Source organism: Adiantum capillus-veneris, chromosome 9 (assembly GCF_014529385.1).
Source record: "Adiantum capillus-veneris isolate H3 chromosome 9, ASM1452938v2, whole genome shotgun sequence".
Lineage (NCBI taxonomy): Eukaryota > Viridiplantae > Streptophyta > Polypodiopsida > Polypodiales > Pteridaceae > Adiantum > Adiantum capillus-veneris.
Genome location: NC_140939.1, coordinates 6,616,589 through 6,904,946, shown reverse-complemented (window position 1 = coordinate 6,904,946; position 288,358 = coordinate 6,616,589). Strand labels below are relative to the sequence as shown.

General features: G+C 43.3%; 3 protein-coding genes, 1 long non-coding RNA gene and 2 pseudogenes across 7 annotated transcripts in view; 2 read left to right on the top strand and 4 right to left on the bottom strand.

Annotated features, from left to right (window-relative positions):
- Positions 1 to 2,306, bottom strand: part of LOC147450086 (serine/threonine-protein kinase STY13-like) — a 2,844-nt gene extending 538 nt beyond the window's left edge. Inside the window, exons 1-2 of the mRNA XM_086519417.1 lie at positions 1,064 to 2,306; positions 1 to 115 (exon numbers count right to left, since the gene is read on the bottom strand). The exon at positions 1 to 115 is cut by the window's left edge and continues 538 nt beyond it. Coding sequence (XP_086375543.1) covers positions 1 to 115; positions 1,064 to 1,893 — 945 coding nt within the window. The 5' untranslated portion in view covers positions 1,894 to 2,306. The remainder of the gene's footprint in view (positions 116 to 1,063) is intronic.
- An 85,497-nt stretch (positions 2,307 to 87,803) lies between these two features.
- On the bottom strand, positions 87,804 to 173,862 carry RAD51B (DNA repair (Rad51) family protein). 4 transcript variants are annotated; one of them, XM_086519414.1, is made up of 12 exons: positions 173,622 to 173,861; positions 173,345 to 173,458; positions 130,945 to 131,094; positions 124,681 to 124,784; positions 124,537 to 124,600; positions 91,363 to 91,418; positions 91,185 to 91,265; positions 91,034 to 91,099; positions 89,989 to 90,065; positions 89,706 to 89,789; positions 88,555 to 88,695; positions 87,804 to 88,410 (listed from the first exon to the last, which is right to left on the bottom strand). In XM_086519414.1, exons 1-12 carry the CDS (start codon positions 173,703 to 173,705, stop codon positions 88,373 to 88,375), a joined length of 1,059 nt encoding a protein of 352 aa, XP_086375540.1. In that variant the 5' UTR covers positions 173,706 to 173,861; the 3' UTR covers positions 87,804 to 88,372. The 4 variants fall into 4 exon arrangements, with proteins under 4 accessions (XP_086375540.1, XP_086375539.1, XP_086375542.1 ...); XM_086519413.1 differs by having other exon boundaries at positions 89,706 to 89,792; positions 173,622 to 173,858; XM_086519416.1 differs by lacking the exon at positions 173,622 to 173,861 and adding an exon at positions 131,751 to 131,816 and having other exon boundaries at positions 89,706 to 89,792; positions 173,345 to 173,425.
- A 2,972-nt stretch (positions 173,863 to 176,834) lies between these two features.
- Positions 176,835 to 182,346, bottom strand: LOC147450084 (uncharacterized; annotated as a pseudogene).
- A 19,294-nt stretch (positions 182,347 to 201,640) lies between these two features.
- On the top strand, positions 201,641 to 255,204 carry LOC147450081 (uncharacterized). Its single transcript, XM_086519412.1, has 10 exons — positions 201,641 to 201,900; positions 201,998 to 202,231; positions 203,761 to 203,926; positions 204,437 to 204,583; positions 226,762 to 226,834; positions 253,948 to 254,033; positions 254,169 to 254,416; positions 254,538 to 254,650; positions 254,735 to 254,862; positions 254,970 to 255,204. Exons 1-10 carry the CDS (start codon positions 201,683 to 201,685, stop codon positions 255,042 to 255,044), a joined length of 1,488 nt encoding a protein of 495 aa, XP_086375538.1. The 5' UTR covers positions 201,641 to 201,682; the 3' UTR covers positions 255,045 to 255,204.
- On the top strand, positions 206,599 to 207,237 carry LOC147450083 (uncharacterized; annotated as a pseudogene).
- LOC147450082 (uncharacterized) lies at positions 238,050 to 254,794 on the bottom strand. The gene is made up of 4 exons (XR_015189093.1): positions 254,713 to 254,794; positions 254,052 to 254,587; positions 253,883 to 253,938; positions 238,050 to 239,579 (listed from the first exon to the last, which is right to left on the bottom strand). It is a non-coding gene; the product is annotated as an uncharacterized LOC147450082 (long non-coding RNA).
- Positions 255,205 to 288,358: the final 33,154 nt, after the last annotated feature.

The window sequence follows — 288,358 nt, the reverse complement described above, 5'->3', positions numbered from 1 at the left end:
TTGGACTGCTGTCATATCTTGAAATGGAAGATTTCCTGTTATCAACTCCCACAGGACAATACCAAAACTGTACACATCCACCTTGTTATTGTAAGAACGGCGTTGTATCATTTCCCTGCACATACCAGACAAGTAAAAGAGATGTTTGAGTTCAATACATACATTAATATATTCAAACTTTCAAATGTATACAAGATAATGTTCAGAAGCGAGAAGGAGAAGAGAGAGGTGTCAAGCCAGTAGCTCAATAACTCCATAGGCAGAATGATACAAGATGACCCAAGTGTGGACAAGGGCTGCACTGATATAGTGAGCCAACTTTGGGTTGGGCAAAACCTCTAAAAATACCCAACACAGAAAATCCACAAAACTGAGGAAAAAATATCAAATGAGCAACATGCCTGCTGCAGCCCCTCGATGTGCCTAGAATCCCTACCTTGAGGGCGAAAGGGTAGCCAACCCACAACCAAGGACATGAGTGCACGTGAGGAAAGCCGTAAGCAGAAGTGAATACATCTAGAAGGTGAATGTAAAGCTCTCTAACAGATGCTAGTTTATAAAAGCTATTACCAAATTTGTTGTGTTCAATTGCTTTGTTTTTAGGCCTTGATAAGACTCTTCATCCAAGTTCCATCAACATTTGAAGAGCACAAACTCTTGGTCGAAAAAACAACATCCCTCTTGAAGTACGCTTGAGAAGTAAATTTTGGGATGATGCATTAGCGAAGATGCCTGGCTTAAGGCTGGCAGCTTGCTGGTATATACATCTCCATTAATGGTGAGTTGCACTAAAATGAAAATACACTGAAAGTTTACTTCATAAGTAATTTCAGTCTCATAATGAGCAAGCACACAACACCACAACAAAATGTAGTAAACGATCCATGTTAGCCAATAGGCAGGCCCTAAATTTAAGGGCAGAGTAACCAATTTTAACATGAAAATCCTAACACCTGCGTTTACCTTCAAATATCTGGTGAAGCAAAAAACCACGCAATCTCTTAAGAATAGCGGCTATGCCATTAAAATGAACACTAGCAAATCAAAGCGAGAAGACTCTTACGGTGCCATCCAGCGGTACGTTCCCGTCTCTGGGGTCATTCCTTCGGTTTGCACCTCAATTCTTGCAACTCCAAAATCTGCTATCTTGATCGACTTGTCAGCAATCAAAAGGTTGTCTGACTTCAAGTCCCTGTGAATAACCCCAAAGCTATGAAGGTACTCCATCCCTCGAGCAACGTCAAGAGCGTATTTAACTGCAAGGCGCAATGGTATGACACGTCTCCGGACAAGAAACATCCTCAAAGAGCCCCCTTTCGCATACTCTGTGGCAATGCACCACACCAGAGGTTTCCAACATGCACCAATGAAGCGCACGACATTCTCATGTCGAAGAGAAGCAAGCATCAAAACTTCCTTAGCAAACTGGTTTTCTAAGAACTGTGCCCGCTCAAGGTTATTCTCTGGCTTATCAAGGAGCTTAATAGCAACTTCCTCACCATTGTAGGTACCTCTGTAGAGGCGGCCAAAAGCACCTTGCGCAAAGGCAGGGCCCATGTGGAGACGACGTAGATCAAGGGTCCATTCCTCGTATCCCTGGAGGCCAGCAGTAGGGTATCTAGCATCCATAAGGGCATTTGAAAGAGCATCGTCACCAGTGGAAATTGAAGGTGAACTGTTTTGAACAACGCTTCTTTCTGCTGTGGTACCTTTAATGTGGTCAGGTATGAGCATGTCAGTTGAGGCCGCCGTAAGATGGTTGGAGCCCTCACTACTATACACAGAGCCACCATAGGCAGAAGGGTCTATGTCCATAGGCGTACTGTGTGAATAGGGCAAGCGGCGATAGTCGCCATCCATGAACATAGGGTAAGAATGCCCATCAAGCTGCATTTCAGCGAGCAGAGGCAAACCCGTAATTACGCGATTCTCAACAGACCCCCCTCTCTTTCGCCGAGCAGACTAGGAATGCTTTGCGCACGGAACCTTCACTACATTTCTGCAGAAAAGGAAACGGCTTACATTCCATGCACTCCTTGAAGGCAGAAAAACGGCGAGGTGATGAGCTCTCGACCCCACGCAAAGATTGATTTGATAGTGGGTTGTCAGAGAAGAAGCATTTACTTCATCAAACTAGCAAAGTCGGAGAAGAGACAGCGTGCCAGGGTCGTAGGTCGCTGAAGATCATGAAGATGCAGTAGATCGTCTCCCACGCGCGAGATGTGTGTGTGTGTGTGTCCGTGAGAGAGAGAGAGAGAGAGAGAGAGAGAGAGATGACTCGGACGACAGCTTTGATAAGCCTGAATAAGCGGAGCGACAACAAGACTGAACGAGTACAAAGCTTTGGTAAAATTGTCGCCAAATGACACGAAATGAAATCAAACTACAACATTGTCATTCAAACATTCAGCAAGACTCTAATATTACAAGAGGAAAGCCTGCACATATATATAGATATATGTGTGTGTGTGTGTGTGTGTGTGTGTGTGTATAGAGAGAAAGAGAGCTCTTGTGCTTTGTTTTCCACAAAGTATGTTACCTTGTTTTGACTTGATACGTTGTTTAAGCACCATTCCTAATTCTTGTGCATTCAATTTTTTGTGCCGCCTCCTACATGCGAGCAATTGTGTAACTAATACTCATCAACACATACCTCATTCTCTTGCATGCTTGAAGGCCATTCTTCCAAGCTCGACATTTTTCTCATTTTTGACAAGCACATAGAAGAACCAATAAAATTGGAGAAAAATGGCATTATCTTGATTACTCTCATAGCATTGTCAAAACGCCTCACCCAATCAAAAAGGTCAACCATGCAAGTGTAGTGCTCTTTGTCTAATTAAAATGCCATATGTTTCTATCATGCTATCAAAATCTGGTCCTCATTGACCTGAGTGATTTATCACACTAAGAAAAGTGATAATAGTTGAAGAGGTGCCCTTGTGTTGCATCCAACCAAAACAGTTCATAGTTTCCTTGTGGGACATAGCCATATTGGGCATATATTGTAGCAAACACTATGCATGAGTAGGGTAAATGGACTAAATATTTGTATTTGGTTGAATTTACGTATAATTCTTCATTCCCACGCTCAATTGGGATGTCTCCTTTTCAAACATTACATGGACAAGAGTGTATTACTCCACTCAAATGGACATACCCTTTCATACAGGTTCAAGAGTCCAAAGAAATGTTAAATGAAATGCAACTACAAACCAATCTTATAGGACAGGATATTAAGACTGCTCAAGATAAACAGAAGAGTTATACTGACCTTAAACGATTTATCAGACTTTTTGAGGAGGGCGATTGGTATTTTTGAAAGTGAAACCCAAACGTAGTTCCTTGTCAATGGGTAAGTGTAAGAAGTTCAGTGCCAGATATTGTGGATCTCTTGTAATAACAGAGAGAATTAATGATCAAGCTTATAGACTCTTGTTACCGCCACACATAAAAGTACATGATGTTTTTCACCTCAACTTACTCAAGAAGTATGTACTTGATCCACAACATATTCTTGATGATTCTCTATGATCTACCTCTATCGATGAAACTTTTGAAGTATATGTGGGCTTCTGTCGCACGTATCGAAGCAACGGACTTGCCTAACATTGTGTGTGAGCCACAAATGGGTCCAAGCACGCAACTAGCCTAAACTAGTAAGCTCAAAGATGACAATGGTGTGTCACTCACCGCTCTACACTTGCTGTCGTGGAGGATTCCTTGCTGTCGTGGAGGATTCCTCGCCGCAAAGAAGAGGGAACCGTTGCTACGCTGCGCTCAACCGCCTCGCCACCGTCGTGCCGCTGCAATGCTCCATCACTCTCTCTCTCTCTCTCTCTCTCTCTCTCTCTCTCTCTCTCAAGCACACACACACACACACACACACACTAGTACACAAAGGAGACAGAGAAGGAGATGGAGCGAGAGCACTAGAATGAGGTATTTTAGGTTTAGATTGACTTTTATATGGGCTTGTCCATTCACATTTGGGTGCCCACACTTAGCCAATCTTACCCAAACATTATAGGTTCCAGTTTTAGAGTGCGCCTCTCATTGGCGATCACTTATAGCCATTCCTACCTGATCGACAAGCCCGGCCAATAACATAATACACTACTAGCGGGTCCAACAAGCCCGGCCCATGGCTACATAAAAGGTGGTCGCTTGGTAGTAACATACTCCCCTTCTTGATGTAGATTCCGCCCTCGAAAGCTGGTGAGAGAAAGCCTGTTTTGTCCATGTTGTAGAGCATCTGGATTTGAATCTGCAATGCAAAGTCACTGTTTTACGCAAGCAGAATTATATGGCAATAAATCATGAGAGGAATGTAAGGTACATGTGAAAATGAGTAAATGCAAGATTTATAAAATGCTAGACTGCCATTGAGGACAAATAAATTGCACTTTGATGAAATTAATTAATCAAGTGTTTTGGACTTATGGGTGAGTTTATCAATTAGTTAGCGATGACTAAGGTTAAAACAACTACTCTAGTACTAGCTAAGCTAAAAAGATTATCTAAATGCAAGATTCCCTATTGTGCTTTTCAGCTTTGATTAGCCAACTAGCTCTCACAACTCCAAACAAAAGCATAAATTTTAACTATAAGCTCGATGGAAGTCTTTCAAATGTCATTTTTTTTCTTTTTTCTTTTACTTTGATTCACAATCATTTGATGTGTGTGTTTATTTTGGATGTCCGGGGCATTTTGCTTCTCAAAGAAAAGCACCCACACTGGGAACCTCTAGGGCTCTAGTACCATAGACAGTACATGTGAGTGAAGTACCAAATCAAGCCAGGATTTCTCTTCCAGCGTAAGATTTTTCATTTGTGGCACTTATGTTTTTTGCTTTCATTTCCTTGGTATTCTCACTAGTGTCTTTTGTTGTTTAAGTGATCAAGCTTCTCTATGCCTAAAACATTCCTAAGGTCTCAAACACTCAGATAATTTTATCAACTAGGACTAGTGGTCAAGTAAATGAGTTAACCTAAAGTCACTGTCTCCTAATCTCAAGGCTCATCTATAAGATTAAACTCTAGTTCAATCAACTTAAGCAAAGGCAAACTGATACATCTATAATGAAAGATAACAAATATAACTATTGCACTCAAACAAACCATGAAAAACCACAATTAGCAATTATACATATCCACCAGCATGAATCATGGAAAGTAGTATACCTGGAGGTATTGAGTTGCTCATTTCGTCGAAGCAGACGTCCTCAGTCATGTGCATGGAAATCCATATAAGTCCTACATAACAATATCAAACAACAAGGCACTATACCTCTAGGAGACATGTCAGTGTGAAAAAATTAAAACTCCTAGAAAACAAACTCAAAACACAATCCAGACCCCTAACCTATCTATCTGTCATCCCTTTTAGAATCAAGGAGAATTTTAGCCATCTCTGAGAATACAGATAGATTTGGTTAGGTCTTTAAAACATAAGAGTTGTTTCGTGTGCTGCTTGATGTGACATGGTGAATTTGAACTTATGTGTAGGATTTGATAGAGTTCTCTCTCGTTGCTAGTCGCTCTTGCTCTTTTACTATTTGTTATTTATATTTTTTGTTTGTTTGCTAGAACTAGTATAAGGCTCTGTATATACAGTCCCTCAATTGCAGAGTTCAAATGTTAGGGAAGAAAATTTAAGAGGATGGGGATCCAAAATATTGACGTGAGTGAGGACTCTCCCCTTCCTTGGGTAGGTCATACTGTTTGAAATGTGCTCGTCACCCTTTGAAACCAATTATTCCAGCTGGTAATAGATGAGGATTTTTGCCAATAGTTTTCTATTACCTTAGGTGCCTCATCGAGTTGCAAGGGTGGTAAGGTACTCTCCCACGATCGAACTTGAATGGTTCATCAGAACACTGGGAGGTGTGGATTCCTTTGTAGCTTCATGGAGGTCCACTATTGTAGGTGGAGGCTGTGGAGAAGCTTTTACCTCTATGGATGCATTACATGAGGAGATAGAAGCTTCATGGGACTCCCCCCTTCCTGAGCTAGGTGGAATAATTTGGTTTTGCCTTGGAACCCAAACTAGCTCTGGAATAGGTGTGTAGCATTCTGTGATCTTTCTCTTTCCACGGTCTGCCATTGGATTTGGAGTTACACTGTTTGACTCACATGGTTTTGTAGTTGATAGGGAAAGACACATTTTACGTTTAAGTACCCAAATTTGATCACTTCCATCATAGTAGCCTTGGGCTTCTAATAGTCATTTTGGAATCCATTGTGATTTGGTCTTGACTCTCCTAGAGTGCGCTCTTGGTTTTCCATGAGAAGTTTTTCTTGAAATGGATGGAAGGGTTGAGGTATCTAGAAGTAAGGCCTTGGGGACCCATTGATATGTACTCTTAGGTCGTGCAGGTTGAGTACTTGCACTATTAATGCTTGCTGCAACTACAGGTGTTGAAGTGCTAGGTTCATGGGCAGCCGACAAGGACGAGTTAACCACTTTGGTTTGTGAATCTTGGCTATCCTGCAACTTTTCTAGAGTCTGCAACGTAGGTGACTTTGCTTCATGGATAGGGGTAAGAGTCGGTGGTCGCGTCGTGACACTACCAGTACCCCAATCAATAGTGCATTTGGTTGCCAACATCCACGTGCGTCCAAGGTTTATGTTGCCCACCATAGTTTCAGCAGGCATGACCAAAAAGTCTGAGCTACAACCCCATTGTCATAACTGACAGAAGTGTGCCAGATACCAAAAATTATGGTTTTTTTCTTGTTGACACCCTTGACTTGGATAATACTCTCAGATAGAGATGGCTTTTCTAACTGACACCACAAAGCTAATGGGGTAGTCCAATTTATGTTCTCCTAGTTGAGCTAGAACACACCCAATAGCAAAGTTTGATGCATCAATATGCACATGGAAAATTATATTCCAATCGGGCACTCATAAAATGGGATCACTTGTCAAGGTCTTTTTCAATGACTCATAAGCATGGTCACACTCTGTGGTCCAGTGGAAGTCAATAAGAAGCTTGTACAAAGGACGAGCTATCTCGGCAAAGTTTAAAATAAACCGTCTATAATAACCAACATGGCCCATGAACCTTTGAACTCCTTTATAGTTTGTATGTGGTGGCAATTCAGCAATGTCTTTAATTTTTCTTTCTTCTGTGGAAATCCCATTTTTGGACACTATATGTCCTAAAATGACTCCATGTTTAACCCAAAATTGGCATTTGAAAGGGTTTAAGGAAATGCGATACAATCTGCACTTCTCAAACACTTTTTGTAAGCATGATAGATGTTCTTCTCAAGAGGAATAAACACAAAGTTCATCTAAGAAAGCTTCACAAAACTCCCTCAAATATTCTCTAAAAGCAGTGTTTATTAATCTTTGAAAGGTAGCAGGGGCATTGGTTAAGCCAAAAGCCATAACATGAAATGCGAACACTCCACATTCGATTATAAAGGATGTTTTAGAGCTTGGTCTTCTAGCACAATTGTGATTTGATTGTATCCAGGGTACCCATCTAAAAAGCTATAAGCTTCCTTTCCTGCAACTCTTTCAAGTACATGTTCTGAATATGGCAAGGGGTAATGGTCCCTCCTAGTGGTGGCATTGACCTTCTTGATATCCACGCACACTTTGAGTTTCCCATTCTTTTTTGGTACAATCACTATTGGAGACACCCACTTTGAGTGCTCAATAGGGTATATGAATCCACATTTCACAAGCTTTTCAATCTCTACTTGAATAATCTTTGCATATTTAGGATTCATTGGGTAGGGTCGTTGCTGAACTGGTTTAGCCATGCTATTCATGGGGATTGTGTGTTGCACCACGGAAGGTGGAACACCTTTCATACCTTGATATGTCCAAGTAAATATATCCCTGAATTCCTTGAGAAGTTCTTTAAGTACACACTCCTCAGTCTCTGTCAGGGCAATGAAGACAAGTTTGGACTCTTCTCCTGGGTCTGCTAACTCTATTTCCTTAATTATCGTCGGACCGTCATAAACTCCATTTCTTCCATCAATAGGTTTTCTTTGAGCCTTTGTATACACAACTTTACTTTCCTCTATGGTGTAGGATTTGAAATGTTCAGGTGCAAGGTGTAATTCTGTGGGGTTCTGTTGTTCTGTGGACTGTGATTTCACTTCCGATTCCTTATGTTGTTGAGCTAACTCTCGATTTTAACGTCTCCTTATAGTACGGCTCAACTTTGGCTTCTTTGTAGCCTCTACTTGTTCGATGTCAATGGGTTGTGGACTACACCACATAATGCTTTGAAGGTATTCACCCCAGTTATCGACCAACTTCCGATGAGCATCACATAACCCTTTATAATTAAGCCATTCTGCGATAGATTTCTTTTCATTTACTCTAGTATGCACATTTGCTCAATATTGTTTATCGCCTCTTATATCTCTTACTCTTCTTGTCTAATTTTCAATTACGGTCGATCTCTAGTGAAGAGTCACTAGATGAATCTCTACTTGTGTCTTCTGCTCCCTTGGATAGATTGTCATCTAGGGTACCACTGGGCCCTGAATGGTTTGTCCCCACATTTGCACAAAGATTTAACTCAGATTCTTCGTCCTCAGAGTCAATTTCAATTGATGATTCTGACCCCAAATCGTGTGGGCTATAGTCTTTTGAGACGCTACTAGTTTCAATGCCAGTCAAACCTTCGTCTTTTAGGTCATCAGAAGCTATATGCATTGCTTCTAGTATATTTAAGAGTACGAGTGGTGGTTAATCCACATTGTCTGACTCAGACACATGTGTAACAATACTGCAACGGGGCCGAGTGAATTGTGGTGTTAGATATATGATCAATTATAAATCTATTTCCTAGAGGATGTGCTCGACCAGTTACAAGATCCACTCGAATGACAGAATCTTAGAACTACAAGTAGACATGGTTTTTAGACCAGTCATGCACCATTTTTGCTTCCCTCATGAAAGGACGTCCTAAGATCATCTCAGATGCCATAGTGTGCTTGGACAAATCCATAACAATGAAGGTAATTATTATTTTATGTCCAAAGACCTTGATCTTGAGATCTTCTAGCATCCCAATAGGTTTAAGAATAGACCCATTGGCCATGTTTACTACTATGGTTGTGGTTCCAAGTATCTTCTCCTTGGATCCTGGCCATTGTGGCTCATGACGATCTTCCTTGTTGGTTTCTATCTTAGTGGTCGTTTTGGTCTCCATGGTTTCACCTGAATCAGAATCCTCTTCAGTGTCGTTCATATATATGTGGTCGTCACTAGTCCCTATGTTGGTCTTTGAACTGGGGTCTGACTTCGCTGTTTTTTGCGATCTCTTCTTTCATGTTTTCTTCTTCTTCTGAGATTGGTCAATTGATGTCGTGTCTCTTTCTTCAAGAATATAATTTCGTTTTTGGAGCATCGATCGTGTGTGCATTTACTTGTACCACATGCGTACTTTGTGATGGCTCCTCGGTAACTTCGATCAAGTTTAATGGCGTGTTCTTTAGTGCATTTGGATTATTGGGACATTGGGCAATCAAATGATCTATGCCACATTGATTACACATGAGTATTGGTATTGTAGACGTGCTCGCTTGATTGATTTGTATTAGTGTAGCATTATTTTGTAGCCTAATAGGACACTCGGCTACACGATGTGGACCTCCACACTCATAGCATTGAAGAGCTGGTGGTCTCTTGGTAGTGTAATTGATATTTTGCCTCTTGCAGCAAGAGCAGCTACTTGATAGACAGGTTTGACTTGTCCCCAATAGTCCTCCATGTAGTATTTGGACTTTCTTTAAGCGCATCCATCCCATAGGCTATATTAGGGTCTATATCTTCCTCACAACCTTCCAAACAAGCAATAGATGACTCACAACCCACTTGATTCATAGAAGTGATTCTCGGATGTGGTGGTTGCGGTCCTAGCATTGGAGGTGGTAAGGGTGTTGTTTGAACAACATTTTGGGCCCTAGGGACCATGTGTTGTGACGTTTGTTCAAGAGGTGGGGCCGATATCAATGCAGGCACTCGAGGTGTGTTTGTCCATGCTAAGGTTGGTCTATTGGCCATTGTGCGCTTAAATACTATGCAATCCTTAGCTTGATGACCATACCTCCCATAGGCATTGCAATTCCCATTGAATTTTTACTCTAAAAGTAAGGCATTCACCGGGACTATCCGGACCATAGCATATTGAGCACCATTGTTGCTCCCTTCTTGGATACATATGATTGTTTTGTGGAGCACGATTGTCTCTAAGACTCTCTTCAATGGCCTTGGTGAGATCTGCTAAATTCATCTTAGATATCTTTGGCTCCTTAGCAATAGGCTTTAGGGTCATTGGCTGACGCCCTGATGCTTGAGAGCTAATAGATTTAGGCCCAACAAACACTCTTTCTCCTTGAATCATTAAATTATCCTGCAATTGGATCGCATTGGTGGTGACTGCTTCCCAAGTGGTGATACCTCTAATGACTAGGCCATTGTAGATATCCTCATTTTGTAATCCCCTAATGAATCTATTAAGAAATTGATTATTATTGAAGTGCTCATTTGGATTACAACAAGAATTCAAATGCTTCAAGTGACTAATAAAGTCTCTCACCGACTCTCCTTCCTCTCGTTGGGCTTTCTGGAGCTGAGAGGCTACACCCCAAAGCACTCCCTCTTGTATGTATTCTTTCAAGAACATTACCTAAGAGTAGGGTAAATCGTATTTTGTTCTGCCCTTAGGGTTCTATACCAATCCCCAACCTTCCCACTTAAGGTTAGGCTTAAACATTACTCTTATGCAGGCCATTGTGTTCTCCTAGAGAATCGCATATTTGTTCAAACACTTCGATATGCTTTCTCCCATCCCCATCCCCACAAAAATTATCCCCATCCCCGCAAAATTTTTGTGTGAGCTTGGCTATTTGTACTACCTTACTTCTAGGTTCTCTATCAGGCGTGTTACGCATATTCTCAGCAATAGGTCGATCGATAGCTTGAGCGAACGTTGCCAAGTCACCTAAGTGAGCAGGCACCGTGGGTGAAGGCGCTCCAGAGACTACATGTGGAGTAGATATTGGCATTGGGCTTGGCGCATAGGAAGGCCTTGGGTTCCAAGTTTGGTACGGTGTTGTGCCATGTGGTGGCCCAAAGTTCATATGTGTGGCCCTAGGCATAGCACACGTTGGATGTGACATGCTAATGCTAGCCGGTATGGTCCCATGGGAATAAGAGCTTGGGTGTTGTGGTTGTGGAGCATAGGTTGTTAAAACAATGGGAGGTATAGGAACTACATGAGTACGAGGACCCATAGGTGTATACAATTGGTACACACTTGTAGGTGCAATTGCAGGCATTGAGCTACCATGCGGCGTTGCTTTACTAACAAATGAGGTCCATGGAGTGTTTTTTGGCATGGCCATCATTGGGGTAGGCATGGTAGCCGTGGTGCCATCAAGGGAAAGATGAGCTAGACTTGAAAAGGTAAAGTTATCACTTGTGGACTCAGATTGCACTGAGACCCCTGGCAAAACAACATATGGAGGATCCATCGGACTTACCGAGGGAGTCTCCATTTGCGATAAAGTCGGTTGTTTAGTCTTCCTTGTATTCAAGAATCTCATGAGACCCATTGAAGGCATGTGGATCCCCTTGTTCTGTCTCTCTAGATCAATAACCCTATGGATAACCTCACAAACTCTTTGTTGCTGATCCTCTACACTAGTAGCACTCATTGTGGATTGTATGACCTCTAACCAACCCACGTGATAGGTGTGACCTGTGTATAGGTCGGTTAGAGTTTCTGTTTGCAGTTCATACTCCCAATTCTCCTTTAGAAATGCTCCATCTAGGATTGAGGTGCTAGGGGTGTCTTTTGAACTAGATGCAATGTGGCTCTCTATGGGTTGACCCTTAGTGGTCACTAATTTTAGGAGCACTCGATTGCTCTCCTAGCAAGGATATTGACATGGGGGATTTCTCTTTTAACTCTCTTTGTTGCTTCGCCTTGCGTAAGCTCTCGATTTCCTTTTCCCTAGCCGCAATGATATATTGCTCAACCTCTTGCACTTCGACAAGGCTTCTATAATCAAGTAATATAACCTCGGAGGGGAATAGCTCTGAAGAGTCAAGGGGTGCAATGAATGGAGTATTCGCGTGCACACTCTCTAGGAGCATGGAGTCTACATTGGTCATGAATGGCGAATTTACTTCCCCAGCCCCCTCATTTATATCGTTAGCTCCATGTTCGGAGCGAGTGGCTCTGCTAAAGGTTTCCTTCAAGCGGCTAAGCACGCTCAGCTCGGACCATGGGCCCATGGCATGCGTGTCTTGGCTTGAGCTATCAGGATTAGGCATTGGGTAACCTTCCATGACATCTTAGTCAGAGGAAGAATCACTAGACGCAATATGTGGGTCCTGAGTGATACTACCTTGGGTTGCTGAGGGCCTAGATCCTAAGGTAGAGGAATACTGAGTGCCCGCGTAAATGGAGACACTCTCAATGTGCTCGTCCTCTAGCACATAACCAGAGTGTAGGTGCATGTGACCTCGACACACTAGAGGTGTTGGTGAGTGCCCGTGAAGGCCGCTCGCCTATTTTTTTATATGTTTACAACCCAATTTTTTGTATATTTGGTCCTTTTTTTTAAACCGAACCACATAATATGGTGTGAGATAGCTCAAATCGAGCGTCTTGGCTAGAAGTACGTGTCATGCTTTACAGCCCCCGATTCAGTTACGTACAGCCCTCGGAATCCTAAAACTAGTCTTTTCCTAGGTGGAGAGAGGACTAAAATTAGTAAGTCCAAAAGGTGAGTGTGAAGGGGATGGTGGAGGACTTGAGGAACTTGTCCCACATGCCCTCTGTTGGACGGATACGCCGCGACGGACGTCAGCACAGCGAGAACTCACCTAACAAGTAATGTCAGCTAAGGACGAAGCTCGACCCGCAGGCGCGTGGAAGCAAGCATAAGGTGTCAACCTACACTCGACCGACTCCTAACTAATTCCTACAGAGGTCCCTACCAATTGTCTAAGTCACAGTCTTCCAGAGAACAAAAGAGGATGCTTCCTACAACGCTTGCTAGAGCCGAATACCTATCAAACACTTCCGAAACACCACAGAACTTGAAGGAGACCCTACTAATACCTATAGGCCACTCTCCCTAAGGTTTGTGAACCAAAATCACGACCCAAAACACACGGTGCAGAAAGACGTAGGATGTCTGGCCGAAATCTGCAGGTCTTCGTTTTCGAAATCTGAAGTGCCTAATGTGTAGTTCTACTCAATGTGAACGTGTGGATATGCTGCAATGCAAAATCAGACAACGTATGCTCACCCAAACTATCGATGAAGCTCGTAGAAGGAGCTCCCAAAGCCGGACCGTACGCGTGCAATGTTGGTATCGGCTTGTAGCTCTAGTCGGGGGCAACACGCTGCACTCCTCCGCACTCGATTCCGACCACCGTAGCACATGTAGCGTCAAGACAAAGCTCACACTCTCTCTCCCGTAAACAGTACGCTCACTCACAAACTTAAACTTGTTTAAAATGACAAAAGGTTTTTCATTAAGGTCAAAAAGTGATATATATACCTTACAACTTCTCAAACCCTAAAGTTTCAAAATCATCCATCTACTCCATCTAACTATCAAAACTGGGATACAATCTGGAAACTTCTGTAAGTCCCACTATTTACAAGGTGAAAAACCGGGTTTTCCTCAATGAATGACTAATTACAAAAAATAATAATCCGCAGAGTAGTTAGATGCCGTGGGGTGTGTCCAGCTTCTAACATCCCCCCCCCTCCTTGTTCATGTCGTCCCCGACATGGCCTTGATCTTTTGCTTCACCTTATGGTCTCCCGCATCTTTAGCAGAGATTCGTACCGTGCATGTAGATTTAGCATTGTTGGTCCAAAGATGTCTGTATGCATGGTAAAGAACCCCGTGTAGAAAGCTTCTTCAAACGCCTGGAGGTGATAGGATAGGAGAAACATGATTCTTTGATATAACGCATGTATCACCTCCTTGGAAGGCTGACCTGACATATCATAAGCACATCTGTATGTGTCCTGGAAGAAAAATATGCTGTCAGTCACCTGTCCTGGCTTGAAGGTTTCAAACACTGCTAGGATGGTTCTGCAGATCTTTCTCATCATGATGCATGTAAGGTCAGGTGAGCCAGTGAACAACTTTATGGCGCCTGTTAGGGTTTTCACCATGTATTGTACACTTATTCTCTCACTTGCCTTCACGCCTGGCAGCTTTGGGTAGTTTAGCCAAGTGGGTTGGCTTCTCTGTAAGATTTTGTGTGCTTTCCACGTCCTAACCCTTGGTAGAGGGCAGAAGCTGAGGTTGTCTCTGATGTGTTTAGGTGCTTCTACCAAGTGTATTAGGTACTGCGGGTACTTCGTAAGCCAAGCCTTCCTCCACTTGGGCTGAGAATCCACTATCAGCCTTACTCCTTCTGGCCTCGAGGTGTCTGCGTTGTAGAGAGGGACCGTTGGCTCTTCTTTGATCCGCTGGTTTATTGTTGCCGCTTCATATTTAAGCAATGGATATGGGAGAGAGGGTTGTAGCCATTCACGCCTGAGATTGCTGGCGTCAATTTTCTGAATTGTCATTGATTTGAAAACCCTCTCTTCCCATTCCAAGGCTTCTTTTGTGCTTTCTCTGAGCTCTGCCTCTAATGCTTTTCACAATTTTTCCTCCTCTTCTTGTGTTAGATCCTGGGGTTCTTGAGAGGAGCCTGCTATGATTTCCTTTGGCATGGGTGTGTCCACAGGATCTGCCACATTGTCGAGGTCGATGCCCTCATTGGCAGCTGGCCCTGAGCTCTCTGCTTCTGCTTGTTGCCAGACTTTCAACTCCTTTATTTGCTTGAGGAGTGTCTGCTTCTCCGCTTCGGCTTCTCCGCCCATAGTCACGAGGAGGTCATTGAGTTCAGCATTTACCTTTTCAGCCTCCTCGAGCTTTATCTTCATGCTCTCCAATTCTTCTTGTAGGGCTTTCTGGCTGTCCTCCAATCTGGTTTGCATTGCGATAGAACCTTCAACCATGATCACCCTCTGCTTCTTCTCAAGAGTCAACTCCCTTTGGAGTTCTTGCATTTTCTCTTCATACATTTGACTCTCCGAAATAACTTGAGTTGAACTTGTAGCTCTAACTCTCGCAGGTGATGCTCTCAGCCTCTGGATGGTTTGATCTTTTACTTTTAATTGGTCCTTGAGCTCAAGGACTTCATCCAGGCTTGCTTCTTGTTCTATTTCCGCCTTTTCCTTAGCATTCCTCAAGGCCTCTACTTCTTTCGTTTCCTCTGCTAGCTGGAGTGTCAGATTATCCCTTTCTTTTTCTGCATCTCGCAATGACTTGCTAAGTTGCAGGCACTCTTCTATAGCTGCTTGCAATCTTTTTGCCGCTGCCTCATTTGCTTCTTCCTTTGCTTGGTAGTTTTGTAGAGCAGTGGCCAGGCTGGCCTGGAGGTCAGCTTCTCTTTCTTTGTGTCCTTGGCTTTTTGCCTGCAGTAGATCTCTTTCCATCTTGGTCTTTACTTCAGTGGCCTTTAGAGTTATCAATTCTTCGTCTGATGCCACAGATTGTGCCCTTATTCCAGCTAGCATTGTCATCACCACATCCCAATCATTCGAGGACGGGTGAAGGTCTATCGTGTCGGTAGCAATTTCCTTAAGTTCAACTAGCCGGATGCCTGGCATCTGTTCTTTACTTCCTGTCCTTGCCAAGTCGAATGCGACTGTGGCGGCTTCTTCTCTTGTATAGCCTGCAGCTAGCAGGTCCAGAAATGCATAATATGCTTCCTCAAGCTCTTTTTGCTCAGATGCAGGCTTGGCCTCTTCTTTGGGCTCAGGCTGTGGCTTTTTCTCTTGCTCTTCATCCTGGTGTTCTTCTTGATTGTCTCCGGCCTCCCTATCTTCTGGTGGCGGGCTATTAGGAGGTGGTGATGGCTGTGGGCTAGGTTTAGGGCTATCTGGTAAAGCTGTAGGTTTGCCCTTAAAATCTCTATCTGCTTTCGTCTTTCTTTCCCTTTCCTGGTTTTCTTGTTCATCTAGCAACGTCTGCCGCATCTGATCCACTTCTTCCTCGGTGAAAGGGATGTGGGGAATGTTTTCCGATGCGGCATCAAGAATCTCGAAATTCTTGATGTAGTCTTCGAAGCGGTCCCTCTGCACTCTTCTTGTGTATCCGGACATAGATTCGAGGGATGGCTTCCATAATTCGTTTAAATCGCCCTTGAGGGCTCTTTTTGCTCGGAAACTCTCCATCAGCCTCTCGAGTCTAGCCGCTTTTTGTGACCGAGTCTCTTTGGCCGGCACTTGAGCAGATTCTTTTTTTCCTTTCTTCTGCTCAGGTTGCTCCTCTTCCACTGGCTCTAGTCGTCTCTTCAATCTTGTAGCCACCCTTGGTGCTCTGTGTGGCTCGTCTTCTTTGTCTTCCTTTACCCTGAGCCAGTCATTCTGAGATGGGGGGTCAGGCCACCTTCCCTTGGCGTGTAGTGCTGCATAAACTACCTTGGTTATCATTTCTCCTAGCACTATGTAGGTTGGCTTTTTGTTTCCCATCTTCACCAGGCTGTCATGTATGTATGCCGCATAATTGATTATCTTTGGGGTGCCTTTCGTCATTGCCCAAGTAAATGTTGTGGCAATTGCTCCTGGCGGCATCCTGTACTTCTGCGGCCTCTTCGTGCACATGTGGAAGTACTGGTTGTACAATTGGCTCATGATCGCCACCTTTGGGTTGGCGATGTCTTCAAAAGTGTAATTAGCCTTTTTCTCTTTGTACACCTTTACTTCATCCCTTCTCTTTGTCACACGGTCTCCCTGATTGGAGAGATCTAGTGCATGGGCTACAACCCTTTCCGTGATAATGATCTCTGTGTTGGGTCTGCCATGCAAATCCGTCACCTTGGCCACTCCATCTTCTTTAATGCTGGTTACAAACTCCCATACTCTTTTGACGTCCATCCCTGCTGGGATTGCTTCGAAATAGTTATGGAGGTCAATTTTCTCCAAGTAGCCGGCCATTTTGCTTCGGACAAATTCATTGAGCTCTCTTGGCAACATTGGCAGCTCTATTACATTGCCGTCATTGTCCTTGAACACACCCTGGTAGATCTTTAGGTCGTTTGACTCTAGTAGATCTTCCTGTATCCAGGTGCTTGTGGGCTTTAATGTTCCCTCTGGAATGACAAATGGTTCCACCTCATCCAGATAGTCTCTGATTGTCATTCTCTTCTTCTTTGCCGGTGACTTCGAGGCTGCCATAGATCCTGTTGCACTCAGCAATCCAAAGTTGGCGTTTTTTTCCATATCAGTTGCTAAACTGAGTTTTACTTATCCAAATGACTTGAAAATTGAAATTTTAGCTTAAAAGGAACTTGTGAAGCTGTGCATGTGCTCACAATGCAAATTTGACAAAAAAAAATCCATCTAGACATCCTACGCGTAGGATGTCTTTTTCTTCAGAATTGGTTCACACTTGTCATGTAGGTAGTGTAAGGCTCATGGAACATGGTTATAAGCTTGGATTTGAATTTGGATGTCAAAAAGTGGATTTTTGGGCTGATTTAGGCTTTTAGGTCACAATTTGGGTAGATTGTCCATCATGGGAAGCAATTGATGTCCAAATGGGTTGAAACTTGGTATATGGCCTCAATGCATCATGGTAATATCTCCTATGATGTCATTTCTTGCACAGAAGGCTAAATCTAAGCTTAAGACATCCTACACGTAGGATGTCTTTTTCATCAGAATTGCATGAAACTTGATCTGTGGGTTGTCCTTGACCTATGGATCATAGCCATGTTCTTGGATTTGCATTTGGATAATATTTGATGCCTGTAGGGCTCTGTGAGGTGTTTTTGGGCTCAAAAAGTGTATCTTGAAGGTGTTGGGGGTCAAAAGTGTTTAGAAGGGCTTCAAGCTTGACATATGGGCTCTTACTGATGAGGTAATTGATTCTGAAATGACAAAACTTCTCCTTCATGCCCAGAAGGTCAATTAGACATCCTACGCGTAGGATGTCTAATTCCTCATTTTAACTCCCAGACCACACAGAAAGTTAGCAGATGTGTATGTGAATGTGTTGTGCAAGTTTCATGAGATTTGGACAAGATTTGGTAGGTCAATGGCCCATTAGTGCCTTTATGCCCTAACTTTGCGTTTTTCCATGCATATGAGGTCCAATCTCATCCAAATGTGATGAAACTTGGTGTAGGGCTTGTAAATGTTATTCAGAACATGTGCATGACAAGAATTGTTGGGTTTTGTGCCAAAAAATGCCCTTGAGACATCCTACGCGTAGGATGTCTCCTGGTGATTTTTCCTTTGTTAGTACTCCCAGTGCTTGCCCTTTGCCCCCCTAAGTCCCTTTTGAGCCTAATTTCAACAAAAAAGTCAAATGGATAGAGTATAACTCCCTGTGTGGACTTCAGAGCCTCCTAGCCGTTTTCTGACTTTTGGAGTGCTTTTTGGCGATGAAATTCCTCGATGTTGGTCTCCATAGCTTCCCAATCCCTTGGGGATCCTTGCCGTATGGTTTTTGTTGACTTCGGCTTCAACGGAGCTTCATTTGGCAATTTGTCGCTCTAGAAGCACCCGTGGCCGCGTTTACATACCTTTGATGATTTGTGGTGGTCCACCACCATAGGACTTGGTTGTTGATGGTCTAGGAAAGCCGCTCGTGAAGTTTGGTGGCAAACGAACTTGCGGTTTGGCCGCAAGTGCATTTTGACGCTTTGTCTGTCTGATGCCGTTTCTGAGGTTTAGTGGCGCTTCGGGTTACTTTTTGGTCATGTGGGTCATATGGACTTGTTGAGCATGTCGATATGCTCCTACCCATAAATTTTGGTAGCATTTGGTCGCCGTTTCGCCGATTTCCCATTTGGTGGCCTCTTGAGGGTTTCTGGGAATTAGGGTTTTTCCCGATGGTTTCCCACTGCCTTTGGCTATCCAGGACTGGTCTTCTAGACTAGGGTAAGCTGTCGATGAAGTCTTGTTGCTTTTGGGTTAGCCGTTAGGCCGCCGTTTCTACTTGCAGGTCTCTACCGCCCGCTTTGTGTGTGACTTCTACGCTAGTTCTCGCGACAGAATGACAAACATGCGCGAAAAGCTCAAGGTGATGAGCTTACCTCTCATGTCTGGAGCTGGTCGGGTAGCCGTGAGCGTCGTAGAAGCTGCTGGAAGATCGATCCGCTCTAGGTGGCAGAAGCTCTCCCCACAAGGTCAATAGTGAGAATGAGCTAAAAATGGGGTGAAAAATTCTTATAATGGAGGTCCCCGAACCATTTTTCGTGAAATTTGACATGTGCTCCTATCTTTCTGCAAGATGCGGTTTAGGCTCAAAAATTTCTTGATTTGGACTCCATTTGCTCTGTTTACCAGAAATTTGTCATTTCGGTCAAAACCTGGCCAAAACACGCTTTTCGCTCTAGTCTCATAATTGCACCCCCACTATACCATAGGTTGACTTTTAGTCACTGGTCATCCCCATATTTTTTGTTTTTCATTACGACTGTTTTTCACCTGCTTTTTGTATTTTTGAAGTTTTTCTGCCGAAAATTAGCAAAATTAAAAGGAAAATAGCAAATCAAACCCAAAAAATCCCCAAAATTCATAATAGATCACAAACATCACCGCAACACATTATATACACTCACATGCAATTTTTATGGCCGGATTTCTCCGTTTTACTAGTATTTTGCCTGAAAAAATGGCTATTTCTACTTATATACACACACCTAGGGGCTTGATTTGGCGTTTGGCCCCATATACCTGTAGCTTCATGCTGTATAAGGGCATATATACTTGGGTTACTCCAGAAAATTTCGCAATCAAACGTCAATCCTTAAAATAGTCGAAAATCATGCCCTTTTTTGCTGTTTCTGTTATTGGTTCCGCATTGAGAATGCCTCCCCCCCTCCTAGTCGGAGTCCTCCCAGACGACAAGGTCTCGCCTCGGAGTATGTGTCGTGCATAGGTTGAAAAAGTCGTGCTAATGCCTGGCCGATTAATGTGGCCCTATTTTATGCATACTCGGCCAATGCATGGAAAAATTAATGTTGTGCAAGAGAAGGGAATAAGCAAGATGCTTATTGGCATTCGCCGTCGAGGTTTCCTGTTTTCTAAACAAGTAGCAGCTGTAACTCTACTGCTCTTTGTTTAATGGTCTTTTTGGCCAGAGGCAACTGCTTTGCCGACACTGTTGATGGAGTTGTAGCTGTTTGTGACGATAGAATCGGTTGGGATGTGATAGTTATGGGCCTTATGGCCTTGGCTTTCCATTGGTAGTTTGGTGCTGCCAACTTTTATAGATGGTTTGGCACTTTCTTGTTTGCCACTGGTTTGTCTGTCATCGGCACCCACTTATATCTATTCTCCCGGTTGATCTGCAGATGTCTGCTTTCCATTGTTGCTTGTACCGTAGGTATTTCCTTTTTCTTTTGCTTTGGTATCCAAATGTGAGTGTCATTTGGGTTTTGGCTAAGCATTTTCTTTGGTATCCATATCTGCTTGGTTACCTTGGTTTTGGGTTGCACCGTCTGCTTTGTTGGAATCCGATTATGACATTGTGTTTTTCCCGCCATGGCCTTTCTATCCTTCCGCATCCATACTTGCTTAGCTTGTTTTGGTAGCCTATATTTTTACAGTGTAGTCGGTGATTTCAACTGTCTGTGATTAGCATGGTTGGCCTTTACCTGGTTGTTGGTTTCAGGTTTCATATTGAGCTTTGAGGGTATTTGTTCTTTTGTATTTGTTTCCAGTGATTGCATGGCTTGCCTTTGATCCTGACGGTCCTGTTGAGCAAAAGCTATCATTTGCTGTTTGTGTTCGTGCTGGATTTTGACCACCTATGCTTTCCAGTCTATTTGGACATTGTATGCTTTTTGCCAAGGTTGCCCTAGCATCATTGGTTGTTGTGTGCTTTCATCTGTCACCACATAGAATTTGTGTGGGTAAATATATTGATGTAATTGTACATGCAATATAATCCACCCTAATGTTTCCAATGGATGTGATGTGCTACTTTCCAGCACTTGAGGAGTAGGATGAAGTTGATCTGTGACTTGGAGCTGTTGGTTTAATCCGTAAGAGATCAAATTTGCTTGAGCACCCGAATCGAGCAAGGCTGTTGATTCAACTTGATTGTTGCCCACCTTGACTGTAATTATTGGCTCTATTGTTTCATCCTCCAAGTTCATCAGTCGAATGGCATTGATTCTCAATGGTGGTTTACTTTGTTGTTGTTGTCGCAGAAGTCATCTTTTTGCAATGCGTTCTTGTGCTTCTGTTTGAGCTTCTTCCTGTACTCTCTCTTTTTCCTTCATTCTTTGCTTTCCTTGATGAATTTGTTGGAGTATCTCCTGTGTGAGTGGTAGGTGATATCTCCTTAGTCGACACCCACTAATCCAATTTGGCATTTCTTCACCTGCTAATGTAGCAAGCTTGACAGCCCCACTTTGTGATAGATCATGAATCACAAATGGTCCCATCCCTCGCTTTTTAAGTTTCTTGGCATGTTGCTTCAAGGTATAAACAAGTACGTAATCACCTGTTTTAAACTCTTTAGTACGCACATGTTTGTCAAAAAATTCCTTTTGTCTTCTCTTTTTAGCATCGATCGAAGCGACAGCTCGTAAGCGGAGTTCATCTAGCTTTTCAAGATCATTAATTTGTGAAGAGAGTTCATGCCCTGTCCATTCCAAGCTTGTTGCTACTCGTAGAGTTGGGATTAAAAACTCTATGGGTAGTATAGCATTTAGCCCAAACACCATGTTGTATGGTGTTGTTCCTATTGAGGTTTTGTAAGCTACCCTGTATGCCCATAGTGTTGAGTGTAGCTGTTGATCCCAATCGGTCCTTGAATGTGACACTATTTTAGTGAGAACCGTGCATAGTGTTTTATTTATGGCCTCCGCTTGCCCATTGGCCTGTGGATGGTATGGTGCTGATTTTCTATGTATGACCATGAAATCCTCTAGTAGATATTCAATGACTTCATTGAGGAAGTGTGTTCCACGATCACTGACAATTTCTATTGGTACAAAAATATGCTCATACAAAAATTGAGCCGTGGTGTGTGCATCAGCTTTTTGTGTGGCTTTGGCTTCGACCCACTTTGTGAGATAGTCCGTAGCCACAATGATATATTGGGTATGGGTGCGATATGTAGGGGGTGATATAGGTCCTACAAAATCAATGTCCCACTTTGCAAATGCCCTTGTCCCCATCATTGGCCTTAACGGCATCTCATCTCTTTTGATTGGTACCTTGGTGCGTTGACATGCATCACAACGTTTGACAAACTCCTCGACATCCATGTGCAATGTAGGCCACCAAATTCCTGCGGTTAAGACAATTTTTGCCGTCTTATCGCCCGAAAAATGGCCTCCACTTACTCTGCTATGTGCATGTTCTAGAATCAGCAGGTATTCGCTTTCACTTGCACAGATTCTAAGTTGGTTGTCCTTTCCCCGTTTATAGAGTTGATTTCCAATTATCTGAAAGTCACGAGCTTCCAGCTCTATAGCTTTCTCCCGTGCTCTTGTAGTGTTCTCAGGGAACGTTCTGGAGGTTAGGAAGTCAATGATATATTGACTCCATGCAGGTGCTATGTTCACCCGAAACAAAGTTGCGTGATCCACTGGTCGTTTGGCACTACATATTGTACAATTGGTAACATAAGAATGTGTATCCGCATACATAGTTGGCCAATAAACCCCTAATTGTTTCAGTCTCTGGTGTGTTTTCACTGTCGAACAATGAAATGCACAACCCTGGGCATGAGCCTCTTCCAAGTAGCACTCGAATTCTTCCGGATTTATACATAATCGTAGGATTAGGTCAGATTCAAGATGATACAGCCGTCCTGCTAACAACTGAAAGTTTTTTGTCTGTCGAATTGTTAGCTGTTTGGATCTCCATCATGTATTATCAAACTCACTTCCAAAGGAGAGAATGCTAACTATTTCCTAAGACCATTTGGGTACCATTTCAATGTTGAAAAGATAAGCATCTGGTATGTCATCATCTACCCCTTGAGGAGCTTCCCCGTTGTGTATTCTTGAAAGATGATCAGCTCGCAGATGAGTTTTCCCCTTTTTGACCACCACTGTGAAGTCAAATTCTAGCAATATAATAAACCAGCGTACGATTCTCCCTGTATTGCAAGGTTTATTTACTAGGTATAAAAGAGCTTGATGATCCGTGAAGAACACAAATTTGTTTGCAAGCAAATAATGCCGAAATTTCTTTATAGCATATATCATTCCTAACCCTTCCCTTTCGGTGGTTGTGTAGTTCTTTTCTGCACTGTTTAACTGTCGGTTGGCATAGCAAACTGGAAAATCCATTGTTTCGTCTCCAGGTTGAGCTAGAATGCTTCCAATGGCATATGCTGAAGCATCAATGTGCACATAAAATATCTTGTCCCAATCTGGTGCCTTTAGCACAGGTGCGGATATAAGGTTTTCTTTCAGCCTTTGGAATGAAGTCTCACACTCATTGGTCCATTAGAAATTGACTAGCAAACGATACAGAGGTTGTGCGATGACTGCATACATGTAGATGAATTTTTGATAATATCCACAGTGCCCCATAAAGTATTGCACTTGTTTTGCATTAGTAGGCCTGGGCAGGTCTACAATGACTTTGACTTTGTCCAGGTCTGTGGTTATGCCGTTTCTTGAGACAATGTGTCCTAAGATTCGTCCTTGCTTAACCATAAATACACACTTTTCCGGGTTTAGGCAGATTCGATATGTTCTGCACTTTTCAAAGACTTTTTGCAAATGGTCAATATGTTGCTCTCTCAGAAGAGAGTGCACACACAGGTCATCCATGTAAATTTCTAAGAATATTCTTAGGTATTCCTTGAAAGCGTGAGTCATTAACCTCTGGAAAGTGGTTGTTGCATTTGTTAAGCCAAATGGCATAACTCGATATGCATAAATCCCCCATTCTGTGGCAAAAGCTGTTTTGTGTTGATCCTCCCTTGCTATTGCCAATTGGTTGTACCCTGAAAACCCATCCAGAAAGGAATAAGCCCGTTTCCCGGCCATTCGCTCAAGGACATGTTCCGTAATTGGCAAGGGATAATTATCCCGTATGGTTGCCGCATTCACCTTTTTGAGGTTTACACACACTCGCAGTTTTCCATTCTTCTTGGGAACTACCACAATGGGTGAAACCCAATCTGTATGTTCAATTTCATAGATGAACTCTGCGTCCATCAGCTTATCAATCACTTCTTTGATTCGTTTGGCAAATGTGTCATTATATGTATAAGGACGTTGTTTGCTAGGTTTTGCATCCGATTTTAAAGGAATTGTATGTTGGCATATCAATGGATCAACTCCTTTGAGGTCTTTATACGACCAAGCGAACACATCTTTATACTTCGTGAGAAGTTGTGTTAGCTGTGCTTCCTCCCCAGGCTCTAAATCATTAGCTATATAGACAGGCTGAGGCTTTTCACCTGGTTCTGCGAGGTCTATTCTTTTTGCATTTTCAGGCCCATCGTAAGATTCTTGGCTGGTTCTCTCCCGGATTGGTGGTGTCATGATGATCTTTCTATCTTGGATAGTAAATTTCCTATAGTGAGGTGGTACGTTCATGTTGCCCTTTTCTGACTCCCCTTTACCATCACTATCCTCTTCAGTAGTCTATATCTCCCTCAAAGACCGTTTCAGTTCTTGGTATTTCTGTTTACGTTCCAATTTGGTCCACTTTTGGTCTTTTGTTGGTTCTTTTTTTGTTTTTTCAGATTTTTGTGATTTTGTTTCAACCCTAGCTTTTCTTTCCTGTTTTATTTCTTCTCGCGTTCGTTCTTTTCAATTTTCTGAGAATTTCCCTGATATTTGATCTTTCACACAATCCTCTGCTTTTACAAGCATCAAATAGTGAGTTTTATCTTTTATCCTGGGCATCAGGTTCTCTCTCGCTTTATTTCCGGCTCTTTTCCTCCTATAGCGTTCTTGGCGTCTAGGGTGTTGATTAGCAAAATCATAAAACTTGATATTCTCGGCTTCATTCCCATGCTCACTGGAGGTGTCCGAACACTCATTATCTGCCTCATCATTTACTTCCAGTTGTTCAAAAGAGTTGTAAAACTCTTCTTGTTCTGGAGGTACTACCGTCTCTTTTTCTGGCATTATGCTTACCATGTAATAGGGTAGCACATCGTAACCATCCTTATCGCAAAATTTTGTTGTTGGACTGTCGGTAATGGTACATACATCTAATGTTGCCAGTATGTGTTCCCATTCTAGAGGCTCCAAGGCATCTTCCGGGAAAGGTTCTGGAATATACTCCTTGTCCTCAATTGCTCTTTCTAAGACACATTCTTCTTTCCTTAAGCTTCCACAATGTGAAGCTCCGCACATCCATAGCTCTTTTGGTTGCCCCAACCATGCTGGTAGCTCTGATCCTGCTATTGTAGCCGAATCAAACTCTTCCACCGGTGTTTGGTTTACATCTTTGTAACTATGGTCTTTCAGTTGTATTTTAGTTGTCGTCTCACCATGTCTGAGGTATATGTGGTCATAACCCCAATCTTGGACCATCTTCAGTTGTCGCATGAATGGTCGTCCCAAGATTATCTCATAATTGTTCTTTTTGTCGAAATCGACTATTGCAAATGTATGCTCATACTCGATTCCGCACGAAGTGACAATTACTTTTTCCAAGAGTCCGAGAGGCTTCTCCATGAAACCATCTGCCAACTGCAGCTTCATTCTGGTAGCCCTCAGAGCTGGTTTTCCCATTTTTTCCAGATTTCCTTGGTGGCGATAGCAACTCCTGCTCCACTGTCAAGAATGGCTTTGGAAACTACTCCTTGGAATTCTACAGGTAGCGTCGTGTTTTCGTCTTCTCCCTCACAATATTCTCCAACCTTATTCAATGGTACCGGCCTAGTGTTTAGGTTAGGCCTGTCCAATTCCCTAATTCCTTCTTGTAGTTTCAAGGTGGGGTCTTTCACTCCAAATTTTTCTAGGCATTTTCCTACTGTGGTCCACATGTTTGGCCTTAGCCTTAGGAGTTCTGCTAACGTGATTGTGCATGCCACCGGGGTGGATAACAGCTCAATCAATCCTTGTGAATCCATCACCTTGCTAGAAGAAAGTCTTTGAGATGGGATTGCTCTCACTTCTGACTTAGCTTCATATTCTCCTAGGTAAGAGGGTAAAGTTCTCAAAGAGTCTGGTTGGCTGTGCCCCGAACTAATAGATCCTTGGTCTCCCCCTTGTGAATGTATCTCAAAGTTTATTTGTGATCTTGCCTCAAATTCTTCAATAGGAGGTAGGATCACATTCTTTTCTTTTCTCGTGCTATTCATGTGGTCATTCATCCTATTAACCTCGTTGGCCTCTCTGATTTGCTTCCACAGATCATCTAGACCGTTATCGTCCTTTCCCATCTCTGCCAATAATCTAGGACGGACCCCATCACTTGCCTTATCGGTGGTATTTGGCACTATGATAGGCTCTCCCCTGGATTCATATTCATTAGTGAGTCTTTCCTTTGTTTCCTCATGTTTCTCTAATGTTGGTTGAATAGGGGTTGGAGCTGGTGCGTCATGGAAATTTGCCGGTTTTCCCAACTGGTCTTCCATCAATGATTGAGCCGTCTCGATCATCTTTTTACACATATCCAACCTTTGTTTTTCTATTTCCACATATGGATATGTCATCCACCTTTGCTCCTGGGTCTGGGTTTTTTTAAGTCGAGCTTCATAAGCTTTTAGAAGCGCATCCAGCTGCTCGTTTACCTTGTCTGCCAGCACAGATCCTCCTGATCCTGCACTTTTGGGCTCAGCTATTTTCTTTGGTGCTATGGCTGCTGTGGTTTGTGAGCTTAGGCTAGCTAGATCTTCTAACCGCTCCAATCTGTTCTTTGTATGTTTCAACTCATCGGATAGGGCTGTTTGCTCTCGTTCTTTCCTGGCTTTCCTACGCGCCTTTCTTGCCTTCCAAGTGCTTCTCTGATTTTTCGTTTCTGAACTTTGTGCATTCGTTTTTGGTTCTTCTATTATGGGTTCGTTCGTCCTTCTTTGGGCTTGGGCCCGGGTTACCGCCTGACTATTTCATTTTCTGATACTCCATTGGAAGGTACTGTTTCCAACAGGTTCAAGGTGGCTTTTGCTCCTTTACTCGGGTTTTTAGGGCAATCGGGAATCAAATGAGTAATTCCACATTCTGGGCAATACGCATTGACTCTAATGATTTCATCATGAGGACAGTCTCTCAGCCAATGGTCTCCGCCACACTTGTAACAAGGGCCCTTGGGTTGTTGAGGTGCTCCTTGAGCTCCTCGTTGCTGGTAAGCCTGTCTCTGTTCGCCCATGCCTCCATTGGCTATGAACAACAATGTTCGTTCATCTAAGCTATATCTTCCTTCTCCTGTGGCCTGTGCAGCAGTTGGAGGTCCTTGATTTCCTATCATGCTCCATGGTTCTGGTGTCGAGGGTTCTTCCGGTGGATAATAGACAGGGTTCGCCGCATATCCGTTGGAATCCTCATAATATGCATGCATAGGCACCAAAGCCTTTTCTTCGGTAACTCCCATTGGGGTGTATCTTACACCAACTGGTCGTAATCCTGGTAGGGGTGGTTGTTGCCCCAACACCGGTTGTGGTCTCTCTACACCCACATGTCCTGGTAAGTTGCCTGCTTGATATCTAGGCATAGGTGGAACATGAGGGGAAGCTACAAGAGCTTGGGGAGCATAAGGTCTCTCCCTCACATATCCCTTGTTATAGTAACATTCCTCGGTCCCATGGTTTGTCCACTTTTGTTCGATAGCACACCACTTGGGCTGTTTAGACTGGGGTTTGGCGTACAAGTTTATCTTTTTTAGCACTTCATCTACGAGCTGCTCCTGGTTTACCGCTATTTCTCCTTTCAGTGTTGTCTTAGAGGACTTGCTCCCACTTTGTTGTGAAGATGAATCGTCATCAAGGTCCTTGAACTCCCCTTCTTTGTAGACCGCACAATTTTCCACAAGGTACAAAGCTTCCTTGGTCAACTCATTCAACGTAGTGCTCCTCTTCATATGTAAGTCTTTCTGGAGATCTGCATTCCTTAGCCCTTGGATGAATATCAGCATAAGTCTGGACTGAGTTGGCAGTTCTTCAACATGACAAAACTTAACATATCTCTTTAGTCTTAGGGCTGACTTCCGTACAGATTCTCCATCTTTTTGTTTGAATTTATGGATTTGTGAGACGGTATTATGAGCTATTCCCCTTTGAGAGAATTCCTCAATAAACTCGTCAAACAATTCCTCCATCGACTCAAAGTCTCTACGCTCCACAGAGTCAAACCAAGTTGCAGCATCATCCTCTAGGGTTAGTCCAAACCCTGCGAATTGGGTAGGAAAGTCTAACACCTCTTCGGCTCTAATCACACGCACAAAGGTTGCTACATGATCTCTTGGGTCTCTGTTTCCTGTGTATTTCCTGTTTACCCATTTTTGCACTTGAGAAGGTCTAATTCTGCGATGGTCTACAAACCTCATCATTGGATCACCCCTTCCAAGTCTATACCCCTCCTCAGGCCTTCTGTAATAGGCTGGTTCCTCGCCCAACGGTGCTCCTAAGCCATAATTTCTAACGGTTCTCGCTAGAGGTGGTCCTTCTCTTCGAACTCTTTCCATGGGTGGTCCTCCAAGCTCGGTCGACTCTTGTGTCTTTGGCTTACTCTCTGCTTGATACCTTGAATAGTGTGGGGGTTCTTGCAAATCCCTGAGCCCTCGTGCGGCTGGATAACCGTCTTGGTTTCGGTCTGGTTCTATTGTTGCACTTTGTCGAAGCCATGCCTGCAATGATGACTGGTTTGCTGGTTGGTCTTGGTTGTTGAATGCTTGTGGTCTGGTGGAATGTGATGTCGCGTCATACTCATCTAAAAATGGATTCGTTGACTTGCTTGGGGTGTGGGCGGCTCTTGGCATTTCCTCAGGGGCGTATGCTAATGCTCCTGGACCTGTTGCTCTTTCTACTTCCTCTGGAAGAATACGTTGGTATTCTCGCCCATATCTATCAACAAAAACTATGCCCTTCCCTGTAGCAGTTTCATAAGAGAATAAGTAAAGAACCTTGTCTTTGCTTAGTTCGTCTACGTATGGTTCTTTACTGCGAAAGTAAGAGACAATACCCTCGCTCTCATGTTTGTAGATTCCCACATTCTCGTTATAAGTTGGAACCCTGATTGTTTTCTTATCGTACATAAAAATAGCTCCGTGCCGATCAATGTTTGGTGGCGGCTCTTGAGTTTCTGAAACCATTTTCCCTTTAGCCACGTTGTCTCCATATCTGTTGTAATCTTCAGGGTTGCTAACTATTAAATAGTGATTCCCCTTTTCGTCTCGGAATCTATCTCCATCATCATACACGTGGATTATCTCTAATCTTTGTGCTGGCCTCTCTTCAATACAAATGCACTTGCGGCCTCGATAGTCAGAATAGACTAGGGCTCCTCTTGAGTTTGTTCCCTCTAAGAAGATCACCGTAAGCCTGGAATCATTCAAAGGATTTTGGGAGGTACTTCCTCCTCGCATAGGTCCATCATAGGTGAAACCTCCTGGCTGTTTGCTACCCATCATGAAGAAAGATTTGTCTGACGAAGTGTCAGTATCACTACCTTCCTCAATAATCGGTGCTAGCGGATCTAACCTTGCCTGAGTTACACTCTCTTCGGTGGACACTACGCTACCTTGGTCACCTGCCACCTTCTGGTCTCTAACAATGTATCTTCCTGATCTCAAATTCATCAAACTTATCAATGCAACTTATCACAAGTTCAACCACTAACCTGGCAACGGATTAGTTTCTGCGCAACTTCTTGCTTTGTTGCCGAATATACCTGTACACAAGAGTTTTAATTTCGGCAATTTGAATCAAAGCATTTATCTGCTAGAGGTTATCTTAGTAATGATTGGTATAACTGGAGAGTTAATCTCAACCACTATTGTATTCTATACACTGTTGTTGTTCCGGATTAGGTTGCTAATCTGAAACAGTACTTTTCTCTGATGTTGGCCAATTTATGCGAAAAAGCTTGAATTCAGTCTTTGCTTTGTCAAATGGGCAACCAAGGTCCAAATTTACTTCTGAAGAAGTTCTGGAACCCGTAAGCCAAATAGAACCTCACTGTCTAGGCCAGGTCAAATTTTCCCTGCAGAATGCCGTAATAGACATACTACGCGTAGGATGTCTCCTGCTGCATTTTGCCTGGATTTTTGCACTGTTGGTTCCCCTTGTTGTGCTGAGCTTACAACTGTTTTTACTTTTTTGATTTGGACTTCTACAAGCTGGTCAATGAGTCAGAAATCTGTTCCGACTGCCTGGTGATGGTGTTGATCAGTCTAAGCAACTCCAAATTGGACCAAAATTGACTAGCAGGCTTGCCTTAGGCTATATAACACCTTACAATGCTCAAAGTCCAATTATGGCTTCACTTTCTTGCTTTAGACATCCTACGCGTAGGATGTCTTTTTCATCAGAATGGCTTTAAACTCAAGACTTAAGCTCTCCTTGAGATCATGATCACCTTGGTATACTCAGATTTCAGTTTGGAGTCCCAAATCACTCAGAAGACATCGTACGCGTAGTATGTCTTTTTGGCCTGTTTGACCCCAGATTTGTTCCACAGCTTCCCCTTGATGTCAGTATCCCAGTGGTATGGTTAGATCTTGATTTAGATGTCAAAAGTCCCAAACTTCAGCTGTTTTTGCTTTTTTCAATCAAAAGTGCTAAAGTCCACTTTGAACCCAATTTTCTTACCCGACTGAGGTGAAACCCCTTTCAGTCACTCAATATATCATGCAAGACACACTCATGCCGCCATATTATAGTTTTGGTTTCAAGTTGATGTTTTGGCACTAATTGGGTAGGATGTCTAGCAATCTCAGTTTATCTGGCCTTATCTTGTCAAGAGATGGACAAATTTTCCCTTTCCAGTTGAAATTAGGGTAAACCCTACCTTCAGAACACACTAGTCAACTCACAATCCCAAAATTCCTCCCAGATTGGCCTGTAGACATCCTACGCGTAGGATGTCTCCTGGCTTAAAATTAAATTTTTTTCTGACAGAAATGCTCCTGATGCTCTGTAGGCCTATCAGAAACACTCACAGTATCTTTTGGACTTCAATTAGGCTTTCAACCACACTTTTGCGTCTTTTACAAAGTTGTAATGATTCTACCAAGCAAGTATACATGCATGAAATACTCTAGATCTGAATCATGATGTTCTACTTACTCTACTCCTACCTACCATGAGGAAATGGTGACAATGGTGTTTTTGGTTACTTTTTTGGCCTCTCTCGACTCTCAAGCTCTCCTCTCACCGCTTCTACCACTCCCACTTCTACTATAGACTCGACTACTACCTAAAACTACCTAAGTCTACCTCCTCTACCTAAGTCGAAGGATCTAGGCCAGACACACGCTTCCTAGACTCCCTCTAAGACCTAGAGAGTCCTCCACCCTCTGATCCTATCTAAATGTAAAGCGAGACTCTTGGCAAGCCAAAAATCCCAATCCTCAAGGATTAGTCTCGGTCACCTACCTAAGGTTTTCGTCCCCGGCAGCGGCGCCAATGTTGGACGGATACGCCGCGACGGACGTCAGCACAGCGAGAACTCACCTAACAAATAATGTCATCTAAGGATGAAGCTCGACCCGCAGGCACGTGGAAGCAAGCAAAAGGTGTCAACCTACACTCGACCGACTCCTAACTAATTCCTACAAAGGTCCCTACCAATTGTCTAAGTCACAGTCTTCCAGAGAACAAAAGAGGATGCTTCCTACAACACTTGATAGAGCCGAATACCTATCAAACACTTCCGAAACACCACAGAACTTGAAGGAGACCCTACTAATACCTATAGGCCACTCTCCCTAAGGTCTGTGAACCAAAATCACGACCCAAAATACCCGGTGCAGAAACACGTAGGATGTTTTGGCCAAAATCTGCAGGTCTTCGTTTCCGAAATCTGAAGTGCCTAATGTGTAGTTCTACTCAATGTGAACGCGTGGATATGCTGCAATGCAAAATCGGACAACGTATGCTCACCCAAACTACCGATGAAGCTCGTAGAAGGAGCTCCCAAAGCCGGACCGTACGCGTGCAATGTTGGTATCGGCTTGTAGCTCTAGTCGGGGGCAACACACTGCACTCCTCCGCACTCGATTCCGACCACCGTAGCACATGTAGCGTCAAAACAAAGCTCACACTCTCTCTCCCGTAAACAGTACGCTCACTCACAAACTTAAACTTGTTTAAAATGACAAAAGGTTTTTCATTAAGGTCAAAAAGTGATATATATACCTTACAACTTCTCAAACCCTAAAGTTTCAAAATCATCCATCTACTCCATCTAACTATCAAAACTGGGATACAATCTGGAAACTTCTGTAAGTCCCACTATTTACAAGGTGAAAAACCGGGTTTTCCTCAATGAATGACTAATTACAAAAAAAATAATCCGCAGAGTAGTTAGATGCCGTGGGGTGTGTCCAGCTTCTAACACCTTGCCTTCACTTGAGATCATAGTCTTTATATATCATAGGACTGAGGCCTGGGCTTGGGCTTGGGCTTGGGGAATGATCCTGATCCTGGTCCCTTCCTTTTAGGATATATATTTTTTAAAATTCCCGAATTTCTTTTTGTCCCAAATATCTCGAGCGTTTTTTTATAAAAAAATTTACTTTTAAAAAAAACAATACTGCGGATGGTCTCACGCAATTTGAGTGGCCTTTTTGGGCCACACACACTAAACCTTTACCTACTCTCCTAACTAACCTAACCTTATCTCCTCTACAGCTAACTACTCTGCTAACTAAGCTTAACTATTGTGCTAACTACTCTGCTCTCTACTCTGCTAACTGCTTGGTCATTCACTAGCTAACACACTAACTACTAACTGTGCAAATAATTTTTTTTTGTGTAAAAGCAGACATTGGCAGAAAACAAGCTGATTGTTTTATCTACTTACTCATTCACTACTAACACACTAACTACTAACTGTACAAAAAATTATGTGCAAGCAAACATTGGCAAAAAACAGAGATTATGCAGAAAATAAAAACTTGCAGAAAATAGCTTCTTCTTCTTCTTCTTCTTCCTCTTCCTTCCTAACACAAAGAGTTTAGGGTGACTCTTGAGCTTAGTACAGCTAACTACTCTGCCAAAAATGTGGGCTTCTGCTGCACGTATCGAAGTAAGAGACTTGCCTAACACTGTGTGCGAGCCACAAATGGCTCCAAGTACGCAACTAGCCTAAACTAGTAAGCTCAAAGATGAAAATGGTGTGTCACTCACTGCTCTACGCTTGTTGTCGTGGAGGATTCCTCGCCGCGAAGAAGAGGGAGCCGCTGTTGTGTCACGCTGAACCGCCTCACCGCCGTCGTGCCGCCGCAATGCTCGATCTCTCTCTCTCTCTCTCTCTCTCTCTCTCTCTCTCTCTCTCTCTCTCTCTCTCGCACACACACACACACACGCACACACACTAGTACACAAAGGACTCGGAGAAGGAGATGGAGCAAGAGCACTCTTCTTGCATTGCACAAGTGAGAGAATGAGGTATTTTAGGTTTAGATTGACTTTTATATGGGCTCGCTCGTTCACATTTGGGCGCCCACACTTAGCCAATCTTACCCAAACATTATAGGTTCCAGTTTTAGAGTGCGCCTCTCATTGGCGATCACTCTTAACCATTCCTACCTGACCGACAAGACCGGCCAATAGCATAATCCACTACTAGTGGGTCCAACAAGCCCGGCCCGTGGCTACATAAAAGGTGGTCACTTGGTGGTAACAATATATCCCGAAATGATACTTCAAAGTAGAACTAAGCCTCTACGTAATCGGACCATTATTGAACACCTTGTTAAATGGCCAACAAATCTTGAGGAAGATGCCACTTGAGAACGTGATGATGTAATGAGACTAAATTATCCAGATTTCATGTCAAGGTGAGGACACCTCAAATTTTTCAAGTGTGGGGGGATGTAAGATCCCCAAAATATGGGTCTCTTTTGAAAATAAGAAAAACAAATTCTAATGTCCGTTTTGTCAAATTTGATTTACGATGCTTGATTGACAATATTGTAAGGTTCTAAAGTAAAAAGCAAGGTTGTTTCCATGTTCCAGTAGGTCAGACATACAATTGGTTCAGTTTTGAGAAAATCCGCTATTTTTAGATTTTTCATGTTTTTTGTGCTTTTATGTGTTTTTTGCAAAAAGCAAAGTCGGATCTTTAACCTGCGTGTTCCGGGAAACCTATGATTCAATTTTGTAAAAATCTGCTTTTCGAGTGCTTTTCATGCTATTTTTAGCTTTTCATGATTTTTAGTGCTTTTTAGTGAAAAGCGGGTCCGCTTTCTTGTTCCAGTGGACAAAGTGAATCTGTGGTTCAATTTTTTAAAATTTCATTTTTTTCTTTTTACGCTATTAGCTTTTTGTGCTTTTCGGCGTCTTTGAAAAGCAATGTGCTTTTTAGGATGAGCTAAGCATAGAAATATTAATTTAGTCTCCATCGGATTTAAAATTGACAACCCGGAGGAAAAATGGGACTAAATGAGAGGAGAATTATTTTTATAAAAAGTAGTACCGTAAATATGCCAGGGCAGTACAGGACAATCATAATTACGTAGGGACATCATGTTGCGACATAGTCTAGTCAAGGTTTCATTAGTTGGCCGGATACGGTTCAATTGGTCAATTTTACTATAAAAATTGAATGGTAATTGGGAGAGTTGACCACCAAAAGCCAAGCCATGTGTTTAGCAAAATGCCTAAAAGCTTGCAGCTATTTCTGGCTCAAAAACTAGCGCTAGTTTTTGAGCTTGGGACTCACTCCAGCTTTGTCCAGTGCCTATAAATTCACCTGCAGTGCTCAGTTTTCAGTGTCGTTTGTTGTGTCTACTACTAGAAGGCAATACTTACCTATTATACGGAGTGGTGCAAGCTCTTCACACCATCTCCATAAGCTCTTCTCTCGGGAAGAAGAAGAAGAAGAAGAAGAAGAAGAAGAAGAAGAAGAAGAAGAAAGATACTCTCTCTCTACTTGATTACTATCTCCTCTCTCGTTTCACGGTGTACGCGCTCTGCGAAAGCTCTCGTGGTGAAAACCTCTACGTAGCTCTAATCACCGATCTCTTGCGGAAAATCAAGAAGCATTTTAGACAGCCAGTAATCAATTCTAAAGCATGGCAAGAAGCTCTAAACTCCATAGCCATCATCATCTCTCTATGTCGGTTTTTCATAGTAAACACCCTCTCGGTGATTGTTTTTCCATATACGAGTGCATGTATGGATTTTCCAAGTATGTATGAAGTTGTCCCATGATTATTTCATCATGTTTAACATGATGATTTATGCACATGACGTGTTTATGATCACGTGCGTGCATAAAAAGCGCTTTTCGTTTCACGTCATATAAGCGGTAGGAACACTATTTTGGTCATAACTCACAAACCATTATGAATCAACCCGAACCCTTTAAACCACAGATAAAACAAATCATTTAAAACATTTTCTCTCTTTGGTGTCATGTGAAAATCATGCACGAGCTAAGAGGTATGGTCAAAAAACAGTTTACTGTCCATTACACTCGTTCAAAATTTTGGACCCTAGGCTCCTTGGAGAACCACTATATAGATTCACCGGATGGGCAAACCCACTTAGCCAATTGAAAATATTGAATAAACTTGAAGATAAACGTATTGAGGTCTCCGTTATCACCTTGGGTATGCGAATTATTAAACCTTCCATAATCGGATTCACCTACGTGTGTAGGGGTGCTACCAAGGGGAGTACCATACGACGTCATGGATTAACCGAGCCATTTATGTATGATTTATGGTTTATTTTTGTGAGTTGATTTCAAGTATTAGATGTCCATAAACTCATGTGAGGGTGCATGGTTAGTCAATCCGAACCGCATAGGCAGATATGGATAAAATGGCTTTCTTTTTGGGTTACCGTTTGTTGTGTGAGTATCATATGGGTAAAGTGATGTGATAGATTGTTAGTCTATATTATGGAGCTGAGCTTGATGCATTGGCCAAAAATCTTCATTTGCATCTTATGTATGTCCCCAAAAATGACAAAAAGTTGTTTTTCGTATATGTGTGGTGAAGTTATGGTTTATGGTTGACCTAAGGGTCGGAGCTGTTTTGCATCATGTTTATGTTGATGGAATGATATCATATAATTTATGGAACCTTACGGATGGATGTGTATGCCTCGTGTGCATCGTTATGATTTCTTTCCACCTTTCTAGGTCAAAACTAGCTCTATGTGCTAGAGAGCTGAAGTGTAGATATGATGCATCAACTTTGCATGATTAGATGTTATCAAAATTAGATTTTTATAGCATGTTTGTTTTTTGTCGGACTTATTTTATGCATAAAAAGCTCATGTCTCAAGAGCTATGTGTGTGGACTTTTTGACTGTAGTGTATATGTCAAACTCCAAGTGTGGGAGTTGGTTCAGTGAGAATATGATTTGTGGTTAAGGGCTGAGATCCCTCATGGATTATGGTTGTGATTTTTATGGTGAAAGCCGGTGTGGCTCTTGGTTTCTTTTTTCTGAATATGGTTATACTGCCAAAATTTTTGCAGCCATGTTATGTTCTAAAGTGGTTATGTAGGACTGGTTGTGCCTCACCTGAGTTGGGTGGAGTGCTCACCCGTGATGTGATTGGATTATGATATGTGGTTTTGGTATTAGATCATGAAGAGATTTGGATGGTTTATGTTAGACGTGTAAGGTTAGAGGCCATGTACAGTCTAACTTCTTGGAAAAGATTGTTTGTGCATATGGAAGGTGCTATTGTGATGGACTCGCGTGTTATGTTTCTCATGGCAGTGTCGCTACAAGACTAGGATCACCTACATCGCTTAGCCTTAGATAAAAGGGTCGTTGAGCTGGGGCTTTGCTAGATTGGGGGTGGTCCCTAGATCTTCTTCTTTTTTTTAGGTTCATCTACACGATTAGTGCATTGGGGGTTGAACGATGTACACGACTAGCACGTCGGGGATTTTGTCTTAGCTTTGCCTAAACACCCGATGCTGGGAATCGAAGAGGCATGGTGTCTAAATTGGTATGGTTGTTGCTGATACCCTACCACCTACTGGTACTTGGGATCCTTTCAAAGCTCTGGTTCATGGAGGGAGACAAAGCGGCCTCCGCTTATGTCTGGCTCAGGTAAGTTGGAGGTGTTTTGGCTTGCTCCGACAAAGTGAAATTCTCTCTATCCATAGTAGAGCGGAAGTGAATGGGTGGACTGGTTGCCCTACACAAGGTCCGGTGCTCTGCTAGTTATTTTGTCATATTCTTTTTTATATTATGAGATACCCAGGTTTTGTCATTGATTTAAAATATGATTGCCTATTTTACTTAGATGGGACATTTAAAGATTCTCTGTTGTCATTCTCTCATGTCTCTATGCACTCTATTTCACCCTCTACTATATTTTTTTTTCTCTCTCTCTTCTTGCAATGTGGTGTACATATATATTCACCCTCCACAATGTTATATTTTCCTTGAGTACGCTTTCATTCATAACACCCATTCAGGGGTAGCACTAGTCGTTAGGTGCCTCTAGATACAGTTCGGCTCATGGCCTAAACCCCATGCTTGGTCGGGCGTTGAGAACTCCTTCTTTATGCAAACGCTTCTAAAACTCTGATGTATATTGAAAATTGTGCATAGACCCCTGGGGAGGGGTATCTCTCACATGGTATCAAAGCGTATGCTTAAGGTTATGGGGATAGCCTAAAGCCTGATACTAGTCGGGTAGTTATGCATCGTGCACGCATTCATGCATGCTGTTCGAAAAATGATATTGTATTTATGATGCATATATAATTGACATTGGTTGGTGGTACTTTCTTGACTTGCCTTCTTGAATGGAAGTATTTGGTTTCAATTACGGTGAAGTGGTTGAAGTGTTCGACAACAGTGTTGTAATTTCTTTGAACGTTTGTTTTGTAGTAACAAATGGCTCCCAGAGTGATATCTGAATGCTTTAGCTAGGGGAATGAGGTTTTGGTCATAGTGTTCAACAATATGGCAACTCAATTATCAAGGGATGCATTGGGAACTCTTTTACTTAGAATCGGGACTAAAGCTTTTGGCATGCTAGGAAGCACAACTTGTTGGAAGAGTGTTGATTGTAGTTACCTTACCTGTCACCAAGAACCCTTCCGTCAATTCTTTATCCGATAGTCCAAGAGACTGGTTTTCCAACCTCAAGCTACTTCAACTCAGAATGTGGTTCGGCCTAGAAGACATGTTTTACTACTTGGCAATGCCCTCCCAAATGTTAAGGATTGTTGAAGTTGCTAAGAAATTTGAAGCTCTTGCAACTGTCATAGGGAAAGAAGAACTAGAAGATAATGATAGACCACATTGTCGTGTGGGAGGTCTAAGAGAATACCCTGTTATGAGAGTTAAAAGAATATTTAGAGAGTTGGCTTTGACATCCTTAATATTGTAATAGAATCTTAAAATTCAAATTTTGATGAATAAAAGAGACACATACTCAGTTTTGTTCGCATGTGTACTAAGTTTTCTCTCTCCTTTTCTTGTTTTTAGATGGAGCTTCTTAATTGTCTAGATGAAATCCCCAAGTGATTTTGCACAAAGGGTCTTTTTCAATTACGCGTTTGGATTCAATATCCATTGGGGAGTTGGAAGTGGTTCGAGCTTCAAAGGGAACTAGAAACTATCTTATTCTCAACACTTACGTAGCATGGGAATTGTATGTTGAAGCCCAGCCTGAACATCGGACACAAGTGCCTGATAGGTTAATGACCGATCCACAGCTTTGGGTCAAGGAAAATATCCAAGAAGGCGACGTCAAAGTACAGGGATATGCTCTTTACCTTAACCTGTGTTCGTTTTTGGACATACCAAGTCGAGAGCTCATTCTTAGTAAGAAGGCCCTCATGCTAAACCAAAGATATGGATTTCTTGAAAAGGTCATAACAAGAGTTTGGAAGAAGTCAAATGGCAGCAACCGATTCTATTATGTACCCTTGGACTGGTTCAATAGAGTCTATGGACCCATTCTCAAATACAATCCTCAGAATGTCACTATTACATTTGATGACTACAAGAACCCCAACCCAGATGCATTAGTAACTTTGCTCAAGCGCATCCAATGGCAGTGAACTCGAGTAGGTATTTCTACAAAGATGATGTAAATGAAAGTCATGCTCATATAAACTTCTTTAATGCAATACCGCCTACAGATGTATCACGAGGAGAAGAATGGTATGAAAAGGAAGACGTGAATTTTAGTGCACAAGTTGAAGTTCTAAATTTTGAAACTCGAAATGTAAACAAATATAAGCGTAGAACCTCAGTTGTAGGGATCAAGAATTGATTCATAGGACCCTTTCATATTCATGTATCACCCTAAAGACACTATGTATCTTTTTGGTTTTCTACGGTTATAAAAAATTGATTTCGATATGATTCATATTGTTTTGAGGACATAATAATTGAGTTTGGATCTTGGTTTTTCATCATTCTAACTAACTTGAGTGATGGGGTGTGTGTGTAGATGGCTGACATCTTACCTCGAGGGATATGGGAAGATATACTCTTCCGCCTTATGGTGGAGGAGCACCTTCAAACATGAGTGGAAGTGCAACGGCTTGTCACTACCACGCAAAGAGAAGAAAAGTTTATTGTCCATGGATTGTATCGTGACTAATACATTTTGAGCTTGGTACCATTATGCTGCAAGAAACCCCAAGTTTAGACCACCTGGAGATAAATCCTCGCCCATTGGAAGTATCAAATGGATTCAATCCAAGTTAGGAAAGGAGATCATTGTCACTAACCAAGTGTCGTACATATAAACTTACCTTAAGGAAACATGGATAGCTAGGAACATACTTCCCTTAGTGATGGCTACAGGATGTTTCAACATTGTCATGTTCAATGTATGGGGCCGTCAATGCCAAACCAATGAACAACATTCCTTTAGCCCGGTACCTTGGGATTTGTTCTTTGATGTGTTTGGAAAGTCCATAATCCACAATCCTCACTATGTAAATTTTTTATATATTGCCTATAACAGACCCCAGTGCCTTGCAGATTGTGAGAATATACACAGCTCTAATGGGTGGGACACACCGAATGTGTTTCCAAAAGAATCTGCTTACTTTAATGAAAACTTCAATTACAAGAAGGCGATAGTCCACAACAAAATGGGAGTACGTGTAACTATCGATCTCTTACCCAACAATGGTATGATTCACATGCTAATAATGAAATGTTTCAATCAAGATCAAAAAGGATTATTAGGATCACCCGTCCGATGTACTCAAAGAATGGGATAACTATGCTCCATTGGTGTAAGGATGTCACAATGGCTACTACCAGGTGCATTATGTCAGAGCTATTAAGATTTATTAGAAACTTTCGAGACACTTTGCAGACTTTTTGGAACCCCAAAGTTTTGTAACATAGAAATTGGTTTAATTTATTTATTATTCTTTCTCTTATTCTCTCTCTCTTATTTTATTCTCAATTGTCTATTTTATTTGGTTTAAAGGACTTCCAGCGGATTAGGATATTGTACTAAGAGTGACCTTGGTTGCTATGGTGCAGTGCGTTACCATGCCTCCTAGAGGAAATGCGGATGCTACTAATCCAAATGCACCTATTGTTCCTCAACATACCATCATTGATAGAGACATTGATGCTATGCTTTGCAAGTCTCAACCTGGAAACTTTAGCGGGGAAGGCAAAGATATAGGCAAACTTCTTGAAGATTGGATTGAGCGTATGGACAATTACTTTGATCTGGCTCATTCATCTGCATAAAACAAAGCTATTATCACCAAGTTCAAACTAGAGAGAACAGCCAAGTGTTGGTGTAGAGACCATTGCACGAAAATCAATGTTGATCCTAATGTGTGTGCGCGTATGTCGCACGTGTCAATGCAAGGAACTTGCCGATACACTGTGTGCAAGCCACAAATGGCTCCAAGCACACAACAAGCCTAAACTAGTAAGCTCAAAGATGGCATTGGTGTGTCACTCACCGCTCTATGCTTCCTGTCGTGGAGGATTCCTCGCCGTGAAGAAGAGGGAGACGCTGCTACGCCGCGCTCAACCGCCTCGCCACCGTCGTACTTCCGCAATGCTCGATCACACACTCTCTCTCTCTCTCTCACGCATATACACACACACAAGGAGATGAAGAAGAAGAAGAAGAAGATGGAGATGGAGCAAGAGCACTCTTCAATTGCACAAGTGAGAGAATGAGTGAATTTTAGGTTTAGTTGACTTTTATATGAGCTCGCCCCATTCACACTTGGGCGCCCATGCTTAGCCAACTAATCCCTTGAATGTTCCAATTAGAGTGCACCTCTCATCGGCGATCACTCTTACCCTTTTCCTATTGGACCGACAAGCCCGGTACCTGACTCTACCAAATAAATAATACAATGTCCGTCATAGGTGATAGGAATGTCTGTGAGGGTTAACATGCCCCCCTTCCTGATGTAGATTCCGTCCTCGGAAGCTATTGAGTTGAAGCTCGTTTGTCGAGGTGGAAGAGCTTTTGAGATGAATGTCCTTAGCCTCCTTCAGTCACTGCAAAAGCAAACAACATTGGCACAGTAATTGCATTCTCATAAGCAATTAAAAAGCATATGCAATTGTAGGCAAACAATTTGATTGGTAATAGAATTTTAAACCATTTGTTAGCAATAAACATTAAATTGCAATATAATCAAACGCATAAACAACTGTAAAGGTAAAAAATTAAACAAGTATGGGGTCACTAATTTAACGATCGAAAGGCACTAAAGATCGACTATTAATACCATGGACAAGCTTCTCAATTTTCTGTAGTCAATTAAGTTGTTTAATCATGAGAGCCAAGTATTTCATGTCCGAGGGCTGACTAGAGGCTATACCTAGAAGACCTTGTAGTTAAGCTACGATAAAAGGAATTTCTCATGAAATCATTGCCTGACTGATTACCTTTTCTTTGACTCCCCAAAGTCTTTTCACAGTGATTCAATTTTGATGTGTGTGCTTATTTTGTATGCCTTGGGTTTTTTGCTTTTCAAGAAAAAGCGCCCACATTGGGAACCTCTAGGGCTCTAGTACCATAGGCGATACATGTGAGTGAAGTACCAAATCAAGCTGAGATTTCTCTTCCAGCTTAAAATTTTACATTGTGGCACTTTGATTTTTTTGTTTGTTCCTTTTCAGGATTTTAATTTTGTAACTTTGGGGGGTCATATAACACTGTTACCCTCCCTAGGCTCACCACACTAGTAAACTCCCTTTATAATACTTAAGCTAAAGGTCAATAGGGACTAAGCCCACTGGAAAGCGCTAGTATATTTCACACAATGCTGCCTAAATCGAATTAAGAACCTAAGTAACCATTGATTATTAGGAAGGCATTCCCCATGGTATTAAGAGAAGATCTCTAACGCCTAGCTTGGTCAAACTAGCTTAGTCGGACTGCTTGATTTTTAAACCTAGACAAGTGCTTATGACAAAAAATTACATTGAATTTAATGTTTGATACTAAGCAAATGTGTTGAATATTATGCTACCAATCACAATTTAAGCAGACAAACATGGATGCAAAAAAGATAAGGGGCAATGCTAATGGACAAGAAACACCTGTTTGTGTTGATAATTGAGCTTGATTTGAAGAGTAAACAACAAAACGATCCCATGAAGGTCCAAATCCTAACAACAGCAACATGTCCTGTACACACTATGAAACACAAAGAATACCTCTAGGAGGCACATCAGCGGGAAAAAAGAACTTTGCTAATCACTCAACTCTAAAACAGAAACACTCCTATTGTAATAATCCTACCTACCCACCATCACTCGAGTGATGAGGATCAAAGGTGTTTAATGTCATAGGTTTCTGTTTCAGTGTACCGGATGTGAATGTGTAGGTCTGGGCCAATGTTTTGACTTTTATTGTGCGTACTAATTTGCTAATTGCTCTTGCTCTTTATTATTTTTGTTTTTTTGTGAGTATAAGGCTTTATATATACATTCCCTAAGATTGGGAGATTGAGAGGTCAGGGAGGAAGGTTGAGAGGGGAGTGAGTGAATGATGACTGTCAGCAAACACTCCCCCCTTCCTTGGGTAGATCATACCATTTGAAATGTGCTCGTCACCCTTTGAAACCAATTGTTCCAGTTGGTAATAGGTGAGGATTTTTTCCAGTAGTTTTCTATTACCTTGGGTGCGTCGTCGAGTTGCAAGGGCAGTAAGGTACTCTTTCAAGATCGAACTTGAAGTGGTTCATCGGGTGATTCTTGAACACTGGGAGGTGTGGATTCCTTTGTAGCTTCATGGAGGTCCACTATTGTAGGTGGAGGCTGTGGAGAAGCTTTTACCTCTAAGGATGCATTACATGAGGAGCTAGAAGCTTCATGGGACTCCCCTCTTCCTGAGCTAGGTGGAACAAATCGTTCTTTCTTCGGTACCCAAACTAGCTCTGGAGCGGGTATGTAGCGTTCTGTGATTTTTTTCTTTCCACGATCGTTAATTTGTTTGGAGCTACAGGATTGAGCTCACATGGGTAGGTGACAGCTAAGAACACAATCTACGTTTTGGCACCCAGATTTGATCATTTCCTTGATAGTAGCCTTGGGCTTCCAATAGCCATTTAGGAATCTATCGCAACATTTTCTTACTTTTCTTGGAGCGAGTGGGACGTTTTTTACAAGGCTTCTATTTTTTAGCACTAGCTATGGTCCCTAAAGAAGCTACTATGGTTGTGGTCACAAGGTGAGATCTTTCCATAGTTTCCCAGCAATTTTTAGTGACAATGCTAACCCCAGCGCCACCATCAAGGATTCCCTTCACAGTTAATCCCTTAGTAGTGATTGGTATGGTCGCATTGGATTCATCACCCTCAAAGTGTTGTCCCAACTTATTAACATGTATTTCTATAACAAGGTTCTCATCTAGGTTGGGTTGTGGATCTAAGTTTTCCTCCTCTATTGGCATCTCCCCAGCTCCATTCATCTGTGCAAATTGTGGTAGCCCAAACTTCAGTTCTCCATTGAGGAAGGCTCGAAGAGCTGAGACTAGCTCAGGGTCTTTATATAGTTTGGACATGATGGTGGTTCTAACTTCTGAAGACATGAAATCCATCAATTTGACAATGTTTAACGGTAGCTTTTGGACCTCAGTCCCTTGACGTGGGGAAGATGGGATCTCCACTTCTTCGATAGGATTAGGTAGTCCCTCTGTAAACATTCTTTCCGTCAAGAAGTGAGTATGCCCACTTTTCCATGACTTTAAGTCACTTTCTTTTTGGATGACACTTGGTATGGCTAAGGGTCTATGGACTTGGTGAGGTTGTTGTTGCATAGGGAACACTGTGTCTGTAATCTGGATCTGCCTAGGTACTGGTTCTAGATCCCTTTGGGTATCTTCTACCAAACTCCTTAATTGCTTGATTCACTCGATCTCCTCTGTAGGGTTTGGATAAGTTCCTATCTTCTTCTTGGATCCTGGCCATTGTGGCTCATAAAGATCTTCCTTGTTGGTTTCTATCTTCGTGGTTGTTTTGGTCTCCATGGTTTCGCCTGAATCAGAATCCTCTTCAGCGTCGTTCATATATACGGAGTCGTTACCAGTCCCTATGTTGGTCTTTGAACTGGGGTCTAACTTCGCTGCTTTTTGCGATCTCTTCCTTCATGTTTTCTTCTTTTTCTGAGATAGGGAAATTGATGCCATGTCTCTTTCCTCAAGAATATAATTTTGTTTTTGGAGCATCGATCGTGTGAGTACGTTTACTGGTACCACAGGTGTACTTTGTGATGGCTCCTCGGTAACTTCAATCAAGTTTAATGGCGTGATCTTCGGTGCATTTGGATTATATGGACATTGGGCAATCTAATGATCTATGCCACATTGATTACACATGAGTATCAGCATTGTAGACGTGCTCACTTGATTGGTTGCATTAGTGTGGCGTTCTTTCGTAGCCTAATAGGACACTCTGCTACTACAGGATGTGGACCTCCATACTCATAGCATTGAAGAGGTGGTCTCTTAGTAGTGTAATTGATATTTTGGCCTCTTGCCGCAAGAGCAGCTACTTGATAGACAAGTTTGAATTGTCTCCAATAGTCCTCCATGTAGTATTGTGGACTTTCTTCAAGCACATCCATCCCATAGGCAATATTAGGATCTATATCTTCCTGACTTCCTTCCAAACAAGCAATAGATGACTCACAACCCACTTGATTCACATAAGTGATTCTCGGACGTTGTGGTTGCGATCCTAGCATTGGAGGTGGTAAGGGTGTTGTTTGAACAACATTTTGGGCCCTAGGGACCATGTGTTGTGCTGTTTGTTCAAGAGGTGGGGCCGGCATCAATGCAGGCACTCGAGGTGTGTCTGTCCATGCTAAGGTTGGTCTATTGGCCATCGCGCGCTTAAATACTATGCAATCCTTAGCTTGATGACCATACCTTCCACACGCATTGCAGTTCCCATTGAATTTTACTCTAAAAGTAGGGCATTCACTGGTACTATGCGGTCCATAGCATACTGAGCACCATTGTTGCTCCCCTCTTGGATACATACGATTTTTTTGTGGAGCACGATTGTCTCTAAGACTCTCTTGAATAGCCTTGGTGAGATCTGCTAAAGTCATCTCAGATATCTTTGGCTCCTTATCAATAGGTTTTAGGGTCATTCGCTGATGCTCCGATGCTTGCGAGCTAATAGATTTAGGCTCAACAGACACTCTTTCTCCTTGAATCATCAAATTATCCTCCAATTGGATCGCATTGGTGGTGACCGCTTCCCAAGTGGTGATACCTCTAATGACTAGGCCATTGTAGATATCCTCTTGTCGTAATCCACTAATGAATCTATCAAGAAATTGATTATTATTGAAACGCTCATTTGGATTACAACGAGAATTCAAATGCTTCAAGCGATTAATAAAGTCTCTCACCGACTCTCCTTCCTCTCGTTGGGCTTTCTGGAGCTGAGAGACTACACCCCAAAGCACTCCCTCTCGTATGTATTCTTTCAAGAATAGTCTCCTAAGAGTAGGGTAAATCATTTTTTCTTCCACCCTTAGGGTTCTATACCAATCCCCTGCCTTTCCTCCTAAGAGTAGGGTAAATCGTTTTTTCTTCCACCCTTAGGGTTCTATACCAATCCCCTGCCTTTCCACTTAAGGTTAGGCTTAAAGCATTACTCTTATGCAGGTCATTGTGTTCTCCTAGAGAACCGCATATTTGTTCACACACTTCGATATGCTTTCTCACATCCCTGTCTCCACTAAATTTTTGTGTGAGCTTGGCTATTTGTACTGCCTTACTTCTAGGCTCTCTATCAGGCGTGTTACGCATATTCTCAGCAATAGATAGACCAATAGCTTGAGCAAATGTTGCCAAGTCACCTAAGTGAGTAGGAACCGTGGGTGGAGGTGCTCGAGAGGCTACATGTGGAGTAGGTATTGGCATTGGTATTGGCATATAAGAAGCCCTTCGGTTCCATGTTTGGTACGGTGTTGTGCCATGTGGTGGCCCAAAGTTCATATGTGTGGCCCTAGGCATAGCAGACGTCGGATCTGACATGCTAATGCTAGCCGGTATAGTCCCATGGAAATAAGAACTTGGGTATTGTGGTTGTGCAGCATAGGTTGTTGAAACAATGGGAGGAGTAGGGACTACATGAGTACGAGGACCATGGGTGTATACGATTGGTACACACTTGTAGGTACTATTGCAGGCATTGAGCTACCATGTAGTGGTGCTTTACTAACAAATGAGGTCCATGGTGTGTTTCTTGGCATGCCCATCATTGGGGTAGGCATGGTAGCCATGGTGTCATCAAGGGAAAGATGAGCTAGACTTGGAAAGGTAAAGCTATCACTTGTGGGCTCAGATTGCACTGAGACCCCTAGAGAAACAACATATGGAGGATCCATCTGACTTACCAAGGGAGTCTCCATTTGCGATAAGGTCGGTTGTTTAGCCTTTCCTGTATCCAAGAATCTCATGAGACCTGTTGAAGGCATGTTGATCCCCTCACAAACTCTTTGTTGTTGATCCTCCACACTAGTAGCACCCATTGTGGATTGTAGGACATCTAACCAACCCACGTGATAGGTGTGACCTGCTGTGTATAGGTTGATCAGAGTTTCTGTTTGTAGTTTGTACTCCCAGTTCTCATTTAAGAACGCTCCATCTAGGATTGAGGTGCTAGGGGTGTCCTTTGAACCAGATGCAATGTGGCTTTCTAGGGGTTGGCCCTTAGCGGTTGCTAAGTCAGGAGCACTTGATTGCTCTCTTAGCAAGGGTATTGACATAGGGGCTTTAGCTTTTAAATCTCTTCATTGCTTCGCCTTGCGTAAGCTCTTGATTTCCTTTTCCCTCGCTACAAGGATATACCGCTCAACCTCTTGCACTTCGGCAAGGCTTCTACTATCGGGTAATATGACCTCGGAGGGAAATAACTCTGAAGAGTTAGGAGGTGCAGTGAATGAAGTATTCACGTGCACATTCTCTAAGGGCATAGGCTCTACGTTGGTCATGAATGGAGAATTTACTTCCCCACCCGCCTCATTTACATCATTAGCTCCATGTTCAAAGCGAGTGGCTCTACTAAAGGTTTCCTTCAAGCGGCTAAGCACGCTCGGCCCGGACCGTGGGCCCATGGCATGCATGTCTTGGCTTGAGCTATCGGGATTAGGCATTGGGAAACCCTCCATGACGTCGTAGTCAGAGGAAGAGTCACTAGCCGCTATGTTCGGGTCTTGGTTTGTACTACCTTGGGTCCCCGTCGAGGGCCCGGAACCTAAGGTAGGTGGATATTGAGAACTCGCATAAGTCAAAATTCTCTCTAGTTGCTCCGTCTCTAGCATACGACCAGAGCACAGATGCATGTGCCTTTGACAACCTACAAGCGTCGGCGAATAACCTCGAAGGTTGACCGCTTACTTTTTTAGGCGTCCCTTTTCACTCTTTTTTTATGTTTTTTAATATTTTTGAATGATCGATTTTTTGATTAAAGTGTGTGATAGCTCAAAACAAGCGTATCACTCAGAGGGTCGTGGTGTGCTTTAGAGCACAACGTTCGGTCACCTGAAGCTCCGTTGGTCCTCAAAAAAGCCGATTTTTAGCTACGTGTGAAGCTAAAATTCGTAATTTTAAAGGGCGATAGATGCCTAAGCTTGAGCGTGAGCTTGGGCTTGGGTCTGGACTCCGGTCTGGGAGATATTCTTGATCCCGATCCTACCTTTAAATATTTTTTTTAATTTTTTTAAAAAAAAAATAAAAGAAAAAAAGAAAAAAGGATAAGGTCGCCGCGGCCTGCGCGAGAGCACACACACACTCTACCTACCTACTTCCAACTAATACACCTACTGTTACACACTAACACACTCTATTAGCTCTCATAGATCTACTTCCTACTTACCGTACATTACATTACACAGAACTAACAACCTTAATACTAACACCTTACACAAAGAAAAAACACAGTACCTTTGAAAACTTCATTAACAAAAAAAATACCAACGGCACCAAAAATGTGCGCGTATGTTGCACATGTCAATGCAAGGAACTTGCCGATACACTGTGTGCGAGCCACAAATGGCTCCAAGCACACAACAAGCCTAAACTAGTAAGCTCAAAGATGGCATTGGTGTGTCACTCACCGCTCTACGCTTCCTGTCGTGGAGGATTCCTTGCCGCGAAGAAGAGGGAGATGCCGCTACGCCGTGCTCAACCGCCTCGCCGCCATCGTGCTGCCGCAATGCTCGATCGCACTCTCTCTCTCTCTCTCTCTCTCTCTCTCACCCATACACACACACACACACACACACACACACACACACACACACACACAAGGAGATGAAGAAGAAGAAGATGGAGATGGAGCAAGAGCACTCTTCAATTGCACAAATGAGGGAATGAGTGAATTTTAGGTTTAGTTGACTTTTATATGAGCTCGCCCCATTCACACTTGGGCGCCCATGCTTACCCAACTAATCCCTTGAATGTTCCAGTTAGAGTGTGCCTCTCATCGGCGATCACTCTTACCCTTTTCCTATTGGACTGACAAGACCGGTACCTGACTCTACCAAATAAATAATACAATGTCCGTCGTAGGTGATAGGAATGTGCGTGAGGATTAACAATGTGGCAACTTGGGATTATCTTAAAACCCAGTTCAAAAGAACTATCAGAAAAAATTTTATCATTCAAACCGTATGAATGAGTTTCTTGATTGTACTCAAGGAACCAGAGATCTGGAGTCATACTATCAACATTTCTTGACTCAAGAGGTCAAGGTAGCTCAATTTGTGTCAGGGTTACATAATCCTATGAAGACTAGACTCCAGAGTGTTCATCATACCAACTTTGCATATGTCCTTGATGCAAGAAAACCCATTGAACTAGAGTTATCTAATACCAGAAAGAGGAAACCAGAACCTGCTCTTGTTGATGAAATCAAACGGCCTCTTCCCGAGGAAGAACAAAGGTTTGGAAGTCCATAGCAACAAAGAGAGATCTTATTACGTATGAAGGCCATACGAGATCATTTGTGTTACACTTGTCTTGATCCTAACCATCAGTCCAGAGATTGTCCATTTAACAACACAAGCTTCACAAGATTAGTGGACAATTATGAACCTAGGAACTTCAACCCAAATCAAAATTTTGGAAATTTTAGACCTAGACCGTCTACAATTCAAAGGAGCTTCAATCAACAGAATTTTAACCAAAATCAGAGAACCTCAAAACCAAGGGAACTTTAGACTAGGCAATCCACCTTTTGTCAAGAATGGACCGCCTACCAACAATAACAACAATGGAAATGTCAATCGACAACCTCATCCAGGAGGAGGAGAAAATCACATACCTCAAGGAAGACCTCAAGTTAACAGAGCTCAAGGGGCTAGAGACGAAGGAAATCAGGCAAATGCGTATGTTCATGTTGAGTAAATAAACAATTTTGAGTAATTTAAACCCCAACAGAGTATCAAGGTAACTATTTTACCTTATTGATTGATTCTGGAGTACACATTCTTTCATATCTCCTAGGTGCACCAGAAATCTCATTTTGCATGAACACCCTGATACAGACCTTACAGTGGAAATAGCTATGGGTAGGAAGGTTAAATCTTCTACCTCAGTGGGTAGCTTGAATTTTGTTTTGGATGGTCACAATAATTTTGCAAGCTTTAGAGTCTTACCCATAAGAATCTATGATGGAATCCTAGGAATGGATTGGCTTAAGACCAATGATGCTCACATACATTCTAAAGACGCCTCATTGACTTTCAAAAATGACCAAAACTCCACGGGGAAAGCCTAAACTCAGACTAGTGCACTTTAACAAACTTATGAAGAGTCATAGAAAGAATGAAAGAATTTACGCAGTAAAATTTAACCCTATGTACGCTTTGTCATACGTGCCTATGCACTGTGTGCGAGCCTCAAAAGGCTGCAAAAACATGACTAGAAGAGCCTAACAAGCTCAAAGGGGTAGGGGTGTGTCATTCACTGCTCAATGCTTCCATCGTGAAGGATCCCATGCTGTGAAGAAGAAGGAGTCACCGTTGATGCCGTGCTCAACCGTCGATGCCTCCTCAATGCTCGATCACACTCTCTCTCTCTCTCTCTCTCTAGCATACACACACACACACACACACACACACACACACACACACACACACACACACACACACACACACACACACACACACACTTATCTAGTTGCATTTTCCTTGAATAACCCTAAGCTGACGTATGCCCCCTTCGTAAACCCGTTCTCTCTATTTGGACAACAATGTCTTGGTTAAACCTTGGCCGGCTATAGCTAAAGCTTGAATGCATTGGTATACTTTATCCATAACCTTCAATTTGGAAAGTAATGACCCATGTTGTTTGAAAAAAGTTATTTTGCTTGTAGCAATAGTATTCTCCATGAGTATGTCACACACTAGCTCAGTTATGAGCAGAACTGGCTTTATAAGGTGTTATTCCAGAACCTATATGGAATCTCTACAAAATTGGCAAGAACCAATCCTCCTTTGATGACGAGATAACGCCATGATCTTCGGACAATTTACTTCACATTTTGGGCCTAGATAGCATCCCGACTCCCTATAAAAACTTGGCATGATCTGATCCTTCTTTGATGAATGGATAACACTATGATCCTAGATAGCGTTCCGACTCCTCCACAACCTTGGCATGATCCGATCCTTCTTTGATGAATGGATAACACAATATCCAAGGAAGAATGGTGCCACATTTTGGGCCTTGTATTTTTTGGGTACTTAACTCAGTAAAAACAAAAGCGTTATTAAAACATGCGTATGGTTCTCTGCATAGCTTGGCAGTGCTCTACTTGCCTCGAGTTGCAAACTCATCTCTCTCTCTCTCTCTCTCCTTCCCCCCCCCCCCCCCCCCCCCCCCCCCCACACACACACACAAATGCACTCGTGATGTATTGATGCGACCATAGAACCATAACACCATACAACACCAAGACTGGTTGGCTCTCAACTGCCGAATACGTCATGGATTCTTACAACTAGGTAGGCGACTCTGCCTACTGAGATATATGGTGGTTGGATGAATGACCATATTAAGCAAGTTTTTGGTTTGAGTTATGTCATTTCTCCATTTTGTTAGCATAGTATAAATTTGTTTGGGGATTTTGGTGTAACTCAAAAACGTGCAGGTCTGCTAACTTTTTTTCATAAGTAATTAATCACGAACATAAACTTGCAGCTCGATTGAGCATCACACATGCACTATCAATAATATGTCATTGAAAAGGTTTGAATAACTCTCAACCACCTAGTTGGAGTGTATGTCTAGGAAACACAGGAAATGGTTTTATATTGTGGAGTTCTTTGCCCTTACATTAGCATAATACAAATCTGTTGGAGGATGTTGGTTGTATTAGTGTTACAATTTCTATGACATGAAGGTTTAATCCAAAAACTGAGAGGTATCTCTACTGGCTTTTCTATGTAAGTAAGCATCTCATGAACATAAGCTTGCTGGTTGACTGAGCATCATGCGTTTATTATCAGTAATATCTCATTGGAAATCACACGTATATTATCAGTAATATCTCATTGGAAATCTTTGTATAACTCTCAGCTACCTAGTTGTAGTCTAGGAAACATAGAAAATGGTTTTTTATTGTGGAGTTTTTGGCTCTTACATTAGCTGGAATACATCTTTAAGAGTTATGCTTGGTGTTGACATAATAAAACTATGCGTACTGGTCCTTGCAGTAACTCAAATATGGCGTTATGTATTCTGTTCTCGCTGACATAGTAAAGATATGCATATTGGTTCCTTTTTGAGGATTTTTTGCTATTACAAACAAGGTGTTGCCATATTTCTGGAATTCCTATCAGAGTCTGGGTTTGAAAACTAGTTTTTTGGCTTCGTTTTGACACCTGGATATGTATATGAATGCATGTTTTGTAGGTGGTGACCTACTAGCTGGATTGTAGGTTTAAGCAGGTGATTGACCATATGATGGGATCCTCATAAAAATAGTGGTATTGGATTTTTTTGTGACAAACAAGACATCTTTTTCTTATAATGGGTTGTTTATAGCTTGTAAGCTAGTTCAAAAAATTGGATTTACAATCCGCTTAGATACGACGACATAAAGATATACCTATTGAAACCATTTTTTGTGACAGTTTGTCACTAGAACCAACAAGATGCTAGCAAAATTTTGTTAGAAAATTGATCAGTAGAGTTGATGTGGGTTAAATTTTTATATTTTTATATTTTGGGGTAATGGATGATAATGGTCTCTCTATTCGGAGATTGATGCAATTAAAGCTTCTACCTTTTTGTCATAACATGTATGCTAAACTAAATTCAGTTATGGTAAGAAAGAATCCTCACTAATAGAACCGTTGGTAGGAAAAAAACCTATTTTTGGATCATGAATATACCAATTCACTGATTGGGGACTCTTGCATGATTATTGATTTAGATTTTGACATTGGGCTCAATTTCCTAGCGTGGGAAAGGGCAGTGATTTAACCTTAAGTTCTATGATATACATGTTTAGTTTAAAGGTTTTTATCTAATTTAAAAGCCTTAATCCTCCTGTGAGGGTCTCCAAAGAGATGGTAAATATTGTGGCTTTTTGACAAATTCTTCGAAAACAAACAAGATCCTATCCATTTTTTCACGTAGAAGGTTTTTTGGATTCTATTGATACATTCGACATACAGTAGTCCGTAGTTCGGGCTGTAAGCTAATCTTGCAAGTGTGACATGGATAACAATTGGACCAGTTTTGACACTTGTAAAATGCACAAGCATAGCCAGTTCTCACTGAATGCTTTTGTATGGATGCAGGTAACAGCTGGATCCTTCTCCTTGTAGGATTAGTGGAGGTTTGTTTCTAAGGACTGGATATCTTCAAAGTGGATCAAATCAATAACAATACCTGGAGAAAGGAAAATCTACATTTCTTCATGCAGTAGAGATTTTGGCTAATGTAAACTATGGACAGGGTGTTATTTACATGTAACTTATTTCTTGAGTATATTGTCAATATCCTTGTACCCTTGTCCGTATGTATAATCCGATCTACTCCATTGTATGGTTCAATAGTTTGTATAATCAAACTATTGTTAGGCTTTTCATTTCAAAACACACACACTTCTTCCTAGCTAGCCTTTGGTCGGGCTAGCACCATACAATGGTCGTAGATCTGTTACATTAATACTAGCTTGACCTACCCAATCCAACCGAATGGATTGGGGTTTTGTAGCTCCTAAATTGGTCAAGTTCATACAAGTTACATTTATTTTACTAGCTTGACCCACCTAATCCAAAGGGATGGGACGTGTCTCTTTAGCTCCTAAATTTCTGGAGTTAATACAAGTTACATTATTATTAGCTTGATCCACCCAATCCAAAGGGATGGGTTGGGGCTCTCAGCTCCTAAATTGGTCAAGCACCTACATGGGTACATATAATCCATATATTATAATCAATGTCCACCCTCGAGCAAGTATGGCATTTCAATTGGTCTTTATCTTGCAGGATTGGAGTATTTTATAATAACCACCATTGGACATAGTTCACACTTTGGGATGACACATCGACCAAAATCATGAGATGTCAGGTATGTAAATTTCATAGTACCATACTCTCCTCCCTAGAGGACCCCTTTACCATACAACAATTGGGTAGTCTCACATTTAAACCCTTTTTCAACACAATACAGATGGTTAATCTTGCATCTAAACCCTTTTTAACACAATACAGATGATTGAGTTATAAACATGGAATCTTGTAGGAAGCATTTACTACAATTGGTGGGGGATTGGTCCACTTGGTGGACCATCCTCCACCAAGTGGATCCCTCCTCTGGGATGGGGAAGGGCCACACACACACACACACACACACACACACACACACACACACACACTTATCTAGTTGACATTTCCTTGAATAACCCTGAGTTGACGTATGCCCCCTTTCTAAACTTGTTCTCTCTATCTAGACAACAATGTCTTGGTTAAACCTTGGCCGGCCATAGCTAAAGCTTAAATGCATCGGTATACTTTATCCATAACCTATTCAATTTGGAAAGTAATGACCCATGTTGTTTGAAAAAAGTTTTTTTGCTTGTAGCATCAGTATTCTCCATGAGTATGCCACACACTAGCTCAGTTATGAGCACAACTAGCTTTATAAGGCTTTATTCCAGAACCTATATGGAATCTCTACAATAAATTGGCAGGAACCAATCCTCCTTTGATGACGGGATAATGCCATGATCTGTGGACAATTTACTTCACATTTTGGGCCTAGACAACGTCCCAACTCCCTACACAAACTTGGCATGATCCGATCCTTCCTTGATGAATGGATAATGCCATGATCCTAGATAGCATCCCGACTCCCTACATAAGCTTGGCATGAGCCAATCCTTCTTTGATGAATGGATAAAACAATATCCAAGGACAAATGGTGCCACATTTTGGGCCTTGAATGCTCCATATTTTTTGGGTACTTTAGTAAAAACAAAAGCGTTATTAAAACCTGCGTATATGGTTATTTGCATAGCTTGGCAATGCACTACTTGCCTCGAGTTGAAAACTCATCGCTCTCTCTCTCTCTCTCTCTCTCTCTCTCTCTCTCTCTCTCTCTCTCTCTCTCTCTCTCTCTCTCTCTCTCTCTCTCTCTCTCTCTCTCTCTCTCTCTCTCTCCCCTTTTCCCCCCCACACACACAAATGCACTCGTGATCTATTGATGCGACTATACGACCTTTACACCATACGACACCAAGACTGGTTGGCTCTCAACTGTCAAATACGACATGGATTCTTACAACCAGGTAGGCAACTCTGCCTACTAAGATATATGGTGGTTGGATGAATGACCATATTAAGCAGGTTTTTTGGTTTGAGTTATGTCATTTCTCCATTTTGTTAACATAATATAGATTTGTTTGGGGATTTTGGTGTAACTAAAAAACGTGCAGGTCTGCTAACTTTTTTTCGTAAGTAAGTAATCACGAACATAAACTTGTAGCTCGATTGAGCATCACATATGCAATATCAGTAGTATCTCATTGAAAAGGTTTGAATAACTCTCAACTACCTGGTTGGAGTGTATGTCTAGGAAACACAAGAAATGGTTTTATATTGTGGAGTTCTCTGCCCTTACATTAGCATAATACAGATCTGTTGGAGGATTTTGGTTGTATCTCTGCTGGCTTTTCTATGTAAGTAAGCATCTCATGAACATAAACTTGCTGGTTGATTGAGCATCATGCGTATATTATCAGTAATATCTCATTGGAAATCACACGTATATTATCAGTAATATCTCATTGGAAATCTTTGTATAACTCTCAGCTACCTGGTTGTAGTCTAGGAAACACAAAAAATGGTTTTTTATTATGGAGTTTTTGGCTAGCTGGAATACATCTTTAAGAGTTATGCTTGGTGCTGACACAATAAAAATATGCGTACTGGTCCTTGCAGTGACTCAAATATGGCATTATGTATTCTGTTCGTCGCTGACATACTAAAGATATGCATATTGGTTCCTTTTTGAGGATTTTTTGCTATTACAAACAAGGTGTTGCCATATTTCTGGAATTCCTATCAGAGGCTGGGTTTGAAAACTGGCTTTCTAGCTTTGTTCTAACACCTGGATATGTATATGAATGCATGTTCTGTAGGTGGTGACCTACCAGCTGGATTGTAGCTTTAAGAAGATGATTGAGTGACCATATGATGGGATCCTCATAAAAATAGTGGTATTGGATTTTTTTGTGACAAACAAAACATCTTTTTCTTATAATGGGTTGGTTATGGATTATAAACTAGTTCAAATAATTGGATATACAATCCGCTTAAATACGATGGCATAAAGATATAGGTACTGAAACCCTTTTTTGTGATAGTTTGTCACTAGAACCAACAAGATGCCATCAAAATTTTGTTAGAAAATTGATCAGCAGAGCTGATGTGGGTTAAAGTTTTAAGTTTTTATATTTTGGGGTAATGGATGATAATGGTCTCTCTATTCGGAGATTGAAGCAATTAAAGCTTCTACCTTTTTGTCATAACATGATATGCTAAACAAAATTCAGTTATGGTAAGAAAGAATCCTCACTAATAGAACCTTCGGTAGGAAAAAACCTATTTTTGGATCATGAATATACTATTTCACTGATTGGGGACTTTTGCATGATTATTGATTTAGATTTTGACATTGGGCTCAATTCCTAGCATGGCGAAGGGCAGTGATTTAACCTTAAGTTCTATGATACACATGTTTAGTTTAAAGGTTTCTATCTAATTTAAAAGCCTTAATCCTCCTATGAGGGTCTCCAAAGAGATGGTAAATATTGTGGCTTTTTGACAATTTCTTCGAAAAACAAACAAGATCCTGTCCATTTTTTCACATAGAAGGTTTTTTGGATTCTCTTGATACATTCGACATAGGTAGTCCGTAGTTCAGGCTGTAAGCTAATCTTGTAGGTGTGACATGGATAATTGGACCAGTTTTGACACCTGTAAAATGCACAAGCATAGCTAGTTCTCACTAAATGCTTTTGTATGGATGCAGGTAACAGCTGAATCCTTCTCCTTGTAGGATTAGTAGAGGTTTGTTTCTAAGGACTAGATATCTTCAAAGTGGATCAAATCAATAACAATACCTGGAGAAAGGAAAATCTACATTTCTTCATGCAGTAGAGATTTTGGCTAATGTAAACCATTGACAGGGTGTTATTTACATGTAACTTATCTCTTGAGTATATTGTCAATATCCTTGTACCCTTGTCCGTATGTATAATCTGTTCTACTCCATTGTATGGTTCAATAGTTTGTATAATCAAACTATTGGTAGGCTTTTCATTTCAAACACACGCACACACACACACCCCTGCGAGAGCACACAAAGGAGAAGGAGACAGAGATGGAGCAAGAGCACTTCTTAGCTTACACATCAAAGAATGAGGATTTTTAGGTCAAATGGACCTTTTATAAGAGTTTAACCCATTCACACATGGGTGCTCACAATGGCCAGTTGTTGCAAAGCTACTCTAAAAATAAGATAAGTGGTGCGCCTCTCATCGGCGATCACCTACACACCTATTGGACCGATAAGCTGGGTCCATAACTCAATTAAATAAATAATATGCGTTCGTCAAAGGTGACAGGGTGTCCGTGAGGGTTAACATGTCCCTCTTCCTGATGTAGATTCCATCCTCGGAAGCTATTGAGATGAAGCCCGTTCATCGAGGTGGAAGAGCATCCGAGATTGAATGTCTTAGCCTTCTTCAATCACTGCACAATCAACCAAAATTGGCACAGTAACTGCATTCTCATATACAATTAAAAAGCATATACAGTTGTAGGCACACAATTGATTGGTTTTAGAATATTAAACAATTGTCAATAGTAAACATTAAACTATAATATAATCAAACGCATAAACAAGTGTAAAGGTAAAAAAAAAACCAAGTATGGGGTCGCTAATTTAACGGTTGAAAGACACTAGAGGTCAACTATTAATACCAATTGCAAGCTTCTCAATTTTCTCTGGTCAATTAAGCTGTTTAATTGTGAAAGCCAAGTATTTCATGTTCGAGGGCTTATACCTAGAAGGCCTTGTAGTGAGGCTACGATAAAAGGAATTGCTCATGTACTATGTTGGATGCATTTAAGAAAAGCTTTGAACAACCCTTAGCACAAGGAATGGGCACAAGGGTCACAGAAATTGGACCCCAACATGAGAAATATTAAAGTATGGTCCTATATGCATATAGTCAAAATGAAGTGTTTTTCAACTTGTGGATTGCATCTTACTTTTTGTATATGCTATGAACTTTGATACAACATGTATCAAGCTTGTCTATGCCTCACCTTCATCTCTCCCTTCACCTCCATATCTCACAACTTCCCTTATGTACATACCCTCTCTCATTTTCTCTCTCTCACACAAATACATGCTTACATATATGTATACATACAATCACAATTACATGGCCAACTAAAAAACTCTCATCCCAAAGCTTAAAGAGAGTTTCTACCTCCCTCAAATATTTCATCACAACGATGCGACATAGAGTCTCTCTTTACAAGTATGGGAAGCGTGACGGTTTCAACATGTGTTAATCACTCTCTCATTTTCCTCTAGTAGTTCCTCTTCTAGGAGAGAGAGAGAGTGAAAGCACACAGTCTCTTGCATTATTTCAAGAAACACAAAGCTCTTCAATGTGGTCTTGGCTACTTTGGAGCATTCTATGGTGGTCTTACCCTCTCCAATGAGTTGCCACCTCCGACAAATCCCTTGTAAATTACCTATTCTCTTTATTTTATTAAGCTAGTGTAGCTGGAAACCATGTAAAATCCCCATCCCTTGACCTTCTCTCCCTCTCCTTCTCGCTCTCCCCCTTATCTCCCATAAGACTACTAATCTGGCACACATACACCTAGCGAGACAAGGGTGACCTATCACATGGCAAGTCCCATCCATCAATGAGGGGGATCCTTCCCTCTACCTTGCACGAAAAGATTCAAGGGTGTTTCAACACCGACAATCACCGCATCTTCAAAACAAAAGGGTAAATCTTCCAAAGTCTTTTTACGCCTCACTCTCATCTCATGAGCCATGAACTAAAGACAGAAACATGGATTCTACGTCGTCTATCGAGTGAAGTGGTAGAGCTTGTAATCAACAAGGTCTTTGAAACAGGGTTTGCTTGGCAGAGAGACAAAACCCTCCACCTTCAAGGAGAGTTACTTCAGTGAAAACTATGTGATAAAGGTGTTGTGCTCATGTGTGAGTGTGTGGGTCACTTCAGAGAGTAGTTTGAGCATGATTTTGTGTGATCATGCTATGTATACATATGCAAATACAACCTGAGCTAGGTACAGCTTGCATGTGGCAAATTTACAAGTTTATAGGGTTTTTGGATAGGTACAATTGTCCATTGAGCCTCTCGTTCGAGAGTGAGTTACTTTGCCATGCTTTTTGGCAGTTTATGTAAACCATATGTGGATTTTTTTACTGAGACACTAAGTGTTTGTTCATGGTTTATGCGGTTTTGGTGAGATTATTTGACATTTTCAAGGAAAACTCTACTAGATTCTTGCCTCTGTGATGCTTTAGTGGTCAAGTGTGACTCCTACTTTGACATTGATTGAGTTTTTGCTCTCACTTTGACAGGTTTTGGCAGTTTTCAACACAAATTAGCATTTTTCATCCACTCTCGTAGGAGTGACATTTGCATATGCTCGTAGTGGCTACATGTTATATGTAGTCATAAGTTTTGTTTCTATAGGTTATGAGTATAGTTTATACGTAGTTTTAAAATCTTGCAGGCAGTTTTCTTGTGGGATGCGTTTGAGGAGTGGGTTTTCTCACTACTTGCGTATATGGTTATGTGAATTACTCTTGACTAAGCTGTTTGTACACTATTTATACCCGAAGATTATGGATTTACATTGTATACTTATTGTATATCCATTTTACGCATATACGATCATTGGTTTGATGTAGTTGATTATGGTTATGATTGATGTAGTGGTTGAGTGGTCTCCCACCATTTTGGCATGGATTATGGTTGAGAGTTTGCTTGAGTTTTTGCTCAGTTTATAGGGGAAACTCTGTCAGATTCTTCCTAGGTTTTCTTGCCTTAACTTTGTTTTCTTGGCACAAACATGTGTGATAGTTTAGAGTCAACAATGATGACTCGTGAGAGACAACAATCTTGTAGTTGATGATATATGCAATGTTGGCATTGTGGTCACACAAGGCACATTAGATGCCACTATTTCAAACATATGAGATAGTAGCAAAGATGTATGAGTGATGCAAATTAGACTTTGGCACATGCTAGAGTGGTGGCTTCACATGCCAGTGATGAGATAGTAGCAAAGATGTATGAGTGATGCAAATTAGACTTTGGCACATGCTAGAGTGGTGGCTTCACATGCCAGTGATGGTGATGTAACATTCACCTTTAGCATTCCTCTTGCTTACAAATCTTTGAGAGGTGGCATTTCTCTCTATTGGTTGCTAGACAAGGATGCAGTTTCCACATCACGCCACATTGTGAGTGGTTTAGCCATTTATTTAGTGGGAGCTTTCGTTGTGTGCACTTGGACAATAGTTTGCATTTGACATTATAGGTGCAAGAGATGTTTGTTTTTCATTTCCTAGTGGTGCATCCTATACGCTATGACATATGCGATATTATGTTCATCCCTGAGACAAAGTTTGATCTCAGTGAGACATTTAACATACTATGGGTTTCACAAAAAGTCTGCTCAAAGAGTAGACTTTTTGCATGCATTGCAGATCGCTATAACTGCCAGGGGAGCCCGGAGTTGCTTGGTATATCCTATGGATGTATCTAAGGTACGAGAAGACACAGTCTTGGTTTTTTTGTTGGCATGTGATGAGTGAGAGACGAGACGTCGCTCACTCACAAGTGAGCTCCAATATGCTCTAAAGACAAATCATGTAGCCATGCAAGACATGTTACTAGAGTCTCTAGAGATAGAGGTAGATACAGTCAGTGCTCTAAAGAGACATAATAGGTATTGTCAAAGTCTGTGCAAATAGAGGTAAAGTGGGCCTACTCTCTAGAGACATAAGCACATATGATAGACATGGAGTTCTTTGATATGCTCATGCTAGAGGCTGATAAATTGATGCCAGGATGCATAGTTTTGCCTATGGATGAGAGGGACGTAGCCATCCAATGCCATCAGTTTTTGTTTCACTAGGAACTTGATGTATGTCGTGTGAGAGTCATTGAGGCTAAAAAAACACAACCTGGATGCAAGTAAACTCAGAGATGCAGTCGGGTGTGTCACTCACCTTTGTGTAGCCGTTGATGAAGGAAACTTGTGCCGCAATGAAGAGGAGCTTGTCATCACTGCTGAACCACCTTGCCATCATTGTATCACCCCTTGCACTTGCTCGCACACACACAATATCTCTAACGCTCACACATAGTCAAGACATAACGTTAGAGAGGAGAAGAGCAAGAGCAATCACCATACATTTGAGAATGACCAAAAACTAGGTTTACAATCCTTATCTATGGGTTCGTCCCTTTCACATATGGACACCCACATTTGGCCAGTCATCACTAAATAAGTATGGTGCACCTAATAATGGAATCATGGGTCAACATGCCCCCCTTTCTGATGTAGATCCTGTCCTCTCAGAAGCTATGAGTTGGTAGCTAGAGTAGGTACCAAAGGACGATAAGCAGTAGTGAACATCTTGATGAGAGTAGTGGCCCATGGACGTGCTCACAATCAAAATGTACATGTTGAAAGACATTGTAGCAGGGCTACAGTGTCACTTCACAGGATAGACAGTTGGACAGTTGGTTATAGCTGGTCTGGTTCACCCTGGACGGACCCTCTGGGCTGGGGAGTGACATGCCAGGGTCCCGACGGTGGTCTAGTGGACATCGTGGCCAGGTCACCACCACCACTCAGTTTGGAGATAGACTTAGCTGATTGGACATTTATGAGCCGTTGGTGGCTCTTTATGATTGTACATATGAGTAGTCGTTTTGGGTCATTAGTATAATTATCTTCATATATGGACGGACGTAGTCGTCTAGAGGGAGTATATACACAGAGCACTTATTTCACCATCCCTGCACATCTGAGCCTCGACACCCCATTGTACCTGAGAGTCTTGGGCTGGAGCTGAGTGTGCTGCCACGCCAGAGTCTGTTTCAATTCTTTGAGATAGTCGAGTCATTTGTTGTGGTCTACTGTTGCTGTTGTGTCTCTGTGAGATTAATTGTTGTCTATTGTTTCTTATTTTCAATCTGCTTTGAGTGAGATTGTCTCGCACATTGCACTGAGGAGCACCCACAAGAGAGAGCACGACACAATATATGCACTACAGGTGCTCTCATTTTGGCGATCACGGTGGGACCTCAACTGAAATCTCACTCTGTGAGGTACAAATCTTGAAGCTAGTTGGTTCTATCTAGCTTCGCCTACCTTGCCTTGCACTGTTCTCCTCTCGCCTGGTCCAATTGGTCTAGTCCTCCCTCGCCCTAGTCGTCTCTCACCCTGGTCCAACCAGTCCTCATCCCTGGTCTAGTTCTCCTCGACCCTGGTCTAGTCCTCCTCGTCCCTGGTCTAGCCTGGTCTAGTCACTGCCTAGTCTAGTAGAGTCTAGACCAGTCTTCAGCCGTTCAAGGTTTTCTTGCCCAAATCTTTGTTGGATTGGTGGTCACTGCATGGCACATACAAGGTGGTCAGACGAGCGTCAAAGCACACTATTGAGCCCTCTGAAGTACTATAACAGAAGACGACCTTTGGTACCCAGTAGAAGTCCATCAACCTCATCACCTATACCTCCACATACATCACCTATTCCTTCATCAGGTTCCACATCTTCCAGATCACCTTCTCCAGTAAAGCTCCCTCCTATTATGCTACAGCAGGCTATTGAGCAACAGGCTCAGCAAGGGGCCATGGAGGCTTTGGCAAGTGTTTTGGCCAAGGTGAACATCAAGTTCCCCACCTTCAAAGGACTCTCTCCAGAAGATGCTGACGACCATGCAAGGATGTTTGTATCTCTCTGTAAGGGTTGTGGTCTTAATAGAGAGGATGCTTATTTGGTACTCTTTCCATCTACCTTGGATGGCTTAGTAGACAAATGGTACATCCAGTTTGCAAAGAACCATTTTTCAACTTGGGTAGCCTTAAGACAACAGTTCTATGCAGCATTCAGGCCAGGTGACTATCGGGAGAAGGTTTTGGATGAGTTGGCCAACATGGTGCTCCAGCCAGAGGAGACGTTTGCAGAACTTATGACGAAAACCAAGTCTCTGGTTGCCAAGCTTCCCCAGTAACCCAGTGAATTTATGGTTAAGAAGTGGGTAGAGAAGGCGCTTCCCAAAACTTCTCAACAAAAACTCCGAGAGAGTCTCCGACCTGACGCCACTCTGGAGGAGTTCATCACAGCTGCTACTAGGATAGAGGGGGCTAGGAAGCTGTTCACCAACCCCCCTCACATAGAGACTCCCTCTGTGTTTTTTGAAAAGTCTTGTTGATCCATTGACTTCTTTGCGTAGAGAACTTGAAGCCCTAAAACTACAACGCGCTCTCCAAGAAGAGAAATCAATCTCTCTTAGACAAGAGAAACCAGCACATCTTGAGGCTTTGGATCAAATCAAGAGGGAGCTAGGAGAGCTTCGGTCTTAGCAGGAGACTAAAGCTATGGTATGGTGCAGCTCTTGTCGCTCTCCCGGGCATCCTCCAGAGGACTATCCCCTTCGTGCTTATTGCCACTTTTGCAAAAAATCTGGGCACGAAGACAAGGATTGCTACTATATCAAGGGATTGTGGCAAATTCAACAAATTCTAGGTCCTTCTCTCCAACAAGGGCTAGCACCTACATCCAACATGGTCTCACTCTATGGCCATCAAAACCCGTTGCCACCTCTGCTGACAACACCTCCTATGTCGCAAGGTATGCACAACAACTTTGCATCTCCCAGCTTTTATCGTGCTAGTACTCCTTCAGTCCCCCAAAGCTTCTACACGTCAACATCCGGTCCCATGCAGCAAGGGTAGAGACCACCTCGCCCCTCCAATAGGCCAATTTGTGCTACATGTGCGGAGAGTATGGACATTATCAGAGCAAATTTCCATTGCCAGAAGAATCCCCTCCTTGCCGACATTGTCCTGAAGCTAAGGATCACTATAGTAAGGACTGCCCAAAACAATGAGCATCCACATCTGCAAGCACAAACCAAAAACAGCAGGAGTTTACATTCCCAAGGCTTAACCTTATCACAGTCAGCACCATTCCTTAGGCCCCACCTTCCACTCTTGTCGTTTCCTCTTGCGATGGGTTGAAGCAAGTGGAAGAGCCGGCTGGTGTGCTCAGGCGGGCACAGAGAGCTGCTCTTGGGCTCAGCCTCCCTGGTCCAATTTTGACATCTCCTGTCACACAAATGAGTGAAACTCCCTTAGTAGATGACAAACTAGCAGGCAATGTCAAGCCAACCTACCTCGCTTCTATCAAATATTGATGGTGCTTTCATGGAAGCAGTAGAGGACTTGCAGAAGCTTAAGATACCAAAGCAAGATCTAATCAAAGGAAACAAGCCCACAGCAGAGTCTATCTTGAAAAACACCTTTCAGCAAGTGTCACTGTACGACATGCTTCGACTTGATGCAAATTTTAAAAGTGACACCCTTTCCATCATCCAGTCTATGTACCCTGGTGCAGGGCCTAGTGGCGGGCACCTATTTGTGCAGCGCTATGAGTCCTACATGATTTCATATCCAGCTGCTCCCCTCACCAACTACAAAAGTTCTCGTCTCACTGTGTCTATTCTTGGGCATCAATTCTCAGGCGTCATAGTGGATGGTGGATCTGGGAGCAATCTGATGCCATAATTTACTATGTTGGCCTTAGGTCTGCAACCTACCCGCCTTGCTCCACTCACTGTTACATTAGCAGACCAGAGGACAGTCTACCCTGTGGGCATAGTAGAGAAGGTGCCTCTGATGGTACAAGACTTCACATTTAGCTTGGATTTTGTGGTGGTCAGTCTTCCTCAGGTGGAAAGAGGATCTCCTTTGCTGATTGGTAGACCATGGTTGCGGCATACTAAGGCACTTCATGATTGGGGAAACGACGCCATGTGGATACATACTCCTGGCTCCCCCATGCAACCAATTCGGCTCGAAGGAGGTATGGATCCAGTGGTTCATCACAACTCATTGTCAGTACAGTCCAGCCCCGACCATGAGCAGCCCATCCCACCTGGCGGGTCTGACAAAGACCTGCTCTGCAGTGGTTGGAAGCTACCGCCTCGATGCCATGCTATGTGGTCTCTATTCAAAACTCACCTATGCCGGTAACACTCTCTCTTCCAGCTCCTCAGGCGGACACCAATGTCCCAAGTTCTACAACAAACGGTGTTCCAGTCAAAGAAGTAAGTGTGTTAGTCCCTGATTCTCATGATTCAAATGTTCCTCTGATAAAAGCCGTCGGTCTTGGGGAACCTATAACACATCACCAAAGGGGGAAAAAAATCTCCTCTGCATGAACTTGCCAATGATTCTCCCCTCCCTCTAACATCTCCCAGGTCGGACGCCCCGCCCCCTCAAAAGCACTCGGTTATGTCTATGTCTGAAGATTTACCCTTCGAGGAGCTTCCACCAGGATGGTTACAAGAAGTATATGTGGAGTTTCCAATCAATCAAACACCGGCACATGAAGTCTCAAAGCTACAAGAGATAGCTCAGTTCTCAACTTTTAAAGTACCCTCCACACTTCCACCTCCTGACCCTGTTAAAAAAGTCAACCTGGGAAACCCTGACAACCCTCAACACGTCCTCTTAGTAACTTGGTTATGGGAGCATCCCGCATTACTTGATCAGGTAGTTTCTTTTATTCACTCTTTTAAGGATGTTTTTGCTTGGTCCTACAAGGATTTGGAAGGGATCCCACCAGAATTGGGTCTCCACACTATCCCTCTGGTTGAAGGGGCTAAGCCTGTCAGAGGCCGAGCTTATAAGCTCAACCCAAAATATGCAGAGGCTGTCAAGTCAGAGATCAAAAAAATGCAAGAGGCAGGGATCATTGTACTTGTGGAGCACTCTGAGTGGTTATCACCCATGGTGATAGCGCCTAAGAAGTAGTCCAATAAAATTTGTGTGTGCGTAGATTACCGCACACTGAATAAGGTAACTATCCCAGATGGTTTCCCCACACCTTTCACTGAGCGTGTGCTCGAAGATGTAGTAAGGCATGTTTTGTACAGTTTCATGGATGGGTGTAGTGGATACAATCAATTGGGCATCTATCCAGGTGATCAGCTGAAAACAGCCTTTGTGACTCACTGGGATATTTTTATCTACACTAGAATGTCTTTTGGGTTGAAAAATGCTCCACCTTTTTTCAACCGGCCCGGTATATCTCATCTTTTGTCCTCTGCTTATGGATCATCTTCGCATCTTCATGGAAGATTTTTCGACCTTCTTAGGTGCTCAATGTTCAACCCCAGTGGAAATCTAGAGGAACACCTCGCTCAGCTCTCTGCTGTCTTCCTCAGATGCAGAGAGGCACGCCTAAAGCTAAATCCTAACAAATGTCATTTTTGGTCATTGAGGGCACACTTCTAGGCCATGTGGTGTCTGCTAAAGGCTTAGCGCTTGACCCCGAGAAAATCGTGGCAATCTTAAAGTTACCACCTCCCATCGGCCCGGTCGAATGCAGAGGCTAATGCTTTTGCATATCTCAAAAAATGCCTCAGTGAAGCACCTATCCTAGTGGCTCCAAATTGGTCTCTCCCTTTTCATGTGCATATTGATGTAAGTCAACTGGCTGTGGGGGCTGTGCTGACTCAGCCTAGTAAGGAGTACAACCTGGATCGCCCTGTTCACTATGCAAGTCGTCTACTCACCAAGGCAGAGCGCAACTATAGCACCACAGAACGGGAAGGTTTGGCTATTGTGTATGCTCTATAAAAATTTCGGCATTATTTATTAGGGGTTCACTTCACAGTTATTACTGATCACCATGCCTGCGCTATCTGCTCAACAAGCCGCAAGTTGCAGGTCAAGTATGGTGATGGCTACTCTTATTTCAAGAATTTGATTTCGAAGTGGTACCCAGGCCCGACAAACATCATGTCCTTGCCGACCACCTCTCTCGCATTCACACGGGTGAAGAAGAAACGGGGGTTGCTAACGACTTCCCAGTTAGCAGTCTCTTTTAGGTGGATACCACTCCGGAATGGTGCGGTGATGTTTTGCATCTGCTTTCTACTGGCGTGTACCCAAAGAAAGCTTCTCCACTACAGAAGAGACAACTGTTGTTGAAGTCTAGGCCATTCACTCTAATTGAGGGCCAGCTATACAAGTTAGGACAGGATGGTGTTCTGAGGCGGTGTGCCTCCCCTCATGAAGTCGAGTATATTTTGGAAGATGCCCACAATGGTCCCACTGGTGTCCATTACCCTGGTCATATTACTGCCCAGAATATTCTCCAGTGTGACTTATGGTGGCCCTATATTTTTTGAGATGCAATTGCCTATGTAAAAGTATGTGATGTGTGTCAGTCTTGTGGCCCTAAACCAAGCAAGCAGTCAAACCGTCGTCTACAGGTTTCTATGGCATGGTAGCCCTTGAGAGATGGGGCATTGATTTTGTGGGTCCAATTACTCCCTCCGCCCAACCAGGCAATCAGAAGTATCTACTAGTGGCTATAGATTATGCAACAAAGTGGGCAGAGGTAGTGGCTACAACGGATTGCACTGGCACTACTATAGCCAAGTTTCTCTACGAAAATATTTTGTGCAGGTTTGGGTGTCCTTTGGAAATCACTAGTGATAGGGGTAGTCACTTTGTGAATGAAACGATTTCAACCTTGCTTGCTAACTACAAGATTTTTCACCGCAAATCTTGTTCATATTACCCTAGAGCAAAGAGGCAGGCTGAGAGCACTAATAAGGTTCTGATAGCACTTCTGCTGAAAGCATGTCATCTCCATCCTACGTCTTGGACTCAAGCTATCCACAGCACCCTTTGGGCATACCGAACTTCTTTCAAAGCCACAACCAATCACACCCCATTTCAATTAGCTATTGGTTTGGAAGCGATAGCACCCTTCAAATTCAACTTAGGATCTCCGTGAGTGGGTAGTCTGCGTGCCAATGGAGATTTGGGATTGGCGTCTATCTCTCGTCTTTACCTTCTGGATGAAAGCCGAAGTTTGGCTTCTCTAGCTCTGGAAGCAGAGCAGCTTCGTCACAAAGCACGGCATGATCGCCATCTCCGAAAGCCGCAAATAACGCAAGGAGCAATGGTGCTACTTTATCAAGCAAAATATCTGAAAAAAGCTAAAAAGCTGGTTCCAGCCTGGCAAGGGCCATTCAGGGTACAGGAAATTTTGCCACAAGGAGCAATCCAGTTAGTAACTGTGGATGGTGTTCCATTGTCTCTAGTAAATGGCTCCAGAATCAAGTGCTATTACGCCTCTGAGTAAACAGTCTGCAACTATTCCGCCATTTGTAGGTTCTATATCCCATCTCTCTCCTCCCCACTATCTTTCCACCAGAACAGGTGTTCTGTTAATGTCTCAGTCTCTAATAGTCTTTGCTATGTCTGTAGAAGTTTTCTCCTTTCCTCCTAAGGTATCCTTTCTCCACTCAGTCTCGGTAACTGGGTATTGTCTTGAACTTCTTACACTCCAAACACTATTTGACGTTAAGTACTAAGGTCTTTCGAGTTAAGCTCCTAGTCTGGAGTCTCCAAGGGTCGTGGTTTTGTTCAGTTTGAACAAGTGGAATCTGCCCGGATAGCGATTGAGAAAGTGAATGAGATGTTAATCAATGACTTGACGAGGCTCAAAATTCAATAATGTCTATGTGTAGAATATTGCAGAGTCTATGTCAGATGAAGAATTTAGGAGCGTCTTTGAAACCTTTGGTTCCATTAGCAGTGCGATTATTATGAGGGATGCCGATGGCAAATCAAAGTGCTTCCGTTTTGTGACTTTGGAGCGTAGATGATGCTGCAAAGGCAATTCAAAGTCAAAGTCCTCCTGTGACTGCAATCCACCTCCCATGTATCATCCTGGAGCTCAGGAATGGGCTAGCAAATTTTTTATGCCAGCAAAGGTTTTATGAAAAGCCCCTGTTCCCAAATCGTCCCATCCTCCCCTCCCCTCCCCTCCCCTTTATCCCAAATCGTCCCATCCTCCCCTCCCCTCCCCTCTCCCCCAAACTCGCCCCCTCCTCTTCCTATTCGGTGCCTCCCAATTAGTACCCCCTCCCCTTTCTCCCAAATTCACCCCCCTCTGCCCTCTCCCAATTCACCCCCTTCCCCTGTCCAATTCGCTCGCCCCTATCCACCCCTCACCTCTCGCCCCTACCCTCTCTTCCTCGCCCCTACCCTCTCTCTCCCTCGCCCCTACCCTATACCCCTCACCCCTACCCTACCCTCTATCCCCCTCGCCCCTACCCTATCTCTCTCTCCCTCGCCCCTACCCTACTCTCTCTCTCCCTCACCCCTACCCTATACCCCTCGCCCCTACCCACCCCCTCGCCTCTACCCTCTCTCTCCCTCGCCCCTACCCTATATCTCTCGCTCCTACCCTCTCTCGCCCTTTTCCCCTACTCAACCTCTCGCACCTACCCACCCCCTCGCCCCTACCCTTACCTCACCCCTCTCCCTGTGTCTCCTTTGGCTTGCCCCTAACTTGCCTCAAACCCTCGCCCTACCCTTTGCTCGTGAGCCTCACTCCTACCACTCTGTGCCTCGCCCCTACTGGGATCGCCCCAAGCTAACACCACTCGACCCTACCCTAAAAATAAAAACCGCCCCTATCGAATCTACTACTCTCTACCTCAACCTTGTATACTAGTCCTGCTAGTGTCGGGTCTCGTGTCTGTTACACTCTTCCAATTGCACTCACTCTACTCACTATGGTAGGAGGTAGCAAGAAACAGACAGAAGGTGGTAGCAAGAGACAAGCAGAAGGTGGTAGCAAGCAAACAAAATTGTTGAGAAAAAATAAAGCTGTGGCTGCAGAATCAGAGAGTGAGGAGATGTCAGCAAGCATTAGCCACGGCTCGGATGACATAACTTCCAGCGACCCCAATGATGAAAGCTACAAAGCAGACTCGCCGTCTGAGTCAGAAGCACACTCCGAGTCAGATGCTGAGTCAAATGCTTCAAGTGATCAAGAGGACCATACAAAATCAGCTCAAAATAAAGGTAAACAGTCAATCATGAGTCATATAATCAAGAGGCCTGCAACATCCAAAAATCGCACCGCATTCTCTTTGGATTTTTATTTACAGTAGCCTCGACCATCTCTGAGCAAGGTCTTTTCCAATGCTCAACTGCAGACTCTGGGTCTCACAGCATTGGCCAATGCCAATTTACCTACCACTGTTCTTGCGGAGATGATACATCAAATGTTAAAAGATTTTCCAAAGGTAAGGGGCCACAAGTTGACAGCTACAAGGCTTGGCCATACCATGGGTATGGCCGGCTTTCCATCTGTGAAGCCGACTACACGCACTTTTTCTAATTTGTCCAAGGATGCAACAATTCAAGCATGTCAAGAACTGCTAAATTCAGATCACCCAAACTATGAAAGGAACAAACAGATTCTGGAAATCTTCAAGTATTACTTTCTAGCTAGAGAAGCCAAAGAAGATAAAGAAAAAGGTGATCTACCCACTATCATCTCCCACTGCGACGGCCTCTACTGTTTGATCCACACCATACCCTGTGGATTCCATCAGATTCTCTTTACCTCTTTACATTCTAGGGCTAAACGATTTCAGGCCCAAGTGAAATCTGTGCAGTTAAGCTTCAAATGTTTTGCAGCACCTCTCTTGGCATGGGTCATAAATATATATGTTAGCTTCAACGAAGTGGATGAGGATCCATAGGGAACCTCGAAAGGGAAAAGAAAATATGTAAGTATTCAGGTTGACCCTACAGTTACCAAGAAAAAGAAGATCAAAGCAAAAGTGGCGAAGGATACAGTGCAGTCTTTACTCTCCTTGCTAGTTTCAGAGAGCCAGCAGACTAGGGTGACACATCTTCCGAGTCACACTCCATCTACTTCTACCCCTCATTCTATTGTGCCACTGCCAGTGTCTACTTCCGCTCCTCACGACAGGATGGCCGCTTCGCCCTTACAGGATCCTCTCCCTTCTTCTCCCATCTTCACTCATACTCCAGTCAACATATCTCACTCTCCATCTACAACAACCATCTCAAAAGTACCTACTACACCCGTTGTACCGACTCCTAGCTCACCAACTGTGCCACTTATGCGTCCTCCAGCATCCCATGCATCTGAGGGATCTTCAGGGATGCCCGACTCTACTTCTCTGTTTCAGATTTCTGAGAAGTTACTTTAGGACTCAAGGGCTGCTATTGCCACCAGAGAACTAGGTACAGAGTAGCTAGCTGCCACGCACCAGCGTCACTCCGCCACATATGCAGCTATGGAGGGATCTCTGAGAGTCGCTGAGATCATTGACGACCTAAGAGCACACCTACAAGGAGTTCAAGAGATGCTTTTGTATGGTAATAGGTCTACACATGTTCCTGTGGGATACGGATGGACTGGGCTAGGGACACAGGTCCAGACTCCTGCAAGGCATGCATGAGCATCAACAGGTCCCTCTCAGCAATTCTTGGGATCGTACACACAGCCCCTATTCCAGGACTATACTTCGCAGGGGCCTCAAGGTCAGGTACCACAGGTGCAGAGCGTTCCTTGCTGTGACGGTGTTGCTAGTGCACACCACCATGGTTGTGTCACTAGGAGTCCTGAGTACACTTCAGGGCAGGTGCTTCCATCCGCTGTGCAGCAGGTGGCTGCTCCAACCACAGGGAGCCGGTTTGTTCAGAACATAGTCCAGCAGAGCCGCAGCGTTACACAATCAATTTGATGGCTCCCCCAGACGTCGAGACTTTTGGTGCAGCAGTGGCGACAACACTTTCTCTTGGGTGACAGGACCGCACTACTTGCTACTCCTTTCATTGTACATATGGTTACAGTTGGTTACAGTTGGACTAATTCACATTGGACGGGCCTTCTGGGCTGGGGAGTGACACGTGGCAGGGTATCGACGGTGGTCTAGTGGACATCGTGGCCAGGTCACCACCACCACTCAGTTTGGAGATAGACTTAGCTGATTGGACATTTATGAGCCGTTGGTGGCTCTTTATGATTGTACATATGAGTAGTCGTTTTGGGTCATTAGTATCATTATCTTCATATATGGACGGACGTAGTCGTCTAGAGGGAGTATATACACAGAGCACTTATTTCACCATCCCTGCACATCTGAGCCTCAACACCCCATTATACCTAAGAGTCCTGGGCTGGAGCTGAGTGTGCTGCCACGCCAGAGTCTGTTTCAGTTCTTTGAGATAGTCGAGTCATTTGTTGTGGTCTATTGTTGCTATTGTGTCTCTGTGAAATCAATTGTTGTCTATTGTTTCCTGTTTTCAGTCTGTTTTGAGTGAGATTGTCTCGCACATTGCATTGAGGAGCACCCACTGTAGAGAGCACGACACAATATCTGCGCTATAGACATGACCATGTTCTCTACAATATGGCAACTCCTCAAGTGCACTCGATCCCTGCAAATCCAAGAGAATGCATTCTTGTAGAAATATGTTAAATTAAAAATTATATGCCGTGAGTAATTATAAAGAGTAATCGATGATAAAATTTCAAACACACATGTTTAAGAATTATACATTAAAACCCATTATAATTAAACTCACTAGCACTTGTAGAGGTCAAGGAATCAAGGACTCTAGCTTAACTAGTTTCACAATCACAGTAAGGCAATAAAGCTCAATTTTTAATCCTATAGTTAATTCTTCTAATTCTCCATAGTCAATTTAACTGTTTAAGTGCAAGAGCAGAGTGTTTCATGTCCCAAGACTAACTAGAGCCTATACCTAGAAGACCCTCAAGTTAAGGTATGATAAAGGAAATCACACATAAAATCATCGCCTAACTTGATTCCCTTTGGTTGACACCGCAAAGTTTTTGTGCCATAGACTTGGTTTCCACATAGAGCCTTAATTGACTTTTTGCGCTCCCCCCCCCCCCCCCCCCCCCCCCCCCCCCCCCCCCTTTTTTTTGAGTGGCTTTGCCTTTTGTTGATTTTCAATTCTGTATCTTTGGGGGGTCATCTTGACACTGTTACCCTCCCCAAGCTAATCACAATAGTCAAACTTTCTTTATAATGCTAAAGGCCAAGAGGGGTTAAGCCCACTAGAAAGCACTAACACATTGCATCAATACTTCATAATATCAGATTAAGAGCCTAAAGTAACCACTAAGAATTAGGAAGGCATCTCCTACAGTATAAAGAGAAAATTTCTAATGATCTACCTTGGTTACACTAGCGCAATTGGAACTCTTGATTAACAAACCTACACAAGGACTGTGAGATAAAATTATATTGAATTTAAGGTAGAATACTTAAACAAGTATGCTAGAGACTTTTTTACCAATTACTCTTGAAACAGACAAGCATGAATGCTTTAAAGTACAGGAAAGTATCAATAATGGATAAGAAACACCTGTCTTTTGTTGGCTGCAATTCTTTGATGTGTTTTGATGTGAACACGCTAAGGATAGTCTGATGCTAAAAAGCTGAGCTACTACAATGTCTTCATGTACACATTATCAAACAATACCACATACCTCCAGGAGGCTCATCAGGGGGAGGAGGCACTAACCATTTATATATTTATTGAATGACATTTAAACAAAATATAGACCTTTAATCTATCTATCTTCACCATAGTACAAGATCAAGGGAAGAGGATATTGTATAGATTGGATGGTAGTCCTAAGGGTAAACCTCTATCTTCATCATCTTCAAGATAAATAAATTCATCCCCAGTGAGACCATGGGTTTCATCTGTGAAATCTGATAAATCTTTCTCATCATCCCATGCACATAAGTTTACTAAGAATTTCACTAGGCGTGGATATTCATCTTGCTCAAAAGGATAAGCTTGTGTAATCAAGGAGACGCTCTCTACTGAGTAGGTATCACCCGTGGTCAATAGACATATTATCCATTCTAATTACTCAAAATTTTCTCACACGCTAGTTTAACTACCAAATCCCATTCAGAAGTAAGCACAGGGTAGATAATGTAAAACACTTCAAAAAAGTAAAGAGGGTACCTCTCATTAAGTGTAGAAGTGGATGACTCTGGTGAACTATCCATATATGTGAACACAGATAGATTCTAATTAGGTTTGAGTAATTCAAGGGCGTTGGTGTGCATAATATGACTTTGTGAGTTTTGTGGATTTTTTATGTCTGATTCTCGTTATAGATGGTTCTTGCTCTTTTCCTTCTTATTTCTTCTTCTTCTTTACTTTTTTGGCTAGCCTAAGTATAAGGATATATATATTCCCTAAGATTTGGAGGTTAAAAGGTTTGGGAAGGAAGGATGAGTGTGAATTCACAAGAAAATACACGGTAAGTTGCATTCCCCCCTTCCTTGGGTAGATTATACCTTCTAAAAACATGTCATCACCCTTTGAAACCGATTATTCCAAATGATAGGTGAGGATTGTAGCAAGTAGTTTTCTATTATTTTAGGTGCCCCATCAAGTTGCAAGGGTGGCAAGGTACTTTCCCAAGAACGAACTTAAGTGGTCCATTATGCGACAAATTAACAATGGGAGGTGTAGATTCTATTGTAGCTTTGTGGGGAATCACAATGGTAAGTGGAGGTTGTGTATAATATTTTACATCTATGGATGCATTACATGAGAAGATAGAAGCTCCATGTAACTACCCCCTTCTTGAGAAAGGCAAAATAGATTGGTCTCGCTTTGGAACCCAAACTAGCTCTGAAACATGTGTGTAGTATTTCATGATCTTTCCCTTCTCACGATTTTCAATCAGCTTTGAAGTTACAAGGTTTGCCTCACATGGATCTATAGGTGACAGGGAAGAACACAATTTACATCTAGGTACCCAACTTTGATCATTTCCATCAAAGTAGCCATGGGCTTCTAATAGTTGTTTAGGAAGACAACGCAACATAGCCTTGCATTTCTTAACCTGAGTGGACGTATTGTTTCAAGGTTTGGTTTGTGAATAAACTTGAAGTGTAGGAGGGTTTGGTAGCGATGCCTTGGGGACCCATTGATATGTATCCTTTGTCCAATGAAGTGGAGTCTTGGGTGTAACACTATCTATCATAGCCATGGAGATTGAAGCTTTAGAGGGTTGTGCTACTGTTGTGAGCTAAACACGGGAAAGCTACACCATTTTTTGTATTATTTAACTTGACAAACTCAATTGTTATTATATTTTGGGACTCAATCGAGTTTTAAGATTGTAAATTATTAAATTTACGGATCAGTTGAACCCATGGTAGAAAGTAGGAGGTAATTTTGATGAGTTAGTACCTCCAAGGCTGAGGTATATAAGCCAATTTTTGTAACCCTAAGAACAACTTTTGAATCAATCATCTTTTTGAGCTAAACTAAGCATACCATATCTGTGTATTTTGTGTGAGAGAGTGATTGAGGTCTTTTTCTACTCTTTACGTGCAATATAGAAGCTACATTGTGAAGACGACTACACCATCACGTTAGCAATGGTGAGAGTTACGTTTCAATGCCAAGCTCGCACAATTTTGGTCTCTTCGAAGAGCTCTCCCACGATCTTCAAAGTGAGTTTTCTCTCTAACTGTGTATCCATTTTGTGATTGCTTACATCATTGTGTTCATGATGAGTTAAACTACACTTTAGGCCTAATTATGTTGAGAATCGGTGACCTTTAATTTTTGGCTTGTCTTCATACGCATTTTTCGTACAAAGTGTTTGCAAGTAATAAATATGGTTAGAGACTTTAGGGTAGTGTCCTCTAGGTGTGTAGAGGTTACTCTTTGAGTTTTGTGACGATTCAATAACGTTAGGTCATGTTTTGGAGAGCATAAACGTTGTAGGTACTGTAGCGGTTGCGTTTATATAGTGTGCTTTGAGATGATTTCCCTTGGTAGTGATTATCTCTAGAAGGTCGAGTAGGTGATTGACACCCATCTATTTGTTTCCATGTGCCTACGGGTCAAGCTCCCTTGGTTGACATCTTGTTTGTTGGCCTAGTTCTCACTTTGCTAGCAACTGTGAGCAGTGTATCTGCCCAACAACATTGGTGCCACTGTCAAGGAATAAGAGCCCTAGTAGGTAGGTGACCTTAGACTAGTCCTACGAGGTGAAAGTTCCTCTCGTTTGCCAGAATCTTGTTATTTTACTTTAGGTAGGATCCGAGAGGTTCTAGGGAGCGTGTGTCTCACATGGGTCTTTTGCGGTAGATACTTTTAGTTAGTTTAGTATAGTTATTGGTGTTTGAGTGGTTGTGGTGTTGCAAAAGTGTTTACTAGTCCGTGTGTGGGAATAAAGTATTTTTCTATCCACAATCACACATGATAAGTAGGAGTAGTTGTAAATAGGACATGTGATTGTGATCTAGAGCTATTCATCATTGAGTTATTTACTTGTATGCTCGTTTGCATTTATGATCTCTGAAAAGTTAATTTTTAGGGATTACATGCAATAAACAAGTTTCAGTAGACAAGTGTGTATGGTTAGATGATGGTGGGCATAAAAGAACACATAGGCAAGAGATCTGGATGAGAAAACTGCAATTTTGCATCAGCAGACATCGTACATGTATGATGTCTTAGGGCCTAGCAGGAGACCAAATTTTCCAAAACAGACTGTACCAGAGTATTCTAAAGGGATGTTTTACCCTAGGTACACCTTGAGACTAAAGTTTTGACCAACATTTGGTCCCCAAAAGATAAAACCGTTGGTGAAAACAGGAAAAAATAGCTTGTGATTCTATGCATATTTTTGCATGAAAATGGGTAAAGTGCTTGAAAAGTAGAGTCGGAGACTTGTGGATGAAATCTGGCCAAAAATTCATCAACAGACATCATACGCATAAGATGTTTGAAGTATGAATCGGGCAGTCAAACTGAAATATTGACTTGATACCCATAGTCTGCATATTGTGTAGAGCACATACACTAAGTTTCATCTCATTTGGGTATATAGATTGAGTATTGAGAGAGTTTTACTCTTTTTGGGAAGTTCCTTGGTAAAAAGTGGTGATAAGGTGCAATTTTTGATATCCAAATTTTGTTGTGAGCACATATGCATGTTGTACACATCAAGGGGTACCTGAAGGAGAAACAGAACTTCATTCTGACCACTTAGCCATCATACGTGTATGATGTCTGAGAGGCTTGATTTTGGGTCAAAAGACACATGTTGGTGAGCCATTGTAATTAAAAATAGTTAAGAAGTAAATAGGCCAAATCACTTTTAATTTTGAAGCAATTTGCGGCTTGTAAGACCAAGAGGCAGATCTGGGCAAAGTGAATGATTGACTTGAACATATCTAGCACAAAAGGTGTTGAAATTTCATTTTGAAGGTTGCAGTGAGTTTCTTGTGTGGTGGAGGACCTCTGGAGTGAATTCCACTTCATTTTGATAAGATAGACATCATATGTGTATGATGTCTCAAGGGCATTTTTAGTGACTAAAGCTGACATCAGAACTTACCAGGGTGTTAAACACCCCAAAGCAAGCTAAAGGACCAAGTTTCACCCAATTTGAATCATTTTTGGCTTAGTTAACCTCTTGGAGAATTTGGCAGTGACCAAGGTCTACATAGGAAAAATTGACCTACCTACAGGGGTTAGAATTTCAAAGTAAGCCTATATTTGAACTAAATACATCAAGGAGAGTACATGATTCAAGTTTGAGTGTCATAAAATCTAATAGTTAACCAACCCAAATGATTTTCTCATATTAAAATAATCACTTAATGTGGGAGAATAAACGAGAACAAGGGTTAAGATATAGACATGTGCTTAAAGATCTATCTCAACACAGGGCCAATGGTAAAGGGGCCCAAATGAGAGATGGTCTATCAAAGAGCAAGGCTAACCAATGGAGAATAAGACCATAGGGTTAGCTTCATTGAAGACCTCCAATAATGTGTGAAAGTCCTTTGACCTTAGGTAAGCTAGGGCTGAGCTTGAGGTGGGAACCCGGCCCAAGGTGCTTGTCGTGCTTGATGACTGAGGTGCTTGAGATGCTTGAGGTGCTTGATGATTGAGATGCTTGAGGTGCTTGTCATGCTTGAGATTCTAGGGTTGTACTTGAGATGAGAACCCAGCTCAAACTTAAAGTGCTTAAGAGCCAAGCTTGTGGTGGGAATTGGGCCTAAGCATGAGGGCCTTGAGGTGTCAAAAAGTCAAATCCAATCCCTACAAGGAGGGGACGAGCCCTACAAGAGGGGGATGAGAGAGAACACCCACACACTCACACAAGGCATGCTTGGTACAAAGAAAGCAAAAGGGACACTTGTCAAGTTCCTCCTCATGTTGCCCTCATGGTGTGCCTGAATCCTATTGGTTGGCCACCCAAGGGGTCCAATGATAATTTGGAGATTTAATTAATTGTCTTTGCATTTATCAAGTCCTCTCTCTCAAAGGAGAAAGGGGGACACTTGTCCCAAGGCTACCCTTGTTGCTTGTAATACCTCATGCTTGTGATTGGCTAGACCTGGAGGGGTCCAATGAGCTTCAAGCATGAGCTACAAGGGGGGATCGACCAAAGAAATCTAGGGGGTTGCTTGAGGGGTATACTCTTCCACACACAGTCACACACTCTCTCATTATGCATTGTGCAAAGTGCAAGAGATCCCTCTCCTTCTCCAAGCAAGTAGAGGCTAAGAGCCTACACCAACACTCTTGGCTATGGAGTGCAAATCCAACCAAGAGCCGTGATTCAATGCTTAAGCTTGCCATCTTCTCCATCTTCATTACTATGCTATTATGTATGCTAGCAAGAAGAGTTATGATAAGTGAGGAACTAATTCTTTCTCCTATGAAACGTTTCTTCTTCATCTTCCCTACCCTCATTCCCTGCTAGCTCTCTCCACCTTCGAGGTGTTTGAGATCTTGGGACAGTTAAAGCTTTCTTCAAATTTTATGTTATGCTTGTGATGCATGAAGCTTTCTATCTTCATTGCATTACCTAGATCACAAGGAACACAAAGATTGTATTGTATCAAGTCTCTCTTAATGGGATAATACAAATGCCTATTGGAGGGGGGACCGTGGAGGGGGGACCGGCTCCACATAAATCCGGTCATCAACTGTTGTCATGTTCTCTAAATTCTCTTTCTTGCGAAAGTATTGTTCATGCCAAGTTAACTAATTGCTATGTTTATGTTGTTATCTTCAACTATGTTCACCCGCTAAGCTCACAAAGTAATTTCTTAAAAGTATTCTCATTAATTTTCGCTACTCTCAAGTTAATAGGCCAATACCATTACATTGGTATCAAAGCATTTGGTTTCTCTTTTCTTGCTTAAGAAGAGAGGTCCTTAAGTAGCCTATAAATGGTTAATGTTGTTAATTATATTAGGGTAAGTGGAATTGAGATCTATTATCGATTTTGTTGAGCCCACTATGTGGGATATGGTGCACACCTCGAGAGCTTTGGACTTAATAATGGAGTCTTTTTAGACTTGCCTACGGCTTTACCATTATTGAGCCATAAGAAGTCCGAAAGGAGCTAGCCCTCGGCAACTTTGCTATGTTAGACTTACTCCACTACTCTCTATAATTAACCACTTCGAGCTGTGGGTGTAGATACTTAAGAGCCAATTTTCAAAGGCTAAGAGGAGTGGCAACTAAGGTTTTGAATTGCCAAAGCATACACTAAGTACCTACATAAAATTTTGTTAACATGGTTGACAATAACCAAGAGAGTAGAATGAAAATTAATAGCTTTGATTTTGCACATGAGGGTGCTAATGATGATGCTCCCATGTTTGTGAATTATCTCGTAACTAGGTTGCAGCAAGCTATGGGCAACCCTAATTTGCAAGCCCAAGTTACTCAACAACTTTGCGCTTATGGGATTCCCTTCCTCTCCAAGAGGAGAGAGAGCTTAGGAAGCCTCTTGAAGAGACCCCCAAAAGAAGACTCTCTCCCATATGAGAGGAGGAATCCAAAGACCAAGAAAGCAATGAAACTATAAGTTCCTCTGGAGATGTGGCTCCACGAAGACGGCGGTCTAGACGATTGCCCACTCCTCCCAAGAGGAAAAGATCAACACACAATCCTTCTCCTCGTCAATCCAAAAAGCTGCAAGACTTCGGCGTTTTACAGATTTTTCCCAAGCGCTCGCATTCTATGCAGATTCAACCCTAGCGTTTTCAGTTTGCAGCCCTTCCCTCACCGGATCGGCCCGCATCTGTGATCGCTAGCTCCACCGCTTGTGTCCTAATACTTCGGTAGCCCATCAAGCCTCCCCTCGGCCATTCCCTTGCTGGCATCGAGTGCTCCACTACTGTCCATCATCGGCATCGTCGAGATTTGCATTTTCAACCCTGCTTTACGCGAGAGATCTGCTGCATTTTTGCAAGCAGCTTTTAACCCTTCATTCCTCTCACATCGAATCAACTCAACCCCAAATCTACCCCTTGTTGGCCATTCGCAATCCCACATCGAGAAGGATACAAAGGTGCATCAAATCAACCCTAGAGGTGCCTTGTCTTGAGGAGTTATTGTGGCAACAATCATCATTCGAATTAGTAGAGTATGCACTTGAGGTATTGCATGTGTGTACATTCCATTTGCGCAATCTAAAGCAAATACCACATTGGCAATGGTGTGGGGGGCCCTTGAGAGGGTTGGCTGGGACCCCATCGGGTGTCATTCTCCCCTTCTCTGTCTTTCTGTCTCCCTCTACACATATTTACCGTACTCTCTCATTTCCCCTCTTCAAGGAAAGTGAAAGGAACCATCAATCAAGCTAAAAGCAATCACTAATGCAAGAAAAAGAAGTAAAGGATTTGTGGAAGTGTAAAACCTAGATCTTCATGTCCCCAAAGAGTTGGTCTAACGGTAAGGCTTTGGCCTTTCAACCTATGGATTGTGGGTGGGGTTCAAATCCACTATTGGGTCACACTCTAGAGGGACACCTTCTGCTCACCTAGTATTCACATTGCTAGAGCTCTTGCCCTTGAACACTTGAGTGCATCCTCCTCCTCAGGTGGGTCACTCAAGGAGGAGGTCATGGGTTGGTTGCTACGAGTTCTCTCCATCGTTCCTAGGCATCAATTAGGTGGCCATGGTGATGCCTATGCATGGCTCTTGCCCAATGGTACGCAGCCCTTGCCCAACCATGTAACATGGCTAATATTTGGAAGGAATGAGCACTTCCCACCGTCGGCCCTCTGGCATGTGTGTGTGTGTGTGTGTGTGTGTGTGTGTGTGAAGAGACCGAGACACAGAGAGAGAGAGAGAGAGAGAGAGAGAGAGAGAGAGAGAGAGAGAGAGAGAGAGAGAGAATAATTTAGTTTTGTTGGTATAAACTATAAACTTTTTAGTTTACATTTTGTCTCTTTCTCTCTATATATAAAAGGAAGACCACTTAAAGTTTTCAAATTTAACTTGTGTCTTTCATAGAGGCCTAGAGTCTCTTTTAGAATTCATAGAAGAGTGAAGGCATGTTCATAAAAAAGATCATTTCAACCTCTCTTAGCTCGGCCAACCTTTGGCTTTGCTTATAAAAACGATTAAGAGAAGAACTTCCACCTTGCATGTTAAGCATATCTTTTGTGCCCAAGCCGTGGATAAAATGCTTGAGACACCCCCCCCCCCCCGCCGCCGCGTCCCTTCTTGCAGCTAACATGCAGTAGGCGTGTCCCATAGCAGTACCATAACCGCTTCTCTACTGTCTCAATCCCCATAGCCTGGCCCGTCTCCCACGATCAGATTGCGTCTTGTTGGATGGCCAGCCTGCCATCCGTGTCCCTAGCCCCATGCAGTTCCAGGCTCCACCGCACGACCCGCATGAGGGTCATAGCGTGCACTGAGAAACCTTACCCTCAAAACCCACGTTGCACGCTGCGTGAAGTGAGACTAGCGTGTCTTGTCGGCCTTTTTTCTACCGTTATATACACCCTGAGTTGATGAAAACTTTGACGGGAGAGGGAATGGTTACGTGCTCGAAAAAAACCTAGGTTTAGTGTAATCCTAACTACAAATTTTTAAATTTACCTCTAAATTTTATATTTGAAGGTGAGAAACCTACAAGATTTTGAAAAAACTAATGTAATTCGGTGTAAAAACCTTCAAATTTTGTCAATTTACCTCTGTTGTTTCACATATGTAGGTATGGCCAAGTTTTTGGAGAAAAGTTTTTTTCGAGCACTGTGAATCAGAATCAGAATCAATCAATGGTATGTCAGTGACCATTCCCAGGAATGTAGGCGACCACATGGCGACTGGCGGGGAGCCGGGAGCCACGGTGAGACATTCCTTGGAAATGGTCACTGACAGACCATTCCCGTCCGTGACAGTCCGGGGGAGGAGGGCCAGCAGTCAACAATGACTTTGAGTGGTTTGATTGCACACTTTCCAATTACGGTTGCTGACATGTCAATTGTAGGATACATTCTAACACATTTGGGAAGCAATGATTGGCTGCAACCTATCAGTGGCCTCTGAATATTTTGAGTGCTCATTTGTATGGCCCTCATTGGTCTGCAGATTGTTCACAAGGCTCTGACATTCAACCAAGAAAGGTTGCAAAATTGACGGCCGCGATCGCCTGCCCTTCAACCCCTGACCCCCCTCAGCACTAAAGGGCACGTGCACTTTAATGAAGCCCAAGCGGTGGGATCCACGGCAGCAAAGTTCGGACACGAAGATCGAGACGCACGCAACCGTAGGATGCCTGGGTAAAGTAGGACACCAAAAGGTAAACTTGGACAAGCAAGGGAGGCTGTCCAAGTTTATTTATCATTTGCCGGTTTGCCCATATGTCAACTTCCCCGTCGCGGGCGTAGCGGTTAGTGCATTGGGCTCGCATGGTGGTGGCGAGGGTTCGAGTCTCCATGCCCGCAATGGGCGCCCATTTTTTTCCACCCTCAATCCCCCTCGAGATTCCCCCTTTCGACCTGCGCCGCCGATCCCATCTCTTTCTACCCGTGCCCTTTAGTGCCGTGGCCTAACCCCCGACTATGACGTCATCATCAAACAAAAGTGGGTCGCATGAGACGAGGTCAAAGCGGTGCATAAAGTGCAAAGTGATGAAGTGAAAATGTACCCACATGCTTTGCGGAATGCTTTATTCTCCTCCCCAACACTCGATTGATTTTATTAAACCATGTAAAATTACCTTCATCCTTCTCTATGCCAAGCCAATCCACGACACTCGCCACCCGGTTTTGAATCCAAAACCTCACAATCCAAGTTTTGTGACACATGGGCTGGCCATCTCACCCGCACACACATGTTGTACCCTTGCCCATTTTTATAGTTCTTTATTGTGGTTTAAGGGGTTTAATTCGTGGTCGGATTTAGTTTTAATGGGATGGCTGCAGCTACGTTTACGTTTTCTCTGGTTTTTGCGATTTCGTTTGCGAGCCATGGATCCCCTCACCACCACTCATTAAATGAGATGTGTCAAAAAAAAATTTCGACACACCATAGGGCCCACAGGGGAGGTGCTTATCCCTTCTAAATATTAGCCATGTTACATGGTCGGGCAAGGGCCGCGTACCATTGGGCAAGAGCCACGCGTAGGCATCACCATGGCCCCCTAATTGATGCACCACATGCTGGGAACGACGGAGAGAACTCATAGCAACCAGCTAGGAACCTCCTCCTCGGGTGACCCACCCCAGGAGGAGGATGCACTCGAGTGTCCAAGGGCAAGAGCCCTAGCAACGTGAACACCAGGTGAGCACAAGGTGTCCCTCTAGAGTGTGACCCAACGGGGGATTTGAACCCACAACCCATAGCTTGAGAGGCCAAAGCCTTACCGTTAGACCAACTCTTTGGGGACAATGAGATGTGTCATTTAGTCCTGAGGCAACCCAATAGTGCATCTCAAGCGCAACTATTTGAGAGTGCATCATGGATTTGCCATCAAGGTAGAAAGTTCTGGAAACTTAAGGGGTCAAATCTTTAGGCTTTGGCTAATTGAGGAATGTCACATGTTAATGGAAGATAATTGAGCTACAAATCCTAGTTAAGGGAGGCTTTTTATTGCTCGTCTGTTACTTAAATTTTAATTGGCATGGTTCTTTACAATATTTTCTTCTCCTTCAAAAGAAGCGTTTGATTATATGCTATCGACATCAAAACACCTTCTCTATCAAAAGAAGTTATAGCCAAAGCAAGATTTTAAGCTTGTCCTCAAGAAAACCAGAAAATTTTATGCACCTTAGGGTAAAAATAAATAATTGCCTAAGAAAATTGAGTGATGTTGTGTGCTCTCCTCACTAGCATTTATTTTGAAAGCTTAGAAAATTTGTGTGAGAAACTTTAAAGGGTAGACTGAACATGATGGCTCTTACACCAAATTCCACCAAGTTTGAAGGCTTTCTGACCTCCTAGCTTGAAATTTAAAGATAAATTTCAACACTTATAGGTGGGATCATTGAACCTAGGTTTACTTCACGCATGATTTCTTTTTTCAAAGAATACTTTGGGCAAGCATCGGCACATACGTTTACAAGAGACTATGCAATGTATCTCATTTGTGAAGGTTTGTTGTATTTTCGTCGTCGTCTATGTGTGTTGCCCTCTCTCAAGACAACCATATTGCACGATGCTCATGACTCTCACGGGTGGGCATAGGGGTATGAACACCACTTTGGAAAAAAATAGAAAGATTCTTTTATTTGCCTAAAATGCGAAAAGATGTGTTATCATTTACTATTTTGAACAGTTAAGTAGAGAATACACATTAAAGCCCATTGATAGTTGTGTTAAAACAAACCAAAATGTTCTGTCAACAAAAAATGGTCTCAGCCTTTAATCCTCTATCATGAAGGATTACTTAACCATTAAACGATCACCTTCTGTTTGAAAAGAAAAACATTTATTTGTGGTGCAATTTAGAAAATAAAGAAACCCCCTAAGCAATCTATTATATCAATGGATTTATGCAACTCTTTGGCACACAAACTTTTGTTTTCTCCAAGCAATGCATTCTCAAAAATATAAAGTACCAAGGAAATCAAGCATGAAGAGCATACCCATGTATTCGTAATACATATATATATTTGCCCCATATTCACAATCTAGCGAGGGTATGGTGAACACAACTTGAGCCTAGCACAAGGTGGAGAAGAAAGCTGAAAGAGTACAAAGAAAGTAGAAAGGTCATGAAATGAGAAGATGGATAACTTGGTATTAGAATTCTTCCGATGCAAAACCATATCTAAGTTGAACAGATTTGGCTAAAATAAAAGGAATAGGTCTTAAATGCTTGGAAGCTCCAATTAGCAAACAATCCAAATGTAGAGAAGGCAAGTACAACATAATGTGAAAGTACACAAGCCCCAATGTGAAGATAGGCAAGCCTTGTTGTCTTTGGAAACAACTTGCAATTGCAATTAAAATGAACATAGTTCAATGTAGATTTGGTTTAGAGCAAAAACAATGATCGCAAAATGGAGGTCTCTAATACCTTCAGGTTCTAGGGTCTAGATGGCTCTGATACCAATGTAAGGTGCAACGGAAGTGAATGTTGAACTTTGCTCAAGATGAGTGGTCCGAAATGTGCTCAAGGTTCCTTTTACTTACGGAAGGGAGAGCCTTCCGTTCCTTTAGTGAGAGAGTGCAATGGACACAAACAAAGTGGTGAACACTGTGAATGAAGGTGCTGAGACTGAGAGATAGAGAGAAGAGAATACGACACCAGAATGTTGTCAAACCCTCCTCCGAAGGCCCCACTCTCTATAGCGAGAGCGGTCTACTATTGATTGCACAAATCTCTACAATGCTTTGGACTTACCGACGATGAGGACGACAACGAGACGGGCTGAAATCTGAAACGCTAAAGGCTGAAATCTACAAATCTTTATCTGCTGAATTCTGACTCTATGTCGGTGACAATGTCGATGACGACGGTACGATGACGACGCGCTGAAAAGGCAGATCCTGAAATCTGTGTTTTCCGGGCTGAAATTGCAAACTTTGCTGGATCTAACCGTGCGACGAGGATCTGCTGCGGGAAGGTGAGATCTGCGAGGTTCGAGGGTCTACTGCAAGATCTGATTGCTAAAAACTGAAAACGTTGGTGCAAGGGATGATCTTGTCGCAATGAATCTGCAAAACGCCAAGGGCTCATCTGCAACCAAAAACGCTAGGACTAAAAATTGTTCTGCTGCGGTGAAAATCTGCTACGTCAAGGGAACTGTTGATCTTGCTGTCACCAGGCTACTGCAATGCAAAGCGCTAGGGCTGATCTGCAATTGAAAAAACATCGGGGACTGAAGTGCATGCAAAAATGCTGGCTGTCTGTAGCAAAAACGCTAGGTCTTTGCTGGGTTTTCTTATAAATATTCTTATGAAATTTGCCCTACCCAGTTCTCAACAAGTCATTCAAAAATAACAAGTGAAAAATGTCAAAAATAGGTCTATGCACTGAAAAAATGCTCCTAATGGGTTCTGATGGAAATCTGATGATCATGCTATGTGCAACCAAAGGATATGCATCTAATCTAAGTGTCTGGACATGCACGGTCTGCGAACAGACTCACAAAAGTGCCAAATCACTTCCTATTCTAGACTAACTGAACTGAACTGAACCGAACCGAACCCTCGTCATGAAGTAGCTTGTCCACGTACACATAGGGTTCGATGTGCACGTGACAATATCTAAGTTGAACAGGTTTTGCTAAAAATAAAAGGAATAGGTCTTAAATGCTTGGAAGCTCCAATTAGCAAACAATCCAAATGTAGAGAAGGCAAGTACAACATAATGTGAAAGTACACAAGCCCCAATGTGAAGATAGGCAAGCCTTGCTGTCTTTGGAGACAACTTGCAACTGAATTAAAATCAATATAGTTCAATGTAGATTTGGTTTAGAGCAGAAACAATGATCGCAGAAAAGAGGTCTCTAATACCTTCAGGTTCTAGGGTCTAGATGGCTAGACCAGTTTTTGGAAACCACACAATTAAGCATGTATATGCAAGAACGGTACTTAAGCATGTATGTGCGAGTATGGTACTGGGATGGGTGACTTCCTGAGCAGTTGTTGCTCCCTTCTTTCCTTCCTAGATACAATTAAAATAGTGATGAGCCATCAGCAAATTGCAATGGCATTTTTATGGACACATTAACATCTATCAAGTCATTAAGAACAAAATTATCAGATTAGTATATTTGCACTTCAGCTTAAGAACCCCGTAACTTGGAGATCCGCAAGTTTATGAGCCAATACATACCTTGCAAGATCTTGTCAATTCAGAAATCAGATGACCCTACTTAGTGCATACTAGAGAATTCTGCACAAAGAATGGCTGAGCAAGAAATAGGAACAAGAATGACAACAAGAGACTTATGTACGGGATTAGAATACTGATAATGATTGACACAACTCCATTTTGGCGAAAATCAACCGATCCATCATGATGGAAGCCTGCTTAAATAGTAGAGAAATCTCTAGGGGAACCTTGTTCTCCACCCAACGAGGAATCACTCCCTACGAGCCCTGGCAGCGTGAAAACGGAAATTGATCATTGGTGTCACTTTCTTCATGAGAGAGTCCATTGGTTCTCAAATACACAACCTTGAAGGTATGGCATGCAATTATTACCAATAGACGTAAGGTTAACTCAACTTTTGATAGGCACTTACATTACACCGATCAACTCGCTATGTATACGTAGATCAAATGAAAAGGAAGTCACATGAGGCCCTTAAATCAAGGGACCCATTCAAAACTAAGAAGCACATAGAAATTGTCCCTTCATCTCTAAGGCATGTTTTAGCATGCCATAAAACCCAGTCATCTCTTCTGTGCCCCAACTGTAGACATCACATTATGGAAACAATGACAGAGAAACAACCACCCCAAACTAGTAACTCATCTATGCTTATTAGGATAGCTGAAAATTCAACTAGTCCTCCAAGCTTCAAAAAAGTCAAATGATGACATGTGGATTTCATTTCCTTCAGTCGAGTAATGAACAGATTAACAAAGTAGAAACATCCACCTTCTCCAATTTCTCCATAACTCGAAAGGGGGTATAAAAGGGCAGAGTTCAAAAGCAACAAAATTATTTCCTTCTGCCTCCAACCCTGATGCCAATGGCTCAATGCCCACCACTCACTTTTCTTGAAAGAGTGCATCACAACCGTGAACGAACAACAAACGAGGCTTCACCTTTTTTCCACATCAAGTGAACAAACTTCCTTCTTGCATTTCTTCAGGTCAACTTCCAGCTTCAGTCACACCTCCATATCTTCATCCTCATTGGCATCAAGATCTACAAGGAGGACAAGTTTCAAGACAACCATAGAGGAGATATAAGCCTTGAGGGATGTATGTAAGCCATACAAGACATGTAAGCCTTGAGTGATGTATGTAAGCCATACAAGACATGGAAGCCTTGAGGGATGCAACAGCTTACCGTCAAAACGAATTCGCATGACATCACCTCCCTGTCCATAATCTTCCCCCCCAATCAGCTCGAGGCCCATGGAGGTCACTTTGTATGGATGCAGTGTAATCGCCGACATTGGAGACTTCGCTACCTTTATGAAGCGTTGCCCTACACGCAGGTAACAATCTGCTTAATAACATACTTATACATGTTCTAGGCCTATGTTCTTAACACCACGCTTTCACGTATACTAACATCTCTGTTCAAGAGAAGACATACTAGAGTAATAGAAATGCTGAAGGTATGTCTATCGTAACATGCAACTTAACAACCAAAATGTGTACTGAAGATGGCTTAAGAAAATGCCAAACTAAGAAGTCATACCACACAAAGACCCAGAGAAGTGAATCAAATCACTACAAAGACAAAGCAAATGAAAATTAGAAAATGGGACGAGCTCACAAATTTTCGAGACCCATATTGTGCTCTCTCTCATTTGCTCTCAGTCCTCAACTCTTAGCTTTTGAGCTTTGCTACAGGGAAAGCTGTTGCCTCTTAACCAATGTGATTTTTTCAGGCCTTGTGATCCCAGCAATACAAAAACTAGAGAATTCTTTCTAGCTGATGCTTCTAGCTGTTAAAAGCATTTCTTTCTCAGTGGAGCATTCAAGGGCAGAAGCCCTAGCAGTGGCAAAACACCTGTGAAAAGGGCTCCCCCTTGCTTTGCAACTCCATAGAGCTTGAACCCACCTCTGCAGAGTCCCTACTCTTTGGGGATGCATCATAGGCCAAAAAGTAGTTTCAGCTACTTTGGATTAGCAGACGGGCACATTTTCTGAAGTTAATCCAAAAGAACTGACACCATGATCACCACAGATGACGATTATGTCTATCAGGATTTCCCTGACTCAGAGGTCATCAATTGGGAATGGATGCACACCTTAGCCACAATAGATACCTAAGCCCTAGAGTCACCTCAATTTTGCAATGAAGATGGCTATGCCATAATCCCAAGAAGGATGGTAGGTGTACAATAACACATTTAAGACCCCTTGAGGTGGTCATGAGGAGCACACCCTACTCATTGGAGAAGTGCTACTTTGAATTTGAAGTCTAGCAGCAATTTCTCTACTGTATCCAAAGTATAGAAATAAGTCAGGTCTACAATATCAATGTACCAGATAGAGACTCCAAAATTAGGCGAATGTTGACAGAGTGAGCCCATGATGTTCCGAGTGCAGCAGTGAGTTGAAGCTCCGGATCTTCTGAAAACATAAAATCTCATAATCTGTGTTTTTAAAGCTTCAGTAATCCCAAATAACATTCGACAAACAGTGCAATGCATTGTCCTGAAAATAATAGAATTTTACGTAACTCTTCACTAGGCAATTTTTTGGCTACCTGAACAGAAAATAGACGAAACTAAGCAGTTTGAGTGACCTTATTAAGAAAGAATGATACCCAAGCTTCTCTGATTTGAGGTCATCCTGACTTGATTCGTAACCACAATAGGAATTCGAAAAGCCTCAGCCAAATACCTGTGAGGATAAAAACATGCTTAATGCTCAGGTACAAACATATGCAAAAGGAATTAAACTTTAAAACGGCAAGCGGGTTATTGTGCAAGAAGGACAGTCTTTGTTTTGAACTGAATCATTTACTTTCTTCCATTATCGCAGAGAATGGCTAGGTCCATACAGAGGAAAAGACTCCTTCCAGCACATCAATCGTCAGTCCTTGACATTTTTTAACCACCTCATGAAGTTGCAAGCAATAATTCTCACAGACGATGGCACTCCCATTTCATATGTAGAAAGTCTATTTGCATATTAAGAGTTTGCATGAATTGTACCACATCAGTGACATTGTTTGTACATTAACTGTGTCCATGAAAGCAACATGTATATGGAAAGAAGTTGCGATAGCTCTGCCTTATCATTAGACACTGACAAATTGTTGAGCCCAAAAAGCAAGCTTTAAGGCTAGTGAACTTGGTGCAACAACCTGTCTCACAACAAATCCCTTGATGTCCAAATTTGCTTCTAGTTTGATAATCTGCAAGAGTCTCATAAAAGCTAAATAAAGGTCCCAAACCCTTCAAGAAAGAAAATGTGAACTGACTTTTCTGTTTATCTTGGCATAAATAATGAATCAATAGACCACCTATACAGAGCATTGAGAAGAGATAATACCTTTAACAGGACTTTGCCAATTAAATGCGTTCTATTACTCTTCATAAACTTCATAATTGAGCAATTCTATTAGTATGGAATGGAAGACCTTGGGCATTCTTGCATGGTTTCATCTTCTAAATGCTCATCAGGATTCAGTGTCATGCTATTAATTACTATTTGTTTCTTCAGCGGCTCAGCCTATGACATGAAATTGCCAAGCTTTTGTGACAACAAAGGTCACTAAACAAAAGACTACCAAAACTTTTGTACTCTCAGAATTTGCATGAAAAGTTAATTGCCGTGAATTTTTATTCCCATGTAGAAGAACTTACTTCAATGTCCCTGCTTGATGTCCTAAAACATTCTGTTTTCGAGACAGATCTTCCTGTGCATTCTCGCTGTGTGATTACATAGAACAATGAAAAATACTGAGCAGCTAGCAGGATATTAATAAAACATTGAGCAAGAATAAACTATGCATGCCTTGGCATCAATGCTGCAATGCTGTCCACTATTAGCATCTTGACCTTGTTCTCAATAATGACCTCCTCAACCCCTTGCAAGCTGAGTTCACATTAAGCTCCGTCAATGTTAAAACCAAACACCAGTTTGGTGCATAGTCTGTGCTGATGCATAATTGTCTGCAAAGTTTGGGATCCACCTATTTACAAATTCATCTAAGGAGTGTGGATGATATACCAAGACACTTGTGGCAAGCTGAGCCAAAAAAAAAAAGAGCACAAACTGTTAATCACCAACGTTTCCGATATTTCTAGCAGACAAAATAAAAGCTGAAGTCAATCTGTGCATTAGGTCAAACTTATAGACATGACTTGAGTACTTGTAGACTCAACCATCCTTTCATAAGGTTTTGGTATGAGATGGTAGTTAGTAGACCCAAGAAGCCTATTATAATGTAGAACTTACTGAGGAGGAACTGATGTAAAATTCATTAAAGGGGAATGCACAAGCATGAAAACTCGTGAAATGGCAATGTAATTGGACAGGTGCAGAAACCCATTTTGTAAAAAATCCAGAAAATAGTCTTCTATCAAGATAACATGTCAATTGGACGTGGGAAAACCCTTTTCTTTTTAAGCAATAAAAAAAAATTCACATCAAAATAAACATCTCAAGAGAACAAATAAAATATACAAATTATGATGCACGACATAGACGTGATCTAAAATCCACAAAATATACAATGATTCTCAACCTCTCAGATCTCCTAACACAAACATTTTTATCAACTCCAAGGCGTGGAAAGTGTTTCACACTGACCCATAATAGCGGCAAGAGGAATCTCATCTCTATCTGAACTACATGAAGGAATCAGGAGAAATGTCAAGCTCTGGAAAAACAAGTGGTACAGCTGTTGAAGAAGAAGAGACATCACAAGGTGGACCCTATACAGTAGGGTCACTGCGCTTTGCAAACATGTATAATCCGAGGAGCCTTAGTCAATTTCTCCTCCTTTTCTTTGCTGGCCTCCTCCTAGCTCTCTCTGCCTCTCATTTCCAAGTACCTGTAGAGTCTCCTATCTCTCGTTGCTTTCTCTGCTCTGGATGTTCCATGGACTGCCATATCCTACTCTACCAAAACCAAGAGCCTGATGAAGAAAACTCTCTAAAGATTGTCCCCACCAGGTATTGTAGGGAGAGACAAACCAAGTTGGATTCTTCGGGGGGGCCAGGGGGAGAAATGAAATGAAATGAAATGTTATATTAAACGTCTTCAAAAGGCCAAAGTGACCTATGAGACCAAACTAATACAATCCTTATGGATCTAATCCAATGTCTGGGTACAAAAATAAAATGAAGTAAAGTGAAAGACTAAACTATAAGACTAAAATCGTCAGACTAAAATCATCATTGTCATCTTCAATGCCCACAAATGTCCGGCATCGAACGTTGTCCGAGAAAGTACTGCATCGGCCGCTGAAGAGCTTCATCACTCACTCTCACCCACATGTACCTAGCATGCTCATCCCTGCGGGCTATATGTATCAATGGCTGCAGCTCCTCCCTAAATAAAACCTCCACTCCTCCTGAGCCTCATCCTCTATGCTCCAACCAAGTCTCATGCCTACAAGTAGTCTCCCATCTGTATCCGCTGACATGTGGCATGGACTGCCCAGGGGCCTGATGTGTCTCACAGTATAAGATCATGTCCCTCCCAGTGAAACTATCCTCAAAGGCACCTGCATCAAGGCGTAGAGAACCATTACAATTCCAGGTGGCAACTTTGAGTGTGGTCCCATAGGTCTCGTGCCGTCATGCAGAGCACCTCTCCATAATAACCACTCGTCCATCTTTGTAGAAGGCCACTTTCCCTTTCTCTTGAGCTATCCTTATTTCAAGCATAACTTCTTTCATATGGGCAAGTCGTGAGAGTGTGAGGTCATCCCCAAGAAATATCCCCATTTTCTTTAGGGTGAAACTATAGCGTAGATAGTGTGTCGTGCTCTCTACAGTGGGTGCTCCTCAGTGCAATGTGCATGACAATCTCACTCAAAACAAACTGAAAACAGGAGACAATAGACAACAACTGAGCTCACAGAGTCACAACAGCAACAGCAGACCACAACAAATGACTCGACTATCTCAAAGAACTGATACAAACTCTGGAGTGGCAGCCCACTCATCTCCAGCCCAAGACTCTCAGGTACAATGGGGTGTCGAGGCTCAGATGTGCAAGGATGGTAAATAAGTGCTCTGTTTATAGACTCACTCTAGACGACGATGCTCAACCAGAGGTGAAGAAGATAATCCCGATGACCAACCGCTACTACTCATATGTACTACCATAAAGAGCCACCAACGGCTCATAAATGTCAGCCATGTGGTGACCTAGCCACGATGTCCACTAGACCAGTCCGTATCTCTGCTGCCACATGTCACTGCCCAACCCAGAGAGTCCGTCCAGTGTGAACTGGCCTAGACCAACTGTACTAACTGTGTGTCCTGTGAAAGTGACACTGTAGCCTGCTACAAGTTGCCCGCCACAAGACCGCTCACCGTCCCGGTGAGAGGAATACTGAAAAAACTATGAAAAAAAAACCACTAGGTACTGCATCCGTATATCTTTCGTGAAGTAGGGTTAGGCCCAACCATGACCTTACATGTCTCAAAAAGTGGAGTTAAAAACACTCCACTGCTTGCAAACGCCTTAAGCCTTTGAATAGGCAAGAACCCAGTATGATTGCATAGTCGAAGAATCCCAATCAGCAAAACAAAATGAGGCTCCACTGCAAAGAGATATGCTCAGTTTGGATCCAGCACATCTTTATCGTCCCTAACCATAGTGAGAGGAAAATGACCTAGTCCATACTTGCAGATAAACCTTGCAACACTTTTTGCACAACACTATTTTCGAAAAGAGGAATGACCATAAGGTGTTACTCGAGGGATGACCATAAGGTGGAGTAACACCGCAAATATGGTTAAGCTCTATCATGATGGTAGAACAAAAAGCTTTCACAGCAACAGGATGGCCACCAGATGAATGCTCGATAGCCACATGCTAGTGGGTTGAAATGTTGGTGGGGGAAAAACTGCTGAGGCTGAGAGGGGAGAGGGGGAGGGGAAACTAGATAGGGGCGAGAGGGGGAAAGGGTAGGGGCGAGGGATAGACTGGGTGGGTAGGGGCGAGAGGGGGTGGGTAGGGGCGAGGGAATGTGAGGGGGTGGGTAGGGGCGAGGAGGGCTGGTTAGGGGCGAGGGGAAGGGAGGGGGTGGGTAGGGGCGAGGAAATGTGAGGGGTACGGTAGGGGCGAGGGGGGCTGGGTAGGGGCGAGGGGAAGGGAGGGGGTGGGTAGGGGCGAGGGAATGTGAGGGGGAGGGTAGGGGTGAGGGGGGCTGGGTAGGGGCGAGGGAATGTGAGGGGGAGGGTAGGGGCGAGGGAATGTGAGGGGGAGGGTAGGGGTGAGGGGGGCTGGGTAGGGGCGAGGGAATGTGAGGGGGAGGGTAGGGGCGAGGGGGGCTGGTTAGGGGCGAGGGGAAGGGAGGGGGAGGGTAGGGGCGAGAGAATGTGAGGGGGTGGGTAGGGGCGAGTGCAAGAGGGGTGGGTAGGGGCAAGGGGAAAAATGGTAGGGGGACGAGGGGGTGTGAGGGGAAGGGTAGGGTGTAGGGGATAGGGGGTAGATGGGGGCGAGAGAGTGCGAGGGGGTGGCCGATATTGTCAATCTCCAATGCAAGATATGACCGGAAAGTTCGTGTTCCATTGCAGACGAATTCATTGGTCCACTGGCTGAAAGTTGAGATGCTACAGAGCGCGGCAGTTGATGGAGAGCATGAGGAGGTACCATGAGCAAGACAACTATCATGAGCAGGGAATTCATCCAGCAGGACGTGCTGTGTGAAGGGAGTTCGCTAGACCCAGAGAAGAGCTTTGTTCTGGTCGAAGAAGCAGACACCACTGAGACTGATGTTTGAAGGGGGGTGAACTCCTGTAGAGGGGATTTCTTTCCGCTTCTATGATTCTTCATAGGCTCACCAAATTCAAAGGCTTCCACCAAGGGCGCATCAGGAGTATTCTCTGTGTCCTGCGACCTTTGAGCTGGCTTAGGTGGCTCATTAGGTTTAGTTACTGTGGAAACATTGGAAGAGGGTGTAACTTCAGGCAAAGAGTGAATAGAGACTCCATAACAAGGCATAGATTTGGTAGTATTCAACCACTCCAACAGATCCTCATCCGACCCGTCACGTGGAGTAGGCTGTTCATGTTCAAGGTTGGTTTCCATTGACAAAGAAACTTGCTGCACCACGGGATCCATACCTCCTTCTAAGAGAATGGATTGCATCGGGGAGCCAGAAGTATGTATCCACATTGCATCGTTTCCCCAATCATGGAGTGCTTTAGTGTGTCGTAGCCATGGTCTTCCAATGAGCAAGGGAAATCCGCCCTCAACCTGGGGAAGACAAACCACAACAAAATCCAAGTTAAAAGTAAAGTCTTGTACTTGAAGAGGCACATTGTCCATGATGCCCACTGGGTATACTGTCCGTTGGTCGGTCAATGTAACTATGAAGGGAGCAGGGCAAGTAGGCTGTAGACCTAGAGCTAACACAGTGAACTCGGGCATCAGGTTGATGCCAAATCCACCATCCACTATCACTCCTGAGAAATGCCGACCCAAAACGGACACTGTCAGGCGAGGGCTTCTATAATCAGTGAGTGGAGCAGCAGGATTGGATATCATATAGGACTCTGACGGTCGCACTCGGAGGTGCCCGCCACTAGGACCTGCTCCAGGGTAAAGTGACTGAATAACTGCAAGGGTGTCACTTCTAAAACTCGCATCTAGCCGCAACATGTCATAGAGGGACACTTGTTGGAAAGTGTTCTTCAAGACTGTCTCTGCTGTAAGCTTCTCTTTTTCTACCTGTTGTTCCTCTGGTACCTTGATCTTCTGTAGATCGGAAACTGCTTCCAAGAAAGCTTCATCAATATCGGAGAGCAAAGATTTGGATTCTTTCATGGCACTGGGGGATGGCTTGTTGACAGCTGCAGGCAGGGTATTTATTGGTGTGAGAATGTGTGGGGGAGTTGAACTTGATGGAATGCTAAGACCGAGAGCGGCTCTCTGAGCCCGGGTGAGGACACCCGATGGCTCCTCTGCCAACTGCGGCGGCTTATTTTGAGGGGTAACCACGTGGGTAGAAGGGGGCAGCTGAGAAACGGTGCTCACTACTATCAAATTGAGCTTGGGAAAGGCAAACTCATTCTGGCTTTGACTTGAGTTCGAAGCCGTGGATGCACGAAGTTTAGGACAATCCTTACTGTAGTGATCCTTCGTTTCAGGGCAATGACGGCAAAGAAGGGACACTTCTGGCAGGGGGCATTTGCTTTGGTAATGCCCATATTCCCTGCATCTGTAGCACAAAATGGGCCGATTCAAAGGGCGAGTCGACGGACGAGGTGGTCCTTGATCCTGGTGCATGGAGTTGGAGGTGGAGGCATAGAAGTTTCGAGGGGATGAGGGAGCATGGGTATGATAAAAGCTCTGAGACGGAAAAGTACTTTGCATACCTTGCATAGGAGGGGTTGTAAGCAAAGGTGGCATATGGTGTGGATGGCCACAGGGAGAAACCATGTTGGATGCAGGCATTGGCCCTTGTTGAAGAGTAGGACCAAGACTTTGCTGTATTTGTCGCAATCCCTTGAGGTAGTAGCAATCCTTGTCCTGATGCCCAGACTTTTCGCAGAAGTGGCAGTAAGCTCAAAGGGGACAGTCCTGTGGAGGATGTCCTGGAGAGCGACACGAGCTGCACCATACCATAGCCTTAGTCTCCCGCTGAGACCGAAGCTCTTCTAACTCCCTCTTGATTTGATCCAAAGCTTCGTAATGTGGGGCCTTCTCCTGTTTGAGAGCGATTGATTTCTCCTCTTGTAGAGCTCGCTGTAGTTTTAGGGCTTCAAGTTCCCGACGTAAGGAAGTCAAAGGGTCAGACGGACTCTCCAAGAGTACCGAGGCAGTCTCTACCTGAGAAGGGTCGGTAAACAGCTTCCTTGCCCCCTCTATCCTAGTAGCAGCAGCAACAAACTCCTCCAAGGTGGCATCAGGTCGGAGATTCTCTCTCAGTTTTTGTTGAGAAGTCTTTGGAAGCGCCTTCTCAACCCATTTCTTGACCATGAACTCCCCTGGTGGTTGAGGAAGCTTGGCGACCAGAGACTTGGTTTTAGTCATGAGTTCTGCAAAAGTCTCCTCTGGTTGGAGCACCATGTTGGCAAACTCATCCAAAACCTTTTCCTGGTAGTCACCTGGACTGAATGCTACACAGAACTGTTGTCTTAAAGCTGTCCAAGTTGCAAAATGATTCTCTGCAAACTAGCTGTACCACTTGTCTACCAAACCAGATGGGAAGAGTACTAAGTAGGCATCTTCTCGGTTGAGGCCACGACCTCTGCAGAGAAACAAACCTCCGGGCATGGTCGTCAGCATCCTCTGAGGAGAGACCCTTGAAAGTCGGAAACTTAATATTCACCTTAGCTAGAACGCTTGTGAGCTCCTCCATAGCTGGATGAGAAGTTTATTGATTGGGGTGACTGGGGAGGTGTAGAACTTGTTGAGGGAATGGAGGTAGCTGTAGGGGATTCACCTTAGCTAGAACGCTTGTGAGCTCCTCCATAGCTGTTACAAGGGATGAGAAGTTTATTGATTGGGGTGACTGGGGAGGTGTAGAACTTGTTGAGGGAATGGAGGTAGCTGTAGGGGAAGGTAGGGGTACTGGAGTTGGTGGACTTCTACTTGGCACGAAGGGTTGACATTTCCTGTGGTAGTACTTCAGAGGACTGAGTAGTGGGCTTTGTCGCTCTTTTGACTGTCTTGTATGTGTCATGCAGTAACCAAAAGCCCGACCAAGCTTTGAGCAACAAAACCTTGAACTGGCTGAAGACTGGTCTAGACTCTACTAGACCAGGCTGGACCAGGGACGAGGAGGACTAGACCAGGGTCGAGGAGGACTAGACCAAGGGACGAGGACTAGTTGGACTAGGACGAGAGGACTAGACCAGTTGGCCCAAGCGAGAGGAGATCTGTGCAAGGCAAGGTAGGCGAAGCTAGATAGACCCAACTAGCTTCAAATCTCAGAGTGAGATTTCAGTTGAGGTCCCACCGTGATCGCCAAAATGAGAGCACCTGTAGCGCAGATAGTGTGTCGTGCTCTCTACAGTGGGTGCTCCTCAGTGCAATGTGCGTGACAATCTCACTCAAAACAGACTGAAAACGGGAGACAATAGACAACAACTGAGCTCACAGAGTCACAACAGCAACAGTAGACCACAACAAATGACTCGACTATCTCAAAGAACTGATACAGACTCTGGCGTGGCAGCACACTCAGCTCCAGCCCAGGACTCTCAGGTACAATGGGGTGTCGAGGCTCAGATGTGTAGGGATGGTGAATAAGTGCTCTGTGTATAGACTCACTCTAGACGATGATGCTGGACCAGAGGTAAAGAAGATAATCCCGATGACCAACCGCTACTACTCATATGTACCACCATAAAGAGCCACCAACGGCTCATAAATGTCAGCCATGTGGTGACCTGGCCACGATGTCCACTAGACCAGTCCGTATCTCTGCTGCCACGTGTCACTCCCCAGCCCAGAGAGTCCGTCCAGTGTGAACTGACCTAGACCAACTGTATTAACTGTGTGTCCTGTGAAAGTGACACTGTAGCCTGCTACAGAAACGTCCCTTCAAGAAATCCTTTTTCGCTCTTATGGAGGGGAAACGCATGATTAATGCTCTTTCCTTTGAAGTCTCCCTCCTTCCTTCTCTCTTCTTCCCCACTCTCCATGCCTTTGTGTGAATAGCCTCTGTCACAAAGGGGAGCGCATAACAATATAAAATACATTCAGATAAATAGGATTTATCACTTATTACTAAAGCCAGAGGATATATAGAGAGAAATAGATAGAGAGAGGGACAGAGAGTGAGAAGATCGACACAGTACTGGGGACCAGAAGATGGGTTGGTCCCTCCCCGTAATAGTATCTTTATTACTGAGGAGAAGTCTATACAAGCACTTGAAACGAATGTATTACCACGTTCGTTATAGAATAAGACTTGATGGTTCCCGGAAGTCTCAGCTTCCGATTCCTAGGGCAAAACCCTATTCCAAGGAACTTCCGTTCCTTATTCCAAATCCTTGAGAACCAAGGTTCTCACCTCTGGATCTCACCTTCCAGACTCAGGGCATGACATCCCTGCAACTCTCTTTTCCAGCTCTGTTTCCAGAGTCCTCTTCTTGCAGAACAATTCTGCTTTCCCGGACATGAAGTCCTTTCCTTGGGAATCCCAACTTCCGGATCACAACTTGAGAGACTACCTCTCTCCGATCCGTGGATCTACTTCCCAAACTCGGGTACGAAACCCGTGGGCTGATCTGGCTCTAGTTTCTGAGAGCACTTTTCTCATGCAGAGGCTCATGCCTTCCTCTGCTCCTACTCCCTCACTAAGAGGAAGTACACCTGCAAACAAATACTTAGAGATCATAACATGAAAATCGTTACCTTCAAAGTCTCGACGCTTGAAATGCAACTCGGTTCTCGAAAAGTAATTCCCCAAAAGAGATCTCTACATAGAAAATCCTCTCTTCTAATCCTACACACAAAAGAGGTGTGTTCTCAGGTTCCTTCTCATAAATCAGCCCCGTCTACGACGTTTATGGGCTGAAAACAGAGAAAAACAGCAGCTTGTCGCGATGGAAACACGCTCCGTAGGCACTTCTTCGTGAGGGAACTCGTGTACTGGGTCTTGGCGACATCGGGTACACTTGGGCAGCCATGGGCATCACCGGCAAACGTCTTCTTTGTGGGTGAACTCTGCAGCAGCATCTCCTTCTTGCAAAAACTGATCCTCCCCTCTGAGTGAGGGCATATGATGCTTTTATAGCTCCTGGCCACGGGCACGAATAGCTACTCGCGTAGAGATCGCGGCCTTTTTTTTTTTTTTTTTTTTTGGTTCTGCCAGAAAAAGAGAGAAATGAAATGAAATGAAATATTATATTAACGTCTTCAAAAAGGCCAGAGTGACCTATGAGACCAAACTGATACAAAAGTGGTGAATCTGTTACAATGTCTGAAAAGTGCGAAAAACTAAATACAAAGTATTAGATAAACTTCTTAGGAGCATTTTGGGTGTCTGGATAGAATGCTTCTAATCCTTTGTTGTAGTCTCCTCCCGTGAAGTGTGCTTCTGCATCTCGGTCGTGGTCGTCTCGATTTCCTAAGCTCAATCGCCCTGTCAATGAGGGTGCCTTTGGTATGAATGTGGGTACTCCTTTGTGCTCGCTGCTGGCCTCTTGCTTCTCCTTCCATTCCTGCTTCTCTCGATCCGAAGAAATCTGTGATCTGCCTCTGAGGCTGTAGTGCTCTTTGTCTTCTCATTAGATTATCCCTGTGCCGATGTAGTTCCAATAGGTACAGGCCTAAGCACCTTTGATCTTGGTATTGCATGACTCTATCTAGAGGTCCAAAGCCTTCTTTAAATAGGCAATGGAAACGCCCACGTATCTCGTAGTATACGGTGCAATGACATATGTAGTGTAATTCTGTCTCCGGCTCCATTCCGCATAACTTGCAAATTCTGCTCTCAGGTGGGATTCCCCTAAATCTGCCAAATTCAATTTCCAGCTGGCGTGAGGATGTACGAATCTGACCAAAAGCACATCTCAAACCATGAGACAAGTGGGTATCCATGTAGCTCGGGCGAATCACAAAACCATCTTCAGATACCTGTAGGAAGTTTTCTTTGTAGTCGGCCATCTTCGTGCCCAATTCTTGTGTAGGGTCTACCCATGTCCTCTTAGTGTCCAACTGTAAAAGATCCTAGCGGATGATTTTATTAATCTCCGTTTGTGTGATTGCCAGTGATGGAGCCTCAAGAGAGTATTGGAAGGGGGGTAATCTTTCCATACTGAACCCGTGTCTCTGAAACCACGAGGACAGTTGCGCGCATACCAGCATGATGTATCTCCTTTCATTGCTAATTGTCGAGAGGATTCGAGGGCCAATCTAGCATATCGGCAATTATTTGTATCCCATAAACCATGTATAAAGGACACTGATCTGGTAAGAGCTTCAATTTCTATCGGAGGGGCAGCTAGTTCCGCTCGGGTAATCGCGTGTGGTACGGAGACCTTGGCTCTAATCATTCGGGAAATCATAGATACCAAAGGTCTCTCCATTGACTTCCAATTATCCTGATCCACAGATGGTCCCCAAATCTGGACCCCATAAAGCATAGCCGAAGCCACCACAGTATCAAAGAGCCAAAGTTTTGTTCGTGGTTCCTGAAACTGCACTTGTGAACACATCCTCTCCAACCCTCGCAAGGCCGCAGAGGCTCTGGACAATCTAGCATCCGCTGCTTTCTTAAGAGTAAACTTCGGTCCTGTAAATACCACACCAAGGTATGTGTATGCATCTGTGTACTCTAGTGTATCCTGGCCATATGCAAATGTAGGTGCCGATCTCCTAACCCACTGCGGTGTGGTGTTAAACACCATAACTTTGGTTTTACCCAAATTTACCGACAATCCGCTGTCCTCCGCGAATTTATGTAATGCATCTAACTGCCTCTGCATTCCATCTGGTGATTCTGCTATCAATACAATATCATCTGCATACAACAACAAAGGGATCCATGACCCTGCAAGTTGAGCACCTCTGTCACCCTCTCTATCAATGTAATCTGATACCTCATCTATATACATACCAAATAAAGTAGGGGACAGTGGGCATCCCTGCTTTACTCCAACGGTGGAATGAACAATGTCGGAATCCCCTTCTGGAGTACGTACATAACCAGTTACTGACCCGTATAAGGCCATGATCCCCCAGATAATCTCTTTGGGGACCCCTAACTCTTGCATTATGCGCATCAATCTGGCCCTTGGTACTGTATCAAAAGCTTTCCGAAAATCCACAAAGCAACAATACATCCTTCTCCCGCTTGCTCTTCCTTCCTCAATAATGGCTCTGAGCGTAAGAATATGATCTAAAGTGGAATAACCCCTCCTGAATCCAGCTTGTCCTGTTGCCCTTATGCCCTCATTCTCTTCCAATCTTCTCAATTTTTGTTCCAGAATGGATACGTACAGTCGGGTCAATGTGTGACCCACCATAATGGTACGGTAGTTCCCGGGTATCATAGGATCCCCTGACTTGAAAATAGATACGATAGTAGATAATTTCCAAGATTCAGGTAATCCTTCACACATGACCCGATTAAACAGACGAGCAAGGACTTCTGAAAGTAGATCCCTTGCATGGATCAGAGAGAGAGAATGTGGGCTGATCTGTTGCCTTATTTATTGGATGGCTGCCCACTTATCAAGTGGGCGGCCGGCGTATTTTCAAAATAGTCTGATCTGCCCAAAAACTCAATAAAACCTTATAAGTTAAAAACAATGCTTTCACGACACTCCCTACGCGTCCTTGGATGCAATCACATGCACAGTTGCAATGCAGACATAGACTTCCTGGACTTCCTCGCGGGAAAGCATCTTTGTGTCTTATCCATGTACTCAAAGGTGAACATAGTTCTTAAGCTGTGTTAGAGTTTCGATGAACCTGGGAATTTTTCTTCCCTTCGTAAGATCATTAGAGCGAAGACGCTCAACTTGACAATTCCTTGGCTTGTTCTTAGAGCAAAGCCCGCTCATCGAATAAGCTAGGATTTCAATCCTTGGATTCCTCAAGCACAAGCCGTAGCAGTCTCTTGCTCCTTTACTCATAAAGAGAGTGTTCATTCACTTGTGCGAAAAGCACTACCATATCTTCCCGGGTAAGGAGTGTTGGTTCATAAGGTACTCAAGCTTAGTGAAAGCTTTTCTTGCTTGAAATCGCGGAATGATTCCTTCCTTTTTGCCGTCCTACCCGCAATAGCAAGTAATTTGTTGGAGAACTACCGGATACCAGATCAATAGTTGACCTTTCGGCTAGTTGAGCGAACCAATTCATCTCAGAAAACAATGTTTCAAATTGATCCTACTCTCATAAATACTCGAGAGTGATTGTCCTCGTTAGACACATGCATATCTCGTGCATAAAAGCAATACGCATTTTATGAGTTCCTCAAAGATTTAACTTTGATCAAAGACTTGCCCTCTCACTTAAAGTTTGAGGGTCAAGAACTCAGGAGTTAGATCTGAATTCCCTTACTCCAAACTTTCTCCGGATAGCAATGTATCCTTCGAGGATAGGTAACAAAAATTCGTTGTTTCTGTGTTCAATGGTTCTCGTTCCACTGCGGGGATTGTATTCTATGTACACTAAGGTGTACACTTTCGGCTTTTATTGTTGGCTCCACCATCTGCTGCAAAGTATCTTGCAGATGGTTTACAAAATTCGGACATAAGTCCTTCGTTAAATTTGTTCATCTTTCCTTCCTCAGAGAGGATCAAGAATGGAGCTACCTTGGCAAGAGTGAACCACTACTTGCTTTGACTCGCTCGTGTTCCTATTGGACAAACCAATCCCGATTTTCTTGAATGCCTTCCTCAAAGCGTAGAGGAAAAAAAAATTGTCGAAAAATTCAGCCGTGAATTGTTGTTGTAAGTTCCTTGCAGAGCTTTGGTATACCACCAAGTACTTGCAATCCCCTTGAGGTATTTGGTCACATGCCTCACCTTCGACACTTCTCAGAAATTGCCGTTTGCAAAGGCAACTTCAAACAGTCGAATGAAAGCAGTAGCTTTCAGGACATCTTTCCTTCCGTCAAAAGTATCAAACTTGACTAGAGTGTTCCTAGGTCTAGAGACCTTCGTATCCTTCCCGAGATGACAGGATTTCTTGGCTACGGTTCTGGATTGATGTTCATGGATATCTTCTGGGTTCTGAACGATCTTGAGAATTCCGCTCCTTGGATTCTCTAGGTTCTTCAGCATCATGCTCTTGTCGCCTTCTCAAAGAATCCCAAGTCTTGTGTCGACTTCTTGCAGAGAGAAAAAAAAAAAAATCAACTCTGCGAGCTTTTCCTGCAAGACTTAGGTTTCCGCCTACTTACTTCTCTCTTGGCTTGTCATGGCTTCTTCCCGTATCTTCCCAGAGTCGTCCTCCTTTACAAAGAAAGAGAGGAGACCATGCTCTGATACCACCCATCCTGAAGAGAAGTTCCTTGACTTCCTCTTCCACATCATCCCAATCTTTTAGACCGGTTACTCATACATGCAAAGCTCTAGTCTTCCTCCTCTGCTCTTCTTCTAATGTCATATTGATGATTGTAGGAGTGGGGATAGATTCTGTTTCTTTCTCTTTCCCTTTCTTAGCGACTTCTATCCATTTCTCAATCTCATCCACCTTCTTCTGTGTCTTTGTGATCACATCCACCCACGAGGATGTCTTCGCCACATTTTGCTTCTCTTCCTCCTGCTTGATCATCCGTATCTGCTACTTGATAACTTTGAGTTCCTCTATCATCGAGGGCTGGATTTCTCCTTCTTCAAGTTATCGCTTGCTCTATCGGCAAGCTCTGGCTTGAGGGCTGAAACCTCCTCTTTAAGTGCTTGAGAGTCCGCCTTGAGTGCTTGGATTTGTGCGTGTAAGTCCTCTTTCTCCTTTTTCAATTGCTTGCCTTCACTGAAAAGCATTTGGAGAAGGCTACCCTTCTCCTTCCACCATCCTTCCGTCTCCGCTTTCCACTCCTTCATGTCCTTTTCCATCTACGTTATCCTGAGCAAAAAGCCAATGGACCAAAGATACCTCTCTTGCATAGAAGCATAGTCGAGGACGACTATGATTTCAAGGGTGGGGTAATGTCACCAAATTTCATTTTTGGTCTACTTAAATGAATTTTCGCTAGAATTGGCCATTCTAGTGAGAGAAAATAAAAATAGTAAAAAGGTCAATCACGTACAAGGGGCAAAGGAATGTGTTTGTGAACTAGAGAGTTCCAAAATTTGAATGCATTCTTCACAAGTGCCAACGGAATTCAATAAGGATTCAATCGGGATCTTATGGGGCGAAGACGGGACATTAACGAGTCCAAAAGAGTCCAAAACGGATCCCGAACGCCTTCAAAAGTGAGATGGGTAACCAAAAGGTGGGAATGGGAGCTAAGGTGTTTTTATCCACACTTGCCAATCTAAAGCTATGTGGAGATAAGAGGTGTGGTCCACAAGCCTCCCATGCAAAAGATAAGGTGAGAGGAGTGGCTCTTAAAAATAGAAAATTTCTTTTTCAGAACTTAGGGTGAGTATTTTTGGAATAACTAGAAAAAGAAAGCGTTTTCGTAAAAAGGGCCCGCAATATTTATCGGAAACGGCGAGATAAACAACTTTGTAGTTCACAGATTTTTCATTTGAGGACCGCAAGAGGGAGTTTTCTGCGTTTTTCTGCAAGGCTACGCTGGAAAGAGCAGGGAAACTTTTGTCTTCTTGTCTCATGAAGCTCCATGCAATCCTCAGCCAAAAGAAGCTCTCCATGCTCTTCTCAAGGCTCATCATCTTCTCTCTCTCTCTCTCTTTCCCACACAGTTTCTACAACTATGGCTGCTCAAATTTATACTATTTAACTATGCAGGTTACTACTTCTTAATGCTTACATATCTTCTTTCCAACCTGATTATTGCTTAATCCCCGCAAATCCTATCACCCGCAAGGTGTTTAGGGCCTTGGGATTGAGTACAACGAGGTGTTTTAGGTGAAAATTGTAATTGCAAACTCTGTCAAATTTTAGAGCTTTCATCTCTTCAATTTGTGCAGCTAAAAGTGCGATTAGTCAATTGTATTGATCAGAAGCTCTTCTAAAGAAGTAGAATTTATTAATACAAAGTCCTTTCGGAGGGGGGGTCGGCTCCAAAAAGTCGGGCCCTCAACTGGTGTCGAATTCTTCTCTCTTTCTTACAGTTTCAGTACATAAGTGTCGTGTGTGATTGAATCTAAGTTAATGCATGCTCTGCAACTGTCATGCTCGAATATGCTCAATGTTACACAATTGATTGATTACTCTAGTTAATCTATAATTTCCATTGCACCTGAAACCCAATTCCCTGACATTAGGCTTCTCGGCCGGGATCTGTAGGTTGGCTCCGTTCTTCAGTGGCTTGACACGTCAGCAATTTGTGACAAAGTCTTGTAAGCACGTGATCTTTGATGCGGTTCACCAACAACTTAGCCAATATCTTGTAAACCACAACGCATCAAAGTAATTGGCCGCCCGTGAGAGAATTGCTCGCAAAGTGCTTGCTTAGGCAACAATCTAAGCAAACCCTCTTTCCAAGATAATGGCAAATCTTGTTTCTCCCATGCCACATTTAACATGAAAAGCAAGGGATGTTTGAGAGCCTCCCAAAAGGAGCGAAAAAATTCCACAATAAGCCCATCCTAGTTAGGAGATCGCCAACGGCCCAATGCAAGCAACGCACAATGTAATTCAAAATCAGTGAATGGATCCTCAACTTGCATCCATTGACACGTTTCACAACATAGACATCCCCCCGAGTGCAATGCATGTAATGCGTACCATAGTCGTGAATAACACATTGTACCCTCATGACAAAGCGATACTAGGCAAGATGCATGTGGGCAAGCAACGGGGAAATAATATCAACAATCATGTCTCGAAAGACCTCACGAGTGAGGTAAGAATTGTTGATATGTAGCAAACGTTTCGGGGTGTAATCCATTCGCCTATCACATACAAAGTTATCATACTGTTGTAAATTGAGCAGATACCAACGATCCAACCTTGCGTGATAAGAAGAGTGAGCAGCATGCTGCAAGGTAAATCCAGAAGCAGTTGGATGCAAATACCGCCATAAATCAATCATCTGTACATACAAAGTTATCATACTGTTGTAAATTGAGCAGATACCAACGATCCAACCTTGCGTGATAAGAAGAGTGAGCAGCATGCTGCAAGGTAAATCCAGAAGCAGTTGGATGCAAATACCGCCATAAATCAATCATCTGTGCAGAAGCAAAGAGAAGATCCCATTCTTGCCTTTCTGCAAGCAACATGTGCAAATTGCTTGTGGTATATCTTCATAAATTTCTGCAAATTTAATTGCTTCTTCCAAAGTTCTACGTGCACTTCTTTTTACCTGTCGCTTGAAATGTCTATCTAACCCCCGTATAAACCCTCTTGTTTTGTGAAAGTCATATATCCCCTGAAGCTTGAGGATTATTTCTCTGTACATTGTAATGTAAGTAAGTAAAGGCCTACCCCGTTGCATAGCCTTGTCCCAGTCCTCCCAATTTCTTTTTGGTTCATTTTCAGGGAGAAATTCTTTCACAAAGATACTCTCGAATTGAGCTCAATCCCCTATAATCTTTCCTGATGCCTTGAGACTCATCCACCATTTGTAGGCTTTTGGCCCCAATGATAGAGTAGCCTCAAGGGGTTGATACTCAAGGGGTTGATACTCGAGGGGGTGTTTTTTAACCTATGTAAGTCTTGCCATTTCCGCATGAAAGTAAAGCATCCTTATTTCTATCCTTTTCTTCACCATTAAATTGAGGAGGTTTCATGTCTTTGAGAACAGGGTTGTCTCTAGGTCTAGATGGGGTTTCAAGAGGAGGGAAAGCAGTCTCTCTGTACATAGCTTCACCATCCCTAGACGTGGAAGGTATATTTGGGTCAAATAGCACAAAAGATTGTGTCATCGGTTGCTTCCCTTTTTGTATACACTCAATCAACTTGGTCATTTGATCTTTCAAACTCTCTAGAGCAGCTAGAAAAGTCTGTAATCGTAATTCTATGTTCTCTACCCTATGCACTATCATCTCATGCTGCTCACGCATGGTACATCCCACTCTTCCCCTATATCCTCAATCCCATAAATAATTTGGTCTTGATTGTGTCGGTCTCAGGTGATTTTTGATTTCAGTCTTTTTCCATTTTGTAAGGTTTTAAAAGCAAAACTCGAAAAAGACTGAAAAAAGTAAGCTAAGAAGGTTATGCACAAATGTATAGAACACTTGCGAGGTGTGCCAAAGATGGCTCTGATGGAGAGTGTCGATAGCGACCACTCCGGACGAATGCCGCAGATGCCCAAGTGTTGTCGAACTGCAACTATATTGCGTCACCTGAAGGTATCGATGTCAATGCTTTAGCTTTGATGCTCTTTATGCTTGTACAAGGAACGGACTGATGGTATTGTATGCAGCGAGAGGTCAAACCACGCTATGATGATAGAGGAGACACAAGCTAGATATGAGAACCTAGCCTAAAGATAGGTCTCAATAGTGGTGTGATTCGACGACCATACAATGGGCCATGGACTTGAGGAGGCACAATAATGCTTGTGAAGACATTTTAAGTGCTTGTAGGATTGTCATGCCTAATATAGCCGTGTTGCACGCAAATCTTAGGAAGCGTAGGCTTTTGTAATATTGAGAGAGTTGATTGGAGCACGGCCGCCTGATGGTTGTCCGTATATGGAGCAATGGAGGCCTTTAAACGGGCTTATGGTTTCATAAATACACTAAGAAGCAGCCAATTACTGCAGAGCGACAACCCACAAGTGAAAGCAGCCTAGGCTTAAGGCATCAACGGCACGTTGAGTTGCAGCATGAGTAAAAGTGGGAGGTAGCAGCCTCAGCACAGCGTAATTCCCAAGGATAGGCGCTCTGATACCAGTATTGCGAGCTCTAGGCCATGGGCTATGGCGAGCTCAGTATTGCGAAGCTGGAGAGTCTTGAAGCAGTGTAGCAGGGGACTCACACACACACACACACACACACACACCGGAGCTGCCACCTCACCCCCACTCACGGCCTTGTGTGTGCCGCCAGCTGCATGGCCCCTTTTTTCTACAGCTCGACACTTGGCACTATAATCTCTTTTTTTAAAACCCAAGCTGTGGTTCTCACTCATGGCAATGACCCCTTATGCTCTAGTGTCGGATGTGCGTGCCCTGGCTATAGGATGCATCACATACTCTCAAAGCTCTCCGACAGATCTGGTTTTCATGCTTACATCATTGGGATATAGATTGGGTACTCTACAAATGGTTTGAAATACTATACATCAATCGGACTTCTGTCAGTAGAGGGATGCAATTTTTACTACAATCTGTAGCATCACTTTATGGACCATGTGGAAACCTCGTTGTGCTCTTTCACAATCTTCTCTGACATTGATCATTGTGACAACTATTTGGATAGGTTGTTGCATACTCTTCGCAGCCAATGGGATACTTCAGCCGGACTCCTCCAAGGAGGTGGAGAGGCGTGCATAATCTTTTATCAAGACTTGGGCAAGATCTTCAATCCTTTTCAATCTGGAGCATGGGCACATCACATGGCACTATGCACTCCTTAGTGGTTTATTTTGCATTCTTCATACATGCGACCTTGATATATACACAACACTCTCATTGAGCTCCCCATCTTGTACATCCTCTAGGTGATAAGCCTTTGAGCATTCCCAAAGGTATGAATTCAGGAGTGAATGCTAAGAAGCCAGCGACAAAAGGACATGGGTAAAGATTGCCTTGCACTTCTCCCATCCAACCCCCTCTCAGTAATAAAATAGGGGCCTCTGCGTCACCATCCGTTTGTAGGACGGTTGTCCTCACATTACCCCACTTGAAGAAAAGTTCTTGTCCTCAGAAACAAAGGTGGAAAGTTTCTTCTTAAGAAGACCAATGTTGTCCCAAGTGGCACCTTCTTCAAGTCTATCTTTTCACTTGACTAGTACTTGACGACGAACGTGATGTGGTGTCCTTTATTCGTGAGAATCCATAATTTGTTTGGGTTCATGCCGTGTGATAGTTATGGGTGATAGCCTCTATTACACCGCATAACACTACCAGAGTGAAAACGCCAAAAAGATGGAGACAATCCGAGACCAAAGCTTGATCCCCTTTTTTTTGCGAGAAAAAGATCCTTCTATTAGTTAATGAAACAACCCATAGGGCTACAACCACCTCTCCTAGAGAGGGCTACAATAATCATAAGGGGAGACTCTCCCAATGAAAAACCATCATATGTACAATGGGGCTAAATCAAGAGATGGGAGGAGGGAAAAGCCACACAGGTGGACAGTAGTGCCATCTGAGCACAGCCCGGACCATGGTGAAGAAAGGCCCAGGGTGCCAGAGTCGAAGGAACGCCTCTCTACGCTCCCGCATGTGGTCAGAGCTGCCCTGAAGTCTCTCGAGCTGTCCCCAGAGAGTATGGATCAGCTCCAGCCAAAAATCTTGAGCAATCTTTGCTGGTGGCACAAGGCGAGCCTCAAAGATGCGGAAGCAATGGGCCCGCCAGATGAACCAAAGTGTCAGGCCGCAGACGAGCTCCCAACACACCTCTCTCACTCTGCACCACTCCTGTGGAGTAAGCTCTGTAGCAGGCTGGAGTGTAGGTCGACCCCCCTGTATCACTATCATCCTGCTGGTGGAGGATAGCTCAAACTATAATGCAGGGCCTGTGAGAGTGGACCAAGCAGCTGCCCCCCAAGTGTACTGTCATGCTGTGGAAAGAGCTAGCATCAACCGAAGGACCCGAAGCCAAACCTATTGTGCCATAGGACAGTCCCACAGACAGTGACGTTGACTCTCCAAAGGATAGTCACAAGTTGCACATGCTGCTGAAAGGCCACTATGTACTAGCCAGCTCCCCAGTGCTGTAGCTCGATGTGCAACCAGCCACTAGAACAACGTGACTCGCCGCGGCTGTCTGGCGTCCCACAACCTCGCCCAAAAGGCTGACAAGAACTCGGTTGTGAGACCCTCAAGGGTCCCTCCAAAACCAGGATCTCACTGCACTCGTGCCAGTGGGCAGCTCTCCCAAGCTCAAAGCCTCCAATGGCCTGTCTCAAGAGCTGTTGGGTCAGGATCGATGACACAAGTCCTCCCGCAGATGCCCACTACTCGGATCCTCTGAAATCAACACTCTGCAACCTGTGGAGCCTCTGCTGAGACTCTGTGTAGTCGACTCTCGCCCTGTATCTCGAAGAACATGGAGGGTACAATCGCTGAGCAAGCTCGAACTGCAATGAGAACCTCCAATCGCGTGAAGGCCTCCATCCATCTGGGAGCTGTTGCCTCTAGAGGTGCGAGCCACTCAGCGGGTATTGCCTCTGTGATGTCTTGACACATGCTCTGCACCCCCCTCATGCCCTGCAGTTGGATGCTCTGTCACTCCTCTGGCAAACCTGAGAATTGAAGCCAGTCACCTAGAGTGCGTGCTGGACCCTGTCATAATAATCAATATCTAATTCTCCTAAATGATTTTCTCATATTAAACTGATCATTTAATGTGGGGAAGGCCAGGGGAGAAAAAGCTAAAATATTGGTTAAGCTAGCAGACCGGCCACAGTAGGGATCCAAAGGAGGGAAAATAGGGATCCAAAGGGGGGGCCATCTGCAAAAGAGCCATGTGCAACAATGGGCTAAAAAGACCCTAAGGTTCAGCCCATTAAGACTTCCAAAATGCTAAGGTTCCAAAATTCAAAGGTTGTGTCCAAAGGTAACCCTAGGGAAAATTGGATGCTTTGTGTGTGCCCTAAAAGTCTTTGCACATCCCTACATGGGAGGGGGCGAGCCCTAAAGGTAGGGGATGAGAGAGAAAGCCACACACAATCACACACAGGCTCCCTTTACACAAAGGGAATGAAGGACACATGTCAGCTCCCTAGGCGAAATGTCCACAAGGTGTGCCCAATTTCTATTGGATGACCCTTGAAGTGGATCAATGAGAATTAAGCTAGAGTAAATCTAGTTTAATTAATTTAAAAACATTTAATAAAAGAAACCAATGAGAATTAAGTCTCCTAGAAGACTATTGGGCAGTCTCCCAAGGGGTCCAATGAGCATTCAGGAGCCCCATGGCTTGCCTGATTCCTATTGGCCAGGAGGCAAAGGGGTCCAATGAGAGGTTAGTTTAATTATTAATTACCTAAAGCTCTCACAAAAGGGGAAAGGGGGACACGTGTCAGAAGGCTATCACTTATGCTGCTTAATTGTAATTGGCTTGACTTGGGGAGGGCCAATGAGGCTTCAGCAAGAGCAATTAGCAAGAGGGCTCGCCCAAGAGAGAGAGGGGGCTGATTTTTGCAAGGCATTATCACACACACACTCACACAAGCTCATGTGTGAAGAAAGAGAAGACTATCTCTTCCCAAGCTTTAATGGAGAACTCATCACCTACTCCAAGCTTGTGAGATAGAAGCCTACATCAACACTCTCTTGGCATGTGGATGCAAATCCAACCAAGAGCCAAGCTTCAATGCATGCTCATCTCCTCTACCAAGCTAATTACTAAGCTAAGCTATGCTACATATGAGTGATTATGTGAGGAGATGTGCATCTTTCTCGTAAGATACTCCTTCTTCCTCTCAATCTACTCTCATACCCTGCTAGCTCTCACCATCTTCGAAGGTGTGTGAGGTCTTGGGTCTGAGAACGGGGATAATTCAAGTTGTGTTTGTTAAGTGTTTTGCTTAGTGCATGAAGTTTCCATCTTCATTGCACTAGCTAGTCTTGAAGGAACACAAAGAATTGTATTGTACAATGTCTCTCTTGATGGGAGAAACCATAATACAAAGCCTTTTGGAGAGGGGACCGGCTCCATGAAAATCCGGTCCTCAACTATTGTCAATAGCTTAATTTCTCTCTCTTTTGAAAGTATTGTCGATGCTATCTAACTAGGTGTTATGCTTTTTGTTGCTCTCTCCACCCAAGCACTCTTGTAATTCTCATTAGGAATCTATTCTAATGAAATGCCCACTATGTTCATGCTAATTTCCGCTACTCATAAGTTATTAGGCCATTAAATGTTACATGGGTATCAGAGCTCAAGGTTTCTCTTTTCTTGCTCAAGAAGGGAGGTCCTCAAGCTAGCTACAAATGGTTGGTATTATTAATTGCCTGTGAGTAAGTAGAATAGGGATTTTTCAGCCTTGCAGTGCGCCTGCCTTCGTGCAGTTAACGGGGCATCACCGTCGAGAGCTATGGTCTTAATAGTGGAGTCCTACGGGGCTTGCCTACGGCTTAACCACTATTGAGCTATTAGAAGCTTGACAGGAGCCGGTGTTGTTTTGGTGTCGAAAGACCCTCTCTTCTATTCCTTGCAATTAATGGTATTCGAGCCGCGGGTACAGTAGCTTGAGTGCTTTTTCTAAAGGGGTAAAGAGGAGTAGCAACTAGGGCTTGAAGTGCCAAAGTACACCTAAAAAGTTTACACCTAAAAGTTGTTAGAATGGCTGACAATAGTAAAGAGAGTGAAATTAATGTTGATAACTTTGATTTTGCTCATGAGCAAGCTACTAATGATGCTTCAATGCTTGTTAACTATCTTGTTTCTAGGCTTCAACAAGCCATGGGCAATCCATCTCTCCAAAGTGAAGTGCAACGGCAGCTCCGTGCTCACGGGATTCTCCAAGCTCATCACCATGACGAGAGAACACCTAGGAAGCCTCCTTGTGAGACTACCAAAAGAGGTCTCTCTCCGATTCGGAAAGAAGAAGAGAATCCATATGAGGGGCTCAAGAATTTACTTCTTGATGATGCATCTCCTTCCCAAAGGAGAACTCAAGAGCCTCCACCGAAGGAACGAGAAAGAAGCGAGTCTCCCGCCACCTCGGCGGAGATGGCTCCACGAAGACGGCGGGCTAAACGCTCTCCATCACCACCAAAGCGGAGAAGACCATCACACTCTTCTCCATGCCATAATTCAAAGAGGGATGATAAAAAACAAGAGAAGAAAAAGGCGAGAAAGCGGACACCCTCTTCTCCATCTTCTTCATCCTCTTCCTCTTATGAAAGCTATGGTGAAGACGACAAAGATCAAGACAAGAAAAAGGCGAGAAAGAGGTCACCCTCTTCTCCACCTTCTTCAAATTCTTCACCTTCTGAAGAAAGTGATGGTGCAACCTTTGAACCATCAAAAAGAAGAGGCCATAGGAAATCCTATGCGGCATGGAAGAGGTCGTCCAAGTTGAAGAAATTCAAAGAGGGAGGGAAGAGCATCTCTTTCCTTACCTATGATGGTACCTTTGGTGCTACGGACAAAGTCTTGGCCTTTATCCAACAATTCGATGCGGCGTTCGGAGATGAGGGCTTCACGGAGTCCTCTAAGCTACGCCATGTAGCTATGCACTTTCAAAAGTCCGCCAGACAATGGTGGTCTAGCCTACGAGCCAACGGTGAAGCTCCACGAACATGGAAAGCTTTAAGAGCTTCCATTATGAAGCAGTTTTTGGCCACCGATGCCAAAGACAAAGTACTCACCGAATGGCGAAGCTTAAAGCTCTCTCCCAATGAATCCATCCACAAATATGTAGACAAGTTTTGGGACCTACAACTCAAAGCCACTGTCTTCAAAAAGTTGGATTTTGGAGAGCAAAAGCAACAATTTTGTGCGGGCTTAACCGAAGAAATGGCGGAGTATGTCAACTCCCAAAGACCACGTACCATATCGGCGGTAATACACCACACTATGGTGGCCTCTCGAATCAATTTCCAAACGGGGGCAAAAAGAAATAATAAGCCCCCGGAAAACAAGGGTTCCAATGAGCCTAAGGGGAAGGACAATGTCCAAAAGTCTCCTAAGGGCAACTCCAACAAAGCTAAAGAGAAGGGAGTTTACAAAGGTAAGAATAAACTCTCTCCTGAAGAGCTTGAGCGTTATCGTAAGGATAACCGGTGTTTCAAGTGCGGCGAACAAGGGCATGCGTACCGCGCTTGTCCCCAAAAGAACAACCGCCAAGATCCTCCTAGAGCTTCCTTGGTTGAAATCCAAGAGGAGGAGACTCACCAAACTCACCACAAAGGATCTCCTCTATGCCATGCTTGGGGAAAGGTAAGAGAACATGATGCTTTTATTCTCTTTGACCCTGGTTCTACTCACAATTTTATATCTATAGAGTTGGCCACCAAGCTAGGAATACAATCCTACGAGATGGGAGATGTCCTACCCGCAGACAGTGCCTTCAAGGGGCAAGAAGCTTCAGTCACTCCCTTAATCGGGAAATTGAGGCTTCATGTCCAAGGCTATGTGGACAAAGAGGACTTCTTTATCTCTCCTCTCAAGCATGAGGATGTAATCCTAGGGGCACCATGGTTTGACCGCCTGGCTGCCGATGTTAAATTTCTTGAAAGGAGAATCTCCTTTAAGTTCAGGGAAAAAGACATGTATATAGATGCTAAGGAAATGGGTAACACCATCCCCATTGTACATACACCAGCTTTCAACAAGTCAATAAAGAGCTCTATTTCCGTGTACATGATTTTTGTTAAAGACTCTCAAAATGAACCTAATGCTTTAGCAAAAGAAAGCAACCAAAAGGAATTAGAGTTATCCAATTTTCTCAAGGGGTTTCAAGATGTTTTTATTGACGACATCCCTTGTGAGCTACCTCCTAAACGAGGTAATGATGACCATGCAATTGAACTTCTTCTAGGAAGTTCACCGTCTAATAAACCTCCTTATAGAGTTTCTCAAGCTCAACAAGAGGAGATTATGCGGCAAGTGCATGAGTTAGTTGAGAAGGGTATGGTTAGGCCAAGCTCATCTCCATTTTGCTCACCTGTGCTATTAGTGCAAAAGAAAGACGGCACATATCGTATGTGTGTCGACTATAGAGCACTAAATAGGATCACTATCAAGAATAGGTTTCCCGTTCCACGGGTAGAAGACCTATTTGATAAGCTACAAGGATCGACCTACTTCAGTAGGGTTGACCTAAAAAGTGGCTATCATCAAATAAGGATAGTTGATCAAGACATTGTAAAGACCGCATTTCGAACTACATTTGGTCTTTACGAATACATTGTCATGCCTTTTGGCTTGACCAATGCACCAGCCACATTCAACCGCTTGATGGAGAAGCTGTTCGGCCTCATCGAACCTTCACTGGAGTGTTCTTTGATGATATTATCATCTACTCTAATTCATTGGAGGAACACAAGCAACACCTCCAGGTAATATTTCAAGTTTTAAGAGAGAATAAACTTTATGTTAATCGAAAGAAAAGTGAATTTTTCTTGCAAGAGATTCAGTATTTAGGTCACATTATCTCTCAAGATGGCATCCAAATGGATCCATCCAAGTTAGAGGTAATAAAAGGATGGCCTAAACCAAGGAATCTTCATGAACTAAGAAGCTTCATAGGTATGTGTGCATACTATAGACGCTTCATAGAAAAGTTCTCACAAATTGCGGGACCATTACATGACCTAACAAAGAAAAGCGTTAGGTATACATGGTCTGCTAAGGAGAACAATGCTTTCGAAAAGCTTAAAGAAAAGCTTATCTCTCAACCTGTGCTTACACTACCGGATCTCTCAAAACCATTTGAGGTCCAATGTGATGCTTGTGGTGATTGCCTTGGAGCTGTTTTGCTCCAAGAAGGGCACGCCATAGGCTATGAGAGTCGAAGGCTCGACCCTGTTGAGCAAGCTCTAGGCATATACGAAAAGGAACTCCTTGCAGTTCTACATGCCTTAGACTCATGGAAGCACTATTTATTGGGGACTCCTTTCATTCTGCGAACGGATCACCAAAGTCTTAAGTACTTCATGACGCAGACCAAGCTCTCCGACAAACAAATGAGGTGGGCAAATTTCCTTTCGCAATTTCATTTTCATATTGCTCACATTGCTGGCAAGCATAATCAAGTAGCTGATGCACTCTCAAGACGGCCGAGAGTGAATGCGGTTTCCATAGCAACTCACAATGATCTATCTTCAATGATAGATGAGTATGCTATTGATCCCGATTTTAGAGATGTGATTTCAGCCCTTGCATTAGGGAAGAAAGAAGAACCATTTACTTTACAAGATGGTTATCTTCTCTATGGCAATAGACTATGCGTTACTAACTCACTACGTGAGAAAGTAATGTATGAATCTCATGCTCCACCTTATGCGGGGCATAGAGGGATTCAGTCTACCTTAAAGGGAATTGAAACATATTTCTATTGGCCTACCATGAAAGTGAACATACAAGAGTATGTTTCCAAATGTGTGGTATGCCAAAAGACAAAATTTGATAGAGGGAAGCAACTTGGATTGCTTCAACCCTTGCCAATCCCTAATTCACCATGGGAGAGCATATCCATGGATTTTATCTTTGGATTGCCTAAGTCTATCCATGGGAATACGGGAATATGGACGATAGTAGACAGGTTTAGTAAACAAGCTCATTTTATACCTGTCAAAAAGACTATCAAAGCCCATCAAATGGCAACCCTCTTTATTTCACAAATTTTCAAGTACCATGGCTTGCCATGTCCATAGTGTCGGATAGAGATCCTAGAATGACCAGTAATTTCTGGAAGGGTCTCTTTGAGAATTTAGGAACAAGGCTAAACTTCTCTTCGGCCTATCATCCACAAACTGATGGCCAAAGTGAAATAGCTAACCTAACCATTCTCGATCTACTAAAAGCCTATGTAACGGAAGTAGATCAAAGATCCCAATGGGAGAAGTACTTACCCTTAGTAGAGTATGCTTACAATAACACTGTACATACTTCCACAGGAAAAGCACCTTTCGAGGTAATTGAGGGAAGATCAAAAAGTCCCTTGCTACTTAAGGTACATGGGAAGATCTTCGCTGCAGATGAGTATAGCCGAGACCTACAAGAATCTTTCCAAAAGATTAAGGATGCTATCTCTATCTCACAGCAAAGGCAAAAGGCTGCTGCTGACAAGCACAGAAGAGCCCAAGCCTTTAAAGAAAACGATTGGGTCTTGTTAAAGTTTCCCAAGGCTCGATTAAGGCACACAACGGGCAAGAATCCTACGGGTCACCAAAAGTACTATGCTAAACTAGCAAAAAGGTACTATGGTCCCTTTCAGATTCTTAGGCCAATCAATGAGATGGCCTATCAACTCAAGTTGCCCAATCATTGGCTCATACACAATGCTTTTCATGTGAGCCTATTAAAGCCTTACAAAGGAGAGCCACCTCAAGAACCAACTATTGAAGACCCACCGGAGATCGAGGACCAAGAAGAGGTGCTGCAGCCCGAGTCCATTCTTCGACATGAAGACAAGGTACTAAGAGGCGGTAAGACTATCCGACGATATCTTATTAAGTTTAAGAATTATCCTTTTGAAGATGCTAGATGGATGCAAGGCATACAATTAAAGGATAACCTAAACCTTGTCAATGCTTACAATGCTTCCCAAGAGTAAGCAAATGTACAAAATGTTAAAAATGAACAAAATTTTTGTCTTATAAGACTCGTTTTCTTTATTTGTGCACAAAAATGAAGTAGTATGCATGCTTAGATCAAGTTTGCAGAGACGACGTCTCCCAAACACCAAGTACAGCTTGTCGCTCTACTATGGAAGACTGATAGGACTAATGTGCAGACATGCTTGCGGCAGCCTCAGGCTCTCAAGCGCCAAATGGACTAGTCATCCATTGTGGAATGATGTCGTAGGGTAACATAGGGATCCTCTACCCGCTAAGAAAAGGACTCATGAACATGCTTTATCTTCTCTACACCATAGTCGAGGACGACTATGATTTCAAGAGAGAGGTAATGTCATAATAATCAATATCTAATTCTCCTAAATGATTTTCTCATATTAAACTGATCATTTAATGTGGGGAAGGCCAGGGGAGAAAAAGCTAGAATATTGGTTAAGCTAGCAGACCGGCCACAGTAGGGATCCAAAGGAGGGAAAATAGGGATCCAAAGGGGGGGCCATCTGCAAAAGAGCCATGTGCAACAATGGGCTAAAAAGACCCTAAGGTTCAGCCCATTAAGACTTCCAAAATGCTAAGGTTCCAAAATTCAAAGGTTGCGTCCAAAGGTCAACCCTAGGGAAAATTGGATGCTTTGTGTGTGCCCTAAAAGTCTTTGCACATCCCTACATGGGAGGGGGCGAGCCCTAAAGGTAGGGGATGAGAGAGAAAGCCACACACAATCACACACAGGCTCCCTTTACACAAAGGGAATGAGGGACACATGTCAGCTCCCTAGGCCAGATGCCCACAAGGTGTGCCCAATTTCTATTGGATGACCCTTGAAGTGGACCAATGAGAATTAAGCTAGAGTAAATCTAGTTTAATTAATTTAAAAACATTTAATAAAAGAAACCAATGAGAATTAAGTCTCCTAGAAGACTATTGGGCAGTCTCCCAAGGGGTCCAATGAGCATTCAGGAGCCCCATGGCTTGCCTGATTCCTATTGGCCAGGAGGCAAAGGGGTCCAATGAGAGGTTAGTTTAATTATTTAATTACCTAAAGCTCTCACAAAAGGGGAAAGGGGGACACGTGTCAGAAGGCTATCACTTATGCTGCTTAATTGTAATTGGCTTGACTTGGGGAGGGCCAATGAGGCTTCAGCAAGAGCAATTAGCAAGAGGGCTCGCCCAAGAGAGAGAGGGGGCTGATTTTTGCAAGGCATTATCACACACACACTCACACAAGCTCATGTGTGAAGAAAGAGAAGACTATCTCTTCCCAAGCTTTAATGGAGAACTCATCACCTACTCCAAGCTTGTGAGATAGAAGCCTACATCAACACTCCTCTCAATCTACTCTCATACCCTGCTAGCTCTCACCATCTTCGAAGGTGTGTGAGGTCTTGGGTCTGAGAACGGGGATAATTCAAGTTGTGTTTGTTAAGTGTTTTGCTTAGTGCATGAAGTTTCCATCTTCATTGCACTAGCTAGTCTTGAAGGAACACAAAGAATTGTATTGTACAATGTCTCTCTTGATGGGAGAAACCATAATACAAAGCCTTTTGGAGGGGGGACCGGCTCCATGAAAATCCGGTCCTCAACTGTTATCAATAGCTTAATTTCTCTCTCTTTTGAAAGTACTGTCGATGCTATCTAACTAGGTGTTATGCTTTTTGTTGCTCTCTCCACCCAAGCACTCTTGTAATTCTCATTAGGAATCTATTCTAATGAAATGCCCACTATGTTCATGCTAATTTCCGCTACTCATAAGTTATTAGGCCATTAAATGTTACAGACCCTCTAGCATGGAACCCCAAGAAACATGAGGCCTACTACCAACCAAGTGGCCTCTCTGAGTGCTGACCATGGGGTTCCAAACAAGGGGTTGTCTCAAGCGCTCCTTCGTGCACGTGGCTGGTGTCGCTCCAGGCCTCTCCGCAACTGCTCCAAAGAGCGAAGTAGGCTCACAGCAAAACAATCCTCAAGTCTCCTGCTCATACCAATTTTGCGCATCTCTGTAAAGATCCATCTGATGGAAGGTCTCCAAGGGCCTCCTTCCTGAGGCACTCAAGTTCGAAGCCACTGAAGCAAAAAATCCTTCCAAGGCTCCTCCCCTAGAAGTAGTCCTCTGACAACAAACTTCCCAAGAAGGGCTCTACTCTGCTGCGCTGGGTCAATGATCCCCAACCCCCCCTGCGAACAAGGTAGAGTGATGACCTGCCATGCTACTTTGGCCCGGGCTATCTGAGTGTCGCACCCTGACCAAAGAAAATTCCTAATCAACCTCTCTACCTGGCTGATGCAAGAACTCAAAAAGATCCAACAAGATGTAATGTACCACATAGTAGCCAACAAAACCTGGTTGGCTACTACAGCTCTGTCTGCCAAAGAGAGTCGTGCCAAACTCCAATGTAGCAACTTCCTCCTGATGGATAGGAGGAGGGGAGCAATCTGTTGCTCAGGGGACAAGTCCAGGCCAACCTGACAGCCCAAGTAGCAAACTGCAGTCCCTAGGGAAATCCATCCAAAACCCTCACCTGGTAGCCAATCAGGCGTAGGAGCACTACCAACCCAAAAAGCCACTGTCTTCCTCCAGTTGATCACTGCGCCTGATGCACAACAAAACGTCTCTGCTCACACCTGTGCAGGTTGGCCTCCTGGCCCTCCAAGTACAAAGATGAGTCATCTGCAAACTCAGCATCCAGTAGCTCATCGTCCCGAGTAGGGAACGCTGAGCCACGCAAACCAACCTGATATGAAACCAAGAATCTGCTCATCGCCTCAGCATAGAACAAAAAGAGGAAGGGGCTAGAGGGGAGCCCTGTCTAACTAAGCGTGTGAGCATGAAACGGTCTCCTCTACCTCCTGCCAAAAGCACCAGACTGTGTGCACGTCTGTAGAGAGCTAACACACCTCTGATCCAAGCATCTGAGAGCCCGTCCTATGTAAAGTACCCTCCAAGAAGTCCCAATCCACTCTGTCGTAGGTCTTCTCAAAATCAAGAAGAAGTATCACCAGATTCTCACCTCGGAGGCGAGCGAGGGCTGACGCCTCCCAAAAAGTGAAGATGTTGTCAAGGATACTACGCTCCTTGACAAAACCTATCTGGCTCCCATGTATAATTCTCTCTAGAAGTGGTTTAATCCTCAAGCTCAGAGCCTTAGCTAGAATTTTGTAGACTGAGTTGAGGATAGTGATGGGTCGCCACTGTCGAATCTCATCCAAGGAGTCTCCCTCCTTGGAAATGAGGTAGATCAAGCCCTCACTCATGCTGTCAGGCATCTCTTCTGTGTGCAAGATGTACTGAAAAGCGCTGCAAAGGTCTGTGCCCAGCAAGTCCCAGTAATCCAAGAAAAAACTGGGAGTCAAACCATCCTCTTGGAGACAGCTACCACGGGGAAGTGCTCTGAGGGCCACATGGAGCTCCTCTAGCTGGAGAGGCAGCTAACGTCTCATCTTCTCAGTCACAAGGCAAGGCATCTGTGCCCAAACCTGCTCCCTGCATGCATCCTGACGCTCTGGCTGAGACTCTGCTGACAGCAAGTCGCGGTAGAAGTCAGTAGCAACAGCACACCTATCCTCTGACTCTGAAGCAACTAACCTGTCAGGTCTCCTCAACTTGCTAACACTGATGTGCGCATGACGGGGTCCCACTACCTCAAAGAACGACCCAGACATTCTATCACCCACCTGGGTCCACTCAGATGCCTGTCGATGAAAAGCAAACTCGTGACGCCTCTCCTCTATGCTGGCAAGCTCTTGACGAGCGTGCTGCAACTACTCCTCCAACCAAGGACTGTCTGGGTGTTGCTCCTGCATCCTCTGCAAGGAAGCAACGCCCTGACGGAGACGTTGCTCCTCCTCCCTTGCTGCAGCTAGGCGGACCGTAGACTCTTGGAGAAAAAAATGACTAAGTTGAGCAAGTCTAGAGGCCACTAAGTCAGCAGGAGAGTCCTGCGTGTCCAAGCCCTCTGTTCAAAGAGCCACCACTCACTCTCTGAGCTCTGAGTCCAACAAGATCCTCTCAAGGATGCGTAGCATCGTGCTCCCCCTCCTCTATCTATCTGTCACCATGAGGATCATTGGTGCATGGTCCAAAAAAGATGTCCCAGCCAAGATGCAAATTGACCCTCCCAAGTCACACATGTGGTCACTAGCGTAGAAGTGATCTATCCGAGATAGATTCACTCCTCCCACTCTGTGGTCCGAGCGAGAGAAGGCCAAGCTGTTTGGAGGCCTCACAAAGCCAGAGTGGCCAAACATCTGAAACTCTCAAAGTCATACATAGCCTTTCATACATAGCCTCTCCCAGGCTGCCAACTCAGCTCCGTGCACAGTAGCATGGCTACCACCAAGCCTATCTGAGGGGTCCTCCAACATGTTGAAGTCACCTCCAATGCACCATTGCTCTGCATGCGGCAGAGACTCTACAATGTGAGACCAAAACTCTGCACACCCACTTGCCACAATGGGCGCATAAATGTTCAGGAAACCCAAGAGGCAACCTTGAACCTGCATAGTAATCCACTGAGCCCTGCCAAGCACAATAATACCTCTGCCCACAATGGCCTGCTGCAAAGAGTCCGCAATAGTCATACATACCCCTTCCTATATACCACCAGGTCCAAATGCAACTGACCAAAATGTCTCAAAACGCCCACACAAAAGCTGGCCACATCGTCTAATGCGGCTCTCACAAAGATGATGCTCCTGCAGCACAAGAATATCAATCTCTCCGCCCACAAGGCATCGCTAAAGCTCCTTACGCAATCGACCCCACGGGCGCCAAAACTAGGGCCCACCTAATCCCTGCACATTCCATGAGACAATCCTCATGGAGAACGAGAGAGAACTGATGTTGCCACAGCAGCTAACCGCGCTATCTTCGAGGCTGGCTTGGATAGGGAGTAATCCGCATCCGAACGTCCCCGAGATAGGCATGACTGCAAAGACCATCTTCAAAGCTTGATTCTTCCTCACCGAACACCTTGCTTTCAATCAAAAAAGACCAGCAATTTAAATGCATAAATACTTCGATTGCAACCCCAAGAAGACATAGCAATCACACCCTTCTATGTGCACACAAATCTCTACTGCAACTTCACAAACATAGAAAACAACACCACAACCAAATCTAATGATCACCAAGGCTTAAAAGAAAAAAACAAAAAATTTGTTGATCGTGTTCCATCAAGAACCATATGTACAAAATCAAAATATCTCTCTGTTTCTTCACAACAGGAAGACTACACAAATATTTAGCACACATTTGTACCTCTACTTTTAGCACGACTATGTCGACTACTAAAACTAATTGCCTACAAAGCTTTGTTTTGCTTGCACAACTTATTTCCTAAAATAGTTTACGATCATGCCTTATTCACTTATTTACATTATCCTTATGCATATATGACTCCATCTACGTCGGAACAAAAAACCGCACACACTTCACCTAAACCTAACAACGAAACACTTTCAAGTCTTTCACAACCTGCTTTAATCTTTACTTGAACACGCGATGATATGACCTCAACCGCAAGCCATTGACTAGACTGAGATACAAGGGAACATTAAGATCTTCAAGTGGTAGCTCCCTTTGAGAAAGCCTCATGTACAAAACATATTATTTCACCTTGAGCTAATCAAGATCTCTTCACCATATCTCCTGGAACGTAAACGATGTGTTAATCTTAACTATAACCTTAAATTGAAGGGTTCAACATTTAAAACCTAAGCGTGTTAGTCAGCCTAAGGTTCTTATCACAGCAGGCAAATTTTCTTGTCGCAAGGCTACGCGCTTCTTACATAGTACATTAGAAAATTGACTTTGCTGACTCCTAGAAGGCACATCCACATGGTAATCTTACACTATCCTACTTAAACTCTGGCAAAGTGGTCAAGGCAATATTACTAAAAAATTGCTTAAGAGGTGCTTCTCAAGCAGGCAACAATACAACACCTGTGAAGGAAAGTGTTGGACAGATTTTGCTTAAAGACCATGTTGGATACAACCTTCTGCCTTTGCCATAGGAGGAGACATTGAGAGGCTCGTAAATCCTTCTTCAATAGTAATGTCAACCAGCAAAAATCTTTTTAAAAGAAAAGTCGACAGAAACTAACTCGAACACCAAGCACGAACCTAGCAGAATCATAATCCTTATAAAACTTTTGATTATTGCAGGAACTTGTTTGAAACAAAGGCAGCACATTATTTTAACCCACATTGATAATCAGTATTACCTTCTTTAAATTGTCACCATCAGTGAAGAAGTGGGGAAACCTTGAAACAGCCATTTCTGCCATCCTAAATTTGGAAAGACATCTCATTGCTACCTTGACAACAACTAACAATTGAACTGACAAAGAAAAGATGAGTGGGTCAACCTTCCAGAATGGAACTTTCGCTCAGTGTCAAAATAAATTACATTGCCATCAAGTCCATCATGCTCTTTCGGTAGGGCTGTAATCACGCACAGCATGAGACATAGCTGCACAAGGCAGCATTTAAGCCTTATCAAAAAACTGACAGCATGAAGGAAATACACTTCAAAGCAAAAACAATGCACTTTCTTTACTTCTAGACTGAATTAGAAAAGTCGTTCACAATGCCTTAAATAACCCCCTTTCCACTAATCACACAGAGCAGGCACACTTACAAAGCTCAGCTTTATGAACATTCCCTTCTCAGGTTGTATGTTGAGTAATCAACCTGTTGGAGTATAAAAGCCCAATGTGGTCGCCCAGGTAAGTGGGCGGGCCGCAAGGTATGTACACATATTCTTTTGTAAAAACCTAATAAGAACTCACTATGCCCTACACATTACAGTAGAGCGAGTTCACCATATCGTCGTGCTCTTCTTCTCGCACTCTCTCTCGCGTCACACTTCCGCTCGTACTCCTTCAACTGGTATCACAGCTCAGATCGAGGCTCGGGGCAGCACTGCAGGAGGCTAGAGTCCCCAGCTCAGATTGGAGAGAAATTCGACAGGCAAAGACACAACCCCAAATCTAGAGGGATAGCTCAAAGGGCTCGGTGTTCTCAGAATTTCATTCTGAGGTCAACTCGGCCACCGTTCGGCTTCAACAAAGTACTGCGCAGGCCATTTTCGTCTACGTGGTCTCGGCGGGTGCAGATCCGACTCTGCAAATTTGGGGTTTCGGCCTACGACTGCAGGTGCTGAGGATATCGGCACTCCCAGAGTGTTGATTTGTGGTTGTCTACACATCGAAGGACGGCTCACAGTTCTTGGAGGCGTGTCACATACGACACGGGCGCATCTACACACAGACTGTAGGCGACATTCACTAGTTCATCAGGTAGCTTGTGTTTGCTGCTTGATATTCCAAATTCCATCCTGCAATGCAAATTCCATCCTGACATTGCAGGTACTTCCACATGGGATGTATTGTCAGAGATGATGTATGTCTGTTGAGGGTTTGCTGGCTGTGAGTCACGCAGCAAACAACCGCCGCAGCAGTTACAGCATATAGTGGGAAATTTGTGGATGTATGATTTTGTGGGAAGTCTATGTAATGTCACATTTACTGCAGCCTTTGTTGAGGGTCGAGTGAGGTTTTATTAAGCTGGGGGATTCTCGAATGTTGAGATCCTTTCGGTGATACAGGTCTTGGAGCGATCCCTCGAGCACCCTTAGATAGGCAGCTAGGATGTATTGACTGTGAGTTAGACAATTGGGATTGCATCTTTGCTTTACTGCCGTTGAGGCATTGTCGCAGTCTATGCTTACAGGACAGTGACAGACAGTACAGGTGCAGGACAGGTTTACCCACAGCTTACAGTGTTAGAGAGACAATGGTTTTTTGAGCTGTTTTTTGGTCTGTTTTTTGAGTACACCAAAGCCATTTTACAAAGGAGACTCTGCCGAAATTTATGCAGAATCTGAAGCTTTCTTGGTTCATTTGACAGGTTGATATTGGTTCAGAGGTCAGTTTACAGGGGAAACTCTGCCGAATTTTTCCCAGGAAAGTAAACTACTCTGAAGCATAGCTATGGCCGGATCACAGGACACTGCTCTTTACAATATCAAGAAGCTGGATGGAACCAATTTCCCATTGTGGAAGAAGCAGATTTGGCACGTGTTGGCACAAAAGAAGCACATAAAACCTATAAAGCTCAAGGGGATAAAACCACAAGATACGGACGAAGATGAATGGAGCGAAATGGATCAATTGGCACTTTCTACCATTATGCTGACTTTGGCAGAAAGCGTTTACTTCAATGTAGCAGACGAGATGTCGGCTTATCAAGCATGGTTAAAGCTGAGTGATCTTTATGAGAAGCAGAGTGCAGGTTCACAGGTATACTGGCTTAAGAAGCTTGTTGACTTGAAGATGAAAGAAGCGACACCTATGTCCAATCATCTGAATGAATTCAACACAATCTATAGTCAGTTGTCAGCTCAAGGTGTCAAGTTTGATGAACCTGTTAGAGCTATGTTCCTGTTGATCACATTGCCGGAAAGTTGGGACACTTTTCGCACAGCTTTGAGTAATTCTGCACCTCCAGATGGTTTGAACATAGCAGGTGTAGAAGGAAGTCTGCTTACTGAAGAAAAACCAATAGAAAGACAATGGACAAAGGCAAAGGAACAGCCTTAGTTGTCAGGGGAAGGACCAAAGAAAAGTACAAAGGTGGAAAGAGGAATCACTCTCGTAGCAAGTCCCGCAGTGCTAAAGGCAAGAGTGACATAGAATGCTACCATTGTGGCAAGAAGGGTCACATGACAAGAGACTGCAGAGAAAGGAAATCAAAAAAAGGCAAAGAGAAAGCTGAAGACCATGGTGAGAAGAACAAGTCCTCAGTGAAGATTCAAGAAATAAATGTGACAAACACTGTTGCAGAGGATGACAGTCTAGTGTCAGGAGACATCTACTTCTTGAAGAATACAATGGACTCAGCTCTTCTTACAGCATCTGATGGAAATGCACTGAGTGACTGGATTATAGACTCAGGGGCATCACTTCATGTGTCTCCAAACAAGGAGTGGTTTACCTCTTATGTGACCACTAAAGATCATGTTCGGCTAGGCAATGGGCAGACATGTGAGATCTTAGGTGTTGGAGATGTTCAATTGAAGTTTCAGAATGGCTGTTCTTTCACGCTGAAGAATGTGAGACATGTTCCCGCAATTACAAAGAGCTTGATCAGCACAGGTTTACTTGATGATGCTGGCTACGTCACCACTTTTGGACAGAACATGTGGAAGATATCCAAGGGTTCTATGACAGTAGCACATGGAGTAAAGTTTGGAGGACTTTACATGATTTATGTATCAAATGTCTCTAAAAATGTAATCAATGTAACCGAGCAGCCGAACGTTTCTTTGTGGCATAGCCGGTTAGGACATATGTCCAAGAAGGGAATGGAAATCTTGTCTCGTTCTGGTTATTTGCCTGGCTTTTCATTTAATGGTTTTGAATTCTGTGAACATTGTCTGTATGGTAAGCAAACAGAGCAGCCACATAAGCATAGAAGCAGTAGAAGAGATACACAGTTGGCACTTATTCATAGTGATTTGTGTGGACCTATGCCTAACCGATCTCTAGGGGGAGCTTCTTACTTTATGACATTCATAGATGATTACTCGAGGAAAGAATGGGTTTACTTTCTCAAGCACAAGGATGAAGCGTTTAGTGTTTTCAAAACGTTTGTGACACTTGTGGAGAATCAGAGTAGCAAGAAGCTTAAATGCTTACGCAATGACAATGGTGGAGAGTATGTTTCAAAGGCCTTTCAGGACTTTTGTGAGTCAAAAGGTATAAAACGTGAACTTACTGCTCCTTACAATCCTCCTCAAAATGGTGTTGCTGAGAGGATGAATAGGACCATACAAGAGAAGGTCAGAAGTATGTTGTCTAATGAACAGCTGCCAAATGGGTTTTGGGCTGAAGCTGTATCAACAGCTGTTCATCTTGTAAATAGATCTCCTAGCAAGGTTTTGCAGAAGGATTCAGTGTTAGAGATGGTATGGTCAGGCAAAATGCCCTCATACAAGCATCTCAGAGTCTTTGGCTGTGAGGCATATACTCACGTTCCAAAGGAATTTAGGAACAAACTTGAGCCAAAGAGTAGAAAGTGCATCTTTCTAGGCTATGGTAATTCTGGTGAGATGGGATACAGACTTTGGGATCCCGAATCCAGAAAGGTTGTCCGCAGCAATGATGTTCACTTTAATGAATCCAAATATCATTCTAAACCAGAGAGGGTTGAGGAGATTAGAAGAGTTGTCTTCCAACAAGATGGACCTGCACGTGCAAGACAAAATGTCAGGGCTCAAGAGGAGCAAGGACAAGATAGATTGGAACCACAGGTTGTGGCTGAGCCTAAGCCACCTATTGTACGTAGATCTGGACGTATCACGCGACCTCCTGATAGGTTTGTTCCATCTATGAACTATGTCATGTTGACTGATTGCAATGAGCCTTCATGTTACAAGGAAGCAGTGCGAATGAAGGACTCCGGGAATTGGCAATTGGCCATGCAGTCAGAGATGAAAGCTCTACATAAAAACCAGACATGGAAGCTAGTTAAATTACCAAAGGGCAAAAAGGGTCTACCTTGTAAATGCGTTTACAGGTATAAGATCACCGCTCATGATAGTCAGCCAAAGTACAAAGCAAGGCTTGTTGCCAAGGGCTTTAAGCAAGAACAAGGCATTGACTTTGATGAAGTCTTCTCTCCGGTGGTCAAGATGACTACATTGAGATGCTTTCTTGCATTGGTTGCCATATTAGATTTGGTGTTGCACCAAATGGATGTCAAGACAGCGTTCTTGCATGGTGATTTAGATGTGGAAATTTACATGTTTGTTGAGAAAGGCAAGGAAGATTTGGTATGCCAGTTGTTAAAGAGTCTTTATGGCTTAAAACAATCACCGAGGGCATGGTACCATAAGTTCCACAAGTTTATGCTTTCTCAAGGCTACAAACGTAGTGAGTTCGATCACTGTCTATATACAAAGAAGGCTAAGGATGGCAGTTGGCTGATCCTTATTTTGTATATGGATGACATGTTGATTGCTTGCAAGCACTTGGAAGAAATTTCAGCTTTGAAGTCAAAGATGGCAAAATCGTTTGACATGAAAGACATGGGTGAGGCAAGTCATATACTTGGTATGCGCATTGAGAGAGACAAATCAAAGAAGTTGATTTGGTTATCTCAAACAGAGTATATTGACAAGGTTTTGCAACGTTTCAATATGGAGAAGGGAAAGGCATTGAGTGTTCCATTGCCACCATATGTGAAACTTAGCAAACAAGATTGTCCTGTGTCTGAGGAAGAACAGGCTGAAATGGATAAGATTCCATATGCGTCTGCAGTGGGTAGTTTAATGTATGCAATGATTGCTACTCGCCCAGACATTGCATTTGCAGTGGGAGTAGTAAGTCGATACATGTCAAACCCAGGCGAGAAACATTGGGAGGCAATGAAAGGAATATTGAGATACCTGAAAGCTACAAAGAGTATGCGTATATGCTATGGGAGTCAGGAGCTAAGTGTAAAGGGTTTTACAGACTCAGATTATGCAGGTGACTTAGACAACCGAAGGTCTACGTCAGGGTATGTCTTTACATTGGCTGGTGGAGCAGTATCATGGCGTTCTAGATTACAAGATTGTGTTACTCAGTCTACTACAGAGGCTGAATATGTTGCAGCATCAGAGGCATGCAAAGAATCAATTTGGCTTAATCGACTAGTAACAGATTTGGGAATCAAAGAAGAGATGCCTGTGTTATATTGTGATAGTCAGAGTGCTATACAATTGGCTCGCAATCCAGTCTATCACTCAAAGACAAAGCATGTGGATGTGAAGTATCACTTCATCAGGGAAATGCTCGAGGATAAGCAAATTCAGCTTGTCAAAGTTCACACCACAGAAAATCCTGCTCATCTACTTACAAAAGGACTTCCCTCACAGAGCTTTGCGCATTTTCGCAAGCAGTTAGGTGTAGGGTAGTACATCACTTCTCTACATCTCTTGTATATTAGCTTGTATAGTAGCTTTTCTCACACTTAAAGTACCACATTGGACTTTAAGTGGGAGGTTGTTGGGGTATAAAGCCCAATGTGGTCGCCCAGGTAAGTGGGCGGGCCGCCAGGTATGTACACATATTCTTTTGTAAAAACCTAATAAGAACTCACTATGCCCTACACATTACAGTAGAGCGAGTTCACCATATCGTCATGCTCTTCTTCTCGCGCACTCTCTCGCGTCACACTTCCGCTCGTACTCCTTCACAACCATTCAGAAAAGGGCACACTTGGGCACCACACAAGGTATGCATTCCATACCTTTAAACGCTCTTACCTCAGGCGATATCCATACTGAGCAGCAGCAAATTGAAGTAATGAAACAATAGCAAACCGTTTCAAAAAGTACATAAGAAACACAAGGGGCTTTTTTGGGCACATCCAACCAGCACTAGTCCTTGAAGCAAAGACTTGGCTCAAGAGCCATGGAAAATGCCTAGCTTGATGTGCATTGACCCATATCTTGGCAATCTAGTATATTGCTCAAGAAATAACTTCTGAGTATTGGAAAATGAGTTCCGCATTGACCCATATCTTGGCAATCTAGTATATTGTTCAAGAAATAACTTATGAGTATTGAAAAACAAGTTCCGCACCTGTGTTTTTCCAAATCCTGCAGGACCCACCACTTCTGTTAGTGCACCAAATGGAATTCCACCAAGAAGAGCAGAATCTATATCCTGTAGATGTGTCCGTAAATGTCCAAAACCTAGTTCGCTTTCCCTCTCTTCCATTACTGTCAGTGCCTGATACAATAACAATTATCATTGGCAGCAACAGTTCCAGTTACCAATTTCAGCACATCACATATCATTCACCACAAGATCTTCTATAATATAAAAAGAATCAGAGAGATTATATCTCCCAGAATAACATTTAGCTTAGCTCATTACCATGTCATTTATACATAATTTGAAGAAAAGTAGACAGGAGGCTTCACCCCATTAGAGATTTTGTAACGCAATCACATTGCTGCCAGGTATGTTTGCATAATAATTCCTTGTACCCTAGATTGAAGGAGGAAAGCAACAGGGCATGTTGGATTCACTGGAACTTGCTGCCTGACAAGGCAAAGTAGACTCCACGCCACCTTTGTCTCAGCATTGCAAGGGTCTTAAGAGACCAGCGAAGTCTATACACATTTGACAATTAAGGTAACAGCATCACAATGTTCTCCCTAGCAAGTGATGCATGTAAACCACAAATAAGCTTGAATGCCTGAGCATTTTAATAGAAATTCAGTGGGCCCCTTAATTCTATCCTTTCGACATTTTGTAATTACTTTGCAATTGACAAGCTAGAGCAGCCATCAATGCCAGTAAAGCCCCATCCTGTGAATGGTTCTATAAGCTGATGCTACATGTCATTAAAAAATTGCCTTTTTCTTCAGCATTATGTATACCATAATGGTGAGCCACCTTTTGTACATCCAAGAGAAACCAGTCTGATGCAATCAAAGGCACTCCCTCTGCAAAAACAACCCTACTCATGTCGTCAGTGCCCAAGAGTAGGTGCAAGTTTGTATATTCATACTTTGAACGTACTCTATAAAACCAACAAGCTTAGTTTCTATCACCTTGCGGAGGTGATGGGCATACTCAGCCCTGATAAAGGCTAGCATTTGTCAAGCAAGAGCAAAAATACTAAAAGCACTAAAGATTTAAACATCAAAATAGTGTGTTCCTAAGTCAAACAATAAATGGGCTTTTAAGCTCCCCACTTTTATTGAATTTACTACTGATTATCTTCAACATTCCAAGGAAGAAACATTGAAAATAAATTTATTGCAATGCAAAAAATAACAAACGGTTTTCATGATTCTTTTGAGTGAATATCCTTTCTCAACGAGTAAAGAAATAAGATGGCACGACTAAACAACAAAAGCAAATTTACCAAAACAAAGACGAGAAAATCATAAGAGTTGAGAGCAAATGACATCGTATTTAGCTAAAAGAGAAATGTTCGAAGAAATGTGAGGCATACACATGATATTTAGATTGGCACATTCCGGTTCAAAGGAAGTTTGAAAAATCTTAAGGTTTAAAAAGGCACAGTAATCACTATTTTTGGTAAGTTACGTTCAGAAAACTCCTTAAGGATAAATTCCTCCATCTATAGAACTTGAATTCAAGTACATAAACCTTGAAAAGAAGAAACGTCAGGAACAAAAAGATCATCTACAAAGCGTCTTACATTGCATAACTTGTGCAAAAATATTGGGCAAGTGGTCGCAAGGACAAAACGCTCCATAACATCAAACTCATAAGTAGAAAGATAGAAATTAGCAAGGAAAACGGCACAATTGGTGCCCATAGGGATACCAATTGTTTGCTTGAAAAGAAAGTCACCAACGGTTATATATAAATTACCCAAAACAAAATCTAGCCAAGATATGATGCAATGTCATCTACAATCATGGTGAATCTCTTTCTTCCTTTGTCTATATCAACATATGCCTTATACCTATGCTCTCAAACTTGTATGCAAAAACTTTTGAAATAAGAGACTTGACTATGAATTTAAGCTCCTCCAAATTCAGTTTTGTATACAGTGTTGTATAGTCAAAACTTTGGAGACATGTCACATAAGGGAGAAAATCTCTCCTTTATACTTCCTGAAGGGTTGAAAATTATAACACGAATTATACCTACTGAATCATTTATAATCCAACTTGAATCGTAGGTACATCTGCTTCCTTTAACAAAAAATTCCAAAGTTCATTTACGCTAGGTAAAATGGCTTTGAAACAATAACTAAGCCATTTGGAAACCTTTGCTAAAGAGGTGTTACAAGAGGCAACTAAAAATTTAGGTTTTACAGGATTTTTGTGGAACTTCCAAACGGTATACAAAAATGGTAATTTAAGTTAGCACATGAAACCAAAAGACTTATTACAAAGTCTTGATGTTTCAAGATAACCTCTTGCATTGAAAGATCACAACCATTGTAAGTTTGAGAGTTTACTTCATCTAACAAGCATTCTAAATAGAACTTTTTGCACGTAACAACAAAGTTATTAGAGCACTTATTTACGTAAGAGATTACAAAATGACGATGAAATTTCCTAAGAGCATAACAATCAGAAGAAGATAAGCTATTCCTTTCTAAAGAAACATTCCTAAAGCAAGATGCTAATTTCAAAGAAGCTTGCTTGAGAACTACAGACTTTTAATGCGTAAAAACACCATGAACTCCTAAAGACTCCTCAAACTTTACTACAAAACTAGAAATTCCTTTCTCTATTGCTTTGAGAAGACAAGAGTCTTTCAAGGAAGGGAGCCTATATTTAGTACCAATAGAGAAAAGTCCTTCCACGAATCAAAAGGAAGAATCGAATAATTGACACTAACTACATGACCCAAAGCTCCATTTTTGTAAAAAGAAATGGTAGCTTACTACAAGGACAATCAATACCTGAGATTGCTAGCCTTTCTTGCTTTTTAAGATTACGTTCAATGTCACTATAGTTGAAAGCTTTTTGTCCTAAAGTTTTCACATATTTGAAAGCTACGATAGGATGGTTCCATACTTTTCTCACGCAAGGAGGGAGAGCATCCAAAGCTTCTTAAGATCTCAAAATATAGCTTAATCCAATCTTGTCTAAGTCAGGGGAGATAAAGATAGTTATCGACAAATCTTTTTTTCCAACCAAGGGATTCTGCAGACTAAGACACTTGGACTTCAAAGTTTACCTAACAGTACTCGAAGCTGAGTACTATGAGACTTTCTTAACTCCAAATCTTCATGAGAGTAGTTCTCAAGGGTATACAAGAGCTTAGACAAGATCCTTATATTAAACCTCTCAAAATACTTATAAGAAAAAGGACACAACTTCATGACTCTAGATAGGTAAATCAATCTCCATTTGTAATCCCTATACGCAAAAATTCTATGGCTAGAAGGGCCATCACTCTCAATTCTAGAGATTAAAGCCTTAAGAAGACCTTGTACTCCATAAGAAATAGCTTTGTGCAAGACAACTGGATTGAGAGGGATAGAAGATGGATCTGAACAAGAACCTTTAGGAATTCAAGCTCTTTTAGACTTACTTGAAGGAAGAACTAACTCGGGTTTGCGATGCCTTTGCCAAAGCATAGGTTTCTTGTGGTAAATTGTTTTATTGTTAAGTAAAGAAGACTTTCCTTCCAAGTTGAAACCTTAAGGGAATAAGGTATACAAAGTTCTCATCCAAAACAACTCTCGAGGCCATGCTGATTTACAAAACTCTTTAGAGTTTCTAAAATTACCCTCTATGTGTTCAATAGGAAAACAACGGAAAGACTCAAAGCCATGTTTTGCTATTTTCGTATACAAGGGTTCACACTTTCACTTAAGGTGCTTTTACTTTGAACTTTTCTCGCTTCTCTTACATGTTCTTGAAAACGGACAAAAGCTACTCAAAAGGTTTGGCCAACATACATCATAGAAATATCATGAATACTATAAATGACGCAAATAACTTGAGAGGTACGAACCGGACTTAAAGGACGATCTACCATAAGGTGTTTTTTCCTTAAATACCTCAACGATTGAGGGCTTTTATGGAAGAACTTGTGTAATGAGTACTAACTAAGATATTCTTGAAAGAAGTCCAACATATAGAACCATCACCACAAACATGGAAATTAGACTTAGCTAAAAACTTATATCTTTCTTGATACAAATTATGACTACTTCTAGCTATTGAAAAGAGAGAAGGGTCGAAAAGACGTACTTGAGAGTCATCAACATTGTTGGTTGAAGCTGAGAAAATAATAAAAGTGTTTTTCATTTTTGTAATAAGGTTAATGTTTCATCATATCAACGCCCACCTCAAGGCTAAAGATCCTAAGGCTAGATTGGTGTTAACCACACCCCTCATTTGTATAGCAGGGTTGCTGCCAAGCAATGAGGTCCTTAAATAAGGTTGCTTGCTACACACAAAAGATCATTGACAATAGCGTCTAATCGAATACCTGCGCTAGAATCACTACTTAATCTCTCCTCTCACGAGAGATATTTCATTAAATCGCAAAAAACACACTTGATTCAATGAACCCAAATTAAGATGTTATTTTTTTTTTTAAAGAAAAAAATTATGAATTAAAAGCATACATTCTACAAAGTTATATTTAATAAATTTATTATAACACAAAAAAAAAACAAAACGAAACAAATGAAATTTGAAAACAAAAACAAGACCAAAACAATACCAACAAAATATATATATATATATATATATATATTGAAAAAACAAAACATTAGAAAAAAAGCAACAAACAAACACAAAATCAAAAACAAAAAACAGTAAATAAATAAATTAAGACAACTTTTAAAAAAATGATAAACATCACTCACATAATTAAAAAAAACCAAAATCAAAACGAAAAGAAACTCTACACAATCAATCATAACAAAACCAATATTACTAAAAGACCCGTTATTTGTATTATTTTATTAAAAAAACTTTATTTAAAACGAGAAGAAAATTATATACACACACATAAAATCACATCAACACATGAATATAAGATCAATAGTTGTTGGGGTATGCACACCCTCCCAATACATCTCCATGAAACTCTGCAGTCGGTCACCACTTGGACGAAAATCAAAAAGATTTACATATCCGCTAGATAACTGAAAAATATACCTTCATAAGTTCAAAATAGTCTAAACTCACGAATTATAAGAGGGGATAAAATATTGGGGTCATACTTGTGATGGCCTTGTACAAGCTTTGTACGGTTTTCTTTCTCGATCACGACCACATTGGCCTTTACGTGAGAGGTTGTTGAGGTAAAGCCCCATGTGGCCAGTTAGGCCAGGCATCCATCCACTATACTTATTCATTATGTACATAATAGAATAAGGGGGCTCACATGTTGATAGTGAGTTTTATCCCCTACAAACACAAGTCTCCTCTTCTCCTCTCTTCTCCATTGCTGCACACACACTCCCGCTCACGTACTTCAAATGTATCAAAGCGCATGGCGATCACGGAGAGGACGGTGACGACGTAGCGGAGATTGCGGTGAAGCTGGGAAATTTTCAGCACTTTTTTGCAGCAGAATTTTGACTGCAAAAAAGATAAATTTTCAGCTTTGCCTCACTACCCTCACTAGAAATTTCATGGTCTACAACTTTCCAGTAGAAAGTTTTTCCAAATTCAGCACCGATTTTGTTGTACAGTTGGCAGACTGCCTACAGATCTAGATACACAACTACAGATTTTTACAGATTGGTTTTGACCTGTAAAAACAACTCATTTCATGTCCATTTCCGCCACTCTCGACTGTTGTTTCAAGATCTACAACTTTGCAGAAGGAAGTTTCTGCAAATTGTCGACGGTTTGAGAGATATGGACTGGCCGGCTGCAGGGTATTCAAAAAGTTGCAAGTTGATGTGCAAATCATGTATCATATTGTGGTGATTTGCTACATTCGGAGAGCTCGGATTGAGCTTCATGGTTCTCTTCTTTTATGGCTATATAGTTTTCTCTCTGTGAAGAGAGTGTCGGCTGAAAATATAAGTAAATTTATGCGCATACGTTGAGAACATATTGTGGATGTATGCACTCTTGTGGACTCTCGAGATTCGAAAGTGGATTCATCATAGGTTATGTGCATTGACTTATACAATTGAGCAGATTTCAAAAAGTGTGGTGCATGGATTTGCAGAGAGTTTTGCAAGAATTTCTAGCATGATTGTGAGCTGAAGTTTCAGCTGATTCGAATCCTTACACATTTGGTGCATGCTTGATGCTCGTTTATATTGCCATGTGGATGCAATGATGTGCGCTTTTTGGTGGATGATATTCTTCGCCTTGCAATGGCATATGTGTGCTAATTTTCAATTGTTTTGAGCATTAATTTGTGCCATGTTTTTATTGGTTTGCATCCAAGTTTATGCTAGTATATGCCTCGCTTGTAGAGTGCAATTGATGCACTTTGTGTTTTGGATCATAGAATTGTTTTCCAAGTTCAAGGAGTTGAGACTTTGGGACAACTCACGCATGCTTAAAATGGATTTTGCACATGATTTGCTCATGGTTTTGGGCATGTTTATGGCATGTATGGATATTATGGTTAGGTAGCCAAATACCCCAGAAACTCTGTCGGATTTTTCTTGTGAGTTTATTTGTTTATGTGCATGGTTTGCAATTGCGTTTGATTGCATTTGGCACTCGGTGGTTGCTTTGCCATAGTGTTTTGGCATCGCATTGTGAGAGTGTTTGCTCACTGGATTATGTCATTTGACATATATGCGGTAATCTCTTCAAGAGGGAGATTATTGATGATAGATTCATCGGTTACCACATAGTTCTCTTAGATTAGAGAGGGTTTTTTCGCATCATTTGAGCAGTTTTGCTCACTTGTCTCGTTACATTGATCGCCATATTTTCTGACAATTCTCTTGGACAACTTATGCTACCTTATGCTGTATTTTGAAAGTACTTGGTGTGTGAGTTAGTCGGGCTTTGGTTATCCAGTTTGATCAATTTGTGCTTGATCTTGTCACAGGTTATTGCCATGGATTTGGCATGTACATCATTGTCGGGATTTATGCTTTTCCGTACGAAATTTGATGGTTCAAACTTTGAGCATTGGAAAGCAGCTTTGCATGATGCATTGACTCACTTGGGCCAAGTGTTTCCACTACAGGGCATAGATGCTAGGCCAGAGTCTATGATTGATGATGAGTGGGAGAACTTAGACGAGCTTGCATGTTCGACGATCATGTTACACCTTGGTGAGTCTGTCTATCACATTGGTTTGGATGCATGTACAGCTAGAGATTTATGGCAAAGTTTGTGCAATGCTTTTGGCACAAATGAGTCTAGAGAGATGCCTACAATCAAAGGACGATCTTGCAGACATAGAGATGTTGTATGTTGGCATTGTGGTCATACAGTGCATGTACGTAGACGTTGTTTTCGACGCATGAGACAACCGAGGAGAGCACAGGAGAGATGCTATCTCTAGGATGATGTGGGAGCAGATGTAGCATATGTGGCTATGCATGACGGAGATGTCGACTTTACTTCCATGTTTACTCCTGACTTTCTTATTTCGATTTTTTACGACACATTACCTTTGCATTGCATACTAGATAGATGTGAGTGCTAAATTTCACGTCACGCCGAGTTGTGAGTGGTTTAGCACATATGTTAGTGGTATGCTTGGACGTGTGTGTCTATGTTAGGTGCAACGGAATGAATGTTTGTGCTTTGCTCAAGATGAGTGCTCCGAACTGTGCTCAAGGTTCCTTTTGTTCTTATGGAAGGGAGAGCCTTCCGTTCTTAATGAGAGAGTGCTATGATCACAAACAAAGTGAATGGACACTGTACGTGCAAGTGTATGAGACTGAGAGATAGAGACAGAAGAGAGATACGACACTAGAGACGTTGTAAAACCCTCCTCCGAAAGGCCCCACTCTCATCGGCGAGAGTGGTCTACTTATAATTGCACAAACTGGTACAAACTGTATGCATGAGACTGATGCAAGTCTAGGCTATGTCGACGATGACGACGGGGATGACGACACCGACCTAAGGGCTGAAATCTGCAATCTTGTATCTGCTGTCCAAAAACGCTATGGGCTGAAATCTGCGACAAGTCCAAAAGGCTGATTTGGGGCGGCTTTCTAATTGATCTTTGTCGCTGAAAATCTGCAGGTTTTAGGGCTGAAAACTGAGGTTCTTTAAAGGCTGAAAACTGAGGTTCCTTGGGGCTGAATCTGCAGGTCTTTCTACTGCTGAAAATCGCCAGGGCTGAAGACTGTAAAGGCTGAAATCTGCAAACGCTGGGATATCCAAAGACGCTAGGGGAAGAGATCTTCAAAAACGCTAGCTGATGGGAAAACGCTAGGGGAAGAGATCTTTTGCTGGCGATGGTTTGCTGATGCAAAACGCTAGGGCAAGGACTCGCTGACGGAGACTACTTGCTGGAGAAAACGCCAATGCGGGATGGTTCTTCTTGCTTGGAGGGGGAACCACCAACGTCTTGCTTGAGAAGTTGCCTGTTGAGCTTGGCTCTTATTGCCTCTTCTTCCATTTAGTGCTAGTCTAGGTTTGCTTATATACAAACTTACTCAATTTGCCCCACCTACTTTCCAACAAAAGTCACTTAAAAATAATAAGTGAAAAATATCAAAAATAGGTCAAATAGGCTAAATGCACTGGAAAATTCACCTGAAGGATTCTGACGGATTTTGATGGGAATGCTTATGATCATGCTGTGTGCAACCAGAGGATATGCATCTACACTAAGTGACTGGGCATGCACGGTCTGCGAACAAACTCACAAAAGTGCCATATCACTTCTAAATCTTGACTGACGAGACTGATTGAACCCTTGTCGTGCAGTAGCTTGTCCACGAACACATAGGGTTGGATGCGTCACATGACAGTCTAGCTGATGGTTCGGTGCATGACATAGTTGGTGCAAGAGGTGTCACACTATTGTTGTCGAGTGGTGCATCATACATGTTGCGAGATGTACGCCATGTGCCGGGCTTGACACAGAGCTTGATCTCTGTGAGTCAGTTACGAGACAGTGGATACGAGGTAGTGCTGGACGAGCATAGTTTCATATTGCATCATGGACAACTAGTCATAGCGAGAGATGCTAGTGTTGACACCATTCATGTGATGCGAGCACGTCACATGCGAAATGGCACAATCTTTGTGAGTACGTAGCCATGCAAAGTACGCATATCTCCTTTGCGGATAGGTTGCATGATACTCTAGTTTGTGAGCATGTTAAGCCAGTTGTGCAGCAGGGCATGTCATTCGTGGATGCGATGACAGATATGGATGGCTTGAGCGTTGAGGATTCAACCGTGATTCAGTCATTCATGGATATGCTTAGGCCAGAGACTGATGCATGTAAGTTGGAGCTAGGCATTGCTCTTCCCACACAGGGTTCAGAACAGACAGATGCTCTTGGTGCGCATGTAACATGCGATGGACACGAGGATGGATTCCAAGGATCGGAGTTCGAGTGTCGGAGTGATTGCCATGAGTAGAGCTCTGAGCCAGATTTGATTGAGATAATCAGATTGGCAGATATTTCCAAGATTGCATCAACATTCGGGAGTCTCATATACGAGATACTGATCTCGAGACACGAGATTGCATTTGCGGTAGGTGCATTTGTAGTGGTTGATATTGGCCTTGAGCATAGGGGCACTTTGCAGCATATGGTGAGATACCTGTGGGATGTGTGCGGCTTTGGTGAGGAGTATGTGGTCGATGGCTCTATACTTCCTCTACAATTAGAGCTGGATGCACATAGATTTAGTGAGCCTGTGGGTGTTGATTGAGGTCATACTTGTGATGGCCTTGTACAGGCTTTATACGGTTTTCTTTTCTCTCTCATGGCCACATTGGCCTTTACATGGAAGGTTATTGAGGTAAATCCCCATGTGGCTGGTTAGGCCAGGCGCCCGCCCACTATACTTATTCATTATGTACATGATAGAATAAGGGGACTCGCATGTTGATAGTGAGTTTTGGCTCCTACAAACACAAGTCTCCTCTCTTCTCCATTGCTACATACACACTCACACACGTGTCCCGCTTGCGTACTTCATAAAACACTCATAAAACTACAAAAGTAAGGGACACAAGAAAACAAGAAAGAAAACTAAATCACTTTATTTGTTACTAAACAAAACTAGATAAACAAACCATTATCCGCTTACATTCCATGTCTCTTCCTTGGCATAACACAGTATCCAAAAAAGCACAAGAAGGATTGAGCATCGAGCATCGGCATTTCCATTGTAATTTGCCGCACTTGATAGATTTAGATCAGAAAGACAAGTTTCAATTCCAATTTTTGCGAGTGTTTGATGAACAGTTTGGCACTCCGTCTCTTTGTTCATCTACATTGCATGCATAGTCTTTAAAGAAGACTAGAATTTTTCCAGTCACTTTACATGGAATAGGTATGTTCATGTTTTTGTGTTGGAAGTGGTTTCAGGAATTTTCCTCCTCGGAGATTCTTGAAGAAGGTAGATCCACGACTATAGCCGAAGTTGGAGCTTTGATGCAGCCACAAATGACTTTGTGTCGCTTTCGGCGCAGGCCAAAGAAGCAAGCGATGCAGACCTTTATGACTGAACCACTTCTCTTGGTCCAACACCATTGGAACAATCACGTCCCAAGAAATAGTATTTAGTCGGTCACTCGTACTGAGCAAAGAATAGAAATTGGAGTACCGAGGAGGTAACTAGGTCAAAAGTTGGATGGCCGTGTCATCAAAACTGATAAGCTTTCCCGTGTGAAGTCTCTCCTGCTGGAGCTTCTACATCTTGTTGATGTAATCCCTCATGGATGAGTGCTTCGCATCCAATGTCCTCAACTGCACCTCCATAGCTATCCGCTTCATAGGAGAGACTTGATCATATAGAGATGAAAGCCAATCTCAACTGCACCTCCTTAGCTATCCACTTCATCGGAGAGACATCGATCATATAAAGATGAAAACCAATCCCAAATCCGCTTATCATTTGGATGTGATTGATGACTAATGTGTATTGTTGAGGATGATGAATGATCGGATTCGAGCATTTAAAACACTTCCATAACTTCGCTTCCGTAGAATCCCTTGGCTTTTGAAAGTTGATTGTAACAAAGTCTCCAAGCTCGTAAGAGTTGAAGACTGCCCTCATGGTCGCTTTCCAAATGGCATAGTTGTCGCTCCGAGGGATGAAGTGTTGCGCGAGCAAAAGCGTGTGCATGTGTGTGCAACAATGTAGAAGAAACAAGAAGAGGAGACACAGCTTGTGGACTCCTATCACAATATTGTGATTAGGATTATGAGTCATTATTCTTTTAAGTAGAATGAATAGCCAGTGTTAGTTCCCGATTAGTGTTCAGCCGCCCAACAGTATGCACGGCACATTGGGCTTTACCACCCCAACAACCTCCCACTTAAAGCACAATGTTCCTTTAAGTTGGAGTGACAATGTATGTATACATACAATACATGTAAACAATGATCATGATCATCTACCCAATGCCCATGAGAGCCCGACATTGTGCAAACTGCTCTAAAGGTAAGCCCTTTGTTAGAAGATCAGCATGACTCTCACTGGTGTGAACCTTGGCAACAAGCTGCAATTGCTTGTCCTCAAGAACCTCGAGAATGAAGTGATATTTATCATCCACATGCTTTGTCTTTGTATGAAACACTCAGTTCTTTGCCAATTGTATGGCACTTTGGCTATTACAATGTAACATAGGCATCTCAACACTGATTTCCAAGTCTCTTACTAGACGACCAATCCATGTAGCTTCTTTGCAAGCTTTCGAAGCTGCAATTCAGCCTTTGTAGTAGACAAGGTAATGCAATCCTGTAAGCGCGAGCGCCATGAAAAAGCACCTCCTGTGAATTCAAAGACATAGCATGAAGTGGACTTCTATTGTCCAAGTCTCTTGCTGTCACATGCGCACGTCACTTGCGCTACGTGGACATGCTTCTGCTACAGTCTAGCATGAGTCTTAGCTTAGGGCTGAGCCTGGCACTTTGTGAGCCTCTAGCAGGACGTGCATGTCCAGGCCGATCATAGTTGCATACCCTCTCTTACACAATACAATTATTTCAGCATACAAGCATTTTGTTGCATGAACCACCTCTTATAGGTCATTTATATATAAGTGATTTTTGCAATTCTTTTAGAAAATCGTGAACTGTTGGAAAACTTGTCCGACCCAGCCTATAATTCTTATAAAAGAAACCATAGTGTTGGTAGAGAAGAGCAGAAGAGCAAAGGAGCAGAGCAGTAGAGCCTCTCAAGCATTGGTTGTCCAGTGTTTTTGCCACCCATTGCATCAGCGTTTTCAGCCTCAGTACCTTGCCGTCATCAGCGTCTTTGGACGATCAGTTTTCAACCAGAAGACCTTGGGGTTGCAATAGCATCAAGCAGTGCCGCAAGACCCGCAGTTCCCCATCGCTTTCTCAACAGGAAGGCCAACGTTTTCAGCTTGGAGCGCCTGCGGATTTCAGCCCTAGCATCGTCATTGGTTGCAGTTCCTAGCCATCGACGTCGCTAGCAGTACCGGCATTCACCATAGCGTCGTTGTCACCATCGTCGACATAGTACCCCAGCACCTAGTACCCCTTGTCCCTTGGCTCGGCATAAGGATCCACCGAACCTATTAGGACCTCGTCGTCGATATCATCGTCGTCGACATAGACCCATCAGTACCTCTTCATCGTCGTCGTCGTCAACAGAAAACCCATTAGTACCTCGTCATCGACATAGACCATCAATACCTCGTCGTCGTTGTCATCATCGTTGACATAGACCCCATCAGTACCCCTCAATACCCAGTACTCAGCATCAATACCCATTAGCATCAGCTTCTCAGCATTTAGCATCATTGTATGAGCATTGTGCAAGAATAAAGAAAGTACTTGCTCTGGCAATAGAGCCAGGGGTCCCTTGAGGGTTTGGAACCATACATTCGGTGTCGTCTCTTTTCTCTCTCTCTCTCTTGTGTCTCTCTTTCATTTAGTTCGTCTCTTTTCTCTCTCTCTCTCTCTTGTGTCTCTCTCTTTCATTTAGTTCAGTTCAGTTCTTTCAAGTGAAGTAAAGTGTCCCTTGTGTTTGTACGGAGTACTAGATCCGAGCTAAATTCTTAAACACTACCACTGCACCTAACACCTGCATAATTTGCATCCATCTAACCCATTACACATGCTTCCTTTCTTCCAAAGCAAATGCTCATATCTTTTGTACCATTTAAATATTGCATAACCCCTTTCACTGCCTCCCAATGTTTCTTGCCTACATTTGACATATACCTGCTAACTACTCCCACTGCAAAAGCAATGTCAGGACCTGTAGCAATCATAGCATACATCAAACTCCCAACTGCAGATAAATAAGGCACTTTGGCCATTTTAGCCTTTTCCTCTTCAAACTGAGAGCAACCCTTGTTAGAAAGTTTCACCATATGTAGGCAATGGAGTACTCAATGCCTTTCCCTTGAAACGTTGAGCACTTTATCAATGTACTCGATTGAGACAAAAAGACAGACTTCTTGTATCTGTCTCGCTTAATGCGCATGCCAAGGATATGGCTTGCTTCACCCATGTCTTTCATTTCAAAGTTCGCATGTAACTCTCACTTCAAGGCTGAAATCTCATCCCTGCTTTTCCTAACAATTAACATATCATCCACATAAAGGACCAAAATAAAAAAACTACCATCTTTAGCTTGCTTAGTGTAGAGGCAGTGGTCCATATCGCTCCATTTGCAGCCTTGAGAGAGCATAAACGAGTAGAATTTATGATATCACTCCCTTGATGACTGTTTTAGACCATAAAGGGCCTTTTCTAATTGACTGACCAGGTTTTCTTTGGTCTTCTCAACAAGACCTTATTGCTGCATTATATAAAGTTCTCTTGAAGTTCTTGCAAGAACGTTGTCTTGACATCCATCTGGTCAAGTTCCATGTCCTCTTTAGCAACCAACGCAAGTACACACCGCAGAGTAGTCATCTTGATAACTAAAGAAAAGATCTCATCAAAGTCAATACCCTGCTGCTACTTAAATCCTTTAGCAACAAGTAGTATCTTGTACTTTGGTTTATTATCATGACGTGTGATCTTCAATTTGTACACCCATTTGCATGGTAATGCCTTTTTACCTTTAGGGAACCGAATCAACCTCCAATTTGATTCTTATGCAACGAGTCCATTTCTAATTGCATAGCTTTCTCATGGCTTTCTTATAGCAAAAGGGCTCTCCGCAATGTGTCAACATAATGTAGTCCAATGAGGGAGTATATCTATCATGTAGAATGAATGGTCACTTGTAAGGTGCAGCGGAAGTGAATGTTGAACTTTACTCAAGATGAGTGCTCCGGACTGTGCTCAAGGGTTCCTTTTACTTACATAAGGGAGAGCCTTCCGTTCCTTTAATGAGATAGTGGCGAATGATCACAAACAAAGTGAATGACACTGTGAATGAAGTTGCTGAGACTGAGAGAGAGAGAGAGAGAAGAATACAACACCAGAATGTTGTCAAACTCTCCTCCAAGGGCCCCACTCTCTATGGCGACAGAGGTCTATGCTATTGATTGCACAAATTTGGTACAATGGTCTAGATGCAATGGACTAGCCGACGATGTCGACGACAATGATGACGACGATGAGACGGGCTGAAATCTAAAATCGCTAGGGGCTGAAATCTGCAAATCTGCTGAATTCTGACTCTGTGTCGGTGAGGATGGCAATGGCGATAACACGACGACAATGCGCTGAAAACGCAGATGCTGAAATCTGCGAATGGGCTGAAACTGAAAACGCTGGTTGATCTGATCGTGCGGCGAGGAACTGCTGCGGGTAGGTGAAATATGTGAGGTTTGGGGCTGATCTTGTGGAGTCTTAAGTGCTGAAAACTGAAAACGCTGATGACTGGGGCTGATCTGACGCCGCGAATCTGCAAAACGCCGAGGCTGATTTGCAACCAAAAACGCCAGGGTATCTGTGTGGCAAAACGCTGATCTTGTTCTACAAACTAGAAAAACGCCAGGCTGATCTTGGGAATCTGCTAACGCCAGGCAATCTGCTGCAGAAACGCCAAGGCTGATCTGCTATAGAAAAACGTTGGCTAGTCTTGATGGCTAAAAGCGCTAAGGAAATCTGCCGGTCTTGCTGAGAAGGTGCACTGCAAGTGTAGGTACTTCTTCTGCCAGAAAGTGCTAGCGCTAGCTTTCTTATATATTAACTTATCAAAAATGCCCTACCCCGTTTCACAACAAAGTCACTAATTAATAATAAGTGAAAAATGGCTAAAATAGGGAAAATGAATTCTATGCATTGTAAAATGCTCATGATGGATATTGACTGTAATGCTGATGATCATGCTGTGTGCAACCAGAGGATATGCAACTACTCTAAGTGCCTAGACATGCACGGCTGCGCACAGGCTCACAAAGGTGCCAGAACACTTCGTAAGCTGACCTGAACCCTGGACCTGAAGTAGCTTGTCCACATGCACATAGGATTAGATGTGCACATAACATCCCCTTCTTTTCAAAGTGAGGTACTGGTACCAAATTGTATGGCGTCGAGGGAGATCGCCAACAACGTCTCGAATCCTGGGAAGGACTCTACGCCGGCCCACTCTGATGCGTAGGTCATGCGATACTTGAACTTCATGAGGGTCTGCAACGCTTGCTTGTTTGGGCCGCGCCGAAAGCGACAAAAGTGATATGTAGTTGCGTCAATACTCCAACTGCGTCTATGGACGTAGGTCCACCTTCTTCAAGAATCTCCGAGAAGGAAAATTCCTGAAACCACTTCCAGCACAAAATCATGAACATACCCATTCCATGTAGAGTGACAAGAAAAATACTATGCTTCCTAAATGACTGTGCATGCAATTGAGATGAACCAAGTGACGGAGTGCCAAACCCCTTCACCAAACACACGCAAAAAGTGAGATCGAATCTTGACTTTTCGGCCTAAACCTATCAACAGTGGCAAATCACAATGAAAATGCCGATGCTTGATGGTCAATCTTTCTTGTGCTCTTCTGAGACTGTGTCATGCCAAGGAAGAGACATGGTGAAGGCAAGGATGAGGCTTCTTGCTGTGAACGAGTGAGCGAGCAAGCGAGAGAGAGGGAGAGAGAGAGATCGACACAGGTCTATGTGTACGGCAAAAACCCAGCCTACACGCTATCTACAATCCTTTGTTATTTATGTTAGGATACATTATAAAGTTGGGCCATTTAAATGGCCCAAGGGGTGGTTCCCACCCCCACTATAAGTGAGTAAAAATAATGTATACAAGGAGGCAAAGGAGGGCCTTTCGACCCAACAACCTCCCACTTAAAGGCCCGATGTGGTACCTTTAAGTAACTCCCACCAAGTGTAAGCAATGTTGATGTTGTGTCTTAGCAAGACACTTAGTGAGAACATCTGCATGGTTATCCTGTGTCTTGACCTTTGTCAGTGTGACAAGGCCATCATCCAAGACCTGTCGTATAAAATGGTACCGCACATCAATGTGTTTGATACGAGCATGAAACATGGCATTTTTAGCCAAGCATAAAGCACTCTGACTATCACAACCAAGTACTAGAACATATGCAGGAAGACCAAAATCTCTGACCAACTTGCCAAGCCAAATAGCTTCTTTAGAAGCCTCTGTGGCTTAAATATATTCAGCCTGTGTAGTGCTCAATGCCACAATCTTTTGTAACCTTGAACACCATGAGATAGCACCTCCAGCAAGTGTGAATACATATCCACTAGTAGACTTTCTAGTGTCAAGATCACCTACCATGTCCGAATCACAGAAACCCCGCAGTGAATCGTGATAGTGTACCCTTTCCATAACATATACATGTGTCGTGTGTACCTTTTAGGTACCTGAAAATGCCTTTCACTGCCTCCCAATGTGGTTTGCCAGAATTAGACATAAACCTACTAACAACTCCCACTGCATAAGCAATGTCTGGTCGTGTAGCAACCATGGCATACATCAATGAACCACAAGCTGAAGCATAAGGAATGCCTTTCATAGCATGGGCAGCTACATCATCTTTTGGGCAATCAAGCTTGCTAAGCTTTGTGTGCGGAGGTAAAGGCACACCAAGAGGCTTAGCATCAGACATATTAAATCTCTCAAGCACTTTCTTCATGTACTTGTCTTGAGAAAGGGATAGAAGACGCTTCTTTCTATCCCTCATAATACGCATACCCAAAATATGTTCAGCTGCACTCAAATCTTTCATTGAGAAAGCTGAATTCAGCTCCCTTTTCAAATCATTCAAAGTCTCCTTATGCTTGCCAGCAATCAACATGTCATCCACATATAGGACTAGCACAATAAGACTACCATCTGGAGCCTTTTTAGTGTAAAGGCAGTGATCTGCATGGCTGCGTTTGAACCCATGGTTGAGCATAAAAGTATCAAACTTCTTGTACCACTGTCTAGGGGATTGTTTTAACCCATACAAGCTACGTTTCAATTTGCATACCAAATGCTCTTTCCCTGGAATGACAAAGCCCTCAGGCTATTGCATATACAGCACCTCAGCCAAGTCACCATGTAAGAAAGCAGTGATCACATCCATTTGATCCAGCTCCAAATCCAAGATAGCACATAAAGCAAACAACACACGGAGAGTAGACATCTTCACCACAGGTGAAAAAATCTCTTGGAAATCAATGCCTTCCTTCTGTGCATAACCCTTAGCAACTAGACGTGCTTTGTACTAGGGTTTATCATCAACACATTTGACTTTATAAACCCACTTGTTAGGAATAGCCTTCCTTCCTTTGGGTAGCTTAGGTTCATTAAATACCACATCCCGGCTGCGAATTACCTTATGTGACCCCGGAATCCAAACTCTATATCCCATTTCACCTTCATCTCCATAACCCAAGAAGATGCCTTTCAAGGATTTCATATCGAGTTTGGTTCTCTCAAGTCAACAGGCACATGTACATAGCATTCACAACCAAAGACTTTCAAGTGGTCATATGAAGCCGGTTTGCCAGACCAAACCTCTTCAGGGATGCCATCATCAAGTGCACGATGTGGAGATCAGTTGCATATATGCACCGCGGTTTTAAGTGCCTCTCCCCAAAACAATTGCGAGAGATTAGCTGTAGACAACATGCACCAAATCTTCTCACATAACGTGCGATTCATACGCTCGGCCACACCATTTGAAGATGGATTATAAGGGGCAGTGAGCTCCCTTTTAATTCCATTCTCACCACAAAAAACATTAAAGTCTTTAGAAACATACTCCCCCCCCCATTATCTGCACGTATGCATTTAAGTTTCAAACCCTTTTGAGTACAAACAAAGGCATAGAACTTTTTAAATGCATTCAAAACCTCACTCTTATCCTTAAGCAAATAAACCCATAGTTTACGTGAACAATCATCAATGAAAGACACAAAGTAACGAGAACCACCATGAGTTTTTATTGGCATTGTGCATACATCAGAATGTACGAGATCCAAAATACTAGCCTTTTTAGAGGCTCCATGAGAGTAAGAAGATTTTACATGCTTCTCAAGTACACAATCATCACAAAAATCAAGTTTAGAAACTTTTACATCAATCCTACCAAAAGAGGAAAGAGTCTGCAATCCCTTATGACTCATATGTCCAAGACGCTTATGCCAAAGCTCCATGTGTGACTGCACTTCTGCAATTGCGACAAAACAGCCAGGTAATGCCTTGCAATGCAGATAGTATAAAGTACCCTTCTTACTGCCTCTAGTAATAAGCATAGATCCCTTTTGGATCTTCCACATGCCACCACCAAATGTAGTGAAGAAGCCTTTACTATCCAACTACCCAACTGAAAGCAAACTCTTCTTGATACCAGGCACATACCTAACATCATGAAGAGTGAATTCCTGGCCATTATCAAGTGCCAGGTGTATGGTGCCAACTCTCTCAATGTCATAAGCATAGTTATTGCCCAAATACACTTTTCCAAGGTTTCCTACAGTGTATGAGGCAAAACACTCCAAAGAGGGGGTTACATGAAAAGAGGCACCACTGTCAACAATCCAGGATTGTGACAGGCCATCATGAGTAGAAAGCAAAGCATCTATCACATCATGCTTAGTGATATGCATATCCTCAACAGTCATGACATGTGGATCTGAAGATGCAACCCAAAAATCACTAGTGTCTTCATTTTCATCAATCTCTTTAATGACAACACTAGAGATCACATTTGCCTTTTCAGGCTCACTTTCTTTAGGGGTAGAGCTGTCCTCTTTATCATTTTTCTTGCCTTTTGCATTCATTTACTTCTTGCGCTCCTGCTCTTTCTTAAAAAACCTGCAATCTGGCTTTTTATGCCCCTTTCTTCCACATTGATAGCAAGTGATGTCTTACTGTTTTTCCTTGCTTTTGCAACGATTTCTTTGCTTATTTGCAACATTTTGCCTTTTATCATTGCGTCCACGGACATTATAGACTGATCCACTGCCACTCCCACTTGGCTTGCGTCTGATCTCCTCATTGAGAATAGAACCACGCACACCATCATAGGTCAAGTTGGAGTTGTTACTCAAAGAAACAACCAATGCTTCCCAAGACTCTGGCAGTGTCATAAGTAGAAAGATAGCCTTGAGCTTATCATCCTCAAAAGCTTGCAAACCTGAGTCACTCAACTGACTCAAAATTCAAGCAAAGGCATTCAAATGATCAGAGACAGATTTGGACTCATCAAGCACTAAGCTTACAAGCTTCCTCATGAGATGAACCTGATTTACAGGCGTCGTATCCTCATAAGTAGCTTTAAGCTTATCCCACACAGCCACAGCTGTGTCAAGCCCCTTGGTATCAACAAGAATATCATCAGTCACAGCCATCTTAATGTAAGTAATGGCTTTCCTGTTAAGCTTAGTCCAATCTGCATCTGACATACCCTCTGGCTTATTTTCAGCCAATGCATCATCGCACTCTTTCAAGAAAAGAATGCCTTGTATGCGATCCTTCCACAATTCAAAACCTGTATCATCAAACCTGCGGATCTCAAAGAGGCTCTTAGAGTCCGAGGATGATGAAGTGTCAGCCATGATGAGACAAAACAAAAACTGATAATTTTCAGCCAAGAAGTAGAAGCACTGTACCGCAAGAGCAAATGCAAGTAAACACTGTAAAAGTGTCTGCGAGAACAACTGTAATGTTGTAATTTAGTTTAAAAGTAAAATTTTCAGCAAGAAGACATATTGAGCATGTCAAACTTAAACGCATAGAGCAACCTCGCATCAAGTATACATCACCAAATGCATTTGCAATGACTCCAATGTTGTACATGCCACAGTTTCACTGCATAAAGTACATTTGACAATACACATAAGAGGTGAAAGTTGCTCAAATGATTGAATAAACACTTGTAGGCTCCACAAGCCTCAATCTCTTTGCTCAAATTGACCACAAATGTAAGTACATAAGTGAAATTTTGCTGAATTTTCAAAAAAACAACAAAAGCCCCAAATTCTCACTGCTCAATTCTCCACTGTAACTTCGTCACCTGCACCTGTAAGGAGTGAACTTGATAGTTTTTGCTGAAATTACCAAAAGCCCCAAGTTTTGTCGCGAAAAATTGCTGAAATTTGACAATTTTCAGCAAAGATGCAAAAAGCCCCAATTCCAAACGTGAAATTGAGTTCCCCAAAGTGCCCGGTGTTAACCTACAAAGCTGTTTTTGCTGTTTATACACCTGAATATGCAGAAAATGACCTGTTTTTAGCCAAAAACGCCTGTTTTGGACTTGTAATTCTCTGTTTTCAGCGTGTGAGCAATGGTAGACACTGTACCGTACTTGGAGAAGAGAGAGAAAGCTCTTGCGCTGCTGTTTCTAGAGAGAGAAAATCTGCACAGGAGAGAGAAAATGCTACCTACGCGAGAGGGAATCGCCCAGGGCACGTAGCCTTGCTCTGATACCAATTTGAAGGCAAGGATGAGGCTTCTTGCTTTGAACGAGTGAGCGAGCAAGAGAGAGAGAGAGAGAGATCGACACAGGTCTATGCGTACGGCAAAACCCCAGCCTGCACGCTATCTACAATCCTTTGTTATTTATGTTAGGGTACATTATAAAGTTGGGCCATTTAAATGGCCCAAGGGGTGTTTCCCACCCCCACTATAAATGAGTAAAAATAATGTATACAAGGAGGCCAAGGAGGGCCTTTAGACCCAACACATGGAATGTGAATTGAAGTTCAAGTATCGCGGGGCCCACGCAGCAGAGTGGGCCAGCGAAGAATACTTCCGAGATCCCAAGAGTTGTTGGCGGATTATACAAACGCCATACAGCTCGGTACCAGTACCTCACCTTGAAAAGGGGGGATGTCGCGTGCACATCTAACCCTATGTGCATGTGGACAAGCTGTACCTACTTCTAGGGTTTAGTGTTATGGCACGTTTGTGCGCCTGTACGCAGGAAGTGCATGTCAAGGCACTTAGAGTAGCTGCATACCCTCTAATTGCACAACCCATTAGCATTAGTATCACTACATAGTACCAAGCATAAGCATTTTCACCGCACAAAACCTCTTTCCCCAATTGCGTGTAAACAACCCTCTTAACAGGCATTTTATTTATTAAAGTGACTTTTCAATTACCAGAATCGTGGGGCATCAAGGAGGCTGCTCGACCCATACAATTGCACCTATATAAGTGACCCATTGGGCATTAGAGTTCAGCAGAGAAGCAAGAAGAAGAGCCTCTCAAAACCCACAGCACCAAGTATCCGATGATCATCACCATCACCAGTGTTTTCTCAAGCACTACCTAGCGTTTTCGCATCACGTTTTCAGCCAACAGCAGCGTTTTGTTTTCCCCGCTTCCTCCCGAAGCACCACAGCAGATCAGTACTCCCTTGTCGCGGTCATCCGTTCTATTGCAGCCAAGACAACAGATCAATTTTCAGCCAGCAGATCACTTAGATTTTTTCCCGTTTTCAGCCATCGTGAGCCCATTAGCTTCGACATCGTCATTGTCGTCGTCGACATCATCGTCATCAAGCATTATAGCATTTAGAACCATTGTACCAGACTTGTGCAATCTAAAGCAAACACCTCTCTAATAGAGAGGGGGGCCCTTGAAGGGGGGTTTGGGACCCCATCTGGTGCCATCTCTTCTCTCTCTCTCTCTCTCTCTCTCTCTCTCTCTCTCTCTCTCTCTCTCTCTCTCTCATGCAGAGCATACACTGAGATCAGAGGCAGGTATGAGGCCTTATTCAGAGGACAGCCCACTCTCCGAGAGATCATGGACTCTCGAGATCAGAGACAGCTCGGACGTTTCTTACTAGAGATACAGAGCCATCGGGATACACTACTACAGCCACACACAGCTACACAGACAGAGGGGAGACAGTCGCAGCTCACAGACTTCTTTCAGAGGATTGCCGCCCCTCCCTCACCAGACACTCAGAGGGGAGTGACACTCCCACAGGCGGAGGTGAGCCGAGCTAGACGACGACCACGAGTCACAGGCTACAGGGGCGCGAGCTCCCACCACCGACAGATCGAGGAGATCCGAGCCCGGGAGCGCCGTGGCACTGAGGAGCGAGTGGCTCAGATGAGGGCCGACCCGACAGCTTTCATCCGGGTAGCCTTGGCACCAGACCCGCCCATGTACCACATCTTACATCCCCCCATTAGTACAGGATGGAGCTAGATAGCTTGATGCATTCTCATGATTGTACTACCTTGAGCATATAGACATGCATATACCCCTAGAGATAGAGCTCCATCCCTCCTCAGATACTCCACTACCTACATTCAGTTCAGTTTTGTATCAGTTTTGTTTCATTTGTCTTTCCGATAGACGGATGACATACACACCATGTACATTTGATTTGTCTCATAGGCCGATTTCGGCCTGACATAGACGTTAAAAATCTTTCTTTCTTTCTTTCTTTCTCTCTCTCTCTCTCTCTCTCTCTCTCTCTCTCTCTCTCTCTCTCTCTCTCTCTACCACTCAGCACTTTCTCTCACAGTTTTCCACTCTTGTTTTGGTCATTGCACATTCTCTCACTAAGTTAAGGAAGGCTCTCCCTAACTCACAACACCAAGTACCCGGTGATCATCACCATCACCAGCGTTTTCTCAAGCAGTACCTAGCGTTTTGGCGTCAGCGTTTTCAGCCAGCAACAGCGTTTTGTTATCCCCGCTTCCCGCCACAAAACCACAGCAAATCAGCACTCCCTTGTCGCGGTCGTCCGTTCCATCACGGCCAAGACAGTGGATCAGTTTTTGGCCAGTAGATCACTTAGCGTTTTTCAGTTTTCAGCCATCGTAGTCGCCGACGACCGCCAATTAGCCCGTAGCCTCACCACATTAGCATATTCCCATCAGCATTCCCACCGATTTCAGATTTCAGCCACAAGCATCAAGAGCATTTTCAGATTTCAGCCCATCACCTTCGACATCGTCGTCGTCATTATCATCGTCGTCGTCGACATCATCGTCGTCAAGCATCATAGCATTTACAACCATTGTACCAGAATTGTGCAATCTAAAGCAAATACCTCTCTATTAGATAGGGGAACCCTTGGAGGGGGTTTTGGGACCCCATCTGGTGTTGTATCTTCTCTCTCACAAAACTTTCTGACACAGTTTTCCACTCTCTTGTTTCGGTCATTGCACATTCTCTCACTAAGTTAAGGAAGGCTCTCCCTTCCTATAGGTAAAAGGAACCCTGAGCACTCACTGATCACTCATCCTGAGCTTGCACCATCATTCACTTCCGCTGCACATTACAACTTTTTATTATTTGGAGTTAAGAATATAACTGTTGAGGGGAGCCACTCGAAAAAATATGAGTGATAATGGCTCTCCCACCAAGGCACATACTTATAGGCCCTGGCACCCTTGATTTTTACAATAAGCTCCCAAAATCATCTAATATCAAAAGCTAACACTCAAAAGCTCAAAAGTCAAAGCTTTCAATAACAGGTCGCCAGAAAGCAACTCACTCAACCCACCTGTACGTTGCCACGTCAATACACCGTATGGCCCATCATTCCCAACCTTGCCATGAATCTAGGGGATACAGACTCAAATACGACTCTTCTCTTCTAGTGCAACTCGCACTTGGATCCTCCTCTACCCATTCAGCCGACCCATGCCACATCAACCATTTGTGACAAAAAATCTCTCGAGGAATTCTAGATGGGCAATTAACCAAAGAGAAACAAGCTTTGTGCACAAAAATACATAGGTGGTGTCCTAGGAAAGAATTGCTTCTGTTTCTCTTAATGTTCTCGACATGGGTTGTAAAACATTGATCTGTTGGATTTTTAATTAGTTTACCCACAATCAAGGGCCTCTAGGGACACATGAACACTCAGCCAAGAGATACACTCAGTTGTCATGATATTCTTGTTGTGATGAAGTGATTTGAGCAGGAAAATGCCCAACTATATTTTCAAGCAAGATATCAACAACATTGTGAAGAGATCGCTGCCGCTGCCGCTGCCGCTGCCTCCATCCCCTCCCTCTGCGCACATTTTCTGCAGCCCATCTCCCTCGCTATCGCTCTCTCCTCCTCCCCCCCCAACCTGCTCTCACGCTGCCTTGCCCTGCACCCAACGTGCAGCCAGCCAGCGTGCAGCCCGCCTCAGCCCTCAACCCCCACCTTCAGCCTCCCGCCTACCCCAGCCTGCATTCAGCCTGCCTCAGCCCTCAGCCTACCCGCCCGTCCTTCGACTCAGCAGCAGACACAGAACGGCGGCTTCTACTCCACCACAGAGGGACTACTCCACTGAAGCCCCCTCGCCCGACACCCTGGAGCCGACCCTTCGACTTGCTCTTTCGCCCGAAGAGCAAGCGAGCTTGATGGCCGAAGAGGAGCGCTTGCAAGCCACTTCGGTTATCTGTAAGATCATTGGCACTCGGCCCAGTGGGGGCGAGGTTCGGGACTTACGATAGGCCCGTCTTCTCTCCGATGTGGGCATTATCACGATGTCCAGATCCTCGGGAGAGGGTACTACTAGGTCGAGTTCGAGTCTGCAGATATGACAACCAAGGTGATTTTGATGAGCCCACTCGGCATCAGAGCGGCTTGAGCTTACTTCCGACGTTGGCATCGCAGTTTTGACCCTACTATAGATGTGCTCGAGAAGGAGACAGACTTACTGATTTCGGTCTATTTCCCAGGCCTGAGGCGAGAGGACCATCCCCTCCTACCAGGATTGGTTCCATGTTCGGGAAAATTCTGGAGTCTCCACGCACGGCAGCTTCAGTTGTGGCCAAGGCCGCAGGTCTACCTACTGTGCGGGTTCTCGTTCGTGACACGCACTCCCTCCCCAAGGTGGTACTGCTGCCTAGGGTAAGTGGGGGATGGATCAGACAGAGTGTGGAGTATTCGGGTCTCCCTAACCAATGTTTCATATGCAAGCAGATGAGCCATATGGCAAAGGCCTGTCCTCGCAGGAGACCTCAACCCACAACGCATGCGCAGCCTCCCAAGGCTGAGCATGCCAAGCAGCCAAATACACAGGATGCACAGGCTGGTACTTCAACAGAGACCAGTGTCCAGCCAACTGATGGTTTGCAACGGGTGCTTGGCCGCCGCCGTCAGGGGAGAGCTCACCCCACTGCTCCTCTTGGTGGTCGACCTTTTGCAGCTCAGCAACACTGGGTTCCGACTGGGAACCGTTTTGACCCCCTTCAGCAGGACCTGCTTGAGGAGGTCCAGTCCACTTATGTTCCTCCACCATTGCCTCCTCCTCCCTCAGCCGCTGCCGCTCCACCTCCCCTGCCTCCTCCCCCAACCTCCACCTTCGCTCCCCGCCCCTCCTCTATCCCTGATGGGGCCCACAACCTCGTCTCCCGACCCTTCCGCCACTCCTCATACGCAAGGTATTGGACACGCTTCTGCCGTGAGGCGTTCTCTTGGTAGTGCTTTTGCTACAAGCCGTGTGGCTCGAGAGGGACAGCCCCACCTGAGGCCGCCTTTTTTGGTGCTCACTTCTCTCTTTGCAGCGGTCCCCAGAGGTCTGACCAACTTCGACATTCGCAGACGTTGGGATTTCTTCGACTACAGCTTCACTCGGTTTCTGGGTGATTCCTCTCCCGACTTGGAGGAGGCCATCTTTCGAGTCCACGTCCTCTTTCTTGCAGCTAGAGGCAGTGAGGCCCTGGACAGCGGTGGGTTTCTCCTTTCCGTTGTGTGGTAGGGATATCACAGAGTGAACCCAACACACAGTCCTTGACTGGCTCCAGACCCAAGCTACTGAGTTCTCACACCACACAGGGGACTTAGCAGTGATAGATCTCGTGCAGACACTTTAGCCTCTTGCCAAGTTCAGCGTGACACCTCCAGATGCAGCGGGTTGCAGGCAATTGTGGTGCATTTGTTTGCTGACACTCAGTGCCCTCCGTGTTATGTTTTTGTGCATGAGGATTCTTGCACAGCGGATATAGCCCTTTGTAGCAGGCTACATTGTCACTTTCACAAAACACACAGTTAGTACAGTTGGTCTGATCTGGTCACACTGGACGGACTCTCTGGGCTGGCAGTGACACGTGGCACGGATACGGACAGTGGTCTAGTGGACATCATGGCCAGGTCACCACCACCACTCAGTTTGGAGATAGACTTAGGTGGCTGACATTTATGAGCCGTTGGTGGATCTTCTTCATATATGGTCCAGCGTCGTCGTCTAGAGTAGGAGTCTATACACACAGCACATCTGCACCATCCCTGCAGATCTGAGCCTCGACATCCCATTGTACCCATGAGTTCTGGGTTGGAGCTAAGTGTGCTGCAACGCCAGAGTCTGTATCGGTTCTTTGAGATAGTCAAGTCATATGTTCTGGTCTACTGTTGTGTCTCTGTGTGATCAGTTGTTATCTATTGTTTCCTTGTTTTCAGTCTGTTTTGAGTGAGATTGTCATGCACATTGCACTGAGGAGCACCCACCGTAGAGAGCACGACACATTATCCGCGCTACAGGTGCTCACATTTTTGGCACGCCCGATGGGACCTCAACTTGAATCTCACTCTCTGTTGAGTTACAAATCGAGAAATCGAGGAGCTAGCTGGGTTTAACTAGCCCCGCCTACTTCACCTTGCCCAGTGCAATCTACTGGTCTGGTCCTCTCTCGCCCTGGTCCAACTAGCTCTCTTCCTAGTCTAGTCCTTCCTCGTCCCTGGTCCAGCCAAGTGGTCTAGTCGCTCGCCCTGGTCTAGTAGAGTCTAGACCTGTGTTCAGCCAGTTAAAGGTCTTCTTGCCTAAAGTTTGGTTGGGTTTGTGGTCACTACATGACACATACAAGGCGGTCATTAGAGCGCCAAAGCGCACTACTGAGTCCTCTGAAGTACTACAACAGAAGACGTCAACCCTTGGTACCTAGTAGAAGTCCACCAACCTCATCACCCATACCTCCTCATCTATTCCTCTATCCGGTTCTACATCTTCCAGGTCACCTTCCCCAGTAAAGCTCTCTCCCATTTTGTTACAGCAAGCTAGTAACGGGCTCCTGAGCAAGCGGCCATGGAGGCATTGACCAGTGTTTTGGCCAAGGTAAACATCAAGTTTCCTACCTTCATGGGACTCTCAAAAGATGCAGACGACCATGCAAGGAGGGTTGTATCTCTCTGTAGAGGTCATGGTCTCAATAAGAAGATGCTTATTTGATCCTCTTTCCATCTACCTTGGATGGCTTAGCAGACAAGTGGTACAATCAGTTTGCAAAGAACTATTTTGCAACTTGAGCAGCTTTAAGACAACAGTTATGTGCAGCATTCAGGCCAGGTGACTACCAGGAAAAGGTTTTGGATGAGTTGGCCAACATGGTGCTCCAGCCATAGGAGACTTTTGCAGAACTCATTACTAAAACCAAGTCTCTGGTTGCCAAGTTTCCTCAGCAACCAAGGAAATTTATGGTTAAGAAGTGGGTGGAGAAGGCTCTTCCCAACACTTCCCAACAAAAACTCCGAGAGAGTCTCCGACCTGACGCCACTCTGGAGGAGTTTGTCGCGGCTGCTACTAGGATAGAGGGGGCTAGGAAGCTGTTCACAAACTCTCCTCGGGTAGAGACCCCCTCAGTGTCTTTGGAAAGTCCTTCTGATCCTTTAACTTCTTTACGCAGGGAACTGGAAGCCCTAAAGTTACAGCGAGCTCTTCAAGAGGTGTAAGGTGCAACAGAAGTGAATGTTGATCTTTGCTCAAGATGAGTGCTCTGAATTGTGCTCAAGGTTCCTTTTACTTACGTAAGGGAGAGCCTTCCGTTCCTTTAGTGAGAGAGTGCAATGGACACAAACAAAGTGGATAAACACTGTGAATGAAGATGCATGAGACTGAGAGATAGAGAGAGAAGAATACGACACCAAAATGTTGTCAAACCCTCCTCCAAAGGCCCCACTCTCTATGGCGAGAGCGGTCTACTATTGATTGCACAAATCTCTACAATGCTTGGACTTGCCGACGATGTCGACGACAATGAGGACGACAGCGAGACGGGATGAAAGCTGAGAATGCTAATGGTTGCAATCTGCAAATCTTTATCTGCTGAATTCTGACTCTATGTCGGTGACGATGTCAATGACGCCGCGCTGAAAACGCAGATGCTGAAATCTGCATTTTCCGGGCTGAATCTGCAAACTGCGCGGGATCTGACCGTGCGGCGAGGATCTGCTGCGGGAAGGTGAGATCTACGAGGTTTGGGACTTCTACCGCGATGTCTGACTGTGTCACAAAACGGGAGCGTACACGAGCACTTGAAAATCTGAAAATTAAAATACTTTGCAAATGTGAGAGAAGGGAGAAGATCGACACAGTATTGGGGACCAGAAGATGGGCTGGTCCCCCCCCCCCCCCCCCCCCCCGTTAAGAGTATTCTTTTATTCAGGGAGAATTCGTATACAAGCACGAGAACCCGAGGAAACCCCTCCGTTCTGTAATCTTAGACCCGAAGGTCGTGCTTTCCCGTAAAGGGCTTGGGCACAAGGCCGTTCCTTCCCGTAAGGGACTTAGGCGAAGCCGTACTTTCCCGTAAGTGACTTAGGCGTGAAGCCGTACTTCCCGCGAAGGGCCTTCCCGTAAGACGAGAGATTCCTGCAAAACAAACCACACAAACACGCGACAACAATTCGTATGGCGAATCCACAATAGATACCTGTCACTCTTGCGCGGGAAAAAGCGACTTCCGTGCTTCGTAGTCTCGCGATCTCTTGCGGCAAAGTCTTCTCTTGCTGACGTTGGTACCCCCTTTGAGTGAGGGCATGTGGTGCTTTTATAGCTCCCTGGCCACGGCACAAATAGCTGCTCGCGTAGAGATCGCTGCCTTTTTTTTTTTTTTTTTTTTTGTGCGCTGTTCTACCCGAAATAGGGAGAGAGAATTCGCTGACTGGTTTTGTTGCTTTATCTTCTAAGTGGCTGCCCACTTATTAAGTGGGCGGTCGGCATATTTTAAAATTGGTCTGAACCTGCCCAAAAACTCAATAAAACCTTATAAGTTAAAACCAATGCATTTCACAACACTTCCCAGGCGTCCCTGGATGCAACCACATGTACGAATGCAATGCAAACATAGATTCCTCGCGGGAAAGCGTCTGCCTTCCCGCGATTGTTCCTGCTTTTCGTAAAAAGCTTCATTGAACCCATCTTTATTCTTGTGCTTGCGTTCTTACGCGTATTTTCTTACTCAGTTCGGATTTCCTCCTTAGCCTACGGGATGCCCCCTTACTGATGCACCCGTCACCCATCATGTGACGCATCAAGGGCACTCGTAACCCGGCCCTTTCCATCGAACTTACGGAAACTCCTTCGCGATGTTTACCGTCACCCATCAAATGACACATCAGAGTTGTCCGTTCCTGATGGCAGTTCCTGTAGCTACAATCTTTTTAACAGTTCTTAGTGCACATAATAAAATATCCTAAAAAAGAGATTTAATCATTAAAAATAAGAAAATAGTCCAATTAGCAACAAACTGCTGAAAACTGAAAACGCTGGTCCTTCTTGATGCCTTGTTGCGAAGAATCTGCAAAACGCTGGTTGGTCTTGCTGATCCAAAAATGCTAGGCTGAAATCTATCTTCTACTACAAAAACGCTAGCCTCCAGTTGTTGCAAACTGCTTACGCTAGGGCTGATCTGCTGTCTCTGCTAACTCCATGCTGTCCTTGATGAAAAACGCTGGGCTGATCTTGGATCTGTGGCTGAAAACGCAAGGTTTACTGCCGGCGAGGGGTCTTGTTGAGAAGGTGCCTATTGAACGCGAAGTTCCTGCTGCCTCTTCTGCCAGAAAGTGCTAGTGCTAGGTTTCTATATATACAAACTTATTAAATTTGCCCTACCTAGTTCCAAACAAAAGTCACTTAAAAATAATAAGTGAAAAATGTCAAAAATAGGAAAAATAGGTCTATGCACTGAAAAAATGCTCCTGATGGATTCTCACTGAAATCTGATGATCATGATGTGTGCAACCAGAGGATATGCATCTACTCTAAGTGTCTGGACATGCACGGTCTGCGAACAGACTCACAAAAGTGCCAGATCACTTCCTATTCTAAACTGACTAAACTGAACTAAACCCTTGTCATGAAGTAGCTTGTCCACGTGCACATAGGGTTAGATGTGTCACGTGACATTCCTTCCTTTTCAAAGTGAGGTACTGGTACCGAACTGTATGGCGTCGAGGGAGATCGCCAATAGTATCCGGAATCCTCGAAAGGACTCTTCGCCCACTCTGATGCGTGGGTCATACGATACTTGAACTTCATAAAGGTCTGCAACGCTTGCTTCTTTGGGCCGCGCCGAAAGCGACACAAAGTCTTTTGTGGCTCCTTCGATGCTTCAACTTCGTCTAGGGTCATGCTTCTTCCTTTTTCAAGAATCTCCATGGCTAAAAAATTCATGAAACCACTTCCAACACAAAAACATGAACATACCTATTCCATGTAAAGTGACTGGAAAAACTCTTGTCTTCCTCAAAGACTGTGCATGCAATGTCGATGAACAAAGAGACGGAGTGCCAAACCGTTCACCACACACACGCAAACAATGAGATCGAATCTTGCGTGCTGATCTAAATCAATCCACTGTGGCAAAACACAATGGAAATGACCATGCTTGGTGCTCATACTTTCTTGTGCTCTTTTTACAACTGTGTCGTGCCAAGGAAGAGACACGGAATGTGACTTCCTTGAATGCAGAGTTTTCAGCTTTTCATGAATAATCCGTATACATCCGTGCTCATTCATGAGTGAAACGTACTCAACGTACAATATGTCATGCCTAGGAAAAGGGATCACATAAGGACGGTGACTAAAATACATGAAAGCATCACGAATGAAACACTCGAACAATGCGTGCTGACGAATCGTTCGAACACATAGCACTTCATGTAAGGGTTCTTTGGACCTAGGCTCGAGAGCCAAGATCGGTTCGTCGTGTTTGATTGAATCTGCCTGAGGGTTTGTTGTGGACCTCGACTCAAAAGCCAAGATCGATTCTTCGTGATCGATAGAATTGCAACGAGGTTAGCTTCGCTAGAAAAAGCATCAACTAAACCATCATCCTGGTAAACAATCACGTCTTGATCATACTAGTCATCATGCTTGTGAGAAATCACATCGTGGTCATCATGCAAATCATCATACAATGTCATCCAAATCATCATGCTCATCGTTATCATTCAAATCATCATGCTTATCATCATGCAAATGTTGTGTGTCATGCTTTGAAGAAGAAGAGACTAAGAGAGTCTCCTTTTTCCGAATCTCTTGCATCTGTGCCTGCACTTGAGAAAAGAATCGGAACAAGGCGGCTTTCCTTTCGTTGTGCTCATGCTCTATGCCTGCCATTCTTTCTTCGTGTTCATGCTCTATTTCTGCTTTTCTTTCTGCGGCCTCCAAGCGTGCTTGCTTGCGCTCACGCTCAAAGTCGGCCTTTCTTTCTGATGTTCGTGCTTCGCGTTCTAACTTCCTGTCCATCAACATCTTGTCGAAAGCCTCCATAGGAGTTAGTGCAATCCTTGGCGTAGATGGGAAAGGGGGAGGGTCGGAAAAACCTCCTGGTGGGGAAAATTCTTCTTCACCTCTCTCATGCTCATCGCCTCCAAGCGAAGTATCCATTCCGCTTCGAGTGAAGACCATCCACAGAAGTCTTTGGTTCTTAAGTTCACGAGGAACTTAGGTTCTTGTAGGTGTTGGTGGTCTTGAGTTCTTGAGGTTCTTGAGGGTCTTGCGGTTCTTGAGGGCTTTGATGTTCTTGCGGTTCTTCTTTCACTTGCAATTGTGTTAGAGAAGGATCTTCTCTTCACCCGAGTTCTGCTCTTTTCCGCGGGCGCACCCCTTGACGGCCTTGCGCTCACACCAAGGTTGCTTTTTCCCACCTCACGTTGATTGGCCGGCCGCTAAGTGCACGGGCCGCTCTCAACGAGTGAAAAGAGGCACAAGGGGAGGCTGGACAAGCCCTTCTTTCTTGGGATTCCTGTCACTCTTCAAAAACACGATTAGGAATCGACATGCCCAAGAGGACTTGGGTCGTGCGACCTCAACAAGCAAAAAAAATTATGTGGTTCTTGTGGTTCTTTTCTTGAGTGATACACAACACTGCCAAAGCTCCGATACCAATGTATGGTGCAGCGGAAGTGAATGTCGATCTTTGCTCAAGATGAGTGCTCCGAACTGTGCTCAAGGTTCCTTTTACTTACGGAAGGGAGAGCCTTCCGTTCCTTTAGTGAGAGAGTGCAATGGACACAACAAAGTGGATGAACACTGTGAATGAAGGTGCATGAGACTGAGAGATAGAGAGAGAAGAATACGACACCAGAATGTTGTCAAACCCTCCTCCGAAGGCCCCACTCTCTATGGCGAGAGCAGTCTACTTTTGATTGCACAAATCTCTACAATGCTTGTACTTGCCGACGATGTCGACGACGACGAGACGGGCTGAAATTTGAGAATGCTAATGGCTGGAATCTGCAAATCTTTATCTGCTGAATTCTGACTCTTTGTCGGTGACGATGTCGATGAGACGCGCTGAAAACGCAGATGCTGAAATCTGCGTTTTCCAGGCTGAATCTGCAAACTGCATGGGATCTGACCGTGCGGCGATGATCTGGTGCAGGAAGGTGAGATCTGCGAGGTTTGGGACTTCTACCGCGATGTCTACCTGCTGAAAACTGAAAACGCTGGTCCTTCTTGATGCCTTGTCGCAAAGAATCTGCAAAACGCTGGTTGGTCTTGCTGATCCAACAACGCTAGGCTGAATTCTGTCTTCTGCTGCAAAAACGCTAGCCTCCAATTGTTGCAAACTGCTAACGCTAGAGCTGATATGCTGTCTCTGCTAACTCAAAGTTGTCCTTGACGAAAAACGCTGGGCTGATCTTGGGTCTGTGGCTGAAAACGCAAGGTTTACCGCCGGTGAGGGGTCTTGTTGAGAAGGTGCCTGTTGAACGCGAAGTTCCTGCTACCTCTTCTGCCAGAAAGTGCTAGCGCTAGGTTTCTATATATACAAACTTATTAAATAATCTGCAAAACGCTGGTTGGTCTTGCTGATCCAACAACGCTAGGCTGAATTCTATCTTCTGCTGCAAAAACGCTAGCCTCCAATTGTTGCAAACTGCTAACGCTAGAGCTGATATGCTGTCTCTGCTAACTCAAAGTTGTCCTTGACGAAAAACGCTGGGCTGATCTTGGGTCTGTGGCTGAAAACGCAAGGTTTACCGCCGGTGAGGGGTCTTGTTGAGAAGGTGCCTGTTGAACGCGAAGTTCCTGCTACCTCTTCTGCCAGAAAGTGCTAGCGCTAGGTTTCTATATATACAAACTTATTAAATTTGCCCTACCTAGTTCCCAACAAAAGTCACTTAAAACTAATAAGTGAAAAATGTCAAAAATAGGAAAAATAGGTCTATGCACTGTAAAAATGCTCCTAATGGGTTCTCACTGAAATCTGATGATCATGCTGTGTGCAACCAGAGGATATGCATCTACTCTAAGTGTCTGGACATGCACGATCTACGAACACTCACAAAAGTGCCAGATCACTTCCTATTCTAGACTGACTGAATTGAACCGAACCCTTGTCATGAAGTAGCTTGTCCACGTGCACATAGGGTTAGATGTGTCACGTGACAAGAGGAGAGGTCCTTCACTCTTAGACAGGAGTAGCCTCCACATCACGAGGCATTGGAACAGATCAAGCGCGAACTAGAAGAGCTCAAGTCTCAGCAGGAGACTAAGGCTATGGTTTGGTGTAGCTCATGCCGCTCTCCAGGGTACCCTCCACATGAATGCCCCCTTCGGGTTTACTGCCACTTCTGCGAAAAGTCTGGACATGAGGACAAGGACTGCTACTACCTCAAGAGATTGCGACAAATACAGCAAAGTCTTGGTCCTACTCTTCAACAAGGGCCAGTACCTGCACCCAACATGCTTTCTCACTGTGGCCATCCACACCACATGCCACCTTTATTGACAGCCCCTCCTATGCAAGGTATGCAAAGTACTTTTCCCTCTCAGAGCTTTTATCATACCCATGCTCCCTCATCACCTCAAAGCTTCTATGCTTCCACCTCCAACTCCATGCACTAGGAGCAAGGACAACCTCGCCCTTCGACTCGCCCAAATCGGCCCATTTTGTGCTACAGATGCGAGGAATATAGTCATTTCCAAAGCAAATGCCCTCTGCCAGAAGGGTCCCCTCCATGCCGCATTGCCCTGAAACGAAGGATCACTACAGTAAGGATTGCCCTAAAATTCGCACATCCACGGCTTCGAACCCAATTCAAAGCCAGAATGATTTTACCTTTCCCAAGCTCAATCTGATAGCAGTTAGCACCGTTCCTCAGCCGCCCCCTTCTACCCACGTGGTTACCCCTCAAAATAAGCTGCGGTTGGTAGAGGAGCCATCGGGTGTCCTCACTTGGGCCCAGAGAGCCGCTCTTGGTCTTAGCATTCCAGCAAGTTTAACTCCCCAACACATTCTAACACCAGTGGATACCCTGCCTTTAGCTGTTAACAAGCCATCCCCCAGTGCCATGAAAGAATCCAAATCTTTGCTCTCCGATATCGATGAAGCTTTCTTGGAAGCAGTTTCCGATCTACAGAAGCTTAAGGTACCAGAGAAACCACTGGTAGAACAAGAAAAGCTTAGAGCAGAGACAGTCTTGAGGAACACCTTCCAACAAGTCTCCCTCTATGACATGCTACGACTAGATGCGAGTTTTAGAAGTGACACCCTTGCTGTTATCCAGTCACTTTACCCCGGAGCAAGTCCTAGTGGCGGGCACCTCCCAGTGCGACCATCAGAGTCCTATATGATATCCAATCCCGCTACTCCTCTCACTGATTATAGAAGCCCTCGCCTGACAGTGTCCGTCTTGGGTCGGCAATTTTCAGGAGTAATTGTGGATGGTGGATCTAGCATCAATATGATGCCTGAGTTCACTATGATGGCTTTAGGCCTGCAGCCTACTCAACCTGCCCCCTTCACAGTAACATTGGCCGACCAGAGGACAGTATACCCTATGGGCATAGTGGAAAAGGTGCCCCTACTGGTACAAGATTTCACTTTTAGTTTGGATTTTGTTGTGGTTCGTCTTCCACAAGTGGAGGGCGGATTTCCCTTGCTCATCGGTAGACCATGGCTGCGACACACTAAAGCACTTCATGATTGGAGAAACGATGCCATGTGGATACATACTCCTGGCTCCCAGATGCAACCCATTCGCCTAGAAGGAGGCGTGGATCCTGTCGTGCAACATAGTTCTTTGTCCCTAGCAACCAACCTTGAGTTGGATCAACCTACTCCACTTGACGAGTCAAACAAGGATCTCTTGGAGTGGTTGGATGCTACCAAATCTATGCTTTGTTATGGATTCTCTATTCACTCTTTGCCTGAAGGTAGACCCTCTTCCAATGTTTCCACAGTATGTAAACCTAATGAGCCACCCGAGCCAGCTCAAAGGGTAAGGGTCACAGAAGCTACTCCCCATGCGCCCTTGGTGGAAGCCTTTGGATTTCGTGAGCCTCTGAATAATCATAGAAGCGGGAAGGAATCTCCCCTACAGGATTTCACCCCCCCTCAGCATCACCCCCATTGGTGTCTGCTTCTCCGACCAGAACAAAGCTCTCCTCTGTGTCTAGCGAACTCCCTTCATAAAGCTTCCTCAAGACGAGATACAGCAAAAACAATGTTGATTTCAAGCTTGATAAATTACCTGATCATGATATCTATCTGCTGGATTGCCATCTCCCCTCACTACCCCCTCCCTCCCTCCTCGCCCTTACTCACACCCTCTGCCCCCATCGACACCCTATCCCCTCGACCCTACCCTCCCCCTCACACTCACTCGCCCCCTACCCATCCCTCGTCCCCCTACCCACTCACCCTCGCCAATACACTCTTTCCCTCGCCCCCCCCTACCCAACCCCTACCTACCCCTCGTCCCCCCCTACCCACCCTCGTTCCCCCCCTACCTAGGCCTCGCCCCCCTACCCACCCCTCGTCCCCCCCCTACCTAGGCCTCGCTCCCCTACCCACCCCTCGTCCCCCCCTACCCACCCTTTGCCCCTATCTGGCCTAACTTCCCCCCTCCCCAACCCTCCCAGCCTCAACCTCTGCTTGATCACCCCCCACCCGCTATTCCGCCCCTTAGCAAGCTGCACAATGGTCCCTCCTATTCCTCAATCTGACTTCCCTGCACTTCAGAAGCCTTTTGGATTGGGTTGTTGAAGAGCCTTTTGGCTGTTTCCTTGTGGCTTTCAAGCATTCACCTGGTTGCCATCCATTGCTGTTAATGCTTTTCGTTCTGCCATCACGATGGAGCTTAACCTTATTTGTGATGTTACTCGAGCTCCTGGTCATCCCTCTTTTCGAGAAGAGTGCTGTTGCAGAAGGTGTTGCAAGGCTCATCTGCAAGCATGGACCAGTTCATTTTCCTCTCACTATGGTTTTGGAGGATAAAGATGTGTTGGATCCAAACCAAGCATATCTCTTTGCTGTGAAGCCTCATTCTGTTTTGCCAATTGGGATTCTTGGACTATGCAATCATATTGGGTTCCTGCCTATTCAAAGGCTTAAGGCGTTTGCAAGCAGTGCAGTGTTTTTAACTCCACTTTTGAGGCATGTAAGGTCATGGTTGGGCCTAGCACCTACTTCAAGAAAGACGTACAGATGTGGTACCTAGTGGTTTTCTTTCACAGTTTTTCAGTATTTCCTCTCACCGAGACGATGAGCGGTCTTGTGGCGGGCAACCTGTAGCAGGCTACAGTGTCACTTTTACAGGACGCACAGTTAGTACAGTTGGTCTGGTCTGGTTCACACTGGACGGACTCTCTCGGCTTGCAGTGACACGTGGCAGGGATATGGACGGTGGTCTAGTGGACATCGTGCCCAGGTCACCACCACCACTCAGTTTGGAGATAGACTTAGGTGGCTGACATTTATGAGCCGTTGGTGGATCTTCTTCATATATGGTCCAACGTCGTCGTTTAGAGTAGCGAGTCTATACACCACGTCTACACCATCCCTGCACATCTGAGCCTCGACACCCCATTGTACCCGTGAGTTCTGGGCTGGAGCTAAGTGTGCTGCCACGCCAGAGTCTGTATCGGTTCTTTGAGATAGTCGAGTCATATGTTCTTGTCTGTTGTTGTGTCTCTATGTGATCAGTTGTTATCTACTGTTTCCTTGTTTTCAGTCTGTTTTGAGTGAGATTGTCACGCACATTGCACTGAGGAGCACCCACAGTAGAGAGCACGACACGTTATCCGCGCTACAAGTGCTTACACCCTTCGGGCTGCACGCTCGGCTTGGACCTTGGCGGGACAGTCACTTCTTGCGCGCTTGCCTAGAGGTCGTTCGGATGCGGATTACTCCCCATCCAAACCGGCCTCAAAGATAGCGAGGTTGGCTGCTGTGGCAACATCTGTTTTCTCTCACTAACTCCATGAGGATCATCTCATGGAATGTGCAGGGATTAGGAGGGCCCCAGTTTCAGCGTCAGAGGGATCACCTGCGTCAAGAGCTGCAAAGATGCCTTGTGGGTGGTGAGATTGACATTCTTATGTTGCAGGAGAATCATCTTTGTGAGAGCCGCATTCGACGATGTGGTCAGATTTTGCGTGGTCGCTATGAGACGTTTTGGTCAGCTACTTTTGGACCAGGAGGCATCCAGGCTGGGGTATGTATGACCATTGCGGACTCTTTGCAGCAGGCCATTGTGGGCAGGGGGATTATTGTGCCAGGCAAGGCTCAGTGGATTACTATGCAGGTTCAGGGTTGCCTGAGGGGCTTCCTGACCATCTACGCGCCCAATGTGGCGAGCGCACGTGCAGAGTTTTGGGCTCACATTGCAGAGTCTCTGCCGCGGGCAGAGCAATGGTGCATTGGAGGAGACTTCAACATGTTGGAGGACCCAGCTGACAGGGTTGGAGGTAGCCATACTACTGTGCATGGAGATGAGTTGGCAGCTTGGGAGAGGTTATGTATGACTGCGGGTTTCAGATGTGTGGCAGCATTCTAGCTTTGTGAGGCCACCTGGCCTTCTCTCGTTCGGACCGTCGAGTGGGAGGAGTGAATCTATCTTGGATAGATCGCTTCTACACTAGTGATCACTTCTGTGACTTGGGTGGGACTGTTGGCATTTTGGCTGGGACTTCCTTTTCGGACCATGCACCAGTGAAACTCACAGTGACTTATAAGCAGAGGAGGAGGAGCACAATGCTATGCATCCCAGAGAGAGTCTTGCTGGACTTTGCGCTCAGAGAGCGAGTGGAGGCTCTTTGGACAAAGAGCTTAGACTTACAGGATTCTCCTGCTGACAGAGGGACCTCAGTACTTGCTCAGCTTAGTCGGCTCTTTCTTCAGGAGTCTTCGGCTCGCCTGGCTACAGTGAGAGAGGAGTAGCAGCGCCTCCGACGGGGCGTTGCTTCCTTGCAGAGGATGAAGGAGCAGCATCCAAACAGTCCTTGGTTGGAGAAGCAGTTACAACAGGCTCGCCAGGAGCTCGTCGGCACAGAGGGGAGGCACCATGAGTTTGCTTTCCATCGACAGGCATCTCAGTGGACCCAGGTGGGTGACAGAGTAACAAGCGCTTTCTTTGAGGCAGTGAGACCTCGGCATACGCATGCCAAGGTCAATCAATTGAGGAGGCCCAACGGGTCAGTTGCTTCAGAGCCAGAGGACATGCGTACAATTGCTACTGACTTTTATGGTGATTTACTGTCTGCAGAGTCCCAATCAGAGCGTCAGGATGCATGCAGAGCGTAGGTGTGGGCACAGATGCCTTGTCTTGTGACTGAGGAGATGCGTCAGAGGCTTGAGCTGCCTTTACAGTTAGAGGAGTTGCACACGGCTCTTAGTGCACTCCCCCGTGGTAGCTGTCCAAGTGAGGATGGCTTGACTCCCAGCTTTTTCTTGGAGTACTGGGACTTGCTTGGCTCAAATCTTTGTAGTGTTTTTCAGTACATCCTGCACACAGGTGAGATGCCTGACAGCATGAGTGAGGGCCTGATTTACCTCATTCCCAAGGAGGGTGGCTCCTTGGATGAGATTCGACAGTGACGCCCCATCACCATCCTCAACTCAGCCTACAAAATTCTTGCCAAGGTTCTAAGTTTGAGGATTCAGCCACTTCTAGAGAGCCTTGTACATGGGACTCAGACAAGTTTTGTCAAGGAGCGTAGTATCCTTGACAACATCTTTACTTTTTGGGAGGCTTCTACCCTTGCGCGGCTCTGTGGTGAGGATTTGGTGATTCTTCTTCTCGATTTTGAGAAGGCCTACGACAGAGTTGACTGGGATTTTTTGGAGGGCACTCTACACAGGATGGGCTTCTCAGATGCTTGAATCAGAGGGGTGTCAGCTTTGTGCAGACGGGCACACAGTCAGGTGCTTTTAGCAGGAGGTAGAGGTGATCGTTTCATGCTCACACATTTGGTCAGACAGGGCTGCCTTCTTGCCCCCTTCCTCTTTCTGTTCTATGTTGAGGCGATCAGCAGGTTTTTGGTTTCACAACAGGTTGGTTTACGTGGCTTAGCGCTCCCTATTCGGGGAGATGAGCTACTGGACGCTGAGTTTGCAGACGACTCAGCCTTGTACTTGGATGGCCAGGAGGCCAACCTACACAGGTGTGAGCAAGCTCTTGAGACTTTCTGTTGTGCATCTAACGCACTGATCAAATGGAAAAAGAGAGTGACTTTCTCGGTTGGTAGTGCTCCTACGCCCGATTGGATGCCAGGTGAGGGTTTCAGGTGGATTCCCCCAAGGACTGCAATTCGGTACTTGGGCTGTCAGGTTGGTTTGGACTTGTCCCCCGAGCAGCAGATTGCTCCCCTCCTCCTGTCTACCAGGAGAAAGTTGTTACATTGGAGCTCCTCGTGACTTTCTTTGGCAGGTAGAGTTGCAGTGGCCAACCAGGTGTTGTTGGCTACTATGTTGTACATCGCTTCTTGTTAGATCTTCTCAAATTCTTGTATTAGCCAGGTAGAGAGGCTGATCAGGAACTTCCTTTGGTCAAGGCGTGACACTCAGATAGCCCGGGCCAAAGTGGCATGGCAGGTTATCACTCTTCCTTGTTCTCAGGGACGGTTGGGGATCATAGACCTAGCACAGCAAAGCAGAACCCCTCTTGGGAAGTTCATCGTCAGAGAACTTCTTCCAGGTGAGGAGCCCTGGAAGGAGTTCTTGCTTCAGCGGCTTAGTGCTAGGGTGCCTCAGGCTGGAGGCCCATGGCGACCCTCGACTCCATGGATTTTCACAAAGATGCGCAGAGTTGGCTTGAGCAAGAGACTAGAGGACCGCTTCGCTGTGAGTCTTCTCTGATGCTAGGAGCAACTGCGGCCAGGCTTGGAGCAGCGTCAACCTACTTGCACGGAGGAGCGCCTGAGACAGCCCTTGTTTGAAACCCCATGGTTAGCACTCAGAGAGGCCACTTGGTTGGTAGTTGGCCTCATGTTTCCTGGGGTCCCATGGCAGAGGGTCCAGCACGCTCTCTAGGTGACTGGTTACAGTTTTCAGGCTTGTCAACGGAGCTTCAGGGCATTCAGTCTACAGAGCATGAGAGGGGTGCAGAGCCAAGACATCTCAGAGGCAGTACCAGCTGAGTGGCTCACACCTCTCGAGTCAACAGCGCCCAGATGGATGGAAGCCTTCACGCGACTGGAGGTTCTCATCTCAATTCGGGCTTACTCAGAGACTATACCCTCCCTGGTTTTCGAGCTACAAGGTGAGGGACACTTACACCGAGTTGCAGTAGAGGCCCCGCAAGTGACAGAGTGCTATTTTCAGAGGATCCGTGTGGTGGGCATCTGTGGAAGGACTTGTGTCATAGATCCCGACCCATCAGCTCTTGAGATTTTCCACTGGAGACTGTGGGCTTGGGAGAGCTGTCCATTGACACGAGTACAGTGAAATCCTGGAGAGTGGCTGTGGAGGGACCCTTTCTCCTCTACAGATGATCCAAGTGTCCCTTTCTTTCAATACACTGTTCGGTTGGGACGTCACATACTAGCAGCGCAGAGAGGCTTGTCCTACTGCAGCACCTCATTGGCAGGAGAAGGGTCTCACAGCTGAGTTCTTGGCAACTTTTTGGGAGAGGTTGTGGAACTCCAGATTGCTGAGACGAGTCACTTTTGTTCCGGTGGCTGGTTGCACACAGAGCTATAGCAGTTGGGATCTGGCTTGTACATAGAGGTCTCTAGGCCGCATGTGCAGCTTATGACCATCTTGTGGAGAGTCAACGTCATTGTCTTTGGGACTGTCCATTGGCACAGCAGGTGTGACTTCGTGTCCTTCGACTGATGCCAGCTCTTTCCACAACTCGGTAGTACACTTGGGGGCAGTTGCTTGGTCCACTCTCACGGGCCCGACACTTCAGTTTGAGTTATCTTCCACCAGCAGGATGATAGTGATGAAGGGGGGTGGACCTACACTCCAACCTGCTACAGAGCTTACTCCACAGGAGTGGTGCAGTGAGAGATAGGAGTATTGGAGCTCCATACTCTCAGAGGACAGTTCGAGAGACTTCAAGGCAGTTCCGACCGCATGCGGAGTGCAGAGAGGCTTTCCTTCGACTCTGGCGTCCTAGGCCTTTTTTCACCATGGTCGAGGGTGTGCTCAGATGGCACTACCGTCCACATGTGTGGCTTTTCCCTCCTCCCATCTCTTGATTTAGCCTCATTGTACATATGTTGTTATTTCATTGGGAGAGTCTCCCCATCATGTTTGTTGTAGCCCTCTCATGTAGAGGAGGTTGTAGCCCTATGGGCAGTTTCATTAGCTAATAGAAGGATCTTTTTCTCGGAAAAAAAACATTGTGAAGAGATTCATTCATGTCTTGCAATAGAACCGTAGTATTCTAAAAACGGACCCTCTTCATTATGGCAAGGAAATTCTACCTGCAAACAAAAGCAAAAAAAATTTCTCCTACTTAGTTTGAATACAAAAGTTGACCGCTTAGTGCAACTCCCACAATGCCCATAGAAAAAAAATGGATAGAAACAATCTATAAAGAATGAGCTTTCTTGAATCACTTTTCAGCTTACCGAGCGATATGGCGGACAAGTAAACAGACTAATCTGAGCTATGGCCTCTCTTATCAACGACAATGGCAAATCCAACAGCTCCATCAACTCCAATTCTGGTTTACATAGAACGTCCTTCAACAAAAAACACAGAAATCTGTCAAGTGAAGGCTCAAGCACTGGCTTGGGGTCAGGGCTATCGTGTGAAAGGCGCTCTCTCTCTCTCTCTCTCTCTCTCTCTCTCTCTCTCTCTCTCTCTCTCTCACACACACACACACACACGTGCGCCATAACAAACCTTGGCGGTAAGAACTCCTCGTGCATGGAGGACATGAAAGAGAGGAGCATCCAGCTGCATACCACTAAGCAGCCTGCTTGCCATCTTCCAAATGTAACATTAAGCGCAGGAAATTGTAAAATATGGGTGAAGTGGCTTCAGATATATTTCACACATGTCCATCCGGACACAGTGGGAAGAATGTGCAGATGAGATGGCAAAAGGCAATTGGTGGACTGAGACCACTTGCCCAGTCCAGCCTGGACAGACACGCAAAAAGTGCCCACAGGATTTGAAGTGCTAACGAGTGCAGCGCATTTCATGCTAAGAACACCACCAAAAAAAAAAAACACTTATTTTCTTTGCTTAGAGGTGATATTCACCTTCGTAAAAAACGTTGTAGAGGTGATATTTTTTTCTTTGTGTAGAGGTGATATTCACCTTCGCAAAAAACATTGCGTATGTTAAATGCGTATGCTAGATGAGAAGGAAGAAGGGAGTAGCGACCATGTGTACTCCCCCAATTTCTATGACAGTGATGTTTTATGAGGTCATGAGAGATCCTCGGACTCATACTCTGAGTTGTTTTGGATAGTTTTGCTAGCTTCAGTCCGAGCGTGTCTCCCTAGTTTGAGGGGAGACCTCTTGCAGTCTATGTGGCACCCTGTCTTTGTGACATTGTCCTTATAGGGCTTTATGACATGAGTCTTTGTGACATCAGTATGTAATGCATTGATCATTATGTTACCTTGATTGAAAAAGAAAGGCTTGTATTGTTGCTTTGTGTACTTGAGAATGCTTTTGACTCTATGATTCCTCAAGAGATCTCATTCGACCCTCATCCACCGAGTTTATTCAGGCATCATTGATAGGGGAGGGCACATTTGGATTGGTATCCAAAATCAAGGTCAAGGATCCAAGCTTTCTAGTTATTGAATACGTCAAAAAATTCATAAAACAACATGATTGTTAAATAGATAGCCATGTTCGAGGCCACTCGTATCAACATCCAACATCAAGGCATGGTGGCTCTGATAGAGGTAGTCTACAACTCAAAAAGGCCCGTGGTTGTCTACAGATACTAGAATGGGGCCACGCTAGAGCAGTGGATTAAAACCATGCAAGGAGATGGGAGCAAATTTGTTGGAAACAAGCTTCCAAGAGACTGTTAGAATCATTACTTTGGTCCCGCAGAATTGATGCATCCCAAGAATGGTGAGTTGTAGCAAAAACAAGTTGGACAATCATTCGGTTTGCTATTGCAATCTTTGCTTAGCAGCTACACACACACACACACACACACAGAGAACAACTACCTCACTAGTCCTTCATGAACTTGAGTGTCACCATCCCAACATGGGACTGGTAATCATGAGCTGGTAATCTCAGAGTGCTGAGAGCCCCTAAGCCCGTCAGTACCCCTCCGATCAAGGTTGGCATCCGTCTCCTCATTCTCGAAGTCAAATCCACCATCGAAGCCCTATTCTGATTCTTCAGACATCATGCTAACATGGTCTTGTTCCTCCGCAAATATTGTGGTAGGTCTCCCTCTTCCTGATCGTCTGGGCAGCAATGCGAATGTTTAGATAATGCCAAATTCCAAGAGGGAGATAGAGCTTGAGCTCACCACCGTGATCGCAGCCAAAATGGAATGAGATGGTCACTTTTGATGCCTATTCCAAGTTGGAGATTTAGAGTTAGATGTTGAATTAGATAGAGAATCAAATTCAGAGTTCACACAAGTCAGAAATTAGATAACACGTTTTTCATGAGCCTTATCCTCACTTATTTTCCCAAGAGGGACTTCCCACTCTTAAATGCCATGACCGGCTTGGCCATGTCTCCTAGCTTGTTGTGTGGTATCTACGTGCCTAACTATCAGATATGTCACATTCCCTCCCCCTTAAGAAGAATTTTCATCCTCGAAAATCATTAGAGGGAGTAATCCTAAAGTTGGGGAACTTTTTTTGGAGAGTGCTAATTACTCGCTCCCATGTAGAACTCTCTATAGAATAATCTTTTCACTTGACAAAACGCTCTTTATATATCACATTTTTAGTTCTCTTTTCTCAAGTGTAGTACTTTCTCAAGCTCATGTGGAAGAGACTGAGTATCTATGAGTTCTATAATCTGGTCGTATGGAATCAAATTATCAAAATCTCCAAGTCAGCTACTAACATGAAAAACTCGGTGGATGTTAGCCCTCTCCCCTATCTTCTTCAATATTGTGTAAGGAGTAGGCGCATGGAGGGAGCTTTAGAGGGAGCTTTTTATGGAAAATGGACCGTTTGGCAAAATTATTGAAAAAGCTCTCTCTTTCAACTTTGTGTTGGATTCCCTAATCTTATGCAAAAAGCTCCCTCCGCCAAATGAGTGATAGCCACATATCTGACACACTCCATATAACTTCTATTTCCCAATTTCTCTCCTCTCTGTCTCAACAGAGAGATGCTGCCTTCGGTGCATGATCCACCGGGTCAAATGCATGAAAGAGCATTAATATAATAGTGGGTAGCGTGTAAAGAAACGTTAGAGTTGTTTTGCTAAGGTAAATGACAAGCAATGCACTTCTTTTCATTGCATTTGGGTTTCGCACCCCTTCACCCAAAATTGTGCCGCCACATCAACAAACATCACTATGCTCAGTGCATAAGACCAAAGAAGAGCATAGAGATTATCCAACACCAAAGAAGAGCATAAAGAACATCCAACACAAACTATAGACTACACACGCTAGTTTCTCCATGATTGCCTCCTTTGAAGCAAAGCCCATTGCATGCACCATCCAAAGTGTATCTGTGTAAGAGGTAGCCATGTATCATGTCTTGTTCAATCTACATAGGATTGAAGAAAATAAATTGTCTAGACACTTTGAAGCAAGGCCCATTGCATGCACCATCCAAAGTGTATCTGTGTAAGAGGTAGCCATGTATCATGTCTCGTAGGAAAATAAATTGTCAAGACAATTTGATACTAAAACCAGTTGTGCAAGCGAATAGATTCAAAGTGTTTTACTTATTTATATGCATCACAATGCTCAACATATCAGCCTCATTTGAAGAATCTATTGTCACTAGTTCTACTCGAACTCTTGGGTGCGAAACGACGTCTTTTTCATAGGCAACACCCAAAACAAAAGAGAAGGTCACACATTAATTGTGTTTTAGAACATGCAAGCAAATTAACACCATCAACAACAAAGCTTACTCTCTTTAAGAACTCCCATCCGAGCGGCTAGCCTATGGTTGCCATCCCAAGTATACAACATTTTTTCGCACAGAGGTCGCCCCAACAAGTGTCTTTGATTTCGGTCTCAAACTCCTCCTTAGCCACTCGCCACAAGGGATCCCATATCTGCATGATATCGTCGTCTACGTCGATGGACGGATGGCCCGGTGCATCAAGAGAGCATATGAAGCACCCTTTGGACTCATAATATCCCTCCAACAGGAATGTGTCGACTAATGGTTGCAGCAGCTTGGGGTCCCAACTAACTTGTCTTGCTTTCTCTAGCTTTACCAAACGGTAAAGAGGAACCCAAGGCAATGGAGTTTCATGCTCTACCTGCATTTTTCAAATTATGTTAAAGCCCAAACTTTGCAACAGTTATTGCTTCTTTAAACTCAAATGCCATTATGTACCTTCAAATTTCCAAGATGTTTTGATAACATATCTTGGCTAACTGTAACATCTTCGTTAATTGGAAATTCACCTCCAGCATTTCCCCCTATTGTCATGTATGTCTCCATTTCTTTGTCACCGATCTCCTCGTCATAGTTGTCAACATTTGCTACAAAACCAGACGATGATCCTTCCTACACTTTTGCTTTTCCTTTTACTATTTTTTTAGATTTTTCGAATGTCACAATAGGTAGAGATGGCATAGCACTAACTACTCTGCTCTTGGATAGAGACGCATTAACATATGGAGATATTTCTTGTGATTCTTTCCTTGTTGTCTTGGTAACTCGCTAATAAACAAAAAATACAGTAGTGATCATTCAATAAATAAACTTACAGTAGACATTTAACAATTTATACTCAAAGAGAAGCCAAGTCAAAGACTTTATCAAGATGAATCCAAAAATACCAGATCGCTTTTAGGCCACTCAATAAGACTTTTTTTTGCCTTCTTCAAGGTAGTCAATTCTTTGTTCGTGGAAGGAACATGAGGGAGAGGAGCATCCTTGCCATCACATACTTCTAACACTGCAACAGAGAAGCAACCAGATGGCAATCTGCTCCCATGAAGCTTAGCCAAGTTTGAAGTCTTGGTCTATTGTACAAATACTCTGATTTGCAGAAAAGAAGTGGAATTTTTATCTTTTTTTCTCTCTCTTTCGCTCTCTCCCTCTCTCTTCGTCTTCAATCCCACTCCCTCTCTTTTCCCTTTTTCCTCTATTTGTCTCTCTTCTTCTTTCCCTACTCTCTCTCTCTCTCTCTCTCTCTCTCTCTCTCTCTCTCTCTCTCTATGTATCTCTCTCTTTCCCTATCATTAACTATTTCTATCTCTTCTTCTTTCCCTACTACCTCTCTCTCTCTCTCTCTCTCTCTCTCTCTCTCTCTCTCTCTATGTATGTATCTCTCTCTTTCCCTATCATTAACTATTTCTATCTCTCCGTACCCACCTATCACTCGCTCTCTCTTTTCCTCACTCAACCAACTACTCCCACCCTCCCTTCCTCCATCTCTAGCTCTATTTTCCTCTCTATCCCTCTTTTCTCTCACCCTTGCTCAATCCTTCAACCCCCTATCTCTCTCCCCCTTCTACTCCCTCTTTTTCTTTGTCTCTCCCTTGCTCTCTACTTCAACCCCTCTCTATCTCTCTTGTTCCCTATTACAACCCCCTCTTTTTCTATGTCTCTCAAACTTGCTCACTCCTTCAACCCCTTATCTCTCTATCTCCCTCCCACCCTCCCTCTTTATCTCCCTCCCATCCTCTGCTCTCTCTCTCTCTCACACACATGATTTTATGTTTCTCTCTTCCTCTCTCACTTGATTTTATGTTTCCTTCTTCCTTTGTCTCTTGCAAATTCTCTCTATCTCTCTCTAGCGTTTATCTTGACCAAGCACTAGCACCCACTCCTTGGATGCGCGCGTGCGAGAGAGAGAGAGAGAGAGAGAGAGAGAGAGAGAGAGAGAGAGAGAAATGAAATGCTATATGAACGACTTTAGAAAGCCAAAATGACCTATGAGACTGCAGAGTTACAACATGGTGGAATCTAGTACGGTTTTTGGGTACAAACGATAAAAGGTGGGGTGTTGGAAAAAATATCAAAAATTCCTACCTACTAGATGGTAAGTGTTTTTTTTTTTGGGGGGGGGGGGAGGGGGGGGGGGGGGGGGGGGGGGGGAGGAGCTCATACAATATCTGATACAAAGGCTGATACAGGGTTGAGACAGAAGTGATACAAGGGTAGATACAAGAGTGAGCATGATCTACAATCCTCATCAAGATCACAGGAAGTCCATCATCGATCGACGGATCTCATCAATCTTCTCCATGGTCAGTGATCTGATCAGGCATCGTGCCTATCGGGTCAGGGTGACCCATATCCCTTGACGTTCTCTGGTCCTCATACCCCATGACTCTAGAAAGCGGTCCAAAACCCTCTCTGAACAAGCAACGGAAGTGACCTCGTGTCTCATAGTAAATTGGGCAATGGCATACATAGTGCAACTCTATCTCAGTCTCCATATGACATAGGGGACATGTTCTAGCCTTTGCTGACACTTTGATGTATCTGCCAGTCTCCACCCGAAGTTGGTGTGAAGATGTGCGTATCTGGCCAATAGCACACCCTATCCCGTGATATATGTGGGTGTCCATGTATATGGGCCTTTCCACAAAACCATCCTCAGTAAGCTGGAGAAGATGCTTCCTATAGAAATCCATCTTCGTTCCCAAATCTTATGTCGGCTAAATCCAAGTCCTCCTAGTATCGAGCTGAGCCATGTCCTGGGCGAATGAGCCTGGTGATCTCAGACTGTGTAAGAGTCAGAGAGGGGTTATTCGGAAGGGGGGTCGTCTATCCATATTGAATCCATGTAGCTCAAACCATGATGTCATCTCTCCATCCCAGCATGTCGTGTCTCCTTGCAAAGATAACTATCGAGGGGACTCAAGTGTTAAGCGGGCATATCTGTCTCTAGGAAGGTCCCACAAATGGTGTATAAAGGAGACTGATCTGGTAAGCACCTCAACTACTATGAGGGGGCAGCTAGCTCTGCTCAAATAATGTCAGATGGTACTAAAGCCTTCGCTCTCCATCCTCTCTCTCTCTCTCTCTCTCTCTCTCTCTCTCTCTCTCTCTCTCCAACAAAAAAACGCAGCCGTTTTTTGACCTAGTAGACAACAGTTCACTGTTTTGATCATAACTTCTTCATCCAAACTCCGATTAGGGTGATCTATAGCCTCAATTGAAGACCACGAGACCCTCTATACATTGATGTAAATACAAAAAATTCAGAGTTATGGAAGGTGTTTCTGTAGCAGCATTTCCAAAGTGAACAGGTTCAAGATATTTGACTCTCATCTCTTATTTTACATACAATGTCTTCCGGCACTCGCAAGGGTTCTTCTTCTTCAACAAGGTCCACAACCATTGTGGAAAATGATCCAAAATCTCCTAAGTGTGGAGATAGCAACACAACCACCCAACCAACGACATCAAAAACCATGATCATGGCATACTTGGTATCATTGCAAGAGACCATAAACAAACAAGGCGAAGATTTATGAGCACTTGCAATGGAGTATGGCACACTAAGGGTACTTGTGGTTGAGAATGAGAATCTCAAGAGGACACATGAGATGCAAACAACACGTTGATGAAACTTGAAGCGGAAGTCAAGGAATGTAAACGCTCTCTTGTGGACTTGAATGCTTTGAAGGAGCACACGAGCAAAGTAGAGCATGACCATGTATTGAAAGAGGAGAAATTTGACACCATGAGCCGGGATGTATGCGACCTAAAAAATGTATGCACAAAAAAGTTTTGGGCTGATGTATGTGGTAACAATGTGGTTCATAATTCCTCACTCATGTAAGCTATGGTTCAAACAAAGAATGTTGAGAATATGGATGTGGAGGAGTTGAAGGAACGGGAGCGACGTTCCAAGAACATTGTTATTCGTGGAATTTCCGAAAAGAAGTTAGAGACACCTCCTTCTCTTGCCATTATTATCGAAGATTTCTTCAAAACCCACTTTGGCATGTCCGGAATTATGGTCTATGGAGCACATAGAGTGGGGAAGCAAGGAGCTCCTCGCTCGGGAGAACGGCCAATTGTATGCACCATGTTGCAGGAGACCAAACAAAATATTATCCTTGATAATAGTTGAATCTATTTGAGAGATACACAATGTTTTGTATGTGAAGATCGCACTATTAAGGAACAAAATATGCATCCCAAGGCATATAAATCGGTAGAAATAAAATCTTGTTTGAATATGAATATGGATTGGACTACCTTATGTAAGATTGGATTAGAATTCGTTACAATGATTTTTGTTGGGATGTTGGACAAGTGCATTGGGATTCCTTACTATTTGTTTTGTGGTAAACAATGGCTGTTAGGATATCATTTGATTGCTTTAGCAGAGGGTAGGAGGATTCCAATGATAGTATAACCGACTTTTGATGTTTCGTGAATAATTATTTTCTAATTGTTAGGTGTAGATGACTACTCTTATTTTAGGGAACTGTGGTTTGAAATTTTCCTTCCTACTCACCCTTTAGATATATACTACGAGAAGCTTAGTACAACATGTTGTCAGCCATTTTTCTTTTAATGCTCCCTCTAGTTTCACCTTAGGTCATTGAATCCCTAACTGCCTACTCTCAAGCCCAACAATGAACCATCATTCTATCATGATGTACTTGTTAGATAGATGTTTTTGAATGCTCCCTCTAGTTTCACCTTGGTTCATTGAATCCTTAATTGCCTTCTCTCTAGCTAAACACTAAACCGTCATGCTATCGTGATGTACTTGTTAGATGTGTGTACTTGTAAAAACATATTTTGACGTCAAAGGGTGGGGTTCACTTTGAGTTGACACTAGGTTTCCATGTGCAAGGTGGAGTCACATTAAGCAGTTGTTCACTTGGGTTCACATGTGTTCTACAAGGATTTTACGTTGTTCTTGGTCTAAACTGGATCGCTTAGAGTTCACTTTGGTCCTAATCTTGGATCAAATCAAGGGTAAATAGTGTGAGAACTGCTCACATTCAAACCCTTATTATGTGTAAATAGGGTCCCCCGTTTGTAGGAACTACCCTTGTCCTCACATTACCCCTACATGCAACGTACAAAGCATATGCATGTTATGCAATGCTTTTTCATCTGGATCATGTGAATATGGGGGCTTGCACTAGAGCCTCCTCAAGTGCTTTGGAATCCTTGATTCTAACATGCATCTTAACCTTAGGAATTAATCCATGGTTGAACCTGTGTACTAGCTACAAGGAGTCTAAACCCTCTAGCTTGAGGATAACATCTCTATAATGTGAGATATATTCAAACAATTTCTTATGATAATGCATAGAGCACTTATCCCATGCAGTCTAATATTTATCCTTCTCATTAGTGGGAATTTTTTTTTCTAACACATCCTTGAAGGCAGTTTATGTGCGTGATACGATGCCCTTCTCCTTGAGCAACATTCCCCATTTATAGGCTTTACCTTCTAGTGTCAATTGTATTGCCTTGATTGCATTCGGAGTCTGACGAGGATCGTGTACCATGCCAATTAATCAAAACAATATTTATCGTATATCGGTTGCGTTTTTTCTCCTCCCTATGGTCAAAGATTGGTGGTTTTGTGTTTCTCAACAACTCATCCACCTCTTTGAGAGTGAAGATAAAAAAACATGTCTAGATTGGAGCCTTGTTGTGGCACACCAAGGATTGGATTTTCAGGCCTAGAGCCCAAAAAAATTATAGGCTACTTACTTGTAGGGCCCTTGGCATGCTATTGCATGTATTACACTTCCAAAATCATACAATTTAGTGACATTCTCATTCAAACGTGAAAATTTCATTTCCAAAAAAAACATGCGTGATTGCAATGCTATAAATTCATGAAGATCAAGAAGCTATATTTATCATCCGTGCCAATCGTCATGAAAAATGTCCATGAGAGTATCCAATTGCTATGTAATAGTAGGCCTAATGGACACATATTGTTCCAAATCAAAAGTATGATGTATGTCTATGTCTAAATCCATGGTGTAGTGCTATGTAAAGAAGATAAAAATGAATACCTTTTTTAAAACACCGCCTTGCAAAGCTTTTCCAAATTGATGTGGTGATTGTGGATGAGCAATTACAACTAGGGATGTTGTTGGCTGCACCAAATCAAAGCCCAAAAACCAAGATAACTTGTCGAAAACAATGTCGATGCCAATGCTGACTTCAGAAGTCCTCCAAATCACCTCTTCATATAGCAATTAGAAGCTATTATAGCCTCAATTGCCCAAAGTTGAAGCTTTGGTAAAATTAAACTCCAAAAGATGGGAAAGACAAGGCCTTGCCTTGATTATGTTCAAGCTTGTTGTCCAAAATTGAAGCCCGTCTTGACTACTTTAGACCTTACTTTAATGGAAATCTCCTTTCTTGATTGTCAGCATGCGTGCTTTGCTTGATAATTTTTAAAATTACTATTCAAAACTCCTTGTTAGACCCAAAATTTCTTTTTGGAGAATATGTGAAGCTTGAGGGATGGCCATTTTCTTGATTTCACTACGGGGGAACTGGCCTTGACAAATTTAAACAAGAAAAAAAATAAGAGGGTATGTTGGCCCTTGAGTATGAACTCAAGACCACCAAAGGGCAACAGATGCTGGCTACACACAGAAGCTAGAGAGAGAGAGAGATACAATGTGAAACAAATCTCCTCTTGCGTTTCGTGCTAGCATGTGGGTAAATATTTATTTCTACAACCCTCTTCCTCACCATAGATTGTGTGGATCTACAAACACTATCTTCCTTGTTGTAGCCTGGACCTTCAACAAACCATTGAGCCTCTTCTCATCCATTCCCTCACCGCATTGAGTGCTCCTATTGACTTCCCAAGGGTCAATGGGTAACTCTCCAAAGGTCAAGATTGGCTCCATAGAATGTGGGAAATTTATGCTGATTGGGATGACATTTGGACTCTTTTGTAACTCATCTACCATATGTGCTAGGCCATGTGCCCTTACATGCTTACATTCTTATTGGAATGCTTATTGTACAAGAGATGGTTCTCACACAAGCTATAGATGTTAGGTCAAAGGCCATAAAACCAACAAACCTCCCCTTAGACTTTGGACTAAACTAGTGACCAACTACAAAGAGCTCAACTATTATGGAGATCAAACCACATAGGTTATAATGACTCTTTGGAGTATGGTGCCATGAAGGCTTAAGACATTGATGGAGCAAAAGACGCCCTGCACACACTCACACACCCAGAAAACTCAACACAACTATAGGAACCCTCCTTTCTCCCACACATAGAGAGATTAAAGTGACAATATTTTACTTCAAAATTTCTCTCTCAGCCTCAACACTCACGGCACCCTGAGTGATGTGTCAATTTGAAGCCTTTTCACACTATTTTTGGATCTTTTTAGCCCTAGTTTTGGCCAATTTTGACCCCGAACGGGCATTTTCCATGGGAAAAATACCAAATGGACTCCAGAATCCACAAAATTTTGTAGTCTTGGTCCTTGATACCCAAATCTCATTTCCATATGCTCACATACCATTTTTGACTACTTCTAGGGCAGATCACGCATCGCTACATATTAGGTGCCGCAAATAGACAGTTATCTCATGGGTCAAACTTCTCGGGCGGGATGAGAGTGCCCACACTTTTCACTTGCATTATTTAAATTCTAAGAGGATCAAACACATTCCCTAGATACAAAATAAGCCACTCAAGACCACATCCAAAGCTTCGAGACCCTGTCCAAACACGTGCATGTGCTTGAGCGTCGGCACGCAACATGACTATTTGACATATATACATCGTTCACCATACTTGAACCCAAATATCACATTATAAAACCTTCAAAATGCATGTAAACACCTCTTTATATACACATTTACATGCATATACCCACTACTATGTACATACAAAAAGTGGTTTATCAACGCCTCCCCTCAAACATGAGTCTCCTGGGACCAAGTTGTCCACCACAGGCAGAGCTGTCCAAAAAGATGACTTGGAAATCGGGGCTCACCCATATTTTTCCTACAAGTTTCCATTGGCACTACCAAGTGATGTAGGGAGCAAGGATTGGGATAGTTCCGACCTAACACACTCTTCTTCTGATGTAGCAATTATGACAACCAATAGTGCTGGGAAACAATTCATAGACATGGATTGAGCTTCAAAATACATAGTGGACATGAATTAAGCTTCAATATAATTGGAAAATGATCCTCCATACACATGAATTAAGCTTCAAAAACCAAACAAACCTTGACTAATGTTGGGTGACCCGGAAGCCAAACAGTCTTTTCTACAAAAAATTGTCCTAGCATGTCTGCAGGTACTTAGAAGCTCTTGATCAGATTGCCATATAACTGGAAAAAAATGACGAATTTTAGTTCTTTATCCTATTTAATTCCTCGGTTGTATTGTGTGCAAAATATGAAATAGCAAGTGATAAATTTTTAAATACCATTGTGAAAGAAGTCTTAGTAGAACACATTGATTTGCTCATATTTTGATATGCTTGAATAGTGCTTGCTATATCTATAGGATATTTCTGTGAAAGATATGCTAAGGGAATATGCTTCAACTATTCTTTTGATTATGATGGTTGGTTATTGATACACCTAAAGATAAACTTCCCATTATAGACTTGAAGAATGTGCAATAAGGGAAAGCATTTGTGTTCAAATGGAGCTCAATATTAGAAGCCCTATGAATGGTACCCACTTGCCGCGTTGCTTTTTGCCATGTGATACCATTTGTTGGTTGCAATGCTTGAAGGAATTGCTGTGAGAGGGGAGATCAAAGGACTATCCTTGCCTAACAATAAACAGCTCCTTGTAAATCTCTTTGTTGATGACTCCCTTCTCTTCTTCAAGGGTTGCCCCAAGATAGTTAGAAAGGCTTTGGAGATTATGCAAACATTCACCTTAGCCTCTGGGTTGAGATGCAATATTAAAAAATCAAGATTGATCTCATTGTCAAAAAACAACTCTTTTGATCCATCTTTGTTGCCCGGAGAGATAGTGTCAAAAGGTAAGATCTTTCAACACCTTTGGCGCTCCACTGGGGGTTGAGGTAACACACAAGCAAAGATTCCAACGGAGCAAGATGCGAAGATGGGATTATGTGATGCTTCCCTTCCCAAGCATGGTGAAAGTGATCAATTCATTTATGCTCCCATACATTGCCTTCACTAATCTACTCTTTAAGCTAGCCAAGTGCAATTGGAAGGAGTTTTTGAAACCAATGAAAATATTCCTTGGAAAGTTAACACCAAAGACATGTTGCCTTGGTAGTGGGATGTCATGAGATTAGTGGAGCAAGGAGTCTTAGGTACTATCAACCTTGCTATCCATGCAGAGGCCCATTGTGCCACTTTTCTTACGACAATCTTTGAGCAAGACCAGGCATGGAATATTATGAAAAGGGACATGATTGGGAAGGCAAAACTATTCTCTCACGGTGGCCATTGGATTGGCCATGGGGTGCACGACAAGGTGCTTGCCCCTTGGTGGTCCAACCTAAAACCGAGAGGAACAACGAGCAAGCAAGTACAACAAAAGTTCACTAGAGCATCAAAGGCACTGGAGTGGGGAGATCTAACCATGTACTTTCAAAATTCCATCATCCACAGGTGCCGTTGACTCTCTAAAGCAAGAAATATACCTTTGAACTCTTTCTGGAGAGATAAGTCTAGAAAGATGAACAACAAAGGACACAGACATCCGACCTATTTTTGGAACAACAATAATGGAAGATGGAAAGTTATAGATTGATTGGCTTCCCAATTCCATCTAAGTGGGACAAAAAGACTGCTAGCAATCAGAGTTCTAGAAGGGATGGACTACTATTGTATGTCGGTGTGGGAATCCAAGTTTGAGTGGAAAGCCTAAGAGCAGACACTTTTGACTCATTGGTTCTCCCCTCTCAACAAGCATTAGGGAAAATAGTGGACAGAGGCAAAAAGGGTGGCATTAGCAAATAACATCTGGATTCCACAATGGCCAATGCAAATGAAATTCTTTGTTGGGAAGGTAGTATGGGGGCCTTTGGCAACAGGAGTAAAGATTCATACCAAGGGGATTGGCTCAGATAGATGGTCAAGTTGAAAAATGGCTCGTGAGGACCTCCCTCACGTGTTCAAGGATTGTCCTATTAGTAGCCTAGCATGGAAAGTCTGCAAGTGGATTCAAAGGACATGGAGAATACGTTTCTTCAAGAATGACCTATTCCTTGGAGGGATGGTGATGAAAAGCCAAGATCTTTTGGTATGCACACAAGTCGTCAAATTTTGATACTTTAAGGAAATCTGGAAGTCTAGGAATTGTAGGGTGTTTGAGAATGCTCTTGTAATTTCTAGCTTCACCGGGAGATCATCTTGGAAAGCAAGAAATTGATTGTCTCCACATTGGTAAAAGGAAGGCCTCAAACAAATGGTATCGGGCCATCAACGGCGTTTTGATGGGCTAGAACTGACCTAATGATGGGTAGTTGGTTTCCTCTTTGTAAAGCCTGGTAGCTGACCATTGTAATCTGAAAACCCTCAAGGCTCAATGCAAGCTTGAGGTGTCTCTATAAAATTTTTCTAGTGTATATATTACCTCCACTCACTAATGTGAGTTTGGGGAAAAAAAGAGAATGTTACCCAGAAAGACTCCAAAAGCATGCTTATTATGTTAAACAAAAGCTATTCCTAATTCCCTACATTATGACCTCTTTAGAATTATTCACGGTCTAAATGGTCTAGTAAATCTTTGTATTTAAATTTCATGTAGGGATTAAATTTATAAAAACATTTGCATAATATACTCCCATTTGGACAACTGAATTGTGCCATATTGATGGCTAATAACATCCTATTTTTGAGCTATATGTCATATAGATAAAGTAAGCTTTGTTGAGCATCGATAACTAGAAGGTGTATGCGTATAAAATATATATCTACATATTTGTATCTATGTGGGTATGTGAATGTATACAGGTACATATGTATCCATTCACATACCTACACAAACACACACACATATATCTATATGTATATATATACAGATATGTATATAATAATACATACATACATATATATGTACAATTTTGTACTTTTTTGCATTTAAGGAAATTCCAACATATTTTTAAGGTATTAAGGCTTGCCTTTCTTCTATTTTTGTCTCTCATGCCGAATTCAATCTGAGTGCTAGCGCTCACTGGATTTACTCGCAAGAAAAAGAGATAGAGAGAGAAAGAAGGAGATGGAGAGGGAACGAGATGGAAAGGGTGAGAGAGCGTACCTTCAAAGGCTCAATGATTGCCCATCTCTGTTGGTGATTCCCCTCCTTTGCATCACTTTGTTTGTGTTTCAATCATCTATTCACGCCACTCTCTGCTCGGTCCTTCTTCTACAACAGATCGCCGCAAGCCTTCCGGTGTTGTGTAGCCTTCCCCCCCTAAGCTACTGGACTATCTCCCGTTTATTTCACAATGTAACTCTATTTTTAGCTATGCCATCTTTTATTCTTTAAATAAAAATAGCCTTGCTATTTTTATTTTTAGGGAAAATTACAAAAATACCCCTCTAATTTGTGAAAATCCTAAATACCCTTGTAATTATTTTGCTTAGATTGGTCAAGATTTTTTAAATCTTTATCCCTTTTTGACAATTGAGATCCGTTTTTGAGTGCTTAGCATGTATATGTCACAAATTACCTCGTAAAAAAGGCAATTAGGTCTAAAAATAAGAAAGCAATCCATCTCCAAAGCATACATAATCAACTCAAATTCTAGTTTTAGCATGTTGTATTGATAGACAATCAGTCTTTTTATGAGAGGCTACAAAAAATCTATCTTTAAGGTAATTTAACCTCACAACCAGGGGTATTTCGGAGGATTGGAAGGGCATTTTGGTAATTTATGACAAAACATAGGGGGAATTTGGGGAATTTTTTGAAATTTTGAGAATTATCACAAATTAGAGGGATATTTTGGTGATTTTTCCTTATTTTTAACACCTTGCCTAAGTGGTCGTTCATATTAGGTGGCCCCTTACGGGCCTTCTTGGAAAAAAAAACATCACAAAGCATTGCATTTGGCTTAACACTACAATATTGGTAATACGACACTTTCATGTCCCTAGACAATGTTGTGTCCTCTAACTCAGCAAAGGGAAATTTTGAATGTGTTTATGGAGTTCTCACTATGTAACTCTTCTTCCTTGATTTTTGGGGCAGCTAATATCCTAAATAGCAAACAATACAAAGGCGGAAGTGATTTTTCATCTAGCTAGAATTACACTCGTTTTGAGCTAATAATATGTTGGCTTCAAATTGATAAATTTCATTCAACAAACATGGTACATTTCAAGCTTAGGTCCAAAAATAAGTGTCGATTGTTTATAAATAAAGACTTGGGTGTCAACTTACATATATCTAAATAGCTAGTAAGCTCTAAAGGATTCAACGAGTAATGGCTTCCTCTTTGTCAAGCAAGGTGAGTTTGTTCTTAAATATCGTTAGCGGTGAACCTTTGTTGCTTGATTGTCCAGCAAGATTTTCCATGGTGAATCCTGGCGATTATGGGGGTAGTAGTAACAGCGAGATGGTTGCCATCATTTCCACTCTGGATGGCGACATTTAGACTAAGGTGGAAGATGATGAATTCGTTGTTGTTGGATAGAGGCCACCGTCCAACTGATTTTAGAGGATTTATGGCAGACGAGGCTAGAGAAATTTGAAAAGCTATTCGAATTGTATTCAACGAAGGACCTGAGAATGTTATGGAAGGAAGAGAACGCTCATTCTTGTTTCATTGGGAGCAAAGCTTGCACATTCACACCATGCAGTACGTGCATAAAAATTTCCAAGATGAGCCCAAGAGTATGTGTGAATTATGGTGATGTGCAAGGAGCAAGGAAGAGGCAACCAGCCTGTACAAAAATATACGAGCTTGGTGGGCATCTGGAAAAGTGTCCGACTGTAACTTGTCACAAATGGATTGTTAGCTAAGTCGGTGCCAGGAAACAAAAACAGGCTAGGACAATAAGCTATGAGGAGGAGAATGTTTCACATCGACCTAATTATTTCACACAGAACATCACACAAAATCGTGGAGGTGTCCAAGCAACTGCCAGAGTGGTTGGTCAAGTAGTTGAAGAACACGAAGGTGGGCTAGTGGTTGAGGAAATAGACATTCATAAGACAATGTGGGCAATCTGCCATATACTAAAGGGAAGCAAGGTGGTTAGGATCTAGAGTAGGAAAATGAAAAAAAAAATGAAAAGCACATGTAGAGGTGGTGTTGCACCATCCTTATGGGGTATTCGAACATGGGAAAGAGGGGATGATAGTGCTCACAATACTGGTTCAAAGGCACAATTCATGTGGTTTCGCAATGATAGTGTGGATCACACGTGGAAGATTTGTAACACAATCACACAGAGTTGTTGGCATTAGAAACAGGAGGCTTCACAATGAAGAAGACTGCAGTTACGGAAACAAGCAATGTGCATTATCGACCAGGAATATTAATTCAAGAGTCCAAGAGAATTGAATCGGCAATAACTATGGAAGCCCAGATTGTGTAGCACACTCTTGCGAAGACAATGAAAGAGTCATGGTAGAGACATCTTCTTCACAAGTCCGGAGGGAGAGTATGAAGTTCATATTGCAAGTAGCTCGATGTGTACATGTGGAGACTTTGCATAATGAGTCGCACAAAGCATACCACATATAGCTTGCAAGCATATTTACTTCATCTTCTTTTGCTACTTTGGCCTGGATTTAAACCACAATATGTCTATTCATCAGAGTAAGGTGACAAATGAAGATTTTCTTCGTGTGCTCAACTGTCGTCGTACAGCATAAAACAAAAATGTACTTATATTGTTTTGATCACATCCCCTAGTGCGGAAATGTAATTGTAAATGAAAATTTATTGAAGTAACTCTTTTTGAGGGAATTCATGAGATTGGAGAAAGTGGCTTGTGTCTTCTTGTTCTTCTGCTATGTGCAAAGCATATTTCCTAATTATTGAATGTGAGCTCTTGAATTAATATTGTAATTCTATTTGAAGAATTTTGTGATTTAATAAAGTGGCTTGTGTCTTTTTTCCTTCCCTTATGTTCAAAGCATTATTTTTTTTTAGTGTACATGCTAGTTTTAAGGTTCAATTGGACTGGGAAATAACGAAGAAAGCTCCTTCCAGAAAGCTCTCTCCACACAGGGCGTGGAAAGCTTTATCCATACAAACACTACTGAAATAAATGGCTGAGAAAAGGCTCCCTCCATTCCCATCCCTAAGGGCTCTCTCTCTCTCTCTCTCTCTCTCTCTCTCTCTCTCTCACACACACACACACACACACACACACACACAATAGAGATGATGTCACAATGTGTATCATAGCTTGCCAACAATGTATGGTTTTCTTATTAAAGGAAGTATTAGGTTGTTGAGCTAAAAAAGTTTCAACATTAATAGAGTAAGAATAACTAATTGGACTCATAAAATTATATTCTCATCAAGTCATACGGAGAAAGGGTTACAATACATGAGGCCAAAAAAGCTTGTACAACAAGAGTGAGATAGAGATTTAAAGGAAAGAGGTGATGTACGTGAGGCCAAAGAAGCTTGTACAGCAACAAGAGTGAGATAGGGATTTAAAGGAAAGAGGTGATGTAAGGGTAAAGCTGTAATTTAAGAGGAAATGCAATTGAACATTTCATAGACATAAATGATTCAAGGTGGATATGCATTTGTAGATAAGGTACTAGACAAAGATGGCTCCTTGAATTGCATGGTTCTCAAAGGAGAAGAGGATATGAAGGATGAAAACACGTACCTTAGTGCTCCAAAAGGCATCAAAGAGGAAATCAAGGGGGATTTAAGCACCATTTGGGGGAGCATGCTAGTAGTAGATCTTTTGGAGTTCATATAATCATCGCCAAAATGACGTAGTGGGAGAGCATGTTAGTAGCAATTCTTTTGTTGATATAATCATCAAAAATATTTTCTTGCCAAACAAAAACATTTTTCTCTGCCACAAAATCACTTGCCAAGTGTGGAGCTACAGTTGCATCCTAAGGAGTTGAGATGCCCTATCATGACCCAATTTAGCATGGTTTTAGCAAGCCCAAATACTGAAGTCAATGGAATGGTGGAGGTCTTTAGTGGGCCAAAGAAGAGGTAAACCAATGGTATAGGATCTCAAAGAGAAGTTTTTAACGTTGTAGGAACATGCCCAAGAGACCTCAAAGATCTATGTGCCGACTCGTGGTCTTAAGACCAGTTATTCTAGAGGGACTTGGGATAACCAATCTACCACATTTGAGCTCACATCTTGAATTTTTTAAATCATAGAAAAATTCCAAGAGACCAAGGATCTATCTGATGAGTTTTGAACAAAATCTGTTACCAAGAGGGACCTTGGATATAGTCATCGAAGGTATTTGCTGGCCAATAATGATCATGGAAAACATTCGCTTGCCAAAATGAAAGTATTTTCTACGTTGCGGAATCACATGAAAGTTGTGTAGCTATAAGAAGTAGAGATACGTTAGCAAGACCCAATCTAGTAGGGTTTTAGCATATGGAGGCAATGCAAGGCTAGAGCTCCGTCTTTAGGGGGCCAAAGAAATAGGGGGTAGAATAATAGTGAAGGAAGTTGCTAAGTAGGAAGGGGAGGTGTATTGAAAGAAAACGGGGGTGGCGGGCGAGAGAGGGACCAAAGGTAGGCGGAGGGAGCGGAGCGGGTGCGGTAGAGCGGGAGCTGCTTGGGCTGGAGCTGCCTCCTCATCATCAGGAGGCGCAGCCTGGTCAAGCACAAGGGCAGCAGCGCCTCCATCCACACCGCCCGCCGAAGCGCCGTCCAAGCGCCGCCTAATTCCACTCCAGCCTCAACCTGCCTCACGACCCTTCTCAGCAGCCTGCACAGCCTCTCCACCACCTCTCTCACGCTATACATCTCCTCCCTCTCTCCCTCTCTTTCTCTGTCGTCTTTGCAGGCGACTTGCAGGTTGAAGGTCTCGATCGCCATTGTACCCCCTCACTCATTCCTCCCTTCCGACCCCGACCCCGACCCCGACCCCTCACCCCCCGTTCCTTTGAGCGTTTGCTGTGCTCCCTAAGTCACTTCAAGCCTAAGCCTAAGCTCATAGCCAAGTTGGCTGTCTCTATAGTATAGCTTTAGAATCTTATGCTTTTCCATAGAACAATACATCAATTGTGTTTAATCATGATAAATAAACTTTGTAAAATACTTTTATAGCCAAGTTTCTTATTTCTCACATGATGGTTTCATTTCTTAATTGCAACGTTTTAATTGTTAGCTTTAGAATCTAATAGGAAAGGGTCTTCATTCATGATACACACTATCTACCAACAGCAACATCATAAAGCTCATTTGGTCATGAACACTCAGAGGGTTGCTTTTCTTCGGGCATTTTACGGTGTTTTGCTCGTTTTTTACGGGTGACAAACTTCTTTTCTCCAAGCATTTCACGCATTTTTGAGGTGTTTTGCTCGCTTTTATGGGTGAAAAACTCATTTGGTCACAGAATCTCTCATGCTTGCTTTTCTCCGGTCATTTTACATGTTTTTGAGGTGTTTTACTCATTTCTTACATGTGAAAAACTCATTTGGTCATTGACACTCGCAGGGTTGCTTTTCTCGAGGTATTTTATATGTTTATGAGGTGTTTTTCTCAAATTTTTTACTGACAAAAATGTAGCCTAGCTACCCTTCAAAAAATATGCTAAAATGCCACAAAATCATAAAGTCCTGGAAATTTGAAGGGCAAGGGTGCTCGCCAAAAATCCACCCTAGACACTTAGGTTGAGTTCACACCAAAACTCAAGAATTTGTTTCGAGCAGATACTGTGTGCATTCATGATACACACAGTGTACCAATAGAATCATGATAGAACTCGTCGTTCAATAAATTGAGTTTAATTTACAAGGGATAGCCTCCGCAAATCCCTTGTAAGCCTAAACGAAATCTTTAATGATGCTCTATAGATTAACATGGAATCAACAAAGCAAGCACGAGTCATGGACCATACTAAACTGTGGGAAACTTGAACACTTTGCAAAAATGCCATTGTTGTGATAGGTATTTCAAAAATCATGGGAACCTTCTATATCTCCCTTGTATTTATACTAGGTCTAGAACCACAAAACTCAATTAGTTTCCCTTCAAGATCCGCCATAATTTTGGAAATTCAATAGGAAAAGGCTTGGAGCCCCAGTTCTCGCACATCCAACCCGGTTAAGCATGCCCTCCTGAGTGAGATGCTCCTCACGTTATCACCATCGCCTACATGATTCTCTACTCTCACACGACAGCTTTCTATCATCATCTCGACAATTGGTGCATCTTCGGCTATAGAGAAACGCGAGAGAGAGAGAGAGAGAGAGAGAGAGAGAGAGAGAGAGAGAGAGATGTTAGGAAATATGACGTAGCTAAGTAGATAATTGAGTAGATTACTTACTGGAGAGAGATGATTTACACACACAAGATATTATAGAGTAGAGAGAGAGAGAGTGTGTGTGTACACGATATACGTGGTTAACCCAATGTGGGCTACGTCCACAGGAAAACCCCTATCTTACTGTGCTTTGTTGGCCGTTGATTCCGCCCTCCACAGGTACCATTTATCCTTCTAATTGTGTCACATGGTGGGCCTTCGCATTTCAACCCAATTGTTTCATGTTCGTCGCCTGCTGCTTCTGAAGAACCTTTTCGCCTCACATGATTCCCTCCTACAACGTTAAAAATGTCTTCTTCTTCTCCTTCTTCCTAAACAACTCCACCTACCAGTGTGCATCTCCTACCATAACCCTCTTTGCAACCCTTGTTTGTGCAGATCTCGTGTAAAAATTTGCATCGCATCTCATCTCGACAATCATCTATTTGTTGCTTTGCGACGGTTCACACACATCAATTGCACTTTCCAATGGCGCCGCCCACATTCGAAAAAAATCTCTCCCCATTCACGATCACAACTGGCATGTCCCTCTCTCTCTCCACGTGCTATTCCCCTCCCTGTTTCCCTCAAAGCCACACTAACATCTCTTAAGATTCCCTCGAATCAACCCGAAAGCAAAATTGGTAGGGCCTACTGGGACACAAGACATTAATGAAGCGGGGTTCTATATCTCCCCTTGTATTTATATTGGGACACAAGACATTAATGAAGTGGGGTTTATGGAATTCATAGTTGCAAAGTTAGAAACTGTAGCCAATTATCATGCATATAGCTAGGGATAAGCCCATGATAATCATGTTTGAAAATAAGAACATTGCACCTAGTTTTTTAATTGACAGAGTTATGTAGCTAGCTCATATCTAGATGAAGTTATCCACCCCATCCCAGATATATGAGTATACTTAACTCACAATACAATGTTGTTGTGTAACATATGAGAGAATGAGAGAGAGAGAGAGAGAGAGAGAGAGAGAGCGCACTTTTTTTTGCCTCTTTATCACCTATAACTCCGTAGTATGTCCACAACAAAAACACCCCCCTACATAGAGTCTTGTTTATTGGGTTCTATGTTGCTACTCAAACTTCTTGCTCCTTTATCGAGACTTGAAACAAAGCCACTTATGGACCTCACTTCATACAAAAAGTTTGCCTATTTTTCATTTATGTATCCAAATAGTGCACCTTAAGTTCCAAAGGAGAAAAGAGCCCATAATTTAGCATACCCTTTGCCAAAAACAAAAAGCGCTCAACTTGTAGCATCTACATGGTGCTTTTTTAGTCCATGCAGTTCTAGAAAGCAATTGTGGAGAGCTTGGGTGCATATTTATTATGTATGTTAGCACATCGGCTAAGCACATCAACTACGGATGCTCAAAACCGCAAGAGGGATGGGGCTCAGGGTCTCCACCCAACCGTAGAGAGAATGATGAGAAAGTGTTGGGTCCAAGCCCTGTTTGGTCTAGCCCATGGGAAGCTACTCAATCAAAAACTAATGCAGATCACTCTTTTACTCTAGAGACTCACACGGTAAAAGGGGTGGATGGTCTAGTTCCTCCAATTCTATATATATAATTGGATTTCAATAATCAAAATAGAGTGTGGTTATTTTTTTGCTTGTTGACTCTTCTCTCTCTAGTTGCTCTTCACTGCTCCCTTGCCATCTCCCCCTTGGCATGGCTCTTACCCAACACCATCCTCCATAACCTTGCAACCTAACATGGTATCAAAAAAGCCCACATGGGGGGTTTGGGGAGCATATTGAAACGTTGCGTTGTCCCCTTCATCTCCTCGGCGGCAGAGAGCTCTTTACACACAACGTATGAAATGCTCAATGTTGGGGTATAAAGCCCAATGTGGTCGCCCAGGTAAGTGGGCGGGCCGCCAGGTATGTACACATATTCTTTTGTAAAACCTAATAAGAACTCACTATGCTCTACACATTACAGTAGAGCGAGTTCACCATATCGTCGTGCTCTTCTTCTCGCACTCTCTCTCGCGTCGCACTTCCGCTCGTACTCCTTCAACTGGTATCAGAGCTCAGATCGAGGCTCGGGGCAGCATTTGCAGGTAGCTAGAGTCACCTGCTCAGCTTGGAGTGAGATTCGACAAGCGAAGACAAGGCCCCAAATCTTGTGGGAGAATCCAAAGGACTTGGTGTTCTCAGAATTTCATTCTGAGGTCATCTCGTCCACCATTCGGCTTCGACAAAGTTCTACGCAGGCCATTTTCAACAACGTGGTCTCAGCCGCGGGTGCAGATCCGACTCTGCAAATTTGGGGTTTCGGCCTACGACTGCAGGTGCTGAGGATATCGGCACTCCCAGAGTGTTGATTTGTGGTTGTCTACACATCGAAGGACGGCTCACAGTTCTTGGAGGCGTGTCACATACGACACGGGCGCATCTACACACACACTGTAGTAGGCGACATCCACTAGTTCATCAGGTAGCTTGTGTTTGCTGCTTGATATTCCAGATTTCATCCTGACATTGCAGGTACTTCCACATGGGATGTATTGTCAGAGATGATGTATGTCTGTTGAGGGTTTGCTGGCTGTGAGTCACGCAGCAAACAACCGCCGCAGCAGTTACAGCATATAGTGGGAAATTTGTGGATGTATGATTTTGTGGGAAGTCTATGTATTGTCAGATTTACTGTAGCCTTTGTTGAGGGTCGAGTGAGGTTTTATTGAGCTGGGGGATTCTCGAATGTTGAGATCCTTTCGGTGATACAGGTCTTGGAGCGATCCCTCGAGCACCCTTAGATAGGCAGCTAGGATGTATTGACTGTGAGTTAGACATTTGGGATTGCATCTTTGCTTTACTGCCATTGAGGCATTGTCGCAGTCTATGCTTACAGGACAGTGACAGGACAGTGAGAGACAATACAGGTGCAGGACAGGTTTACCCGCAGCCTACAGTGTCAGAGAGACAGTGTTTTTTGAGCTGTTTTTTGGTCTGTTTTTTAGTACACCAAAGCCATTTTACAAAGGAGACTCTGCCAAAATTTTTGCAGAATCTGAAGCTTTCTTGGTTCATTTGACAGGTTGATATTGGTTCAGAGGTCAGTTTACAGGGGAAACTCTGCCGAATTTTTCCCAGGAAAGTAAACTACTGTGAAGCGTAGCTATGGCTGGATCACAGGACACTGCTCTTTACAATATCAAGAAGCATATTTGGCACGTGTTGGTACAAAAGAAGCAGATAAAACCTATGAAGCTAAAGGGGATAAAACCACAAGATATGGACGAAGATGAATGGAGCGAAATGGATGAATTGGCACTTTCTACCATTATGCTGACTTTGGCAGAAAGCGTTTACTTCAATGTAGCAGACGAGATGTCAGCTTATGAAGCATGGATAAAGCTGAGTGATCTTTATGAGAAGCAGAGTGCAGCTTCACAGGTATACTGGCTTAAGAAGCTTGTTGACTTAAAGATGAAAGAAGGGACACCTATGTCCAATCATCTGAATGAATTCAACACCATCTATAGTCAGTTGTCAGCTCAAGGTGTCAAGTTTGATGAACCTGTTAGAGCTATGTTCCTGTTGATCACATTGCCGGAAAGTTGGGACACTTTTCGCACAGCTTTGAGTAATTCTGCACCTCCAGATGGTTTGAACATAGCAGGTGTAGAAGGAAGTCTGCTTACTGAAGAAACCTATAGAAAGACAATGGACAAAGGCAAAGGAACAGCCTTAGTTGTCAGGGGAAGGACCAAAGAAAAGTACAAAGGTGGAAAGAGGAATCAATCTCGTAGCAAGTCCCGCAGTGCTAAAGGCAAGAGTGACATAGAATGCTACCATTGTGGCAAGAAGGGTCACATGAAAAGAGACTGCAGAGAATGGAAAGCAAAAAAAGGCAAAGAGAAAGCTGAAGGCCATGGTGAGAAGAACAAGTCCTCAGTGAAGATTCAAGAAATAAATGTGACAAACACTGTTGCAGAGGATGACAGTCTAGTGTCAGGAGACATCTACTTCTTGAAGAATACAATGGACTCAGCTCTTCTTATAGCATCTGATGGAAATGCACTGAGTGACTGGATTATAGACTCAGGGACATCACTTCATGTGTCTCCAAACAAGGAGTGGTTTACCTCTTATGTGACCACCAAAGATCATGTTTGGCTAGGCAATGGGCAGACATGTGAGATCTTAGGTGTTGGAGATGTTCAATTGAAGTTTCAGAATGGCTCTTCTTTCACGCCGAATAATGTGAGACATGTTCCCGCAATTACAAAGAGCTTGATCAGCACAGGTTTACTTGATGATGCTGGCTACGGCACCACTTTTGGACAAAACATGTGGAAGATATCCAAGGGTTCGATGACAGTAGCACATGGAGTAAAGTCTGGAGGACTTTACATGATTTATGTATCAAATGTCTCTAAAAATGTAAGCAATGTAACCGAGCAGCCGAACGTTTCTTTGTGGCATAGCCGGTTAGGACATATGTCCAAGAAGGGAATGGAAATCTTGTCTCGTTCTGGTTATTTGCCTGGCTTTTCATTTAATGATTTTGAATTCTGTGAACATTGTTTGTATGGTAAGCAAACAGAGCAGCCACATAAGCATAGAAGCAGTAGAAGAGATACACAGTTGGCACTTGTTCATAGTGATTTGTGTGGACCTATGCCTAACCTATCTCTAGGGGGAGCTTCTTACTTTATGACATTTATAGATGATTACTCGAGGAAAGTATGGGTTTACTTTCTCAAGCACAAGGATAAAGCGTTTAGTGTTTTCAAAATGTTTGTGACACTTATGGAGAATCTGAGTGGCAAGAAGCTTAAATGCTTACGCACTGACAAGGTGGAGAGTATGTTTCAAAGGCCTTTCAGGACTTTTGTGATTCAAAAGGTATAAAACGTGAACTTACTGCTCCTTACAATCCTCCTCAAAATGGTGTTGCTGAGAGGATCAATAGGACCATACAAGAGAAGGTCAGAAGTATGTTGTCTAATGCACAGCTGCCAAATGGGTTTTGGGCTGAAGCTGTATCAACAGCTGCTCATCTTATAAATAGATCTCCTAGCAAGGTTTTGCAGAAGGATTCAGTGTTAGAGATGGAATAGTCAGGCAAAATGCCCTCATACAAGCATCTCAGAGTCTTAAGCTATGAGGCATATACTCATGTTCCAAAGGAATTTAGGAACAAACTTGAGCCAAAGAGTAGAAAGTGCATCTTTCTAGGCTATGGTAATTCAGGTGAGATGGGGTACAGACTTTGGGATCCCGAATCCAAAAAGGTTATCAGCAGCAATGATGTTCACTTTAATGAAGCCAAATATCATTCTAAACCAGAGAGGGTTGAGGAGATTAGAAGAGTTGTCTTCCAAGAAGATGGACTTGCACGTGCAAGACAAAATGTTAGGGATTAAGAGGAGCAAGGACAGGATAGAGTGGAACCACAGGTTGTGGCTGAGCCTGAGCCACCTATTGTGCGTAGATCTGGACGTATCACGCGACCTCCTGATAGGTTTGTTCCATCTATGAACTATGTCATGTTGACTGATTGCAATGAGCCTTCATGTTACAAGGAAGCAGTGCAAATGAAGGACTCCAGGAATTGGCAATTGGCCATGTAGTCAAAGATGACAGCTCTGCATAAAAACCAGACATGGAAGCTAGTTAAATTACCACAGGGCTAAAAGGCTCTACCTTGTAAATGGGTTTACAGGTATAAGATCACCGCTCATGATAGTCAGCCAAAGTACAAAGCAAGGCTTGTTGCCAAGGGCTTTAAGCAAGAACAAGGCATTGACTTTGATGAAGTCTTCTCTCCGGTGGTCAAGATGACTACATTGAGATGCTTTCTTGCATTGGTTGCCATATTAGATTTGGTGTTGCACCAAATGGATGTCAAGACAGCGTTCTTGCATGGTGATTTAGATGTGGAAATTTACATGCAGCAGCCAGAAGGGAGGTTGTTGGGGTATAAAGCCCAATGTGGCCGCCCAGGTAAGTGGGCGGGCCGCCAGGTATGTACACATATTCTTTTGTAAAACCTAATAAGAACTCACTATGCTCTACACATTACAGTAGAGCGAGTTCACCATATCGTCATGCTCTTCTTCTCGCACTCTCTCTCGCGTCGCACTTCCGCTCGTACTCCTTCACTCAAGGCCTTTGCGATTGCAGCAAAGCCTGTATGTCCTTGCGCAACGCGTTTCAAAACGTTGCTAGGCAGTGTAAGCAAGTGGTGATAGAGGGAACACTAGAGGCATGTGCTACCTATGAATACGGTGGCCATTAGCTAAGCACACAACATTTCAAAACATTATGGAGGTTTTGCTAGGTGGCAAAGATGAAGCTAAAAGGTAGCAGTAGTTAACCTAGCATCTCAAAACGGTGTCTAGCACCTTGTTGCCCTAACAGTGGTGGTGCGTGCTAAACCTCCTCCTCTCAAGCCACAACATGGAGGCAATTCTCACATCAAATTTGAGAGGTATCACTAGCTAATCGAGACATTCAAAGAAGTAGTCGACTTTGCTTCAAACGAGCATAAGCGGTTAGCGGGTTACAGATGCTCCCCCATTTTCAGCCATAAAAACGCAGCCAAAACAGTCATTTTCAGCCACCGAAACAGTCCCGAAATTCAGCAATTAGAAGATCCCAAATTTCAGCCATTGAGTCGTCGTCGTCACCACTGTCGTCGTCATTGGCATAGTTCCATTGCATCAGTCCATTGCATTCGCATTGTACACCTTTGTGCAATCAAAGTAGACCACTCTCGCCGACGAGAGTGGGGCCTTCGGAGGAGGGATTTACAACCTCTCGGTGTCGTATCTCTTCTCTCTCCTTCTCTCAGTCTCATTCACTTGCACACACAATATCCACTCACTTTGTTCGTGATCACAACACTCCATAAGACGGAAAGCTCTCTCTTTCCCTAAGAACTAAAAGGAACCTTGAGCAATAAGGATCACTAATCTTGAGAAAATACAACATTCATTCCGCTGCACCTTACAACAAAGTTGAGCCTCAACACCCCCCATGTATCAGAGTCACTCGTCTGTGGTTTGGAGCTGGGTGTATCGCCAGCTAGACATCATCGAATATGTTATTTAGGTATAGAGTATTGGCCCTTGGGACCTTTTTGTATTGTATTTGCTAGTCTTGCTGTTCTTGTATAGGACGGAGGCAACCCACAACACTTGAGGCAGATATGACAATTCTTGCCACAAAGTATGATACAAGGAAGGTCTTGTATGACCAAGGAGCATGAGCGTACCACCTTATTCAGTTTTTGGAGCCATTTTGGACAAGTAAGTTGGCTTTAGTATTTGTGCAGTAATGCATTTGATGCCTTCTGTTGCAAGTATTTACACTGAACTGTTCTCCTAAATTCAGGTTGAGTGGAAAGCTCAATTTTGTTGCAATAGTGCTACAAGAAAAAAGATATGCCACCTAAAAGGAAAGAAGGGGACAGCAAGGACGACAATGATGGTGATGTTCAAAGCTTGCTACTTGAGAAGGATCTGGAAATTGAGACACTTGTAGATAAAATTTCAAGGCTTGAGAAGCGGTCTCAGTTACTTGCAAATGATATGGAGAAGCAGCAGGCAACTAACAATGAGATGAAGGAAAAGCTTCAAGATGTCATTGCTTGCCTTAGCAGGTACTTGGAGCCCCTCGTATTAGAGCATCTATAAAGTCTGAGAACTGAAGATGCTTCGAGAAACAGACCTGAAAAACTCTTGGTTTTTTTTTCACAGTGAACTCAAGAACAAGCAATCAAAAGTTTATCAGCTGGAGGAAGCCTTCAACGATCTCAAGGCTGAAAATATGAAGGCGATAGAAAATTTCACCAAAGATATGCATGAGTTAAAGAATACTCATAAATTTGTCTCTGAAGATTTACGGCTTCAATTGGCAAATGCAGAAGTGCAACTGCGTGATATTGATGAATTCAGGGAACAGAAGGCAGCAATAGAACAGGAAATTGTAAGGTGAGTTGCGGCAGCTTGTATCCTTCACGAAGAAGTATTTAAACAATAGGAACATGGCTAATATTTGGCAGGGATACGCACCTCCCCTTGTGGGCCCTCTGGTGTCTCGCAAAAGAAAAAACATAAAAGCTCTCATTTCTCCATAGGGTCTAAAGGCTCTTTTCTTTCGTTTCATGCAGCAAATTACTAAAGATGACATGAATTTCGTAAATGCTTCAAGCTATCTGGTTTTCTTTTCATGACAAGACTCCAAAAGCGTTCCACCCTTTGTAGATCCATTTGCAATGACAGTATGAATGCATTGCAGCACCTCTCTATGTTAGAGTCTAGACAAGAAAGTCTTGTCTTTATGCTTGAGATTTTTGGTGCTCAGCCAAGGGTAGACTAGAGGTAGGTCAGGACATAGGAGGTGAAGCAGATATCACACACAGTAGCATATCTTGAATGCTCCAGAGAGTATTGTCCCTCAAGTCGATTCTCTTTTTATAACAAGTTCCACCCTTTATAGATCCATTTGCAATGACATTATGAATGCATTGCAGCACCTCTCTATCTTAGACAAGAAAGTCTTGTCTTTACACTTGAGATTTTCCGTGCTCAGCCAAGGGTAGACTAGAAATTGGTCAGGACATAAGAGGTGAAGCAGATATAACGCTCAGTTTCACATATCTTCAATGGTCAAGTCGAGCACTCCCTGCCGTATTTCTCTATTCATTAATCAAGAGAGTTTACAACTGTTATATGTGACCACACTTTCAATCTGGTTACAACTGGCAGTGTCCTCAAATGTTAGGCACTTTGGCCCCAAAAGCAACTCAAAAATTTAATCTTTATTAAAATCAGTACTAGAAAGCGCTTAAAATCGTCTGGATTAATTAACTGGGCCAGAAAGCAACCCTCAGCATAAAAATCAGCCAAATCAGTAGTGCCATGTCATCTCTGTGTGGCTGTGGTTAAATATTGGTGTGCTTGTATGTGTATGCTGCTGCCACATCACCATCCGTACAGTCCCTGATCTATGGCACAAATTGCACTACCCAGATTTTGGTTCTGGCTTCTATTGCTTGTGTGTCGACCACGTCAGCAAATTGTTACATTGGAGCTATATTTGGCACTGGTGTAGGCAACCTTGCAAACAGGGCATGCGATGAGGGGTTGAAAGAGCAAGAGGGGATGGGGGACTGACATAGGCAGCAAGCTCATTATCAGGGGTCATTCAATTAAGCATTTGTTGTGGCCAATGAGCTTCTAACACTAGAGCTTTTAACAATAGCATGCCATGTCTGGTTTGAGTTACAAGATTTCAAAGTTCTGCACAAAACCTTGAAACCTAAAGTTTCAAAGTTTCAAGGCTTTGAGTCTGCACAAAAAGTAGGGAACACTAGATGCCAACAAGAAATGAATAATATTATTTCTGTTAGGCAAGGATGCTATCTCTAGGCTTATATTCCTTATGTTCATAATATCATTTGTGTCTTAGTTGAGAGCAATCACTTTTGAGTAAATTAAAAGGTCACTCTTGTACCCAGTTTGAAGGAGCAACTAGAAAGAGAGAAAAAAGAGCATCAAGATGCTATTAGCGACACGGAAAGGTCAGCCCTTCAAGAAAAGCAAAGGCTTAGAAAAGAGATGCTAGCCCGTATTGAGGAGACCAAGATGCAAATGTTGCAACACATGGATGAACAGTTAGATGCTGTATTGCTCTAATACCTTTTCAAATCGTTGTGTAGTAAGTGTTTTTGTTTTTAATTGTAGTGCTATAATGGTGCCTATGCATAAAGTGCTTCTGGTACATGTTTCATAGCCCTACATACAATCCGAAAAATAGTTCCTACATGTTTCACAGAGCATTGAAAAGCATTTTGAAGCATTTAAACTGCCTAGGCTTTACCCGAAGTAAGTTTGCAACGTGGTTCTAAAAAGGAGGGCAATATTTGTATTGATTGGTAATGTAGAATTCTTTTTACTTCCTAAAACTTACAATAAATATTCTGATACTAGGATTTTAAAGTAGCTTTGCTGTAGAACCGGAAAACGGTGCTTTTACAGGCTAGTTTCAGGATTTATTGTTTTCTGATCATTTGTTTTGCTGCTTTATTTTGCTCTAAATGTATACAATTCGTCTTTCGGAGATTCTTGACAATCGCAAGTGTTCCAAAGACTGGAACTTGGTTCCCATTTCATTCACTTGTATGCTTGTGACAGAAAACAAAGAAAACCATTGCTGTCAACGATCAACTAGCTAAGGAGTTGGGCTACCACATGAGGCAGACTGAGTTGCTCTTGCAGAAAAATGAAAGACTGATGCAGGAAAATGTCGAGCTGCACCGGCAAGTGCTTTTAGCAAAAGAGGTCTTTAATAATCACACATCTCTTTTATTTGATTGCCTTAAATTAATGCTATGACACATGTTTTCACCTTCAATATAGTTACCATGTTACATTTAACTTCTGTATAGTTGTCTTAATTTTGGAGGTCTCTTGTGAATGTCTCTTTAGCATGTTTGGCTTGTTGATAGGATCAATGTTACCGGGGAACGCCATCTCATGGCCAAGGAATGCCGGAACAGCGTTCCGGGTAGTGCTCATGGCTTGGAATGGCTAGCCGTTCTGGACAGGCATGCGATACTGGAACAACAGGCTTGGAACGTCCCGGACCGGCTTGGAATGTGCATATTTTCAGATTTGGGTGTTTTATCTTGTGAGCCTCCCCCTTATTAAATGCACTCCCCCCACCCCTTACCTTCACAATGCACACAAGCTTTCAAGGGCCAAGGCTGAAGCTCTACCCACTCCAGTCTCGACTCTCAAGCTTTTGAGTCTGGACTTGTCAAGACTAAAAGCTATATGCTTTTCATGTTAACTGCTTTTGAAGGACCAAGGGCCTTTAAATATGAGCCAAGAGCTCATTCTCTGGCACGCTCCCTCGTGGAGGTGCAAAGGATGGAGTATCGGCATTGTACTGAGTTCAAGCAATATAAAGAAATACCAAAAGGGGTGCCAGTGCTCTCTTGGGGTGGAACTCCGCCACTCCGTGTCTCGTGTGTTGTGCATCTCTTTCAGTTCAGTGTTATCTTAAAGTGCTTAAAGTTGTTTAGTCTGTTCTTTTCCGTTGGCACGTGGTGCCCATCCCATTACAGTAGCAATAGCTATAGCTCCAATTTTGTACATAGTGGATCCCAATAAACCTTTTGTGGTTGAGACAAATGCTAGGAATTTTGCTGTAGGTGTGGTTCTAACTCGAGGGTCGACCAATAGCATTTGAAAGTGAAAAGTTAGACCATGCACAACAAAATTACTCAGTATATGAGAGGAGTTGTATGCTATTATTCATGCATTAAACAAAATTGAAAGGTAGTTAAGCAAGATGGGCTTACAAGAGTTCGATTATGAGCTTAGGTATCGCAAAGTGAAATTTAATGTGGTAGCAGATTCCCTTAGCAGGATGCCTTTGATAAATGAATTGAGTTTTACTCGATTCAATAGTGATGTGCTTGAATCATTAAGAGGGAAATGTCAGATTGATCGTGCATATTTCAAAATATGGGAAACCATTCAGAAAGGGGATCCAGAACAAAGGGTTCCAATGAGAATGAAGCATCGATGGGTGCTTTAGAAGGATTTAAGTAGAAGAATTTTGTCATAGATGTCAGATGATGGCTATTTACTCTACAAAGGTAGATTATGTGTCCCAAAAGATGAAAAGATTAGGTGCCACGTACTCTATGAGTGTCATGCTAGTCTAAGTATGGGACACCGAGGTGTAAAGAAGACTCATAGTCTTGTTAAGAGGCAATTTTATTGGTTTGGAATGTATAAGGACGTCCTAGAATATGTGGCTAAATGTAATAATGCCAGATCAATAAGTCTGAAAGGCTTAAGATGGGAGTACGTCCATCTTCCTTTAGCGAAATGGGAGAGTATCTCCATGGATTATATAAAGGGATTACCTAGAACACAGAGGGCGCACGACTCTGTCTGGGTATAAGTGGATAGATTAACCAAAATGGCCAGGTTTATTGCAACTAGATTTGATTTTAAAACTCCTGAAATTGGCCAGATTATTTGTAGAAAATCTCTATCGACTATATGGTTTATCAACAGACATTGTGTCTTATAGAGACAGAAAGTTTAATAGCCATGTTTGGAGAGCTGTCTTTAAGAGGTTGGACACTAAACTAGGCATGAGCACAATTGAGCATCCTCAATCGGATGGTCAAACTGAACGGGTTAATCAAATCCTAGAAGATATGCTATGAGCATATGTAAGCAAATGGCAAATTAATTGGGAAGAGTACTTACTTATAATAGAGTTTGCATATAATAGCGCCAAGCACTCTTCTACTGGATATAGTCCATTTATATTAATGTATGGGTTTCAGCCTAGGGCTCCTTATGCAATAGGATTGCAAAAGAAAAAGGTTCAGTAGCTAAAGACTATTTAGAAGATATGAATGAAATGCTTAAACTTGCTAAAGACAATATTAAAAAGGCTCAAAATAGAGTAAAGATATATATTGATCTGCATAGGAGGCCTCTTACCTTCAGGAAGGGAAGCAAGTCTATTTGAAAGTGCCTGAAAAGTCTGAAACCATGAAGACAGGACCACATCCAAAATTATCACCAAGGTAGTGTGGACCTTTCACAATACTAAAGAAAGTTGGAGATATGGCTTACAAACTCCAATTATAAGAGACAAGCGGCATACATCCAATATTCCACGCCAACAGACTTAAAAGGAGCTTGGGTCAATCTGACAATCTTATTCAAGATGGCCAAACAGTGGAACTCGTAGTACTCAATCTCTTCCACAGGAACCGGAAAAAATACTAAGCACTAGAGGAAAAAGAACTAAAAATACAATTTATAAAGAGTGATTAGTTAAGTGGAAAGATTGTGCTGAAGAGAATTCAACATGAGAGCGAGTAAGCACTCTCCAAAAAGGGTTCCCTAACTTTAGGATTACTCCTTCCAATGAAATTTTTGAGGACGAAAGTTCTTCTTAAGGGGGAAGGAATGTGACATCGTATAGCTGGGCAAACGCCATGCTTGCACTCGGAGCTTAGGGGTCGTGGCCTAAGGTTAGAGCCGCCTCTTATTCATGATAAGAGTCAAGAGGGCCACGTGTCATTAAAAATGAAAGTTTACCATGTAGATAGGCAGCACACTTACGGGTCCACGAGAAGGGGAGTGGCGGTAGCTTCGTGCGCGCGCATGTGTGTGTAAGGGTGTAAGCTTGCTTTGCCATAGCTAGGAGCTCAATAAAAGCTCCTAAAGAGGGATTCTCACACAAGGAGGTAGAGCGTAGGCATAGTAAAAAGATTCTCCCTAATAAAGGATTCTCTTGAAGGGGGGGGACCAACCTATCTTCTGGTCCCCAGTACTGTGTCGATCTTCTCACTCTCTATCTCTCTCTCTATCTATTTCTCTCTATATCCTCTGGCTTCAGCAATAAGTGATAAATCCTATTTATCCGAATGTATTTTATATTGTTATGTGCTCCAGTTTGTGACAATGGTATCAGAGCATGGTCTCCTCTCTTTTTCTGTGAAGGAGGACGACTCTGGGAAGATATGGGAAGAAGCCATGACAAGCCAAGAGAGAAGCAAGCAGGCGGAACCCTAAGCCCTGCAGGAAAAGCTTGCAGAGTTGGGAAATTTTTTTCTCTCTGTAAGAAGTCGACACAAGACTTGGGATTCTCTGAGAAGGCGACAAGAGCATAATGCTCAAGAACCTAGAGAATCCAAGGAGTGGAATGCTCGAGATCCTTCAGAATCTAGAAAATATCCATGAACATCAATCCAAACCATAGCCAAGAAATCCAGTCATTCCGGGAAGGATATGAAGGTCTTTAGACCTCAGAACACTCCGGTCAAGTTTGATACTTTTGACGGAAGGGAAGATGTCCTGAAAGCTTCTGCTTTCATTCGACAGTTTGAAGTTGCCTTTGCAACCGGCAATTTCTGAGAAGCGTCGAAGGTGAGGTATTGTGACCAAACACCTCAAGGGGATTGCAAGTACTCGGTGATATACCAAAGCTCTGCAAGGAACTTACAACAAGACTTGGATTCAATTCAAGGCTGAATTTTCCGACAAATTTTTTTCCTCTACGCTTTTGAGGAAGGCATCCAAGAAGATTGGGTTCGGTTTGCCCAATAGAATTATGAGCGAGTCCAAGGAAGTAGTGGTTCACTCTTGCCAAGGTAGATCCATTCTTGATCCTCTCTGAGGAACAAAAGATGAACAAATTTAACAAAGGACTTTTGCTCGAATTTTATAAACCTATCTGCAAGATACTTTGCAGCAGATGGTAGAGTCAGCAATAAAAGCGGAAAGTGTACAGAGAATCCAATCCTTGTAGTGGGACGGGAACCATTGAACACAGAAAGTTTGGAGTAAGGGAATTCAATCTAACTCCTGAGTTCTTGAATAGGAGACCCTCGAACTTTAAGTGAGAGGGCAGGTTTTCGATCAAAGTTACATTTTTGCGGAAATCATAAAGTGCATTGTGCTTGTTTTCTCTTTTGCACGAGGTATGGTTATGTCTAACCGGGACTACTCACTTTCGAGTGTTTATGAGAGCAGGATCAAATTGAAACATTGTTTTCTGAGATGAATTGGTTTGCTTAACTAGCCGGAAGGTCAACTATTGATCTGGTATTCGGTAATTCTCGAACAGATTACCTGCTACTACGGGTAGGAAATTATGAAGGAACCATTCTGGAATCTGAGCTTTCCAGCAAAGAAAAGCTTTCATTAAGCTTGAATACTCTTTAAGCCTACACCCCCTACCCAGTAAGGGAAGATATGGTAGTGCTTTTCGCACAAGTGAATGAACACTCTCTTTATGAGGGAAGGAACAAGCGACGACTACCATATCTTTCCTTACTAGGTAGGGAGTGTGGGCTCAAAGAGTATTCAAGCTTAATGAAAGCTTTTCTATGCTGGAAATCTCAGAATGGTTCCTTCATAAACATTGTTTTCTGAGATGAATTGGTTTGCTTAACTAGCCGGAAGGTCAACTATTGATCTGGTATTCGGTAATTCTCGAACAGATTACCTACTATTGCGGGTAGGAAATTATGAAGGAACCATTCTGAGCTTTCCAGCAAAGAAAAGCTTTCATTAAGCTTGAATACTCTTTAAGCCCACACCCCCTACCCAGTAAGGGAAGATATGGTAGTGCTTTTCGCACAAGTGAATGAACACTCTCTTTATGAGGGAAGGAACAAGTGACGACTACGGCCTGTGCTTGAGGAATCCAAGGATTAAAATCCTAGATTATTTGATGAGCGGGTTTTGCTCTAAGATCAGGCCAAGGGATCGTCAAGTTGAGCGTCTTCGCTCTAAGGATCTTACGAAGGGAAGGTAATTTCCCAGGTTCACCGAAACACAACTTAAGAATTATGTATACTTTTGAGTACATGGATAACACACGAAGATGCAGACCTATGCCAAAGAACTGGACGAGTTTGTTATACTCTCTTGAGCGCCTTTTTGCGCGCAAGGATATTCCGACACGAGAAACTCTATTTGAGATGTGCCCGGTAGAAGGAATTTGAGTTTCTCTACGGAGAAGAGGTTTTCTGATGGTCGTTGATCATTGAGTACGCTATGTGCTTTTACCATTACAGTAGCAACGTTTGGTTGCGGTATATGTTTCTCCATGAGCAGGTCAAGTAGCATTTACACGCTGCTGGAATAAATTCGAACTATTATGTTCGTAAGAATATAGTTCACCAACCGTTTCAAAATGGTAAGAATTACATATGGGAGAACATCCCTGAGAATCAAAGAGGGTTTGTTCTATTGTGAACCGGGTTTGAACGTATGTTCAGAAAATGCTATGGCTAGAATCCTATCTGCCTGGGATTTTTCAAGGCGTCATTGATGCTCGCAAGGAGGAAAAGATTGGAAGGAAGTGCCACCGTGCACAAGGAATCTTCGGATTGTAACCGTCCGCCTACGTTGAGCGACGGCCCGGAATAAGAACCTTCTTTAAGGTGATCACAAATTGTGAAAGAAAGACAACGAGCTTAATGCTCTATGACTTGGGCATTCCTTATGTGGAAGGACACAAGAGGTTTAATACCCTCTGGACTAATAGCGCAGGATTATGCGCAAGGACAAATACCTAGATTGATTTCTAGGAAGATTATTCTTCTCGAATTTGAGAAGACGGAATCAAGTTAACAGAGTCTCGGATAAGGAAACTTTGGATTAGAACAATTGGCCTACCCAAAGCAAAGGCCCGGAATAAGAACTTACTTTGGTAAGATGACACACTTTGTCTGCCACAGGAAGATTCACGAGCTTAATGCTCTCGACATGCCCTATGCGGGAGGACATAAGAGGTTTAATATCCTCACGACTAATAGCGCAAGGTGTTGGGGTATAGGCGTCTATGCCTTGCCCGGCCGCCCAGAGTCTGGGTGCCCACTGACTTGTATACCTTATACATAGCATAAGTGTATAGGGGGCTGCTCACTCTTTGAGTCTCCCCACCCACATTGTGTGTCGTGTCTCCTTCTCTCTCTCTCACTCTCCGTCTGTGGTGCTCCCCGATCCCCTTCAATTGGTATCAGAGCTATGGTGACCGCGGAGAGCACGACGGCTTTGAGAGCTTCGAGGCGTTAGCTCGCTCTCTCTCGTCGGTAGAGAGATTAAGAAAGCAGAAGACTTGCTGTGAGAATGCAATGGGAGCTTGTGAGCTCAGTTGAGAGTGATGTATGCTCTTGTGGAAGCTCAGAAAGGAGTGTGGAAGATTGTGTGTAAGTGAAGGTGATGCCCTAAAATTGTGTGCGCAGCAGCACAGTTTTCAGATTCGTTTTTCTCCTTGTAGAATGCAGATCTGAGAATTCTGTCTCCCATGCCCATCCGTTTCGACGTGGTCTACAACTTTGCAGAAGAAACTTTTTGCAAATTCCTCACCGTTTTGCTGATATTCAGCTCAGACTGACTGTATACAGAAATTCCATATTTTCTGTTGACGCATTGTGTGCGAGTTTGATGCACTTTTGGAAGCACGCGAGATGCTTGAAATTGAGTGCATAAATTCTGAGCTGAAGATGCAATTGCAGCTTGTGTTAAGCTTGTGGTTTGAGGGTTTTTGGTAGACTTGGGCAACGAAGTACGGAGGCGTTTACACACCACCGAAGCGGTCTCTTGAGAGACGCAAGTTTTTAGAGCACACAGGTGGAGCTTCTTTCACTGGTTTTCACAGAATACTTTGGCAGTGATTTTGTGCTTGGATTCATGGTCTTTGCGGATGGTTTGCATATGGTTATGGCGCATGGTTGATGCCCATTATACATGCATTTTGGCGAGCACTTTCAAGTGGCGGTGAGCTCTCTTGAGAGCATTGTTTTCGCATTGATCAAGTTTCCGGATTGCAAATCTTTTGGCGCTTGCTTATACGCGGTCACTCCGTTGATGTACGTTGAGTGCGGATTGCCATTGTATGTGAAAATGTGGAGCCATTTTGGCATTTCTACTCATTGGCATTGAGTAGTGTTATGGTTTATGGTAGAGATTGTACTTGAGTTTTTGCTCAGTTTTCAGGGGAAATTCTGTCAAATTTTTCCCAGATTCTTGCCATAGTTTGTGATCGAGTGTTTACTCACTTTGACAGGTTTTGTCAGTTTGGACACAGTTTTGTGTTTTTGTATCTTTCTTTGCTTGAGATAGTGGTTTGCTCTAGGGTGGGAGAGTCTTGTGATCTCGAGCATTGTTTGCCATAGTTTTGCAGAGCTTATGCATGTATGTTGAGTGTAGTTTGATGCGCATTGATTGCTCATTGTATTGAGCTTGCAGGACAATGGTTATTTTGTGTTGATAGCCATTGTGCGTCGAAACTCTGGCGAAATTTTCCCAGGAGTTTTATGCGTATCATTTATGCGATCTAGGTAGAGATTGCAGGTTGCACTCAGCATTTGCGTGCGGTGTTCTCTGCAGGTGGGAGATTTGTGCGTATGTATGCATCGATACCGCACAGTGTGGGCTTGGTGATTAGCTCACAAATTGTAGTGTGATACTAGAGCATGCGAGGCTTGTATTGACATTGCGGGAGCTCTATTTTGGAGTGTGTCTCACAGGTTTTACATTGTGTTTCTGGCCATATTTGTAGACAGTTTCCAAGTGTTGTTGGTGAGGTGGTTTTGCTATCTAGCTTGCTACTTGTGCTCATGGCAGAGACAGGTGATCGATCAGATTGTGACCTCTCACAGATGCGCGTGTTTGATGGGTCAGACTTTGCGGCATGGAGAGAGTGTATGCTTGATGCATTGACACAGCGAGGATTGCATCGACCATTGAGTGGTGATGTAGGTAGACCTTCAAACATGTCTGACGATCAGTGGCAGGAGCTAGAGGAGATGGCACTATCTACACTCTCTTTGCACCTTGTAGAATCTGTATATGCTCTTGTTATGTATGAGACTACTTCGAGAGCACTTTGGCGCAGATTACATGATATGTATGATAGATCTGAGTCATCACGGACTCGTGTGAGACATGTACATTCACGAGCACGCCGACAGGTGACATGTTGGTATTGTGGTCATTCTGGCCACGTTAGACGGCGTTGTTTTCGTCGTATGCGAACATCGTAGGAGACATGGCATTCTCAGAGATGTATGTAGTGATGCCATGGACTCAGTTGCTTTGACAGTTGAGGCAGATGTAGTGTCGGAGTATACTAGTGGCGGGGATGCCACTTTTACCTCGAGCTATGTACGAGATGCTATACATGTGGATAGTGCACTCCCTTCGCAGTGGTTGCTAGACGCAGATGCTATGTTTCATGTCACGCCGCATCGTGCATGGTTTTGTAGCTATTCTAGCGGGATGCTTGGTAGTGTACGTTTGACCGATGGATCGGTGCATGCGATAGCAGGTGCAGGAGATGTGAGACTGTCATTACCGAGTGGTGCATCTTACTTGTTACGACATGTGCGCTATGTACCAGATTTGACAGTGAGTTTGATCTCGATTGGTCAGCTTAGAGATTGTGGATGTCAGATTTCGCTACGAGAGCGAGATTTTGTGATGCATTTGGGTTCGCTAGTGATTGCGAGAGGTGCCAGGAGTGGTACAGGTTACCCATTGCATGTGGATCACGGGAGAGACGGTGTTGCCTCTGTGATCATGCAGCCAGGTAGACAGCGAGAGAGCAGGCGAGTCTCTTTTGCTCACGGGTTGCAGGGTACTTTGCATAGAGTACAGAGTAGTGAGCTCGTTGTGCACACAGTTGGGGCACGACTTGAGCAGTCACACAGAGAGGTGACAGAGTCAGACATGCATGCTTTGCTAGTGACTGAGCAAAGCAGAGACTCAGTTGTGCGAGATACTTCTATGCAGGATAGACAGGTAGAGCGGTCTTGCTCTAGTGAGTCACGACAGGAGGACGTTGTGCAAGAGTCTATGCATACGGAGTTAGAGCATGAGAGCTCTAGTGAGTCACAGCAGATTGAGTGGTCATGTTTGCAGTGGATGATTGCAGAGGAGACTGAGATGTCAGCGACTATGCAGTCATTCCTTTCTATGCTCGACAGTGAGTATGGGGATATAGTTGTGCAGGATATGTCTTCCAACAGACACCTAGAGCAGCTGGTTTGCTCTGAGGTTGCACGACAGGTTGATGCGTCTTTTGTGGACAGTCAGGAGATGCATGTGGCTGACACGCCTTGTCAGTCAGAGATGCCTATTGCCAAGGATATATATGTTGATGCATGCTCTGTAGAGCTAGCAGGGCCCGCTAGCATTGCATCGGCATTCGGTGGTCTCATGTATGAGATGCTGATCTTGAGACCGGATATCGCAGCTGTAGTGGGAGCATTTGCAGTTGGGGTTGTCAGTCGTTTGTTGACTGATGATGGCATAGTGCACGAGGGAGATATGCAGGTATTGCGTACATACTTGCAGTACGTGTGCGGTACGTCTGGTGGTGTATGGACTTACACGGGAGCAGGACAGCCGGATGCACACGATCACAGCCAGCCAGTGGGCATCGGTTGAGAGCGGTTTTCTCTCGCCTTTTGTAGTCTTTAGACTAGGTTCTCTTGCTTAAAGGCACAGTCGCCTTTAAGTGGGAGGTTGTTGGGGTATAGGCGTCTGTGTCTTGCCCGGCCGCCCAGAGTCTGGGCGCCCACTGACTTGTATACCTTATACATAGCATAAGTGTATAGGGGGCTGCTCACTCTTTGAGTCTCCCCACCCACATTGTGTGTCGTGTCTCCTTCTCTCTCTCTCACTCTCCGTCTGTGGTGCTCTCCGATCCCCTTCACAAGGTTATGCGCAAGGACATAGACCTAGATTGATTTCTGGGAGGATTATTCTTCTTGGAATTGAGAAGGTGGAATTGAGTCAACAGATTCTTGGATGAGAAAACTTCCGATCTATTGGAAAGACGCGAATGACGAGTTCTTACATGGCTCGTAAGTTTGATGATTGGTGAAGGATATCCTCGTGGTACTAGAGGAAGGATATGAACGGGTAAGATAAGCATTGAATTATTGAATTTTTGAATTTCTGTTTACTTTAATTTTTAAGTCCTCTTTTGAGAAAGGACTTGTTCAACTCACCATTGAGCAAGATTTTGAATTTTTCCGGTTTCTCTTCGGCAGTTCAATTGGACCTCTACAGTTGAGGACAACTGTTTATAAGTGAGAGGGATGTTGCTCAATTGGCTTTATCTGCCAGAAAAATAATTCTAAATGAATTATTTAATTCTAAATAAATTATTGGATTTATAAGTGAGGGTTTTCTCGCTTGGAACACCAAGGAAAACTAATTCTAAATGAATTATTGGAATTTTAAGTGAGAGGGTTTTTCTCACTGGAGACATCTAAGTACAGAGTATCCCTAGTGCGTCATTCAAAGCAATGACGGGAGCATTGTGAATGGGAATATCTGTAAGGCCACCAAGAACGGGTACTTCTGATGTGTCACAACGGATGGGTGACAGGGAACATTAGTAAGAAGTATCCGACCATCTGGGAACGGACATCTCTGATGCGTCATAGGACGGTTGACATAGAGCATCGTGAAGGGGATTGTACCGTAAGTTCAGTAGGAAAGGACTAGGTGATGGGTATTCCTGATGCGTCACCAGGTGGGTGACGGGTGCATCGAAAAGGGGATATCCATAGTCGAGAGGAAATCCGAACTGGAAAGAGGAATACGCGTAAAGACGCAAGCACAAGAATAAAGCTGGGTTCTGAGAAGCTTTTCTTAAAACACGGAAAATTTGAACGAGTTTTCCGGGAAGAGCAAACGCTTTCCCGCGAGGAATCTATGAAGTGTTGTGAAAAGCATTGTTTTAAACTTATAAGGTTTTATTGAGTTTTTGGGCAGGTTCAGACTAATTTTAAAATATGCCGGCCGCCCACTTAATAAGTGGATAGCCGCTTAGAAAATAAAACAACAAAACCAGCCAGCAAATTCTCTCTCCCTATTTCGGGTAGAGCAGCGCAAAAAAAAAAAAAAAAAAAAAAACCCGGCCGCAATCTCTACGCTAGCAGCTATTCGTACCATGGCCAAGGAGCTATAAAAGCACCACATGCCCTCACTGAAAGGGAGTTACCAACTTCAGTAAGAGAAGACTCTGCCGCCAGATAACGCAAGAGATCGCGAGACTACGAAGCACGGAAGTCGCTTTTCCCGCGCAAGAGCGATAGGTATCTATTGTGGATTCGCCATACAAATTGTTGTTGCGTGTTTGCGTGTGTGTTTGCACGTACTTCATCGCGAAGGAGAAGCGAGAAGGTTTTGGCCTACGCTTGGGAATTCCGGGAACGAAATTTGGAAATTGTCTGCGGAGTCTTGACTCCGAGTACAGACAGAAAAAGGATTGAGAGCTCGTCTCTGGGATTTCCCTTACGGGAAGGAACGACCATCAAATCAGAGAATTAGAATGGAGGGGTTTTCTCCGGTTCTTGTGCTTGTAAAACATTGTGACATAAAAACGCGTTTCGGCCCTCCGAAACTCCGAAACGGCGAAACGGCCGAAACGTTTCGGCGAAACGGGCGAAACGGGCGAAATAAGACGATGTTTTTTTTTTCTCCCCTTTTGACCTGCTAATCCAAAACGGGTGTTTTAGGATTTTTAAACCCATTACAAAGCCTTATGAGGAGGACTCTACCTAGTTTCTTATTGATATTTGGGCATTTGATGTAGTATGGCTAAAACTTAACTCATGTATTATTGGTCTTTTGGTCAAGACTCAAGATTAAGATCATGTATTAGGAACTGCTTGTGTGATTTGAGTCATGATTCTTGTTATGAGAACATGAGTTTAGACATTGTTATTTGTTTTGCCGTTGTAATTTATCATGGTTTTGGCTTGGCTACGTATTTCAATTTCAGCTCTTACCTTGTTCACTCGTGACTTAAGTCTCATATCTAGATTTTGGTATTTTACATGTTTTGACAGGTGAATTTGTATGTATATTCAATGTATAATGATAAGTACATACATGTAAAACGAAACCTCTGTTTCGCTTTCTCTGAGCTCCGAAACGAAATGTTTCAGAAACCTCGAAACCCCGAAACGCACGAAACCCCGAAACGTTTCATGTCACACTGTTGTAAAAAGATTCTCCCTAATAGAGGATTCTCTTTAAGGGGGGGACTAGCCCATCTTCTGGTCCCCAGTACTGTGTCGATCCTCTCACTCTCTATCTCTCTCTCTCTCTATCTATTTCTCTCTATATCCTCTGGCTTCAGCAATAAGTGATAAATCCTATTTATCTGAATGTATTTTATATTGTTATGCGCTCCCGTTTGTGACAGTAGGGCCCCTTGTTTGTAAGCATACTAGTGCTGATTTGAACCCTTTGGGTTTCTTATTTGAGCTTTCTGTGGTTTATGAAATGATATAATAACTCTGTGATAATTATCAAGTAGGGTGTTTACGCATAGTCAAAGCTGATTAAAAGCAAGATTGATACTGCTATTCATCTTGGCTGGCATGGCTACATTAAGTGACAAATTGTTTTACCCTCTCATTGGGGTTGGTGGGTGTTTTTTCATCTTCACTCTGAACACCTGATTGTTGTGCAGCATGGGACATAGGTGTTTGGCTTGCAGAGACTGGCCATCATGGCTATCACATCTGATTGACTTCTCAGGGTGAGCTGGCTCTTGATCAACCCCTAGATGTAACAGACTTGGACACTCCAAGTCGAGATTCTACCGCGACACCACAAGAATTCACTTCAAAACAGTCCATAGTTCACAATTGATTCGACATTGGCCCGGCGGAGTTCTGTGCCTAGAGATATTAGCCCCAAGACTGACACCCCTCTCGGTATTTCTTTTTGTATTGATTTGCAACTCAAAGTACAAGGGAGTGGTGTTAGGTGCAACGGAATAAATGTTTGCGCTTTGCTCAAGATGAGTGCTCCGAACTGTGCTCAAGGTTCCTTTTGTTCTTATGGAAGGTAAAGCCTTCCGTTCTTAATGAGAGAATGCTATGATCACAAACAAAGTGAATGGACACTGTGCGTGCAAGTGTACGAGACTGAGAGATAGAGAGAGAAGAGAGATACGACACCAGAGACGTTGTAAAACCCTCCTCCGAAGGCCCCACTCTCGTCGGCGAGAGTGGTCTACTTATGATTGCACAAACTGGTACAAACTGTATGCATGAGACTGATGCAAGTCTAGGCTATGTTGACGACGACGACGGGGATGACGAGGTCGACACTAGGGCTGAAATCTGCAAGTGAGTATCTGCTGTCCAAAAACGCTATGGGTTGAAATCTGCGACTAGTCCAAAAACGCTGATCTAGGGGCTGTTTTCTGTGGGTCTTTGACGCTGAAAATCTGCAGGTTTAGGGCTGAAAATTGAGGTTTCTTTAGGCTGAAAACTGATGGTCTTTCTGGGCTGAATCTGCTACTCTTCTATGCTGAAAATCGCTGAAATTCTGTATATGCTGAAATCCAAAAACGCTAGGGAAGCTGGTCCAAAAACGCTAGCAGTTGGACTTCCAAAACGCTAGGTGCTGTGATCTGCTTGCGGGAGGATCTGATGCCAAAACCGCTATCTGCTGTGGTCTTCTGGTGATGGTGTGCTAGTGCAAAAACGCCAGGCAATGCTGATGAAGAAACGCTAGGATGGGGGGGATCTGTTGCTTGGAGGGAATCTACCAAGGCTTGGTCTTTCTGAGAAGTTGCCTGCTGTGTTAGGTGCAACGGAATGATTGTTTGCGATTTGCTCAAGATGAGTGCTCCGAACTGTGCTCAAGGTTCCTTTTAGTTCTCATGGAAGGGAGAGCCGTCCGTTCTTAATGGAAAGTGCTATGATCACGAACAAAGTGAATGGACAATGTGCGTGCAAGTGTATGAGACTGAGATAGAGAGAGAAGAGAGATACGACACCAGAGATGTTGTAAAACCCTCCTCCGAAGGTCCCACTCTTGTCGGCGAGAGTGGTCTACTTATGATTGCACAAAGTGGTACAATGACGATGCAATGGACTGATGCAATCTAGGACTATGCCGATGACGATGACGGTGATGACGACGACAACTTTAGGGCTGAAATCTGTGGTCTTCTATCTGCTGAATTTTGGGACTGTTTCGGTGGCTGAAAATGACTGTTTTGGCTGCGTTTTTATGGCTGAAAATGGGGGTCTTCTGCAATCATCTAAGGTTGAATCTGCTGCTGTTGTAGAATGCTGAAAACGCTGCTTCTTCTGCTGCGGAATGGCTGAAAACCAAAACGTTGGGCAGCCTGCTGTCGTTAGCAAAAACGCTAGGCTGTTCTGGGTCTGCTGCTGGCGATCATGGCTGAAAATCACAAACGCCAGGCTGATTTGCTAACGCTAGTGAAAACGCTGAGGTTCGGGCATGTGGCGATATCTGCTAACGCTAGTGAAAACGCTGAGGTTTGGGCATGTGGCGATATCTGCAAAGCTGAAAAACGCCCAAGTCTGAGGGAGGTGCTAGTGGAGATGAAAAACGTTAGGGGTACTGTTGGGGTTCTGCTGAGAAGGTGCCTGTTGAGCATGTGCTCCTGCTGCCTCTTCTGCCATTGAGTGCTAACTTGGATTTGCTTATATACAAACTTAGCAAAATTGCCCTACGTACTTTTGTTGGAAAGTCACTTAAATTAATAAGTGAAAAATATCAAAAATAGGGAAAATAGGCTAAAATCACTGAAAAATTCCCCTAACTGATTTTAATGGATTCTGATGGGAATTCTGAAGATCATGCTATGTGCAACCAGAGGATATGCATCTATGCTAAGTGACTGGGCATGCACGGTCTACGAATAGACTCACAAAAGTGCTAAATCACTTCTAAATCTAGATTGACTGGACTGACTCAACCCTGATCATGCTGTAGCTTGTCCACGGACACATAGGGTTGGATGTGTCACGTGTCATCCCCTCCTTTTCAAAGTGAGGTACTGGTACCGAACTGTATGGCGTCGAGGGAGATCGCCAATAGCATCCGGAATCCTGGAAGGGACTCTTCCCCGGCCCACTCCGATGTGTGGGTTGTGCGATACTTGAACTTCATAAAGGTTTGCAATGCCTGCTTCTCTGGGCCGCGCCGAAAGTGACACAAAGTCTTCTGAGTCTCCTTCACTGCTTCCACTTCTTCTATGGACGTAGGTCCACCTTCTTCAAAAATCTCCATGGCTGAAAATTCCTGAAACCACTTCCAACACAAAATCATGAACATACCTATTCCATGTAAAGTGAGTGGAAAAAATCTTGTCTTCTCTAAAGACTGTGTATGCAATGTAGATGAACATATAGACGGAGTGACAAACCGTTCATCAAACATATGCAAACAATGAGATCGAATCTTTCTCTTTTGATCGAAATCAATCAACTATGGCAAATCACAATGGAAATGCGCATACTTGGTGCTCATACTTTCATGTGCTCTTGCTACGAATGTGTCATACCAAGGAAGAGACATGGACTGTGACTTCCTTGAATGCATACTTTCAGCTTTTTATGAAAAATCTGCATACATTTGTGTTCATCCATGAGTGAAACGTGCTCAACGTACAATATGTCATGCCTAGAAAAAGGGATCACATAAAGACGCTGACTAAAATACAGGAAATGATCACGAATGAAACACTCGAACAATGCGTGCGTATCAACCATGCGAACACATAATACTTCCTGTGAGGGTTCTTTGGACCTAGGCTCGAGAGCCAAGATTGGTTGTTCCTGAATGATCGAATCCTCCTTTGGGGATTCTTTGGACCTCGACTCGAAAGCCAAGATCGATTCTTCGTGATTGATCGAACCTACAACGAGGTTAGCTTCGCTAGAAAAAGCATAAACTAACACATCATCCTTGTGAACAATCACATCATCTTCATGCAACTCATCATGCTTGTGAGAAATCACGTCTTGATCATGCAAATCAAAATGCTCATCATTAACATCCAAATCATCATGCTTATCATTGTCAATCAAATCATCATGCTTCTCACAATTATGCAAATCCTGTGTGTCATGCTTTGGAGAAGAAGAGACTGAGAGAGTCTCCTTTTACAGAATCTCTTGCATCTGTGCCTGCACTTGAGAAAAGAGTCGCAACATCTCTTTCATTCTTGCTTTGTTCTCGCGATCAAATTTTGCTTGTCTTGCTTTGTTCTCGCAATCAAATTTGACTTGACTTTCTTTTTCTTCCAAGCGTGCTTGCTCGCTCTCACGCCTTATGGTTGCCAGTCCTTCTCGTATTCACGATCTATGGCTTCCCTTCGTTCTTCGTAGGCCTTTCTTTCTGCTTCTCTTTCTGCTTTTCTTTCTTCGCGTTCTAACTGTCTTTCCTTAAACAAGTGCTTCAACTTCTCCATAGGAGTTAGTGCAATCCTTGACGTAGATGGGGAAGGGTCATAAAAACCTCATGGTGGGGAAAATTCTTCTTCGCCTCTCTCATGCTCATCACCTCGAAGCGAAGTATCCATTCCGCTTCGAGTGATGACCATTCTGAAGTCGTGGGTTCTTGTGGTTCTTGGGGTCTTGAATTCTTAAGTTCACGAGGAACTTGGGTTCTTGGGAGTCTTTGTTCTTAAGTCCACGAGGAACTTGGGTTCTTGTGGGGCTTGGTTCTTGGGGTCTTGGGGTTCTTGAGGGTTTCTTTCGCTTGCAAACCGTGTTTAAGAAGGATCTTCTCTTCACCCCTACTCCTTTCCGCGGGCGCACCCCTTGGCGGCCTTGCGCCCACACCAAGGTTGCTTTTTCCCACCTCACGTCGATTGGCCGGCCGCTAAGTGCATGGTCCGCTCTCAATGAGTGAAAAAGAGACACAAGGGGAGGCTGGACAAGCCCTTCTTTCTTGGGATTCCTGTCACTCTTCAAAAAACACGATTAGGAATTGACATGCCTAAGCGAACTTGGGTTCGTGCGACCGCAACAAGCAAAAAAAAAATATTCTTGTGATTCTTGTGGTTCTTTTCTTGAGTTATACAGAACATTGCCAAAGCTCTGATACCAATGTTAGGTGCAGCGGAATGATTGTTTGCGCTTTGCTCAAGATGAGTGCTCCGAACTGTGCTCAAGGTTCCTTTTAGTTCTTATGGAAGGGAGAGCCTTCTGTTCTTAATGGAAAGTGCTATGATCACGAACAAAGTGAATGGACAATGTGCGTGCAAGTGTATGAGACTGAGAGATAGAGTGAGAAGAGAGATACGACACCAGAGACGTTGTAAAACCCTCCTTCGAAGGTCCCACTCTCGTCGGCGAGAGTGGTCTACTTATGATTGCACAAAGTGGTACAATGACGATGCAATGGACTGATGCAATCTGGGACTATGCCGATGACGACGACGGTGATGACGACGACGGCTTTAGGGCTGAAATCTGTGGTCTTCTATCTGCTGAATTTCGGGATTGTTTCGGTGGCTGAAAATGACTGTTTTGGCTGCGTTTTTATGGCTGAAAATGGGGGTCTTCTGCAATCATCTAAGGCTGAATCTGCTGCTGTTGTAGAATTGTAGCGCGGATAATGTGTCGTGATCTCTACAGTGGGTGGTCCTCTGTGCAATGTGCGTGACAATCTCACTCAAACAGACTGAACAAAAGGGAAACAATAGACATAATAGAGCTCACAAAGACACAACAGCAGACCAGAACATATGACTCGACTATCTCAAAGACTGATACAGACTCTGGCGTGGCAGGACACTCAGCTCCACAGCCCAGGACTCACAGGTACAATGGGGTGTCGAGGCTCAAATGTGCATTGATGGCGAAGATGTGCTCTGTGTATAGACTCACTCTAGACGACTACGCACTGGATGTGTTCTAGGAATTTCCATGTAGAGTGCGAAGAGCTGCAACAAACTCTTGGCACTTCTCGAGCTGAAAACCAATGAAGTGTAGTTGCTATGGAGGCAAATGAGAGGCTCCTGAAGGAGTTGCAGAGGCCAGTCGTAGTTGTTGAGGAAGAGCATGAAGGGTTCACAAAGCAATTGGAATGCAGACTCTTTGAAGAGATTCCTTCGGTTGCAAAGGGAGCTTGAGGCTACTGCAGATACAATGTAGATCAGCGGGGTGGGGGAGATGAGGCTGAGGTTGAGAGGGTTGGGAAAGTTTAGATAGGGCGAGTGGTGGAGGGGGGTGGGTAGGGCGAGGGGAAGAGAGGGTAGGGCGAGAGGAAGTGGGGTGGGTAGGGGCGAGGTTAGGAGAGGGTAGGGGCGAGGGGAAGGTGAGGGGGAGGGTAGGGGCGAGAGGGGGTGGGTAGGGGCGAGGGAGAGATAGGGTAGGGGGTGGGACTAGGCGAGGGTGAGTGGGTAGGGGCGAGGGCGAGGGGGACTAGGGCGAGGGCGAGGGCGAGGGGGTGAGGGTAGGGTAAGGGCGAGTGGGTAGGGGCGAGGGGAGGGGGAGGGTGGGGCGAGGGTGAGGGGGAGGGTAGGGGCGAGGGCGAGGAGGTGAAGGGGAGGGACTATGGGCGAGGGCGAGGGTAGGGCGAGGGCGAGTGGGTAGGGGCCAGGGGAGGGGGAGGGACTAGGGGCGAGGGGGACTAGGCGAGGGTGAGGGGGAGGGTAGGGCGAGGGGAGGCGGAGGGATTAGCTCGAGGGCGAGGGGGAGACGGGGAGGGTAGGGCGATGGGTAGGGGGCAAATAAAGAGCACACAACTATCATGATCTTGGAATTCATCTTGTAGGACGGGTTCTGTGAAGGGAGTTTGCTAGACACAGAGGAGAGCTTTGTTCTGGTCTGAGAAGCAGACACCAAAGGGGTTGATGTTTGAAGGGGGGTGAACTCCTCTAGAGGAAATTTCTTATTGCTTTTATGCTTCTTCATAAGCTCAAGTGGCACATTAGCTTTAGTTACTGTGGAACCATTTGAAGAGGGTGTACCTTCAGGCAAAGAGTGAATAGAGACTCCATAACAAGGCATAGATTTGGTAGCCTCCAACCACTCCAGCAGATCTTCGTCTGACCCTTCAGGTGTAGTAGGCTGTTCTTGTTCAGGGTTAGTTTCCATCGACAAAGAAACTTGCTGCGCCACTAGATCCATACCTCCTTCTAAGAGGATGGGTTGCATCGGGGAGCCAGAAGTTTGTATCCACATTGCGTCGTTTCCCCAATCATGAAGTGCTTTAGTGTGTCGCAGCCATGGTCTTCCAATGAGCAAGGGAAATCCGCCCTCAACCTGGGGAAGACGAACCACAACAAAATCCAAGTTAAAAGTAAAGCCTTGTACCTGCAGAGGCACATTGTCCACTATGCCCACTGGGTAGACTGTCCGCTGGTCGGCCAATGTAACTGTGAAGGGGACAGGGCGAGTAGGTTGTAGACCTATATCTAACATAGTGAACTCGGGCATCAGGTTGATGCCAGATCCACCATCCACTATCACTCCTGAGAATTGTCGACCCAAAACGGACACTGTCAGGTGAGGGCTTCTGTAATCAGTGAGTGGAGCAGCGGGATTGGATATCATATAGGACTCTGATGGTCGCACTGGGAGGTGCCCGCCACTAGGACCTGCTCCAGGAGGTTTCTTTAGTGCTGGTTTGAGGGGTGGTTCTGTGGTTTGCCGCCATTGTGCATGCACCTCGTCGAAGGAGGTCTGGCTCATAAATTTTGCAAATTTCGGGTCCTTAGCAAAATTTAGCATCATCTTTGTTGCATCGCTGATCAATCGTTGACGCTCCATCTCTTCGATCTCCGCCTGAATAGGCCGAGGCGGATCGTACTCCTCGCGTGAAGCTTCGTCGTTATCTCTTCCCGCATTTCCGGATGCAGAGGAAGTCGACTGATCTCTGCTTGAAGCCATAGGTGCCGCGTAAAAAGGATTGGATTTCCCGTAGAAGAGAAATCGGCCGTGCTCTAATACCTCTATAACAGACTCGGACACTCCAAGTCGAGATTCTACCGCGACACCACAAGAATTCACTTTCACTTCATAACAGTTTACAGTTCACAATTGATTCGACACTGGGCTGACGCAGTTCCGTGCCTAGAGATATTGGCCCCCAAGACTGGCGCCCCTTTTGGTATTTCTTTTTGTATTAATCTGCAACTCAAAGTACAAGGGAGTGGTCAGGACTCACTCTCAGACTCCGCGTCCAGTTGCTCTGAGAAGTGAGAGCCCAAACCACTATTTTATAGATTCACAAGGGATGCTAAAAGCAGAGCCCGAAAGCCGCAAAATCAAAAGCTGTCCCAAAAATAAAGCGTAACCATTCTTCTCACAAGGTTTCTTAGGAAATTTAAAGAAAAGCTTTAAAAAATTTAAAAGCGCTCTTTCTCTCTTGCGTAGCCAAAAACTCTGCCGTAAACTGCTTTTTCCGTACACCAGCTGCCACATCAGCATTTCCATACAATCCCGTGAACTGCGCTGCAAAATCCGGACACGTCCGTATGCTGCCTGCCACGTCAGCATCACAACGAGCTCTCTGCGGGTATGCCACCCGGGGGTGGGTCTGTGTGTGCACTGGGCAGCCACGTCACCAGATTGTGACACTAGATGCTCAATTGCAGCTTGCTCGAGTGGTGGGCTCTTTGGGGAGGCGCTTGTGTTGATCAGGTATTCATAGTAGAGGAGGCACCATTTTGGAGGCTGTGGATCTGGCAGGGGTGACCATCGGCTGAGTTGGAGGGGGATCCTATCATCCTGGTGGGTGGCAGTGGGCTTCTTTAGAGATCGATGGGAGCCCTCTTTCCTTTTTTTAGTACACTGTATCCCTTGCGAGGAGGATCATCTTGACGACAAGACGGCTCAGCGCATATCTCCAGCTTTTCAACAATAGTTCTGGGCATGCATTTGGAGCATCAGGATCAGTCGCTGCATATGCTATTTCATGTGGATGACTGCGCATGTAGGGTTGCCTGTTGGCACCTGGAGATTACTGGTCATGATCCGACTTGCCAGCGATGCACTTTGTAGCATTAGTCCTTGAGGCACTGTTTCTGGGTTTGTCTATATGCTCAGCCAATGTGGAGGACGGTTTGTTGTTTGCTAATCAGAGTGGGCATTCATGATGGGTTTGTGACATGGGGGGTGGTTGCATGGCTTTTGCAATTTTTGGGGTCACACACCTTCGTTTAGGACTCCTCGACAGATCCGATCTTCATGCTTACATAATTGGGTATGGATCAAGCACAGATGGTTCTAGACACTGTCCATCAATTGGACCTCTCTCGAAGGGATGCAATTTTCACTATGATCTATAGCATCACACTCTGGACCATGTGAAAGTCTCATTGTGCTCACATTTTGGGCTCACAATCTTCCCCTATGTTGACCACTTTGACAACTATTTGGAATGAGCTGCTGCATACTCTTTGTAACCAGTGGGATACTTCAGCTGGCTCCTCGAAGGCAAGGGAGAGGCAGAGACTCTTTTCTTCAAACATGGGCATGATCTTTAGTCCCTTTCAGTCTGGACCATGTACACATCACATGGCACTACGCACCTCTCAGTGGTTCATTTGCATTCTTCATACATGCCACCTTGATGTACACAATAGCCCTTACTCCCCATCTTGTACATCCTCTGGGCCATTGGTTTTTGAGCATCCCCAACAGTCTCTCTGTACACAGTATAAAGCCACTTTTTGTGCCCCAAAAAAAGGACTCGCTCTTTCTTGTAGGTAGGGCTGGGAAAGCAAAACTTGCACAATAAGTCAATGGAGATTGAAACTAAATGCAAGTAGAAGAGAGAAGAAAGAGAGATGATGGCCAATCTTCACTAGTCTTAGAAACCGAAGTATTTGTCTTAAGAGGAGAAACATGACTAGCTTGTATGTCAATGCACCAGCTCATGATAGTCACTTTGTTAAGCATCTCCTTTAAATATAAGTCCCAGTTTCCAGCCATGCCACAATTTGCATGCTACAAACATCTAATGAAGCATAGGATCTACCTTATATGTAATAAGGTAACGTGAAAGTAAAGGGGCCTTGCTTATTGATACTTCAAAAGATCAAGCATTGTGTTCATGTTTTTGTGCAAAGAAAAATTTCTTATGCAAGCTAATTGATTGGTTTGTGTAACTCTTTTCATGCTTTAAGACTTTTTTTGGACAAAATAACTTGAATGCAGGTAGAGGATGAGTTGGCAAAAAGAAATCTCATGAATCAAAGAACCATCCGAATTTTGCTTTATAAATTTCAAGGCAAGCATTTCATCAACTTTTATATTATTGGTAAATGTTCCTCTATTCAATCGTGTCTTGTGCACACTTAGGCCTTCTACACCTTTTTTTAAAAAGTCTCGTTTGAGGCTCTTGATTTGTGTGTTATTGACGCATAAAGGTTAAATTGCAAATAATAGCATGTTTAGTCTAAGCCTTTTGCCGGTTGAAAGAGTTTGGAGTGCTTATGTGTTGCTGAAGTATTTTGTCTCTTTGAGTCTTACCTTATTGGAGGCATTTAAACAATACTTCATTTCTTTTGGGGACTCAAACAACCCAAAACTAAAATAACCAAGCTTGGAAAAACCAAACCTTTGTACATGAATTTTTACATGGTCACTCCCAAGACTCGAAGCACTGTGTACACATATATACATGAGGCTAGTTAGCAAGCTTTTTGGCACGATCTACTTGCTTCATGCTCATCCAAAAAATGCATGACATAGCTTGCCAACCTTCCCTAGCTTGCTTGATCATTCATGACAAGCAGAAGTTTCTAGGGTGAAAAACTGCTGTAGTTCATTCCCAAAAACCGCATTCACATTTTCAGATGTCTTCACACTTTCTTCCTCCATTGATAGCATCTCATCTGTCACAATTGTCATCAAACGTGCTAGATACTTCTTCAACCTGTAACCATTAACATGGTATTTATGCTGTGCACCACCCAAATCTGACAACTGATATGTGCCATTGTCAAACTTGTTCACAACAATAAAAGGACCTTCCTACTTAATTTGATTTTTTTTCTGAAAAGTATTGTCCAACTTACTTTTGTATCGTAACACAAGTTCACCCTTTTCAATTCCCTTATTCTTTACACACTCATTAGCCTTTATTTGAAATTTTTTGACACGTCCTCATAGTAGCTCAAAGCCAAAACTCTATCCAGTTGCAAACATTGTAAATCCAATAACCTTTTTCTCTTTGCTCTGCATCTCCCAATGACAACAATTTAAGTGCAGGAATCTCCACTTCAATTGGCATTAAAGCTTCCTTGTCATAAACCAAGTGGTAAGGAGAAAACCTTGTGCTCGTTTTGATAGCAATTCTATAGGCCGATAATGGACAAGGCAACTCTGAATCCCAAGTTTTCCCATGTGTCTGGGTCATCTTTGTCAAGATTCTCACCAACTCTCCATTGAACCTTTCATTGAGACCATTGCATTGTGGATAATAAGGAGAACTGTACCTGTGTTGTATATTGAGCTTTTCGTACAGGAAATCAAACAGGTCTTCTCTAAATCCCGGCCCTCTATCAAAAAGTAGTTCCAATGGCACACTAAATTTGCAGCATATATGTTCATATACAAACTTTCCCATTTCCTTACTGGTGATCTGTTTGACAGCTTTAGCTTTTGCCCATCGTGACAAATAATCCACTGCTGTCAAAATGTAAGCATTTCTTTTACCAGTCTAGGTAGTGGTCTAATAGCATTAGGACCCCATTTTTCAAACACATCAAAAGCTAGAATTGTCTTTCGTAATTCAGGATTCAAAATTCTCTTCACCATTTTCTGACAAGATAAACAAGATTTGCACCAATGGTTAACATCTCGCTGGATACTTGGTCACACATAGCCTTCTTGCAAAATTTTATGTAACATAATCTTCATGGCAAAATGGTCTTCACAAGAATCCTCACGATTTTCTTTCAAAATCTTGTAGATTTCTTCTTTCGAGGGCACACGACGCAATACTAAATCACTTCCTTTCATGTAAAGCACATCATCAAGTATTTTGTACTCTCTAGCTTTTCTTATAAAAGCATACTTTTTGGATGATGGTAGACCCTCAGGTAAAACACTTGTCAACGGAGAATCCACCTCCTTTGATAACACTTTCCTTCCATGGTATAAAGGGGCATTAGCCTTCAGCACAAACACACAAGTGATCATTTCTTGGGCAACGTCATGAGCTTCTTCATTTTGAGACCTTTGAATATGTTGTAAACTCTATGCTTCAAACTTTTTGAGTAACAATTTCATCTTGAAGCATAAATTTTTTAGTTTAGGATTCTTATTCTTCCATACTCTCAATACTTGCTTCACAATCAACAAGGCAACTCCTTTGATTTGTAGGTGTCTAATTCCCGACTGTAAATAGATGTGCAAGCCATCTTCAAGAGCCATGTACTCTGCTTCATTGTTACTTTTTGCATCAAGTTTCAGTCCTTGTTTCCTTACAAGATTTCCTTGTGCATCATAGATGAAAATTCCTTCAGAAGCAGCATCATGACTTCTTCGATAAGAGCCATCAAAGCATAACAGTGAAGCATTGGATATGGCAAGAGGTTCCACATTCTTCCTTTGCACCACCTCTTCTTTAACCAAAATAGGAGTCTCTTTATAAATGAGTAAATTTGCTAAGGTAGCCCAAGTACTTTCTTTCACCCAAAAAGTGAACTAAAATTCTTGCAGTCCAATAACCCATTTCATCACTGTATTTGATATATTTGAGTTATTAAACAGTTGAGAAAGCAATGAATAACCGATGAGAAAAGTGAACGACTTTTGTAACAGGTAATGTCTGAATCGTCTGCAAGCATAAACCATATTGATCATCACCAATTCAATTTCTGAGTAATCTCTTTCATGAGAAGTCTTGACCCTGCTTGCATAATGCATTGGTTTCATATACCGAGGTTCCTTCCCTCTTTGCAACAACATAGCCCCAATGGCATCATCTCCCACTGATGGGTTAACATAAAATTCATTTTCCCAATCAAGAGCTTGCATAATAGGTAGTGTACTCAAAACTTCTTTGACTGTGTCAAAATTATCTTCACAGTCATGTGTCCACTCCAATGATGGAGCTAGTGGTTATATTGTCTTGTGGGTGACTACCATGCGTCTATACCTTGCACTTTCCTTCAAGGGTGAATTTGGGCTTATCTTGGATTCATCTAGGTATATTTTTTAGTCGTATAGCGGACATGCAGACTTCACATTGTGAAGTTTTCGTCCGAGTTACGACGAGTTGATATTGTGCTAATTCTTTCTATCTTTTGTGGTGCGTATGCCCTATCAACTACCTCATTTTTTGTGCAAATTTTTCCGATTTAATGCTTCTTTTAGTGCTAGGCTTCATTATGGCTGAGTTTGCCCTTGATCTCCGGAGTCATGACAGAAACTCAGTACGTTGAACTTTGTGTTGATGTATGCTCATGTCATAGTAACAGGGAATGGGCGTTTTCAGGTCTCCGTTCCCCGTTCCCCATTCCCATTCCAAGTTCTCGTTCCGAATCCCCGTTCCGTGTTTCAAACGTGAGTACCCGTAACAGGGAATGGCATTTTGTTCCGCGTTCCCGTTCCGCGCTCCCGTTCCGGTTTCGCGTTCCTGGTAACTATGGCTTATGTGTGTGCGTGCGTGTGGTGTATTGTGTGTTGGGGAGCATATGCTAGTACCTAGTTCTATACCCACTATTGGGCACTGACGACGGTAGTGGGATGTCGTGGTATTTAGTCAATACTATGCATGATGGAGTTGATGGTTATATTGTCTTGTGGGTGACTACCATGGGTCTATACCTTGCACTTTCCTTCAAGGGTGAATTTGGGCTTATCCTGGATTCATCTAGGTATATTTTTCAGAGTTACCCGGAACGCGGAACGGGAACGGCGACGGGCCTCTCTGCGGAACGGGGGAACGGGAATGGGCCCGGAACGGGAACGGCGCGGAACGGCAGGCTAAAAAAACACCCAAATATTATTTTTTTTAGCGTTATGTGTTTGAATACAAGTAGTATTAGAGTCCTTTGACTCTAATACCCACAAAAAACACGATTCGAAGACCATTTAACCTTATTACGACTTGATTGGGATGTGAGGCGCCCAGAGTACATAGCCAGATGAACAACAATGAGCAAACACAATTTCCATAGTACATACACAATGCTCTTAAATAATTGCAAGAGTAGTAGTCAGAGATAACACTTTGGAATTAATTATGGCTAACATAGTAACAAGCCTCAAGGGCCGCCAGCAGCCAAGGTGCTACAAAAAAACCAAAGGGGGGCAAAGTTCAAACCAGACTTCAGTGACCACAATACCAAAAGACTGAAGGTGACAAATACCATAAAGATGCTAGTAGCTACAAATGGCAAAGAGGGCAAGGCTCAAGCAGCCATACAAAAAGGTAAGGATAAATGGCAAAGACTCAAGACTCAAGAGCCACTAGCCTGAGAGGCCTCCCAATCCGTAGTAGCCGGCTGTAAATCATGCACATCCTCCCATTCCTTATCATCAAGGTCTAGGTCCGGCTCGATCTCAGCCATAGATGAAGTACCTGGTGCTGGTGGATGTGCATCTCCATCCGCCTGAGAAGCCTCTTGCTCCATCTCCCACTGTGTAAAAGGATCTGTCTGTTTGTCTGTACTCTTGCAAAGCATTTTCAAATTTGCGCTGACGAAGACAAGATCATTAGCCTTCTCCACTCCAAGCCGATTCCTCTTCTTGGAAGCAATGTGGCTAAAGGTACTCCACAATTGCTCCAAGCATGAGGTACTAACTGACTGGCTGAGAATACGGATCGCCAATCTCTGAAGCTCAGGGCCATCATAGCCATAGTCCTCCCACCAAAGCACTGAACCTATTTTCCTGCGATCAATCTGAGCATCTGGACTGCCAAATGACCCCCGCATCTCTCTGTACTGTCTTAGCTGATCTCTGACAATGTGTCGCCCATCTCTGTCTAGAACCATCTTGTTTAAGATCTCTGTAAATTGGTTCATGACTTCCCTATCTGTCTCTTGCCCTGCACCTTGGAACTCTGGATCCACCATGTACGCTGCCCCGTGTAAAGGAGAGGCATATGAATTCCACCTCGAGCTGCAAAGCGCATGGATCTCCTCATATCGCTCTGCGTTCGGCTCAAGCTGTGCAAGCTGCTCAATCATGCGGTCCATTGCCTCATAAATCTTGACAATGCAAGGATCCATGCCATCCAGAACTCGAAGCAAATGAACCACCGGTTTTACCTGTGCATCTAGACTCTTGAGCTCCTTCCAGAACTCAAGATCCTCTGCCTTATCCTTGCACAAAATCCCTGCAACTGTCTTTGCATAGGGGGAGGTGGTGAACTCATCACTGATGAAGACCTGTCGGACCGCATTTTGACATTCAGACAGCCTGCGTACAAGAAGAAAGTTGAATGCGAAGCGGGTATCTGAATACTTTAGAAGCACTTTGCCGCCCGACCTCTTGAGGTACTCACTCCGAACCAAGTTGTGATTGTTGATGAAAGTAACCATCTTCACTGCATCAGCAATGACTGGAGCAATCCAGTCTAGCTTGCCGATGTCTTTTAGAAGGTTGTTCAAGCAGTGTGCCATGCAAAAGCATACTGTCACATGCGGATAGTGGCCCTCTATGATAGCTACTGCTGCCCTGTTTGATGCCTCCCCATCTGTGACAAAGGCCACCACGTGTTGCTCACCGATGGTTTCTATGGCCGCTGTCCACTCTGCAGAGAGGACATCGGCGGACTTGTCACTCTCAGTGGCATCATGAGAGTGCACAAAGTACATCTCTCCACTGGAGTATGCGACGAGACCATGGATAGATCTCTTCCTTGTATCGTTCCACCCGTCGGCAATGAGGGAAACGCCATGTTTTGCCAAAAGACGCTGAATGTTGAGGGTTGCTTGCTCCACAATAGCCTTCTCTCGATCGAGCAAGGTGGTTCGGAGAGCCTCTAAAGATGGCGGCACATAGCCGGTGCCATACTCTCCAATCCGTTGCACCATGACTTTCCAATACTCCGACCTATTTCGATCAAACATAGAAGAGGTTAGTATCAAAAAAGTGGAACCGACGATAACGAAAGAAATGAGAGAGAAGATTGATAAATCATAAAACAATGAACATACCTCGCTGCGACAAATGGGATATGGTCGTGATAGAAGAATCGGGCCACGGCCGCATCCACCTCTTCCTTCTTCTTTGGGTCCCAAGAGGTGGCAAGGGTCTTTTGGCGACGAAATGGTCCTTGTGAAGATGCACCAACACCTACACCGGGTAGAGAGGAAGAAGGGAAAATGAGGGTCTTTGGATCAATACCTTTGCGTGCCGGCTTGGCTTTATGGTTAAATTACCGATCCTTTTCCTCGAGCTCCTTCTTCTTCTCGATGGTTACGTTGGCACAAAATTTCACCTCATGTCCCGGCACTCGAAGAAAGTGTGCCCTCACTTTGTCATGCCCCCCTTTCCGTGTGTAAGAGCATAGCTTGCATCCCCATGCACGAGAACCTCCCGCCGCCGACAAGGTGCCCTCCGAGGTCACTTCATCCCACCACGACCATTCCTTCGCCTTTTGAGTGTTGCCCGCATGAACGGAGGGGGTTGAACGAGAAGAAGAGGCCATGGATTATCCGTGAAAGAGAGAGAGCTTGATCTTTGAGGATTTGAGAGAGAGAGATAGCTTGAGAGAGGGCTTGAGAGAGAGAGAGGCTTGATTCCGTTCTTGCTTGAGGCTTGAGCAATGAGAAGTTGAGATAGAGAGCTTGAGACTCGAGAGAGAGGCTTCACCTCTTGGAAGTTGAGACCGAGAGAGAGAGTTTGACCCTTGAGCCTTGAGGGTTAGCCCAAGAGAGAGAGAGGTTATGGCTTGAGAGCTAGAGGCTAGGCCCCTATGTCTTGAGAGTCGAGACTCGAGAGTTGAGAGCAAGGGAGAGATGGCCCCCTTCAAACTTCCTTGATGCTTTGGTGAAGAATGGGGGATTTATATAGGGCTGTAAAATTTAAATGGCCGTTGGCTGCCCAAATCTCCCAAACAGCTATATTTTTAAAAGTTGAAAAACTGCCCGTTTCTGCCCGTTGCTGCCGTTCCGGTCGTTCCGCCTCGTTCCGGGCCGTTCCAACCGGTCCGTTCCGGTGATGGCCTGCTTGTCGGAACGGCAGTCCGTTCCGACGCGTTCCCTGAATTTTTGACCGGCCAGAACGCCGTTCCGGCGTTCCAAGGCTCCATATAGGCGTTCCGCGGTAACTATGATATTTTTTAGTCGTAAAGTGTACATGCAGACTTCACATTGTGAAGTTTTTGTCCGAGTTACAATGAGTTTATATTGTGCTAATTCTTTCTATCTTTTGTGGTGCGTATGTCCTATCAACTACCTCATTTTTGTGCTAATTTTTCCGATTTAATGCTTCTTTTAGTGCTAGGCTTCATTATGGCTGAGTCTGCCCTTATCTCTGGAGTCATGACAAAAACTCAGTCCGTTGAACTTTGTGTAGATGTATGCTCATGTGCGTGCGTGCGTGCGTGTGGTGTGTGTTGTGTTGGGGAGCATATGTTAGTACCTAGTTCTACACCCACTATTGGGCACTGACGACGTTAGTGGGGATGTCGTGGTATTTAGTCAATACTATGCATGATGGAGCTGATGGTTATATTGTCTTGTGGGTGACTACCATGGATTTATACCTTGCACTTTCTTTTTCAAGGGTGAATTTGGGCTTATCCTGGATTCATCCAGGTACATTCTTAATTGCTTGTTGCAATGGATACAATAACTGTGATGCCAAAGGTATGAATTGAGACATATATTGACCTTCTGTATGAAAGTGGCAAACTGTCTTGTATCCTTTGGAGGTGACAACAATAACAAAGCTTCTACTTTCTCTGGATCTGCCTCAATCCCATTTTCTAAAATTACATGTCCAATAAGCTTCACTCTTGGTTGTGTCAAATGACATTTCTTAGGGTTCAATTGACCCCCGCATTCATCATACCTTGCAAAAGTCATTTCAAGCTTCTGAACATGCTCTTTCCTTTGACTGTATATACAAAAATCATCTATAAACCCTTTGACAAGGAATGGGGTAAGGACCCAATCCACTTTACTTTCAAAAGCTCCAATCCTATTTGTTAACTCAAAAGGAAGGCAACAAAAGCAAAAACAATCCCATGAAATGATAAAAACAGTCTTTTTCCGATCTTCAAAAGCAAGGATAAGTTGGAAATACCCTGAATAGCCATCACAAACACTGTATCTTTCAAAGCTAGCCACTACATCGAACAGTTGATCAATAAAGGGTAAGGGATAAGAATCTTTTTTGGTCACCGCATTTAATGGCTTATAATCAATGCAAACTCTCCAACGTCCATCTTTCTTTGGAGTGATCACTACAGGGGTCACCTATTCAGCATTGTCAATTGACACAATGAACCTTGCATCCAAAAGTTTATCCACCTCTTTCTTTAAAGCATTCATTTGCTCCTTATCCATACTTCTTAATTTCTGTCTTATTGGCTTTGTGCCTTCAACTTGTTCAATCTTCACACGATCTTTAACTAAACTCCTTATTTCTTGATATGAAGTGATGCAAAGATTTGGAAACCTGTCCAACATTGTTAAGTACTCCCTTTTTTCTTCTTGTGTCAAATCAATACTCAACATGTTTTGAATCAACTCCTTCTTCACTGACAATTCTTGTTTAGGCTGCATCAACTCCTCAAGTTGTTCTAAACGGTTGGAAGCATTTATATCCCTTGACACTTGCAATACTTTACCAATTTCTCTCTTCGCCTCGTCCAACAGTAAGAATGACACTTCATCCTCATCATTGGAACTAGAAGTAGTGCTACTTCCTGAATCTTCATAACTATCTTCACTGGTAACTTTGGATTCATCATCTTCACCCACATCTTCTAGTGCCAAAGGTTGCTTTGTAGTCATATGAAACACTCTCTTTTCACCCTTCTTGCCATATACATAGATTGTGGCCTTGCCCCAATCTTGCACAGCACCAATAGCTCTCAACCAAGGTTGTCCCAAAATGAGAGGAAAAGCTCCCAGGCCAGCTGGCATAACATTAAAGTTTATAACCTTCACATTAAAGACTTCAACTTCCAAATTCTTAATCAGCCCCAAACACTTTACTTTGGCATGGTTTGCTAATCCTGAATCCAGAGCTTCCACATGTAATGAGACCCAATCTCTCAACACATGACTGTGTGATGACAAAAACTTGAGCACTTCCATCGATGAAGGCCTTCCCCATGCCCACACCTTTGTGCCAAGTGTTCACCACAGGACAAATGTCGGGTTACTCTCCCATATCCAACACTCTGACTTGTCCATGCTTCGGCTCTTTCTCTGGATTCACTAATGACTTCCACTGCCTCTTGAGTTTGGGCACCATATTCATCAACTGTCCAAAAGTACAATCTACTTTTCTCCCAATAAGGTCTTTCTTTAAACTGTAAGTTGTTTGACCTTCTCCCAAAGGTAAATATCCCACTTCAAACCGTCTACGAGGTCTTCTCTTTCTTTTAACTTTCGCATCTTCACCCTCTTTCTCTTTCCCTTTCTTCTTACTGGGACCTGGAGTAGCATAGTCTTCCCTCTCTTTTTTGCCTACAAGCATCATATCTGCTTCTTTCCTTTCAACCCGCACAATATCCACATGACCTCTAGAGGTTCAAGCTTGATTTTCCTGGTCAATACTTTGATCTCCCCGTATATCCAATGCATAATCATTAGCCTTGTTAGGAATCTGCCGAGGAAGTGGAAACATATCACCTCCCATGCTTATTGGCCTTGGACATAAGTTCTGAGATGACCAAGTTCACCATAATTATAAAAGGTAGGGATGAACCTCCTTTGTGGCTCAAAGACACCTTGTCCACGATCCACATTAGCATTAGGTGGAGCTTCATATGGCTGGGCCATTCCTCTACCACGACCACGACCACGACCACGACCACCTCCAAGAACATTGATCCGTAATTCCTGCATCATGGTCATTATGTCTTGCATATTTCGTTGTAACTGTTCAGTGTTTGCAACCCTTTTGATCAGGTTGGGCTTCAACCTCTACCTGATTTCTCTCATTTTGGCCACCATTACCTTGTACATGGACCGCTCTCCCATACTCATTGAGTCTTTGAGCTTTTCATTCTTTCTCCCTGGTGATGGTGACTGCTTTCTTGAAAGTAGCGAGCCTTTTCAACTCAACTTTGAACTTCAGATTTTCCTCCACAAAACGATCCTTCTTTAACATGGCTGGAGGGATTTCATTTCCTAAAGCTCGGGCCCATTTATCCCATAAATGGGTAAACTGCAGGACAAAATCGTCAACACTTTGATTAGCCTTCTGAGTGTACCCCAAAATTTCATGCCAAACTTCCTCAGGTACTTCAATGCTTCTGTATTGTGCTAGAAAAAGTCTGTTTCACACGATTGTAGTCCTCAACCACCCCGGGAGTTTGTGCCTGTATCACCTCTTCATAATTTTGTAACCAAATTTTTGTCTCATCCTGTAAACTGTAGTGCAGCAACCGCAATAATATAGCTTGATCTAGAATATTCCGCAATAAGCAATTAACTTCCAATTTCTCAATAAAAGCCCGTGCATTCTCATTAGGTAATCCATGAAACTGTGGAAACTTGTTCGCCATGTTTGCTTGCCACAAAAACACTTATATGTGACGTTGTAAGTTCAAGGGATGTCGATGGATCGCTCCAGTACCTAATCCACCTCACATTGGGTAACCCGGCCTCTAGTGCTTGGCTTCACAAAACCTCACGACCCTCCAAAGGCTGCAATCCAATTACACGACCGCCTCAAGTGCTGTCCACAATTTACAAATACATAGGCGGTTGTCCATAAGCAACCACATCCCTTTTACATTCTCTGCCTGCAGAATAGACATATTTCACAAGAATTGGAGCACATGAGCACTTGCTCCTCGGGTGGGGTACCAAAACAATGTTAGCGTGCAAACAACAAGGAAAACAAGTGCCTCTATAGCCTTGCACGAGTCTCATCATCGGAAGGAAGAACTATTGCATCGTCAAAACCACCTGTAAAGATTTATGAAGAACCCTTCTAGCATGAAGCACACTTGGAATTAGGAGAAACCAAGGACATAAAGAAGTAGCTTGTGCGCTCCTTGCCGCACTGTCGAAGCAAGGGCCTTGTCTAACACTGTGTGCGAGCCACAGATGGCTGCAAGCACACAACTAGCTTAACTAGTAAGCTCAAAAGAGGGCAATGGTGTGTCACTTACCGCTCTATGCTACTGCCGTGGAGGATTCCTCGTCGCGAAGAAGAAGGAGACGTCGCTACGTCGCGCTCAACCGCACCGCCGTCGTGCCGCCGCAATGCTCGATCACACACACACACTCTCTCTCTCAAGTACACACACACACACACTAGTACACAAGGAGATGGAGAAGGAGATGGAGCAAGAGCACTCTTCTTGCATTGCATAAATGAGAGAATGAGTGAATTTTAGGTTTAGTTGACTTTTATATGAGCTCTTCCCATTCACACTTGGGCGCCCATGCTTAGTCAACTAATCCCTTGAATGTTCGAGTTAGAGTGCGTCTCTCATCAGCGATCACTCTTACTCTTTTCCTATTGGACCGACAAGCACGGTACCTGACTCTACCAAATAAATAATACAATGTCCGCCGTAGGTTACAACGTCCATCGTAGGTGATAGGGTGTCCGTGAGCCGTGAGGGTTAACATGCCCCCCTTCCTGATGTAGATTCCGTCCTCGGAAGCTATTGAGTTGAAGCTCGTTCGTCAAGGTGGAAGAGCATTTGAGATGAATGTCCTTAGCCTTCTTCAATCACTGCAAAATCAAACAACATTGGCACAGTAATTGCATTCTCATAAGCGATTAAAAAGCATATGCAGTTTTAGGCAAACAAATTGATTGGTAATAGAATTTTAAACAATTTGTCAGCAATAAACATTCAATTGCAATATAATCAAATGCATAAATAGACGTAAAGGTAAAAAATTAAACAAATCTGGGGTCGCTAATTTAACGGTCGAAAGGCACTAGAGATCGACTATTAATACCATAGGTAAGCTTCTTAATTTTCTCTGGTCAATTAAGTTGTTTAATCGCGAGAGCCAAGTATTTCATGTTCGAGGGCTGACTAGAGGCTATACCTAGAAGACCTATAGTTAAGCTACGATAAAAGGAATTTCTCATGAAATCATCTCGCCTGACTGATTACCTTTCCTTTGACCCCCCAAAGTCTTTTCACAGTGATTTCATTTTGATGTGTGTGCTTATTTTGTCTGCCTTGGGTTTTTTGCTTTTCAAGGAAAAGCGTCCACACTGGGAACCTGTAGGGCTCTAGTACCATAGGCGATACATGTGAGTGAAGTACCCAATCAAGCTGAGATTTCTCTTCCAGCTTAAGATTTTACATTGTAGCACTTTGAGTTGTTTTTGTTTGTTCGTTTTCAACATTTTAATTTTGTAACAGTGGAGGGTCATATAACACTGATACACCTCCCCAGGCTCATCACACAAGTAAACTCCCTTTATAATACTTAAGCTAAAGGTCAATAGGGTCAAGCCCACTAGAAAGCCCTAGTACATTTCACACAATGCTGCCTAAATCGTATTAAGAACCTAAGTAACCATTGATTATTAGAAAGGTATTCCCAATGGTATTAAGAGGAGATCTCTAACACCTAACTTGGTCAAACTAGCTTAGTCGGATTGCTTGATTTTTAAACCTAAACAAGCGATTATGACAAAAAATTACATTGAATTAAATGTTTGTTACTAAGCAAATGTGCTGGATATTATGCTACCAATCACAATCAAAGCAGACAAACATGGATGCAAAAAAGATAAGGGGCAATGCTTATGGACAAGAAACACCTGTTTGTGTTGATGGTCGCGCTTGATTTGAAGTGTGAATGAGAGAAAGATCCCATGAAGGTCCAAATTCTAACAACAACAACACGTTCCTGTACACACAAAGAAACACAAAGAATACCTCTAGGAGGCACATCAGTGGGAAAAAGAAACTTTGCTAATCACTCAACTCTAAAACAGAAACACTCCTATCGTACTAATTCTACCTACCCTCCATCACTCGAGTGATGGGGATCAAAGGTATTTTATGACATAGGTTTCTGTTTCAATGTACCGGATGTGAATGTGTAGGTCTAGGTCAAATGTTTTGACTTTTATTGTGCATACTTATTTGCTTATTGCTCTTGCTCTTTATTTTTTTATTTTTTTGTGTGAGTATAAGGCTTTATATGTACATTCCCTAAGATTGGGAGATTGAGAGGTCAGGGAGGAAGGTTGAGAGGGAAGCAAGTGAATGATGGATGTCAACAAACACTCCCCCCTTCCTTGGGTAGATCATATCGTTTGAAATGTACTCGTCACCTTTTGAAACCAATTGTTCCAGTCGATAATAGGTGAGGATTTTTGCCAGTAGTTTTCTATTACCTTAGGTGCCTCATCGAGTTGCAAGGGTGGTAAGGTACTCTCCCAGGATCGAACTTGAAGTGGTTCATCAGGTGATTCTTGAACACTGGGAAGTGTGGATTCCTTTGTAGCTTCATGGAGGTCCATTATTGTAGGTGGAGACTTTGGAGAAGCTTTTACCTCAATGGATGCATTACATGAGGAGCTAGAAGCTTCATGCGACTCCCCCCTTCGTGAGCTAGGTGGAACAAATCGTTCTTTCTTTGGTACCCAAACTAGCTCTGGAGCGGGTGTGTAGCATTCTATGATTTTTTTCTTTCCACGATCGCTGATTTGTTTTGGAGCTATGGGATTGGGCTCACATGGGTCAGGTGACAAATAAGAACACAATCTACGTTTTGGCACCCAAATTTGATCATTTCCTTGATAGTAGCCTTGGGCTTCCAATAGTCGTTTAGGAACCCAACGCCACGTTTTCTTACTTTTCTTGGAGCGAGTGGGACGTTTTTTACCAGGCTTTTGTTTTTTAGCATTAGCTATGGTCGCTAGAGAAGCTTTAGAGACCCACTTGTATGTTTTCTTCGTTATATTAGGATGAGTCTTGTCAGAAGCTATATGCATTGCTTGTAGCATATTTAAGGGTACGGACATTTCATTCCCCTCAGGTGTTACCCAGGTCGTCCCCCTATTCCCCCAAGTGTCTATGGTTGCTGCTAGGTGGACCCAATCCACATTGTCTGACTCAGTTATCCAAGGTAGTACATCCATATAAGGGGAATCTTCCCCAACATCAGTGTCCGCTTTACACGTGTAACAATATTGCAATGGGGCCGAGTGAACTGTGGTGTCAGATCTATGATCAATTATAAACCTGTTTTCTAGAGGATGTGCTCGACCCGTCACAAGATCCACTCGAATGACAGAATCTTGGAACTGCAAGTAGACATGGTTTTTAGACCAGTCATGCACCATTTTTGCTTCCCTCATGAAAGGACGTCCTAAGATCATCTCAGATGCCATAGTGTGCTTGGAAAAATCCATAACAATGAAAGTCTGCCTTACCTTGTGTCCCAAGACCTTGATCATGAGATCCTTTAGCATTCCAATAGGCGTAACAATAGATCCATTAGCCATTTTTACCACTACGCTTGTGGCTTCAAGGTGAGGTCTCCCCATAGACTCCCAACAACTCTTTGTCACCATGCTGACTCCCGCACCACCGTGAAGGACCCCCTTTACAGTTAATCCTTTAGTAGTGATTGGTAGAGTAGCATTAGATTCATCACCTTCAAAGTATTGCCCCAACTTGTTAACAGGTATTTCTATAACAAGGTTCTCATCTAGGTTCGGTTGTGGATCTATGTGTTCCTCCTCTATTGGCATCTCCGCAGCTCCATCCATCTGTGCAAATTGTGGTAGCCCAAACTTTAGTTCTCCATTGAGGAAGGCTCAAAGAGCTGAGACTAGCTCAGGGTCTTTATATAGTTTGGACATGATGGTGGTTCTAACTTCTGAAGACATGAAATCCATCAATTTCGCAATGTTTAACGGCACCTTTTGGCCTTGAGTCCCTTGACGTGGGGAAGATGGGATCTCCATTTCTTCGATAGGATCAGGTAGTCCCTCTGTAAACATTCTTTCCATCAAGAAGTGAGTACGTCCACTTTTCCATGACTTTAAGTCACTTTCTTCTTGGATGACACTAGGTATGTCCAAGGGTGTATGGACTTGGTGAGGTTGTTGTTGCGTAGGGAACACGGTGTCTATAATTTGGATCTTCCTAGGTGCTGGTTCTAGATCCCTTTGGGTATCTTCTACCAAACTCCTTAATTGCTTGACTCGCTCAATCTCCTCTGTAGGGTTTGGGTAAGTTCCTATCTTCTTTTTGGATCCTGGCCATTGTGGCTCATGAAGATCTTCCTTGTTGGTTTCTATGTTAGTGGTCGTTTTGGTCTCCATGGTTTCACCTGAATCAGAATCTTCTTCAGCGTCGTTCATATATACGGGGTCATCACCAGTCCCTATGTTGGTCTTTGAGCTGGGGTATGACTACGCTGCTTTTTGCGATCTCTTTCTTCGTGTTTTCTTCTTTTTCTGAGATTGGGCAATTGAGGCCGTGTCTCTTTCCTCAAGAATATAATTTTGTTTTTGGAGCATTGATCGTGTGAGTGCGTTTACTGATACTATGTTTATAGTTGGTGGTGTCCCATCAACAATCTCTATTAAGTTCAATGGTGTGATTTTCGGTGCGTTTGGATTGTTAGGACACTGTGCGATCAAATGATCTATGGCACAACGATTACAAGTGAGTATTGGCATTGCCAATGCACTCCCTTGACTTGTTTGCATTAGTGCAACATTCTTTTGCATTCTACTGGGGCACTCAGCTACTTGATGTGGTCCACCACATTCATAGCACTGAAGAGGTGGTCTCTTAGCAGTGTAGTTGATATTTTGGCCTCTTGCCGCAAGAGCAGCTACTTGATATACAGGTTTTACTTGTCCCCAATGGTCTTCCATATAGTACATGGGACACTCCTCAAGCATGTCGACTCCATAGGTGATACTAGAGTCTATGTCCTCTTCGCAATCTACATAAGTACTAGATGACTCGCAACCTATTTGGTTCATAGGTGTAACTCTTGGATGAGGGGGTTGCGGTCCTAGCACTGGAGGTGGCAACGGTGTGGTTTGGACCACATTTTGGGTTCTAGGGACCATGTGCTGTAATGGCAACTGTTGCTCCATGGGTGAGGTAGGCATCAATGCAGGAACTCGAGGTGAGTCTGCCCAAGCTATAGGCGGTCTATTTTCCATGATGCGTTTAAGCATTAGGCAATCCTTCGCTTGATGGCCATACCTACCACACGCGTTATAAGTCCCGTTAAACTTTACTCTGAAAGTAGGGCATTCACTCGTAGTATGTGGGCCCAAGCAAATTGAGCACCATTGTTGCTCCCTTCTTGGATACATATGAGTGTTTTGTGGAGCACGATTACCCCTAAGGCTTTCTTGGATGGCCTTGGTGAGATCTGCCAAAGTCATCTCAGATATCGTTTGCTCTTTCACGATTGGCTTTATCTTCATTGGATCATGCCCTGACGCTTGCGAGCTACTAGACTTCGGCTCGGCAGACACTCTTTCTCCTGCAATCATTAAATTATCCTCCAATTGGATTGCATTCATGGTGACTGCTTCCCAAGTAGTGATACCTCTAATGACTAGGCCATTATAGATACTTTCATGTCGTAGTCCCCTAATGAATCTATCGAGCAATTGGTTGTTGTTGAATCGCTCGTTTGGATTGCATCGAGAATTCAAATTCTTTAGGCGACTAATGAAGTCTCTCACGGATTCACCTTCTTCTCGTTGGGCTTTCTGGAGCTGAGAGGCTACACCCCAAAGTACTCCCTCTCGTATGTGCTCTTTCAAGAACAATCTCCTAAGAGTAGAGTAGATCGTTTTCTCTTCTACTCTTAAGGTTCTATACCAATCTCTAGCCTTTCCGCTTAGGGTCAAACTCAAAGCCTTACACTTATGTAGCTCATTGTGCTCTTCCAAGGAATCGCACACATGTTCAAAGACTTCCATATGCTTTCTAGCATCTCCGTCTCCACTGAATTTCTGTGTGAGCTTAGCTACTTGAACTGCCTTGCTCCTAGGCTCTCTATAAGGTGCACTACGCATGTTTTCCGCAATAGAGCGACAGATAGTTTGAGTAAATGCTGCCAAATCTCTTATTTGAGCAGGTATAATGGGTGTATGTGCTCTTGGAACCACATGTGAGATGGGAGTTGGCCTTGGCCTTGGCATACGCGCGGCTCTTGGGTCCCATATTTCGTATGGTGGTGTACCAGACGGTGGTCCAAAGTTTACAGGCGTGGCCCTAGGCATAGGGGGTGCCTGATATGGCATGTTATTATTAAATGGCATGGCTCCACTTGTGTAAGAGCTTGGATAATGCCATTGTGCATTGTAAGCTCTTGGAATAATCGGAGGTGTAATAGCTACATGAGACTGAGGTACGACATGTGCACATGATTGATACATATATGTAGGTATAGTTGGGGGCACTGTGCTACTAGGCATCGGCGCAGTATTAACAAATGAACTCCATGGTGTACTTCTTGTCATGCTCACCACTGGGATATGCATGGTAGCCGTAGTGTCATTAAGAGAAAGATGAGCTAGATCTGGGAAGGTAAAGCTGCCACTTGTGGGCTCCGATTGTACTGAGGCTCCTGGCTAAACAACATATTGAGGATCAATGGGGCTCACTGAGGGAGTCTCCATTTGTGATAGGGTTGGTTGGTTGGCCTTTCCCGTATCCAAGAATCTCATTAGGCTTGTTGAAGGCATGTTGATCCCTGTGTTCTGTCTTTCTAACTCGACAATCCTATGGAGGACATCACAGACTTTCTGTTGTTGCTCATCTATGCTAGTAGCACCCGATGTGGATTGTAGAACATCTAACCAACCCACATGATAGGTGTGTCTTGTGTACCGATTAGTTAAAGCTTCTGCTTGTAGGTCATACTCCCAATTTTCGTTTAGGAATATCCCATCTAGGCCTGGCGTGCTGGAGGTTTCCCTCGAAGTGGAAGCATTATTGCTCCTCATCGCTTGCCCCTCCGTGACTGCTACCTTGGGAGCACTCGGTTGCTCGACTGGCATGATTGTTGTCATAGGAGCCTTTGCTTTCAGGGCTCGACTTTGTTCTAGCCTTCGTAGGTTCTCAATTTCCCTCTCCCTTGTTGCTTGCATATAGCGTTCGATCTCTTGTACTTCGGCAAGACTCCTACCATCGGGTAGTAAAACCTCAGAGGGAGATAGTCCTAAAGGATCAGGAGGTGCAGTGGATGGAACATTCACATGCACACTCTCAAGAAGCATAGGGTCTATTTTAGGCATGAATGACGAATTTACTTCCCCACTCCCTTCATTTATTTCATTAACCGCATGTTCGGAGCGAGTAGCTCTACTAAGGATCTCTTTTAAGCGGCTAAACACACTGGACCCGGGCCGTGGGCCCAGGGCATGCATGTCTTGACTTGAACTATCAGGGTTTGGTGTAGGATACCTCTCCATGACTTCGTAGTCAGAGGAAGAATCACTAGACGCGATATGAGGATCTTGGGTCGCGCTACCTTGAGTCCCGGCCGAAGGTCCAGAACCTAGGGTGGAGGAATAATGGGTTCCACGTAAATGGAGGCACTACCAATATGCTCGTGCTCTAACACTCGTCTAGAGCGTAGGTTTATATGACTTGGATCCCCTAGAAGTGTCAGTGAGTGCCCGTGAAGGCTGCTCACCTAGTATTTTTGGGTGTTTTGCAACCCAAGTCTTTTTTTTTTTGATTTTTTGGTCCTTTTTTTCTGACCTAGCTATAGAATAGAACGTATAATAGTTCAAAATGAGCGTTTCGATCAGAGGGACGTGCCGTGCTTTACAGCCTTCCGTTTGGTCACTTTATGCCCTCGGAATCCCTAAAACCGTCAATTTCTAGTAGGGAACTAGGCCCAAATTAGAAAGTCTAAGGGTGTAAGTGGGAAGAGAAGGGAGGAGAGTGGAGGACTTGCCCCACATGCTCTCATTCCTTCTTGAGGGGGTGGGGTATATATATAAGAGTGAGTCTAGTATATATCATAAGACTGAGGACTGAGGCCTGGGCTTGGGCTTGGGCTTGGGAAAATGATCCCGATCCCGATCAAAATTTTAGTGTAGCGTCGACCGCGCGCGTTTTAGGTGACCCTTTCTTGGCCACACACACTGTCAACACCTACCTAACCTCTCTGTCAACAGCTCTCAGCTCACTACCTTATCTACTTACTAACAGTGCTGCTAACCACTAACTAATCTACTAACTAATCTGTTAACCACTCTGCTAACTGCTTACTGACAGTGAGCTAACTGTCCACCTACTTCCTCTCTCACTACCTTACTGTGCAAGGACTGTGTGCAGGCAAACCTTAACAGAAAACTGTGTACAGACTGTGTGCAAACAGAAATTGCTAACTGTCTACCTACTTACTCATTCACTGCGAACAAGCTAACGACTACTAATTGTGCAAAGACTGTGTGCAAACAGAAAACACAAGATTATGCAAAAATCACAGAACTTGCAGACAATACAGAAATTAACAACTTGCAGAAAAATAACTTATTCCTCTTCCTCTTCCTCTTCTTTCCTACTACAAACAACTCATAGAAGAAGCACAAAGTGCCTCTTGGGCTTAGTGCAGGGCGATTCCCCGGCAGCGGCGCCAAAAATGTGCGCTCCTTGTCGCACTGTCGAAGCAAGGGACTTGCCTAACACTGTGTGCGAGCCACAGACGACTGCAAGCACACAACTAGCTTAACTAGTAAGCTCAAAAGAGGGCAATGGTGTGTCACTCACCGCTCTATGCTACTGCCGTGGAGGATTCCTCGTCGCGAAGAAGAAGGAGACGCCGCTACGTCGCGCTCAACCGCTTCACCGCCGTCGTGCCGCCGCAATGCTCGATCACACACACACACTCTCTCTCTCAAGTACACACACACACACACACACTAGTACACAAGGAGATGAAGCAAGAGCACTCTTCTTGCATTGCACAAATGAGAGAATGAGTGAATTTTAGGTTTAGTTGACTTTTATATGAGCTCTCCCCATTCACACTTGGGCGCTCATGCTTAGCCAACTAATCCCTTGAATGTTCGAGTTAGAGTGCGCCTCTTATCAGCGATCACTCTTACTCTTTTCCTATTGGACCGACAAGCCCGGTACTTGACTCTACCAAATAAATAATACAATGTCCGCCGTAGGTTACAACGTCCATCGTAGGTGATAGGGTGTCCGTGAGCCGTGAGGGTTAACATAGCTCGTCTTGAGTAGATGTCCGTAGAGCAATTATATGCTAAAAACAGATAAGAGATGAGAGAGATATAGCCATTCGAAGATGTACTCTCTTCTGCTAAAAAATGAGCTCTCTGGAAAGTTTGTAGGTGTTGCAACTATAAAAATGGGGGCTTTTTTCTCGTTTATCCAAGTGGTCTTTTCTCCCTCCTCAGTCGGCAAGGCTCTCTATGAAGGCTCCATTTAATTGGTTCATTTTTGGGCTTCATTTTGGTATGGAATGGGTAGTCGGTGCCTTTTGGCCCAAGGGAAGGGGTGGGGCTTGTGTCCAGGGGACCAAAAAAGAGACCAAGCGCCTTGTTAGGCTGGTGTGAAGCCGAAAATGCACCCCCTTCTCCCCCAAGAGTCCACGAGCCTCCATAGCGAAGCTCCTCCCAAGCTCGTCTCAAGTGATACAACCCAAATGCAAATGGGTTCCCAACTTGCCCTATATGTCCCTTCCTTTGAGCCCACTCTCCCCTATGTGGGATAAAGAGATTGCCACATGGCACCCTCCTCCACACTTTTCCAACTCCTTCCTCTCCCCACATAAAATTCTCAGCTCAATTTCCTCTCAGGACCAACTTCCCAGGAGCATAGTGCACCGCTCCGGCCACCAAATGCTACGCCGTAAAGGACGACTCGGAGCCCATTACTACAGCTACTTCTAGAAATTTGAAATCTCAGCATTTCTAATTTAAATCATCAAGTTGGCCCAATTGTCTTTTGTCGCATGCATTTGCAACCACTTTCTAAGTCGAGACCACCCACTTCGGACGCACATAATTCATGATGCACAAGTCCGATTCACAAGCTATAAAGCACGGCTGAAAATACTTATTGAAAACCATCTTTTGGGGACTCAAACAACCCAAAAATCCACTAACGAGGCCCGGCCTTTGTACATGAATTTTTACATGGTCACTCCCAAGAGTCAAAGCATTGTGTACACATATATACATGAGGCTAGTTAGCAAGCTTTTTGGCATGGTCTATTGGCTTCATGCTCATCCAAAAAATGCCTCACAACATAAAAAGATCTTTCTTTCTTTCTTTCTTTCACTCTCTTACTGGTCGAGGGACGAGCTGGCTCAGGGCGAGGGCGAGGGCGAGGGCGAGGGCGAGGGCGAGGATCGCGGGTGAAGGCGAGCTGACTGAGGCGAGGGCGAGCAGTCGCGTTGCCAACCTGCTGGACGAGGGACGAGGGGGCGAGCTCTCTCTCTGCTGGACGAGGGTCCGCTGAACCTGATCAAGGACGAGCTGCTAGGCTTGGGCAAGCTGTTGGTCCTGTGTCAGGAGGGCGGGACGAGACCAGCCTGCCAGGGCTAGGGGCGAGGAGTCAGCCAGGACGAGGGCGAGTACTTGGTGACTAGGGCGAGGCGAACCAGGGCAGAGGCGAGACCTCCGCTGATGGACCAACCAATCAAGGATGGTGATGCAAGTGGCTTCACCACCCCACAAAAAATGAAAGCGACTTTCAAGCGGAGGAACAGAGATAGTATACTCTCGCCAAGCTCACTGCGAGCAGGGAAAACCGTCAGAGTCCAAGATGATTTAATGATGGAAAGGGTTCAAGTGATGATTAAATCTGAGCTCAGCTTTATGAGAGATGACATCAGGAAAGAGATGTACGCAAACGCAGATAGTTATAAGAATTCTATATATGCAGATATGAGGAAAGAATTAGATAAAGCGATGCTTGGTAGGCATGATGAGATATATTTATCTGTGAAAGGGGAGATGCAGGCTCTATTGCGTGCAGAAGTGAATGTAATGGAATGTATTATGCAGAAAAAGTTGGATGAGGCAATTACAAGCTTTGAATCTTGGAAAACCAATATGGAAAAATGCATGAAAGAAAAAGATGCAGTGATTGCAGAGCTTAAAGGGGAACTTGCAGCTTGCAAAATTATGCCCAAAACGGAAGGGGGAAATCAGCCCTCGATGTTAAAGGAGCTTGAAGATATTAAGGAGCAGGTGAAAACTCTGCGCGAAGGAGAAGAACAAAACTCGAAAGAGGCTTCCTCATGGGCGGAACGCCTTGTTAAAACACAGGAGAAAGTTGATGAAGCAGAAAAATGGATCGAAGGTGCAAAGAAAGGGAAGGCCCGGATGCCAGAAGCCGCACAAACTTCTACCATCATCAATTTGACCATTGAGGAGGAACAGAAGAGGAGGACTAGAGCCCTCCATGTGCGTATTACTGGTATCAAAGACACAGAAAATGTAGAAGACGAAGTGAAGAAACTCTTGCAGCGCATGGGCATCCCGAAACCTATGCACACAGGTGCTTGGAGAGTAGGAAAGAAGGGAGTGGATGAGAAGGGAAACGTCAAAGAGAAAGCACTTATTTTGCGTTTCCCGAGTTTGGAAACAAGAAAGGAATTCCTGAAGAAGAGACCAGCACTTAAGAAAACTGGAATATTTATGGGGGATGACCTTACTTCAACACAAATAGCACATATGCAAGAGTTGATGCCAGAGATCAAGGCAGCAAGGGAGAAGGGAAAAATTGCCTTTTACAGAGGAGGGAAAGTAGTGGTTTTGGAAAAACGCACAGCATGAAGGTGCGAGACATATGGGACCACACTCCGGATGGCGGCATGGAATTGTAATGGATCATATAGGCTGGATGTGGGTGCCTTTGAAGATAGCTTCAAAGATAGAGACATTGTCTTTTACTCGGAGACAGATCAAAAATCTGCACAGTTGATGCCAAGTGTGACTGGCTATTTATGGGAGATAGCTTGTCGGCCAGACGCTAGATCCCAGCATGGAAGTCGAGGTTCAGGAGGGGTAGCAGTCTTATTCAAGGAAGAGTTGCAGCCGCTATTACAGATTGTCCGGAGAGATGACCAGGCGAGATACATGTGGGTGAGACTGAGAGCTGAGACATGCAAATTCTTATACATTGCTATATGTTACTTTCCCCCTAGCACATCAGTCTATACCTCACCTAGAGGGCAATCCCCTTTCTCTATACTTGATGATGACATATGGGAGTTCTCTAGAGATGGAGATATCATTCTCTTGGGAGACTTTAATGCCAGGACGGCCAACTCCCAAACGGTATTTTATGATACCTCGGAGGAGATGCTTAGAGAGATGAATATATCGGAGATGGGACTTGACAGACACTCACAGTATAAAGAGCACACAGAGTATGGGAGATATCTCATGGAGATGACAACTACGCATGGTCTGGCTATACTTAATGGTCTAGAGATTTTTCCTTCGTCTGGGGGATTCACATGCTTTCCACACAGACATGGGCCAAGTACAGTGGACTTATGTCATGACTTCACCGAGCTTCATCTCTCATATTCAAGATCTCAGTGTGGGCCCTTGCCTGTTGGAGTAGCAGTGGACCATGCTCTCCTGACTTTTTCAGTCTCTTTCCAGTATAGTGTCTCTCAGACACCACAGAGGATTGCACACACACGGTATACTTTTACACCAGAGACGGATTCAGTTTATGTGGAAGAGATTTACAGACGGATGGGGGCAGCCGAGCCTGTATATACAATGGAGGAGATCACCACTTTATTGACGGAGATCTTGCATGGGGCAGCAGCAGAGGCATACCCACACACTCAACCAGATGAGAGAAGACGTTCTGGGAACATGCCTCAGAATAGTTGGTACGATGAGGAGTGCAGAGAGATGAGAGTTCAGATTCAGAGCGAGCTTATACTTGGAGTCATTACATATAGACAATCTCGGATTGCCCTTCGGCGTTTAGTGCGAAGGAAGAAGCGGGCCTTTTTAGCCCAGATGGAACGTGATTTGTATCAGCTCTTTTTGAGCCGAGATTCAGGTGAGGCCTGGCGTCTCTTCCATGAGCACTCACCTCCTCCAGTGATTACCTCTCCCGAGATTTGGTGTCAATATGCAGCATCATTATATACAGTACCTGGGCAACCACCATTACCAGACCCTCTAGAGCCATGTCCAGCCACTAGTACCTTCTTTACCACTGAGATGGTGAAGAACGCCATTGACAGGATGAGGACTAGGAGAGCATATGATCATGATGGTTTGGTGGCAGAGCACTTGATACATGCTAGAGATTTACTGTCAGAGGTTCTTGCGCGGTTGTTTAACCGTGTCATGTGTGAGGGACTACCCGAGTCCTGGAGATTATCTGCTATTGTACCTCTTTTCAAGGCAGGGGACCCCACGGTACCAGGGAACTACCGTACTATTATGATAGGGCACACATTGGCACGGCTGTATGCATCCATTCTTGAACAGCAACTGAGTAAATGGGCAGAAAATGAGGGCATACGAGCAGCAAGGCAGGCTGGATTCAGGAGGGGTTTCTCCACTTTGGACCATATTCTTACACTCAGAGCCATTATTGAGGAGGGTCGGGCACATGGGAGATGGATGTATTGTTGCTTTATGGACTTCCGCAAGGCATTTGACACAGTGTCGAGGGCTAGATTGATGCACAGGCTACTGAAGTTGGGAGTACCCATAGAGATCATATGGGGGATCATGGCTTTATACGGCTCAATGACTGGCCAGGTGCGCACTCCTGAGGGGATTTCTGACATTGTTCATTCCACTATTGGAGTGAAACAGGGGTGTCCTATGTCCCCTACACTTTTTGGTATGTATGTAGATGAGGTCTCTGACTACATTGACAGAGAGGGTGACAGAGGCGCTCAGCTGGCAGGGACATGGATCCCTTTATTATTATATGCTGATGATATTGTGTTAATGTCAGAGTCGCCTGAGGGCATGCAAAGACATTTGGATGCATTGCACAACTTTGCAGAGGATAGTGGACTGTCTGTGAACCTTGGTAAAACCAAGGTTATGGTGTTTAACACCACACCACAGTGGGTCAAGAGATCGGCACTATACTCGTATATGACCAGGACACTGTGGAGTACACAGATGAATATACATATCTGGGGGTGGTATTCATGGGACCGAGGTTTACCCTGAGGAGAGCAGCAGAGACTAGACTATCCAAAGCCTATGCGGCATTAGGAGGGCTAGAGAGGATGTGTTCGCAGGTTCCGTTTCAAGAACCACGAACAAAACTATGGCTCTTTGATACTTTGGTTGCTTCAGCTATGCTTTATGGGGTCCAAGTTTGGGGACCATCTGTGAATCATGACAGTTGGAGGAACATGGAGAGACCCTTGGTATTTATGATATCCCGGATGATTAGAGCCAAGGCCTTTGTACCACATGCGATTATTCGAGCGGAGGTAGCTGCCCCTCCTATAGAGATTGAGGCTCTTACCAGATCAGTGTCCTTTATGCACAGTCTATGGGATACACATAGAGGTAGATATACTAGACTGGCTCTTGAGTCCTCTAGACAGTTAGCGATGCAGGGAGATGCATCATGTTGGTATGCACAGATGACCTCATGGTTTCAGAGGCATGGTCTCGGCATGGATAGATTGCCTCCCTTTTAGTATTCCTTGGATGCACCCTCCCTGCCAGTCACACGGACGGAGATCACTAGACTCATTCGTCAGGATCTTATACAGTTGGACACCAGGAGGACATGGGTAGAGCCGATACAGGAGTTGGGCACGAAGATGGCTTTCTACAAAGAGCACCTTCTCCAACTTTCAGGAGATGGGTTTGTGACTCATCCGAACTACATGGACACTCATTTATCTCATGGTCTGCGATGTGCTGTTGGTCAGATTCGCACATCCTCACACCAGCTGGGGATTGAGATGGGTAGATTCAGAGGGATACCACCAGAGTCTAGGATATGTCAACTATGCGGCAGAGAGCCAGAGACAGAGCTACACTACATATGCCACTGCACTGTGTATTATGAGATACGAGGGCGCTTCCATTGCTTATTCAGGGAGGGTTTTGGACCCCTAGATAGAGTCATGAGGTATCAGGACCAGAGATGCCTTGGCTTATATCTACTTGAGCTACACCGACATAGAGACAGTCTGTTGGGGAGACATGGAGTACGACAGTCGCAGAGACAGATCACAGATTTCTTTGGATCGAGGGAGCCAAGAGACCAACCACCAGCACAGGGTTGTACCCGCATTCATACCAGAGGCACCCTCATTGACAGGGCGATTGAGCTCGGGAGATCGAGATGACCACGACCGAGACACAGGAGCACACTACATCGACGGAGACTCCAGCAGAGGATCAGAGGCATTCTAGCACGACACCCAGATTGTCATTGAGGGCCTATTCTACATTTTCACATTTCACATTTCACACTTCATTTCAGTTTTCATTTTTACTTTCAGTACTTTTTGTACTTGTACTTCAGACATTGTATTAGATTCACCACTTTGTATCTGATGGTCTCATAGGTCATTTTGGCCTTTTGAAGACGTTAATATATCATTTCATTTCATTTCATTTCATTCATTTCTCTCTTGTCTGCAGCGGTGCTCCCCACAGGGCTGCCCCTCATGCCTGGGGGAGGCAGGCAGAGACAAGAGAGAGGGTGCGAGGACTTAGGGTTGCGGGCGTCAAGGCTCACTCTTGCCCTCCTCACGCCAAAGTCACATCTGCCGCCGTCAAGCAGGTCTCCCATGCAGACCATGAGCAATGGCTCTGTCCACCTAATGGACATTTCAGCAGCACACACTCGACACTAATCAGACATTAATCAAATGCCTCCTAATTGGCAGCAGGAACAAAAGAAGCTGGCCTTATTTTCATTCTCAAAAACCTTACCCTCACCGAGGGTAGGTCACACCCCCCGTTTTGTTCACTCTCAACACACAGAGGTTTCATTCTGAAGTCATATCTGTAAAGAAAGTTTCTCTCCTATTGGCTGTTGAGTACATATACACATGCCATTGCAATTCATAAGATTATAAATTGGAATAGCATGCTGGCTTATGGCCAAGGCAACTGATGTTTTGAACATTTTCAGAGTTCTCTCTTTTCTTCAATAAATAGGATATTTGAAACTAAAGAAGGTGTGTCTGAAGTATGTACCTTAAACCTTTTGCCTTCAATGACAAAGTAACCAATACTTTCTTTCCCGATTTAACCTGCAACAGAAGGACTTCATGATGAGAAGCCTGATGATCAGCAAAGGAAAATGCTGGAGGGTGAGCACAAGGAGGAAGATAGACAAAGACAGAAGGTATGAAGGTATTCATACCTTGCACTTTCCTTTAAGGGTGAATTTGGGCTTATCCTGGACTCATCTAGGTATATATATATAAAAGGTGAAGATGGGCTTTGATATTTGGAAATGTTTAACTGGTAGGACGAGCAGGAGCTAGAACAGATCAAAAGCTACATTCAAGAACAGACAAGGGCAGTTGAATCAGTCAGTGGTGCAGAAGAAGCCATGAGGTTTCTGTATGCTTGCTTGGATGACATTGAGGTGGAGAACGTTAGTGGCACCCAGGAACAAGCTGCTTCTCACTGTCCACTGGACTTGGAGGTGAATCATGTAAAGCCAACAGAGCTTCCATGTTCTCTTGATAAATTGACAACTATGCAGAGGCAGAAATTTTTGATGTAAGTGTCTCAAAGAAAGATATCATTAAACACTGGTGAGCCCAAGGATTTGCAGTTAATACTAAGCAAACACATCAAACCACATATGCCCAAAGAGAGATTTCACCTGCTTTGTTTGTAGGAATCTGCTCAGAACGGCAGTCTCTCTTCGTGCTCTTGCCCAAAATCCACCTGGTCAGAGACCATGCAGAGACTTATTCTCTCTAGTTAACTGTGGCTCCTTACATGGAGGAGGTGATCTCAAAACTTTAAAATATTGAACTGGAGAGGAGCTACAATGTACATTCAACTCTTACTTCTTATTGTGAGTTTGCTCAGTGAAGGGAGCAGTTTCGGTTGAGGATATTTTGAGCCTTTCAGTTGAAGGTGTACATAGTGATGAATTTGAGTGTAGTTCTGCCGGTTCGAGGAAGGTTGTTTCCGTTGGTGTTCAGACAGATGCTTTGGTATGTCTCTTGAAAGTATCTCAAAAGTTCTTTCTCCTGTCCATTCCAAGGCTTTTCGGCAATTCAGACCAGGATTGCTGAGAGGCTTTTATGTTGTTTTTGCAAAGAATATGGAGGAAAGGTTAACTTTGAAGATCAAGGAACGACTGCGACCCCACAGCTCATTGGCGATTGCGGCATAGCTGTGTCTCTAGTTGTCAGGATCAGATGGTAAAGAGGGTTTTTAACTTTTTGTGGGGAGTCTTTAAGTATTTGCATGAGTGTGCTTTCTCATGCTCTGATGATGTGATCTGGGGCAGTCTTCTTACTCCATTTTGTTTGGTTTGGGGACATATATTCGGCTTTTTTCACCTGTGCCGGCTTGCTGCTCTATTGTTGTGCTTTTTAAAAGACTCATTTCTGCTATGTGGTGCAATTTTGTGCCCTGAACAATCATGTCTGCAATGTTTGTTGCCCGTTTTTATTGACATGATTGAATGGAAAGATCTGCTGTAGGAGTGATGCTAATCTAGTGCAGCAAAAGTGCCTAGCTTTAGATATAGAAGGGTGAGCTATCCTCAGATTGTTAGCCAATCATCCTTTTAACTAAGGTTCTATGTGCTTTACATACTTAGGTGTTGATTAACTCAATGTAAATTTAGTTGAGAACCTTGTGGAGAAGAGGAACCTTCCATCAAAACAATTCTAGAATGATAAAAAGCATATAAGGCTCTTAAATAAAGGACCCATTGCAAACCAAAACCAAAAGCAGATTTCAATGCTTGGCATAAAAAGGTAGGTCCATTCAGCATAGGAAATAATAAAATTTCACATGTATGCCTAACTCTCTTCTCTAAGGCTTGTTTTAGAAAGCCAACAAAGACGTTTTGATTGTTCACAATATTGCATGATCCCCGCCTTCTAGGAAGATGTGTTGCATGGTGGATGTCTTGCTCTTTGTAATTGTTCAAAGGGTGCCATATCTTTGCATGACGTTTATTCAGCTTTGAAATTCCAAACCAACCATTGTTTATGTAGCTCTAGGATTTATAGTTGTGTGGAATGTTGATGAAGCATTTGGCAAACTTAGTTGAAAGTACCTTGAGGGAAGAAGATTATTTTCTGTTTTGTTTCCATGGAAGTCCAAAATCCACACGATGCTGCAAGAATGGTAGCCTGTAGGTTGAAGGATAAAGCATGAAATGTGAGGTTTTATTTCAAGACCTAGGAGCAACTTCAATGGTGTGGAAGCTATTGATATCTTAAATTCCTTGTAAATAATGTCATTGAAATATAACATAACTATAGATCTTGTTAGTTCCGAATAAATGTCATGTTGAGGCTTGCACCTTTTCTTGGAAGTAATAGTAGTGTTGTGCTTGAGTCTAATAGCATCTCCCAACATTGAATTGCAATATTTTTAACACCTGAGTCTAATGGCCTTCTTGCCCATTGAGGTAAGGGCCTAAAATAGGTAAGAGTAAGAAAAAAGTTGTTGTTGCCTAAGTAGCTATATTGGGAATTGGAGTAGCAAGAATTCCAAGTTATGATATATGGAATGAGTTTTATTTTTGACTTTTTTAAAATCTAAAATGATAGTCTACACCGTTGCTCAAAGGAAGGTTTCCATGTCAAAACCAGATACATTCTTTGGTGTATAGTTGATTTAAGTTGACCTAAGCTCTTGCAATGTTTTTCTTTGCAAATGAAGACTAAAAGTTAACCATCTTTGATTCTTATTCCTTTGAGTTGTGAAGAACATGATTACTTGCCAAGCATGGCACATTATTGGAGCTTGGGAATTTAACCCAAGTTTACATGTTTGAATTTGGGTCTTTCGTCGTTAAAACTAAGGTGAGCAAGTTTGCCGTCTTTTTGGCAATGATTTGGGACTTGGGAAGGCCTAATGACACATTTTTATAGAGACGATGCGCTCATAACTCGTAGTCAAAAGCTTCTCAAGATGAGTCATCTTGGTCTTGCATCATACTAAGTGCATAACTGTGCATTGAGATGATTAAGTAGAATATTGCATTCCTTAATGCATCCATATAGGGGTGTGTCTCAAGCTATGTTAGGCCAATTGTTAGATTGTTGATGTCAAGCTGAAGAGAAGACTTTCTACATGATGCTCATTAAATTTTTTGATAAAGCTTGAATAAGTGTTTGCTTAGTAAGGAAGATTGTGTGTCTGGTCCATATGCTAACATGTGTCTACAACCAAGGATTAGCTTCCAATTGTTAGGGTGGTTTTATCTCTCTAGCCAAATATAACCATAAATTTTCTTCACCTCCTTTGTGAGAATTTGAGGGGGTAAATAAAATTACCATTTTTTTAATGAGTTGAAAAAACATAGCTTTGGATAGAATTTGGTTGCATTGGTGACAAGTCTTTCAAAAGCTTATAGTTGCACAACAAGAAGTGGTATGCTTGCATTGGTAAACATATTTTGTATGTATGATGGTGATTCATGTTATGGTGTGACTCCTTAGGGGTGGCAAATAATCATCCAATGTAGCATTCTTGCCACTCTTGCAAAGATGCATGCCTTTAAGTTGGTTATGCCTATAAAATGCATTATGGAGACTCCTTGCAAGATTAAATGTTATGATCAATCTAGACACCTTCTTTAAGGCTTCTTTAAATCTGAAGAATACTAGTGCTAACAAATTGGAGGCAAGTTGAGACTCTAAGGAATTTAGCGACTTGAAAAATTGCTTAATGGTGTGATTGTTGTTAACCTTACATTAATTGCATTTTAGCCTTTTCTTGCCTTTGCAATTAGACTTCTGAGACTTATAACATTGGAGGTTGCAACATTACACTCCTTTGAGCATCCACTTTAGTTTGGTCAATAGTCCATTGTTTAGCCCTATTTTTATTGAATTAACCTTCTTACAATAGCATGGAGATGAGAACATTAAGCTTAAACTGCATCAGGTGTTTCACACTCTATTGCAAGTAGCCAAGTGGATGCAAAAGCCTTGGAGAACCTTCTGAACATGAAAACTAAGAGGAATAATATTATGAACAATAATCAACTGCTCCTTGAGATCTTTAATCTCTACAAGGAATATATTCATTTTATGGATAATGAATACATTGATTCTTTAATCTCTATAAGGAATACATTTATTCTTAAATCTCTTCAATCTCTACAAGGAATACATTCATCTTATTCTCCTCTTGGTGCATAATTTTGGATTCTTATCAATTCTAAAGGGAAGCAAATCTACCCTATGGGCCTTGCTTAGAAAAAGCAAGCACATTTCCTTAGGTCTATTTTGTTGCTTTTTTTGAGCGAATGTGTGATGAAATCTTTAATAAAGAGCTCAATTAGGGCATGAGTCTCCACATATTTACAAACTCAACAACCTTGCTTCGTAGTGGGTAGAAACTTTGATAATAGAATTGCTAGAATCTAAATTATCATGAATAGACCTTGGATCCAACATGTCATGACCTTGCATAACAATTTGTACGCTCTTTGTAACTAAAGCACACTACATCATTTAAGACCATGGTGGCTAGTTGTCTTCATATAATATTTCCTTAGCATCAAACATTGCAACCAGAGCATGTTGCATAATTGAAGACCATAATGGGTAATTTTATCCATTGTGAGGATTTCCTTAAGAGAAATAGACAATGTAACAACAATTTTTTTTTTGATGGATCTATTTACGTACTTGAAAATCTCTCAACGACTTGTGCTACTCACTTTTAGAATCACCATTTTGACAAATTAATAGTAAAAGAATCACCATTGTGACAAAATATAGTTAAGCACTTGGTTGTGAGCGATGGATATAAGATCAAACTCTGTGTATGACCTCTTTAATATTATACGTGTGAAGACTTAAGAGTGTCATCTATATGGAATTTCTTAAGCTATTAATGGATCCTAGCATCAAGATCTCACTCATAGATTTTGTTGTGAAGATGAAATTCACATTTGAGGTTCAAAATGCAAAATTCTTTCTCTAGTTTGAAGAGAGGGAGTGATAACAAGGTGCAAAGTTACATTGGCCTACACAAGAGGATGCGAAAGAGAATGACTAAAAAAAATATTAACTATCGTCCTAGTTAATGCCTCTCCTACATAAAAAGGAAGCTAAGTTTTGCCATCATCAGCTTGCCACGTCACATGTGTTAGGTTTTACTAGGGTCTATTGTAGGCCAAAAATAGTTGAATATTAAGCCATGAAATTAGTAAGGGTAGCATGGCCATCTCCAAAAGTGACATAGTCTCTTCCCAATAAATCTTGAAGGTGGGAAAGTTTATTGAATCTCATTAATATGTGGAGTCATTAGTAGTGTTGTCTTATCATGGCACCCTCATAATGTTAAAATAAATTATCCACCTCACATTCTATGCTTTTTGACATGCGGAGTCAAGTGCTACAATGTACATAGTGTGATATATGCAGAACCGGTTACAACGGTTGTTGTCGTGTACATACCGTACCACGATGCCATAACCTTGGATGTGGTATTGTTTCGTGTTCTCTTCTTAAAACATGCTTAAATTGGTTTAGGAATGTACAAATGTCGAGTGTTTTGAAGTGGCACGCTCGTCTTACCTAGAAAGTCCAATGTGAATGATTTCGTTCAAAAATAGCAAGTTTCATGCGTAGCTGTAATAGATGTATCCAAAGTGCTTTGCATGTGGAAAGTGAACTTCAGCATTTAAGCCCAAGTAAAATTCCCACAAGTTTAGGGATTTTTGCAGGTCATTTGGACTTTTTACGATCTTAAAAGGTCCTTTTTAAAAGCTAAAATGGTCATAAAATGTTAAAAAATGGCCTAAAATAATATAAATTCTCTCAAAATGCCACATCAATGATGGTTCTATCATTGCTCAAGGTGGGAGGAGCTTATAGAGCCAAAAAAACTTTCACTTTTGACCATCTAATGCATCGTATATTGGTGATCAAGGCAATGACTTAGTGCAAACCTGTCTATTTGTACTCGTGTTTGTGCCTCTAAAGCCACCAATTAGTTTTTTCTCTCATCAAATAAGCATGTGGGATTTTCCAATTAAGTGTAAAGCTTCATTGAAATGGCCTCGGTGAAGAATTGAAGTGGAAAATCAGTGTCTTTTACAAGGCAAATGAGCATTGTATCTATGCAATTGGGGGTTGAGGCTGCATCAGAACACCACACACACAAGAGTTATGGATTTTTTTTTCTTTTTGAGTATTTCTTTTTCTTCAAATTATCAATGATTTTCAACATTCTCACAACACGAACTCTCACAGTCAGAGGCTGTGTGCTTTCATCGTCGCACAACGAACTTCTCGACATAGTTTTTGGTGAACCTAACATGAAGTATGCTAGGGTGAAGGTTCAAAATCTTCATGAAAGGTCTCAACGAAAAGCTTCAAGCTGTGGAGCAACAGGGGATGTGGTTTGATCTGCCCTCAATGGAAATATTTCAAACCTTGTTGTGTCCAGGCAACATCAACCTGTTGAAAGAAGGAAAATTTCTTCAACTAAAGCCCTTCAATCAGTGGTGAACAAAATGGACCGATTTGATGGTGAAGATTTAATGAAGTATCTGTGTGGGTATAGAAAGGAGATGTAATTGCATCGAGTACCTAAAGCGACATGGTACAAAGTTTTGAGTTAGTTGTGGTTCCTAAGATCATAGAGCATGTAAGGGTAATTAGGAATGAACATGGGGGAAGTTGGGAAGCATTTAAATTATCCTTGAAGAAAGAGTATATCATGGGGACTTTGAAATGGTGAAAAAGAGAAAATTTTTAGAGTGGGTGGTTAGGCTAGAAGAGGGACTTTAACCTACCAAACGTCTAAGGGAATTTGAAGGGCATTATGCTCAATTTTCAAGGACAAAAAAAGCTACCCTAAATTTAGAGAAGACGAACCTCCCTTTGTAGGGTGCACGAAAAGAGATTCAAGAAAAGCTGGAGCTACTACTTGAGGACAAAGATGGTGAACAAGGCCTAAAGATCGAGTGGAATGAGGCTAAAGATGTAGTATCCCTACTAGCTAAATGGCAACGACACAAAGACAAGATGATATTCAACACTATGCAAGTCTCAAGCATTTGTGAAAGTTCCATAAATCTTGTTATTGTAGTTCCAAAGAGTGACAAATACATCTTAGATGAGATTGTCAAAGGGATGTAAGAATTGCTTTAAACTTGCAAGGCTAGAAGAGAAGGGCTGACCATCAGGCCAACCTACAAGGTAAAGACCTCAAAACAGAGAATATTTTGTATGTAGATGCATACAGTGTGATCGTACTATCAATCGAAGGAGGGATTGTGAAATTTTTGAAGATTCTTTGATGAAGGAGCTTGTTTCCTTTAAAGCTGGGAGGACTCACATAAGTGAAACAGGTAAGCCCTTGGGGACAAACTTTGGAAAAGGAGGGATGAAGAAGTTAGTCAAGGACATGGCTACTAACTATGTCATCACAATGGTAGAGGTAGTTGCCTACGGGTTGAAGGTAGAGCCGATTAAGAAGAAAGGAGTCATGGTTTGAGAGGCTGTATATGAAGAGGTTGGAGAGTTGTGGCCATATGCGATATAATCCAATTTAAAGAGTAAAATGAGTAATTAAGCGGTTTTACGTGAAGCTAGAGATTGCATTTAGCTAGAAATGGGTTGGAATGATCCCATGGATTCTTTGTTAGTGCATGCGTACATTGCCAAATGTTAAACCAATGAGGGCATTGTTGCAGAGAAACTCATGTGTGTGAATGGGGATGAATGACCTTCAAAGAGGGCCACGAGGAGTGGAGGAAGAAACCATGTAATGCCTCCTATATCAAATATTCCACGAGGGATGCCTATGCCTATGCCTAAAGTACTTAAGCTTCTAAAGAAAGAAAGAAGGAAACGAAAATTTAAGGTAAAGCAAAGAGTCCAACTTACAAACTCCAATATGGTATAGAGGCAATGAAAGATCTCGAGAAGGTTTTGGAAGTGAAGATTTTGAAAAGTAAGGTTGAGTTAACCTTGGGTGAGGTCCTTGGCGTAGAAAAGTAAGAATTACATGAATAAATCATTGACATTATCAAGAGAAAGCGACAATATCTTATTAAGGCTATCCATGCACAAGGCGAAGGAGAAAAATTAAATGGATAAGGTGTATAGGTTTATGGTAAGCAAAGTGATTAAAATGTTGTTGGATGTTACCAATCCACAGGAGGAGTAAAATAGGTTCCCTTCTTGGATGATCAAGATGAAGTTGAAACCTCTCATAAGAGTTATTACTCTAAGAGTCATTGGGCAAGAGAAACTATCAAGACCCTAATATACGTTTTTTTAGAAGAGCCATACATTGCACTAATAGATCATGGGTCAAAGATTAACCTCATGTCAAAGAGTCTATATCAAAAAGGAAAATGGCCAACAGATATAAATCATGGGTGGATGATTCGTGTAGCAAATAACTCAGCAAGGCATCTATATAAAGCTTGTCCATATGTGAAGGTGACTATACAAGCTTGTCCATATGTGAAGGTGACTATACAGGATGTAAACGATGACCAAAATTTCTTTGTATAGGAGATGTCTACATATCCTCGTATCCTTGGGCAGCTATACATCACTGCTACTCGTATGGAAACAAAGGTGATGGATGATGAATTAGCTTATGCTCGGATAAGGAGTAGGGATGGAAAGCATGCAGTTCAATTCCTTACTGTTTGTGTGAACCATGAAAGGAATCTTAACACACTTTGAGAGCAAAGAATTCAAGGACTATAGGGATATGAGAGGTTTTGGTGTGTACAATTGTAGAGCGGGATTGTAGTGGTACAATAAGAGAAAAGTTCTTGCATGATGTATATGCAGAGGAGGTGTTTTCTATAGGTTTTCTAGGATTAACAAATAATGGATCTATCTTTGTTACAAAGTGTAAGGACTTGAAGAGGGTTGGAACGACATGTAAAAAGTGTATAGAAAGGTTTGAGGAACAAAAATGGTTTTCTAGAAGGGTTTGATGAGTTTCATTTGTGGATACCATGCAAGACTTGAAATCTTTAGTGGATTGCAATTTGCATATTGCAAATGAAGTTGTGAAAGTATGCTCCATAAAAATGTACAAATTCATTGAGGATTTTGGAAAATGCTCAAGGTGTTGAAGAACAAGTGGAGACTAAGTATAAGTCTGAGGCAAAGAAAGTGAAACTAGTGGCATTACCTCTTCCAAAATATTGCAAGGGTAAGATGGAGCAAGCTTCTTTGCAACCCAATCTTTGCGATCCAAGAAAGATTGGGCATAAGTTTATGAAGGATTCCTTGAAGGAGTTTAAGGTTGGCTGCAAGGACAATTTCACAAGGGTTGAAAAGATATGTTTTGAACAAATGCTTGCCAAACATGGAAGGCATTTGAATTTGAGGCACATGAGATAGGGAGTGTTGATCCTTCCATTGTTGTTCCTATGGTAATCTTCACTATCCCTCATGTACCTTAGAATTTATAGCCTATTCCAATTCCAAAGGTCCATTTGCCAAAACTCATTGAGTTGCTTGATGAAAAGATCAAGATGGGTATTTTGGAGCCTTCTTCTACTCCATATTTAAACAGGTGGTTCATAGTGCTAAAGAAAAATGGTTCTCTATGCTTGATTCAAAATATGGAACCTATGACCAAGGTTACAGTTAGGAATGTGGGTACATGGCCAATTATGAATGAGTTTGCAGAGGCATTTGCAAGAAGGGCGATATATTCTATGGGGGATTTGTACTCGGGGTGGGTACAATGAGTTCCAGCTAGCTATGGAAAGTAGAGAATTGACTACCATGAAGAGACCTTTGGGGTTGGTAGGACGTGCATCTTACCTCAAGGAGAAACTAATTCTAATGTGCATACGATGAATGGTATGAACAAAGTTTACATGTTTATATTTCTTAAATTACTATGCCCTCTCTTGACAACGTGATGATTAAACGATGTGATGTTGTGGCATAGATGTGACTTTGGACTTGAGGGGGTGCCAGAAGTATGTGGAAAATTGTGTCAATTATTGTGACAAGATTTGTATCAACTCTTGAGAAAGAATAAAAAATTTCAATGAAAAGAAATACATACACATGCCAGGAAACTAAAGAATTTATTGCTCATCGACTCATTTTCTCATTTTTTCTTTGTGTATAGCAAGTGTTTGAGCTCTCTAATCATCCGCGTGCAAGTGGATGATTGAAGAGCTCAAGAACTCTTATGTTATATTCAATTTTGACACAATGATTGAAAATAGGTAGCAAAGCTAATCTATTTTTCAAGGTGCTATTAAATACACTATAAAAAACATAATCGAAACATTCAAAACAAAGATTTGTCAAAACCTATAAAATTGGATAGAGTCTCCTTTATTTTAGCATAAAAGTTTTTAAAAAACCATATCCACCTTCATCATGAAGGCCTTCACAAGAGATTAAGAACATTCAAGACAGAAAAAAGATAACCAAAAAGCTTATTAAATACATATTTTTTAAATTAATATCAGTAAAAACGTTGAGAAATAGCTCACCAATCATCTGCGTGCACACGGATGATCAAGGAGCTTTGACAAATTTTGATGATGTTGAGATTTAACTAGTTTTTTAAGGCATCAATTTGTTTTTTTTACTTAGTTCATAGTCGGTGTTGAGCTCTCAGAGAGCTCAACAACTCTTATATTATATGAAATTTGGATATAATAGTTGAAAAGAGGTAGCAAAACGGATGGTGATGAGCAGGGACCGAGCTTGTGTGCTAGACAGACCTCAGATCCTCATGCCATCACAAAAGATCCGATGCAAACCATCCGTGCTATATGGCATCCTCATAGCAAAGTTTGTTGCACCACCTATAATACAACTAGATTTGCCTCAATCGCAGATTCAAAGAGATCCGCCTAGGAAAACTCTTCCATAGAGCATTTGAGGCATTCAAAGCACTTGTAGAGGCAGTAAATAAAGACTTGTGTTATGCGATGGTCACCTCATGGTTCTTAGAGAATGAGATAGACATGGATGAACTACCACGCTTTCGGATGATATGGATGCAAACACAGCTTTGCCTCTTACTCAATGAGTTGAATAGAGTCATGAAGCACGATTTTTGGCAGCTCTTTGTCACCGACAGGAACCACATGCCAACTAGAAAGAACACACACACACACACACACACACACACACACACACACACACACACACACACACACACACACACACACACACAAATAGATAGATAGATAGATAGATAGATAGATAGAGAGAGAGAGAGAGAGAGAGAGAGAGAGAGAGAGAGAGAGAGAGAGAGAGAGAGAGAGAGAGTTCTGCTTTGGCCCAAAAACCTGGAGCTCTGCTTTGGCCCAAAATTCCTAGAGCCTCGTTCACTATTTCTCTTATGTCGATATTCAAATGATACAACTGCCGAGGAGAGAGCTCATTGCAAATATGCAACTGTTAAGCCGCCAGGCCTCCCCCCACAAGGCCCATATTTAAAGGCCCTTGTAGGAGCGTAGAAAGCATCAAATCCAAAATTTAATGCCCAAAAGTTGTTTCCATTACCACATTAGCAGCTCAAAAACTACGTCGTGAATTATAGAAATGTGTAGAGTATACCCCCCTTCTACAAACAATTGGCGTTTAAAACAGACTTCAATCGTTTGCACATCTGATAAAAAAAAATGGGGGGCTGGAGCCCCCTTCTCGTCCGCGCGCACGCGGATGAGGAGGGGGCTCCAGCCCCCCATTTTGTTTTCCAGATGACATACAAATGATCTCTTTGGGACTATCCAGCTCAGACTCCTCTCATACGGCTGCCGCTCAACCAAGCTGCCATCTGCTTTTTTGCCAACCAAAAGCACATTGTATGTAAAGTGTGAGGGTGATTTACTTCTCATTGTCATTCTCTATGTGGATGATTTGCTGATCACTTGACCAAATGAGAGACATATTGCTGAGTTTACGGCTGATTTAAATGCTACTTTGAAGATGAAAGATTTTGGGATATTGCATCATTACTTGGGCATACAGTTTAAGCAGTGTAATGGTGGTATTACCTTGTGTTGGGAGCAACAGCTGAGGGAGGATGTCGATGATGGGGAGCCATAGCGAGGTGCGGAGAGAGAGAGAGAGAGAGAGAGAGAGAGAGAGAGAGAGAGAGAGAGAGAGAGAGAGAGAGAGAGAGAGAGAGAGAGAGAGAGAGAGAGAGAGAGAGAGAGAGAGAGAGAGAGAGAGAGAGAGAGAGAGAGAGAGAGAGAGTTGACACAGCATAAGAAAACGCTATGATGTTGCTTATAGATTAATTGTGTGAAACCTTACATATAAAAGAGCTTTGCCATGCAAACTACTAACATTTCTTGCATGCTTCATAAGAGCATGTTTCCAGGAGCAGGGCTTGAAACCCAACACCTAGTGTCAGACAAGTTACATAGAGACATTGCTTAGTGAGTTTGGACTTGAGGATCCCAAACCTATTGCCACTCCCATCAAAACAGGTTTGAAATTGAGTCTTCATGATGCTGGTGATCTTATCAATGTCACTCTTTATCAAACTACTATTGGTCGCCTTAGTTATGTATGCAACATGAGACAGATATTTAGTTTATAGTCTCATAGGTCAACAGATTCATGCATAGCCCAGGGTCTAAGCATTGGCAGGTTGTCAAGATGATTTTTTGCTGCTCAAGTGGCACTTCACATCTTGGCTTATTTTATCCCAAGGGGGGATCATTGCCGCCAAATTTACATGCTTTTTTAGACCCAGATTGGGCTGGCTGTTTTGACACATGAGTGTCCACGAGTGGTTTTTGTTTCATGCTCGGTAGTTCATGTATCTCATGGTTAATAATTTTATGGTTCAAGTTGCCATTTTTCGATCAAAGGCTTTAGCAGCGACTAGCTATGGGGACAAACAATGTTGTGGCAGGCATCAAAAACCAAAAGAATTGGATGAAGGATTTGAAGTGATTGATCTATAGAGGTGACAATTGAGAGCATAGTAAGGATGCAATTGTAACATGTTTTTGCATAAGTGGATAGATGTTGCCCATCCTATAAAGCTTAGTCTCGCTTTGTAAGGCAAAGCCTCAAGTGATGGATGGCTATTTGACGTAGACAAATCCAACATATGGGTACAGTTTAAGCATATACTCAAAAAGAAGTTTTACCTAGTAATGAAGCAAAGAAGAAGCGGATGGCATGGGATAATTGTTGGATGCACAACTCTTCTCTAACTTGTTATATGTCCAAGTACAGAGAGATTACCCTTAAGTTGGATGAGTTAGACGAGTTCCACAAAGTTTGAGGTTTTGTTAGTGGCTTGCATCTCAACATCAAGGCTAATCATTTTCACATGTATAAGCTTTGGTCTATGATGTAGATGAGAATGAGTTGCCCCATACACATATAGTGTCAAATACCAAACCTCCTAGGAGGACCAAGCCTTCACAAGTTCTCTATCCGCTACTGATATTGCACAAGCTAAGAGTTTCCCCATACACATCTAGTGTCAAACACCAAACCTCTAGCCAGGAGGACCAAGCCTCCACAAGTTCTCTATCTGCTATTGATATTGCACAAGCTAAGAGAGAGAATTTGAATTTTTGTTACTTATTGGAGTCGCATACCAAGAGAGATTTTCCTTCACTCCAGGCAACATAGCGGAATAAGAATTGAAGCATAGTTCATCAACTAGAATCTCCATAGTCATGAAACCACTCTCAAGTGTAGCCTTAGGTTATCAACCACACATACAATAGATGCTATTTATTGGTACAACTCGATTAGATAATCTTTTACCATAGGTATCCTTTTGGAACAATATACAATCATTGTTTACACTAAAAGTGTGTAGTTGTGTTTCCAATTCATTTTTCACCTTAGTAGTTTATTTCAAGAAACAAAGATGTATATATGGCTACGAGCAAGAACAAGGTGTGATGCTAATTTTAGTTTTCCCTATTAGCATTACTCTTTTAAAATTCTATGAATGTGTATGTTGACATCACATATAGGGTCACCTTTGGCTACTCAAATTAGAAGCATTGTGTAGCCGTAAGGGCACAAAATTTTAAGCAAGTGTATGTAGGCTCATTTATTGTGCAACCATATTTAAGCACACTATAACATCCATCAAATTGTTGAGTTAAGAATTTTTAGGGATTCAGTTTGGTTCATCAATAGAGGCGTTCCACACCAGGATTTTCTTCTTTTACAAAGAGCATCACATTTTTGGGATTTACTTTGTATGCAGAGAGTAGATGTACTCATGGACTTAAACACATGGCCCCAAAATTTTTAAGGTTTCATAGGCAAGTCTGAGCTAATGCATACAAATCAATTGATTGACTTGTATGCATTAGCATGTAAGTATTCAAGTTTTTAGAAGTAATTGTTTAGGGAGTATGAGCAATAAGATGTTCTCATTTGGAGCATCTCGCTCAAGGTAGACTCTTCTTTTAGCCTAAGATTCATGCACAAATTCCTTTTGGCCAAAGGGATAGTCTCTTTAGAGGCTATTTTGGTTACGATCATCCAGTTGTACAATGTTTAGTCTTTGATACAAGTAGGTAGTTCCTTTTGTAAATACCATATTTGGTATATGCCAAGTGGATCAATAAGCCTGGCACAATTCTGGATTAGGAAGAGATTTTTCAATGATCTTTTTGAGGACAAAAACTCTCCTTTTAGCTGGTAGTAATGCTAGGACAAGGGTAGGGAAACGGTTCCTAGGCAAGGCTGAAGTGTGCTAGCTTAGGGATCTTCTAAAAATAGATACCAAAGGGCTTTATATAAGATCGTGGTTGGGAGGTGACTAAACACATCAATCTTCCTTGTCCTATCAACACCACCTTGCATAAGAGATCCCTCTCCTTTTATATAGAAAATCAACCTCCTATTTTTGCTTCTTTCTTGGGACCCATCAATCTCCTTGATTAAAATAGCCAAAAAAATTCTATTTTTAGTTTTCATAAGAAACAAATACAATGTATTGAAAGCTAAGAAAAACGCAAAAAAAACATTATTGAAAACCTAATGCTAGGGTCTCAAATACCCAAATATACCAAAGGGAAAAAACCCTAAGGGAAAAAAGTGCCTTTGGTTATGCACATGATGCTCTTTGGATAGCAAGTGTATTCATAAACATAAAAAATGAGAGAGAAAATGTGAGTACATAGATTCCTTCCAAGAGAGGAAAATATCAAAGTAAGATGTCATCCTTGAGGGTTGGTCACCGTATAGATATGGTGCCAATAGTGGAAGCTATGTTGGGAAAGAAGACAGAAGTGCAAGCATATGTGGATGATGGTGCCCAAGTGTGTGTCATGAGCGAGGCTATCTTGAAGGAAGCACAAGCATCAAGATGTCAGTGAACGGTTCAATCCCTATGAGGATGGCCAACCACAAGAAGGCAAGGTGTCTTGGGATAGTTGAAGATGTCAAGATAAAAGTCTTGGGGATTGAGTGCTTGGTCAATTGCTATGTGATGCAAGCGGGTGAAAATGATTACCCAATCATTTTAGGGATTCCATGGCTTATAACCCTTGGTGCTAAGCAAGATTGGGATATGGACTTGATCACCAAGAGAAAGGAAGGAACATATTCTAAAATATGAAGACACATGAGATCCATTCATGGCCCTTAGTGGACATGCAAGATACAGACTCGTCAATGGGAAGTGGCTCATATGACAGTGATGCTTGATCTACATCATCAAAAGAAGGTAGAGGAGGACTTGATGCAATTGCGTCTTGATCTATTTGGGATATGTATCTAAAAGGAGGCATTTGTGCATGATGTGGAGGTCAAGGAGGAGAAAGAGAAGCTTTCCGCTCTGTTCTCATCATTGAAGGTTTCTTTTATTTGGTTTTATCAAAATTTTCTCGGTTTCTATTTTGTTTTGAGTTGTATTTTCATGTTTTTTTCTTTCTTTCAGATGGAGTATTTGCCAATAATATTATCCTTGATAGAGTCTTCATCATCTATCGTCATTAGATATTGAGTTTTGTCCCTTATTTTTGGCACATTCTAACTTTTTCTCAGTTTATTCTCTCAGTTCTTACGATATCTTATTGGTGTCTCCTATGCTAATTTGAAAGTTCAAAAAAAAAATCGTCCCCTCTCTGCAGTAGTAGTTTAACCACCTTTTTCTGCTGCATTGCATGCAATAAGCCTCAATTGGCCTAAATTTCTTGTTTGGCTCTAGACAATCTTTTTTCCAATGTTCATATGAACCATAATTATGGAAATTCCTTGTTCTTGGTTTAGGCATTTGTTTCACCATGGGTAGCCTAGCTCCCTAATTTTTAATAAAGTAAATCGATGCTACCTCTAGAGATGCCTGCTGATAAACGGGTTCTACCATGGTAGGAGTTGGTTGAGTATACCACTCATCTTTTGCTACTTTGGTTGACGAATTAGTTTCATTGTATGGGGTAACTAGTACTAGTGCCTCTTATCCACTTGTCATTTAGGAAGCATGCACTTGACTAGCAAAACATCATTTCCTGATAGAGGTGGTTGCTAACCTACCGCTGACTGTGGTCTCTACATAGCCATAGGTGGTCTTTTCATATGTCCCATGTTCGGTGGATACCTATACATAGGTTGCCCTTGTTGTCTCATTGATATATATTGGACATTCCCATTGTATTTGGGCTTGTAATAACACTCATTTAATTCACGGTTTGTCCATTTAACCTAAATAACACACCATTTTGATGGTCTGTCTTGTCCCATAGGCTGCCTCGGCCCTCACATTGGCATCCTTTGCATGTTGCTTAGCATATAATTTATGCACTTGAGTATGTCTTCCATGGCATCCACAGAAGCTACCAGAGTAGGTCCTACCTGTGCTGGCACAATAGATGTGGTTTTCTCACTTTGTGTGTCCTTGACAATGATTTCTTTGTTGAAGATCTCATGAGTTCTCCCAGTTATCTATAGCATCTAGGCTACATGATTCTCAAGTCGTACGCTTCTTAATTCACAAAATGGCATGCAACTTTACGGAGTAAGAATTCTAGAAATAATGAGATAAGACTTTTCTTGGTTGGAATTTCCAACAGTGGACATATTTTATTGTATTGCCTTATTCGTCTTATGTAGTCTCTTACTGTCTCCTTGTTTTTGTTAAAGGTGTAGATTTCTGCTACTATAATATGCATGATTCCCATTTTTGAACAAGAAACAAAAAATCTCATAGCCAATGTTGGTAGAGTTGCAAACAATGGGTCTAGGAGGTATGTTTTGAAACCAAGTTAAAACCTTACCTTCCAAAATCATTCCAAACCCTTCAAACTATGTATGAAAGTCCGTTATACACTTTGTTCTTAGTATTTGTCTGAAGCTTGCTAGATGGTCAATGGATTCCTAGATCCACTGTATTTTTTGACCCATTTTTGGAAGTCAGATGATGGTCTAACTTGTGACGGTTGTGTTCAACCTCCGCTCTCTTGGTTGGTGTCTCTCTAACTAAGCCTTCAAACCAGTCGCTTGGTAAAAGTGAGTTGTGTGGACCTCTTCTTTTCCAAGTGCCACTCGTTCTTCTTTGGTTAGAGGTGGTTTCTATGTCTCTCTCCTAGTTCTCATCATTGAGGTGGCTACCTCTAGCTGCACTACCTTGTTGGTTAGACATACTATTGAATGATCTCTTGGTTGGTCCCATGTTTTATTCTATTTCAGGTTTCATACCCATGATCATTCCTCGGATCAAGTAGACCTAGTACTTTGTATGTTCAACCTACTTTGGAGTTATCATAACAAACTTATTGTTATAACAATCCCTAGAGAGATGTATGGGAAGGTCAACTAGGCCTTTCTCCCAAATTTTGAAAATATACTTTATTTTCAATGGTGTCAGCAACTACCATGGTTTAGCATGAGCTGTCCATATCAAATAAATGGCATTATTGTCCTCCCAACAGTAAACTCTAAGTTGTAGGTTATCGGTAGGTATGCGTTTCAAAGATCTGACATCTATCTGGTCATAAACTTCTAATTCTAATAGTAGTGGTCCCTTCTTAGTGGTTTGGAATCAATGTATCGGCTTCCAAATCCATTGGTCCATAGTGGCTTTTGGAGGCTACGGCCGCGGGAACAACCCCAAAAGGAGAGCTTGATAATGCAAACAAAACAAAAAAAATGTTTTTTCTTTTCCTCAAGCTGCAGACTGCCACCCTGCTCGCACCCACAGAGGGGCCGCCCCTCCCTTGGCACCACCCTCCCCCCTCTCCTCCATTATCGCCACCCCTCCCTCTCCCTCTCATTTGTTTGCAAGCCGCCAAAAATTCTCTCTCTTACCCAAGGGGCTGCCATTATTCAGGTATCTCTCTCTCCCTCATCCATTATTCAACTCTCTCTCTCTCTCTCTCTCTCTCTCTCTCTCTCTCTCTCTCTCTCTCTCTCTCTCTCTCTCTCTCTCTCTCTCTCTCTCTCTCTCTCTCTCACTCTCTCCCTTCCCCAACTCTCACCTCTTCACTCACGCTCTCTCCCTCTCTCTCGTTTCCTGTGTCACCAAGCCGCCAGTATAGAGCACATTAAATATATATATATATATATATATATATATATATATAAATATATATAAATATATATATATATATACATATATATCTCTCTCCCTCATTTGTCAACCCGGATGGGGGGCCGCTAGGATAGGGCAGTCTCTCTCTCTCTCTCTCTCTCTCTCTCTCTCTCTCTCTCTCTCTCTCTCCCCCCCCCCCCCCCCCCCCCCCCCCCCCCCCCCCCCCCCCCCCAACCTCACCCTCTCCCTCACCCACTCCCTTTCTCTCTCGCTCCCGTTTACTATCTTGCTCCCTCTCTCCAACTCTTGTCGGCAGTCCACAAGCGAGCAATAATATATATATATATATATATATATATATCTCTTAACACCCGCCACACACACACACACACACTTACACAAACTCTCTCACACACACTCTCCCTTCCTCTCTTCCCACCGATCACTCACGCTCTCTCTCCCTCTCTTGTTCTCTCCTATGTCGGACCAGCCTCCAGGGTGCAGCAAAAGCCTCTCTCTCTCTCTCTCTCTCTCTCTCTCTCTCTCTCTCTCTCTCGCTCTACACACACACACACACACACACACACACACACACACACACACACACGTGCACACACGCGCACACACACGCACACACACACACACACACACACACACACACACACACACACACACTTCCCCTCTCACCTCCTCACTCACGCTCTCTCTCCCACTCTCGTTCTCTGTGGAGAAGGCATACCCTGAGCCAGCCATGTAAAAAAACAAAAAAAAAAATCTCTTATACTCCCATTCCCACACACACTTGCCAACACAATTACCCACCTACACACTCACACACAAAACACGTACATACAAGCACACATAAGCACATATGCACAAACACGTAAAGCGAAGAAAAAAACAAACACCACACCATCGATAGAAGAACAACAACAAAATTATGCGAAAGCGGCATCAAATCAAAGATTGACGCCGAAGGCATGCCGGGGCCCCCGAAAGTGACGAACACGTAGCATCTCGACATCACCAAAACCGGTGACGTAGAAGCATACTCCATCCCCCTCTTCTACAACTTTCCCCCATCAGCAACTCCCTTGTAAAAAGCCCTAAACCATGTTACCCTAAGTCTAGCCATGGCTAGCATTTGTAAATTCACCTATCCCTATCCCACTCTTTCTCTCTCTCTCTCTCTCTACTCTCTTCACCTTCTCTCCACTACTCAATAGAATAAGAAGAGGCTCCATTGGAGCAACTCCAACAATCACATGGCACACTCACACTCTCTCTCACCTTACTAGTAAGAGAGGTCACCACTCCCAAAATCCTATATAAGGAGGGTGAGCTCTCCACTTAAAAAACACAGAGAGGAGAACGCCAATGCTGAGAAGCACAACATCACCATAATCATGACAATATGCACACCCTACATAAGCATGATAGACAATTGGTAGTTCTTTTGGAAGGTTGGCGCTCTAAGCGCATGTAATTAGGAGCACTTGATGTTAGAACCATGGAAATATGGGTTTAGACACACATCTAGCTCATAAGAAATCTTTTGGTTAGCCTAAGCCCCATCTTGGAGCTCAAAATAGCTGGTAACCTTGCTGCGGAACTACATCAATAGAAGGACCTCCTTGCCATCAAGACCTGTATACTTGGGTTGTAGCATGTGATAGAAGTCGAGTGTAAGCATCCACCCTTTGGATGGTAGCTTCTTCTCTATGGAAGCTATTGGGCCCGGCTCTGTATCCATTTGGGATTTCTCATAGTATGGAATAATGGGAAAGGGGTAGTCTCCTTTTCTCTCATTTTCTCTCTCTCTCTCTCTCTCTCTCTCTCTCTCTCTCACCACACACACGCTCTCTCTCATAGTAAGGATTCAGAAAAATGTGTTTTGGGTGTGTTGTGCTAGAGTGACAAGTCTGAGGCTACGATATGCGTCCTAGCCGCACTTATGCTAGGTGGTGCCCTTTTATAGTTATAGGATAACCCCCTCATTTGAGATGATGCTTGGGGAATTCAGGCTATGTGTGGTGTAGAGGCCACCCCACCTGGCACGTCATTTTTGAACATCATTTTCTTGGCGCCCCCACAGAGGATCCTTTCAAAAAACCCTTCAGTTTACAAGACTGTAAACCGTAACCTTTTGTGGATGGATGAATGGTTAGTAGGGTTTGCTAACTAGATGACAAAAGAAGAGCTCCAAGCACAACTGGACAAACTTCGCATCTCCATCGAGGCTCGAGTGCCAGGCGTAACGGTGATAGATTTGCTGTGGGAAAGACAGCCAGCACGTCAGACTCAATGGATATACATAGCACGTATGCCAAGGAGAAGAAGGAGGAGGTCGAGACCATGTCCACAACCTACGACTAACCCGCAACAACAAGATGGAGGGAGCTATGCACAGTATAGAGTCAACACTATTCTACTTTGAGAATTGGGTAACTCAAGTCACCGAGGGGATTATCACAGTCAGTTTCCAAGTCGCATTTGATGTTGCAACACAGATAACGGAAGCAAATGCTCATGCTCTCACTACAAAGACTAGGGATCTACTAAGTCTGATTTAGGAAAGGACACCAATCTCTACCACAAGTTTTGACAACGACTAAGTACCTTTAAACTTCACATGAGTCAGTACAACCTACCTCAAGGCAGATCACACATACCGATACGAGTACAATCAATCAAGGTAATATTGGATTGGAAGGCTCACTACTAGCACATCATCAACACTATGCTGGGAGTGGAGCGTTTCTTTGAGGTTCTAGCATCAGATCAGCCATTTGTCCTACCTTTGGTACAAGGCAATGTACCATTTGAGATTTTAATCTATGTTCTGGTATAGAAAGGGTATACACGCCTTCTTGTAAGAAAAAAATAAAAAATCTTTTGGTTGTAAGCTAGGCAGTGTATCTTTCTAGCTCTCTCTCTCTCTCTCTCTCTCTCTCTCTCTCTCTCTCTCTCTCAGTAATCATGGAAAGTGTAGCATTTCCAACATGTGAAGGAAAGAAGGAGGAGGATTTGGTAGCAGATTTCTTAGATGACTTTGAAGTAGCATGTGTAGTAAGCAACAAAGACACATATGAGTTCCGGGTTATAGTCTTTAAGCATCCCATGAAGCTAGAAGCTAGGTCGTGGTATAACGCACTCCCACAAGAAACTAAGGATAATTGGGAGCTCCTAAAAATTTCTTTTAAGAGGCGTTTTGGGAGAGGTACCTCTTCAGAGAAGCTGTGGGACAAGTTGAGATACTTGAAGCAGGAGGGTCTTTTAGAGTATGCCACCTATGAGTCCAAGTTCCTGGATTTGTGGGAATGGTGGGTTGAGTCATTGGCAAGAGGAGAAGCTACACCCGATTTCCTAAAAAAGGACTGGTTCATGCATGGCTTATGGTGGGTGCCACTCAAGGAGAAGGTGAAGGGTAGGTTCCCGGCTACGTATGAGCTAGCCATGGAGATTGCTCGCCTTAAGGACAAGAAGCTACAGATGAAAGCCAAAGAAACTGAGTCAACAGAAGTAGGAACATTGCGTCAACCACCAACCATGACAACCACCACTCCACCTCCACCACCACTGGCTCCTGGGGTAAGAAATCACCAACAAGATATGTTGGCCCACATTACTGATCAACTGTAGAATTTGTCTATCCACTTGATACAACAAGGAAGGAATCAGGAGAGCGATTAGGACCTGAGAAGGGTGCAACGACAAAACAAGGAGTGGCTGAAAGAAAGGAATGGTGGTACAAAATTGGTTGTCCTTGACACCAGCTAGGCTTGGTGGGTGTGGTAAGGAGAATCAGACCCAAGTAAAAGATGCAAAATTGAACAAAAAGGAGAAAAAATAAAATCAATTTCTTGGAGGGTTTATAATTTACTTTACTTTATTCTTTTTTCCCGAAATGGGTTATAACAGATAAACGACGTGGGTGCAAGAAGTGGGGAAGGAGATTCGGCTGGCTCGCGCTCTCTCTCTCTCACACACACACACACACACACACACACACACACACACACACACACACTCACACACACACACACACACACACACACATTCTCTGTTTTGTTCTCTGTGGAGAACCCACCCTTCCCGCCCACCCTCTCTCTCTCTCTCTCTCTCTCTCTCTCTCTCTCTCTCTCTCTCTCTCTCTCTCTCTTTCTCCCTCTCTCCCTCTCCCACCATACAGCCATGGCAGCTCAGGCCAGTACCATATCTTCAGAGATGACGATGGATACTGAGCGTGATTCCTTCACCTATCTCGAGTCAGGGGTACCTGCATCTATAGAGGGTGCTATGATGGAAACCACGAGCATTCATGAACCTGTCAGCAACCAAGTATTTTTGCGGGACTATTGGGCACAAAAGAAGCAATAGTAACGACACAAGGAGCGCAACCCTGCTAAGAGAGCTGAACTTGCTACAACCAGATCAAGGAACAATATATGAAAAGCCATGGCTAGAAGTTGGCGTCGGCAGACCCAAGGACTAACAACACTAGAACAACAAGAAATTCTAGAGCAGCTCATGCATCATCAGCCATTTTCCAAGTTGAGGAGTTTGGATGTGCAATCGAGTCATCTTTCCGGCGTTCGCAACACATTGACTCAGCTGAAAGTGCCCCACTCTTCAACTGAGATTTTTGTGAAGAGAACCTCTTTGACGATGATACTGCACAATGGTGATCAAAGCATAACCACTGTGAACCAGTCCAAAATTGCTGCTGCCTTGGGTGTTCATCGACGTAATATAGCGGCAGCAAGCAGTCGACTGGGAATGAAAGATGAGGATGAAGTGTTGTCACTTAGTGCTTGTCACAGACAGTTGCCTCTGCATACAAGTATCACAATCAAAACTAGAGATTTGGTGGCCGCTTTCTGGAAATCCGAGACAAGAGTTTCTCCTAACAAAAAGGATATCTGTAAGCACAGGATCGAGGCAAAATGTGTCATCAAACATCCCATACATCTTCTAGATGATTGGCAGGTAATATGTGTTGCCCACATTGTAATCCTTGCTCGCCTTTTTACTCTTGGATTAACGCAAAATACCACAACTTGTGTTGGGGTATAAAGCCCAATGTGGTCGCCCAGGTAAGTGGGCGGGCCGCCAGGTATGTACACATATTCTTTTGTAAAAACCTAATAAGAACTCACTATGCTCTACACATTACAGTAGAGCGAGTTCACCATATCGTCGTGCTCTTCTTCTCGCACTCTCTCTCGCGTCGCACTTCCGCTCGTACTCCTTCAACTGGTATCAGAGCTCACATCGAGGCTCGGGGCAGCACTGCAGGAGGCTAGAGTCACCAACTCAGATTGGAGTGAAATTCGACAGGCGAAGACAGGCTATGGTAATTCTGGTGAGATGGGGTACAGACTTTGGAATCCCGAATCCAGAAAGGTTGTCCGCAAAAATGATGTTCACTTTAATGAATCCAAATATCATTCTAAACCAGAGAGGGTTGAGGAGATTAGAAGAGTTGTCTTCCAAGAAGATGGACCTGCACGTGCAAGAGAAAATGTCAGGGCTCAAGAGGAGCAAGGACAGGATAGATTGGAACCACAGGTTGTGGCTGAGCCTGAGCCACCTATTGTGCGTAGATCTGGACATGTCACGCGACCTCCTGATAGGTTTTTTCCGTCTATGAACTATGTCATGTTGACTGATTGCAATGAGCCTTCATGTTACAAGGAAGCAGTGCAAATGAAGGACTCCGGGAATTGGCAATTGGCCATGCAGTCAGAGATGACAGCTCTGCATAAAAACCAGACATGGAAGCTAGTTAAATTACCACGGGGCAAAAAGGCTCTACCTTGTAAATGGGTTTACAGGTATAAGATCACCGCTCATGATAGTCAACCAAAGTACAAAGCAAGGCTTGTTGCCAAGGGCTTTAAGCAAGAACAAGGCATTGACTTTGATGAAGTCTTCTCTTCGGTGGTCAAGATGACTACATTGAGATGCTTTCTTGCATTGGTTGCCATATTAGGTTTGGTGTTGCACCAAATGGATGTCAAGACAGCGTTCTTGCATGGTGATTTAGATGTGGAAATTTACATGTAGCAGCCAGAAGGGTTTGTTGAGAAAGGCAAGGAAGATTGGGTATGCCAATTGTTAAAGAGTCTTTATGGCTTAAAACAATCACCGAGGGCATGGTACCATAAATTCCACAAGTTTATGCTTTCTCAAGGCTACAAACATAGTGAGTTCGATCACTGTCTATATACAAAGAAGGCTAAGGATGGTAGCTGGCTGATCCTTATTTTGTATGTGGATGACATGTTGATTGCTGGCAAGCACTTGGAAGAAATTTCAGCTTTGAAGTCAAAGATGGCAAAATCGTTTGACATGAAAGACATGGGTGAGGCAAGTCATATACTTGGTATGCGCATTGAGAGAGACAGATCAAAGAAGTTGATTTGGTTATCTCAAATAGAGTATATTGACAAGGTTTTGCAACGTTTCAATATGGAGAAGGGAAAGGCATTGAGTGTTCCATTACCACCATATGTGAAACTTAGCAAACAAGATTGTCCTGTGTCTGAGGAAGAACAGGCTGAAATGGATAAGATTCCATATGCGTCTGCAGTGGGTAGTTTGATGTATGCAATGATTGCTACTCGCCCAGACATTGCATTTGCAGTGGGAGTAGTAAGTCGATACATGTCAAACCTAGGCAAGAAACATTGGGAGGCAGTGAAAGGAATATTGAGATACCTGAAAGCTACAAAGAGTATGCGTATATGCTATGGGAGTTAGGAGCTAAGTGTAAAGGGTTTTACAGACTCAGATTATGCAGGTGACTTAGACAACCGAAGGTCTACGTCAGGGTATGTCTTTACATTGGCTGGTGGAGCAGTATCATGGCATTCTAGATTACAAGATTGTGTTACTCAGTCTACTACAGAGGCTGAATATGTTGCAGCATCAGAGGCATGCAAAGAATTAATTTGGCTTAATCGACTAGTAACAGATTTGGGAATCAAAGAAGAGATGCCTGTGTTATATTGTGATAGTCAAAGTGCTATACAATTGGCTCGCAATCCAGTTTATCACTCAAAGACAAAGCATGTGGATGTGAAGTATCATTTCATCAGGGAAATGCTCGAGGATAAGCAACTTCAGCTTGTCAAAGTTCGCACCACAGAAAATCCTGTTGATCTACTTACAAAAGGACTTCCCTCAGAGAGCTTTGCGCATTTTTGCAAGCAGTTAGGTGTAGGGTAGTACACCACTTCTCTACATCTCTTGTATATTAGCTTGTATAGTAGCTTCTCTCACACTTAAAGTACCACATTGGACTTTAAGTGGGAGGTTGTTGGGGTATAAAGCCCAATGTGGTCGCCCAGGTAAGTAGGCGGGCCGTCAGGTCTGTACACATGTTCTTTTGTAAAAACCTAATAAGAACTCACTATGCTCTACACATTACAGTAGAGCGAGTTCACCATATTGTCGTGCTCTTCTTCTCGCACTCTCTCTCGCGTCGCACTTCCGCTCGTACTCCTTCAACTTGTTAGCTAACAATCATTGTACGAATACTCGGCTCCATAGTACCATTTCCAGCATGCCAAAATTTGACCAATTCCCAGCATGCCAAACCTGGTATCATTCTGGTACCAATTCCTACCCCCAGTAGTACCCAATTTGAAGCTTCTCTAGATTCTGAATAGTACCAAACAGATGCATAGTACCATTGTTTGGTAGAAATGCTCCAAAGTAAAGATGCACAGTCCCAATTAGGTACTTTTTTGTATCTGGAAAGTTTTTATTTTGGAACTAAGGATCCATTTTGTAGCTTTGCAGTATACAAAAAAGTACCCAAATTGGTACTAGGTTTTCAAATTGGTACTATGCAGGGTACAGACATGTACCCACTTTGGCACTAGGGATCCTGTTTGAGACTGTGAATTTAGGCTGGTACTATGCAATGTACAGAATTTGGTACAAGGGATACTGTTTGATACTATTAATTCAGGCTGGTACTATGCAATGTACAGGATTTGGTACTAGGGATCCTTTTTGGTACTAAGAATTCAAGCTAGTACTATGCAATGCAAGGATTTGGTACTAGGGATCCTTTTTGGTACTATGAATTCAAGCTAGTACTATGCAATGTACAGGATTTGGTACTAGGGATCCTTTTTGGTACTATGAATTCAAGCTAGTACTATGCAATGTACAGTATTTGGTACTAATGATCCTTTTGGGTACTATGAATTTAGGCTGGTACCATGCAATGTAGAGAATTTGGTACTGAGGATCATGTTTGGTACTATGAATTCAGGCTGGTACCATGCAATGTACATAATTTGGTATTAGGGATCCTGTTTGGTACTAGGTTTGGTACTATGAATTCAGGCTGGTACCATGCAACGTACAGAATTTGGTACTAGAGATCCTGCTTGGTACTATGAACTCAGGCTAGTACCATATAATGTACGAAACTTGGTACTAGGGATCCTGTTTGGTACTCTGAATTCAGGCTGGTACCATGCAATGCACAAAATTTGGTAGTAGGGACCCTGTTTTGTACTATGGATTCGGTTGGTACTATGCAATGTACATAATTTGATACTATGGACCCTGCTTGGTCTTATGAATACAGGCTGGTTCTATGCAATGTACAGAAATGTACCCACTTTGGTACTATGAATCCAATTTGGTACTATCAATCCAGTTTGGTGCTTTTCTGCACTTAATTTGGTACTATAGCCTGAAATTTGGCAATATAGTGCCAAATTTGGTATTTTAGAATGAGTTGGTGGTTTACATTGTTAATTTTGGTACTGTAAACTACTTTGGTGCTTTGCTGTTTTATAGTAATATTCTGAGCTCTAATGTGAATCAAATTTTGTATATAGGTGGAGCTCTACAGAAGATTCAAAAGCACGTATCCTGCGGTGGAGTTGTCACTTAGGTCCTTTGAGACACTCAAGCCATTCTTTGTCCGAAAACTAAAGGAACGCTATACTTGCTGTTGTATTTACCATATCCCAATGGTATACTTCAGGGATGTTTTCAATCAAATGCGCGCCAGAACAAGTTTGGGCATCACACAAAGGAACATCCATGTACATGATCCATTTGTGGTACACAGTGTGAAGTAGGTGAGTGTTCTACAAACCAGGCAGTTTTTCACCACATAAGTATCTTGCTGGATTTCATATTGTGCCCTCGCCCTAAGGATCATGAATATCATGCACAAAGATGCTTGCTGGGAGAGTGCCCTAGATGTGGTGTAAGGAAGTTGTCATTCTACCCAGATGAGATTGTAGCAGATAGCAGGGAGGTGATTGTTAAGATATTTAAGGATGTGGATATTGGACATGTTAATGCTGAAGGAAACAAGAAGAGGAGAAAGGAGTTAGTCGCGGAAAGGATGAAAAGTGCAACTTTCATTCATCTTTTTTAGATCATCTGAAAAGCTTTGTCAAGCACAACTTTGTTTTTAGGTGGCAGGCCCAACAATTTAAAGACTGCTTGCTAAAGTTTCCAAGCGACGTTGTGGTTTCTGTTGTTGATTTTGCAGAGAATTACAGCTTTAAAGTGCAAAATGAGATTCAGTCCATGCATTGGTGGTCAACACAGGTCACAATACTGGTGCACATCTCTTATATCAGAAATTCAGTAGGAGCCATTGAGAAGACTCTGCATTTTTACATATCAGACGATAAGCTCCATGACACGCTCTTTGTTCAGCATTGTTTTCTCTTACATGACAGTTGGATGAAACAATAAGGACATTGTTTCCATTATCATTGGGTTTGGTCAGATGGTGCCGCTTCACAGTTCAAGGCATGACGACCATACTATTTTGTAGCCAGGTATTATCAGTTGTGACAGGATTGCATATGATGCACAACTTCTCCGCTTTAGGACATGGAAAAGGAGAGCATGATGGTGCAGGTGCTGTTATCAAGAGAACCTTGATGCATGAGGAGCTAAATCCCGATGGCTGGCCCATGAAGTGTGCGGCTGATGTGGTCAATTTTCTAAATGCGAGGTTTAACACAGCGAGGGAAGGTGGGGGTGCCAGCACAAGAAGGGTCTTCTGGTTGGTTTCATCGAATGATGTGTTGCGTTCTCCACTATGGGATTGCAAACCAATTGCAGGGTCTCGCTCATTCCATTGTGTTAACGGCTACTCAACACACAATCCATGTGATGTGCGTTTTCGGACGCTGTCTTGCTTTTGTGATCCTTGTGTGCATGGGCAATGGAGGAGATGCAATAATAAACAGCGCACTGAAGAATGGAAATATCTCTCCATTGAGCCATTGACAGAGTCTGTACAAGTAGGTAGTGATGAGGACGAGGATGATGAGGAGAACTACAATGATATGCTTTCCTCCCAAGTGAGTGTGGATTTAACCATGACTATGTATCAAGGAGACCCTAAGGTGCTGAGCCAATTACTGTCCATTGGGGATAACTTTGCAGTGAAAGCAGCCGAGGAGAAAGAGGAATTCTACCTTCTAAAGTGCACCAAAACCATGTACCAGGCATCAAGAGTACTGAAGGACCTTTGGCATAACAAGATCGTAAAGGGTGGAATTCTGGTTGAGGGTTTGTACTATCCCTTGGTTGAGGGAAAAGTTGATACTTGTACCCTATTGAATGAGAAACCACCGGTCATTATCTACTCCCATCTTGTTAGAGCCATACGGTTCCCCATGGAGGTCATACCGGGCCTGCATAACCATTTTAAACTATCCTCAGAGATATATGAAAATATCTACAACAGTATGCCATATGAAGAAGGGAGTGACCACGAGGGGAGCCATACAACGTAAACCCCAACTACAAGTCTAGCCACTGGTAGCATTTGTTGTAATTCTCTTGAATAGAATCTTACTTGTGATCAGTAGTGTGTACTTGCTAATTTGTTTTCAGTTGACTCTTGTAGTACCAAATTTAATAGCAAGACTGCCTAATCCTTGTTTGATAGCAGGATACTTTAATATGGTTGAAAATATCTTAGGCAGGTGCAAGAATCCAGGTTTAGTTATCAATGGGACAAAAATTAAAGTGGGAAGGAGTAATCAATGCTCGTGGGTTATTTGACATTTGTGCTGATTTAGGCTTCACATGCAAATAGCAACAGAAAAATTACCAAAGAAGTGGCAAGAAAAAGATCATGTGCAAAAAAATTAAATGCATGTGTAAAACTTTTGCAGATGAAGGTTCATGCCCAGCAATAATTTCTTATTACACAAAAATGCCAGTCTTTTACACATCAGGGGGGTCAAACTGGTACGAGTACCCTTCCAAAGATACAAAGTAGTCAGCAACATACAGGGAGATGTCATCCTCTACATCAAATAGGGGTGTGCGCCGGCTATAAGCGGTGGGGAACTTCTCATCTAGCCATCCTGTGATCCATGGGAGAATGACATCCATGAGATACTTTGGCTTGTTCTGATCGTAATATTTTGGTTCATATGTCCGAATGCAGCAGCACGACTCATAATTGTTCTTCAATGATTTGTATCTTGTGTCGTCCACAAGGAGCCTGCTGGCTTCATTAGATTGAGGATGCTTGTGCCAAACTGTTCGCAGGAGCTTCAGGAAAATGGGCTTGTCGCCGAACTGAAGGCCTGCCACATCCTTCATAGAGGAAGCCCATTTTTCACAATGGGACTGGTCAAAAATATTTGTGTCAAGTAAACTAAGTTGTAAGAGCAGGTATACAGTTCAGAGTACCAAAGTGTGAAAAACAGCAACAAGTTCTGTACATAACAGTACCAAAGCACCAAAGTACCAAAGTACCAAAAGTACCAAAGGACTTAATCACCAAAGTCTGAAAAACAGCAAGTTTTGTACATAACAGTACCAAAGTACCAAAGGACTTAAATAACAAAAAAAAAAGAACAACAAGTTTTTTATATATCAGTACCAAAGTACCAAAGGACTTAAATCACCACAGTATAAAAAACAACAAGTTCTGTACATAACAGTACCAAAGTACCAAAGGACTTAAATCACCAAAAAAAGAAAAACAGCAAGTTCTGTACATAACAGTACCAAAGTACCAAAGTACCAAAGTAAGCTGTGCAAATAGTACCAGGTTGTATGGACAGTATCAAGTTATGCAAACAGTACCAAAAGTACCAAATGTAGCAAAGGACCAAAATGAATAAAAATAACCAAAAAGAATCAAAAGAAACAAATAGTACCCAATTATGCAAACAGTACCAAATTGTGCTAACATTACCAAAATTGTGTGGACAGTATCAATTTGTACAAATAACACCAAATCCTATACACGATAGTACCAAATAGTACAAAAAGAACCAATAGTACCAGAATATGTACAAATCAGTAGCAAAGGTAGATACAGTACCAAAATCAGCCAAACCAGTTTGGAAGTTAAGGGATTCATACCTAAAAAGAGACTTTGCATCTTCATCAACTTAGGGAAGCAAGCATGTAGTATGGTCATCAGATTGTGTATTTGGCTGCAGGACCAAAGCATCACGTCGCATCGCCTCCTCAAGCTAAGGATGAGCCACTGCCCCTCTGACACCTTGCTCTGGTTCTGTGCAGATGTTGCTGCCACTTTGAGTCATGCAGGCCTTCTTAACTGACTGCGGGATAGTTCCAGGGGAGGAAGCATTTTGCTTCCTCCATGTCTCAACTTTACGGTCAAGACCGCCAGTCCTAAATGATATCTGTTAGGAAATAAGACGTAGCTAAATAGATAATTAAGTAGATTACTTAGTGGAGAGAGACAGATTTACATACACGAGATTATAGAGTAGAGAGAGAGAGAGAGAGAGAGAGAGAGAGAGAGAGAGAGAGTACACACGATATATGTGGTTCACCCAATGTGGGCTACGTCCATAGGAAAGCAGCCACTCAATGGCTTTAGTACTTCAAAACAAGAAGTAGTTTACAAAGGGATTATACCCTTAATGGAGCTCCCGCCTTGCTTCACTCTCACCACCTCACACTCACCTTGTTGCATCAACTTCACACTATGAAATGTGTGTAGAAATGGCCTCCTTTTATAGGCCAAAAGGGCTTCCCTCTCTTATGAGAGACAGCCATGTGTAGCCACCCTTGTGCGAATAAGTCCAAATCGGACCCTCCAATCTGCCCATGTGTGGCCGCCCTTGAGAAGACAAGTCCGCTTTTGAATTCGGCCACCGGCCACCGGCCATTGACTTCCGACCACCGGACACCGGCCATTGACTTCCGACCACCGGCCATCGGCCATTGACTACCGGCCACCGGCCAACTGACCGGTTGTTTTCCGACCACTTTCCGGTCGCCGTCCGGCCATAATATTCCGGCGAAAAGGAATATTCCGGAGAAAAAAAAAGTCTCGGGGGCCTCCGCCCCCGAGGCCTTTAAAGTTGCCCCTAATTCTTGTCCATGAAAATTTTGGTTTCCGGTGAGTGATTTTCCTTCACGCACGATGGCTTCTCCTCATAATGGGGGCCTTACAAATGTGCGCTTTTACCACAGAAAATTACAAGGGTAAATCAGGCTCCATACTTAACAATATCATCTGCAACACCCCTTCCCCAAACCGGGCCCATGCTATTCTATGCCCTGTTGGGTCTTTTCTCGCTGCATCACATTTCTCAAACGCATAACCCTTAGCAAATTTGGTGGTCAGTTCACCACATGAAGGGGGTGCCTGCTACAGTTTGAGAGAGAGAGAGAGAGCAGCTCTGCTACGAGTCTGAGGGGGGAGAGAGAGATCCCAAGCGCTGGCAGAAAGTGCTCAATTCAAACGGACGCCACTAAATTTACTAATTACACCACTACTCTCACACGGGCTGGCCCATTGTGAAACTGCACGACTTGTATTTTTGAGATACAATTATAGCTAAAAAATACAAATTCCAAAACTTATGGGTCTCAAAACTTTCCCTCCAAAGGACTAAACAGGTGGAAAAAAAATTGGCCCTTTTTTTGTACCACCATCCTTTGCTTTCAGCCGAGTATCATTGCTACAATTGTGGAGAAGATAGTCACGGTATGTATTACTGCCCTCAACCCCGACAACCCTATAATAGAGGAGGTAGGAGAAACCAACTGTCACCCCAGAGAGAGAGAGCACCTCCGCCCCGAGCACCAGACCCACCAACACAGATTCTACGTCCACCCCAGACACCACCACAAGCATTCCACCTCTTCCACTGGCACCACCACCTGATCGCACTGTAAGCATCATAAGCTTAGAGGAGAAGGGAAAGGCTGTAGTAGTGGATCCACCCAGAGTGAAGGAGAAAGGCAAGGGTAAGGTGAAGGCAACCTTTGTAGAACCGTTTGAAACCATGACCGTAAAAAGAGCTAGGAGGGAGAAAACTTCACAAGCTGATGATGAGAGAAGCATGAAGGGAGAGACTAGCAAAAGGCCGTCAAGGCCAGGACGAAAAATAGGCATCACCAACTTTTAGTTAGGGGAGATTTTGAGGCCCTAGGATCTAACATTGCATGTGGTAGAGCAAGGACCAAAGATTACATGGCCACAACTGCTACATCTTACCTCAAAGGTAAGGTGGCAATGGTCTAAAATGGTAAGTACAAGGCGCTCCAAAGCAAAGGTGACCGGAGCGATTTCAGGTTGCAACATGGTTGACATCCTTCTAGTCGTCGAGTCAACATAAAGGGTAAGCGGGTTGGAAGAACACCTACATTGATGGTGGTGCACAAATCTGTGTGATGACTGAAGCTATAATGCTTTGGCTAGGGCTCAAGGTTGATCGGCCTTCTCCATGCAAGGCAAAGATGGAAAATAACACAAAAGTAAATTGTGTAGTTGTAGTAAGTGCCGTGAAGGTAAAAGCCTTCAACACTGAGGTAGAAGTAGATATTTTTGTGATGCCAACTAAGGGGAGGGCTATCCATTGATCTTGGGAAGGCCGTGGTTGATGGCCATGAAGGCAAAGTAGGATTGGGGCAGTGGTTTTCTATGCATGACTGGTAAGAAGGGGGAAACAATCTACTACAACATGAGGACCGGCAAGTAGAGACAGATAGACCTAGAGACATCAGTGGATCAAACCACTAGTGAATCTTCCACTTCTGAGGAGGAGACCACTTCAAGTGATGAGAACAACAGTTCCATCAATGTGATGGGCATTACCATGAAGGATCTACCAAGGGCAAGCACGACCGGCGACCCATCACCAGAAGGTCAAAGCAACAAAGAGGAAAATAAATCACGTGTCCTAGGAGAGGGTAGGTTGTCTATGGAATTGACAAGTGAAGAAAAGGATAAATTTTTGCAAATGTTGATGGGATTCCCTGACCTTTTCATTGACAACTATGAAAGTATCATAGGTATTACAGCGGTGGAGCATCACATTAAGTTGAAGGAAGGGGTAAGGCTAGTTGTGCAGAAACTACAACAGCTGGGGGTCATACAAGAAAAGGTGCTCCTTGCCGAGGTAAGGAAGCTACTGGAAGCAGGGTTCATTTACCTTGTGGAAAACTCAGAGTGGGTGTCACCCGTAGTGGTGACGCCTAAGAAGAATGGTAAGTGGAGGGTCTGTGTCGACTACAAACCACTAATGCAGCCACAAAGAGGGACCATTTCCCTCTCCCTTTCTTGGATGAAATCCTGAATGAAGTAGCTGGTTTTGAATGCTACACAGTGTGTGACGGGCATTCCGGCTATTTTCAAATACGCATAGCCTTTGAAGATCAATTAAAAACCACTTTCATTACACCATGGGGTTGTTCTGCTTATAAAGTTATGCCATTTGGTCTCACAAATGCACCTGCCACATTCCAGAGATATGTCACATATGTCTTTCAACCGTTCTTTGGAACATCCATAAGAGTGTTCATTGATGATTTTTGTATATATAGCCCTTGCATCGCACACTTAGAAAAAGTGACTGAGGGTCTAGCAAGGCTGCAAAGACTAGGAGGTCATTTAAATGTAGACAAGTGCCACATTGGGGAAAGTAGAGTCATTCTCTCAGGCCAGGAAATTTCAGCTACAGGTATCGATGCCGATCCAAGTAAGGTGTCCGCACTAATCGCACTACCTTCACCAAC

What these genes read in the sequence shown, in the direction of transcription:
- RAD51B (XM_086519413.1), bottom strand. Translation starts at nt 173,705, where the DNA reads ATGGCAAGCAGGCTGCTTAGTGGTATGCAGCTGGATGCTCCTCTCTTT. An exon ending in CAGGATTTGGAAAAACACAG is followed by an intron (nt 124,785 to 130,944) that starts GTGCGGAACTTG and finishes TGCCTTGTGCAG; the next exon opens with CTATGTCTCATGCTGTGCGT. An exon ending in CTCAAATCAGAGAAGCTTGG is followed by an intron (nt 89,793 to 89,988) that starts GTATCATTCTTT and finishes TTATGTTTTCAG; the next exon opens with AAGATCCGGAGCTTCAACTC.
- LOC147450081 (XM_086519412.1), top strand. Translation starts at nt 201,683, where the DNA reads ATGCCACCTAAAAGGAAAGAAGGGGACAGCAAGGACGACAATGATGGT. An exon ending in ATAGAACAGGAAATTGTAAG is followed by an intron (nt 202,232 to 203,760) that starts GTGAGTTGCGGC and finishes TCTTGTACCCAG; the next exon opens with TTTGAAGGAGCAACTAGAAA. An exon ending in AAGATAGACAAAGACAGAAG is followed by an intron (nt 254,034 to 254,168) that starts GTATGAAGGTAT and finishes TAGGACGAGCAG; the next exon opens with GAGCTAGAACAGATCAAAAG.